The following is a 243,793-nucleotide window of genomic DNA, read 5'->3' on the forward strand; positions in this document are numbered from 1 at the left end:
TAGCATTTCTATACACTAACAATGAGCAAACGGAAAAAGAATGTATGAAAACAATTCCATTTACAATAGCCTCAAAAAAAATCAAATACCTAGGTGTAAACCTAACAAAAGATGTGAAAGACCTCTACAAGGAAAACTATACACTTCTGAAGAAAGAGATTGAGGGAGACTATAGAAAGTGGAGAGATCTCCCATGCTCATGGATTGGTAGAATCAACATAGTAAAAATGTCGATACTCCCCAAAGTAATCTATATGTTTAATGCAATTCCCATCAAAATTCCAATGACATTCATTAAAGAGATTGAAAAATCTACTGTTAAATTTATATGGAAACACAAGAGGCCACGAATAGCCAAGGCAATACTCAGTCAAAAGAACAATGCAGGAGGTATCACAATACCAGACTTCAAACTATATTACAAAGCAATAACAATAAAAACAGCATGGTACTGGCACAAAAACAGACATGAAGACCAGTGGAACAGAATAGAGGATCCAGATATGAAGCCACACAACTATGAGCAACTTATCTTTGACAAAGGAGCTAAAAATATACGATGGAGAAATAGCAGCCTCTTCAACAAAAACTGCTGGGAAAACTGGTTAGCAGTCTGCAAAAAACTGAAACTAGATCCATGTATATCACCCTATACCAAGATTAACTCAAAATGGATCAAGGATCTTAATATCAGACCCCAAACTCTTAAGTTGATACAAGAAAGAGTAGGAAATACTCTGGAGTTGGTAGGTATAGGTAAGAACTTTCTCAATGAAACCCCAGCAGCACAGCAACTAAGAGATAGCATAGATAAATGGGACCTCATAAAACTAAAAAGCTTCTGTTCATCAAAAGAAATGGTCTCTAAACTGAAGAGAACACCCACAGAGTGGGAGAAAATATTTGCCAATTATACATCAGACAAAGGACTGATAACCAGAATATACAGGGAACTTAAAAAACTAAATTCTCCCAAAACTAATGAACCAATAAAGAAATGGGCATGTGAACTAAACAGAACTTTCTCAAAAGAAGAAATTCAAATGGCCAGAAAACACATGAAAAAATGCTCACCATCTCTAGCAATAAAGGAAATGCAAATTAAAACCACACTAAGATTCCACCTCACCCCTGTTAGAATAGCCATCATCAGCAACACCACCGACAACAGGTGTTGGCGAGGATGCGGGGAAAAAGGAACCCTCTTACACTGTTGGTGGGAATGTAGACTAGTACAACCACTCTGGAAAAAAATCTGGAGGCTGCTTAAAAAGCTGGACATCGATCTACCATTTGATCCAGCAATACCATTCTTGGGGATATACCCAAAAGACTGTTACTCCAGAGGCACTTGCACATCCATGTTTATTGCAGCACTATTCACAATTGCCAAGTTATGGAAACAGCCAAGATGCCCCACCACTGACAAATGGATTAAGAAAATGTGGTATCTATACACAATGGAATTCTATGCAGCCATGAAGAAGAACGAAATGTTATCATTCGCTGGTAAATGGATGGAATTGGAGAACATCATTCTGAGTGAGGTTAGCCTGGCTCAAAAGACCAAAAATCGTATGTTCTCCCTCATATGTGGACATTAGATCAAGGGCAAACACAACAAGGGGATTGGACTATGAGCACATGATAAAAGCGAGAGCACACAAGGGAGGGGTGAGGATAGGTAAGACACCTAAAAAATTAGCTAGCATTTCTTGCCCTTAACGCAGAGAAACTAAAGCAGATACCCTAAAGCAACTGAGGCCAATAGGAAAAGGGGACCAGGAACTAGAGAAAAGGTTAGATCAAAAAGAATTAACCTAGAAGGTAACACCCACGCACAGGAAATCAATGTGAGTCAATGCCCTGTATAGCTATCCTTATCTCAACCAGCAAAACCCCTTGTTCCTTCCTATTATTGCTTATACTCTCTCTACAACAAAATTAAAGATAAGAGCAAAATAGTTTCTGCTGGGTATTGAGGGGGGGAGCGGGAGGGGGTGGAGTGGTGGTAAGGGAGGGGGTGGGGGCAGGGGGGAGATATGAACCAAGCCTTGTATGCACATATGAATAATAAAAGAAAAATGAAAAAAAAATAAATAGAACTACTCCACGACATATCATCATTAAAACAACAAGTTGAGAAACTAAGGAAAGAATATTGAAGGCTGTAAGAGAGAAAAAACAAGTAACATACAAAGGTAAACCCATCAAAATAACAACAGACTTCTCAACTGAAACATTAAAAGCAAGATGAGCGTGGGGTGAGATCTTCCGGCCACTGAATGAAAATAACTTCAATCCCAGGATACTCTACCCAGCAAAGCTATCATTCAAAATAGATGGAGCAATAAAAGTCTTCCATGATAAGCAGAAACTAAAACAATATGTGACCACAAAGCCACCATTACAACAGATTCTGCAAGGGATCCTGCACACAGAAAGTGACACCCAACTTAACCATGAAAAGGCAGGCAGCACCAAACCACAGGATAAGAAAAAGCAAGACAGTAGAGAGTGACATCAAGTTAGGTACACACAATCAAACCTTCAAACAACTAAGATAACTAAATGGCAGGAATCACCACATACCTATCAGTACTAACGCTTAATGTTAATGGACTTAATTCACCCATCAAAAGACACCGTTTGACAAAATGGATTAAAAAAGAAGATCCAACAATTTGTTGCTTACAGGAGACTCATCTCACCGACAGAAATAAGCATATGCTTAGGATGAAAGGCTGGAAGAAGATTTACCAAGCCAATGGCCCCGGAAAACAAGCAGGAGTAGCAATACTTATCTCTGACAAAGTAGACTTCAAACCTACATTGATCAAACGAGATAAAGAAGGACATTCCATACTAATAAAAGGGGAAATAGACCAAATGGAAATAATAATCATCAATCTGTACGCACCCAATGTCAACGCACCCAATTTCATCAAACATACCCTGAAAGACCTAAAAGCATATATAAAAGCCAACACGGTGGTTGTGGGAGACTTTAACACTCCATTATCATCAATAGATAGGTCATCCAAACAAAAAATCAATAAAGAAATCCAAGATCTAAAATATGCAATAGATCAAATGGACCTAGTAGATGTCTACAGAACATTTCATCCAACCTCTACACAATATACATTCTTCTCAGCAGCCCATGGAACCTTCTCCAAAATAGATCATATCCTAGGGCACAAAGCAAGCCTCAGCAAATATAAGAAAATAGAAATAATACCGTGCATACTATCTGACCACAATGCAGTAAAAGTAGAACTCAACAACAAAAGTAAAGACAAAAAACATGCAAACACCTGGAAACTAAATAACTCGTTACTTAATGAAGAATGGATCATCGATGCAATAAAAGAGGAAATTAAAAAGTTCCTAGAAGTCAATGAAAATGAAAACAGAACCTACTGGAACCTATGGGACACAGCTAAGGCAGTCTTGAGAGGAAAGTTTATAGCCATAAGTGCATATATTAAAAAGATTGAAAGATCCCAAATCAATGACCTAATGATACATCTCAAACTCCTAGAAAAACAAGAACAAGCAAATCCCAAAACAAATAGAAGGAGAGAAATAATAAAAATAAGAGCTGAAATCAATGAAATAGAAACCAAAAAAACCATACAAAGAATTAATGAAACAAAAAGTTGGTTCTTTGAAAAAATAAACAAGATCCATAGACCCCTGGCAAACCTGACTAAAATGAGGAGAGAAAAAACCCAAATTAGTAGAATCAGGAATGCAAAAGGGGAGATAACAACAAACACCATGGAAGTCCAGGAAATCATCAGAGACTACTTTGAGAACCTATATTCAAATAAATTTGAAAATCTTAAAGAAATGGACAGATTTCTAGATACATATGATCATCCAAAACTGAACCAAGAGGAAATTAATCACCTGAATAGACCTATAACACAAAATGAAATTGAAGCAGCAATCAAGAGTCTCCCCAAAAAGAAAAGTCCAGGACCTGATGGATTCTCTGCTGAATTCTATCAGACCTTTAAAGAAGAACTGATACCAACCCTCCTTAAACTGTTCCATGAAATAGAAAGGGAAGGAAAACTGCCAAACACATTTTATGAAGCCAGTATTACACTTATCCCAAAACCAGGCAAAGACACCTCCAAAAAGGAGAACTATAGGCCAATCTCCTTAATGAACATTGATGCAAAAATCCTCAACAAAATAATGGCAAATCGAATTCAGCAACACATCAAAAAGATTATTCACCATGACCAGGTAGGCTTCATCCCAGGGATTCAGGGGTGGTTCAACATACGAAAATCAATAAACGTAATAAACCACATTAACAGAAGCAAAGACAAAAACCACTTGATCATCTCAATAGATGCAGAAAAAGCCTTTGATAGATCCAACATCATTTCATGATAAAAGCTCTAAGAAAACTAGGAATAGAAGGAAAGTTCCTCAACATTATAAAAGCTATATATGACAAACCTACAGCCAGCATTATACTTAACGGAGAAAAACTGAAACCATTCCCTCTAAAATCAGGAACCAGACAAGGATGCCCACTATCTCCACTCCTATTCAACATAGTACTGGAATTCCTAGCCAGAGCAATTAGGCAAGAAGAAGGAATAAAACGAATACAAATAGGTAAAGAAACTGTCAAAATATCCCTATTTGCAGACGCCATGATCCTATACCTTAAAGACCCAAAAAACTCTACTCAGAAGCTTCTAGACATCATCAATAGCTATAGCAAGGTAGCAGGATATAAAATCAACATAGAAAAATCATTAGCATTTCTATACACTAACAATGAGCAAACGGAAAAAGAATGTATGAAAACAATTCCATTTACAATAGCCTCAAAAAAAATCAAATACCTAGGTGTAAACCTAACAAAAGATGTGAAAGACCTCTACAAGGAAAACTATACACTTCTGAAGAAAGAGATTGAGGGAGACTATAGAAAGTGGAGAGATCTCCCATGCTCATGGATTGGTAGAATCAACATAGTAAAAATGTCGATACTCCCCAAAGTAATCTATATGTTTAATGCAATTCCCATCAAAATTCCAATGACATTCATTAAAGAGATTGAAAAATCTACTGTTAAATTTATATGGAAACACAAGAGGCCACGAATAGCCAAGGCAATACTCAGTCAAAAGAACAATGCAGGAGGTATCACAATACCAGACTTCAAACTATATTACAAAGCAATAACAATAAAAACAGCATGGTACTGGCACAAAAACAGACATGAAGACCAGTGGAACAGAATAGAGGATCCAGATATGAAGCCACACAACTATGAGCAACTTATCTTTGACAAAGGAGCTAAAAATATACGATGGAGAAATAGCAGCCTCTTCAACAAAAACTGCTGGGAAAACTGGTTAGCAGTCTGCAAAAAACTGAAACTAGATCCATGTATATCACCCTATACCAAGATTAACTCAAAATGGATCAAGGATCTTAATATCAGACCCCAAACTCTTAAGTTGATACAAGAAAGAGTAGGAAATACTCTGGAGTTGGTAGGTATAGGTAAGAACTTTCTCAATGAAACCCCAGCAGCACAGCAACTAAGAGATAGCATAGATAAATGGGACCTCATAAAACTAAAAAGCTTCTGTTCATCAAAAGAAATGGTCTCTAAACTGAAGAGAACACCCACAGAGTGGGAGAAAATATTTGCCAATTATACATCAGACAAAGGACTGATAACCAGAATATACAGGGAACTTAAAAAACTAAATTCTCCCAAAACTAATGAACCAATAAAGAAATGGGCATGTGAACTAAACAGAACTTTCTCAAAAGAAGAAATTCAAATGGCCAGAAAACACATGAAAAAATGCTCACCATCTCTAGCAATAAAGGAAATGCAAATTAAAACCACACTAAGATTCCACCTCACCCCTGTTAGAATAGCCATCATCAGCAACACCACCGACAACAGGTGTTGGCGAGGATGCGGGGAAAAAGGAACCCTCTTACACTGTTGGTGGGAATGTAGACTAGTACAACCACTCTGGAAAAAAATCTGGAGGCTGCTTAAAAAGCTGGACATCGATCTACCATTTGATCCAGCAATACCATTCTTGGGGATATACCCAAAAGACTGTTACTCCAGAGGCACTTGCACATCCATGTTTATTGCAGCACTATTCACAATTGCCAAGTTATGGAAACAGCCAAGATGCCCCACCACTGACAAATGGATTAAGAAAATGTGGTATCTATACACAATGGAATTCTATGCAGCCATGAAGAAGAACGAAATGTTATCATTCGCTGGTAAATGGATGGAATTGGAGAACATCATTCTGAGTGAGGTTAGCCTGGCTCAAAAGACCAAAAATCGTATGTTCTCCCTCATATGTGGACATTAGATCAAGGGCAAACACAACAAGGGGATTGGACTATGAGCACATGATAAAAGCGAGAGCACACAAGGGAGGGGTGAGGATAGGTAAGACACCTAAAAAATTAGCTAGCATTTCTTGCCCTTAACGCAGAGAAACTAAAGCAGATACCTTAAAGCAACTGAGGCCAATAGGAAAAGGGGACCAGGAACTAGAGAAAAGGTTAGATCAAAAAGAATTAACCTAGAAGGTAACACCCACGCACAGGAAATCAATGTGAGTCAATGCCCTGTATAGCTATCCTTATCTCAACCAGCAAAACCCCTTGTTCCTTCCTATTATTGCTTATACTCTCTCTACAACAAAATTAAAGATAAGAGCAAAATAGTTTCTGCTGGGTATTGAGGGGGGGAGCGGGAGGGGGTGGAGTGGGTGGTAAGGGAGGGGGTGGGGGCAGGGGGGAGATATGAACCAAGCCTTGTATGCACATATGAATAATAAAAGAAAAATGAAAAAAAAATAAATAGAACTACTCCACGACATATCATCATTAAAACAACAAGTTGAGAAACTAAGGAAAGAATATTGAAGGCTGTAAGAGAGAAAAAACAAGTAACATACAAAGGTAAACCCATCAAAATAACAACAGACTTCTCAACTGAAACATTAAAAGCAAGATGAGCGTGGGGTGAGATCTTCCGGCCACTGAATGAAAATAACTTCAATCCCAGGATACTCTACCCAGCAAAGCTATCATTCAAAATAGATGGAGCAATAAAAGTCTTCCATGATAAGCAGAAACTAAAACAATATGTGACCACAAAGCCACCATTACAACAGATTCTGCAAGGGATCCTGCACACAGAAAGTGACACCCAACTTAACCATGAAAAGGCAGGCAGCACCAAACCACAGGATAAGAAAAAGCAAGACAGTAGAGAGTGACATCAAGTTAGGTACACACAATCAAACCTTCAAACAACTAAGATAACTAAATGGCAGGAATCACCACATACCTATCAGTACTAACGCTTAATGTTAATGGACTTAATTCACCCATCAAAAGACACCGTTTGACAAAATGGATTAAAAAAGAAGATCCAACAATTTGTTGCTTACAGGAGACTCATCTCACCGACAGAAATAAGCATATGCTTAGGATGAAAGGCTGGAAGAAGATTTACCAAGCCAATGGCCCCGGAAAACAAGCAGGAGTAGCAATACTTATCTCTGACAAAGTAGACTTCAAACCTACATTGATCAAACGAGATAAAGAAGGACATTCCATACTAATAAAAGGGGAAATAGACCAAATGGAAATAATAATCATCAATCTGTACGCACCCAATGTCAACGCACCCAATTTCATCAAACATACCCTGAAAGACCTAAAAGCATATATAAAAGCCAACACGGTGGTTGTGGGAGACTTTAACACTCCATTATCATCAATAGATAGGTCATCCAAACAAAAAATCAATAAAGAAATCCAAGATCTAAAATATGCAATAGATCAAATGGACCTAGTAGATGTCTACAGAACATTTCATCCAACCTCTACACAATATACATTCTTCTCAGCAGCCCATGGAACCTTCTCCAAAATAGATCATATCCTAGGGCACAAAGCAAGCCTCAGCAAATATAAGAAAATAGAAATAATACCGTGCATACTATCTGACCACAATGCAGTAAAAGTAGAACTCAACAACAAAAGTAAAGACAAAAAACATGCAAACACCTGGAAACTAAATAACTCGTTACTTAATGAAGAATGGATCATCGATGCAATAAAAGAGGAAATTAAAAAGTTCCTAGAAGTCAATGAAAATGAAAACAGAACCTACTGGAACCTATGGGACACAGCTAAGGCAGTCTTGAGAGGAAAGTTTATAGCCATAAGTGCATATATTAAAAAGATTGAAAGATCCCAAATCAATGACCTAATGATACATCTCAAACTCCTAGAAAAACAAGAACAAGCAAATCCCAAAACAAATAGAAGGAGAGAAATAATAAAAATAAGAGCTGAAATCAATGAAATAGAAACCAAAAAAACCATACAAAGAATTAATGAAACAAAAAGTTGGTTCTTTGAAAAAATAAACAAGATCCATAGACCCCTGGCAAACCTGACTAAAATGAGGAGAGAAAAAACCCAAATTAGTAGAATCAGGAATGCAAAAGGGGAGATAACAACAAACACCATGGAAGTCCAGGAAATCATCAGAGACTACTTTGAGAACCTATATTCAAATAAATTTGAAAATCTTAAAGAAATGGACAGATTTCTAGATACATATGATCATCCAAAACTGAACCAAGAGGAAATTAATCACCTGAATAGACCTATAACACAAAATGAAATTGAAGCAGCAATCAAGAGTCTCCCCAAAAAGAAAAGTCCAGGACCTGATGGATTCTCTGCTGAATTCTATCAGACCTTTAAAGAAGAACTGATACCAACCCTCCTTAAACTGTTCCATGAAATAGAAAGGGAAGGAAAACTGCCAAACACATTTTATGAAGCCAGTATTACACTTATCCCAAAACCAGGCAAAGACACCTCCAAAAAGGAGAACTATAGGCCAATCTCCTTAATGAACATTGATGCAAAAATCCTCAACAAAATAATGGCAAATCGAATTCAGCAACACATCAAAAAGATTATTCACCATGACCAGGTAGGCTTCATCCCAGGGATTCAGGGGTGGTTCAACATACGAAAATCAATAAACGTAATAAACCACATTAACAGAAGCAAAGACAAAAACCACTTGATCATCTCAATAGATGCAGAAAAAGCCTTTGATAGATCCAACATCATTTCATGATAAAAGCTCTAAGAAAACTAGGAATAGAAGGAAAGTTCCTCAACATTATAAAAGCTATATATGACAAACCTACAGCCAGCATTATACTTAACGGAGAAAAACTGAAACCATTCCCTCTAAAATCAGGAACCAGACAAGGATGCCCACTATCTCCACTCCTATTCAACATAGTACTGGAATTCCTAGCCAGAGCAATTAGGCAAGAAGAAGGAATAAAACGAATACAAATAGGTAAAGAAACTGTCAAAATATCCCTATTTGCAGACGCCATGATCCTATACCTTAAAGACCCAAAAAACTCTACTCAGAAGCTTCTAGACATCATCAATAGCTATAGCAAGGTAGCAGGATATAAAATCAACATAGAAAAATCATTAGCATTTCTATACACTAACAATGAGCAAACGGAAAAAGAATGTATGAAAACAATTCCATTTACAATAGCCTCAAAAAAAATCAAATACCTAGGTGTAAACCTAACAAAAGATGTGAAAGACCTCTACAAGGAAAACTATACACTTCTGAAGAAAGAGATTGAGGGAGACTATAGAAAGTGGAGAGATCTCCCATGCTCATGGATTGGTAGAATCAACATAGTAAAAATGTCGATACTCCCCAAAGTAATCTATATGTTTAATGCAATTCCCATCAAAATTCCAATGACATTCATTAAAGAGATTGAAAAATCTACTGTTAAATTTATATGGAAACACAAGAGGCCACGAATAGCCAAGGCAATACTCAGTCAAAAGAACAATGCAGGAGGTATCACAATACCAGACTTCAAACTATATTACAAAGCAATAACAATAAAAACAGCATGGTACTGGCACAAAAACAGACATGAAGACCAGTGGAACAGAATAGAGGATCCAGATATGAAGCCACACAACTATGAGCAACTTATCTTTGACAAAGGAGCTAAAAATATACGATGGAGAAATAGCAGCCTCTTCAACAAAAACTGCTGGGAAAACTGGTTAGCAGTCTGCAAAAAACTGAAACTAGATCCATGTATATCACCCTATACCAAGATTAACTCAAAATGGATCAAGGATCTTAATATCAGACCCCAAACTCTTAAGTTGATACAAGAAAGAGTAGGAAATACTCTGGAGTTGGTAGGTATAGGTAAGAACTTTCTCAATGAAACCCCAGCAGCACAGCAACTAAGAGATAGCATAGATAAATGGGACCTCATAAAACTAAAAAGCTTCTGTTCATCAAAAGAAATGGTCTCTAAACTGAAGAGAACACCCACAGAGTGGGAGAAAATATTTGCCAATTATACATCAGACAAAGGACTGATAACCAGAATATACAGGGAACTTAAAAAACTAAATTCTCCCAAAACTAATGAACCAATAAAGAAATGGGCATGTGAACTAAACAGAACTTTCTCAAAAGAAGAAATTCAAATGGCCAGAAAACACATGAAAAAATGCTCACCATCTCTAGCAATAAAGGAAATGCAAATTAAAACCACACTAAGATTCCACCTCACCCCTGTTAGAATAGCCATCATCAGCAACACCACCGACAACAGGTGTTGGCGAGGATGCGGGGAAAAAGGAACCCTCTTACACTGTTGGTGGGAATGTAGACTAGTACAACCACTCTGGAAAAAAATCTGGAGGCTGCTTAAAAAGCTGGACATCGATCTACCATTTGATCCAGCAATACCATTCTTGGGGATATACCCAAAAGACTGTTACTCCAGAGGCACTTGCACATCCATGTTTATTGCAGCACTATTCACAATTGCCAAGTTATGGAAACAGCCAAGATGCCCCACCACTGACAAATGGATTAAGAAAATGTGGTATCTATACACAATGGAATTCTATGCAGCCATGAAGAAGAACGAAATGTTATCATTCGCTGGTAAATGGATGGAATTGGAGAACATCATTCTGAGTGAGGTTAGCCTGGCTCAAAAGACCAAAAATCGTATGTTCTCCCTCATATGTGGACATTAGATCAAGGGCAAACACAACAAGGGGATTGGACTATGAGCACATGATAAAAGCGAGAGCACACAAGGGAGGGGTGAGGATAGGTAAGACACCTAAAAAATTAGCTAGCATTTCTTGCCCTTAACGCAGAGAAACTAAAGCAGATACCTTAAAGCAACTGAGGCCAATAGGAAAAGGGGACCAGGAACTAGAGAAAAGGTTAGATCAAAAAGAATTAACCTAGAAGGTAACACCCACGCACAGGAAATCAATGTGAGTCAATGCCCTGTATAGCTATCCTTATCTCAACCAGCAAAACCCCTTGTTCCTTCCTATTATTGCTTATACTCTCTCTACAACAAAATTAAAGATAAGAGCAAAATAGTTTCTGCTGGGTATTGAGGGGGGGAGCGGGAGGGGGTGGAGTGGGTGGTAAGGGAGGGGGTGGGGGCAGGGGGGAGATATGAACCAAGCCTTGTATGCACATATGAATAATAAAAGAAAAATGAAAAAAAAATAAATAGAACTACTCCACGACATATCATCATTAAAACAACAAGTTGAGAAACTAAGGAAAGAATATTGAAGGCTGTAAGAGAGAAAAAACAAGTAACATACAAAGGTAAACCCATCAAAATAACAACAGACTTCTCAACTGAAACATTAAAAGCAAGATGAGCGTGGGGTGAGATCTTCCGGCCACTGAATGAAAATAACTTCAATCCCAGGATACTCTACCCAGCAAAGCTATCATTCAAAATAGATGGAGCAATAAAAGTCTTCCATGATAAGCAGAAACTAAAACAATATGTGACCACAAAGCCACCATTACAACAGATTCTGCAAGGGATCCTGCACACAGAAAGTGACACCCAACTTAACCATGAAAAGGCAGGCAGCACCAAACCACAGGATAAGAAAAAGCAAGACAGTAGAGAGTGACATCAAGTTAGGTACACACAATCAAACCTTCAAACAACTAAGATAACTAAATGGCAGGAATCACCACATACCTATCAGTACTAACGCTTAATGTTAATGGACTTAATTCACCCATCAAAAGACACCGTTTGACAAAATGGATTAAAAAAGAAGATCCAACAATTTGTTGCTTACAGGAGACTCATCTCACCGACAGAAATAAGCATATGCTTAGGATGAAAGGCTGGAAGAAGATTTACCAAGCCAATGGCCCCGGAAAACAAGCAGGAGTAGCAATACTTATCTCTGACAAAGTAGACTTCAAACCTACATTGATCAAACGAGATAAAGAAGGACATTCCATACTAATAAAAGGGGAAATAGACCAAAAGGAAATAATAATCATCAATCTGTACGCACCCAATGTCAACGCACCCAATTTCATCAAACATACCCTGAAAGACCTAAAAGCATATATAAAAGCCAACACGGTGGTTGTGGGAGACTTTAACACTCCATTATCATCAATAGATAGGTCATCCAAACAAAAAATCAATAAAGAAATCCAAGATCTAAAATATGCAATAGATCAAATGGACCTAGTAGATGTCTACAGAACATTTCATCCAACCTCTACACAATATACATTCTTCTCAGCAGCCCATGGAACCTTCTCCAAAATAGATCATATCCTAGGGCACAAAGCAAGCCTCAGCAAATATAAGAAAATAGAAATAATACCGTGCATACTATCTGACCACAATGCAGTAAAAGTAGAACTCAACAACAAAAGTAAAGACAAAAAACATGCAAACACCTGGAAACTAAATAACTCGTTACTTAATGAAGAATGGATCATCGATGCAATAAAAGAGGAAATTAAAAAGTTCCTAGAAGTCAATGAAAATGAAAACAGAACCTACTGGAACCTATGGGACACAGCTAAGGCAGTCTTGAGAGGAAAGTTTATAGCCATAAGTGCATATATTAAAAAGATTGAAAGATCCCAAATCAATGACCTAATGATACATCTCAAACTCCTAGAAAAACAAGAACAAGCAAATCCCAAAACAAATAGAAGGAGAGAAATAATAAAAATAAGAGCTGAAATCAATGAAATAGAAACCAAAAAAACCATACAAAGAATTAATGAAACAAAAAGTTGGTTCTTTGAAAAAATAAACAAGATCCATAGACCCCTGGCAAACCTGACTAAAATGAGGAGAGAAAAAACCCAAATTAGTAGAATCAGGAATGCAAAAGGGGAGATAACAACAAACACCATGGAAGTCCAGGAAATCATCAGAGACTACTTTGAGAACCTATATTCAAATAAATTTGAAAATCTTAAAGAAATGGACAGATTTCTAGATACATATGATCATCCAAAACTGAACCAAGAGGAAATTAATCACCTGAATAGACCTATAACACAAAATGAAATTGAAGCAGCAATCAAGAGTCTCCCCAAAAAGAAAAGTCCAGGACCTGATGGATTCTCTGCTGAATTCTATCAGACCTTTAAAGAAGAACTGATACCAACCCTCCTTAAACTGTTCCATGAAATAGAAAGGGAAGGAAAACTGCCAAACACATTTTATGAAGCCAGTATTACACTTATCCCAAAACCAGGCAAAGACACCTCCAAAAAGGAGAACTATAGGCCAATCTCCTTAATGAACATTGATGCAAAAATCCTCAACAAAATAATGGCAAATCGAATTCAGCAACACATCAAAAAGATTATTCACCATGACCAGGTAGGCTTCATCCCAGGGATTCAGGGGTGGTTCAACATACGAAAATCAATAAACGTAATAAACCACATTAACAGAAGCAAAGACAAAAACCACTTGATCATCTCAATAGATGCAGAAAAAGCCTTTGATAGATCCAACATCATTTCATGATAAAAGCTCTAAGAAAACTAGGAATAGAAGGAAAGTTCCTCAACATTATAAAAGCTATATATGACAAACCTACAGCCAGCATTATACTTAACGGAGAAAAACTGAAACCATTCCCTCTAAAATCAGGAACCAGACAAGGATGCCCACTATCTCCACTCCTATTCAACATAGTACTGGAATTCCTAGCCAGAGCAATTAGGCAAGAAGAAGGAATAAAACGAATACAAATAGGTAAAGAAACTGTCAAAATATCCCTATTTGCAGACGCCATGATCCTATACCTTAAAGACCCAAAAAACTCTACTCAGAAGCTTCTAGACATCATCAATAGCTATAGCAAGGTAGCAGGATATAAAATCAACATAGAAAAATCATTAGCATTTCTATACACTAACAATGAGCAAACGGAAAAAGAATGTATGAAAACAATTCCATTTACAATAGCCTCAAAAAAAATCAAATACCTAGGTGTAAACCTAACAAAAGATGTGAAAGACCTCTACAAGGAAAACTATACACTTCTGAAGAAAGAGATTGAGAAAGACTATAGAAAGTGGAGAGATCTCCCATGCTCATGGATTGGTAGAATCAACATAGTAAAAATGTCGATACTCCCCAAAGTAATCTATATGTTTAATGCAATTCCCATCAAAATTCCAATGACATTCATTAAAGAGATTGAAAAATCTACTGTTAAATTTATATGGAAACACAAGAGGCCACGAATAGCCAAGGCAATACTCAGTCAAAAGAACAATGCAGGAGGTATCACAATACCTGACTTCAAACTATATTACAAAGCAATAACAATAAAAACAGCATGGTACTGGCACAAAAACAGACATGAAGACCAGTGGAACAGAATAGAGGATCCAGATATGAAGCCACACAACTATGAGCAACTTATCTTTGACAAAGGAGCTAAAAATATACGATGGAGAAATAGCAGCCTCTTCAACAAAAACTGCTGGGAAAACTGGTTAGCAGTCTGCAAAAAACTGAAACTAGATCCATGTATATCACCCTATACCAAGATTAACTCAAAATGGATCAAGGATCTTAATATCAGACCCCAAACTCTTAAGTTGATACAAGAAAGAGTAGGAAATACTCTGGAGTTAGTAGGTATAGGTAAGAACTTTCTCAATGAAACCCCAGCAGCACAGCAACTAAGAGATAGCATAGATAAATGGGACCTCATAAAACTAAAAAGCTTCTGTTCATCAAAAGAAATGGTCTCTAAACTGAAGAGAACACCCACAGAGTGGGAGAAAATATTTGCCAATTATACATCAGACAAAGGACTGATAACCAGAATATACAGGGAACTTAAAAAACTAAATTCTCCCAAAACTAATGAACCAATAAAGAAATGGGCATGTTAACTAAACAGAACTTTCTCAAAAGAAGAAATTCAAATGGTCAGAAAACACATGAAAAAATGCTCACCATCTCTAGCAATAAAGGAAATGCAAATTAAAACCACACTAAGATTCCACCTCACCCCTGTTAGAATAGCCATCATCAGCAACACCACCAACAACAGGTGTTGGCGAGGATGCGGGGAAAAAGGAACCCTCTTACACTGTTGGTGGGAATGTAGACTAGTACAACCACTCTGGAAAAAAATCTGGAGGCTACTTAAAAAGCTAGACATCAATCTACCATTTGATCCAGCAATACCACTCTTGGAGATATACCCAAAAGACTGTTACTCCAGAGGCACCTGCACATCCATGTTTATTGCGGCACTATTCACAATAGCCAAGTTATGGAAACAGCCAAGATGCCCCAGCACTGACGAATGGATTAAGAAAATGTGGTATCTATACACAATGGAATTCTATGCAGCCATGAAGAAGAACGAAATGTTATCATTCGCTGGTAAATGGATGGAATTGGAGAACATCATTCTGAGTGAGGTTAGCCTGGCCCAAAAGACCAAAAATCGTATGTTCTCCCTCATATGTGGACATTAGATCAAGAGCAAACACAACAAGGGGATTGGACTATGAGCACATGATAAAAGCGAGAGCACACAAGGGAGGGGTGAGGATAGGTAAGACACCTAAAAAATTAGCTAGCATTTCTTGCCCTTAACGCAGAGAAACTAAAGCAGATACCTTAAAGCAACTGAGGCCAATAGGAAAAGGGGACCAGGAACTAGAGAAAAGGTTAGATCAAAAAGAATTAACCTAGAAGGTAACACCCACGCACAGGAAATCAATGTGAGTCAATGCCCTGTATAGCTATCCTTATCTCAACCAGCAAAACCCCTTGTTCCTTCCTATTATTGCTTATACTCTCTCTACAACAAAATTAGAGATAAGAGCAAAATAGTTTCTGCTGGGTATTGAGGGGGGGAGCGGGAGGGGGTGGAGTGGGTGGTAAGGGAGGGGGTGGGGGCAGGGGGGAGAAATGAACCAAGCCTTGTATGCACATATGAATAATAAAAGAAAAATGAAAAAAAAAAAAGAAAATCTTGAAGAAATGGACAGATTTCTAGATAGCTGTTATCATCCAAAACTGAACCAAGAGGACATTAAACACCTGAATAGATCTATAACACAAAACAAAATTGAAGCAGCAATCAAGAGTCTCCCAAAAATGAAAAGTCTAGGACCTAATGGATTCTCTGCTGAATTCTATCAGACCTTTAAAGAAGAACTGATACCAACCCTCCTTAAACTGTTCCACGAAATAGAAAGGGAAGGAAAACTGCCTAACACATTTTATGAAGCCAGTATTACACTTATCCCAAAACCAGGCAAAGAAACCTCCAAAAGGAGAACTATAGGCCAGTCTCCTTAATGAACATTGATGCAAAAATCCTCAATAAAATAATGGCAAACCGAATTCAACAACACATCAAAAAGTTCATTCACCACAACCAAGTAGGCTTCATCCCAGGGATGCAGGGGTGGTTCAACATACGAAAATCAATAAACATAATAAACCACATTAATGAAGCAAAGACAAAAACCACTTGATCATCTCAATAGATGCAGAAAAAGCCTTTGGTAAGATCCAACACCATTTCATGATAAAAGCTCTAAGAAAACTAGGAATAGAAGGAAAGTTCCTCAACATTATAAAAGCTATATATGACAAACCTACAGCCAGCATTATACTTAATGGAGAAAAACTGAAACCATTCCCTCTAAAATCAGGAACCAGACAAGGATGCCCACTATCTCCACTCCTATTCAACATAGTACTGCAATTCCTAGCCAGAGCAATTAGGCAAGAAGAAGGAATAAAAGGAATACAAATAGGTAAAGAAACTGTCAAAATGTCCCTATTTGCAGATGACATGATCCTATACCTTAAAGACCCAAAAAACTCTACTCAGAAGCTCCTAAACACCATCAATAGCTATAGCAAAGTAACAGGATATAAAATCAACATAGAAAAATCATTAGCATTTCTATACACTAATAATGAACAAACTGAAAAAGAATATATGAAAACAATTCCAAAAATCGTATGTTCTCCCTCATATGCAGACTTTAGATCTAGGGCAAATGCAGCAATGTGTTTGAACTTGGATCACATGACAAGGGAAGAGCACAAATGGGAGATATGGGAATAGACAGAAAACCCAAAACATGAAAGTGCTTGATATCCCCACTCCAGAGGAACTAATACAGAAATCTTAAGGCGACAGAGGTCAACATGAGAAGGGGATCAGGATCTAGTGAAAAGGTCACATAGAGATAAATCAACTTGGGTTGTAACACATTTGTCTATGAAGCAATGCTAGGAATCTCCCTGTATAGCTATCCTTAACTCAACTAGCAAAAATGCTTTGTCTTCCTTATTATGCTTATGTCTTCTCTTCAACAAAATTAGAGATAAGGGCAGAACAGGCTCTGCCTGGAAGGGGGGGAGGGGGTAAGAAGGTGGGGGAGGGGGAGTAGGGGGGAGAATGACCCAAACAATGTACGCACATGTGAATAAATGAATAATAAAAATTGTTTTAAATCAGTGTCCAGTCTATAGATTGAGCTGTTTTCCATGAAGTGGAAATTGATACCTTCCTTTAACCATTTGTCTTTTTGTGAGAGAAAAACTGAAGCTGTTAATCAAAGACTTTTAGCCTGCCTGGACTGCACTTCCAAGTGGAATCTGGGAAGCTTTGTATGTAGCATGTGTCTGATTAGGGCACTCAGCTGTCACAAGCTGTCAAGCCTACTTGCTGCTTAGCTAACTGTTAAGCATGTGCATTTGCGGTTAGCCAGCAACACAGCCCACCTGTTCTCCAGCTATTATTGAAAGGATAACCTTGAAGTCACTAATGCTTAATCATATCAAGCCTAGTTAAGAAACCTATTTATAGAGGACTGTCTGGCCTTTTCTTCTTTCCTCTAAATACAGGATATATGCTTAGACCATCTATTTTGTCAACATGCTGCCTACCTCATCCGGATGCTATTATTTTGTTCTCCCCTCCCAAAGAAAAGCCTTCACCATGCTGCATTTTAAGTGGACAGCATCAGCTCACATTTTGGAATGTAAAAAGTGGCATATTGACTTTGCAAATATTGTTGAGGACATTTCTTACTGAAGTCCACAGTGTTCTGTTTACAAGAGGCAAGGGAACAGTTTCTCTCACTACCAGAAGAAGTAACACTTATCAACAATTGTTTTCTTTTCTTTTTTTTTTTTTTGCTTTACAGATACTGTAAATAAAGATATTTTCATACTGAGTTAAGAAAGCTGAGAGCTAATTTTGTAAATCTGAGGTACCTCTCATAATTTCACAGAACCATTGGTATATATTTTATGTATTCACCCCTCCCTTCTTTTCCTTTATTTTTGATAATCCGTTGCATTAACTCCCATTTCTAATGGTGTTAAAGGTGCTGAGTCAACAGGACTGTTGACTCAGACCCTCAGCTGAGAACAAGTCTCTAAAGAGACCAATACTGGAAGTTCAGAGGCTCACCAAGTACTGCAGTCAAGCTCTTCAATAAACTTTCCTAAGAGGAACCAGTTCAGCAGAAGCAGCATTACCACCTCCACCCTAACACTCAACATTCCTCTTGCTCCTAGTCCATATGCTGAGAAGTCTGCAAGGGATCTAGAGAGCACCTTCTGTAGGAGTTCAATGTTTGTTTTAAGAACAATAAGCTATTCCCTCCATAAAATGGAGAGAGTGTGGCCAACCCACTCCAAAGCCAAAGGAAGGATGGAGCTGCCAGAAAAGGCCCCAGAGCAGAAGACTCACAGCAGAGAGTTGAGTGCCAAGAAGGAGAAAAGGAGAGTGTGTGACAGCTGACACACCCTATTTAGGAGCTTCCCAAAGAATCAAGAATCTAGAGTATGGGTAGATAGGGAGCAGAGGTGGGTAGAGCATAGTAAAGAAGGAAAGCATGAGTGTGAAGCTTAAAAAGAAACAGGAGTAAATCTTAGGACATCTAAATGGATTGTTTTATCAACCAAACAGCTGATGACTAATGGCACTAGACTGAGGTACTGTGTATGGAAAAGAGTTAAATGTACCAGGTTTGAAAGCAAGAAAACATTTCATGTTCGCCTTAATGAGCTGAGAATTGTCTCTAGCCTAATTCATATTTTTTTAGTTGTATGGAATCCATTACACTTAAGACATCTTTTAATTTAGAAAAGAATATAAATTGGAAGTATTTCTCTTAATTAAGCTTCTTAACATTATTCTGTACTAAATTGAGGGAGGGAAGAAATGTATGATACAGATGTAAGAATTGTGATCTGAGTACTTCATAGCAATGCACTTCCATACCATCCTCTCAAGGGCATTTTCCATTTTTCACACACCAATTCCACACATGGCTTGAGAGTATGACATGTTTCCAGAACCATGATTGACCCAAATCAGATTCTGGAAAATGTAATGCTCTAAAATTATTCATATCTTTTGGCCTAGCAATTTTCTTTCTAGAAATGAATTGTGAGGAATATCAAATATGTGCTCAGAGGTTGTCAATACTACAACTATCCCAGGTGCCTGTACATTTGGAAATTCCCTTGCCTCTTTGATCTTCCTCCTTTTCCTCCCTCAGGACAGCCCTAGGGCACCAGGGTTTATTTCTTCCTGTCTGCCCTCTACCTCCAGGCAGGCTTCCAGTTCCACCCAGTGAAGCCAGAAGACTTTTGAAAACCTATTGGTTTCTATACAAACCTTATCAGTCCATCAGTATTTTCGCAGTAAATCTGTAATTTCTATAATTAAGAAAAAGGAGTAGACTCCCTCTGGTTAATATCAATAATAACATAAAGATGCTAATTTTGTTAAGCTTCAATTTGTTAATCAAGGACCTAAGAGATTTTTAATTAATCCTTATGATCATATAATTCACATTTTGTAGGCAGAAAAACCCCCTTAGCAAGATGAAGCCAAGGTCCAGTCTAACTCCAGGATTCCTTTACTTAATCATTGCTCGCTACACGTAAATTTTCCTGGAATAAGTTTCATGCTTTTATGCTATCCAAGCTGTTACTAAAAGCACTTTTCCTAACCAAGGTTGGGGAAAAAAAGAAGATGAGGCCAAAGAAGAAAAAGTTCCATCCTATCACCCAAGAATGTTAATCATAGCACCATTTAAAATAGAAAAAAAACTGCAAAAGATCTTAAGGATTGATTAAATAGGTTATGATGCATCCTATATGTCATACAAAATCATTAAAACAATATTTTGGGTTTTTTTAAAACAATGTTTTGAAAACTCATAAACTCTTTAATGCCATGGAAAATGCCCCACTGAGATATTGTTTGGAATAAAAGGAACAATCCCTACAGGATAATATAAAATACAGTTTGAGAATTTCTTATCCAGACTGTTCGGGACCAGAAGTGTTTCAAATTATTTGGGGAGGAGGATTTTGGGATATTTCCATATACATAACGATATGTCTTGCCAATGAGACTGAAGTCTACACACAAAATTCATTTATACTTCCTATACACAAAGCCTGAAGGTAATTTTATAAAACATTTTAGTGCTGTGTTTTGACTGCAAACCACCACATGAGGTCAGCTGCAGTATTTTCTGCTTGTGGTATCATGTCAGTGCTCACAAAGTTCCAGATTTTGGAGTATTACAGTTTTAGATTTTCAGTTTAGGGATGCCCAACCTGTATATGTATCATTTGCATATCTGAAAGGCTGGAGGTATATGTTTTTAAATATTTCAAATGATTATCTCTGCTGATGAACTTCAGGTGATTTTTAATTTCTTCTTTGTACTTCTCTGAATTATGAATATTTTTACAACATGTGATACATTACACTCAGAGGCAAAAAGTTCACTTGAAAAAATATCTTTACATGATGTCATGAAACTGTACAATCATGAGTCAGCTTAACCTCCAAAAGCTACTGAAAAGCATTGATGAATCTCACAGAAAATAAGTGAACTTGCACTCCAGGCAATAAACCGGGTCACAACACTTGAATGACACACCACAATACACATAAAAAACTGTCAAGTCAACTCCCTGTAAACAGAACCTAATGCATACCTACTCAGAAGGAACTTAGAAAATGATAAGGGTGGCTTTGCTAGAAGGTAGGATTATTTGGTGATGCTAAAATAGTGGGTTAACTATTTCAGGGGGAAGATAAATCACCACATTTTATATATATATATAAAATCTTGGATAAAGTAACAACTTCAAAAAGCTTTCAACAAAAGCTTTCTAAAGCTATATACAAAAGACCTAGAAAAAATACAAATAAATTTATGACTCAGAATACATTTTGAATCAAAATGCTGAAGGAACAAAATAAACCAGAGAGAGAGAGACCAATTTTCCTATATTTCTCTATATTGCTTCCTCATATCAAAAACTACCATGAGTAAAAGTGAAGGGTAAAAGATAAGCAAATGCAAAATCTGCATGTTATAACACAAAGAATTAAAATTCTTAATATAGAATTTTATATATATTAAGTCAACAACAGAAGGTAACCACTCTGACTTAGTTCTAATTAATAGAAAGACATGACCTAGCTTTATGCTCCATTAGAGCAGGGTCTGTCTTTCTGGTGCTAATATTGCACATTCCATGGAGTACACATAAGGGGAAATCAATGAATATTGATTGTATAAAAGAATGACAATTTATGAAAGAGTAAATAGAAGAGGCCATTAAAATGTTCATATTTTAAAAGCTTAAAAATCATTGGCAAAAATATGCAAGATGAAACATACTGGAGGTGTGACTCAAGTGTTGAGCTCCTGCCTAGCAAATGTGAGGCCCTGAGTTCAAACCCCAGTATTGCCAAAAAAATTAAGTGTACATAAAATTGAACTTACTGCTGTAAAGTATATGATAAAATGCGTACACTAACCTACTACTGCTAGGAGTCTAAATGGTTCAAATTGCATTTAGGTCCGAACTATCATCTTCCAGAAATTCACCAAAATTGCAAAAACAAGATGAGAAAGTGAGAGGAGAGGCACCCAGTCTAGACCTTTTATAAAACATGGACTTGTTCCTTTGGCCACATGAAAACCTTCAAGAACGGTGATGTGTTAGCCATCGAGGGAAAGGGTACTGTTCAAAAAGAACTGCCCACCACACCCACACACCATTACCACAGCCAAACTAGAAGAGCCTACATTTTCCAGCATACCACTGGCATTGTTGTAAACAAACGAGGTAAAGGCAAGGTTCTTGCCAAGAGGACTAACGTAAGTATTGAGAATATTACACACTCTAAGGGTGACAACACTTCCTGAAACTCCTGAAGGAAAATGATCAGAAAAAGAAGGAAGCCAGAGAGAAAGGTTACTTGGGTTCAATTTCCATGTCAGCCTGCCCCACTCTCCCACTCTGCCAGGTCTCTCTCCCTCTCTCTCTCTCTCGCTCTCTCTCTCTCTTTTCTCTGGCTTATTTTAGTCCTCTAGATTCACTTGGGTAGTAAGATATGTTCTTTAAACTTTACAAGAACCAATGAAGGACCCTGAGCTGTTAGAACCTATTTCCTATGAATTCATTGTACAGTAGGTACAAAAAAGTAAATAAAAACTTTTGGACTCAAATTTTCCACGGAGCAATTTGTCAGTATATACAAAAATTCCAAAATTGTTTTAACTCTTCACCAATATTTTCATTTCTGGGAATTTATTCTGAGACAATTATCCAAATTAAAATATTGATCTCTGTAATCATTGTCATGTAAACTGGAAATAGCCTCCTAATTGTTAAATGTAAGAAATTGGTTAAATATTTATGTACAGGTAAAATAATGTTATTAAGATAATAATTGCTATCTTAAGAATTTGAATTTATGGAAAATTGTCTATTATAAATTATAAAACAAGTTTATAAAGACAAATAAATACATGTATAAATGAATTTCCATTTTTTTTAAATATATGCTATTTAAGTTAAAAAGTATAATGTGCCTACCTTTGGGTTTACTTCAATAGTAGAATATGGTGTTTAGCTGACCTCCGAAAGAACTCATAGTGCTTATACAATAAAGCTAAACATTTTTAAAGACCTTTCTCCTGTGAGGTTTGCAAGTTCTTCACCCAGTTTTTAAGCCATCATTTAAATACATTCTACTAGCGAGAGGGGAGGGGATAAAAGGAGGGGGCAGGGGTAGTAGGGGAGAAATGACTGAAACAATGTATGCACATATGAATAAATGAATAAAGAAAATTTAATAAAATTAAATTTAAAAATACATTCTACTGATCACAAAACAATGGGGAGGGTAGATGCTCTAAATTGAAACTCTTATCTCACCCTTGCTTAGACAACCCCCAACAACCCCAACATCGATGGAGCCAGAGGCCAGGGGCCTCCCACAATCACTGCACCCTACACAGTCAACACCCACCCTTGTTAACTCAATCACTAACATCTAAAAATTTTCCATCACAGCTTAGAATATTTTACTATTTAGATAAACATTTTTTACCTATTTTTTCCATCAGAAGTGTGAACTATAATCCCAGAAAAGGTGGGCAAAAGCACAAAACCCTAACTGAAAAAACAAACTAAAAAGCAAAAGGACTGGGGATATGCTGAAGTAGTAGAGTGCAAACACAAGGCAGAGGAGGAGGAGGAGAAAAGAAATGTGAACTAAAAAGTAAATTTATAGAAGAAAAACTGTTCAAAAATTAATTTCCCTTATGATGCTTTCAAAGATTAAAAAAAAAATCTGAGAAGTTTTAACTATAGAAAAGAAAACAAAACTAAATTTATTACCCAGTTCTATTTTTCTAATTGTCCAGGACATTCATTAACATCAATGTATATAATTATTCACAGGTGAAATTTCAGTTAGGCTCTGTACATATGTACTGCTATGTGGCAATACATTCTCTCAAATTATTATTTCAGGATTCTGTTTTATCAAAACTTTTGAGGCCTGGAAATTTAGTAGGAAATTCAGACATCTGGTATTCCAGTAAGACATTTAGGTATACCAATCACCCTCAAAAATTACATGTTCAGATACAAACTCACACTTTCTGTTTCTTAGCTTTCCTGCCTGTCATTGTCTTTGTCATCATCATTTATAGAGAATGATGACATATGATATAATATAGAATCTGTATGTATTCAAATGATACTGCCCTGAGAATTACTGGAAGCAGATCCCTTCTTTCTAACTAACGTATTTCCCTCTCAAACACCAGTGTTCTCATATGTTGAATGCCTGGCTAATAGGAGAATGACAGGGGTTGAACAATAGCAATCGCAAGCAAGACAATCTCACACTATAACTGAGATCTAAACTATCACAAACCCCCAGGCATGATGGTACATGCCTGTAATCCCAGCACTTGGGAAGCAGAGGCAGAAGGATTGAGAGTTCAAAGCCATCCCAAACTACATAGTGAATTTGAGGCCAGCCTGAGCTACACAGCAGAACCCTATCTCAAATAATAAATAAATAATCACCAGAACCCAAAAGATAGTCCATGATAAAATTAACAAGTTAAAATAATGAGTTTTGCAAGGTTGCAAAGTCAATAGGCAAAAATTTTTCTATACACTATCAATAAACAATCAGAAATGAAAACCAACCATTAACAACATCATCTAGAAATAATACTTAATAAAAATCAGACAAACTATGTGCGAAACATGTACACTGAAAACTTATACAGAACATTGCTGAGAGAAATTAAAGATCCAAATAAATGGAGCGAAATACTATGTTCTTAAATGTCCAATATAATTATAATATCATTCTCCCCAAATTTATTTATAGACTCTTTGTGATCTCAGTCACAATCCCAAGATTTTTTTTTATAGAAATTGACAAGCTGACTCTGAAATTAATTTGGAAATCTAAACAACTTTGAAAAAGGAGACAATTTGAGAGCTTATACCATCTGACTTCAAAACTTCTTACAAATCTATATTAATTGAGACAACATAGAATTGGTATAAAAACAGACAAGTCAATAAGTTGGTTAGAATAGAGCATAAATCACATATCTATAATTTTTGACAAAGATGCCAAAGCAATTCAAAAGAAAGATAATCTTTTCAATAAATAATGCTAGAGCAACTTGACATCCAAATGCATAAAAACCTGAATTGTTACCTTATACCTTATATAAAAATCAACTCAAATTGGAAACATTTGATAAAAGAGATTGGTGGAGGGGGTGAATTCAAGTATGATATGTTTGATACATTGTAAGAACTTTTGTAAATGCCACAATGTACCTCTACCTAGCAAAACAATAAAAAAAATTTAATAAAATAATTTAAAAATAATTTTTAAACCTGTGGAAATCATCATAAGAAGGGGACTAAGATTGGAAGAATAAAAATATAGGGGATAAATCAATTTGGGTTATTATATATATATATATGGAATGAAACATCCTGTATAGCTAAATTAAACAAAAATGTCATTTTTTTAATAAAAATGGACAAGAAGGCAAAACAGATCCTGTCTGGAGGATTGGTACCAGCGGGAGGGGGAAGGATACGAGAAACGGGTGTAGGAGGGTAAATATGGTGGAAATGTTATGTACACATGTATATAAATGAAACAATGAGACCTGCTGAAATAATTCCAGAGGAGGGATAAAGGAGAATGATGGAAAGGGTAAATTCAACCATGGTATGTTGTCAAATTTTTGTACATGTCACATTGTACCCCCAGTACAACAGTAATAATATATATAAAGAAAAGAATTTTAAGCAATTGAATATATAAAATAGTAATATTATATTAATCATTAATCAATATTAATTGATATTAAAATAGATCTAGAATACAATGTCATTGCTACAGTTCTAAGTAACAGACAGCATTTGGATAATATCAATAACCAATTCTGTATGTTTTTCCTGTTTGGTTAATAAAAATATTTGAGTATTTTCATCTTACAAATCAACACAGGAAAAGATGTTCAACATCAGAGATAAAGTAATGAAACAATGAGGTATTGCCACATGAGTGCTCAGGTGAAAAAGACAGACCATACTAAGTGTTTCTGAGGATGTGGAGCAACTAGAAATCTCATACATTATTGGTGGAAATGCAAAATTATTCAACCTCTTTGGAGAAGAGTTTCTAAAACAGTAAGCATGCACCTACTGTATCCAGCTATTCCACTCCTGGTTGTTTATTCAAGAGAAACAGAAGCACACTTCCACAAAAGAAATACATGAAGTTTCATTAACAGGTTTACAAAACTGGAAACCAGTTCAATGTCCAGTATTAGGTAAATGGGTGATCAAATTATGATATGTTCTTTTATTGGAATACTAGTACAAAATAAAAGGGTATACTCTATGAATATACAAAAGAACATGAGGAATCTCAATTATACTGAACAAAACAAGCCAGAAAAAATTTGATTCCAATAACATAAAATTCCATAAATGCAAAATTAAACTATAGTAACAGAAAGCAGTGTTTTCCTAGGGATGGGGGAGGGACACAGGGATCACTTGCAGGTGATCAAATCATTAATTTGATTTTGATCATAGTTTCTTGGAGACACAAAGATGGAAATGGGGTAGAGATATTTCAAAGTAATCTAACTGGATTTTAAAATATTCAAGTTTAATGTTTGTCAATTATACCTCAAAGAAGTTGCAAAAATGAGGATTAAATTTTAAAATCTATGGAGAAAATAAGTAAGCAAGTATCCCTGCCCTCGGGTGAGACTAGGGCAATGATTTTTTTTTTTCAGTATAGTAAAAGCAATAATGGCAATACACCTTAAATAAAAAGTCCTACTGGCTCTAAGTAACCTGACTGATAAACTGAGAACTGAACTGGACTGTAGCAATTCCATATCTGTCATTAACTTGATGTCATTTAGGTTTTAACTTTTACTTCCTTTTTCTTCCAAATTTTCTATAATAATAATCTGTTCCTTCATAATAAAGTACTATTTTTAAAATAAATGTGCAATGAAAAGACTAATTTAAAAGATTTCATAAATACTCTGTTGGCTACAAGAGAGGAAATTTGTACCTAAATAGTGAATGGCTATATAGGAAGATTTCAGAAGAAATCATGCTAGTGTAGAGAAAAGGGATGAAGAGGTTAGACACTAATTTTCTGTAATAATGATCTCAATTCAGCTTTTATTTCATCTTTGCCACAAATCCTTGCACCAGAGAAAGCCAAAGCAACCTTTTTCAGTTTACCCCCCACCCCAAAAAAATTCAAGATGCAGCCGGGGTCAATCAAGCTGCTACGGTCTGTGTTATTTGTACACTATTTAGATGTCACTGAGGAATGGCAAGGACAGTCTGACCTTGACAGTAGTGACAAGCAGGCTCTAAAAGTTGCAGTGAATGGCTGCTCACAGCTCCGAATGAGTGAAAAATCTTTAACCTTTTGGAATAATATCACCCTTTGGAGACATTGCTGCTTGCTTTTTTTTTTTTTCACTGTCACTACCCAAGTATTGCCTGCAGACACTGCACAAGCTACAAACTTAATGACTTTTTTGAATCAACTGATCTTTAAAGTGAGTTTGACTTCCAAGAGGTATCACAAACCCATCAAAGGAAAGACAGACACTTCACAGAAGAAATTTGTGCTTCTCATTTCTGGGTGTCCTGACACACAGAAGTGTAGATCCTATACTATGAAAAGTGGTTGCGAGCCATCCATAGACTTCTGGCCCTTGGATCAGGGTTTCCTCTAATTCATGCCTATATATTCCTACATACCATCACTAACCTGATGTCTGAGGGAGAGGTGTAGCAATACTACTCACCTAAGGTAACTAAAGAGACAACTGGAATTTTGAAGATATAAAATCATTGCTTTTTGGCTTTTTCTTGTTTTTTTGCTTTTTGGTTTTTCCAAAGAAATACCCATGTTAAAAGTTAACCTTGGTAGTGGTTCCTAGCTGTAATCCCAGCACTCAGAAGACAGAGGCAGGAGGATCTTGAGTACAAGACCATCCTTGGCTACATAGTGAGACCCTGTCTCAAGAAATTAAAATTAGCTTCCATTCTCAACAAATCATTTCATCAGCCTGAATTTGTCTCACTACTTCTAAAGCAAAATTTTTACGAATGTACACCTCAAATGATAGAGATTAAGGGATCACAACCTCCCCACCTCACTTCCACTCCTCCCAATTCCTATCTACCAAAACTTTCACAAATTTCAGTAGCCAAGGTGGCAATCACAGAATATAAACTTCATTAATGGCTGGTATTTAACCTTTTTAGAAAATATAAAATAAAAGCATAGCTCTAAGGCCAACTCTAGACTTTCTTCTTCTTTCTTCTCCTTGAAATGTGGACAATCTGTGGTCAAGGTTACCCTGAGAGAAGCCCGCAGGCACTGGAGAAGCTGGGCCCAATGGCAGGTCTACTGAGTATGTCCTGTTCCGTCTTCTCACATCATGGCAAAAGCAGTGCTAACTCCCTCTCCATTCATACATATTTTTAAGAGAAGCAGAAAGACCATCAGAAAAGGAACTCATTGAACTTCATTCTCACTTTGGAGGCACTATGACTACCCAGTGTGACTTATGCTCACCAATTAGTTATTTATTCTTCTCGAGAGGGTGAGTAAAATGTGGTCAGAGACAAGAAATGTTTACAGTTTCCAGAACTGCCTAGTACTGAAGTAATCCTATGAAGGACTGGGTTGGAGGCCTGGTAGAACTGGGTATCCTAACACATAAAGCTTAAAGACCACAGTTTACTACTGAGTTCAAAGCATACATTTCAACAAGTGTTGATAGAAAACATCAGACTAAGGATATTCCTGAGGTGGGGGTGAGGGGAATTCACAGGTCTCCATGGATTCTGATGGGAAGAGGGCTCAGGCTGCTTGCATTGGGATTCTACCTGTCCAAGGAGAGATCTTGCCTATTATAGGAAGATCTGTCACTACAAAGCAATGAATAATTACTTTATATAGCTGCAAAGATTAGCATTATTTAGCCACATCATCCAGTTCCCAGTGCACTGATTTCCGATTCCATGGCACCATCTTGTTTTATTGTCCAGTGACATTACAATAATAGACGGGCAGCATATGACAATTATGACATTACCAGTCCAAACAGATATCTATGAGGTCTAAGAACAGATAGACACAGTAGACTTAGCCCTTTTTTTACGATCTTCATATTACAGATAAAGAAATCAATCGCTTCTCTTATTTAATCTGCTTGTTTTCATCTTTCACTCATTCAGTGGACGCATAATAAGCATGCAGTGTGAACTAGAGGTTGATATGGGCAATGAGGATAAAGTGAACAAAACAGAAATTCTTCCTCTTATGGAGCTAACATGCTGTTGAGGGCAGGAGGAGAAGTGTGTGTGTTTGTGTGTGTGTGTGTGTGTGTGTGTGTAACATGTACAAAAATATGTATCTAAATGTCAATAGATAAAAGACAAAGGAAAGGCTTAAAGATAGAGATGATAGACATTTAGAGCTAGATGTAGAGAAACATAGAGACATTTTAAGAAATATTTAGAGATATAAAGATAATAGACACTGAGAGAGAAAGGGAGAGAGAGAACAGAGAAGAGAGAGAAAGAGGAAAAAGTTCAGTGATAACTTCTAAGCAAACAAAACAGAGTAAGAGGAATTGAGAGAGATTGGATGTAGGGAGGGGGTAGAATTTTATACTAGTTGATAAGGAATTGCTTTGCTACTAGAACAACCCTAAGTAGCTTTAATCAAGAAGTTCTACTGGGGTTTGAACTCAGGGCCTCACACTTGTGCTCTACCACTTGAACCATAACTCCCAGCACTTTATGCTTGATTTATTTTTCAGATAGGGCCTCACACTTTTTGCCCAGGCTGACCTGGACCTTGATTCACCTACCTACACCTCTAGAGTAGCTGGGATTACAGACGTGAGTAACTGTGCCCAGCAAATTCTTTTAAAGGAGGGTTGTCTCTACATTCACTTCTAGTTAGTCTTTGCTCTGAGAGTTCAGTGGCCTAGTGAGATGATGGCAGGAAGTAACTTCTTCCACTCTAGAAATTGGAGCCAGCTTGCATCTCCTGGGATTATACCTTTTCATGAAAAGGCTTCTTCCAATTCCATCAGCAGAGAGGATGCTGAGGCTCAAAGAAGTTCAAACTGCGGCCTTGCACATGAGGTTTTTGCAATCTAGGGAGCATTGGACAGAGAAGGTGGTACTCTCCACTCCAATAGTGGTACTCAGATCCATTGCCTCCCCAGCAGGGCTATGTCAGTGCTTGGCTTGGAGGATCCTGTACTGCAGCCAGCGAGTCATTACAAAAAAGAAAGAACAAGAAGGGAGAAATGGGAACTGGCTACAGTTAACTAAATCTGAGAAATAACCAGAGGCTCTTAAACATATTCAGGTCCACAGTCCCTCATCTTAAATTACTGAGCCAGTTATACTCCAGGATTTAGAAGTTTCAGAATTGTAGCAGGAAAATACAATGCATTACTAAGAGTTCCAGCAAAGTCTGGGACCACACCCTACAGTCAACTGTATTAATATTTTCAAACCAAACATAAATATTCACACTGTGTGGGATAAAAATAAAGAGTAAAAAAGAAAGAAAGAAAAGAGAAAAAAAGAGTAAAAATAACCTCATGTGAATTCCCATCAGGTTTTGCCACCAATGAGTTTTGATGCCAAACTCCCAATAAAATTATTGATTTTCAAAGCTTTTGTGATGTTGAATTTCTGGATAAGGAACTGATTAACCCTTTCACCTTCAACACCCACAGGAAAATCAGTAGAGTTGAGCATCTCTACTGTGAAAATCTGAAATTGCAATTCCCCCAAATCTGAAACTTCTTTTGTACCAACATGATGTCATGTGTGGATATTTCTATACCTGATCTCGTGGGATAGGTCATAGTCAAAATTATCAGGAACTAAAAATATTGTATAAAATTATGTTCAGGTTATGTGTACATGGTGTCGATAAAACATGAATGAATTTTGTGATTAGATTTGGATCTCATCTCCAAGTGTCTCATTATGTATATGCAGATATCCCAAAATCTAAAAAGAAAAATCTGAAATTTGAACCATTGCTTGGTCCAATGGTTGGTTGCAAGCATGCATTTCAAACAGGAGGTACTCCACCCCTTACAATCTCTCCATCCTTCTCCACCCTCCCTTGGGCTTGGTTTATATCCTAATTCTGAGGGATCACCCCTAATGTTCCTTTCAAACTTCCTTCAGCCACATAATGCTATCAGCGTTTTAAAGGGTGTTGGCCTGAGTTGGCTTCTCTCGCCAGCCTATGTCTGTAATTCTGGCCTCACTCATATATTACTCAGTGGCTCTCAAACTTGAGCCTACAAGACACTTACCTGGAGGATTTACTAAAACCCTGATTACTGAACCTGATCCACACAATGTCTGATTCAGGAGACTGGGGTGGTGCCTGAGACCTGTATTTCTAACAAGTTCCCAAGTGATGCTGATGCTGCTGTTCCCAGGACTATATTTTAGGGCCCCAATGCATTATTTGATGGGGCTTTTTAATCTCATGCTACAATGAAGAAATCAATAAACACTCAAACACATTTTTCATCTCTGTAAAGATGACCTCCCAAATGACCCCATGTGTACTTGATGACTCACAGCTGCTGCCTGTTTGACACAGCGAGAGATTGAAAGCCAGCTGGGCACTGTGAAAAGCTCAAGCTCGGTTGCTATGGAATTTCATAAGATGTCACCCTGAAAAGCCCAAGTTAGGCCCTTCCTTGGTATAAGAATCAAAAACAGCAACCTTAAGGGGGGTAAGGAGAGGGAGTTTAGTTTTGATTTTAAATAAAATTCCTGAATTGAAATTCCTTTCACAAACCATTGTGTCATGTTGCTGTGTAAGGAGGGAGGGAGAAATCGCAAATGATTTTCCAAAGTCATTAAACAAAGCAAAATACTATTGTCTTTGTAGCAGAAGTAATTGTCAGTCAATATGAAAACTTAATGGATGCAGAATCTTTGCCTTCAGGAATTGGGGAAGTTGTGCAAATGCCCATGACTTGATTTTCTTAATTTCTCTATTTACAAGTCAGTAATCTTCTTACAAGCTGGGATATTGCTCTTTCACAGGTATACAACTCTTTCCCCAGCTCTATTAATCCATCTTTATTTTCTAAATCATACCCACCAAGCCCAGGAAAATCTCTCCTTATTCCTGTTTGTTTTAATCCTGACAGGAGAAATAACCTAACTGGTAAATAAAAGCTAGTATAGATCTACTGGAACAAAGGAAACCTCCACATTTTTTAGATTTAATTAGGCTCAAGAATCAGTGCAACCAACAGATTAAATTCTTGGAGTCCCTTCAAGGTTTACAGAAGTTTCTTTATGTTTCTCTAACACTTTATGTCCTCAAACATCTTAATGATAACTAAAAATACATTTTCATTGTTTTCATTTTTGTTTCCTGTACAATTGTGAATATTCTATCAGTATTCTTATTCACTTCAGTTATAATTTTGTTAGTTCATCTACATCATGGATTTATTTGATTTTAGAGGGTTGATCCTGAAACCTATTCATGATCTGTAATTTTATAAATAAGGAACATATTATTTTTGCATCAGTAAAAATTTACCAGTCAGGGCTGGTAGAGTTGCTCAAGTGGTAGAGCACCAGCCTAAGCAAGCATGAGTCCCTGAATTCAAACTCCAATGCCACCAAAAAAAAAAAACCTCTCTCTCTCTTTTTTATATCCAACTATTAATTACTCATTTACCTCTGTCCTGTCTTATAAGGCTAAAATTGGAGATTGCTTCTCCTAGCTTGATAAAATTCCACATTGTCTTTTGTTTTCATGCTTCCCTGATGAGCCAATCCATTCTAAATCAGAGACTAAATGTACTTCTGTATTCCTTAAACATTTAACATGTACTTAACACCAGAGACCATTAATGAATACAACCTAGCTAACACAGATTATCAGGTGAACTGTGTGATACTTATTTACTTTATAAAAAGATTTTTGCTTTCCAAAAGAATAGACTACAGTTCCTGTTGAATGGTCACATATAAAAGCATATTTTTGACTCATACATTTTCACCCACATAGTTGTTGCCAAACGTAAGGGTAAAAATAAAATAGTTAAGAAGGGGAAATATCACTACTCTTATTTTTGGCTTGTAGACTAAGTCCTATTTCCCAACAGAAAAGCTCCAAGCCTGTGAGTTTCTGTGTGGATGTTGGATTGAACATCAGCAAACGCTGCTGTCTGCCCTCAGTACAGCCCACCCCAAGAAGCTGGGGAGGTTTGCTGATGCCTTACTTATTGGGTTACCGAGAGCAAGAACTAAGTTACATCAGGAGCAAAGTATTTGTTTCCAGTATCCCTACTGTAGCTCATCCCTAGAGTTAAGAGCTAGATCTCAGGAATCTGTCCCAGGAAAACCTTTTCTAAAATTGGGAGCTGTTCCTGTCCTATCCCTCAGTTAGAGTTCCTGTCTCTGATCCAAGTCCTGGATATTGAAGATGAGGTCTATAAATGGATTCTTAACACTCTCTCCATTTTATGCTGACAGTGCTCTCATCTTTTCATATTTCCTAACAGTCTTTTAAAAAAAAATCCAGCTCTACTTCTAGGAAAGGACCAGGTTGGTCCTTAAAGACATTATCTCCCCATGCTCAGGCTAGCTGCCTCAGTAAAAATAAGAGAAGACAGCCATTTGCCAGGCATGATGGCACACCAGTAATCCCTGGAACCAAGAGATAGAGATAAAAGGATCATGGTTCAAAGCCAGTTTAGGAAAAAAAAAAAAAAGTTAGCAGGACCCTATCTGAACAAAGAAGCCAATGTGGTGGTATACACTTACCATGCTGGCTACTCAGGAGGCAGAAGTAGGAGGATAGTAGCCAGAGACCAGCCACAGGCAAAAGTGGGAAACCCTATCCAAAAATAAATGAAAGTAAAAAAGAGCTTGGGGCATAGGTTAAGTGATAGCATTCCTCTTTAGCAAGTGTGAGGCCTTGAGTTCAAATCCTAGTACTGAGAGAGAGAGAAAAACTGTCATAACGCACTCACTATCTGAGGAGACCACTAGCCTAGCCAGGGCAAGTGTACATCCTCCTCGTCCAGATGCCACCATCCCTGAAATCAATCATTTGGATGCCTACTATGTGCCAGGTATTTGTTAGGCTAGAGATGTTCACTAACCTGGTGCTCAGAGGGATCCCTCCTTTGAGGTTAATTATTGATCTTTCTCTGTAGACATCTTAATGAGCAACTCCTCATGAGTATAATCAATAACATACCACATTTTGAATTTGCATATCCCTTCTTTCCTTCCAATCCTACAGGATCTGTGGGAGAAGGTAATTTGTAAAGAAAGACTATTCTCAACACTCTCCCCAAATAAGTACAGTCCACACAAGCCAGTTTGTGAAAAACTCAACTCTCTCACCCTAAAAACTCAGTTGACTGCAGCCATCACCATTCTATGACCGAGAGCCAGTCACCGCCAGTACTTCAACAAAGCAGTAGATGGCACCAAAAAACTGCCACACAAAAGAGTCAGAGCTCACACATTCTTTGTGTACCTCTCCTTTCTCCTCGGAAATCAGTGTTTCACATACGCTGTCTGAGATTTGCCTTCATGGGTGTCTTTTTCATCAGACAAGGACAGGAGAAATAAAAATAAATGGGTATTCTATTGAGTAAGCACCCTCATTATCACCACCAACAGTCTGATCTAATGCCAGGGGCAAGCCAGGGAGCTTCCAGCCAACTTCATGACTTCCCAAGCCGAGACCTTAAGCAGCTCTGAGTTCTCATTCCCTTGTCTGGTAATTAGAGTCAGAATTTCATCTAGCTCCCTGAGAGGATATGTGAGTGCTGAATGCCATGCTGGATCTGATAGACTTGTGAAAACCATGACAGGCTTTTTACTAACTGCCCTAAGCACACATTTCCCCTGAGATCAGAGTGCATCCCCAGGCCACATTTGCTCTGCAGAAGCATGAGGTGCTCTGCCCAGGAAGGCTGTGCGTTAATTGGGATTGGCCAACACACTCAGAAGTGTGACTCATTTTCCAGATCACAGGGATTCACCCTCCCAGCGCTCTGGTTAACTTATCATTCCTGACTCAATTTCATCTCAGGCAGACAGCCCTGGGCACTCATTCCCTGTCCTCTTAGCAAATCCCAGTGAAACCAAAACCTAAGCAAGATGGTGCAGAGTATCAAGAGTGAAGTCCCCTTCTTCTCTATCTTGAGTTCATCTCTCAACACAGATAATCCTGTGCCATCCCTTTTACTCAGGTTATCCCTGTCAGGAAAAGGAACAGGAAAAGGAACAGATGGCTTAATATATTACCCCTTCCAGAAACATCTACATTTTTAAATGGGTATTGTGGTGAAAGAATACTTTCACTCAAAAGAAAAAAAATCTTCAATGGTCAAATTTGAGCCACTGTGCAGAGGAAGATTTTAAGTGACCATCTCTTCTCACCAGAAAAGTCATCTCTCATAAGTTTTAGCATAATGCCCAGCAAGCTTTTCCCTGTTCTGCCCACCCCCACAACTTCTTCCCTCTGGTCTATGCAATTGACCACACTCTGGGAAACTGTACCATCTGTGCTCTTTCTTTCCTGCCATGCCCCTGGGCAGCCACACTTAAATTTCCAGACTCTATGAAGACCCTCAATGCTGAAGTTCTTCTCCCTCCCTCCGTACACATACAATAGAAAGCAGGCTAACTAGGACTTAACAATTATTTTTTAGTTCTTTATTCTACTTTATAATTGACAAATTGTTTATATTCAACAATTAAAAGGAGGAAAATGATATGCAGTAAGTGACCTGAGGCCCCAGAGCTAACTGGGGGGCAGGATTGAGACTTCGACACAAAATCCTGTTTCCTAGCAGCCCAAAGACCACTAACACTAAGTGCCTTCTAGAAGTTGGAAAGGACCACGAAGAACAGAATGATTCTGCCACAGAAATGTCCTTAGGCGCCACGCCAACAAATACAGGCTGCCTGTGGGGAAACAGCAAGTCGAAAGCACAGCCAGCATTGACAATCTGGCTATTGAGGGTAGGAAAGAAGAGAAAGAAAATGGAAGTTCTATCTCAGCACCTTCACAGCCCTCTCTCTCTCTCTCTGTCTGTCTCTCTGACTCTCTCTCTCTCTCACTCCCTCTCTCCCTCCTTCCCTCTCCTTCTCTCCCTCTTTCTCCCTCTCTCTGTCTCTCTCTTTCTCTCAAATACATAAGACAAACTGCACCCTGAGCTGAACGACACCTAGAGTAAACCTCATCTTATCCCAGGTTTGACCTTGAACCTTGAATACCTTGAAAAACCCCAAGATAAGGGAGAAAAAGACAGCTCTAGGGAGCAAAGAAATCAGGCAGCAACACCACATTCTTGAGTCCAGATCTTCTAATCTTCCCCAGGCTCTGTGTGGAAGGTGTAGTCTAGGTTGTTGTGCAAGAAGGGGAGCTTCCACATAGTTTAGGGCTTCACTGAAATCCTCTGACAGCACACCCATCAACACCGCTTCCTCCTCTTGGGCTGCTCTTTCAGAGCTTTCTGTTTGGCCACAATAGAGCATCTGTGTCCTCCTGCATCAGCCCTACTACTACCCCTGACACACCATTAAGCCTGGTTAGAGCCAATTCTTCTTCTATACTAGGGAGACCCCAAGGCCACAGGAGAGATCACTTGCCCCAAAATAGGAATGAAGATGCTACAACTCCTTTCTGTCCCAAGAGTTTAAACGTGGGGGAGAAGGCAAAAAGGGATTGAAAAGAATTTAAAAAATCTTCTGAAAAGGGCCATCATCTTCTGAGGGGCTAGTCCTGGGGTTAGCTCCTCTAAAATTTCTTTCAGTATCAACATGCAGTGCCATATTTACTAATGGGGAGAGCAGCTGCAACTCTCCAGGGCATCCCACTTTCCCAGTTTGCCCTTCATGCTATATCCCCCAGCTGGAAAGGACTTCTACAGAAGTCATCCAACAGCTCCTTGTCAGGAACAAGCCGTGAAACTCATTCCTTAGGGACACATCAGGAAGCCTGACCAACACAAAGGTGAGGCTGTAGGTCATAGCTGCCCTAGGGTTGAGGGGTGCTGTGTACCTGGCATGATTTTTGAGGCACACTTGCTTTCAAAGGCCCAGGGGCCATTATTTTTACCTAAACATATGTGAACATATGTGTATACATATATTTACATACATACACAAATACACAAGCATTCATGAACATGACTGCAAAAACAAAAACAATACCTCACCCTTCCATAAGACATTCTAACTTTATTAATGTGTTGTTATCTATTGCTGTATTGTTTATTTTTCAAATTGTGAAGTAGATTAGGCTGATAGTATAATTAGCCCTATTTGGTAGGCAAGGAAATATAACTTTCAATACATTGCATTAGTCTGAATCAAAATTAAACTCCAACCCAGGCATGGCAAAGCATGCTTGTAATTTCAGCACTAGGGAGGCAGAGGCAGGAAGATCACAAATGTGAGGGAAGCCTAGGCTACATAGTGAGAGCCTGTCCCAAGAAAAACACAAAAACAAATCCTACACTCCTGAGTTAACACCTTAGAACTGTGCTCACTGTCATGGTCGCTTAAAAATATGTAGTTTGGGGTAAAACTTCCAATGTTTATTAACCTATTTGGAGAATTATTTCTACTGATAACACCTTCAGATCATCTTAAACTTCTATAATTAAAATAAAAATAGAAATGAGTAAAAATCATTTGTATGTAACTGAATTTAAAAATCATAATTTGCCATGCACAAGGCCCTGGATTCAATCCCCAGTAACACACACACACACACACCACAGTTTGTTCTATTTTCCTCAAATCTGCCCACATGTTAGGAATCACCTGAGGATCTTTTAGAAATTCCAGTGTTGTCTGGGCTCAATCTCTGACCAATTAAGACAGAATGCCTGAGAGTGGACAGAGCAAAGCAGGTTTTAAAGCTCAACGAGGGATTTTAATAGGGACTGAGACAATTTGGGAGGACACAGCATCATCTAAGGAACCACAGTGATGCCTGATCATCTTGCACATCAATGTGTGGTGTACATGTCCTGTTTATATGACCCAAATGTCGCAAGGGGACTGGGGGTCAGCACCTTCTCTGTTGTCTATCAGTTTACATCCAGGACATTCACGGTATGCAGGAGGCCTGTTCTCCTAGCTCATGCCACTTCAAGTTTTGTAGTCGTTCTTCCTGACATGCTTCCTGCAGACGCCAGCCTGTTTCTTCATCCACCCCAAACTTCAGCCACCACCTTCCCACCTCCTTTCAACACAATCACCACACTTCATGTAACAAACTTTTACTAAAAGCCTAGGTTCAATAGAGGACTATCACTCCTAAAGAAAAACTTGCCATTGAGTTTTAGACATAATTGTTCTTAAAGTTTCGCAGCCCTACCACAGAGGATTCCCACTGGTTAGTTTCTTTTCCTTGTCCTCAACAATTCTTTCTATGTTGCGATATCTACATGATAGGCAAAGTTTTAAAGACTTGGGAGAAAAGGGACAGCCCTAAAACCTGAGGTGACAGCCTAAGGGGATTAGAAATTCTAAGGGGGCTAATTTGTGAACACCAAAAGTAAAGTAGTTCAGCACTAAGCCATCAGAGAGTGCCCCAAGACCAATTTCTTTTGAGGCAACCTAAAGTCTTGCTTCAAACAATCAAAAATATTTGCCAAGAGCCCTCTATGACCTCCGTCTGATGAGAGGTCCTGTGAGAGGAAGGAGCCTAACACCTAGGGCAGCTGTGCAGTGCCTGACACTGAGCTGTACACTTAAAGCATAACAAGCTTTCAGGATAGAAGATGAGAGAATTAGTTGGGCAAGAAGTCTTCAGCGTATTTCCTCCATTCCCAACTTGCAAAATCTTCCTAATTAGTTTCTGGTAAGTGAGGGAAAGCAGCCTCTTGCTAGTGCTCTTCTGGGGTTAACTAGCAAAGCCAGCACTTCTGGACTGTATCTGTTAGCATCCATTATACTACCTGGCAGAGTGTAGAACCAAATCAGAGTGATTTCAAGGTGTCTTGCGTTGAAATGATCTAGGGTTTTGAAGCTACAAGAGAACCCAAGAAGTTATCTCATTCATGACTCATGACTATGACAAAGAAACTGGGGGCCAAGGGGTGGAAATTATCCCTGGTTGGGTGATCTGGACTTCTTAGTGGCACAGCTGAAGCTACTTGGTCTCCCAGCTTCTTATTGAGGGACCATTTGTGAACACATAATCTGTCATCAAATGTACCCTTAATTAATCTTTATTTCCTTTCATATCAGAGGAATCCTGAAGATGTGAGACAATGTGTATTTCCATAACACATTTTCTCCATGATGGAGAAGAAATTTATCTCCTGACGCATGTCATAAATGTTATTTCTTTTCTGGGTACACTGACCACTTTTTCTTTTTGCCTCATACCACACCTACTCTCCCACAATATATATCACAATGCCAGAAGACAGAGCGTCTCTTGATACAATTGCCTGTTAAAATTGTCTAGAGAAGGCCAATGCTACAGTCTAACCCCAGAACGAGTTCAGAACACAACTCAAAGCCCTGAGTAAAACATAGCCTTTGTTTTGTTGACTTAAGAGATTTTATCTTAGCATATTTTCTAACCTTGACTTACAACCTCTAGATCTGCTACTAGTCCTGTTAAAGATGTGAAAGTAATGCCAATCCTGCCTATTAAAGCATGAGCTTATCAAATTTCCAGCATTTTGCCAAAATGCTAAAATACCTGGCAATCCACAAAGAAAGCCTATATGAACCACATACACTCAAAAACAGTACAGACTTTTCAAGCTGTGACATAGTCAACAGAGACACAAACTGTATTAATAAGCACAAAGTCCTAATGTGGGCCCAACTTTTTTTGCTGGCTGGCAAAAGATACCACCCAATGGGCCTTATTTTTCTTACTACAAGTTTCTGTGGTTCCATATAATCATGTGCATATCCTCAGTGATCTCCAGAGTGATGGGACTTGAGGTGGTTCATCTAGAAGCATAGGCATGCTTTTATGAGCTGCCTTAGGAAATAAACTTTAAGAACTCAACTTTAATAAACTTTAAAAAACTCAATGTCGCTAAGAAAAATTAATGTTGAAAACCAATGGGGTTTCCCCAATTGGAATTTTCTTAGTAGCCTACTTCCCTTGGAGGAATCAACCTAAAAGCACAATGGGATTCTTTCTCTGCAGCCCAAACACCTTGGCAGCATCACAACAAAGGCCTCTTCTGAGAATGACTCAGAAGGCACCCAACCTGTCCAAGCCCCCACACTGTTTCTCTTGGAATATTATCTACGAATGTTTAACCACAGCCCAGCCCTGCTTATCTTTAATGAATGAACCAACTCTTGATTCTCTGGGTACAGAGGTAGAAAAATAGAGAAACTGACTGCTACTTGATTTCTGTCTTTCTGAGCACAGAAGAAAAGGCAGAAGTGAAGGATCGGTAAAGGATGATGACATGGTGTGTTAGTCAGCTTTTCATCACTATGATGAATACCTGATATAACCAATTTATAAAGAGAAGAGGTTTATGTTAGCTCATACTTTTGGAGGTTTCAGTCCAGGATTGCTTGGTGTCTTCATTTTGGGCTCATGGTGAAGTAGAAGTTGGTAACAGAGCAAAACCTCTCACCTCATGGTCATGAAGTAAAGAAAAGTAAAGAGACCATCATCTCACAATATCCTTCAAGGGCATGCCACCAATGACCTAAAGACCTACTAGGCCCCACTCTTAAAATTTCCATCATTTCCAATAGTGCCAAAAAGGGGACTATTGCCATTACCACATGGACTTTTGGGGGGATACTTAAGATTCAAACTATAGCAAATGGGAAATTCCAAATGGAAGAACAAAGAAGGAGAAAAATGTGTATCAAAGTAGTCAGTTGAGAGGCCACTGAGCATATTAGTTATAGAAACTGTGGATAAGTTGAATAATTTACACAAACAGCAGTGGCACAGCTGAAGCTTCTTGATCTCCTGGCTTCCTATTGAGGGACCTTTTGTGAACACATAATTTGTCATAAAATGTACCCTTAATTAATCTTTATTTCCCCTAATATCAAAGGAATCCTGAAGATGTGAGACAGTATATATTTCCATAACAAAACCATGATGGAGAAGAAATTTATTTCCTGACACGTCATAAATGTCATTTGTTTTCTGTGTACGCTAACCACTTTTTCTCTCTTTCTCCCTCATACCATGCCTAGTCTCCCACAATATACATCACAATGCATCCTGGAGTCTTTAATACTCAATATATAAATTGGTTCATGGCACTACAGGACCCTTCCAATTTAAAATTAATTTTTTAAATTTGTTTTTACTAACATTATTGTTATACAGAGGATATATTGTGACATTTACTAATGTTTACAATATATCTTAGTTAGATTCACCCCCTCTATCATTATATTTATCCCCCTTTCTTAGAATAGTTTCAACAGGTCTCAAGTTCCATTTTCATACATGAATATACAATATTTCCACCATATTTACCCTCCTTAAACCCATTCCTTATGTCCTCCCCCTTCCCACTGACAGGAACTGTTTTTCCTTTCTTTTTTTATCATATTATTTTTATACTGGGAGTACATTGTGATATTTACAAAAGTTCTTACAATATATCTCAGTTACATTCACCCCCTCCACCATTCTCCTTTATCCCTCCTTCTGCCATTCCTAGAATAGTTTCAGTAGGTCTCAGTTTTCACTTTGATACATGAGTACATAATATTTTCACCATATTTACCCTTCCACAATGTCTCTTTATATCCTCCCCCTCCCACTGATACAACCCCCCAGACAGGACCTGTTTTATCTTCCTGTCTTCTGTTCTTGAAAAATGACACTTCTGTTTATATGAGATATCTATAGAGAGAGTTTCATAATGACACCTTTGTTTGTATGAGATATCTATAGAGAGAGTTTCATTATGACATTTCCATGTATATATGTATTTTATCCGGAACTGGTTCCTCCCCTCCATTTTTTCACTTTTCTACCTCAGTTCTCTTCTTAATGTGATTTCACTGGTTAAAAAATTTCTATATTTATTCTTATATAGAAAATACATCAACCATACTTTCTTCAGTTACCCTCTCCCTCTCATTAGTGCCCTCCCCTTAGTGTGACCTCTTTTGCATTCTTGTCTTTCGTTGTTTAAGTGTCTGTTCATTGGTCAGTGATATCTTTGCCTTGGTATTATGCTTGCACATTCATTATGCAGAGCATTAATTTCAAACATGACAAAAAATGCTAAAATCAGTTGGCTTCAAAAGAACTGAGAAGATCAAGGAAGAAGGTAGAGTATCTAGGATTCCTTCTCTCTATAGCAAAGCTCAAAGAGGGCTGAACAAGCGGATGCTCTGCTCTGCTTTTCCCTTTTTCCTTTTCATCTTAGTACTTGAGCATACCAAACGTCATGGATTGAATGTGTGCAGCATCTACGTTCATATGTTTAAGCATGTGCCCCATGTGACGGTATTATTTGGAAGTGAGTCTTTTGAAAGATTTAGATGAAGTCACAATGTTTGGAGCACATTGATGGGGTAATGCTCTTTTTTTTTTTTTAAAGATAATATAGAATTTTATTCTTTACAATGATATGTACATAGGAAAATGCCTTTAGAGGCAGGCAACTTTCCCTCCCAGTTCTTTCTTGCTTCTGTTATTACCTGGTAAGTGGCTCATGTTTGGGCTCTTGTCAGAGGTCATTAGTTTTTGTTTTTTTTTCTTTTATTATTCATATGTGCATACAAGGCTTGGGTCATTTCTCCCCCCTGCCCCACCCCCTCCCTTATCACCCACTTCGCCCCCTCCCTCTCCCCCCTCAATATCCAGCAGAAACTATTTTGCCCTTATTTCTAATTTTGTTGTAGAGAGAGTATAAGCTATAATAGGAAGGAACAAGGGTTTTTGCTGGTTGAGATAAGGATAGCTATACAGGGCATTGACTCACATTAATTTCCTGTGTGTGGGTGTTACCTTCTAGGTTAATTCTTCTTAAACTAACCTTTTCTCTAGTTCCTGTTCTCCTTTTCCTATTGGCCTCAGTTGCTTTAAGGTATCTGCTTTAGTTTCTCTGCATTAAGGGCAACAAATGCTAGCTAGTTTTTTAGGTGTCTTACCTATCCTCACCCCTCCCTTGTGTGCTCTCGCTTTTATCATGTGCTCAATAGTCCAATCCCCTTGTTGTGTTTGCCCTTGATCTAATGTCCACATATGAGGGAGAACATACGATTTTTGGTATTTTGGGCCAGGCTAACCTCACTCAGAATGATGTTCTCCAATTCCATCCATTTACCAGCAAATGATAACATTTCATTCTTCTTCATGGCTGCATAGAATTCCATTGTGTATAGATACCACATTTTCTTAATCCATTCGTCAGTGGTGGGGCATCTTGGCTGTTTCCATAACTTGGCTATTGTGAATAGTGCCACAATAAACATGGGTGTGCAGGTGCCTCTGGAGTAACCTGTGTCACATTCTTTTGGGTATATCCCCAAGAGTGGTATTGCTGGATCAAATGGTAGATCGATGTCTAACTTTTTAAGTAGCCTCCAGATTTTTTTCCAGAGTGGTTGTACTAGTCTACATTCCCACCAACAGTGTAAGAGGGTTCCTTTTTCCCCGCATCCTCGCCAACACCTGTTGTTGGTGGTGTTGCTGATGATGGCTATTCTAACAAGGGTGAGATGGAATCTTAGTGTGGTTTTAATTTGCATTTCCTTTATTGCTAGAGATGGTGAGCATTTTTTCATGTGTTTTCTGGCCATTTGAATTTCTTCTTTTGAGAAAGTTCTGTTTAGTTCACTTGCCCATTTCTTTATTGGTTCATTAGCTTTGGGAGAATTTAGTTTTTTAAGTTCCCTATATATTCTGGTTATTAGTCCTTTGTCTGATGTATAGTTGGCAAATATTTTCTCCCACTCTGTGGGTGTTCTCTTCAGTTTAGAGACCATTTCTTTTGATGAACAGAAGCTTTTTAGCTTTATAAGGTCCCATTTATCTATGCTATCTCTTAGTTGCTGTGCTGATGGGGTTTCATTGAGAAAGTTCCTACCTATACCTACTAACTCCAGAGTATTTCCTACTCTTTCCTGTATCAACTTAAGAGTTTGGGGTCTGATATTAAGATCCTTGATCCATTTTGAGTTAATCTTGGTATAGGGTGATATACATGGATCTAGTTTCAGTTTTTTGCAGACTGCTAACCAGTTTTCCCAGCAGTTTTTGTTGAAGAGGCTGCTATTTCTCCATCGTATATTTTTAGCTCCTTTGTCAAAGATAAGTTGGTTATAGTTGTGTGGCTTCATATCTGGGTCCTCTATTCTGTTCCACTGGTCTTCATGTCTGTTTTTGTGCCAGTACCATGCTGTTTTTATTGTTATTGCTTTGTAATATAGTTTGAAGTCAGGTATTGGGATACCTCCTGCATTGTTCTTTTGACTGAGTATTGCCTTGGCTATTCGTGGCCTCTTGTGTTTCCATATAAATTTAACAGTAGATTTTTCAATCTCTTTAATAAATGTCATTGGAATTTTGATGGGAATTGCATTAAACATGTAGATTAGTTTGGGAGTATCGACATTTTTACTATGTTGATTCTACCAATCCATGAGCATGGGAGATCTCTCCACTTTATATAGTCTTCCTCAATCTCTTTCTTCAGAAGCGTATAGTTTTCCTTGTAGAGGTCTTTCACATCTTTTGTTAGGTTTACACCTAGGTATTTGATTTTTTTTGAGGCTATTGTAAATGGAATTGTTTTCATACATTCTTTTTCTGTTTGCTCATTGTTAGTGTATAGAAATGCTAATGATTTTTCTATGTTGATTTTATATCCTGCTACCTTGCTATAGCTATTGATGATGTCTAGAAGCTTCTGAGTAGAGTTTTTTGGGTCTTTAAGGTATAGGATCATGTCATCTGCAAATAGGGATATTTTGACAGTTTCTTTACCTATTTATATTCCTTTTATTCCTTCTTCTTGCCTAATTGCTCTGGCTAGGAATTGCAGTACTATGTTGAATAGGAGTGGAGATAGTGGGCATCCTTGTCTGGTTCCTGATTTTAGAGGGAATGGTTTCAGTTTTTCTCCATTAAGTATAATGCTGGCTGTAGGTTGTCATATATAGCTTTTATAATGTTGAGGAACTTTCCTTCTATTCCTAGTTTTCTTAGAGCTTTTATCATGAAATGATGTTGGATCTTATCAAAGGCTTTTTCTGCATCTATTGAGATGATCAAGTGGTTTTTGTCTTTGCTTCTGTTAATGTGGTTTATTACGTTTATTGATTTTCGTATGTTGAACCACCCCTGAATCCCTGGGATGAAGCCTACTTGGTCGTGGTGAATAATCTTTTTGATGTGTTGCTGATTTCGGTTTGCCATTATTTTGTTGAGGATTTTTGCATCAATGTTCATTAAGGAGATTGGCCTATAGTTCTCCTTTTTGGAGGTGTCTTTGCCTGGTTTTGGGATAAGTGTAATACTGGCTTCATAAAATGTGTTTGGCAGTTTTCCTTCCCTTTCTATTTCGTGGAACAGTTTAAGGAGGGTTGGTATCAGTTCTTCTTTAAAGGTCTGATAGAATTCAGCAGAGAATCCATCAGGTCCTGGACTTTTCTTTTTGGGGAGACTCTTGATTGCTGCTTCAATTTCATTTTGTGTTATAGGTCTATTCAGGTGATTAATTGCCTCTTGGTTCAGTTTTGGATGATCATATGTATCTAGAAATCTGTCCATTTCTTTTAGATTCTCAAATTTACTGGAATATAGGTTCTCAAAGTAGTCTCTGATGATTTCCTGGACTTCCATGGTGTTTGTTGTTATCTCCCCTTTTGCATTCCTAATTCTACTAATTTGGGTTTTTTTCTCTCCTCATTTTAGTCAGGTTTGCCAGGGGTCTATGGATCTTGTTTATTTTTTCAAAGAACCAACTTTTTGTTTCATTAATTCTTCGTATGGTTTTTTTGGTTTCTATTTCATTGATTTCAGCTCTTATTTTTATTATTTCTCTCCTTCTATTTGTTTTGGGATTTGCTTGTTCTTGTTTTTCTAGGAGTTTGAGATGTATCATTAGGTCATTGATTTGGGATCTTTCAATCTTTTTAATGTATGCACTCATGGCTATAAACTTTCCTCTCAGGACTGCCTTAGCTGTGTCCCATAGGTTCCAGTAGGTTCTGTTTTCATTTTCATTGACTTCCAGGAACTTTTTAATTTCCTCTTTTATTTCACTGATGATCCATTCTTCATTAAGTAATGAGTTATTTAGTTTCCAGCTGTTTGCATGTTTTTTGTCTTTACTTTTGTTGTTGAGTTCTACTTTTACTGCATTGTGGTCAGATAGTATGCACGGTATTATTTCTATTTTCTTATATTTGCTGAGGCTTGCTTTGTGCCCTAGGATATGATCTATTTTGGAGAAGGTTCCATGGGCTGCTGAGAAGAATGTATATTGTGTAGAGGTTGGATGAAATGTTCTGTAGACATCTACTAGGTCCGTTTGATCTATTGCATATTTTAGATCTTGGATTTCTTTATTGATTTTTTGTTTGGATGACCTATCTATTGATGATAATGGGGTGTTAAAGTCTCCCACAACCACCGTGTTGGCGTTTATATATGCTTTTAGGTCTTTCAGGGTATGTTTGATGAAATTGGGTGTGTTGACATAGAGTGCATACAGGTTGATAACTATTATTTCCTTTTGGTCTATTTCCCCTTTTATTAGTATAGAATGTCCTTCTTTATCTCGTTTGATCAATGTAGGTTTGAAGTCTACTTTGTCAGAGATAAGTATTGCTACTCCTGCCTGTTTTCGGGGGCCATTGGCTTGGTAAATCTTCCAGCCTTTCATCCTAAGCATATGCTTATTTCTGTCGGTGAGATGAGTCTCCTGTAAGCAACAAATTGTTGGATCTTCTTTTTTAATCCATTTGTCAAACGGTGTCTTTTGATGGGTGAATTAAGTCCATTAACATTAAGCGTTAGTACTGATAGGTATGTGGTGATTCCTGCCATTTAGTTGTCTTAGTTGTTTGAAGGTTTGAGTGTGTGTACCTAACTTGATGTTACTCTCTACTGTCTTGCTTTTTCTTTTCCTGTGGTTTGGTGCTGCCTGCCTTTTCATGGTTAAGTTGGGTGTCACTTTCTGTATGCAGAATCCCTTGCAGAATCTTTTGTAATGGTGGCTTTGTGGTCACATATTGTTTTAGTTTCTGCTTATCATGGAAGACTTTTATTGCTCCATCTATTTTGAATGATAGCTTTGCTGGGTAGAGTATCCTGGGATTGAAGTTATTTTCATTCAGTGGCCGGAAGATCTCACCCCACGCTCATCTTGCTTTTAATATTTCAGTTGAGAAGTCTGTTGTTATTTTGATGGGTTTACCTTTGTATGTTACTTGTTTTTTCTCTCTTACAGCCTTCAATATTCTTTCCTTAGTTTCTGAACTTGTTGTTTTAATGATGATATGTCGTGGAGTAGTTCTATTTTGATCTGGTCTGTTTGGTGTCCTGGAGGCCTCTTGCATTTGTATGGGAATATCTTTCTCTAGATTTGGGAAATTTTCCGTTATTATTTTGTTGAATATATTACGCATTCCCTTCGCTTGCATCTCTTCTCCTTCTTCAATGCCCATGATTCTCAAGTTTGGTCTTTGGATGGAGTCAGTGAGTTCTTGAATTTTCTTTTCACAGGTCTTGAGTTGTTTCATTAATAGTTCTTCGGTTTTTCCTTTAATTTCCATTTCATCTTCAAGTTCTGAGATTCTGTCTTCTGTTTGTTCTATTCTGCTGGATTGGTCTCCCGTTTTGTTTTGCAGTTCTGTTTCATTCTTTTTTCTGAGGTTTTCCATATCCTGGCAGTTTTCTTCTTTAATGTTGTCTATTTTTGTCCTGAGTTCATTTATCCATTTATTCATTGTGTTCTCTCTTTCACTTTGGTGTTTATACAGTGCTTCTATGGTTTCCTTTATTTCTTCTTTTGCTTTTTCAAATTCTCTGTTTTTGTTGTCTTGGAATTTCTTGAGTGTCTCCTGTACATTTTGGTTGACCCTATCCATTATCATCTCTATAAAATTCTCATTGAGTACTTGTAGTATGTCTTCTTTTAAATTATTCTTGTGGGCTTCATTGGGTCCTTTGGCATAGTTTATCTTCATTTTGTTGGAGTCTGGATCTGAGTTTCTGTTCTCTTCATTCCCCTCTGGTTCCTGTACTAATTTTTTGCTGTGGGGAAACTGGTTTCCCTGTTTTTTCCGTCTTCCTGTCATTGTCCTTGGTGTTGTTACTGTCCCTGTACTGTGTGCAATTAAGTATTTTCTAGCTTGTGATAATAACAATGGTAGTATTTAGAATGGAAGGGTGAGCTGAGATGGAAAGCAAGAAGTTAAAGAAAAGGGGAAAACAAATATACAGACAAGAGGGAGAAAGCAGAACAAGGTATCAGACAAGAGAGTTTCAAAGGTATAAACAGGGAGTGTTAGTGTACTAATCGACAGTAAACTGAAAAGACATTAGAGAGACAGAGAGAGGATTGAAAATCAAAGATAAAAAATAAAAAATAAGTAAATGAAAGAAATATCTATATATAAAAATGAATTAAAATAAAATGGAAAATAGAAAATTAAAAAAAAAAAACTTCCAAGTTTATATGCAATGCAGTTTCAGTCTTAATAATTTGGGTGTCCATCTCAATCCCCAGTCCTGGAGTTGGTGCCTCCGATGTTGTTCTGTAGTTGTCTCATCAAAGGTGATGCATAAAGTAGAACAAAACTACACACTCACACACACACACACACACACACATCAATGGAGCACATTGATGGGGTAATGCTCTTCTAAGAAGATGAAGAGATCAGCGATCTCCCATTGAGATCATGTGAGCATACAATGAAACAGCAGCTGAGTATACACCTAGAAAAGAGGTCTCAGAATGAAACCTACCTCATAGAATTTGGAATTTTCAGGCTCCAGAACTGGAAGAAATTAGTTTCTAATATTTCAGCCATTTTGTTAAAGTAGCTTGCACAGACTAAGACACTAAAAGACCTCACATTCCTTCAGGGAAGTTCTTTATTAAGTCCTGAAGTGAATGCAATAGTGCGTAGCTATCTTGAACCCCAAGTTTAAACAGCACCACAAATATTCTTTATTTCAAATAAATCCCAAGGATCACAAGTAATTGAGTTTTTTCAGATAAACAGACTGCTGCTGTTTGCTTTTTCCTCTCCTTCTCAGCATGAACATTTCTTTACAGACCATCAGGCAGGTCTGAGTTTCTCTGATCAGTCCAACCATTCGACTTTTCCCACAGGGTCAGCAGCTCACCATTTAGCACCAAACTACATGGCATTGTGGAATTTTCACTTTTTTTTTTTTCATTTTTTTCCTCTGAGGATCAATTATAAACACCTAGAGTTTAAAGAGCATACCCCATTTGTTTTCAGCCTCCAGAACTGACTGGCATAATACTACACATAATAGAAAATCAAAAAATTTTGATTTATTGATCAAACAAAAAGCAATGAATTTTGTGGTCAAGTGAAGTGCATCAATTTGTTACAGCGCCCACTTGTGTCAGGATGAGGTCTTCCATTTTTTGCAACCAAGAGAAAGAACATTTCTCTTACTCCGCACCACATCTAATAGTAATAATTGCTCATCTGTCTAGCACTTCATTGCATACAAAGTGGCTTCCACAAGGTTGCTCCTGCAATTTCCTTCTCACAAACATGACTTTCATATGGGAGCCTGTTATAGATTGGGTCTAGGATGTCTCCCAAAGACCCATGTGGGAAGCTTTGGTCTCGCAACTGATGGTGCTATTCGAGGTGGTGGAAAATTTTGGAGGTGGGGCCTACGGGGGGAAAGTTAGGTCATTGGAGTCATGCACTTCATTGCAACCTTGATTGATTCGTCTCTTTGCTTCCTACCAGGAGGTGAGCGATTTTACTCTACCATACACTCCCTGCCATGATGTTCTGCCTCACCACAGACCCAGGAGCAACAGATCCAAGTGACCATGAACTGAAATCCCTGAAATCAGGAGCCAAAATATATCTTTCCTCCTTTTAAATGTTGTCACAGCCATGGAGAGCTGACTAACAAAAAGCCTGTCAGAGTAGATGAAACCATAAAGCCCATTTCACCAAATACCATCTCCCTTTCATTCTCTCTCTCTCTGTTTCTCTCTCCCCATGCCACCGGAATACCATGTGAATGGCACCAGAAATCAACAATTCCAACAAGAATTTCAATGGTTGAAGTAAAATAATGTCATTTTTAAAGTAGTATTTACTTAAAGAAAGAAGTTATAAGAGAAAAATCCTTATATCTGAGTAGACCAAGGAAATATTTTCACAAAGCAGACATAGGCAGCTTCCTGTATTTAACCAATGACACCACCACCACCACTCCCCAAGCTCCTTGCCATGAGCTAGAGCTAAGCTGGAGCGCTTTGCCAGTGGGAAAGCAGAAGATAAACTATAGGGTTTAGCTCTACAACTAAACAAATGTAAGGATCTTGGAGAATCTAGTTTTGTCCCTTTCTTTTATGGACAATAGAAGGAGAGCACCTTGATGAGTAAAATAGGTCATCAAAGGGGTGTGTGCAAAAGAGGAATGAGATTATCAAAATTCTTTTGTCCACAGCTAGAAACAAATCAATTTGTTACACCCAAGCAGCACTTTCACTGTGCAGACCACCACAAGTTGATTAAGTTAGGACTAGCATTGTTTAAAATTGAACTAATAAATACTTCAAGCAGTAAGTCCAGAGTGCTTTCTGTTTAGTAAATGTAAGGATTGCTTCATGAAACTTTTGAAACTTTACATATAAATCTGTACTAGGTCTTCCTGTAAAATATATTTTTACTACAGTGGTAGTTAAAAAAGTTTGAAAAGTTTTGCTCTAGGAGCAGCAAGAGTGCTGGTAGGCAGTACCATTTGCTCTTTTTCCCTTTCTGGGATCAGCACAACAAAAGATCTGCATTATTTATTTTCTGATAGAGCAGCTGGGCAGGGTGGTGTAAGCCTGGATTCTGGCCCATGAATCAGGATTACATGGTTACAGAATAGGTGAGCCTTAGGCTGACTGCTTAACTTCTCAGAGTCTCAATTTCTTCATCACTATATAGGAACACCACCAATTTCATACGGACATTTTTAGGACTACTAAGACATTGGCCATAAGGTACCTAGCATGGTACCCAGTAGATAAACTTTTTCATGCTTTCTATCCCGTGCCCCCTGTTCTGCAGGGCTTGAAGGATCATTTCCCCACTTTTCTTAAGATAAGTTTTGTTGAAGTTGAACATGCTTCAACCAAGTCATCTTCAAAAGCAGTCACTGAGTCAAAATGAGGTGTGTGCATAATTTACTTAAATTTTCAGAAATGCAGGTCTCCAAAACTATGTAAAACAGGAATCCATGAGGGACCATTTTTTATTATGGCCTGCACAGAGTAGCATCCTAAGAAAGATGTTTGATGGATGAATGGTTTTAGCACCTTCAAGGTCTCCAAAAATCATCACTTTCAGATCTTAAACAATGAAAACAACTTCTGTATCTCTCCCATCTGACTGCATATTCTTGTGATCATGGATTTTCCACAGTACCCCAGAAGAACTCTATAGATACTACCTACAGAGAGACAGACCAGGAAAAGCTCCCTGCTTCACTCCTAGCTTAGCCACTTAACCAAGAAAGGTGAGAAGCCTTTGTGGTCTTTCTGTTCTGTAGAAACATTCACCCCACCACTACTACCATCATTCCATCTCCTCAGAGAGAAACAGCTTGTGTTAGTGTTAAGCCTGCCTCAGACTCAGCGGGGTGTCAAACTAGTGTTAAACTAGTAAGAAAGGGCAACTGTCTCACATTCTAGTACTCTGAGGGAGGCAAACTAATCCTCAATGACTCTATGCTGGGTAACCCATCCCCACAGAGCTTGTGTGGGACAATTGCCTCTAAGACCTTCCATTCCCTTATTTACTTCACTGTCACCATTTTTTGTTGGTCTCTCTGTCCAAGTTAGTCCTTTCAAATGCCTCCCCTTTGTCTCTAGTCATAATACATCTATCTACTTGTCTCTCTATCTTATTTATACCTTTCTGAGAATACTTGCACAGTCTGGTTTGTAAAAGGATTACTTTAAAAGAGGGCCATCTTCCCCTACAGACCTTAAGCACCTTGAGACAGGGACTGTGTCCTGTTTAGGAATACCGTTCACTTCATCCATGCCACAGTGACAGACCCATGGTTATGAACCTTCAACATAGACTGTCAAACTGGAGTGAAAGCAATTCTCCTTACTGCTTTATTTGTTCACTTTTGCATGGAATCAAGTCACAGGAATCTCTTTCTTTGCTATAATACCAGGAGTGAGCATTCTAATAAGAAAGAAGCAGAAGGATCCCAAGAAGAGAGACTGAATGTTGTCTTCTCTACCATTCATAGCTATATTTCATATTTCTGTGTATGCTCCTGCATGTCTAAAGCTGCATTACCTGTTCAACTATGATTTGGGGACTGGTTTTACCTGAAAAGCAACTCAGTCAAGCTAAAGGTTTCAAAAGCCTCCTGGATCTCTAATAAAAATGACATAATGCTTCATTTCAGTTTAGGATCATTTTTACCATAACCTCTGCACATTTTCCAGCTAAAGAACCAATCAAGATAAGAGGTACCAAACATATTTAAATAAAAGGAGTAAGTTCTAGCGTTTTACAGTACAGTGGGGGGCATAGTTCACAATAAACTATTTTATATTTTACAAAGAACTAGAAGAAAAGTAGCTTGAAGAATACAAACAAAAGAAATGATAAAGAGATGGAAATGCTAATTTTCCTGATTTGATCAGTATATATTATATATGCATTAAAATATCACACTGTGCCCTATAAATACGTGTAATTATTATATGCTAACCAAAAAATTAAATATTTGAGATGGAGATGTTAGCTACTCTTCATTAGTACAGACTGTACACATATATTGGATTATCATATGGTATACCATAATTTGTACAATTAAAATCATTATTTTATATATATATATATACACATACATATAAAAGAGCCAGTCTTCATTAACTCATATGCTCAATTTACCTTCCACACGCAACTCTTTCCATTTAGGCCTTTGGAGGCCTACTGAGCTGAGACCCTGCCGAGGGGGACAGTGTCCTGAAAAGTCATCGCTAAGCAGCCATCCACCCTTCCCATGGTCACTTGCAGGCGGGGCTGGCAGCTGCTACTGTCATCAACTTAATGCAAGACGTTGTCTGGGAAGCCATGCTGGGAGCCTTTTGCAGTGACTGGAACAATATTCCTGACATATGTTCCCACGGCCAGAACAATGCAATGCTCCTTCCAATCCCTCCCCCACTTGGGTTTGGTGAATGCTTTTTGTGGGGCCTGGCATTGCTCTGTGTCCTCACTGCCAGGGTGCCCCAGGCATTTGCATATGGTGACTCCCCCTGCCAGGATATTTACAAAAGCAAAAGAGAGGCAGTTTTTCCCTTCAGGGCTGAGAGTCGCTTTGAAGCTTTAGAATACGTTCCCTTAGCAAGAGGAGCCAAAGGAGATTAGACAGAAAGGACAGTTTCTATCCAGTACAATTTCTACCCAGTGGGTTTGAAGAGGCTGTGCGTGTACATCTGAATTCCATATGGCCAGGGCTCTTCCCTTCTCCTCAGATACGGTCAGACCACAGATGTAAACTGGTTACAGACCTTTATATCCACTCTACCCTGACTTAAGCAACTAGGATACTGATGAAAACTGTCACTTCTATTCAGATTCTCTTCATCCACATATCTGAAAAGTACACAAGACACTCCAACTCCCATGTACTTACCCTCAAAAGCAAGCATAGGAATCAAGGCTTATGGACCCTACATTCTCCCAGCTGCTGAAGCCCACAAGTCATTCCAGTGCCTCATGTTCCCCAAGTCCAGTTGGGTCATGCTATCTAAGTGGTTCTCTTAATCTTTCCCTTTTCTCCATACCTACTGTCACTACTCTGCCACCAGCTAGTTATATCAAGTTTATTTCTTTCTTTCCTGAACCTCTTTCCACAAAGCTGTCAGCATAAATTTTTATAACATCTAAGTCTGTTCTCATCACTTCCTTGCTCAAAGTGCTTCATCAATGCTCCATTCCTCTTAGAGCTTAAAGCTGACTCCCTCAAGTGACTTCAGGATATGTCTTTCTCTACCTGCCCATCCACCCTTACACACCTTCCTCCTCTTTCTTTTCTCTTTAGTGATGCTAAACAACTCTGGACTAAGCAAAACTGCTAGGTGCTTGCACACCTGCAAACACGTTCCCCTCCCTTGAATGTATTAACTTTATGGCTTGTTTGCAGATTTCTAAGCTGCCAAATATCAACTGACTTGTCTAATTTCACACTGCTCCCCTACCTCTGCAGGACGGATGTCAGTATATTCTTATCTGTGCTCTGCTTTCTTCATCTTCCAAGGTCAGCAGAAGTTTGAGGAAGAGTTCATTTTACTCTCTCCACCACCCTCAAGCAGGAAAATCTTAAGGGGCATCCCACATAGAAGAGTCTGATAATGAAGATGATCAAGTGTCAGGCTAAACATGAGGAACTGGGTCCTTGGTAACTTTGAGCGACTCAGTCAAGACTTCCCGGAGCCTACTCTATATGTAAACTTTTCCTTCTCATTGGCCAACAGATTCTCTGTACACTTTAAGACTGTTCAAGTTGGGTTTTCTGTTTTCAGAGAACGTTACCTGATGCAACAGAAATTAATATTATTCTCTTTGAAAGAAGAAGCTTTTCCTAGAATAAGTGATAAGGTAATATAAACTTGTATGGAGCAAGGGAGCTTCATAAATGCAGTATACTATATAGTTAGGAAACTTGAATGCTACCTGAAAATTTGCCAGAAACTTTGGGAACCTCATTTCTCATAGTTTATTCTTCTAGGTATAGATTGAATCTTTATACCAACTCCTTTCTTAATTTATAACACAGTGGACAATCTGGAAGGAGTTACACCATTTCTCTATATATGTATTCAGTCATTAAAAAATTATTGAGTACTTACTGAAAGATCTTGTAAGCCAGGGTTTGGCACACTATCCACACAGGCCAAATCTGCACACCCTCCTGTTTATGTAAATAAAGTTTTATTGGAACATAACCACACATTCCTTTACATACTGCTATATCTGTTTTCATGCCACAACAGTAGAGCTAAGTATTTCCCACAGAGACCACAGCACCTGCAAAGCATAGAATATTTATTATTTGACACTTCACAAAAAAAGTTAACCAGCTTCTGTTCTAGGCTATTCACCACAGCTAGAAATTCTGGTTACAATGAACCTCCTTTCCCTGAAGAGTGGTATTGAAGCATACTTCACCCATGTTTGTGTAGTGCAGTCCCAAACATCAAATTACATTCCTAGAAAAAAAGCATAGAGGAGATAAAAAATTGAACATAAATTCAAATGATTGCTTTCTGAATTTCTAGAACTAACTGATATCACAAATGAGATTCAGTCCTGAGAGAATCATTGTTAAGATAGATCCTCCTTGAAAGATGGGCAAAACCCATCCCAGCTGGGGTTAATGAAAATCCAAGTACAGGCAATATGATTCCTTACTAAGAAAAGACAATTGCTTTTCTTTTTCTCCTCAGTCTTTTCCCTGGGTGCAGTGTTCTTCTTAGAATGCTGCTCTGGTTTCAAGAAATGATAGCCTAGGAATAGGACAAACAAACAACAGCCCCTTTCTAAGTATTAATGCAAAAGATGAAACCTAGAAATTAGGCCCCTGGCCTTAATTTTTCTTTATTGATCTATGGTGACTCACTGGTAATTTCCTAGCCTGAATAAATTTCATTTTCCACTCCCATTGCTCACTCAAGGTTTGCATGAATTTCTTTTATAGCACTAGAGGAATTAACAGTCTCATTATTTGGTGTAGAAGAAATAGCATAGGCTGTTGAACCAACTGACATCCATTTGAACTGGCACATTTAGAATGTGCACATATAGAAGTATGTTTTCTTTCTCCATGGTTTCCTCAGCAGTATCTTAAACACAAATCCCTATTTTCTAAGAGTTGTAGAGAAATGAAAAGGATCACTTGGGAATGCATATAACACAGTTGCAGGCACAGAGTTCTTCTTCCATAAATGTCACTTTCTTCCCCCTTCCCATCAACCTTCTATACTTGAGAAAGTAAAAACCATGTCCTAGTCTGAACAGGGAATGATAACTTCCTAATATTCTGAGTCTTCCTTGTGTTAAAAAAAGAAATCAAAATGTGTGTGCTGCTCATGGTGTACACACCTGTAATCCCAGCCCTAAAGAGGCTAAAGCAGGAAGATCTTGAGTTCAAGGCCAACCTGGGATACATAGTGAGACCTGACTCAAAATAAATCAAAAGGAAGGAAGGAAAGAAGGAAGGAAGGAAGGAAGGAAGGAAGGAGGGAGGGAAGGAGGGAGGGAGGAGTTGAGAGATAAATAGGTTTAGTTGTGTATGAGACTTTCTCCTCCCCATTAGCTCAACTCTCAACCCCAAGATTAAAGATGAGAAAAAGTTTCTATTTCTAAATCAGCAGACTGCTGGAGGCATCAATCAGTAGTAACCACTATGGAAACTTGGCCACTAGTACCTGCTCTGAGTCTATCTGACACATTTGGATCTAATTGGCAATCTGTTTTAGAGCAGCCAAAGAATATAGTGTCATACACAGCACAGATCAAAGCGGAGGCAAACTTGCTAGCAGCCACCAGGCTTTGATTGCCAAAATTAGACAGGCAGGTCTGGCAGTTTTTTTAGACACAGGTAAATGCTTGCTAGATTATTTAGAGAAAAGCTCTAAAAGGCCCTGATTAGCTAGTTTGGATTCAAAACATGAAGGAACAAAAAAAAGCATTCAGGGTTGCTAGCAGTTTGGGTGGTCAGAAAAAATACCACTTATTTTCATCCTGTCTCCAAGTAAATTGGGAATTAATTAATATTCCCTTTGGTCTTTGACATAATGAGAAACTTGGGCTTTTTGTGAGATGTACATCCCAAGTCTAAGCTTGGATATGTCAACTATACCTACTAACACATTTAAAATTGGTATTTTTAGGAGAAAATTAAAATTCTCCATTTAATGAAGACCAACAAAGAGAATGCTTCTTTCTAATTCCAACATTATACAGAAATATCTATCTACCAGAAATTAAATGATAAGTGATCCCATTGAACACTATTACTTTTAGTGTTGCAGCTTTCGAAAAGTTATGGCCCCTCTTCCCAGAAAAATATATACATAATATAATTTTACATGTAATTGCAGTATCAACATACTGCTGAAAACCTCCTATAGGTTAAAAATTCCTTTATTAGATCTATTAATTAAAGGACCAAATGACTAATACTTTGCTTTTAAAGGTCTATTATTATTTCTGTAAAATTTATGCCAGCCATAGCCAATTGCCCATTCCTATAAGGAATACCAGCTCACCAAAATTACTACCTTCACTCCTATCTTCCCACTATCAGAACTCCTTGTAATATCTGCTATGCAGAACTAGGAAGGCCATGGCCCAAACTCTTAAATAATCCTAATCTGAAATAATAAAAAGAAGATAGTAAAAATCATAGAATTATTCATTCACTCAAATATACATTGAGCACCTATTATGCAAGACACTACTTAAGCCACTAGGTCTACTAATCGAACAACACAGCTGTGATATCTGCATTCACAGAGCTTATACGCAGCTTAGCCCTGTGCTTTACAATAAGTTCTTAAACTTTAGTAAGACTAAGTGTTCTCATTTAAAATAACTTACACTTTGAAAGTGACTGTAAATATTGGTTTAAATGGTAATGCCAAAGCACCATGGTAGACATCCAAGTATTTCCCTTATTATTACTGTTATCACTACTATGGAAAAAATTATGTGCAAGCATGAATTATTCAACCTGAATAATCTTACCAAATTCCCACTCTTACTGGATACATGCACATTACTTAAGGATTCTACAAGCACTAGAAAGAATACCAAAGAAGAGGTTTGGTCTCACTTCTCTAGTTCTTCTCGTCTTGGTTAAGTAATATTTTCAGAAATGTGCCTTCATTATTAGTCATTCATAATAGTTGAGTTGCTCCTGGGTTATGGTGGCTCCTTCAGTATACACACTACAGTTTCTGTATAAGGGCTCCATATTCCCTCTTCTAAAACACCAAGGTCTTTGCCCATATATTTCTATTGGATTTTTTTGGGGGGGGTACTGGGGTTTGAACTCAGGGCTTCACACTTGAAAAGCAGGCACTCTACTTCTTGAGCCACACTCCCACTCCATTTTTGTTCTGGTTATTTTGGAGATGGGAGTCTCAGGAACTATTTGCCCAATTTGCCCAGGCTGGCCTTGATCTGTGATCCTGTTGATCTCAGTATCCCAAGTAGCTAGAATTATAGGAGTGAGTTACCAGCACCCAGTTTGTTGGTGGGCTCTTTTAGTGAAGTTCACAGCTGCAGATTCTAGACTTCCATCTCGGAGTCACTGAAATCTCCCACATTAATGTGGCTTTCAACACACAAGTGACTCCACACTATACCACATCATCTGCTAAACTTCCCCAAACCAAGAAACAGAAAGCCTATAGAGCCACAAGTTCTGAAATCCAGCACCAGGAAATATAACATACCTTGATTGCAGAAACTTTGTCTGATACCAGTATTATGTCATCCATTACAGTGAAAATGGGTGTTGGCACCTTAGAAAAAAATGCTTCCTCATGTGGTCACATTCCGAGGGCTACAATATAGGGAGCATTCCCTGAGCACTAGCTCAAAGAGAAGTCTACTGGTTAACAAAGCTCAATTATGTACACAGAGCCCCTGATTATTCAATTTCACCATTCTAAATATGAACAGACAACCAAAGAAATCAAACATTTGAGAGAAGGCTGTAACATGAAAGAAATAATAGTGGGGGCGCTGTTTTACAAGTAAAAGTCTAGTCAGCATTCAGAGAGTAGAATAGAGATTGTATCCACAACAGGATAATGTGGGAAAGGCGAATATGAAAATAAGAAAATGCTTTAGGGGATGAAAAACATGATTGCTACCGTACACAATAAAATGGAAGGGGGAAAAGGTAACAACAGAGAGAAGGGGGAAAATGATAAAGAGATAGAAAACATGCACTCAGGAGAATGAGGCAGGAGGGTCATGAGCTTGAGGCCAGCCAGGGGTACACCATAGATCCTATCTCAAAATAAACAAACAACAACAAAGAGTACATGGAGAAAAGTGGAAATGTAAGATTAACCAAAAGGACTCAATAATGAAATTTTTAGGAAGAAAATAATAGAAAGACAAAGAAATAACAGAAGGACATTTTCCAGAGATTTAAAAGAAGACATGTCTTCACATTGAAACTTTTATCAACTAATATGAAAGATGAAGAAATGACTCACAGTTATAACTATTGCTGTGAAAGGCAAGAACAAAGAAACACAACTCCCCTGCAAACTAGTTAGTTACAGAAAGATATGGAACTATTGCTTTTAGATATCTGCAGGAAAATAATTTACAACCTAAAATTCAATACTCAAACTCTCAATTAAATGTGAACAAAGACTTAAAAATGCTAGAACTCATAAAACATGCCTCCCACATACGTTGTAGTTGAGGATTTACTCCAGCAACATAAAGGGAAAACCAACAGGACATGGAATCCAGGAAGTGGTCAACTAGCACCAGAATCAGGAAAGCAAGGTCTCAGCTCACAGCTGAGAAGCTGTCTAGAGGTATGGGTTGAGCAGAAAAAGGAAGTCTGTAAGAGGGATGACACTTGAGGAAGGGAAAATACCCCCATGGAATAGATGGGATTTGAGAAGAAGAAGTATATAAATGAGTGATAAAAATGATATGTGATACAGCCAGGGAAAACCCAAAAAGTACAAGAAAATCGTGGTTCTTGTATAAGGGAAATTAACCAGATAAAAGAGCACCTCAATGAGTTCTAAAGCAAAGATCAGAATAGGCTTCAAACAAAATTATAGAATAATTATGAATCTTAAAAATGATAATGATTCAATGGTAAAAATCAAGTTTTTCCCAACTAGAGAAAGAAAAGACAATCAAAAACCCAGGATAAATAAAAAACTCTTCAACAAACACATAGTCTAAAAGTGTAGCATTTTGAACAATAAGTGAGCTATAAGAAAGAACCATGGTGGCTCAAGCCTGTAATCCTAGCTACTTGGGAGGCAGAGGTCAGGAGGATCATGGTTGAAGGCCAGCCCAGGCAAAACGTTCAAGAGACCCCATCTTAACCAATGGCTGGGTGTGGTCATCCTGTCATCCCCAACTTAGCAGGGAGGCACAAATAGGAGGCTCAAGATCGAAGCTGACCTGGGCATAAAGTGAAACTCTAAAAATAACCAACACAAAATGGGCTAATGAGGTGATTCATGTAGTGGATAGCAAGCACAAGGACTGAGTTTAACCCCCAGTACTGCCAAAAGGAAAGAAAGAGAAGAACCATGCACTTGAACATCTTCTTGTAAGTGGCTCACTAAGAAGGAAATAGAATCATAGCACATAGCTTGCTTCTAAAATGAATAAGGTTAAATATTCATAAAAATGAAATAGGATGTTTCTACTTTTAGAGTCCATCCATTGATAACGTAGTATAGAAAACCAAATTATGCTACAAAATAAAAATAATCTACATTGAAGTGTATTGATAATAATATTTAATGATCTTTTACTATATACCAGATACTGTACTTAGAAACAACCCACAATTCCATTTCACAGATACAGAAACTAAGGCACAATGAGGTTACATAACTTTTTCACCGTCACATAGATAGTGATGAGTGGGTCAAATCACACACACACTCCTGTTTTTTAAGACTTTGGTTTTTCCCAAGTAGTTTTAGGTTCATAGCAAAATGGAAAGGAAGCTACAAAGATTTTCCTCATACCACCTGCTCCCAAACACACATAGCCTATGCCATTATCAGCATTGTCCACCAGAGAGTTGCGTTTGTTACACTGATAAGCCTGCATTGAAACATCAAGAGCGCCCCATCTACAGAGCTCATCACAGCTCTTTTTGATGTTTTGCATTCTATGAGTTTGAAGAAATGTATAATGATATGAATCCACCATTATAGTATCATACAAAATGTTTTTACTGCTCTATTGGTCATAATAAAAAGAACATTAACAGCAAACATTGAATGAGCATTTATTTACTATTTAGTAATACTGATACTTCCTCTTCTTTTTATACTAAAATAATTAAAGTACAACTGGTGCATTTTACAAGAAAAAATGGGAAAGGGGTGGAATGAGAAATAGAAGTAAGGATAATGTAGCTAACAGCTATGTTTTATAAACAAGAGATATGCTATCTATAGATGATGGCAAGAAAGAGGATTGAAGGTTTGGCATATAAAAATAAAATCCTGCTTATTAATTCTATAATATAATTCTGTTTTACCTTTAAAGTTTATAATAACAAAATACACTTACATTTCTAAAATGTGTAGTTACAAAATATACTAACAAAATGTTATAATGTAGATTTTTTATTGCAATAACTTTTAAATGCATAATGAGACACTAAAGAGAAGGAAAGTGATAATATTGAGAACATAGTTAAATTAATACTTTCTTCACATGTAAAGTAGTAAACAAAGATAAAATAGAATTGCACAATAGAATTAATCAGCATGATTTGATTTTTATATATCAAACTTATACCCCTCACAGAAAATACTTCTGGAATCTTTCCTAATGTTTTTCCACAAAGGAGTTCTCAGTAAATCCCCCAACAGGCATTGTGACTCCTACCCCATGCAAAAATAGCAAAATTTGAAATGTGTCAGTTTTCCTTTTTTTGTGTGGCGGTGGTGGGGACACTGGGGGTCAAACCCAGGGCCTCGCACATGCTAGGAGAGCACTGTACAACTAAGCTAGACCCCTAACTCAAAATTTGAATTTTTGTTTGCTTTGTTTTCTTGCAGTGCTGAGGGTAGAACCTAAGTACCACTGAGCTACATCCCCAGCTGATTGGTCATATTTTTAGGGAAAACACAAAATATGCTTGGAAACCAAAGCCTGTGTGACCAAAACCATTATTGAGTGACAGTAGAAATTGTTTTGATGATTATCTATTTTGTAGAAAATATCAATAATGACATTATTTATTAAAATTACAGGAGGTTATGAAAGTTAAATTGGGAAGAAATGTAGCTTTAAATGTGTTTATAAATAATGAAAGAATAAGTGATACATGCAACTCAAGAAGGACAATAAAGTAAGTTTTAAAAACTTTAAGAAGCAGAAAAAGTTGATAAAGACTAAAATCAAATGAATGAATTAGAAAGCAAAAACAAATTTGGAGTAAAACCCAAGTGCTCATTGTTTGAAAAGGCTAAGAAACAGACAAATATCTGACCATTAAGAAGCAACTGCAAGGAAGCCAGATCAAACATCACTTTGAGATTCAGAAATTGTTTTTTGTAATAAATGAATTCTCTATGTGACTCAATTAAAATTTTCACCATCTCAGAATAGCACACTTGTTCACAGATTTGATAGAGGCACATTTGCATGTCCCAACATCTGTGGAACTTAAGAAAACCATTCAGCACTTCTCAGGCTTCACGTTCCATCCCTGAGCGTTGACTGATCAGGTCACAAGCACTCCAGGGACGCTAAATTTATTTGCAACAGTGAAGGCCATACTAATTTCTGATCCTTATCAGCAACCTTTCCTTTGTTTTTTTTCCCCTAAAGAAATGGGTATTGGTTAATAGGAGGCCAATTTGGACAGAACACAGTGTTCCTGCTCCCTCAACCCTGGTCATATTTAGCAGGGCTCCAACAGTTACTCTGTTAGATGTACAAGTGGGTCCCCTGGACATAGGGCAAGAGCATACTCTAAGAAGGATGGTCAAATCATCTATTATGCATAGAGCTGTTACGTGGTACTGCAATAAGCTTTACCTGTACAAGAAGGAAGTACATAACATCAGATTGCCTCCTGTGTATCTCACGAGCAGACAAAGTGGCAGCTGGGGAAACACTCACCTCACATATCTTCAAAGGGAATTCCTTTCCAAGTTAATCAAAACAATATGGTCAATCAGCTTCCTCAAGGCAATTTCAGAACTCAGCTCCATTTCCTGTCTTTGTCAAGCAAGCTATGTATATCAGAGCCCTGGCTTCCCCTCTGCTCCCCACTCCCCCCGCGGAAAAAAAGATGGGTGGGGTTGAAATCATTTCTTAAGAATTAACTAAAACTAAAAAACCAACTCAAAATACATCTCCCACTCTGTGTTTATGCATTCAGTCTTGCTGCTTCTTCATAATACCCTGTAAGTAATTTTATTTAGTCACTGCTTTGTTCCCAGCATGATTTCAGGGTGATCTTATGAGTAAGCCTCACTTTAACAAACCCCATTCTAAGCTGCTGATTCTGGACAGAGTGATAGTAATTTTGTGGAGGTTTTAGGATTCAATACAGTAAAATGTTTGAGTAAGAAAACATTGCAAAGGAAAAAGATGTTTTATTTATTAGCATATTATAGTTGTACCAGGGGTACATTGTGACATTTACAAAAGCGCTTATAATATGTTTTAGTTAGACTCACCCCCTCCATCTTTCTTCTTTATCTTCCTTCCCCCACTTCTTAGAAAAGTTTCAATAGGAAAGCACTAGTTCTAACCAGGTGTCAATGGCTCACTCCTGTAATCCTAGCTACTTGGGAAACTGAGGTCTAAAAGATTACTGCTTAAGGCCAGCCCAGGAAATAGTTCACGAGACCCCCGTCTCCGAAATAACCAGAAAAAAGTGGACTGGAGGTGTGGCTCAAAGCGATAGAATGCTTATTTTGCAAGCGTGAAGCCCAGAGTTCAATCCCCAGTGCTGTGGGATCCACTAGTTCTGTGGATCACACTATTCTGGACCAAGCTCTCATTAAAGAATGCCTGGACTGCCCTTATCCTCATCCTCTTCCAGCTTTCCCCTACAACTTAGCTGACACACATGCTAAAATGTGCTTTCACGTATCAGTCTTCAAGCTAAGAACCCTTAAATGGTTCCCATCACAAAAAGAACCCACCAATCCAGGAGCCCCAGCACTCACGTGTATCTATTTCTTCTTCCTCTTCTCACTCTCCTCTGCCCTACAAGTGGTTCATTTCAGCTGAATGTCATCACTCCCCAAGCCTCCTCCTCTCATTATGACCCCTCTCTACAATGTCGTTGACGCTCACAGCACTGATGATCTTTGAAGTATTTGATCCAGTACTATCTCCATAAAACTCTCATGGAAGCGTTTCAACAATGTACAGCCTTCTGAACATTCTCATGGCACCTGTCTGTGCTTGGTGTTTACCTGACATGGGCCAGCATGGTTATTCGTCTTTCTGTAATCAATGTGTTCTTTCTCCTGAACCAACGTTAACCACTCGAGGTGACAAATTGCCACAAGTTTGTCTCTACAGAGAAGGCACTAAACACATGCTGAGTAATTAAAACAGGAATTTAATAGACTTGCCTTAAGCAAGCTCAGCTGTTGGCCCTGCTTCTCAAGCAGGTATATGTGTACCCCAGGGGTACACTGGGAGTACTGGAGGAAATAAGATAAAGATGAGGCATCTTTGAGAAGTTACTTTTACTTTAGTAACTTAAATGTTATTTTTAAAATGAAATCAAAATAATATGGAGTGGATTGCAATTTACAAGTGAATTTTTAAAACTATAAAATTTGAAAATAAAACAGGAGATGTTGGGTAAGGGTTCAGTCCTCAGCAGTTGTTTGAGACAATGTTTCCAGGTCATCTGGGGACAAATTCAAGTTCTAATACCAGTTGAGATTTTAAATATTTGAGAAAAACCTTGTGGATAAATGGGAGAAAAACACAATCATTTCCGTATTTTTTTGCTTTTATTAAAATGGGTAATGGAACTTAATCTTGAAGACTTTCTTCAAGTGTTAGTTTTACTTCCTTGATTATGATATATTTTATGACATCAGGTATAAATACTAGGAATGGGTCTTAGTGTGACTACTTTACAATTACTCCAATGTTGAAAGGCCTAAGCAGAAACGCTTCATGACAAATGGAGCAATCACCCCTAAGAATAGCATATTATGACTTCCAAGCACATTTTGGTTCAAAACTCAAAATGCTTTTAAAAGCATTTTTGGATAGTTAATGAATTTTAATATCTTAATTTACTGTTTTAGAAATGAAAAATTTTGTATTCTACTTTTGAAAGCAAAAGTTATTTAAGGCTGAACAGAAATTTCTTTGTATCTGAGTAGATGTGCCTATCCACCTGTCTACTTAGCTATCTTCTACTCATTCACACAGATTCTGCACATATATTTCATTTTTACACACACAAACTATCCACTAACACATATACATATGGCTTAAATTTAATTCAATTCACAGAATATGAAATGTGTACTGAAAACATAGAGAGAAATTAATAAAGAGCGACTTGGATTGAGACCCTTGGAATAGTCCATGGAAAGCGTCAAATAAGGACAATGAGGTTCTGATCTTTTCAAAACAGTTACTAGAGGAATATGCCCTTGGAAAATCCCCAAGCAACTTTTGTTATAGGTCTTTTCAGCCACCAAGAACTCTAGACAAACCATGAAGTTCAACCATTGTTCTTTCAGTTTTCTCATTTTAAGTAAATTGGTAATATATTACATCTGCTATTGTAATTATCCATTATTTAGTTTCTTCTGGGAATTACCAGTTCCTTGTTTAATAAGAGAAATTCCCTTGTGCTACTCTCAATGTATATGAGGCTCACAATGAGGGCTGGAAGTTTTTTCCATCTTAGTCGAAATCTTAGGTTTGGACTGAACATAAAAAAAAATCACTTCCTAATTTTCTAGATAAGGAAACAGAGAACAAGAAAAATAAAGCTCTCACGCTTCATTCCAGTCTCCCATTTTTAGACAGAAGAATGGTTAGTCTAATTCAAAACATGTGAAGTACCTGACCAAAGTCTATTCCTACACTGGGGGATGAGAGGAGAAGAGGTGATGGCCTTGACTTTTGATCAAGGCACCAATTGATCCAATCCATCTGCTTTATTGGCCTAATTGAGTGTAAACACTATCCTGTCCACCAAGTCAGCTTTTGAAAGAATCCAACACAAGATTCAATCCAATACTGAGTCATCAAAATGTTTGTTTAGAAAGTTGCAACCAAGCTTTCTAACTGCATTTGGGAAAATCTGTCTCATGTAAAGACCATATGGGCCTTCCAACGATGCCAGTCAGAAGCAAGGTGCTGCTGATAACTTGACCATACCAAGTTCAACTGCAATTTTGAATCATTCTCAACTGTTCCCTGAGCTTGTGTTTTTTGTCCAGCTGGTGTATCACCTGTGCAAACTGTTTGCCATCAAGCAAAAACAGAAATTTGTGTGTGTGTGTGTGTGTGTGTGTTGTGGTATTGGGGTTTGAACTCAGGGATTCATGCTTGCTAAGCAGGCACTCTACTGCTTGAGCCACACCTCCATTTCTTTTTGTCTTGGTTATTTTGGAGATAAAGTCTCACTTTTTTCCAGGCCAGCTTGAATCACAATCCTCTTTTATGCTTCTTGCCCTATTTGGGATGACAGGCACATGTGCCCAGATATTGATTGAAAGGGGCCTCGCTTTTTGCCTGGGCTGGCCTTGAACCATGATCCTCCTGATCTCAGCCTCCCAAGTAGCTAAGATAACAGTCTGAGTCACTGGTACTGGGCTAATGTTATAGGGCTTGTTTGTTTGTTTGGCTGGCTTTGTTTTGGCAGTAGGAGAGTTTGAACTCAGGACCTCGAACATACTAGGCAAATTCTCCACCACTTGAGCCACATCTCCAGGCCTCAGAATTTCAAGTTTCCTTTTGAAAATGACAAACACGTTCCCACAGTCACTGCTACATTTTAAATAATAGAGGTCAGAGATGCATGAAACGTGGGTATCAAAGAGATCTGCAGTCTGAGAAAGACTTGGTGAGCCCTTGGTGGCTTAATATGGAAGGAGCCATGTGGAAAATCTGAGAGGAAACTGGACTCTGACATCACCCTGTGGGCTGGGAAGAGGACCCAAGCCCCAGACAAGAATGCAGCTCCAGCCAACACCTTGAGTTTTAGCTTGAGGAGCCTCTGGGCAGAGACCCAGACATAAAAAGTCAGATTTCTGACTAGTGATGGAAACTGAAGTAACAAATAAGTTGTTTTAAGTTGCTTTTTAAGTTTTAAAAATAATCCTAAGAGGTCCCGTAATGGTTCCTAAAACATGTGAGTTCAAATTCTAGCTTTTCACTAAGATGCTATATGACGCTGCGCCATGTCACATAAACTCCCGAGGCCCATCTCTCATATGTAAATTAAGAGATGAGGGGAAGACATAGTAATATTTATGTTCTAGGGTGATATGAAGAGCAAAGGAAATGCTTGAAAGTACTTTCCATATCAGAAGGTGTCATGTAAATGCAAATTTTTACATAAACCTCCCCTCCAAAAATCAGTGTTGATCCAAACTGTATGTTTTCTCTCCACATATCCATGCATTATATTTGAGCATAAAATTGGATAGCTTTAGTAAAATATTTCTTTGTGAAAAAGTGACACAGAGGACTTTTTAAAAATTAAGTACAAAGACAAAAACATTTACTGAGCTGATCATACCTCTCCCAACAAACATTCAGAACCTTGAAATGTGTTTCAGGATTGACTTCCCAACTTTGTCCCCTTGTCTGTTTTCAGGACAGTGTCTGGCTGAAAATTCATCACCCACTCTGACAGTCACAAATACACACAATACAATGTGTGTATTTCCTCCTCTTTCTTCCCTAACAAACAATACTTAGAAGCACTTTGACACTCAGGATTTTGGCCAATCCTCCTAACCTAACCTGAGATAGAGATGAAATGACACTGTACAAAAAATGATTGACCTTGACCACACCACCAGTCAATAGCAGAGCCAGGCCTGGAACTGATGCTATCTGATTGCAAGCTGGGTGCCTGGAAGGGTGGTTGGCAGAGGGCAGGGAAGACAGAAGATGTCACATACTTGTTCTGTTCCTGTTGACATCAGACTTGGTAGCCCTGTACTAACTCCAGTTCACGTGCCCTGGTGATGCCAAAGTCCCAGGGCGAGGCTGGACCAGACAATCAAGCAGGGCTGTGTTTGGAGTTTAAATTTGTTTGCTTTTAGTTAAACAAATTGGCTTGGGATTCAAACATAAGTCTGGGCTGACCAATAATCAGACATCTCACAATTTACTTCAAAAAAACCTGCATGCTTGTTTTATTTAAATATGTTCAAGAATATTAATGTTAACCATCCATCCCCCAAAATGAAAATATACAACCTCAAAACAAGCCTTGTCATTAATGACAATAAAATGTCTAATGTTACACTTAATTTCCTTCCCATCAAAAACTGAATTCTGGTTTTAACATACAAAAAAGCAAAACTGAGGCAAATATGGTGTTGATAAAATTGAAAAGCATGAAAGTAAAAAATGGAATTCTTCATGCACATCAGAAACTCATTCAGTACATCCATTATGTAGAGCCCCATTTCCATCTTTTGAAACTCTGCTGGTTAATTTAATGACAGGCCACAAACACATTAAAATGCAGGATGGTCATAAGAAGGGAACTAAGGTAGAGAGGAGAAAAAATAGAGGGGATGAGCCAATTCAGGTTATAATACATACATGGAAATGTCACAATAAAGTACCCTGTATTAGCTATCTTAAACAAACAAAAATGCCATTTTTTTTAACAAAAATAGAGAAAAGGAAGGCAAAACAGGTCCTGTCTGGGGGGTTGGTATCAGTGGAAAGGGGGATGATATAAGGAAAAGGTGTAGGAGGGGAATGTGGTGGAAATAGTATGTATACCTGTATGCAAATGAAAACATGAGACCTATTGAAACTATTCTAGTAATGGGGGCAGGGGGAAAAGGAGAACGATGGAAGGGGTAAATTCAACTATGATAAATTGTAAGAACTTTTGTACATGTCACCTTTTACCCCCAATACAATAAAAAAATTTTTAATAAAATAAAATACAAGTTGGTAATATTAATGAGAGAAGATTTGGGTCTAAGTTAAGAATCACTTTTAGCCTAAATTGTAAACATCAAAAGGCACCTGTGGGACTTGGCAGGGGAGAGGCGAGCACTTTGACATTTGCAGTATATGACTTCAACAATCATTGTGTTCTGATATTAGCAAGTCAGATACACAAAGCCTTGTTATTTCTCTCATGAACCACCCTCTATCTCCTGCCCTTCTCCGGTTGAGCGTGAGGAATGATGGGGGTTGAGCTCAGGGGCTGTCCATCTGCTCTAGGTATGCTGTCATGAGCATGAAAACACAGACTATAAATGATGATGTGAAATACCAATTATTTTCTTCTTTATACCTTCATTGATGCCGGTAAGTAAGAAGGGAGTGCATTCTCTTGAATTCACATATTTGGCAGTGAAGATGGGCTTAGAATCAGTGACTGATGAAAAAGAGTATTTTTGTCCTTTAAGAGTCCTGCATTCTTTTTTTCTGGCTGCCACTCATCAATAGTCTGACCCTTGGGAAGACATGAACACTAAACCATTGCTTTCTCTAAGAAATGGATCAAATATCTGCTCTATTTGTCTCATAGGATTGTTCTCAAAGTTCTTTCAATAGCTGGTATAAAACATAAAACATTATAATTGCATTAACAAATTCATTTCATTCTCATATTGCAGAGTTGGACACAATCTTTAGGTTCTAAACGAAACGTAGATTTATTATCTAACAAATGGAAGTAATTAAGTTACAGTAAAACCTAATTATAATTCTCCAAATTCACTTGATTCATAATTTACATGCCAATGAGTTTGCTCGTTACAGCATTAATTAAAATCACTGTTATATAAATGGTTCATTCAATTTATTTCTTTGGGAATGCAAATTCAAGCTTAGTAAACAGTAAGCACACTTTGAAAATGAAATAATGTTGACATCTTAAAAAAACATAACCCAAAAAATGTCTTTACAAAATCTCACTGATCTCCCCAAAATTGAATTATTAGTAAATGAAATTTGAATTATAAGTCAATTGTAAGCATTTATACTAAGGTATCCTTTTGGAAGGAATATAACATTTAATAAAAAGGCATCAACACCAGTAGAGGAAAGTGACCTTTCAGTTTTGTCTAAATATATGTTCTGCTTGTTAACCAACTTCTGACACTCAACTTTAGCTGAGTCCTGCCTTGAATACTAATAAAATGGAAATGACCTTAAGTTAACACTCTAATGTAATTCCTTTCTTTAAAAATTGTAATAAGGAAACACATTCCTCTAACAGACTTTTGGAAGGTTGGAAGTGATCTCAGAAAGCATTTAGTTCAACCCACATTTTAGTAAACTAATGGTTTTGACACCTACCATTATTGTACATTAGGTGATTAAAGACCTGTATTGTTGGTTACTTCTCTGGATAATGATCAAATCCTGTGCATTGGCAGTGAGGAATAGTCCACATAGCAAAAGAGAATCTGCAACAAGTAAAGTTATTACATTTGCCACCATTTCTTTTAAGACATACAGTAGCAAGAGCTATTCCCATCAACTGCAAATTCTGGTACTTTTGGTAAATTCTGAACCCAGCATTTAATGATTTGGATGGTGCTTAGAGGAAAAAATTGAATGTGTCTAGAATTGTGCAGCACAACAAAGGTTAACACACTTGATTTCCTGCTCACATTTATTTGGGATAGACAAAACAGTTATTTCCCTTCCAAAGAAATAGCAAAATATAATACAATAGCAATTTCTTATGTTCATAACAAAATTTCCTGGATCATGAATCAACATGAGATGCAATAGCCTGTAGATATCAATTCTGACAGCTTTATAAAATGTCATTCATCTAAGGCATTTCCAAAATTGTCCTTAAAGCTACATATATACACACATGATTTTATACTCAAAAAGGCATCTATCTATTCATGAATGGAAAGAAAATTCCTTTAGAAGCCCTGTGTAGGGAAGGCTAAAGTAATACATACTTAGATGATGAATAATTTTTTAAGAGAAAATTTGGGGCTCCAAGAAACAGTGTTTACATTCAAACAAACTTGTAATTTTCAAACCTGGATAGATAAAATTTTTGTGATCCAGGCTACAAGAAAATTCACACTGTGAATTATTTGTTTTTCAAAGGCCACTTTCAAAGTACAGACTTCAAGTCCAAAGCAAATACCAATGGCATGGACAAATAAGATGCCTAAGATTTTAACATTTGCTTCCATATGGCTTTCCTCCTCACTTCCCTGCCTGGTACCAAGAGGAAAGTCCCTAGAAGGGGTAACAGCTAGATGTTGTACCATTACATCAGTGGTATTTCTGGATGATGGGATATTGCACACAGATTACAACTTGGTGGAAGATTTTTGAATTCTATTTCAAATGGACTATGGTACTCCAAACACAAAAAAGACTTTTGTCACAACATCCAAGCATTCTTATGTAGACCCATGTATCTTGTTAAAACAGAAAAAGGATAGAGCTGGCAGGTAGAAGTAACAAAGTTAAACTGTCAGTGGCCAATTACCCAAAAGCAAAATATCAGCTTCCAACATCCTTCCTAAGCAAGTCTCTAGTTTGGCTTGTACTGTGCCCTTTGATACACCAGAGATATGGTAGGTTCAGCCTACCAATCCATTTCTCTTGATTCTGACAATCTCACAAACTTGTGACTTAAGGAAGAAGTCACCATTTTTCGGGCACTTTTCAACATTACAAAGCTTAAATCCAGTTACTTAAAGTCAGTTTGACAAACACCCTTCACTCCTTAGCCATCCCTCCCCGCCACAAAAAAGTAGCTAGTATTTTTGTAAAATCTACAACAATTTTAGAAGACAAATTCTTTCAATTTTGCCAAAGAAATAGCATAGATAGTTTCTTCCACCTTTCCTACAAATACACAAGTTCTTTCTCTGAGAACATAGCACTCCAGGTTACTGAAATTCTGTCCCTATTTAAAGAGTCTTTGTGCAACCAAGCTTAGAGTTTACTAGCAGAGGAGCCACTACTGACATTCTTGGTACAGAAATCCAATTTCAGTTGAGTTCCTGTGATCCCCTGAGCAGTTATTAAATGCCCTGTATCTATAATGAGGCAGTAGGCTATGTATAAGACAAAGCAAATTAGCTATGTAAGATATATACATTTGTATTTACACTAATATGAAATACACTGTGACAGAAGAGTTTTTCTGAAGTGTTTAAAGATTCACAGGAAAAGAAAGTCACTTAATATTGAGAAACTTCTAATAAACAATTATAAATTATTTTGGTTGGATGCCATTCAAAAGTTTTCCAGAGTTCTCCTCTATATTCTATACAAATCGTAAATAAAAATTACATGATTAATGGATACATTATACATGTCCGATACCAATATATATGTGTGAATTTAAGACCCCTAAATATACACATCCCCACTTAGGATACATTCCATTACATAGAGAAAGCATCAGTCTTTAATAGTAGGTCCAGAATAGCAGCAACTTAAAAATCTAGTCACCCAGTTACCTCAGAAAATAGGTCCTGAATAGTTCCTGATAAGGTATCCCTGGCTTCCAGAAGCAGTATCTGTTAATATTTAACATAATTCCCATGAAGCACCAGGCTGCATTCCTAATGGTAATTATGCAATCCCGTCACTGGAGAAAATGCTGTTATCTTTTCAAAACCCCATTTATTCAAATCTGGCTAATGGTATAATGAGAAAAATAAGTCACAATGAGGTGATATAAATCCAAGCTATTGAAGATATGTAAAAACGTTCCCACTTCATTTCTTACACATTTTGTTGCCTTTTCAGTGTCTTGTTCACACAGAAAGTATTCATATTGCATAACAGCTGCTGAAGAGCAATATTGAGTTATGCTGAGAAGGGCTGCTCTGAATTATGTTTGAAAATATGCAAATAACTTGATTATCAGTATTTTCATAGACATGGCATGATATTGTACTAAGTGTTATTTTAAAAGAGTTATGTTTCTGAATCTATACCTTAAAGTAAGTTGTGAGCTTACAACTATATACTCTGCAAAAAATATTTTAGGTCGACTGATAAACCATTTTACTTATATAAAGAAGGGTTTGAAATAAACTATTTGTGTTTATCATTGGGTATATCCATGCATATTCAATGCATAGAAATTCTAAGTAGACTACAAATCATATGGATACTGGATGTACATGATGTATATTTTCAGGTCCACTCCCACATCTGTTGGGGGTATGAACACAGAGCCCAGAAAAGGTCCTTATTTGTCTGTGACAAAGGTTTTGAACTTATACGCTTCTACCCATATTCCATATAAAACAATTTTGTAGACCTTTGCTACTGGCTGTAAGAGATGAGTTGGAAAAGGAGAGACACGAATTAGACCATGTTGTTTTGCACACTGCAACTCTTTTCCTAAGAAGGGCCACTCTCTCTGCACAGCAGTTTCTTTTGCTTGAAGCTGAGATCACACAAGGAGAAACTTATTATGTTTCTGCCAAGTCACAGTAGGAACGTTTGGAATAGCACACCCAGTAGCCAGCACAGGCACAACCAATGTATTGACTCCTAAGATAAGCAGCCTGCTTTATCACTCTTATGAGAATTTCTCATTATACAGTCTTACCCTTCCCCCATCACACTGGCTTTCTGCCATGACTCTCATGGCGGTCAAATCAACACAGAACAGACTCTTCTTCTCAGTTATCATGTATGTTGCCAACCATGACAACACATTTATTATATTGAATGTTCACACAGGCTCCTTGAATTTGGCTAGAAGATGAGCAGCCCAGTGAGATCCTTTAGATGATAATATGATGGTGTGTTAGTTCCTCCCAAGCAACCCAAAAGTTCCCAACATACTCCACAGACACAGCCTGGACCGCAGAGTCAGGTTCTTGTTGCACAAGAACACTTGTACTTGGGACTTGGCCTTTTCCAACGCTGAATGCTTGCAGGCAAGTTCAAAGTCTAGACACAGAGGCACTTCCAAAGTTTGGCAAGGAGAAGGAGGCAACATCACTAAGTGGGGTTTGATCACTGTGCTGTCTCCAGTAACCTAGACATCTGTGACACATGAACACAGAAGTCTTTAGGTTGTGGATGGTTCATGCTTTTTCTTCTTGCCTCGACAGGACTTGCAGACACAACAGATTATACACGGAGAGGCCAGGAGTAACAAGGGTGAAGTGACCAAGGCAATGATACCCAATCCCACAAGAATCCCTACCACCTGGAAATGGAGAAGAAAAGCATATTTCAGCACTTAAATCTTCCTAAATGTATACTACTCCCAATGATACAATCTTCTGTGGTCTCCCATAGCAAAATTCATACATGCAAACACTAATCCCCAATGTTATGGCATTTGGATTTAGGGGCCTTTGGGAGTTATTAGGTTATGAGGTTGGGACCCTCATGGTGAGATTAGTGTCCTTATAACAAGAGACACTAAAGCACTTGCTTCCTTTCTCTCAGCTCTCTGCCATGTGAAGACACAGCAAGAAAACAGCCCTCTATGAATGAGGAAGAGAGTCCTTACCAGAACCTGACCATGTTGGTACCTGAACCTCAGACTTCCAGGCCTCCAGAACTGTGAGAAACAAATTTTTAATGTTTAAGCCACCTACTCTGTGATAATTTGTGATAGCAGCCCGAACAACTAAGACATTATCTCAGGCATATGAGACAATTACATTTATGGGCCTTTTTTTTGCCAGTGCTCAGCAGTGGTCTTTACTAGTCTCAAAACCAAAAAGACCCAAATGACTAAATTAAGGATGAAAACAAACCAAATGCTAACTCAAGCTCAGCTGTAAGTTCAGACTCGTGAATTGCTGGTGTTGGTTCATTCTCTACCTGAGTTTCCTCAACAGTCTCATAGGGATGTTCATAATGATTCCTAGGATATGAGCATTAATTTCCTCAAAAGGAATAAAGCCTTTGATAAATATGAAAAGACTATTAAAAATAACCATGATTCCTTTGAACCTGCCACATAAGCACACAACGGCAAGTAAAAAGTGGTCTAAGACCCAGCAGGGGCTCGTAGTATTTTAGAATGCTGCCTTTGATAGCTAATGTTCCCTAAAGGGTTTTAGGAAAATCATTCCATGTTCTTCAAAAGGAAAGAACATCTGTATTCATTCATCAGGTCATTGTCAAGTGTTTGGCTCTCTGATGCCCTTGCCTTTCCACTTGTCCAAGGAGACTGTGTTCACGAATTAACTTCAGGCAATTGTCCTCAATTTTTCCCTTGCCCTGTCCGAGAGCCTTTCAGAACCTCCCAAGTAGGCAAAGGCAAGTAGGGAATAGAGTAGGGAGGTAGACTCTTTGAGCTACCACAAGTCTGGTTTATCTCATGCAACCTTTAGGGTCAGAGTACCTGTGTTCGGTTCCACATTACTGATGCCCTTGAGTGTCCAAGTTTATTCCTGCATGGCCCTTTGTCGTAATGCCTGAGGAAAATGTCATTCTGAAAAACAAAGAGAAAGGTCTCAATAAACACGCAATTTTTAGTTAAGAAATAGATATAAGCTACATCAGTCACTTAGTGATATGAATGATTTCCTCTAGGAATTCCAAGCCTGTGATCTTTAGCACAGCTTGATAGTTTTATAAATCACCGAGTAAAATCAGACCATAATCAGTGAGACTCTTGCTTGATTCTACAGGAAAAAGTAATGACTGAGCATGTATCTTGAGAAACCTTATGGAGAACTCTAGCAGAGGTGCAAGATAGAGTGGGAGGACCATGAGCTAGGCTATTGTAGCAAAGCAGGTAAGAGAAATGTTAATAGCTGAGGAATGATGGAAAAAAGGAAATCATGGTCATAAGATATTAAGAAGGTAGTTAACTGGATGGAAAAACAGGGAGACAAAGGCATAGATGAGGGGAAATCTTTTGGGTGGGAAGAGAGCAATGGCTTTGTCAAGAAAAATGATAATATAAATATGGATTTTGTGGAGAAATTGACAACCATAGTTTGGACATGTTGAACTTGACGGACAGTTGGAAGTATCAGAGCAGTACTGTCAAAGGAAGCTCATTACCTAGATCTATAGTTTTAGTAAAAAATATTGGGGCATCAGTAAATATACATGAAATGGAAGAAATCACGGAAGTGAGTGAGATTGCCCAGGAAGAGGTGTAGACTTAATGGCTCAAAGAAAAGGAACTGAGGTACAACCAGAAAGGCTGAAGGAAAACCAGCAGAGATGATAACTAAAATGGTGGTGACCATAATGTCAAATGCAGCAGAGAATCTAGGAAAGATAAGGACAGAAGAACCTGGTGGACTTTACCAATAACAAACCACTCCAAACCTAGGAAAGGATACTAAGGTGTGACTATGTGATGATCTGAATGCACTGTGATGACTGGAGTAAGTCAACATCAACAGCAAGAGGTGTTTAGGCTTTTTGGAAGCTCGGCTTCTGAAGAACAGAGAGAAGTAGAGGGGTAGGCTTCAGAAAAGGCTCTCTCATTTCTAAATGGCACATAGGGACTGGTATGGGCATGGTGAAAGGATAGATAATGGAAGTTAAAATCACAGGACAGAGAAAAGATAATTGAAGGGGGAAAGCCTCTAAGGCTACAGACTACAGATGGGAATCAGATTCCCATGCAGAGTTCAAGAATACCTTGGCCTCTGAAACCATAGGGATGAAGTTTAAGGAAGGAGCAAATTTATTGCCCCAGCAAACACTCTCTGTTTGATTTCTACCTCAGACTCAGATTTTAGGAAAGCACCCCTATTCTAGCCCCAGGCTCTCACCTTTCCCTCAACACCATGTAACACAGAACACTTGCCTGGAGAGAAGCATCATTTCCACAAGCCAAAGCCTTTTTCTAAAAGCAAAAGAAGTGAGATTCCAAAAACAGTGACTAGAAAAAAATACTTCAACATCTGAAATCTGTATATTCAGCCATTTAACATCTGTACCATTTCATCTCGAGTACCAACACAGTACAAGCGACAGAACAGAGTGTTCTCTGCAACACCATCCCCCAGGCATACTTCAGCCAAAGAATGGATATCTGGCACACACATTTAGTCCTTAACTGTCTTGCCTCCTAAAAGAACCTCATGGGCCCAGCTGCCTTGTTGATATGAACCCAGTTAAAAATCTGGCTAAACCAGAAGGAAAACAGTATGATTTCTTTTGCATTTGTAAGGCATGTAGGGTGTACAATAAGTGAAACCCTCATCCAAAATATCATAATTATGATAGGTCTTGAATACCATACACACTTGTAGTTTAAGGGGTTATGGCAAATCAAAAATTTTAAGAATGAAAAACAGCTCTTTCAACCTGAATTGCTGAAATTCTAGAGTCTAAAATGTCCATCTTCTCCTCTATTTGTATCTCTTCTTAAAACACTGAGCTCAACCTGATTGCTATTCTTCCTCGTGGATGTCATCCTAAACAACTTATCTAATTTTCAGTTTAAAAAAACAGGCTTAAGGTAGCCAGCAGGTATTCCATGTTAACAGTACTCTCGCTGAGTATATTCAGATACTAGAGTACTAAACAAATTGCTTATTGAATTAAAGCAAACCAAGCAATATAACCAAGAGCTGAGAAAAGAATGGCAAACCAAGCATGACTAAGGGCTTACACTGACTGATGTGGCCCCAAACAGGGAATATCTGCAAATAATTTAAACCACCCCAAACTTTAAGAGACTGGAATTAAAGTAAGACCTTCTCACCAAATTCTTCCCACCACCTTTTATCTCTGAGGTTAGCATTTGGCTTGGCACAGGGCTGATGAAACTTCTTCTGAATTTGAGACAAAATGTTACATGAATGGTGAGGAAAAATAATAATCAGACGAGTCCTTCAATCTAGAAAGGAAATAATGATAAAACAGTAGCAATACTGCTATTGTGCCCATGAGTGAGAGTCAGTTAAAAGACCCCATCAATTGAAGTTTTCTTTTTTTTAAATTCAAGAAAAGGAAAGCAATCTATTTGGGTAGGCAGAATAACTGTCCCCTCAAAGATACCTATGACCTAATCTCCAGAACCTGTAAATGTGTTTTCTTAAATGGCAAGAGAGACTTTGCAAGTATGATTGTATTAAGGACCTTAGGATCAGAAAGATTATCCTATACTATCCAAATGGGTCCAGTGTAATTTCATGGGTGTTAAAGGCAGAGAACCTTTCCCTGGCTGAGGTCAGCAGGAGTGATAACTATGAGAGAAGACCAGAGAGATATGATGTTGCTGGAGAAAGGGGGCCACAAGCCTAGCAATGCAGGCAGCCTCCAGGAGCTAGAAAAGGCAAAAAGGCAGATTCTCCTCTAGAGTCTCCAGAAAGGAATGCAGCCCTATCAACACCTGCATTGATCTTAACCTGATAAGACCATTATGTCAGACTTCTAACGTACAGAAAAGTAAGATAATAAATTTGTGCTTTTTTGAGCCACAAAATTTGAGATAATTTGTTATAAGAGCAATATAAAACAAATCACTAATCAGCCTTTACATAATAGAGATAATACCCATCAAGAGCAGAAAATGGCCCTAAAACCAAAACTTGTTTTTAAAGCTAAGGTGACCAAAAGGAGACTTAGTAGTTATCTAAAGTAGCAGAACAACTGGGCATGTAGCTCAGTGGTAGAGCCCTTGCCTACCACACCCAAGAGCATGGGTTCAATCCTCAGCACTGCCAAAAAGAAAGAAAAACAGCCCTAAAGTAGTGGCCTCAGGCAGTCTCATTAAGAAAAATAAACTCCTTTTATAGGACAAAAATAGGCTCAATGTTTTAAAAGGAGGAGCTACAGGATTCTGGCTGTGGTGCAGATAAAGTAAGGGATAAAGCATGTGACAAACCCTTTCCAGGAGGAACTTACATCCAGGTTCTGCAGACAGTACCAGCAAAATGTGTGCTTGCAGTTCTTGCACATCATCTGAGCACAGCCTTCATTGCGTTCGATATAAACCCGGCAAACTGGGCATTGCTTAATTGGGGCTTCCGTATCTGTCCCAAAGAGGGCTCTAGAAACAAATGGATAGGAAGTTGTATTCAGGGGGTGGTCTTTTGCTGAATTCTTAGGACCCTAGATAGTTATTTAGGTAATGAAGAGTCAGTTCATTCTGTGCTTAATTCATTTCCAGAGAAAAGGACGGGGGGTAAAAATAGGAGAGACAAAGATTATTAGTTGTTCAGATAGCTCTAAACAAAGAATTTTAATTTAACTTATTTTGGCTTTCAGTGAATTATATAATTATAGTTTCCACAGCTGATTTAATTCATTGCTTTACCAAATTAATATTTCATTTCCTGAACACATATTGTCTGAATAAGAAGTACAAGGAGTCTGCTACACCACAAAGAAACCAGCTCAGAATCCAAATGGGGTACAGATAGTCATCTAGTAATCTGCCCACTAAAGAAATGGAGGTGTTAGTCTCAATAACCCAAGATTTTAAAACAAATGGAAAAATCTTCTCCAAACAGATGAATAGTTCAATATAGGCTCACAGCACAGAAAATAAGAAGTGGCACAAATTAGGATGGGAGGGAACCATAGTACCTGCTTACACTTCAGTTATTATTCATCAGACCTACCACCCAGCATACGAAGGTGTCCAACTCCCAAAGCACTGACAGATATATGATCAGATTTGGTACTGGTAATAACTTTAATAGTGGGTAGGAGAGTTCCTATTTTAATTCTCCATTTCCCCCAGGGGGAAACAGACTTGTAGAGGACACAGAAATACCAAGTGACAATGTCAGAGCTCAAACCATCCTCTCCTCTGAGAGTTCTACACTGCCCTGTGATACCCGGGGAGCTAAGAATGGAAGACACAGGTTTAAATCTGGCTGAGAAGGCACATGCTTTCCATGTGCCTTAGGTCTCTTTTTCTTCTCTGTTTGTTTGGTCTGAAATTCAAGTACAGCATCACAGCCAGGCAGCATGACTATTCCTGAAGACTGGTTCTACACGCTGAGGGTGCAGGGTGATTAAGCCAACTGGACTAGAACACTGGTATTTTGTTCTTGCTGATGCAGAACAGTCATAGCCTCAAGCAAAGCAAGGGATCAAACACAAAGGTCTCTCACTCTGCACCCTGCTGGTGCCAAAACAACCTTCCATACGGATTTAATTGCTTTCCATCATAACAAAATCCCAACCTTGGCACCATCTTCTCAGAGTATAAGCCTTAAGAGAGAACCTCTCTTTCTGTATTTCCTAAGAGTTTAGGGCCACTGATGCATTGCTGTGTTCTCTCTGCTATGGTCAGCATACCTCATGAGTTGGCAATTGATCAAGAAAGAAAATAATTTCCGTGTCCTTTTGCAAGCAGGAAGAAATGAAATATGGCCAAGAGTAGGCAGACCTGGTGTCTAAGCACGTAGCTGTGGGCAAGTCATGACTTCCTACTGAGAACCCATGAAGCATGGTGCCTCTCTAACTAAAGAGAAAATAAAACTCACAAAACTAATTTCAGCAATAACTGAAGGATTCTCCTAAGGCAAATAACTAAAATCCCTTTTTAAAACGCCTTTTGTTTGTTTTGGTTATTCTTTGTTACCAACTTACCAATTCTGAGACACTTCTCAAGGAAGTTCTATAGGAAAATAATGAATGTCTAAAACCACCATGAGATAAATCCTGTCAAAAGCAACAAATGCTGAGTTTGAAAGGACTCTAGGGAATAATTTCTCTTTCCTTCCTTACCCGTGCTCGGTTGGCAGGACAATAGACTGGCTGTCTCTACAGGAGGCCTCTGCATGCCATACATCCTTGCAACATGAGCAGAATTTTAGGTGGCAAGAAGGGCATTCCACCAACACAGGCCGTCCTGAGTCACTCGCTGCAACAGGGCACACTGTCTGACAGTCTGCAACAGGACACCACGTTCGATGGGGGTCCAGGTGAACTTCTAAAACATAAAGAAAAAAATGTGAGGGACTATCTGTCTCTGATTCAGACTTGAAGCTTTCTCCCCTTTGTATTTCTCCATCTCTTATAAGTTGACATTTATGGAAGAACAATATAACCCAGGGTGATTAATGGTCATTTCTACAATTAGACTTCATAACAGATCCAAACCTACCATCCATAAAGTTGCTCAGCCTGCTACAGTTCTCAAATCAGGCGCTGGTAGCATATGTCCCCACTGCCTTCATAAACAGATAAGAAATGCTCTCTTTAGCCAAAAATTGCAACTATAGAAAATTGCTCACCTTTGAGCACTCAAAAATAGGCAATCTCATCTCATCTTTTCTATATTTATTTGGGTACCATCTTGGAAGAAAAATGGATATGAAGACTCTGTCAATTAAAAAAAAAAAGCACTTTCACAGAAGATTTTCATCCTTTGAGAAATAAGTTGTATAACAAGAAATTGAAAAACAAGGAAGAATCAGTTTAGGGACCAAAAAGTACCTGGCATACCTTAGCCAAGAAGTCAGATTACCTGTTGAGTATTCTGTCCTAGCTGTCCCTAGAGCTAGCTAGGAACAATTAGTAAAGGACCCATATGATCTAAAAACAAGAGGTAAGGACTTTTTTTTTCTTTTTCTTTTATTTATATGTGGATACAATGTTTGGGTCATTTCTCCCCCCTTCCCCCCACCCCATCCTTCCCCCCCACCCCCTTCCTCTCCCCCTTTACCCCTCACTACCAGGCAGAAACTATTTTGCCCTTATCTCTAATTTTGTTGAAGAGAGAGTATAAGCAATAATAGGAAGGACCAAGGGTTTTTGCTGGTTGAGATAAGGATAGCTATACAGGGAGTTGACTCACACTGCTTTAGAGGTAAAGACTTTCACAGACCATAAAATGATAGTCATAGGCACAGGCTAGATCCATATGGAATACAAAAAGAGTTTAAAAATCTGGGCAGAGAATCACACCTATAATCTCAACTATGCAGGAAGTGTAGGTAGGAGGATCCTGGTCCAAGGCTGACTCCAGTCAAAAACACTAGACTCTACCAAAAAAATTACTAAAGAAGCACAAAAGGGCTTGGGGGAATGGCTCAAATGGTAGAGTGCCTAGCTCACTAGTATGAAGGCCTGAGTTCAAACCCTAGTACTGCCAAAAAAAATAGGAGCTTACAAATCTTTCTTAGTATTCCTTTTTCTATACATTAACAGACCAAGATTCTCTCATATAACAGTACTTTTAAGAAAACATACTGTGTGAAAAATGATATTACATAGGAAGAGTAGCCCTTTATTCTCTGAACCAATATAGTCTGCAAATTTCTAATTTATAAGATTCTAATTTTAAACCTCCAAGGGCTTGTGAGGCCTAGAACTTTATATACAGGAGACAAACAAATCCAAGAGGTGGTATAAACATAAAATGAAGGAATTAAGTGGGAGTTTAATTTTTATAGTTATTTTTATAAATTTGATGTAGGGAGTATACACTATCTCCATTAATGACTTGCTAGAAAATAAAATAATTGCTCTCATTTAAAAATAGCATCTTTATATATATTGTCTTATCTAATAATTCTGAGGCTGGTATCAGAGAACAATCATGACATAAATATCATCAGAAAGTGGAATCCTGTGATTCAGAGATTCCCAGGCTGCAAGAGAGATGGACCCTCTAAGATTCCTAAAACTTTGGAAAGTCAAGGGGATAGTGACATAGGATCCAAGCCTTTGGCTTTTATTTCTACCCCATTTAACATTTTCTTCCAAACTGGTCTACAGTAAAACAGTAACTACTTCACTTACAACCCAAAGAACTGCAGGCTAATGTAACTTAAGGACTCCCATATTGGCTAGGCACCAGTGGCTCACACCTATAATCCTAGCTACTCAGGAAGCAGAGATTAGGAGAATCATTGTTGAAGGCCAGCCCAGACAAAAAGTGGGACCCTATTTCAAAAATACCCAACACACACACACACACACACACACACACACACACACACACACAAAGGAAGAGTGGTAGAGTGTCTCAAGTGGTAGAGTGCTTGCCTAGCAAGTGGGAGGCTCTGAGTTCAAACCTCAGTATTGCCAAAAAAAAAAAAAATAAGACTTCCATTTCAAACATGTATTTACCATCCATCAGAGATCTTTAAAAGTTTGGTGAAAAGGAAGGAAAAATAAAGGAAGAAAGTTAAGACATATATTACTGTCAAAATTTATAGCATCCCTAGTAGTCACAAAAAAGGATGCAACTTGTCCTAGTAACTCTAGTCAACTATAACCACAGAGTAGAAGTTCTGCCTTGTTTCTATCAGCTTATTATTTCATGTTATCTGAAACAATAGATAAGGAAGCTATAGATTTTTATGAATTACCGTAAAGGACCTCAGTATGCAATGCAGCTGTGGTGCACAGTCCAATGCAAAAGCAAGAGAAGAAGCTGAGCCACAGAAAACAGTGATCTGCATTTTCACCATTATGGGAGCACATAAAGGACCAGGCAAAGGATGGTAGAGGATAGGGAAAGAGGGAGCTATTATAACTTTCCATATAGAGTCACGCATCACTTAATGACAGTGATCCCGTCCAAAGTACATTGCTAGGTGATTTTATTGTTGCGAGAACAAACTAAGAAGGTTATGTGGCTATGACTTCACTGGGTGATATCTTATGGGTCTGCCATTGTATATGTATTCCATTATCGGCCAAAATATCATCATGTGTATTTTCATCACTAGAAGTTTTTATTTATTTATTCATTCATTCATTTATTTTTGGTGGCAGTGAGGATGAGACCCAGGGTCTCATACAAACTAGGCAAACTCTACCACTGAGCTACCTCCCAACCTTATTATTTAGGGATGGCCTACAGAGCTTAGCTATGACCAAAGATTGAGATACCAGAAGATAGGTTTTAATTCTCTATCCAAAAATAAAACTGGAAATTCTAGTCAATTCTGTGAAGTATACACTTAACATTCCTCTTGGCCCCTCTCAATCTTCCTTGCACAAATACAGTCTAAGCATTCCAGAAATGTACTTTCCCAGACTTCCATGCAGTCACAGCTTGGACATGACATAATTCTGGCCAATGGGAGGTAAGGGAGGTCCACCAAGGGAGTCCTAGGACATCACCTCCCTCCTGATATCACTATTCTGTCTGAATGCCTTTGCACACAGTTGTGTGAAGTTATAACACTTGGATCATCACAACGATCTGAGAACTCTGAGGGACAGTTAGGTAATTCAGAGAAGGAAAGCTGCCAAACTAATCAAACCCATGACAGCCTACCTGTGGACTTGCTGTGTGTGGAGCAATTAAATGTCCTTACAGCTCAAGTCTTTTAGTCAGACATTCTGTTCCTTGTATCTGAAAGCATCATAAGTGATAATGCTAACTCTAGTAACAGTGGCCAAGTACCCAGTTCACACAAGGGCTGAACCTTCTACATGGCAGATATTTTATCAAAGGGATTAAACTACAATGTCTGAGATGAACTTTAAATTATTTCCAAATCAGTGGTTTCAGCATTCTATATGTGAGGCACATGTAAAAAGAAACAAAACATACATCCACACACATTATCCTGTAGAAAACCTTGCATATTACAATAAAGATTTACATAATTTTTAAAAAGTTAACACTCTGTTCCAGATCTATATTGTTTTTATATAAGTAAGCAGACAAATAATGTAATTCATATAATTGAATACTATGCAGATTTTTAAAAATAAGGTAAACCAAAATGACAATATGGAAAGACCGCTAAGATATATTGTTAAGTGAAAAAGAGCATATTGCAGAAGAGTATAGATGAACCATATTTATAAAAATATGTATATAGAGAAACACTTTGAACATTTGCAGAATATCAAAGAAACATAGTATCAGTTATCCTTGAGTTATCCGCTGGTAAAGAAGGCAAAGGTTTGTTTTGGCAAATTAACCTGAATTTTTTAAGGTACAAATACCACTTACATAATTTAAAAAAAAAAAAGGTTTTAAAAAGCTATTTATCATTCTGTCATATAAACAATGATCTGGTAAAATAATTTTGGAATTAAGTTGTCCCCTGGAAAATCACTTATCTTCTATAACATGGAAATCTATTCAAATGTCCCCTTTGTTTCTCATCCCCTTCCATACAGACAATTCTCATTTCAGAAAAATTCCCTCGCTTCTTTAGCAAGCTAAGCCTATCTATTCTTCAAGAACCTACTTCTACTATGTGCCTGCCTTAATTTGGGCATCAGAGAATCAGCATCTCTTTAACTGCTATTCTCTTCGTTTCATGGCGCTGGCTTTCCTCTCTTTAGATTGTAGTCAAGAGCTGTTTCTTATTTTATTTCTGTGCTCCAATTTTTGTCTGACACAGTGATGGAATGCTGCCTATTGATTTAAAGCAGTAAGTTCCGGTTTAAAAAAAAACAGCATAGACATACTCCTGTGCAAACAACTGACTTATAACACTAAAAATACCATCTTGAATGGCTTGCATTGGATTTTATTTCCAATTCTCTTCTAGTACTCCCATCAACAGATGTGCATACTTCCATCAACAGATATGCATACACACTGAAATCATCCAATATCAGTCCTGAAGTATGTCCTGATCTATATTAGACCTCAGATCTCCACCCATTTCAATTAGCACTCTCAAATTTGGAAAGACACCAACTTGGCCTAACATGAAACTTTACAGCATGTCAACATTAAACCTCCCTCATGAAGTGTCACTTACAAGGGCAACAATAAATTTTTCCTAACATTAAAACAAGAAATACCTACTCCTTCTAGAATTCTGCTCTCGATCCTAACATCTATTTTATTTCCTTTGCCGTCTCAGACTTTGGATGAGCTATCCACATTTTCTGGTTCTCACTCCTATCTACTATATTCTCCTTAAGTTTCTGAAGTAAAGCTTTTTACTATAAGTATTTTGAACACACTGCTCTCTGAAAATTACAAGTAGCATCATCACTCAAGGCACACTTAGCAAATGTTTCTCATTCTCTCTTACATCTGACATCCTATCTCCTTCTTCTTCTGACATCCCGCCCTCCTTCTTATCTTCTTCTCTCAATTCCCCTTTCTCCTTCACCATTGATATTGTTTCCTTTCCTCCCATCCATGGCTAATATCCAAGACTCACTCCAAGACTTTTCCCATGTTTTACTTCCTTATAGGACTTTTGCCATAGCACTCAGACCTCAGCTCTCACTTTAATTTGGGTCATTCCAAATGTCTTCTTCAGGTATGACCTGTTATGATTATAAGACTGAAAATATATTCATATCTATTTTTCATTGATTTCAGGTACTTGTTAGACATCTAAGCATCTGAAATTGAAAAACAGAGATTTCCCTCAGAAATCTCACTGTATGAAAATCACAGTATGAAAAAGGGAAAGAGATGTTTAAAACAAATACAATGTCCAAAAACCCCCAGGAAACCAAGCAATGCAAATAAATGAGAGTGCATCCCACAAGATAACAAAAAATGAAATTATTAACAAATATCTGTAAGTGGCTCTTGGTAGAGATAAGGAAAATTTAATAATTATTTACAGAAAGTTTTCCATGTTCTTGATATCCAAATATCCATGATGAAATTTCCCCTTTTCATAAACTCTAAATTCAGAAGGTAAAAAATGAGTTCCTCCTAATCACAGAACAAAGCAGATAACACATGCTGAGATGAAGCACAGAGATTAAACTAGAAAGATCTTAAGCACCACATAAACAGAGATTAAAAAAATAAGAAAAGATGAGTCCCTAAGGTAGCAACTCTGCAGGCAGTCAGCACGTGGATGGTACAAATGGGAGAGAATCATCTCTTTCCAAACATTAGAATCGTGAGTCTATAATTAAAGGGCACACCCAGTAAGGACACCAGCAGTCCTATTCCAAAATAGGCTCTTGTTAGCTGGCAAACCCTAATGGCATCTGTTCCGACTCCAAGTTCAGGGACATTACACTACCTTGACATCACATCGAAATCAACCATGGTGGGAGTATTTTACACCTTAGAAATTGAAAACAGTAGAAATCTGAGCTGTTTATTCCCTCCAGCACATCATGGAACACAGGCCAAATTGAGAGTAAACATATCAATATATAAAACCTACCTCCAGCGCAGAAAAGCAGAGCACAGAGTGGGATAGTAGAACTTGCACAGCACAAAAGGAAGAGAAACCAAAACTGAAACAGCAACAGTTCTTTCAGCCATTTTTATTGACTAATCCTTTCCACTTCCTGAACATCCTCTATATACCAGAGGTGCACATACCTGAAACAAAACTCACACGTGTACACATCTTCTAGAGTAGGGGGCATTTGGTTATATGTAATTGATTGTTCATTAATTGCTACCTGTACATCCATCTGGGCTCTTCAGCTCCAGTGAAATGATGGGATCCCCTAGCCTGGAGTACAGGGTGTTTCTTCCATGTAGAATCACCATACAACAGAAGTAGATGCCTCTGGATTGCCCTACCAGGCTTTCAAGCACCCTTCACCCCAACAATCAGATGGGACACACTGCATATTCTTGATGACCCCAGAAGATCAAATGTTTCCTCTTCTACACACAGAGGGTCAGCGGAGAAAATAAAGACCAGGCAGACACCTGTGAATTAAAACCAATTACTACTCTCAGTCCCTCTCCTACCATCAAGCCCCCTTTTAAATTAATTTAATTAAAAACAAAACACTGTTAGTTAGAATCTGACATGATTAAAGTCTAGAGAAATGTCCATTCATTGAACAAAGCACCCCCAAGAGCAATATGGCATCATTTGTCTATGAAAGGTTTGCTTTGGGCACAGATTTTGTTTTTTCTAATTTGGGCACTTGAACTTGTCCCAAGACTTTTAAATTCTGCTCTGGTTATACTTGGCAATACACTTCTTAAAAGATTTGTGGCATTATCTTCTTGATAAGCCTTTTAAAGTAGGGTAAATAAATATTCTGATAGAAATAGACAAACGTGGTCCATTTCTGAAAGTTCACTCTATATTCAATATTAAAGTACGAGCCTGATGAAGTCAGGAGCAGTTAAGGGTAGAACATTTAAAGAAAACTAACAGTCTCTCTTGCTAAGCAGATGCTCTGCCACTTGAGCCATGCCCCCAGCACTGACTCAGTCTATCTAACTGTGATACAGATACAGGCCTAAAGAGGTTTATCTCTTGCAATCAAACAGCCATGCACAGGTCTTTTATAGACATTCATGAAGGGCATTTATTTGTGATGGTACTGGTGATTGAATTCAAGGTCTCATGCTTACTAAGCAGACACTCTACCACTCGAGCCACTCCCCCAGGCCTTTTTGCTTTAGTTATTGTTCAGATAAGGTCTCAACTCTTGTCCAGAGACAGCCTTGGATTGTAATCCTCTGACCTACACCTCCCACATAGGTGGGATTACAGGCATGAACCACACATATTGTTGAGATGAGTTCTTGCTAACTTTTTGTTCAGGTTGGCCTCAAACCATGATCCTCCCAATCTCTGCCTCCTAAGTAGCTGGGATGATGAACATTTTTAAACAAGAAGAAAAGGCATATTGGTGACTCTGGAGCTGAAGGCACAAGGAATAGTTGCATAATTTGGTTTTTTCCTATCTTCCTTCTCTATTTTTGACTCATCGCAGAGATCCTCCATTCAAATGCACACTTTCAGCTTTTTCAACTGGGTAATGACTAATTTTGGCTAGAATTGCTAGAGATAAACTTTTGAGGCTATGACATTTAAGAAAATCAGATGATATACTGAGCAAACATTAGTCTTGCTTTTGAGGGTTATTTATAACTACATATTTTCAAAAATCACAGGTGTGGTGGTACATACTGTAATCCCAGCACTCTGAATGCAGAAGCAGGAGGATCATGAGTTCAAAGCCAGCCTGGGCTACTACATAGGGAATTCAAGACCAGCCTGGTCTACATAGGTAGTTCCAGACCCACCCTTGGGCAACATAATGAGACCCTGTCTCAAAAAACAAAACAAAACAAAACAATCACCTTTAAAGATTAGAACTATGAATCGGTAACCAATCTACACAGTAATTTTGACCTGACAGATCTAAATAATACAAAAGTAGAGAATTACCTGTATGATAAAGCAGTCTAGTTTTACAAAAGCATAAAAACAAACCCATGGTAAAAGAATGACTTAGTGTTGGACTAGGGGTATGGCTCAAGTGGTAGAGCACTTGCCTAAGCACAAAGCCCTGAATTGAATCTACAACACCAGGAAAAAGAAAAAGTTCTTAGTGTTCACTGAAGTCAGCCAGGGCTGTCATGGCACACAGGAAAAAATGTGATTCCACCACTTACAAGAGCAACCATTCAACCAAAGGATTCTTATTGTCCTATAACACAGGATGATCAAGATTGAGAAGAAATTTTCCAGCATATGAAACAAACTATCTGACATATAGAGGTTCACCACAAGAATCAGTGAAACTCTTCCCCATTTTTCTTTGATATTCAACCTTGATGTGTGACTTTAAATTCTTTGAAAGTGGAACCACAAATTTATATTCTTTATCAAGGTGTTTTTTAAATAAGGGATTGAGAAATCAATTTAATGAGCTGCATGCAACAATTTAAAAATGAAATAGATTAGAAAAGAGTGTATTTCATGTAAGTATAATTTTGTGAAAGTTTTATTGGTTCTATGTCAGAACACATACGTATGTGTGTGTGTGTGTGTGTGTGTGTATGTGTACACATGCATGGCACATCTTCCCATCTGTCTGTCTGTCTGCCTGTCAGTCTACTTGCTTTCCAGGTACAGGAGTCCCACGGTATCATGGACTGGTTCTGGGAGCACACTCCCCCTGCCACTGATATCAAAATTCATGGTTGCTCAAGTTCCTTACATAAAATGCATAACCTATATTTGCATAACCTATTCACATCCTCCCATATACTTGGAATCATCTTCAGATTACTTATAACACCTAACACAATGTAAATGTGACACAATCGTTACACTGTTTTGTCTAAGGAATCTTGAAAAAAGTCTTCACGAGCTCAGCACAGAAGCAATTTTTAAAATGTATTTTCAATCCAGGATGGGTTGAATCCACAGGTGCAGAACCTGGGGATATGGAGGACTGACTGCTTGAATGTGTTTCTTAATCTGGGTTACAGACTTCCTGAAAAACACAGTCAGGTACACAAAGCTAGAGCTCTGATAAATGATTTATGAATGTGTGCAACTTGGGGGGTATTTTGTAAAGTGCATGTTCAATACTCCTAGATTTGCCAGTCTTTCATATTTCACAAAGTTCCTCCTCTGGCTTCAAATCTCCAATACCTTTTCCTTCTCACTCCCAGCTATTGATCTTCCTTCTTATTCCACCAAGGAGAAAGTACCAATAAGAAGAGAGCCTCCACACACTATCTACAAACCCACCCACACCAAGCCTACATTCCTCTGATGCAGGAGCTCAGCCTGCCTCTAGCAAATCCAATCCCTGCATCTCATAGAGCTCCAACCTGCATCTCCTTAAAGATTTTCTTCTGCAGTTATCTCCTCTCCCTCTCCTGTATCAACCTCTCTGTTGAATTATGAACTCCTTATATTAAAAAAAAATCCACCACACTCAATTCTCATCTCATAATATTTTGAAACCTCTCCAACCTCTCCTAATCTCTCAGGAGTATCAGACTCAGTTGACACTTCCTCTTCTTCACCTGTCTCTAGAATAATATTTCCTGGAGTTTTTGCTTTGTTTCTTGGTTGGTTTTGGTCATTGTTGTTGCTTTGGGTTTTTGTTTTGGGTGTTTTTTTTTTAAGCACTACTGGGGTTTGAACTCAAGGCTTTGTGGTTGTAGGCAGGTGGTCTACCACTTGAGCCACACTTCCAGCCCTCTTTGCTATGTTTTTTATTTTGTTTTGTTTCTGCTTTTGTTTTTTGTAGGTTTTGTTGTTGTTTTTGGAGGTAGAGTCTTCACTTTTTGCCCAGACCAGCCTGGACTGCAGTCATTATTTTACAATTCTGATCAGTCACTGGGATGTATATGTCACCATGCCCAGTTTTTTTCTGTTCAGGTAGGTTTCGCAAGCTTTTTTGCCTGGACTGGCCTGGGACTGAGATCCTCCCAATCTCAGCCTCCTTCATATCTTGAGATGACAGGCATGAGTCAACATGCCCAGTTACTGGTTCAGATTTGGGTCTTGCAAACTTTTCACTTGGGTTGTCCTCTAACTGTGATCCTCTCTATCTCAGCTTCCTAAGAAGCTAGGATTACAGGCATAAGCCAACAGAGCCTGGCATGGATTAATATTTCTGGCCATCCTTATCCAACTGACCCTCTACTAGGGAAAGCCTGACAGTTCTACCTTCAATACAAACTCCAAAGCTGGTGACTTTACTGCCACTTTTAAACCACAATCCAATGCCACCATGGATTAGACCAACACAATAGCTTCCTAGCAGAACTCTCCACTGCCACTTTTTTCTATGACATCTGTTCTTCTTAGACAAGCCAGAGTCCTCTTCTAAAATGGAAATTATATCATAACACTCCCCAGATCAAAGCCTTGCAGTAACTTCTAATCACTCTTAGGCCTCTTCACAATCTACATGACCACTATTCCCAAATTATCTCCTATGATTCTCCCCTCTGCTCACTTAGTGGGGCTCCTTGCTACTTTCCTAAAGAGGTGCCAAGCTTGCTCCTGCCTTGAGGCCTTTCTAATTACCCTTCACTCTACCCAAAATGCTCTTCTCATGGGCACTTACATGACTTGCTCACTTAAATCAAGTTTCTACTCAGATAAAATTCCCTAGATAGGTCTTCCAGGAAAATCATACCCAAAGTTGCCCCCCCCATCTATTTCTTTACCCTCACCCTTATTTATATAAATGGCACATATCACTACCTAACATTCCTTTTTTTATTATTATTATTACCTAACACCCTCCACACACATCAGAATCATTTAGGGCCAGGGTTTCTCGACAGTTGCATTGCTCGACAGTTCCATTGCTGACAGTTGGAACAAGATAAGTGTTTGTGGTGAAGACTATCCTGTACATTAGATATTTGGCAGCATCCCCTTCCCTCCAGTCATGACAATCAAAAATATCTTTAGACACCACCAAATGTCCTGCAGGAGACAAATTCACCTAGGTAATAACCACTGACACCCACCCAGATGCCCAGAATGTTTTACTTGTTGAATAAGTAATAAAGCACTATAATAAAAGTATAAGAAACAATGCCAGTAGAACAATTCCCTGTGGTAATAAAAAATAATGGGATCTGGGGGTGTAGCTCAATGTACAGCGCTTGTACACCATGCACAAGTCCTTGGGATCCACTCCCAGTGCCACACACACGTACACAGGTTCTGTAATGTTCAGCCCTACATTCAAATTTTTCTGGAGAGATATGTACAGGTCACTCTTGGAGAAGTGCTTCCATGAAAGGAATGGGGACCTGAATCTACCAGCCTGGCCAGATTCCACTAAAACAGTATCTGAGTACAGCAAGACATTCATCCTTCAGAATGCCCATCAGCCCAGCTCCTTAATAGCAGCTATAAGCAATAGCCAATAGAATTTAAAAGATTTTGCTTTTGTTTCTGTTTTTGTATTCCAATATGCCATTAAGGGAACACTTTTGGTTCCCCATACATACACACACATCCCACCCTGGTGTTTTAAAAGAGCATCTCCATATATAGGCCCATTTTTTAAAAGCCTGTACATGTTCAATACAATGCAATTCTTTCTCACTATTTTCAATTCACAGTTGGTTGAATCCATGGTTGAACTCAAGATGCTCCTGCTGGGATTACAGGGGCACAACTCCATCCCCACTTCACTTTTGCTTTATATACAGTCATCCCTCTGTATTGGTGGGTGACTGGCTCTGAGGCTCCCCACTAAAAACAAAATTCACAGATGCTCAGGTCCCTTAAATAAAATAGCATAGTCATTGTATATAACCTACTACACTCTCCCCTATTCTTTAAGTCACCTCTGAATTACTTATAATACCTAATACTAGGTAAATAGTTGTTACACTATACTGTATAATGGATAAGGATGAGAAAAAAAGCCTGTACATGTTCAATACAATGCAATTTTTTTTCTCACTATTTTCAATTCACAGTTGGTTGATCCATGGACACAGAACCCACAGATACTCTGTATCTCACGTAACAGAGTATGTCACAAGTAGGGCCTAGAGGCCAGATTGGCAGAAAAGGGGGAAAAAATGCAACAGGGCCATCAGGTTTTGGCATCCCTGGGATCTGACTGGACTACTCAGAACTCAAACAGGAGCAAGTTGATGGATGCCAGGTGGTAATCAAATCACTATCATAGGAAGAGCTGTCCCTTACTTTCCCCTTACCAGTGGTATGAAGTGGAGGCCCCACAGGGTTGAGATAGTTTTCAAAACACCTTTTAATTTCTACTGTTATGAATTCAATCCTACTTCCTGGCTTTTGGCCTGAAAAACACAGTTGTTATATAAATATAATATACAAACTATCCAAATAGTTGAAGATTCTATGCCAGAGTTGAAAGAAGACATACTCAACTGTCTTCTGCATCAGCAGTAATGAAAGCACCATATAGTGCTTTTTTGGGGTTGGGGGAGAGAGATGGTATTTGGAGTTTGAACTCAGGGCCTCACAGTTGCTAGGCAGGCACTCTACCACTTGAGTGACTCCACCCTTCAGGTAGCTTTGAAATGGGAAGAAGTTCAGAAATCTGAAAACAAAAATTCAGAAATCTAGAAAGCAGCCCCCTAAAACAGTCACCGGGAACATGACATAGAAGTAATTAACTATGGCACAGTTATATCAAAGATAGACAAAACCACAGAGCTGAACTGCAATTCCTCCATAAGGAAAGGAGAATTGATTACTGAAGTAAAGCCCCGTGGCTATTTGATCATAAGACTGTACTTGCTCATGTAAATTATGCAAGGCAGGAAATGTTATTTAAAACTGTTTTCTACTTCATTCAGCATTCTGCCAATTATTGGGAAAAAGAAACAGTCTGGGAAATTATAACTGCCATGAGACCCAAGGACCCCGTCTGACCCACATGACTGTTTCCAATTTTCAAAAACCGAATCCAAGACCTTGGCTGTCCCACCTGGCACCAGCAGCATTAGATATATACAATTCACTATTTTGTTGCATATTCTGTCAACTGACAAGAGTGGTTTTGCTATTGTCCTCTATCATTGCAAGCTGATGCTAAGAAAAGATATCGCATGAATTTTTATTATTGTGGAAAGCACCATGCCCCAAAGTTAATTTAATTATCAGCTAAAATAAATCAAACTACTTTAACTTTTATGACCCACTGCATTTTTAATTATGCCAAAGTTAATTTGCTTTCCAATATCTCAAAGAACAAAGGTCTTCTGTAGACAGTTAAAAAATGCAATTAAACTAAATTGATCAGAATTAACATCTGCTACAGTAAACATTTCCAAACAGAGGTGGCCATTATCAAAGGGATTGTTCTCAAGATACTTGATGAGAACCCCAGATTTTAAAACTTTGGAAACAACATTTGAGGTCACCTAGTCTAACATTGTCATACTAAGACCCACAGAAGTTAGGAGTTTGCATAACTCAGGTTTAAATGAGTGAGTATGTAATGGGATCACACCTTTTTTCCTCCTAGAATACTAGTGCTTATCCAAAAAAATCATATTATTAAATCATTTTAATTTATATCACCATGGTTACCTTTTCTCTTAAAAGTGGACACACTGGGTGCCCTCCCCCAGCAAGTCATGATCTCCTTGGAGATAGTTAGAGAAGGTGGGATTCATGCTTAGAGTAAGGGTGACCTATATTAAAGGAGACTAATATGATAAGTGATTTATGGAATTAGCACAGGGGGTCAAGTTTCACCCTAAGGATGGAAACATTCAGAAAAAGATTTGGATGAGGATGAAAAGAAAAGGGAAGTGGTATTATTGTGCTTCTCAGTCCAAGGTGTGAGCTGGATTCTGGAAGATGCTTTCTTAGGTCAGTTTAGAAAACTTGAAAACATTTGATAGCAGCAATGATTAATAATAAACCTCATGGCAGTAATCACTTATTGAATTCACATGACATCAACTCATTGATTCTATTCAATAGCCCTAAGATAATCATTCCATTGATTTCCCCTGTTACAGAAGAAGAAATATAAGTCCACATGGAGAGAAACAAACACTTACCATTGTGCCTGTTATTCAGGTCCTCTTTAAGAATCTGACCCTCCCTGCTGGTAAGTCTTGCCTTACAGTCACTTTAGTCTTTCAGGGGAAGTTTGAAGCATTGAGAGGTGCTGTTCTAGGTTTAATACTGACCAACAATTCTGACTGGTAAAGTACAGAAAGCACAAAGCCAATGAGAAACTATTATCATCTGAAAGCACAGAACAGCTCTTGAAGAAAACTCTGGACCTAGTCATACACTTACCACAAAACACCAGAAATGCTGGATCACACACACACATACACATGGTAGCAATGGGCTGGTGCTCAGAAACTGTGAAAAGTTAGATTACTAATAGACATGGGAGGAGTGAAAAAATAAAACTAGCAAACAATAAAATCATTAACTATTACGCCACTTTAAAAAGAGGGGGAAAAAAAACCCAAATAATGATCAGATGCAAAAGATGGAGCAGGAGCATCTCACGAAGGACAAATAAAGAATGGGATGAAACTCGAGAGCAATACTATAAAAATGAAGATTCAAAATGAAGGTATGCGAAGAATAAAAAGAACAAAATAACTTTCAGAAAAGATGGACACATAGCTTGAGGAAGCACCTTGCAAACATGCCTGGCACAGGATAGATATTCAGGATGCAAATGCACCAGTGAGGACAGTGGGATTAATAAATAACAGTAAGATGAACTCCTACTTTACTTAGCTTTTTTATGAAGAGAACAATTGAAGCTTATCTCATTTGTAAGACCTACTAATCACTACATAATAATATACATATCCAAGAGCAGAGATTAACTTGTTGCAAAGGAATTGAAGAACCTACAGTTATATAAAGCAAAACCGGGTCCCAAAAATAGGGACACTGCTTATGAACTAGAGATGGATATTCTTAACCCAATTTGTAAAAATCTGTTTTTGAAAAGAGTACATTCTGTAGACAAGAGACAAGCAAAATTATAGCATTAATTATCAGACGTGCTTGAGAACCCATAGAGAGTAAACCAGTGATGGCAAGCACATGCCAACCTTAGCACTTCCTTTTCTTTATTAATACTGGAAGACTGACACAGGAAGGGAAAGCCACAAACATAGTAGCAGCTAATGGAAAAGCTGCAGGTGGACAAAAAATGAATAAAATAACCAACCAATGCCAAATAGTGTACCTCTGTTTTGTGTAAGCAGAGTGATTTTTGCCTGCCCCTATTCAAAATACTTTGCACCACAAAGTCTTAGAGAAAGATAAAGACATAAGAGACAAGCTGATTAAATATGAAATACAAAGCAGAGGATAACTTACACGTGGACGTGGACCACAAATCAACAACTGAGAAAAGAACTTGGTGCACAATAATAATTGTACAAAACTAAGAACAATTTTGATAACTAAGAAATAGGACTCCTTTTAATCTGATTCTACATCTTTTAAGAGCAATAATAATCTTCACAATTCTGCCTATCAACTCAGCCAATGAGATTTATTTTCAACCAGTTAGTCACTTAACCCTTTAACAATATCACTGAATATTTAAAACATTTTAAAATCCTCTTATGAGCAGTTACATGTAAAATATTTTCATGACATAGGCCTTAGTTACCCAGCTTGGCAAAGGTCTTGAGTTTGAGGTTGACAGTAACTTATTTTGTTGAAATGAGATCAACAGTTTGGATAGAGATTGTCCCAATCAAGAAAGTTCTATTGTGCAGCACTTTTGTAACTAAAGCTTACTCTTATTTAGGATTTCTACTTTCAAATAATAATTATTTATAACAAATGATAATGAATTACATGATTACAAATCACCTTCCCAAATCACCTAAGATCAAAATGTCTCTGAGTCTCAATTTCCTTTCTTATAAAATAAAGGGTTGAACCAAATGGTCACCAGACTTAACATATTTCAATACTTTATAATAATCCAATGTCTAATTAAACTTATACTTAAATTATAGGGTTTTATAGTTTGGCAGTTCCTTAAGAACTAAACATAAAATTAACCATATACCCTGCAATTTCACTCCTGGTAATACCCCCAAAGAATTGAAGGCAGGAACTTGACACATAGTTGTATATCAGTGAGTATAACAGTATGATTCACAAAACCCAAGAGTCATAAATAACTGAAGTGTCCATCAACAAGTGAGTAGATAAACAAAATGTAGTATAAACATACAATGGAATATTATTAACAAAAAGGAATGAATATTGATATATGCTACAACACAGTCATCCACTGAGCAAATACTTAGAATGTCCATGTTCCAATTATAAATGACTGTAATAATGGAGGATATTGGGAAAGTGGGTGGGCAGATGTTTCAGGTTCTTACCATCTTCGGTATCACATTCAATATATAACCGTATCTGGGAGTGGTAATGCTCAATGTGATCATGTGGTAGGTGAGAGAGAGTTAATATAAAACACCCCTGTCATTAAGTTCTTAAGTTAACCTGAGTTGCCACGCAGGACAGATGCTCCTAACTATGCTCCTGACTATGTCTTCATCCGTTAACCCTACAATTCATGATTCCATGTTCAATGACATTCTAAACTATTTCCTTGCTTCTGATCTGAATCCCCCTTTAGAGTAAAAATGTACCTGCCATTTGAAATTCAATCTAGTTCAAGATTTTTTTTATAAATTCAGCATCATTTGTCAGCCTTATAAGTTTAATTAAGTGACCCAACCAGGAGAGATGATCTGCTATTGGCTTTCTGAAAACAATAGCTCAGTGTACTTAGCCTATTAGACCAGCCTGCACTGTGACGCTTCTATTTACACTTTCTTGTAGCTGGGATGACAGGTGTACCCCACCACACACATTCATTGGTTGAGATGAAGTCTCTCAAACATTTTGCCCACTGGCCTCAAACTGAGATCTTCCCCATCTCCACCCTCCCAAGTAGCTAGACTTACAAGTATGAATCACTGCATCCCACCTAGAGACTTTTTTATACTCAATGATACTATACCAGTCCTATGAGTGCTGAGGGAAACAACTCTTCTCCAACTTCTGATACTGAAAACAGACAATTTATCTCAAGACTATTTCACAATATGGTAAGAAGAAATAGGCACTGTAGGCAGATCTATTAGAAGCCAAAAGTAATAAAAATATAATTCCTACGGATAAATGGGGCAGTAAAAGTAGAAAGGCTACAATAAATTGCTCCAAGCCTGATGTCAGAAAGAAAATCACTCCAATACATGGAAATTCTCTCACTATCACCCTGATTACAAAAATCATGTGGAAAGAACAAACAATGAATATACTGAATATATTATAAGGATCAAGAAAAGTGTTTGATCTGGTTACTGTCTTGGAGTGATTTTCAAGGGTGGAAAAATTGTTTAAAAAGTCCATTTTGAGAGTCACTTTCTTTTGCATTACTGTTATTGTGAAACCACTTAATGTTTGCAACATTTTTCTCACATCAGCCAAACTAAAAATACAAAACAACCAACATAAGGAAAATTCTACTTCCTGTTCGTCTGCATTTTTTTGTTTGTTTGTTTTTTGGATTTTTTCTTGGCTGTGGCTGAAAGAGTTGAAATTTTATGTTGCAATTACAGTTTTCCCCTTTTGGAGTCCCCTTGTGGCTCTGTTGAAAGCCCACAGCTGCCTTAATCCTCCATGTGGGTTGGTGTAAAGATGACACATACAAAACCACATTTACCACCAGAATAAAAAGAAGAATGCATACCTCGCTCAAATTTTAACCGCTGATAAAGCTGAAACTGATCCACAGGTACCAAACAGGCAATCTGAAATGAGAGACATTAGAGGTGAGATTTCAGTCATCATAGGACCATGAGTTTCGAGTCCTTTACAGAAATTACTGGCTTTTCTTACCCTCTCTCTTCCAGTTGTTTGCCAAATTCTTTTTCTCCACAATGTCCATACAACCATTCTCAAACTATCCCCATCCCTCTACCACAGTGAGGAAACACTGTTCAAGACATTGATTTGTTGATTGCCTTCTATTCTTTGACCAGCAGCTACTATGACCAGGCAACCAAATTTCATTATTTGGACCTCCCACATTATTTGTGTTTGTAAATAAAAGATGTTCCTTTCCTCTTTACAATCATTTAAGAAATTTTTAAGAAAACTACAGTTCTAGCCTCGGATCCTTAAAAAATAAACCAAGTAGACAGAGACTCAGGAATTGACAGGCTTATTTGTCACCTAGCAAATAGTATTTCCTAAAAGATAAAAAATTTTCTTCTGCAAAAATCACTTCATAGAGCCCTACTTATCACACATTGACACCTCAGACCCTGATTGAAAAGAAGTACCTTAGACATTTCTTATGTCTTGCCCTCTATTTCCATTTCTAATGGCAAAATGAACCAACATTTACAAGTAAACAACAGTCATTCATACCTAACCCGGTGACATTTGAGACTAATCATTTTTTACATTATATATCAAAGGTAGATACAAGAAAAGCCAACTGCTCTTAAGCTGGCATTCTAAAAATGCTAATTCCATGGACGTCAAGACATAAGATTACTATCCATGTTGCTATAGCTGAGAAAATAAAATGATGTGATATTAGACTTCCAGAAATTCAGCAAATTGATACAGAAAACAGTCTTAGTCTTGTTTTTTGGGGTAGAGTACATCTAGATGGAAATTCTTATAACTAATGAAGCAAAATCTACTTATAGAAAACTGGAGTAAGAAGATGATGCTAAAATTGCATTTAACAAATATAATAAAACTCCCCTGTGTATATATACCACATTTTCTTGATCCATTCATCAGTTGTAGGCACCTGGGTTGTTTCCAGAGCTTGGCTATTGTAAATAGTGCTGCGATGAACATCGGTGTACAGGTGTCTCTATTGTATCCTGTCTTATGTTCCTTTGGGTAGATGCCCAGGAGCAGTATCACTGGATCATATAGCACATGAACCTATTTTTAATCCCTTCCCCTCAAAAGCTATTTGAGATTGCTGATTCTATGGGACAGTCCTGTACCACACTTACCCCATCTAAAATAGTTTGTGGAATGATGCAAATTTTTTTTTAAATCTGTCAAAGTCAACCCCTAAATATTCTAATTTTTCAATGAAGAGCAATTTCTGTACCCGTTAAGTCACATATAGTTTATGGGAAATGGGGTAATTAGTAGATAAAATGTTTTAGACACAGATGAAATGCTAATGAGAAAAATGATAGAAATTAATGCAGTAAAAAGCCACTTACAATAGGGATGCATGTTTAATTTTAAATTAAAAAGATAAATTTCATCAGAGTATACATTACTAGGGAAGTCACAGATCTTTACTTTTTGTCTCTTACTGTAGTTTGAATCTCTCACTTATTGTTTCATAAGCCAAAGGATTATAATGAAGTAGACCTTAATAGAGGAAACCAATTTTCCCATTGAAAGCTGTGATCCCAAAAAGTTGATTACTTTTGGAATAAAGGTAACTCCCAGAACACACCCATTTTCTTCATCCCTGACCTATAGATTGGAATCTTCTTCATATGCTCATTACAGTTCACCACGGACAAAGCACTGGGCTGGATACCTGGACCACCCAAAAGGAGATAGAAAAGATATGCTCAAGGAACCAAAATGACTCAGAAGACAGTATACACATATGAGATTCAGGAGGACCTACTCCTTAATATTGTCAACTGTTGGATTTTTCACATTAAGACTAATTTTCTGAAATGTTTCCTATAATGTTTTTGGTCTTAGATAAGAGAAAAATGGACCTTGTTAAATAAGTAACAAAAATGCTGCAAAGTATTAAATTCTAAGTGTCATTGCTATTTGGAACTAAGTCACTATTGCTCAAGCCTCCATTTTTATAATTAGAAAATTGAAATAATTCTGTTAGGAATATTATTGGAAAATTTATTCAGACTTCAGGTTAAAGATTTCAACCAATTTTGTGAGGATATTCACAAATACTCCAAAATTATCAGACTATTAGACTGACAATCCTGGAGACTGATAAATAAGATTGCAAAGAGTTATCTTGTGATATACTCTTTCTGCCAACAAATTCCTAACCACCCAAAATCACACTAGAATGCTTTTTTTTAACTTTTTAACTTTTTATTTGAAATAATGTGATTTATAAAAAGTTGTAAAATTTGTAGAGTTCCTAAATGACATATCCCCAACTTCCCCTAAAGTCTTATATAACCATAGCTAATTACTAAAACAATGAAATGTACATTAATACAACACAAGTAAATAATTAAGAGGCCTTCTTAAATTTCCCTAATTGTCCCACTAATGCCTTTTGGATCCAATCCAAGCTATCACTGGCATCTAGTTGTGGTGTCTTTTTGGTCTTCTGTGACAATTTCACAGTTTTTCTTTTCGTGACCTTGACATGTTTCAAGAGTCAAGGTCAACAATTTATACAGTGTTCTTCGATTTGGATTGCCTGATGCCATTCCACTAGATTGGGATTGTGCATTTTTGACAAGAATGTCAGATGTGATTTTGGAACCATTAAAAGATACATGAGGACAAAGCAGTGGCTCATGCCTGTAACCCTAGCTACTCACAAGGCAGAGATCAGGAGGATCACAGTTCAAAGCCAGCCCAGGCAAATAGTTTATGAGACCCTGTCTCGAAAAAAAAAACATCACAAAAAAAGGCTGGTGGAGTGGCTCAAGGTAGAGGCCCTGAATTCAAATCTCAGTACTGCAAAAAAACAAAAAGAAGGTACATGAGGACACCATTGCCTTATTACTGGTGGTATTAATTTCTTAACTTGATTAAGGTGATATCTGCTAGCTTTCTACATTCTTTGCAATTAGCAATTTGTAGAAAATGTTTTAATTTAGGATCTTTAAGATAGCACCCCTTCAATAATTAGGAGACACAAAAGATGAAAATAAGGTTTCATTATTTACAGGTCCTGGGGGATACACAGCATACCTGAAGGACACACGAAAGTCACAAATTGCAGACAGGAAAGAACAAGGACCCATGGGCAACACCTTTACTTGGTTCAGGACATTATCCAAACAGGTTTTACATGAGGTTCTAACTGGTAGGTTTAGAACAGACCCAAGTTCCAGGATGTCACACTGTGACTTACAGGTGGTCACTGTGGCGTATCTACATTTGGTATATAGAAGCCAGTAAAGCCACTTAAGTAGGCTGAATTTAGCTGTCCCTCCTGGGAGCTATCCCAGGAGGAAGCTGTATGAAGCAGATTTCTGGACTGACCACATTGAGGAACTGGGAGGAGGAACAGAACTGGAAACTATGTCAGGGGTGACTAAGCCATGTTTCTGGTATGAGAAACTCCAACTTGTACTCAAAATGAATGCTGAGGAAACAAAAAATTATTTCACTACAGGTGGATACTTTCAGACTATGTAAATCCTGTTCCTTGTTAGCATTTGCTCTCTTTTTTTAAAAATTTTTATTGTTTTATTATTCATATGTGCATACAATGCTTGGGTCATTTCTCCCCCCTTCCCCCCACCCCCTCCCTTACCCCACACTCTGCCCCTTCCCTCTCCCCCCCATCCCCTCAATACCTGCAGAAACTATTTTGCCCCTTATCTCTAATTTTGTTGAAGAGAGTATAAGCCATAATAGGAAGGACCAAGGGTTTTTGCTAGTTGAGATAAGGATAGCTATACAGGGAGTCGACACGCATTAATTTCCTGTGCGTGTGTGTTACTTTCTAGGTTAATTCTTTTTGATCTAACCTTTCCTCTAGTTCCTGGTCCCCTTCTCCTATTGGCCTCAGTTAGCATTTGCTCTCTAATTTTAGTTTCTATTGACAATTCTCCCCCCAGAATTTTACTGTGGCATTTGCTTAATAATGCTTCCTGTTTCTACCACTCCTTCTGAACCCAGAGATTAGATTTCTGCTGCAGTGCTAGATAGGAGCAAGAAACTCTAACCTGCTATTGCACAGAAGGATGACTACAAATAACAATAATGTGTTGTACACTTCAAAAAGCTAGAAGAAAGTAACTTGAGTATTTCACCATAAAGAAATGATAAATGTGAAATGGTGCACACCTGCTATCCCAACCTATGCAGGAGTCTGAGATTGGGAAGATCATGGTTCCAGGAAAGCCCAGACAAAAAAGTTTTCAAGACCCTATCTTATTGGATGGGTGTGGAGGTATGTGCCTGTCATCCCAGCTACTGAAGGAAGTGTAAAATAGGAAGATAGGGATCCAGGGCAGCCTAGAGAAAAAAACAAGACACTATTTCCAAAATAACCAGAGTAAAAAGAGCTGTTAGAGTGGCTCAAATGGTAGAACACCTGCCCAACAAGCAAAAAGTCTGGATTTCAAACCCTAGCACCACAAAAAAAAGTAATGATAAATGTTTGAGGAGGTATATTTGACCTGATGTAAACATTATACAATATACACATGTATTGAAACATTGCATGGTACCTCCTGAGTATGTACAGTTTTATTTTATATACCCATTAAAAATAAATTTAAAGAATTCTACTTTTCTATTTCCCCCATTTATTTACTTATTTCTTTTTTAACTTAAGTCAATGTATAGAATACTGAAACTTAATCTATTTAATATATTCTAATCTATTATTATCCAGACCCATATTTAAGCAGTAGTAAAACTGTCTGAACATCTTGAGTTGTCCAGAGACTACTTCCCTCATCTCAATGACCAAAAAAGTACTTAGTTTAATTTAAAAGTTATTTTGGCTACCTTTCCTTTCAAATTTGAGCTAATTTTTCTGTTTTACAGAAATTTCTCTCTCCTCCTATCTAAACTCAAAAGACCACTTTTCCTTCTCATCACCATTCTAGAAATTCTTCCCTAAAAGAAAAAAAAAACTTGAATTCAGAAAGAAAATAGCCTCAGATTCCTTTTTAATAGAACAAGAGCAAGAGGAGGAAGAGGAGAGGAAAAGGGGGTAGAGAAAGGAGGAGGAGAAGTGAGAAGTGGAGGAAGAGAAGAAAAGGGATAGAGAGAGGAGCCTTCTCACTGAAGAAGCATTTATGCTGAAAGTAGCATATGATCACATAAGAAATGTTGATAAACATACAATGTATATTGCTTTTGAGTGAGAACAGTAATTTCAGTTATAAAAATGAAATTGTTGAAACAGAAGTTAGGGATAAGCGTCAAAAAGTACTGCCCATCAGAGTTTGTAAAGTCAGTACAGAGGAAAAGGAAACCAAGATTTTTCTTAGGTCTGGCCCTTGACATCATTTTTCTGTTTAAAAAAAGGAAGAGAGAGGAGATGGGAGGTTATGGGAATATAATAGAGAGGGTGAACTTGTTCAAAGTACACTGCACATATCTTCGGCATTATCGTAATGAAACCCCCTTGTACTTTTAATGTATGCTAATAAAAATATTCATTGTAATAAAAATAAATCATCTTTTTTCTGCCACAACTATTTTTAAAAATTGAAGAAACAATTTGAACATATACTACAACACATGAGAGCATCTGGAGATAGAATTGAGCACCAGTAGATCATTACTACCTGTCGAGTTTTTATGGTGCAGTGACTTGCAAAAACAGCACTTGCTATAAGAATTGATGTCTAATCACATCACTACAGAGACTAAAAATATCTTCTATCTCAAAACAAAAAATAAAAACTATTCCTCTTAACAGAGAAAATGGCACATTCAACCCACTCATCTGAGTGAAGCAAACACAGTCAAGCTTCCCTACCTAAATACTAGATAGAAAATCCAGATTGGACACACACACACACACACACACACACACACACACACACACACCCCATCACTGTCTGAGAGGCAGATGGCTGGGCCCACATGGAGGTGAAAGATGGGTGAGAACTGCAATTCCACAGCTGTGATCTTCACGGTTCCCTGCAGGGGCTGTGTTACCCATTCTCATTTCATGGGTTCTACAGAAGCCACAGTACATCATGTAACCAAGATCTTCTCACATCATTCCCTGGCCTTTCTCCTGCCACTCACCTACTGGTAAAAGGGACACACTCAGGTGCACATCCATCTGACATGCTCAAATACAGTTTCCTTATACTAAGCAGTATACTTATACTATATAGCTTAGTTTCCTTATACTGTATTGCCTTTAGTTTTAGTAGGATCTTAGAAATTCTATTCCCACTTATATGCAGCTTTCAATACATCTTAAAATGAAATTTTAAATGTGTTTGAAAACAAAATTTAGCTGAGAAACTAAAAAAAAAAAATGTATATTAACTCTGGTTTGGCAGCTTCCTTTGTCTGCCACCACCTCCGAAGTTTCACTTTTCTCCAGATGACACATATCACAGCCAAAAGCTATTAGAGACACACTCAATCCCTTCCCATTCAGATCCTTACATCACAGTAACAGGAATATTCCCACCTGCTTGAGCATTCTCATCTTTCTTCAGCCCATCAAGAAAATGGGAAAGAAGAGATGGCTAAGGAATGATTTGGGCAGAAAGGTTAGATCCTATGATTCTAGCAGCCTCTCCCAAAGCCACCCTAAATAAATATGCAATCTAAGTAAAAACTGTTATTTATTTTGCAAATGTAGCTTCAAATTCCTTAGCACTCTCCTCCAATTCCTCCTCTAGGTTCAAAGCACCTCACACTAAATTGTTCCTGTAGAAACTGAACCTCTTTGTTGGCCAGGGCAGCAGCACCCACCCTTCTTCCCACGTGTGCTGTGCCACAAGCAATAAAAGACTGGCTGGTTATTTCAGGGCCCCAAGATTTGAAAGGAGGATTGGTGAATGAGAAGCTCTTCCCTGCCTTCTACTGTTGACTAGCAGCTGGAAGAAGTTCAATTTCTCAGGCTATGCAGTGGTGGGCACCATTCAAATGGATCATGCACTTGCCACTCTAACACTATAGGGCCCAGGCAAATAGTTCAGGTTCTCCAGCAGGTCCAGGTATGCTACTTTTCATAGCACTGTAGGGAACCACTTAGATTAGATGTCGCCCTTTTTTAACAGGGCTTTGCTTGAATTAATGCTGCCAGAACTCCCAGTCTGTGTCCTGCCTTCGTAATTCCATGTTGGACAAAGTTCCTGGATAGAGCACATTGGAAAAGCCCTGCAGAGCAACAGCTGAAAGTACCCGATGATGCAATGATGGTAAGTCTGGCTTTTCTCTGGCTCCCAGTGGGGTCAACTCTAGCCACAAATCCTCAGGGAGTCACTATCTCTCACCAGCTTCTGTGACACTGAAAAGGAAGCTACCATGTTCTACTGCTTCCTACACAAGCAAACAGGGCTTGAATCAGGCATTAAATGCTTCACCAATGAAGCTATTCCTGATAATAAACCTAAAGAGGCAAAGCCACAGCTGAGCCAATTTGGAGGCACCAAGAGGGCAGGCCCAGGGAGCACAGCCAACTTCTGGGCTAAACCTACATGAGAAAGCCACAGAGAAAGAGCTTAAAATCCTTATGTCCTCTGAAGATGGAGAAAGATTGCACTTGAATGCATTTTATAAGGCAGTGGATGATAAAGAGTCACATACCATAATAAAAATTGCAGCAGGACAAAGGGGATCAGCTTTAACCAGAATTATCTTTAACAAGCAAAGTATAATAATGTTTTGCCCAAAGAATTAAACAATTTTGTAAAGTGGAAGGAGAAAGTAGTCATGACATAGAATCCAGTCGAGCATCGTATGAATGAGCCCCATTGTGATATACTCAAAAATATATAGACTGTGAGCTATATATTATTACAACAATGATCTATGATGAAATCTTGATGTAGAGCAAGTTGATGGTATAGCTCCAGTTCATTTGTGTGTGGTATTTTCCTGTACGGTATTTACTTTCAAAGGAGGAGTCCCAGATAAACTGATAATGCTGTTCAGATCTTCATTATAATCTTCTATTCAGTTTTCAGTTCAGAATAAAAATAATCCCCACCAGCACTGCACTGTTTTACCACTCTGAGGGAAAAAAATAGTAGCGAGTTGGTTAAGAACACCTGAGTATTATACATTTGTGCCCATATTTGACCAGGCTCTCAGCAGACCAGTGAGGATAGAAATGGCTCATTAATGCCCTAGAGTGTCTTACAACTCATCTAATGAGGAAAAGACTCTAGAAAATTTAAATGAATTTCGTATGGAATAGTTTTGTTCTGTTTTTTTCAAATACACTTTTGTAATATCTGAGGGACATTATAGGTTTGTTTAGTTTTAATAAAGCCTAAAAGTAAAACTGCTTTTAAAGGAAAACTGAAAAAAAAAAAACAGATCTAGAAACCAGAAAGAGACTGTATTCAGTGAGAAAAGGATGCCAAGAATATGAAAATATCTACACAAGGAAAACCTGGAGAGTTCAGTGCTATTCTAGAAAACCGTGAGAAACCACAGCCTGTCTTTATCACATGTCTGAACATAACACCCCTCACACTAGGTATCCAAGTGCCAGTGGTTACCATTTGCATGGTAAGTGTAGGGCTATACCATGCAATTGAGCTTTACGTCATGATAGAAATGGTCTACTCTGAGCCATGCAATCAGTTGCTATTAACCACAAGTGTCTATCAAATACCTAAAAACAATTATCAAATAACACGACTGGACTGGGTTTTTAATTTCATTTAGTTCTAATTAATCTGAAGTTAAAACTCCATTTACCAGATTGGATAGCACAGCTCTAGAACATAAGACACTGATTAATTTCCCAGGCTTGTTTCGAAACTTCAAACTACTTATTTTAGTAAACTTTGCATACAGAAATTAAATAAGATTTCCTATCAGTTCTTGCTGCCTGCCCTATCACTCATATTTCACTTTTATAATTATCTGACTACTTATCTGTTTAATGTCTCTCTGCTAGGTCAGAAATTCTACCTGGATACCACTGGGCCTGCTGTAACCTCTGCTCTGTCCCAACCTAAACAAGGTATGTGTATTGTGTACTCTATTAATCCTTACACCAGTCAGACACCAGAGAAGCAAGTCAGAAAGAAAGCTTCTGTCCTGGAAGGATAATGCATAGAAAGATGCACTGAAATACCTGATCATCATCTTAAGAACAATTCAACATCATTTCTCCCTACTTTAGTTTCTCCCTACCAATTACCCATGCAAAAGTAAATAATAATCTTTTTTTTTCCTTTTTCTTTTATTATTCATATATGCATACAAGGCTTGGTTCATTTCTCCCCCCTGCCCCCACCCCCTCCCTTACCACCCACTCCGCCCCCTCCCTCTCCCCCCCCAATACCCAGCAGAAACTATTTTGCCCTTATTTCTAATTTTGTTGTAGAGAGAGTATAAGCAATAATAGGAAGGAACAAGGGTTTTTGCTGGTTGAGATAAGGATAGCTATACAGGGCATTGACTCACATTGATTTCCTGTGCATGGGTGTTACCTTCTAGGTTAATTCTTCTTGAACTAACCTTTTCTCTAGTACTTTATGGTAGAATGTGCACATTCAATATTACCCTTTTATCAAAAAATTTGATTATTTCATCATTTTCTTAAAATGCATACTTCTAAACCATTAGGTATTTCTTCTATGCTTCCCTTGAAAACTCTTCTACTCACTTGTACCACTCAGCTGATGTTCAATAAGCTAAACACAGGATAATCCTTGTGTTAGGTTACAAATAGTGTATACCATCTCTCACTGCTTTGCTTTCAAAGCAAATGTTATATATGTGGAAGCACATATATTCATAAACATGTATATATACACACAATGCACACATATATACACACATTAATGTATCCATTTATAGCTATAGCTACACACACTATTGAGCTTCTAATTATCAAGAATTTTATTACGCATTCTGTCTACCTACCTAACTGTACTCGTAAAGCCATGTAATTATGATGGTCACAAAGAACACAACAGAATTCTAGATTTTCCACTTTCTAGATATGCACTTTGGGAAAATTACTAACATCCCTGAGCCTCAGTTTCTATATCTGAAACTAACATCCAACTTCATGAAGTCTGTCAGGAGGACTAGACAGTACATTACCCAAGAAAGCAAAGAGCACCTGGCAAGAAGCAGGTGTCATGTTTATTGAATAAATAACTTATTTCACATTTTTGGGACCCATTTCAAAGGCTTACAAACTCCCTAAGAATAGACAAGAGTTCATTATAGTCTGATCTCAAGTGAGCAGGGACTGAAGATTAAAAGGCAGACTTAAGGGCAAGTCAATGTCAGTGACTGAACAAACAAAAAGATGAGATAAATCAGTCAAGAAATTGGAGAACTCACTCAAAAAAGAGATGCTTCTGATGCCTGATGCAGGTCAACTGAAAGGCTTCTCTCAACTCTTTGGAAATGGTTCAACTCAGACTACCACTGTAGAAGGTTACCACTATGGAACATATAAACTCTGGTGGGATCACAATCGTTCATATACTCCATAGCTATAGCCAATCTATGGCCTATTTATCTTTAAACTATTCAAGGTCGCAAGACCACTCGTTATTCAGCCTCCAAACCTCACATTTGGTCAATTTGACTACTAGTGCCTTTGCCTATTTTAGAGCTTCCTCAACATGCAAGATGGCATATATAAACAGAAATAAGATAAATGACAGCTTTAACAGTTTGTATAAAGAATCTGGTAGTATGTAGCAATAAAGTACTCCTTTTAAAAGTTAACCTCTGAGTTGGGCGCCAGTGGCTAGCACCTATAATCCCAACTACTTGGGAGGCTAAGTTTTGGAAGACTGCAGTTTAAGGCCAACCTGGGCAAATAGTTCATGAGACCCCCATCTGCAAAAAACCAAAGTTAATGGACTGGAAATATGGTGCGAGCAGTAAAGTGCCTGCTTTGTAAGGGTAAAGTCCTGAGTTCAAACCTCAGTCCAACCCCAAAAAAAAAGGTTTTTGTGTTTTGTTGCTACATTCACAAGTCAAGATTCTAAAAATAACATCAACAGGAGAGAAGGGAAGGTCATGGCACACTCCATACCTCAGCTTCCTGCAGGGTCCCGTGGTTTAAACACACCATATCAGGGCAAGTGATGGGAGACCCACATCCATCTCGGATTGCCAGCTGCATATACTGTTTCAGGCACTATAAGTTAAGAAGAAAGAAGACAGACAATTACCACTCCATTATAGTAGCACAAAGGTCGTACAACAGAGCCACCACTGTCTCTTCCTTAATTGGCTGTCCTGGGGTTCTTGTACTCAGGAAACATAAGTTATCACAAGTGTGACTACTAAGAGCCATCACTTTGGAAAGAATGCAGATACAGGCAATTAATTATATATGACTTCATCCAAAGAGTTTATTCAAGTCAAATTCCCATGTACTCACACAATTCATCCACCATAGATTGTGAAAAGCAGAAATATTTTTGTACTCATGGCAAAGGACTTCTCCTATTTTATTTTTTTAAATACTTATGTAACTTCACAATTCCATTTTTATCTAGTGGTCCTCTCCTTCCAAGTTTGCCCAGAACTAGAATGGAACCCTATGATCCCAAACAGAATTGAAGTAAGATTAAGGCTGTGACTTATCCAGGAACATGATTAAAAATAAAAGGTAATGTCAAGTTTGGGACAGTCAAGTGACTTCCTGCTAACTGGAGACAGATATTTTAGGAGAATGAGATCCTTCCCCAAATAGAGGTCTTGGTGGCTACCACGTTGAGGAGACTTGAGTAGTACAAAAGACACTAGTCAATTGGAGAAAGAAGAAATTGAACTTTAAAAACAAACCCCAAGAGGAGAAGGAGGACACCAAGCAAAAACTTGGTCTACTCACTGCTTGTTGTGACTGGACACTGAGCAATGGGTAGAGACATGAGTCTGACTGAGAATGCAGGAGAGGGACTGACAGTGTCATGGAAACCTCCAGTGCCTTCTCTCTCCCTCCCAACCCAGCCTCATATGCACACAGGAAACCGAAGGCAGTACAGCAGGCCTCTTGTACATGTGGACTCCACATCTGCAGATTCAACCAACTCAGACAGAAAACACTCAGAAAAAAAGTGCTATGTTGCTGCTGATGTGCATCACATAGGTAGGTCTATCATGGTTAGGTCTGTACTAAACAGGTAAAGACTCTCTTCCTTGTCATTATTCCCTAAACAATACAACATAACTATTTACATAGCATTTACACTGTATTAGGTAGTATACTTAATCTAGAGATGATTTAAAGTATGCAGGAGGATGTATATGCTGAATGCAAATACTATGCTAAAGCCAAATATTTAACCCAGATTTGTCATCTCTTCAAGTCAGTAAACTGACTCTAAGAAGTCGGATTTTCTATCACAGCAAAAACTAGAAAATAACTTAAATATCCAATAATTTTTGCTAAATTCATGCAATGAGATATTGCAGAATCATGAAAAATTCTCATCGAGTTGCATTTAAAGGCATGAGAAAATGCTCATGATTTAGTATAAACTGGAAGATAAAAGTTATCTGGGAGCAAGGGTCCTCCTAAGCCACTCTTACCCTACAACTCTTACCCTAACCTCATGATAGATATTAGATTTTCACTTTCACTTTCTTGTTTAAGAGAAATGAAGCAATTGCTTGCTCTAAGATTTACTATACCAAACATGGTCTCCAGTACCAGGAGCAGTGGTCTATAGAATAGAGTAGAAGCAAGGCAATTGTGGGGAAGAACTTCATGGGCAGGCAAAAACCCAGAGGAACAGTGCAGTGTCTCACACAAAGGGTATCATACCAAGAGACAAATAAATAAGCCATATGAAGACCAGTCTACCATTCTGCTTCTAAAGACCTCTCACCTTCCATCAGCCGCACTGGGTCTAGGGTTACTGCCTTCATCCCACCCCAGCTCCCACCTGAAGAAATTGAAGTAAACAGATGTGGTCTCCAGGATCAAGGGAAAGATGTCTGAGGGAAACAAACTGAACAACGAAATGAACTTCAGATGCTAGCAGCTGGGGTCTAGACCCAGCTCTACTCTTAATAGGGTCAATAATACCTGTTATGGTTAGCTTATATGGTTTAAAACACACACACATCCCTGAAATTTTACCTACAAATTGCAGAATATCAGGTTATATTTTTACTCTCTTCACTTGGACTTAAGACTATCAAAAAAGTTGTGAGGAGCTGTTAATCCTTTGTCCTTCTGAGATGCTTTTTCTACTCCCTGCAAGGGACCAGTGAAACTACTGAGGCTTGAGAAGCTGCATAGACAGAGCAGATATGTATAACAGAACATTCCACATGTTTCTAGGCAAGCTTCTCCTTAAAACTATTTGGGTCTATAGCAAAAGCTTAATGTTAAATAGAAACAAGAGACATTATGTGAGTTTTTATGATGAAAAAATTTATTTAAACTTATACTACAAATTTATAAGGTTGACATACTAAGCCTCCCAAAGAGCTTATAATGGATGTTCCACTTGCTAATGCAATGTTCTTAGGTACACTGCAAGCCATGATACATCAACTTAATGAATTTTGAAGCTTCCTACAAGCACTGTCCTATCTGCAAATAATATTGTGTGACCCATAATTTTAGGAAAGAAGTTGGAGCTATACACACTGACTAAAAGCCTTAAGTATACATGTCCTCTATTTTTATTCTGAGAAATACTTACTCAAGATAGAGATTTCTAAGTGCACATTGTTAAGTAATCTCAGCGCACAGGCACTTGACATGCCATCAATGTGAGCATGAATTTCTATTCAAAAGCAAAGAGGAGAAACAATTAGTCCTAGTCATTGCTTCTTACTGCATTTTCAAGTGCTTCAGGTTCATTATATGCCTTCCATTGGCTTTCACTGCAAAAAAAAAAAAACTGATCTCAAAACCTCTGTCTTCTTCAATACCTCTGGCTAGCAGTAGTCACACAAACCCCATGCATGTTATACAAACCAAGCATACATAGGTAAATAGTTAAGAATTCTACAGAAAAAAAAACTGGCAATTTAGCTGATAAGTGATGAGAAAACTACCATCATTTAGACACATTTTTTAAATTACATTGCATTAAACAGTAGCATTGCACAAATATCTAAATATGCAATTTTCTTAACAGCTAACAAATTCTAAAACAAATGTTTCAAATAGAATATTTTTAAAGCCCAAATGACCTAAGAAAGAAAGAAAAACCTTGTTCTTTTGAACAGTCATTTATTGCATTGGTTTGGTATAACATAGAAGTATTTTAAGGCCATAAGGGTCATGTATAGTAACAAGGACTGTCTAACTCATTCCACACCCTGAAGGATTCGGATGGGATCTAAAAACAAGGATTTTACTACCAAACACCTAGTGCACCTGGTGATTTCTGCTATCTCTTATGACTCTGACAGTATATGAATGATGTTAATGGAATTTTAAAAACTACGATCACTACACATAATTCAAGAAGGAAGCCTTCTTTATGAGTTGCTGTTGAGTTCGATGATTGGTACAGTTCATGAAGTATCTCTCCAAATTCAAGCCTGTTAACATATGCAAAGCCCATGATTTGAAAAAATTCAATCATCTATAGCTAGATAGAAAGTTGTGTTTTGGCAGTCTGATCCTAAAACTTTATTCTGCAAAACCCTTTGATTTTCAACCAATTGAATATTCTTTATGGCAATCAACTTCCCCTTCACAAGTGTTTCTGTTTATCAACTGTATAGAACATCAGAGGATCAATTATTTGGTACCAAATAATTAAAAAGGAGAAGCCCTAAATCAAACGACAAGCCACAGTACAGTTTTAAAAATACCTTAGTCTCACCAGACTTATCCTTTAACTTCTCTTATTCCCAAAGCCTGCCTTTATGGCCCCTGGTCCAGCAGGACACCCAGCCTGTCTGTTCTCACAGCACCCAGAGCCTAGATAGCACTGTGCTTTTCTAACTGGGTGAAGGGTATATTCTAGGGCACCCATTATGAGATTTTCCCACTTTCTGTTTTCTCAATTCTCTTAATAAAAATATGCTCTGGACCACCTCAAGAATCTTCCTATTACTATCCATTTTCAGTGCTCACACTTGTGTTTGTGTTACAGTGTGTTGTTGTTCTGATTTGTCAGATAACAATGCCTTTGTGGTCACACACACAGGGAAGAGGATGAAAGTATCTAGACCCAGTGAAAACTGCTCAAGTTGAGATTGTTAATGATTCAGACACAGAAAAATGGCAGGATCGTTTGATTCCCACTTATTCACTGGAACACTCCATACTCAGAGCCTCTCTGTTAATAGTGATTTAGCTGAAGAAACATATCACCCATTACATTAATGTCCACTTAGATTTTATTGGTCTGTAATTTTAGTCAATATTCAGCTTGCACATTGATTCTGGCATTCTTGCTGTTTATAAGAGATATATATCTAGATGTGCTTTACTTTGTATTATGTTTGTAAAAACTTTAACAAGACTCTAATAAAAGTAATTTTTAAGTAAACCAAGTATTGGGGTTCTCATTATTTTACCCTTAAAAATGAAGTCACATAAATCCATCAAACAGAGGGAGAACACAGTGATTCTCAATGGCAATGGATTGGTGGTATACTATTTTTCCTTGAGAACATATCAGACTATTGACTTTCCACAGGGAATTTTATAAACTTTACAATTTCCCTTCCCTCCCCCAACTCTCCAGAAGACTGCTTTTCCTCCCTACTTACCAGTCTTCCTATCACCACCTTAGGTAATGGTAGATGTTAACAACTGAAGAATGTCATACATAAGCCAGGCACTGGTGGCTCATGCCTGTAATCCTAGCTACTCAGGAGGCAAAAATCAGAAGGAAAAGTGATCAGAAGGATCACGGTTCAAAGTTAATTTGGGTAAATAGTTCTTGAGACCCTAACTGGAAAATACTCAGCACAAAAAAAGGTCTGGCAGAGTGGCTCGTGTGGTAGAATCCTTCTGATTTTTGCCTCCTGAGTAGCTAGGATTACAGGCATGAGCCACCAGTGCCTGGCTTATGTATGACATTCTTCAGTTGTTAACATCTACCATTACCTAAGGTGGTGATAGGAAGACTGGTAAGTAGGGAGGAAAAGCAGCATGTCTAGCAAGCATGAAATCCTAAGTTCAAACCCCAATATCACACACATGCAAAAAAAGTGCTGTATACGTGAATACAGCAGGTGCTTAACATCCAGCATTGCAAGTCACTATGAACCTACCTATCTCTCCAATAGCCCAGGAGTTCCTTCAAGGTCTAGCTCACACCTACTCCTCTTCATGATTCCTAGAAGCACCTATCACAGAATCTGGCATGTTGTAGACAACGGTTTTTGTGGGAGTTCAAAGCCTGAATTTACCCATTTACCAGCTCTGTGGCAAAACTCCTTCAGCAGCAATCACCAAAATATATGAACTCAATGCCTCCCTCCTCCTTCCTTCCTTCCTTGACTTATAGGAGTCAAATATTTTCTGGTTATTCTCTCCTGCCCTTCAGGAAACTCCCTATTGATTACTCATTGTCTTTCCTCCATCTCGAATCTTTTCTAGTCTACTAGGTCTTTCTTCAGCAGTTCATCATGCTTGAAAAAAAAACCCTAATCAAAGAAAAAAAATTTTTAAGCAAAGAAAAACAGTTCTCCCTTATCCTAGTTGTGAACTTCCTTCTTCATTACTCTTTTATCTACCGCAAATGTTTGACTGTGAGCTGTCTGCCCTCACTGGTCCACAAGCCCTATTCCCTCCCAACCACTTACCTGCCATGGCTGCCTAAAGCCCCCACTCCCACACTGCTCCCCACACCGGGGATCTGCAAGTCACCGAATCCAGTACACAGTGTCTTCCTTCCAGACCTCAGCAGTATTGGGCAGTTAACCACTCCTTCCTTCTGGAAACCTCTTCCCTTGACTTCAGGATTCTACACTCTTATGATGATTCTTCCTTGCTAGCCATTCCCTCTCGATCTCTCCCATTTCCCTCTACCCAGTTTTTAAATGCTGGAATTTTACTTACCCTAAGATGAATTACAAGAATATCAAACTCAACAAGCAGAACTGAATTCATGATCTTCCCCCCATATACCTAAAAGTTGAAATGGTATCTGATAATCATTGTTTTTACCTTTTAGGGAACTGCCAGACTATTTTCCAAAGAAGCTATATCATTCTACTTTCTCACCATCAGTGGCTGAGGTTTCTACTTTCTTCAAATCTTCACCAAAAATTCTTATTTTCTGGGTTTTTTTTTTTATTATTATTATACCCATCCTAATGTAGGTTAAGTAACATCTCATTTTGCTTTTGATTTGCATTTCCCTGCTATCTAATAATTTTGAATTTCTTTTTATGTGGTTTTTTGGTAATTTGTATATGTAAAATTATCTATTTATCTACTTTTAATTGTTATTTGTGTTTTTTATTTTATCAGATTTCTTTATGTATTCTACATATGTATGTCCCTTAAGAGAGATGATTTGCAAATATCTTCTCTAATTCTGTGAGTTATCTTCCGTCTTGATAATGTCCACAGAAGAATAAAGTTTTTAAAATTTGATGAAGTCCAATTTATTTTTTTCCTATATTGCTCATACTTTTGTTGTCATATCTAAGAATGCATTGCCTACTCACGTATTCTTAGATATGATAGGTCATGAAAGTGTTTCCATCCTCCTATGTTTTCTTCTAACAGTTTTATAGTTTTAGCTCTGACATTTAGGTCTATGGTCCATTTTGAGTTAATGTTTATCTATAGTGTGAGCAAGTAGCCCAAGTTCATTCTTTTTCAAATGGAGATCCAGTTATCCCAGCACCATTTGTTGAAAAACTCTTCTTATGAAGTGTATTACCATCTTAACATTATTTAGTCGTTCAACCCATGAACATGGAGTATCTTTCCACTTGTTTAGTCTTTCTTTTTTCAATAGTGTTTTGATTTTTAGAGTATAAGTTTTGCCCTTTTTGTTAAATCTATTCCTAAGTATCTTATTCCTTTTGATGCTATTGTAAATGGAATTGTTTTCTTAATTTGATTATCCTTTGATTCCTTCTTGGTATATAGAAATACTATAGATTTGTGTATATTGATCTTATATTTTGTGACCTTGCTAAACTGGTATCAGTGTTTTTAAATTTTTTTTCCTTTTTCTTTTATTATTCATATATGCATACAAGGCTTGGTTCATTTCTCCCCCCTGCCCCCACCCCCTCCCTTACCACCCACTCCGCCCCCTCCCTCTCCCCCCCCAATATCCAGCAGAAACTATTTTGCCCTTATTTCTAATTTTGTTGTAGAGAGAGTATAAGCTATAATAGGAAGGAACAAGGGTTTTTGCTGGTTGAGATAAGGATAGCTATACAGGGCATTGACTCACATTGATTTCCTGTGCGTGGGTGTTACCTTCTAGGTTAATTCTTCTTGAACTAACCTTTTCTCTAGTACCTGTTCCCCTTTTCCTATTGGCCTCAGTTGCTTTTAAGGTATCTGCTTTAGTTTCTCTGCATTGAGGGCAACAAATGCTAGCTAATTTTTTAGGTGTCTTACCTATCCTCACCCCTCCCTTGTGTGCTCTCGCTTTTATCATGTGCTCATAGTCCAATCCCCTTGTTGTGTTTGCCCTTGATCTAATGTCCACATATGAGGGAGAACATACGATTTTTGGTCTTTTGGGCCAGGCTAACCTCACTCAGAATGATGTTCTCCAATTCCATCCATTTACCAGCAAATGATAACATTTCGTTCTTCTTCATGGCTGCATAGAATTCCATTGTGTATAGATACCACATTTTCTTAATCCATTCGTCAGTGGTGGGGCATCTTGGCTGTTTCCACAACTTGGCTATTGTGAATAGTGCCACAATAAACATGGGTGTGCAGGTGCCTCTGGAGTAACAGTCTTTTGGGTATATCCCCAAGAGTGGTATTACTGGATCAAATGGTAGTCGATGTCTAGCTTTTTAAGTAGCCTCCAAATTTTTTTCCAGAGTGGTTGTACTAGTCTACATTCCCACCAACAGTGTAAGAAGGTTCCTTTTTCCCCGCATCCTCGCCAACACCTGTTGTTGGTGGTGTTGCTGATGATGGCTATTCTAACAAGGGTGAGGTGGAATCTTAGCGTGGTTTTAATTTGCATTTCCTTTATTGCTAGAGATGGTGAGCATTTTTTCATGTGTTTTCTGGCCATTTGAATTTCTTCTTTTGAGAAAGTTCTGTTTAGTTCACTTGCCCATTTCTTTATTGGTTCATTAGTTTTGGGAGAATTTAGTTTTTTAAGTTCCCTGTATATTCTGGTTATCAGTCCTTTGTCTGATGTATAGTTGGCAAATATTTTCTCCCACTCTGTGGGTGTTCTCTTCAGTTTAGAGACCATTTCTTTTGATGAACAGAAGCTTTTTAGCTTTATGAGGTCCCATTTATCTATGCTATCTCTTAGTTGCTGTGCTGATGGGGCTTCATTGAGAAAGTTCCTACCTATACCTACTAACTCCAGAGTATTTCCTACTCTTTCCTGTATCAACTTAAGAGTTTGGGGTCTGATATTAAGATCCTTGATCCATTTTGAGTTAATCTTGGTATAGGGTGATATACATGGATCTAGTTTCAGTTTTTTGCAGACTGCTAACCAGTTTTCCCAACAGTTTTTGTTGAAGAGGCTGCTATTTCTCCATCGTATATTTTTAGCTCCTTTGTCAAAGATAAGTTGGTTATAGTTGTGTGGCTTCATATCTGGGTCCTCTATTCTGTTCCACTGGTCTTCATGTCTGTTTTTGTGCCAGTACCATGCTGTTTTTATTGTTATTGCTTTGTAATATAGTTTGAAGTCAGGTATTGGGATACCTCCTGCATTGTTCTTTTGACTGAGTATTGCCTTGGCTATTCGTGGCTTCTTGTGTTTCCATATAAATTTCACAGTAGATTTTTCAATCTCTTTAATGAATGTCATTGGAATTTTGATGGGAATTGCATTAAACATGTAGATTACTTTTGGGAGTATCGACATTTTTACTATGTTGATTCTACCAATCCATGAGCATGGGAGATCTCTCCACTTTCTATAGTCTTCCTCAATCTCTTTCTTCAGAAGTGTATAGTTTTCCTTGTAGAGGTCTTTCACATCTTTTGTTAGGTTTACACCTAGGTATTTGATTTTTTTTGAGGCTATTGTAAATGGAATTGTTTTCATACATTCTTTTTCCGTTTGCTCATTATTAGTGTATAGAAATGCTAATGATTTTTCTATGTTGATTTTATATCCTGCTACCTTGCTATAGCTACGGATGATGTCTAGAAGCTTCTGAGTAGAGTTTTTTGGGTCTTTAAGGTATAGGATCATGTCGTCTGCAAATAGGGATATTTTGACAGTTTCTTTACCTATTTGTATTCCTTTTATTCCTTCTTCTTGCCTAATTGCTCTGGCTAGGAATTGCAGTACTATGTTGAATAGGAGTGGAGATAGTGGGCACCCTTGTCTCATTCCGGATTTTAGGGGAAATGATTTCAGTATATTGAGCTTATATTCTGTGACCTTGCTAAACTGGTATCAGTGTTTTTAAATTCTTGAAATTATTCCAATGTAAAACCATGTCCAAAAACTACTAGTTCAATATCAACCATGCCTTCAATTCTAATCAGGGAAGATACTTTTATGTCCATCATCCCTGCTTATCAGTCACTTAGCAACATTGACAGACATGAACTACAGAGGAAAGAAGGAGTCCTTTCTAATCAACATTCCCATAGGGAATACTTGCAGTCAGCTAGGTCCACTAGAAACAGCAAAGGAAGCTTAAGGAGGAAATTATATATGCAAATATTTAAACTCCGATTAAGAGTCTTTAGATACCTTAACCCAAAATAGTACTGTTGCTTTTCCTGGAAAAGGGCAAAAAGATCCACCTGGTCAGTTTGAGAATAGTCATTCAATATGGGAGATCAGATCTGGGCTACAGTCAAAAGTACCTCCAGTTCCTAACAACCAAGAATAATCAAACACTACTATCTTTATCTCAAGTGATCATGAAACACAAATTAAGAAATTCAATGACAGAAATAACTCTGAGAAGAAATTCACTGAGAGTTCTGCAGCCTGGTCCAGTCTTTACAATGAAGCAATCAAATCTGCTAAACTGGAAGAACATTCTAATCAGAGAAGAGAACAGGCATTAGCACTGGAAAGATCTGTTTCAACATAAGTAATTGAATAACACTTCCATTGACCTTTTGGTGGCTTTTCCTTTTGTCCAAGGCTGCTTTTTCTTAACACAGGGAGGCACCAAATCTTGGACTAGTCCTAAAGAGATCCAGCTGGGCCAGGTGCTACTTTATGACACCGTATACCCAGAAAAGCAACCGATGGCTCCAAGAAAAAGAAAACAAGACGGCTTGCCAAGTTTACATCCTTCCATTTCCTCCAAAGAAACATTACCCCTCAGAACTGAAAGCCCTCACCTGGCACCAAAGCCCCTACAGACAGCCCCAGCACAGGCAGTGAGAATAAGCATGCCCTGGATTTGGCATGGGCAGATTCCACTGAATCCATTTGTCTCTTTCTCCTTCCTCCTCCTGTGAGAGTCCCTACTTGAACTCTTAGGCAGCATCTCTGAAGCTCTCAGAATGCACATACACTATCAGCAACAGGGAAGGAAACAACACAAATTAATAAAGGGTCAAGAAACCCCTTTAGAGAGGATGTAAAGTTATACAAGCTATTTGGGAAAAGAAAATATAGCCATTCAACCCAATCTAAACAAACATACTGAGTACTTACATTCTACTAGAGAATTTATAATGAGTACTAAAACTATGCCACACAAAGATAGCAGGATAAATGGAAAAATACACATGATGGAGTGCAAAATTAATCTTAAACTCTGCTGTAGTTTGAATGATGGTTTCCCTTCCAAAACTCATGTAGAACCTTATTCCCTAATGCAACAATAGTACAAGATGTGGACTTTAGGAAGTGATGAAGTCACAAGGGCTCTACCCTCACGAATGGTCTTAGCATTCTTATAAAAGGAAGGGCTTGAAGCTAAAGGAAACAATCTCTAGGCCTTCTGCCTTTTATGGACAGTATTCCTCCCGCCAGAGGATCCCAGCAACAAAGTGCCATATTGGAAACAGACAGCAGCCCCCACCAGATACCAGTCTGGCCAGTGCCTTGATCTTGCACTTCCCAGCTTCCAGAAATGTGAGAAATAAGTTTCTGTTCTTTATAAATTAGCCACTATCAGGTATTTTATTATAGTAACACAAGCAAACAGACAGACTCTAACAAGTGGTAGGCATACACATATTCATTGTAAAATTCTTTCTCCTTTTTTTGGTAAAAGGTGTTTTCAAACCTTGCTTGAAAAAATTTCATAAGAAGCTGTTATACCATCCTTAAAACTAAAAGGAAAAAGAAAAAATTGATGCCATATCCCAAATTTTAATGCTCCTTAAAGCAGAAATCATCTCTATTACATTTTAAATAAAACCCCAGTATGTGTTTCAATATTTAAACCAGTCTGAACAAAATACAGTGAAATGTCTCACTAATTAAAGTTATTGATAGCAATGTTAATGAAAAACTACATTAACTCAGCATTGGCCACATCTTTATCTAGAGGCTATAACCTACAAAGCCAGCATCATCAATAGCTCACGTCAACAACCCAGAAGTGATGAGATTACTACCGGGTTAGACTGGTTAAATTGCAATATATTTACAGGTAAAATACCAAAGCAAAAACCCAAAGCAATGGACAGACTCTAATGAAGGACAGGAATGTAAAACAAGTCATGTTAAGAGGAGAATACAAGTGGGAGGGTAAATGAAAATGGTTGACATATTTTCTATATGTGTATGAATATGGAACATTGAAACCTGTTGAAATCATTTTACAAAGGAGGAAGGAGACAAGAGAGAATAATGGAGGGGGTGAGCCAAACCAGGGTACATTGTATGCATATATGTAAATGTCACAAAAAATTCCCTGTACAACTATTATGTACTAAATAAACTTTTTAAAAAGAAAATTATTAGTTTTCTACCTGGAATAATAGTGGGAACTAGGCACATCAGTTTAGGAGAGACCTAAGCCTAAAACAAACTTGGCTATATTACAAAAGAGAGTCTATTAGATTTAAGAAATACAAACTCCTTACCTAGCATTTGCAAGGCCCTGGGTTCAATCCCCAGTATAGGAAGGAAGGAAGGAAGAAAAAAAGAGGGAAGGAAGGGAGGGGGAGGGAGAGAGGAAGAGAGGAAGGAAAGAAAGGAAGAAGGAAGGGAGGAAGGAAGGGAGGGAAAAAGGGAGGGAGGAATGGAGAGAGGGAAGAAGGAGAGAAGGAGGGGCAGGGGGAAGGAGAGGAGGGAGGACTCTGAAAATAGAGAAAAGTTTGGACCAGAAGACAATGACTAGGTTGATTATTAAGAAGCTCATTTTATTCAGGTTAATTCCAAGTAATTTTATGCAATTACTCCATAGCAAAATAAGGATATCTTCCTAATTATAATTTAGATTGCATCAAAACTGCAACTATCCTTTATTTTGTAATATCTTTCTAAGAACTTATTCTGCAAAACTGTAAATTTTTCTTTACATTTTTTAAAGCAAGTTTATAGAAATCAAGGAACTTTACATTTGGTGATTTTTTTTAAATTGTCATAATTTGAACCAGTCTTCCTTTTCTTTTTTTAGTAAATCCATATGCTTACATTTCTGAAACTACGTTTGACTCTTGTTAAAATCTAGCCTAGTTACTATCCTTAACTACCACTTTCAAAATGTTTTGAGTTAGCATCATATTCTAGCAAATTAGACTACCAAGGCAAAGATCATAAGTCAAAAATCATATAATCATTTGTTTCAGAAATAGGTCTCGGTAGTCACAAAAGAGACAGAGGAAGAAGACTATGTGTGTGCCTCAGAACACACAATAGTGAGCAATTAATTTATGCTTCTACAACAAAGTGCTCTGCAAGTGCCCTAGACAGTGCAATATCACCTGGAGGATGAACTGAGACACAGATAGTTGGCTGCATCCCGAGATTAAGGCCAGACTTAAGAATTTATGTGTCTGACAAGTTCACAGGTGCTGCTGGTGTAAAGGCTACACTTTGAGAACCAATGGTCTAGAACGAAAATATTCTTTACATGAGAGGCAGGGGAAAGGAGGAAGATGATGGAAATGAGAATATTTGTCATACTCCTATGATGACTATGGCACGTGCCATAATTTGGATCTTGAATGTCTTCCAAAGGCTTGTCTCCCCAGACAAGCCTTTTCTTACTACATCCCAGTGATTTCTAGGTTATTAGAACTAAAAGATGAGAAAATAGTAGAATCTTTACAACACTAAAATACTGCTTTTTTCTTTCTGAACATTATCAATATCAATGAGATTGGGAGGTTGTGGAAACTTTAAGAGTGGGGCCTAGTGAGAGGTCTTCATGTCATGGAGAGGGGTAGGGAAGGCCTTAGAGAAGATAGTGAGACCCTGTTCTCTTCCTCTTTCCCTCTTTTTTATTCCCCTGTGATGAGGTGAGCAGTTTGTTCTGCCACACACCTCTGCCATGACGTGCTGCCTTCCCACAGACCAAAGCAATAGGACCAGTCAATCACAGATTGAAACCCTCAGAAACTGTAAGCAAAAATAAATTTCTTTTGTAGGTTGATTATCTCAGGTATTTGTTAGAGTAACAGAAACTGCCCAACACAGTAGGTATCTGAAAATTATCTCACTTTACCTTCAGAGCAATTCTGAGACTGATATTACCATTTCACATAAGTCAGTTGAGTGACTTACTCTCAATTCCCATTCAATAAATACAGGAGTTTAGATTTAAACCAAGGTCTAATTGAAACTTTACCCTTGTTTGTTTTCTTACTATATCCCAGTGATTTCTAGTTTATTAGAACTAACAGATGAGAAAATAGCAGAATCTTTACAACATTAAAATACTGCTTTTTTTCTTTCTGAACATTATCAATATCATAAATATCATAAAACATAATTCAATCAAAGACTAGGCACCTTTCTATATTAAAACAACCTAGTGTGTCACTAATGCACTACCAAGGGAATGCGAATGTTACAACTCCAAAATACTTAGTTTTTTTCCAGTTGCCGTAAGAGTCTCTGTGCTCCAGATTCATCAGGCATCAATATCAATTATCCAAATGAACAGGAATCATTTGGAAACAACCACCAGACTGAAGTCCTCATGGGAACACCAGTAACTTTCCCAAGTTCAATATATGTAGGGAGTGGGAGACCACTAGTCTGGGGTAGAAGGTCTAGGCTTGGACCTTAATATCTGAAAATATGCTAAGTGCCCTGGGAGCTTCCAGTTGTATAAACCAGACTTCTTAATCTCTCAGACTTAGTGTCCTCAAATAACTTGCCCCAAGTCAAACAAGTTGAAAGTTCATAGCACAGTATTCAATCCCCTTCATCTGAGTCCATGGTCACAACATTACTGGGATTACACACTCTGTTTTCTGGAAAACTCCTTGGGTTTTTTTTTTTTAATTAATGAGTTATTCCTTCCATCTACTTTGTACTGACTAAACTTTCATTTATATAAACTCAGTTTTGTATTATATAATCTATTCTCAAGCTTCAAAGACTACAGGTTGTATCATAAAAAAAATTAATATGGGCCTTTATCCATCATTCACACTAACAAAATCTAAGGAGCCATACTATGTGTTAGGCCATGCATTATATATTTTTACAGAAGTGGTCCTTTTTTCACTGAAACAACACTATGATCCAGGAATTATGAGTACAGGCCTTAGGGGAGTTACTTAACCCTGTGTCGGTTTGCTTACTGTAAACTGAAGAGTTTATGAAAAAAAAAAAAAAAAAACAGAAATAGCACACTTGCATAACACACTACATGGTAGATACTAGAATGCCTTTCTTTTCCTCCTTCCTTGATTTCACTTTTACAGAGAGATTGAGTAAACATCCCAGGCCCATGTGGTAAATAACTCACACTTTCCAGAAGACTCAAACCAAAAAGACCTACTTACTGCAAACAGGGAAGTGACTCAAAACCATGAATGCCTTCAGTTAACACAGCGCTATTTATCCCCATGGAGATGCACTGATTGTCTCACCTGGCTCTAACGGTATATTTCATATCTATAATCCACAACATGGACTTCACATAAGTGAAACATTTAGAAAATGAGATTTTAGATTTTCTACTTAACCTGTAAGATTTTTTTTGCTTCAACTTTACCTAAATTTTTTTAAATTTCCTTTTCTACTTAATAACATAACAAGTTGTTGTGCAATTGATGCTCATTTCAAAAGAATTGTGCCAAGGGGGGTAGAGGTGAGGGTGTGGACATAAAATACTATTTGTTAATGTACACATTCCAAGAAGGTGAGCACATTCAAAGAGTTCCATCTGGAAAAAAAAAAGTATTTTCTGGTTTCTATGGAGTTGTGTGAATATAATAACAAAGCAGGATACAGCAAACTTAAGGATTTTACCCATACCTTATTAATTTAGAGACAGTGGGAGAAAAGGAAGATCATGTAAAGATCATGAGATGTTCATTCAAAAAGAAAAATATAAGAAAACACTGTCCTGCACTACAGACCTAGGGGCTGTACCAGAGAAGAATAATTTAAGGATTGTGTCTTCAACTGTGTTCCCTAGAACTGGATTATGAGCTGGAGAATCCCACAGAAGGACTTACCGAGCAACATGTACCAAACTAATGCCTGTGAGTGAGGGGCAGGAGGAGACTTAAATTCACAGAGCTGTCACCAGGGCCTGAGCAGGTCCTGTGATCCAACAAGAGCCTGTGCATGTGGGGACAGCCCTTTTTTATTAAATCAAGGGGCAAGACTTTCATATCCCTGTACCAGTCACTGGCCCAAAGGCCAGACCCTGGGAAAAGAAGAGTGAGACTCCTGCCTTGAAGAGGGATTTGGGGGAACAGCACAGTATCCACAACAGCTATGTTTCCATCCCAAATGGAATAAGATCTGACGTGATCATGGGATCTAAATGCAGAAGTACATATTGAAACAGTACCTAATAAGTTTTTGTTTTATAAAATATTGGATTTCATTATGATATTTTCATTCATGAATATAATATACTTCAATCACATTTGCCACCCCCCACCATCGCCCTCTGTGGTTCCCTGGCCCCTCTCCTCGGTCCTCCCTTAAAATAGCAAATAGTCCTTTTTGTATATTCATGTCTTTTTTTAAATCTAGATTCTGCTTATGAGAGAAAACATGTGACATTTATCTTTCTGAGTCTGGTTTATTCTGCTTAGCATGATTTCCAGTTCCATCCTGAAAAATGACATAATTCCTTTCTTCCTGATGGCTGAATAATACTCCATTGGTACATATACCATGATTTCTTTATCCATTCACCCATTTTGGGCACACAGGCTGATTTTTTTATAACTTGGCGATTGTGCATTGTGCTGCAATAAACATGAGTATGCAGGTATCTACATTGTATAGTTACTTTGATTCCTTTGGATATATGCCCAGGAGTGATGTAGTTGGATCATACGGTGTACTAATAAGTTTAATCATACATCTCTCTCAGAAAACTAAACTCTCCCATAGGAGGATGATGTAGCTGGTTGAAGTCAATTGAGGATTCTCAGTTTAAAGAAAACTGAGAAAAAAACTTATGAATTGTTTTAGTGACATTTCAAAACAAGCTATCATTTGAGAAAGTGTGGAGAAATTATTTGACCAGAGTCAGAGCTATGATGGAATTGTAAGCAGAGCCAGACCTAATTGTCAAAAATGATCTAGGTTAGATCACTCACTATTTCCCACAATTAATGGAGCACTGAAGGGGAACTTAACAAGTATCCTCATCCTTGCCACCTAACACAAAGATAACCTTCAAATAATGCAAAGTCAGTAAGCAGCATTAGATTTCTGTTCTAGAGAACAGAACTAGTACTAATAGAATTTAAATAGAAACAGATTTCAATGAATATAGGAGAAAAGACAGTTTCAAATTAGTTTGGAGCTACTCAACAACAGCCAGTATTGTATGTCCTAATCCTGGAGGTTTTTCAGCAAAAAAAAAAGAACCCTTTTTAGATGTTCACACTAAAACTAGTAGAGCTACATATGCTAATCACAGGCCAGGATCTGTACTAAGTGCTTTATCTAAAAATCTATAAAGTTCTCTAAAATCTTCTGAGATGATTTATTTTTGTCCCTATATTATTTAAGGGAAACAAAGACTGTGCAGGATGTTAGCCACCACCACTTGCTAGTCAAGCCACTATCATTTCTGGCTTCAATTATTATAAAGCCTTCTATCTTGTCTTCCTGTTTTCATCCTAGCAGGAAGAGTGATTGTGACGGTTAATGTTATATGTCAACTTGACTGAGCCATAGGGATCACAGATGTTTGGTTAAATATGATTTCTGCATGTTTCTAAGTGAAATTAACACTTGAGTCAATAGACTTGAGCAAAGCAGATAACCTCTCAAAGGTGGGTAAGTATCATCCAATCTATTGAGGGTCTGAATAGAATGAGAGATGTAAAAAAAGGAGAGTTCACTCTGAATACTTGAGAAACTGGGCATAGGTCTTTTCCTGTCCTCACATTGGACCTTTTTACCATTGGTTGTCCTGGTTCTGAGGTCTTCCAACTTGAATTGGAACTTATATCACCAGTTCTTCTTGGTCCCCAGCTTACAGCCTATAGCTCATGGGACTTACCCAGCATAATTACATGAGGCAATTCCTTACAATAAATCTATGCCTATATATATATTTTTTTCTCCTATTGGCTCCTTTTCTCTGGAGAGCTCTTATAATAATTCATTTAAAACACTGTCAGATCATGTCATTCTGTGGGCCAAAACCCTCCAAAAGCTCTGTCCTCAAATCAAACTGAGGGCAAAATCCTTACTGCAGCCTTCAAAGCCCTACATGGTCTACGTAAAAACATCATCACCTCTTATTTCATCTCCTACTGCACCCCCTACACACCCATACAGGTGTGCATGAGCACACACATGTGTATGCAATGTGTGCTCTTCTGACCACACTGGCCTCCTTTCTGTATTAGAACACACCAGGCACACTCCCAGCCTGAGACCTCCATACACTTCCCTCTGCCTAATCGTCTTCTCTCAGATATTTATATGACTTGGTCCTCATTTCCTTCCTGCTCAAGTAATACCTTTTCACTGAGACTTCTTTGACCATTTAACATAATGTAGAAACCCCATTTGTCATAGTACTCACTACTTCCCCCATCCTGCTTTGTGTTTTGAGGCACCTATCATCATCTGACTTCTGTATTTATTTGATAACATCTGTAGCATGCACTAAATTAAGCTATTTGAACATCAGACACAGGAAATATCTGTTGAATAAATGAAACTCAGACAGCCAGACTTGAAACACATTCTCTTAAGTGACGAACCACACTGGCGAGCAGGAAAAGGATGTCTTTCACTGATGGAGGGCAGACTACAAGATCTAACCTCCCTTCCAATTCTAGGACTGTGATGCTATGTCAAAGTCATTAAGGTCCTAATAGTATGGTTTTATGTTGCTGCTGTTTCCTCTATTGCCACATTTTACTGCTTTCCTTGAATAAGTAAGTGGTGATCACTGGGAATGGATGAGATCATGGGTCCAGGAAGCCAGCACCTCCTTGAGTCATCTCCACCCCATGTCTTATGCTGTTACTATTCCTCAGCTGCCACCTGACCTGGTAGCAGCTCTGTTGTCAGTGGAAAAATGTAGTGTATCAAAATTGGCATTTAAACCAGTGACTTAACTGATATATAAAAAAGTCATCACATTGTTATCATTAAAAATATAAACAGTGAGTACAGTGAGGTCATTGTACTAAGACAAATTCACTGACTTACTGTTGGCCACTCAAAGCAAAGTTAAGAAAAAGCATAAAACTAACTTTGCAAGGTGGTATATTTTAGACAAAAGCTTACAGAATAATAGTTTTGAACAGGCAGAAGTTACTTCTGCCCATCTCATAGGAATCAAAAATGTGGAAATCTGCAGAGTTGGAGAATTTCAGGAAAGACTGACAGGTCACATATCCAGATAAGGGGGCAAAAACAGCTTTGAGACACATTACCTCATTATTTCTTGCAGTCTAAAGAGTTCTCAATAAAAGGTGTTTAAAATAATACCAGACTAAGGTATCAATATAATAAATATTTCTATCATTATATTCTTCTTGGGGGCAAGTAGTTCTAAAAACAAATCATACTCTGAGAAACTTTTCCATCTGAATCTCTCATAGCCATCAGAAATGTGCTCCTTGACTTACTTTTAAAGTTATATTATTTTGTTTCTTCTGACCTACTTTAGGATCTTCAGCTTAAAAATCCAGCAGCAAGCCATACTTTGGATAAATCCAATAGAGAAAATTTTCTGTCTCCCTCTCTCCTTCTTCCCCTCCCCTTTCTTCTCTTTTTTCTTCTTCTCCTTTCTTTCCCTCTCTGCCTCTCCCCTAATTGCTAGTCTGTGGGTGTCTCAGAATAGTTGTAAGGTTGAAATAACCTATATCTATAACCAATATAAATACCTTTTCATAAAAAGGCTAATAAGGAAGACAGTCAAATCTTTATAGGCTTCCCTCGCTCTAAAACATTTGTTGAAAGACAGAACAGCTCAGAACACAATGGAACTTAGGAAGGAGAGGAATAATAACGTCAGCTTACAATGGGTTTGGCACTAAGATAGATGCTTTCCTGGAATTCTTGTTTGATGTCTCCTACAATACCCCAAGACGGGTATTTTCAACTCCTCCCTCCACCATCTTACAGGTAAGGAAACACAGGGTTAGAGAAGTCAAAGACCTTTCCCCAAATCATATCCACTAAATGGCAAAGCCTGAACATGAGTATGGGTCTTCCTGGTTCTGTATCTGTGCCCTTCACCACTATGCTATATTGTAACAGAGGAATGGCAATGGAGTAGAAAAAATGGCCTTTCTTTTCCTAGTACAGGTATCAGTTTTAACTCAGTAAAGAACCATTTTAGGTTCTTTCAGAATTTTCCAATATATGTGTGCGCACACACACACGTGCACACACAGTACAGATCTTCCCAAACTGTAAATGTCTCCCTGGGCATCTGTGAGCTTCTCTTAAAGTTCACCCAACAAGCCCCAAGGGAAAGAGGGCTTGGTCTAAGAAGTTTGATATTTCCTCTCACTTTTTAAACATTGGAAAAACCATTTGGGCCAGAGAAATGAGTAGTAAAAGAAGTTCTAACTACCTAGAGCCAATAAAATGTAATGGAAAAAAAGGCAAGAATATGGCTGGACTTTATTTTCTTTTCACTCAGCAGATCCTGTCTTTAATCTGAAAGGTAAATAGGCCATGCCCAACAAACCAACTTTTCAGGTGAAATTATCTAGGTTATAAAAACAAGTAACAACTGTGTTTTCATTATTACTTAATTTATGGCTAGTAGAAATAGTAGCCAAAACAAACCTGAGACAAATATTGCCCACAAGAGAGTAATACCACAAATTTTCACTACTTTGATAACTGACTTTTGTGAACTTTTTCTTTCATTTGAATAAAAATCATGTGGTATTATCTGAAAGAGTGAGCTGCAAGAGGCAAAAGAAGAAATTTAAACTTTTCAGTTTAGATTATTTACATTAACATGAAAAGAGAGACATATTCTCTTTGTATATCATTAGTAGACTAGCATCCTAAAATATTTAGCCTCAGAATATAAGAAGTAATTATGTAACATGTCTCTCTGTAATCCCAAATATCAACTTCTTAATACATCTAAAGATCTCTGACTTCAATCATGCTAGTAAGAGTTATCCCCACTTTGTACGTTCAACTTTCTTCTGTATACAAAAGCTGAGCAGAGAGTTCTAACAAAAAACATTTTCACAAATAGAACATCCTTTACCAAGAAACTAGATAGATTGATGGGTTGTTTGAATCAATGTCCATCATATATCTTTCTCTGGACATCATTTAAATCAAGAATTACGTAGATGACATCAGTTAAAGCATAATTCTTCAGAGCACCAGTCACAGGCAAGTTGATAGATATTCTACTTTAAAAGGTTGCAAACATAAATGGAAATGCTTCATCAGATGTTAAACAGGATCCCACCCTCCCCCCTTTTAACAGCAAGATTTCACAGAGCTTCTAAAACGCAAATGTGCATTATATCCCTCCAAGAGAATGGCGAAGTGCAATTTCCATGCTAATTCAACTATGAAACATTTTATTCAAGGATCATCTCTGCTTCACACAGCTGGTTGTCCATGGGACACACTTAGGAAAGGGGTATCTATTTGAAGGCCAGGTCTCCCTGCAGATAGGGAATGAACTGGTTAACATTCAATGGGTCACGTCAAATCTCATATCTCCCAAAGTATATTGCACCTCATATGTGGAACACTGTGAAGGGTCCTACCACTTTCATTTTACAAGCGAGAAATCACGAAATCACAGGCCCAAAGAAATTAATCATTTGACCAATCTTATAGCTGGGCTGGGGCAGAGCTAGAAGTGGAACACGGTGATCTTGGAAGCAAAAAGAACTTAAACTCCCAGCAAAATGGCTGGAAATACCTGTTAGGGAGGACAGGACAAAGATACAGTGTTTTAAAAAGCTTCATTAAACTCATAAAAATAGACCAGCATGGCATCGAGTCTAGCAGAAAGACCATTACATTTGGACATTCCTCTGTGGCAGGGGTGGGAGAAATCTTAGAAAAAACAATAAAACCATTTCAAAAATGTGTTCCACATAAGAAATGTTTTCCAGCCAATAATTGGGAGATATCATCAAATCCTACTTCAAAGTGGAAATTAGGAGCACTGCATATCCAAAGACGTTACATATTTCTTTTCAGCCTTGAAAACATAGAATATATGTGATATTTTTAATTTGAACACATTTTTACATTAGAAAAAGGAGGAGGAGAAAGAGAAGGAGGAGGAGAGAAGAAGAAGTGAAGAAGAAATAAATCTATAACAAAAAAACTGTTACAGTAGTATGTCAGAGGAGTCTGATTCTAATTGCAAATTTACAGACATTAATGTAATCATGTAAACTCAGCTTACTATTTTGGCAGATCATAGGTAATGGGGTCATAGGAGGTCAGGGAAGGTTAACGTTTATAGGCACAAAAAGTTCCAAAATTGGAGAAGTACCAAAAATATCAAGCCATTGGATTTTTTGCTTTTGAGCACTCCCTCACAATGAGGAAGTATGAATCTAAGTGACAAAATAATCCAATTGTACTAACTCCTACCCCAAATTGCTGAAGGAGAAATGAGAAGCAGTTGTACTGTTTTAATTAGGAGCTAAAATCTACTGAAACAATAATATGTCAACATGAGCTCCTTGTGAATATGAAATATAACCTTTGCTTGGATATTCTTCCCACACTGATGTACAAACTTGAATTCTGCACTATGAAATCTCATAGCAAAAACTGAATTCCATATCCTGCTTTAAAACACCAGTAACCAGAAAAGTTTCCATCCTAGTTCTCACCAAATGCTGCTTCTGACTCATTTGTTTCAAGCATTAGCAAAGGTTGGAAGCATGTACAAGGAAGACAGAGAAATCATTTCTGAAGGACAGTATTCAGAAACAAAGCAACACCAAAGGAAACTGAAGTTGCTCTGTGATGACAAGGCCATTTCCTCTTTCCTATAAAGCAACATACTCCGGCAAGATGAGGAAGGAGAAATGTCCACCTGCTGCTCAGAGAGGCCTTCTCCTGACCCACACACTGAAAATTCAGCATCCCCTCCAGACCAGCCTTCCCTCCTGAACCCCTTAACCGGGCTCTACTTTTTTCCTAAGCCCTGTTACTCAATACTATATAATTTACCTATTTTCTTTTTTTTTTTGCTTATTGCAAAAGAAAAGCTTATAGTCTTTGATAGACTATAAGCTCCTAACAGCAACAATCTTTTCTGGGTTTTGTTTCCTTAATCATTCCTGGTGACTAATACAAAGTTGCCACTCACCAGGTATGTGCTGAATGAACAAACAACACCACTCTTTGCTGTCTTTGAATCCTACAGGAACTCACTCTGTCTCCTATCTTTATTAAAACAAAACAAAAACAGCCTTTGGGGAAGTTATAATAAAGGTCATGGGCACTAATATCAAGCACCACACTAAAAGAAGCAGGCACACCCCTGAAAATCTATGGGGTTTTCTTTATTATGTGGAAGAGGCAGCATTTAGCATATTTGTGGAAATAGAAGGAAAGGGGATATAACAAAGTAAAGTATTTGTAGATCATGCGCGGGGTAGAAGATGGGCAAGTAAATAAAAGAAAATTTATTAGATAAATTATTACCTGATTTCCCCATTATTCAAACTACCTATTGAGTTTGTTGGAGGTGACAATTAAAACATATTGAATGTTCTTTATTTTTCAATACCTGGGGATTGAACCTAGGGGCCTTTATATACCAGGCAAGCGCTCTAGTACTTGAGATATGCCCCCAATCTGAATGTTCTCTATTTTGCTCCTCAGCAAGAATCTTAAGAACAGAGTCTACTTACTCAATCAATAATTACATTTCACATATCTACTTTTTAAAAGACAGTAAACATTGGATTTACTATTCAAGATGCTACTTGGAATGTGATCCAAATGTGGGATTAGTTTCCAGAGTAGAATCACATTATAGCAAACATAGGTTTCTCAATAAGCCATAGAAATGTATCCTGTACTTTCGTAATTTTTTCCTGTGAACTTTCCCATAATGAAAGCATCAAGGAGAACTTACAGCTGTACAAAAGATGCACTGGCATTCTTGGAGTGTGGTCATCTTGTCCAGAGACTGTTCACATAGGCAGAGCTTGCAAGTGATGAGGGGGACCAGAGACAAGTCTCCAGGCGTAGAATTTTCAGCTGTCATGGTGAGATAGTGGAGCCCACCAACTGAGTCCATTGGCTGGCTTTCAGCCTTCTTCAATCTTCTCAACCCCTACAAAAAGACCCAAAGTGAAAAATATTATATCCATTAATACTACAGCTATTGTTTAGCAAACACATTTGGGAACCAGCTGAGCAAATCCTTACCCCCAGTAATTTCTAAAAGTACAGCTAATGTATTTCTGAGAACCATGGGCTGGACAGCCTGCTATCTTGGCAAGGTGTTGCTAGAGCCCTGAAATTTAAGCTGATCTCACCTCACTGTCCTAATTCATGTCACGTAAACTGTCGGAACTTAAAAATCACTCTAGGGGGAGGGGAAAGAAGAGTACAAAGTTTCAGTTGGATGGGATGATTGAGTTTTGGAGATCCACTGTAGAACTTGGTGACTACAGTTAATAATGCATTATATACTTGAAAATTGGTAAGAGTAGATTTTAAATTTTCTCCCCACAAAAAAATAAAATACATAAATTGCTGGTGTTAATCAGCTTGATTTATTCACTTCACATGTGTATATAGTGTATCAAGATATCACATTGTACATCATAAATGTATATCACATTTGTCAATTATACCTTAATAAGGCTGACAGGAAGAGGGAGGAATTGCTACTATGAACAAAAATGCCATTTAGGACTTGCATCACTGTGACCAACTCAACAGATTCAAAAAATACTTGAAAATATGGTGCCACTCAAAAAACAGAACTTAAAAAATTATGGTATGGGCTGGGAAGGTAGATCAGTCTTAGAGCAATTGCCTAGCATATGTAAGGCCATGGATTGGATACCCAGTGTCACATAAGACAAAAAAATTACCATATGACCCAGTGATTCTACTTTTCCAAATATTCCCCAAGACCTGAAATCAAGATCTTGAATAAATATTTGATACATCTATGTTCATAACAGCATTATTCACAATAGCCAAAATGTCAAAACAGCCCAAGTGCCCACCAACAGATGAATGAACAAAATGTAGCATTTACATGCAATGAAATACTATTCAGTCTTAAACAGAAACAAAATTCTGACATACGCTATAACATGAATGAACCATGAAGACATTATGCTAAGGAAATAAGCTAGACAAAAAACGGCAAATGCTATATTATCCCACTTATATGACGTATCTAGAGCTGTCAAAGTCACTGTACTAGGGATTACCAGAGGCTGGTAGGAGGGGGGAATAAAGACTTATTGTTTAATGAGTATAGAATTTCTGCTTGGGAGGATGAAAAGTCCTAGAAATATGGATAGTGGTGACAGTTGTACAACATTGTGAATGTATTTAGTGCCACTAAATTGTGCACCTGAAATGATTAGAATAGCAACTTTTATGCTATGTACATTTTACCCAAATAAAAGATTTTTAATTAGGGTGTGTGCCTTCACATATATTGTTTCATTCAATCTTTTGCAACCATGATTATTTTATTTTATAGACTAATTGAGGTACTGATAATTGAAGTCATTTGCCAATGTTCCCAGAGCATAACACAAATCTCTATCTTTTGGCCAAGTCAATACGCCACACATTACACCAAAGCTGCCTCTAAATGCATATTACAAGGAAAAAGGAAGAAGGGAAAGAGAGGAGAGAGAGAGAGAGAGAGACGCAACCCATGACTACAGCTATTCTTAAAGCTCCCTAAACTTGTACAGCAATAAAATTTGTCTCCATACATGGCATACCTAAAGGAAAAGATAGCTTTATACTGACAAATTAAAATCACAACCAAAGTCCTTCCATTAAGTTGTTTTTCATTCACAATCTTTATCTTTAAAAGAGGTAAGACAATAGTGAAGATACTCTTCCTACATATTCACATTTTATATCACATCAGGAAATTTCATGTTCTGATTAAATAAAAATAAAGTTGTAAGTTTTTGCTACTTTAAAAGAATGTGGCCAGTTCTAATAATTTTTGCATGGAAATAATTATAAATATCTCTCCCCTACCAGAACCAGTCCCAATTTCTGGCAAAAGAAGTTACATGCATGATAGTTGCTATATATCCCTACAATACAGTCATGTGTTGTTTTACAGCAGATATACACTGCTATACAGCAGATTTTGTTGTGCAAACATCATATGGTATAATAGACTGTACTTTCACAAATCTTGATGGTATAGGCTACACACCTAGCCTGTGGCATAGGTAGGTAGGTAGGTTAGATAAATAGATGATAGATAGATAGATAGATAAATAGATAGATAGATAGAGATACTGCTGGGCGCCAATGGCTCACACCTGTAATCCTAGCTATTCAGGAGGCAGAAGTCAGGAGAATTGCAGTTTGAAGCCAGCACAGGCATAGTTCATGAGACCCTATCTTGAAAACACCCATCACAAAAAAAAAAAAAAAAGGCAGCTGATGAAGTGACCCAAGGTTTAGGCGCTGAGTTCAAACCTCAATACTGAAAAAAAAAAAAAAGATCCTATTGTTCATAAGGCTATGATGAATAAAACAACATGAGATTAAACCAAGGAAAAGAGAAAGTAATGCAACCAAAGAGATGCAGTAAACACAGGATGTGTAAGGAAGCTACACATCAACATGCTTACAGTAAAATTTTTTATCAGTACACCCTAAAATAGCACATAAAAGAACAGTATAGTAACTACATAAGCCACTAACACAGACACTTATCATCGCTGTCAATCGTTATGTACAATAAATAATCATAGGTGCTGTATTTTATATGAGTGGCAGCGCTGTAGGTTTGTTCACACCAGCATCAGACAAACCCATGAGTAATGTATTGAGCAGCAACATTGTCATAGCTGTGACGTCACCTGGAAACAGGAATTCTTCACCTCCATTAAACGGTCCCTCATTGATCAAAACATCTGGATGAAATGTATGGCCCATGTAGGTACAAAGCAAAGTACTAAAACAAGGTGGGCAGGAGAACAAACTGGATTGTATGGAAAGAAAAAAATGATGTCAGCTTGCTGGCATCAACCATAAAAGATCAACAGTTACTAACTCTAGTAACCTGCTGTGTTTAAGATTTTCCTCCTACACCCTAAGTAGTCATAGAAGACTTGGCTCAAAATAAATTAAATAGGAAGCTAACCACTGATGAGCTTCCAATATGAAAGACATGGTATTTCTTAGCAATAAGGTTCAAGACAGTATTCTTATTTTATTAACTATTGAGGACTGATCATCCAAAAGTTAATTAAAGCCAACATTGTGTTCAGTGTGCATATAAGGTTCAGGATTTTGAGATTTAAGACTTCTCTTTAGCATCAATGTAGTGGTAGAAACGAATAGTGTTACCATTTCCCTCTTCCAAGGTTAGTTATAGACAATGCTCACGGGTGTGTCTCCACCAGACTCCTCAGGTCATAACTCAAAGTCCCATCATCTCCCCCAACTACTGTCTTATGTATTTTCTCAACACTGCTTATACAAATCATTCTGAATTATCTTTCCCTCCAAGAAGAGAAGTCCTAAATGAAACAGCAACAAAAAATGAGACCAATAAATGCTTCCTGAGCAGGCAAAATGGGAAAGGACACAGTCTAGAAACCTTTACACTCTACATGTCAATTACACTTAGGAGCCAATTGGAAGGGCATCCAGCTAGCTCAGATGGTACAGCATGAGACTCTTAAGAGCCAGTTGGAGCCAGCCAGGGTAGCACATGCCTGTGATCCCAGCACTCAGGAGGTGGAGACAATGGCAGGAGGATCATAAGTTCAAGGCCAGCATGGGCTACAACAAATGAGTTCCAGGCCAGCCTTTGTTACACAGTAAAACCCTGACTCAAAAAAAGTAACACCACAAAAGGAAGATGGAAGAACTTATTGTGAAGAGCCAATACGGTTCTTCCAATCTGACTATTCAAGACAGTCAAGCGTTTCTTGTGGTCTTACCTTGTATTGTTTTTTTAGGAGACATTAAACAGACCAAATTTTTAATGGACTCCTGAAAACACAAAGACATAATTGGGCATCTCTTAGAAAGTATCTCTTAGAAGTAGTCTTGTTTTGAAGGCAGAGCTAACAATTGAGTTAATCAGAACCAACAGGAATGCAATCATGCCTCTTGTCAGATGCTTAAGTTTTTACTCCTTAGTTTGTGAGTTATAAGACTTTTGGCTATGAAATCAAAGCTATAAAAATGCAAAAAAAAGAATTCTAAGCATTCCAATAGGTTGCACTTATGACCCAGTGAGAGGAAAAGTCATGCATTTCGTTCATTCCTTTGAGATGTGAACAATCCAAAATGATTCTTCAAAAGAAGTGATTTATTTTCCTGTGTACAATAATACCAATACCATAAAGTAATGGCATTTAAACGTTTTTAAGCAATGGAATTTTATAAAAACAAAAACCTTTACCACTGTATAAGAGATATTTCAGTAGACTAGGACTGGTTCAAGGTAGAAACTGTGGACCAGTCCCCTTCAATCACTCAAAGCCTCCCAGGCAACCATCACAGAAATCTAAAGCCACACCATGCATAGATTAAAAACGAGCCCTTTGGGTTCTCATTTTCAATGATGAATGTTTAAGAAAATGAATGACACATAATAGGCACTACATTTTTTTAAAAAGCCAGGTGCAGTGGCACACACCTAAAATCCCAGCTACTTCAGAAGGTAAGAAAGGAGGAGGATCATGGTTTGAGGCCAGAGCAAAAATTTTGTAAGATCCCAGCTCAATCCATAAGCCAAGAATGGTGGTGTGTACCTGTAATCCCAGCTACACAGGAGGCATAGATAGGAGGATCATGGTCTAGACCCACCAGGGCAAAAATGGGAGAGCCTATAAAAAGACTAAAGCAAAAGAGCTGGGGAGTGGCTTAAGTGGTAGAGAACTTACCTACCAAGCATGAGACTTGAGTTCAAATCCCACCCAAAAAACCAGATTATCAAACAAGAAATTCTTTCACCACTGATTCATTTAAAATTGAATTTTTCAAGCAATAAACAGGAAAGTCCTCTAATGAATTTCCCCACACTTGTGAGGCTGGAAGTGGTTTCAGAGTTTCCTGGTGTTCCTTATGCCCAAAGATTCACCAGTCTCTACCATGAGACCACCAATAATAGAACTTTACTCTCTCACCTGAACTACCTAGCAAAGGGCTTAAAGCCCAGAGGGAGGCCCCAAGGGAGGATACACTCCCAGCTCCCCCGGTTCCCTCTCATGGGCCACACCTTCATCGGTACACATGTATACTGTCTATCCATACCATTCCCCTTCAGGTTTCAAGAAAAGTCTTCCTTCCAGAGAGATGCGCTCTCACTCTTTCTGGCTTGCTGGCTTGCTCAGCTTGTTCTTCCTCATACCTCATGTTTTTTATCTAAAATAAGAAAACCACATGAATTGTCCACTCTACCACTCGGTTTTGCAAAGTAGCAATTATAATTACTTCTACAGTTATTACAGTTGTAACTGTGCCTCTCATTGGGTATCCAGAATCCCTTGGAAAAAGAATTTTGGCAAAGAATGCAGGGGCATGTTGGAAAGAAGAGAGATCTGGCAGCTGCCTTCAGATTTCAACTTTTTAAGGTTGGTAGCAAGTTTCACTTATTTACATATATTTAGCCACAGCCAGACAGATTGGCCAGGCCAGGCAAGGAAGAAAAGTCACTGTAAACCATGTGATTTTTTGCACCAAATTACCAAGAAAGAACCAGCAGTTAAACTTGCTCCAAGAGTGTCTCTTACACTATAAAGTGTTCATTATAAGAGAAGCAAGTACTTATCTGATAGGAAAACACAGGAAAGTCCCTTTTCCCTCATATGTTTTCATTAGAATTGCCAAAGAAAGGAATATTTCAGAAGCTGCACTGGACACGCAGGAGGTATAAGGAATTTTCATGTTATCCTGGTGACCTGGAAAAGCAATCTGCTCCAAAAATGCAAAGTGTGTGAAAACCATCATCAGAATATTTTTAACTAATGTAGCTTATGCCTGTTTGACTATCCAAAATCAAAATAGTTCTCCCCTTATACAAAAAATATAATGTAATTGGAAAAGATAAGGTTTTATTAGGATATTTATCTATTTAGAGATTTGTTACATATTCTGCAAAACCTTTAAAATTTATATAAACTGATAAAGCACAACTAAAGAGACTAAGAGAGTCAGGTACTAGTGACTCACACCTGTAATCCTAGCTACTTGGGAGGTCAAGATCTGTAGGATCATGGTTCAAGAACCACCCGACAAAAAGTCCACTAGACCCCATCTCAATGGAAAAAAGCTGGGGTGGTGGCATGCACCTGTCATTCCAGCAACAGGGGGAAGCTTAAAATAGAAGGATCATGGACCAGGCTGGCCAGGACAAAAAATGAGACCCTATCTCCAAAGTAACCAGAGCAAAAGGGCTCGAGGTGTGGCTCAAGCAGTAGAGTGCCTGTCTAGCAAGCACAAAGCCCTGAGTTCCAATCCCAGTGAAAGAAAGAGACAGAGAGAAAGGGATGGAGGGATGAGGGGAGGGAGGAAGAAAGAAAATCTAGAAGAAATAGAAAGCTAGCAAAATGAATCAGTTGGACATTACTGATATAACAGAATGTAAGTAAAAATCTAGTTAATCTATGCTGAGCTCTCAAATCTTGGCTGTGCTATGAAAGTCTAAGAATTATTCAAGAACAAGGAACTATACAGGAGGCACATAAATACTCTCAAAATGTTTCTATGTCCTTGAAAGACACTGAGACATCCTATGAAGCAGCTGTAATAACAGGTGTGGTTGTATCACTACAGCAGAGAACTAGCAGAGAGCAGGGCTTCAGGAAGGGTATGTGGTAGGGAGATGAAGTTGAACAGTTTCCTTGTGTAATGGAGAGCTATTCTCAGGAAGTCCTTGCTCTACAGTAGAGCAGAGAGAAGAAAAAATCTAAAAATCTCATCTCTGCTTTGTTAATACCAATACCAGCTAAGAATAACATGCCAGGCAACCAGCTTCCACTTGACACAATCTGAAAATAGTATGGCAGTCCCTTGGTATCCATGAGTCCCTTGCTGTCCCTCAGATAGCAAGATGCATGGATGCTCGGGTCCCTTATATAAAATGGTACAGTACTGCACATAACCTATGTGCAGCTTCCCACAAACCTTAAATCATCTCTAGATTACTTATAAAAAAAACAGAAATGTTATATAAATAGCTGTTATGCTTTATTGTTTACAGAATAACAAGAAAAAAGTCTGCACATATTCAGTACAGATGCAATTTTTTTCTAAATATTTTTTGGTTGAATCCAGATGAAGGCCCACTGTTATGCTGATGTTCACACTTATGCCCAGTAGAGAGGTTTATTTAGCTACTGGTTTCTTAATGAAAGGTATTGGTGGCTCAAATAGTACTGGCTGAGGCTAGTGAAGTACTGACCATCATCAGCCATTAGTCATTTGCTGAAGGTCCACCTTAATGCAGTCTAGAACAGAAGGTAGACTAGTTGGTTGGGCACAGACACAAACAATAGCAAGGGCAGTGAGCATGCTGCTAAGTGAGGCAAGGACTTACCTCAGCCCTCCATACCAGCCAGCATTGTGGGTCTACTCCCTGCTTGTACCTCTCTCTGATCAGTGTTCTGGTCATTCAGAGACAAGATGAGCCAATGCATATCAGTAACATCAGAAAAACAGTTCTACTGTGCCCTAGGAGGGCAAGAACAACTGGAATGTGGACACCCTCACTAGTACTGAGAGAAATGTAATTACTCAAGTATATTTTCTATCTATGGAATTATTTTTCAATGAATAATACTCAAGGCTGGTGAGTAGAGATGTGGTATCACACATAATATAGTGTGTGTGTGTGTGTTACTGGGAATCAAACCAAGGGCCTTGCACCTGCTAGGCAAGTGCTCTACTGAGCTACATCCACAGCCCCTTTGTCATTATTTTAATAATAACACAGATTAGAAAATATTTTCTGGTAAAAGCTAACTCAAGAAATACTTAGTTCTTAGAGTGGTGAGAGTAAATATTCACCTACTCAGGCTCGGTGAGTTGGCAGTATTGTAAAACACAGCTGTCACTGGGCCTTCCATGGTACAGTAGGTTAGTCCTGGGACCCCCATTAGCCTTTTTTGTGGATGAAAAGGACAGACATTCCATTAGGAAGAACTGTTTTCTAGAGGATCTTTTTGCTGTTTAAAATTAGGTTATGAATGAAGTACATGAAACTGCTTTAATGAGATCTAATTTTTTATAGTTTTTCCCTCCAAAATATACATTAGAGGAGATAAGAGAACAATGGCCAACAAAATGCATGATATTGCAAAAGATGAACTCTAAACCCTACAGAGAACAGGGCATCTGGAACACCACGTTTTAACATTTGTAAAATGCTTCTTTTTTCTCAAGAGCACAGTTCTTTTTTTCTTGTCCTCATTCCATGTTCTCATTACACTACAGGATATGGCCCAAGAGGTGGAACTCCATTCTAGCTTTTCTAACAATATTAAACTTCTCAAGGCAAGCAGGAACGAGTGTGAGACTGACAGTTCAATATTTTGGGCATTGTAATTTTACATTCGTCATGGTAGCTCTCTCCTCAACACCACCACTGTGCCCTGCCCACTCTTTTTAATCAGTGGTTCCCTCGCCTCCCACAATTATTCAGACAGCCCTGCTGAATAATTTTCTTCCCCCTGCCTGGCATAACAACAAAGCTGAGAAGCGGGAAGGAACACCATTCACAGGCAGGTCAGACAATGATGTAATTAACAGATCTAGGAGAAGTAGTATTGCAGAAAGTCCCACAGATCAAGACACATATTGACTTCTTGGGTCAAGACATTACCAGGAAACTAGAGTTTGAATATCTAAATCAAAAATTTTTTCTTCAAATGAATTTTAAAAATATGCAAATATTATCCCCTTCTATAAAAGTTGAAAGCTTCACATAGATTTAATTAGGAACACATTTTAAACCAGTTTGGAAGAGGAATCTCCACCCTCCCACACTGAGCAAGGTTAGGATGTGTATTTTTATACAACTTTGCCAAATAAGATTCTTATAACAGGAATCCATAATGCAGGAAACAAAGTCAACCCACAAAGAACTAAATTCCACACATGTTAGGTAGTAAGGATGTAAAGGTGATGAAATCCAGCCCCTACTTATAAAGAGTAAACTAGTTGAGGAGGTTGTCAACAGATGATTTCATATAATCATATACAGGAGATTTGTGGATTAATAAGTCCATCAGAGAGGAATGAGTTATCTTATTCTGTTCTCACAAGAAAATCAAAGAACAAGTTGACTAAAGGATCAGACTCAAACTCATGACTTCAGAGGAATTAAAAACCAATGAGAAATGGCTTTCCAAATATGTTCTTCATCAATACTACAAGGCATGTCATGAGAAGTACCTCCAGCTATGAATAAAAGATGTGTATTTCACTTAAGCTGTGTTTTCAATTCAAGAAAGGATCTGATCATAGATGAGAAGTTTCTCATTCTGTGTTGCAGAAGCACTGGACACTTTCACTCTCTGTAATGTATAGCTTTCTGTTTTTTAGTAACTATTACAATATGATGCATTGGGTTTAAAAGTACTCATTGCCCAAGCAAATACCAAATGCCAAAGTTAATAAATATAAAACGTTAGTCCAAGACCTTCCATATACATAATTCCACTTAAAGGTAAAAAAATAAATTAAATTTAAAACAGAGCTGGAGAAGTAGCTCAGCATTGGTGCACCTGCCTAGCATGTTTGAAGGAAGCCCTGGGTTTGATCCTCAGTGCCCCAGAATAAAATAACATACGCTATTATACCTCTCTAAGTTACTTAAGGCTCACATTACATCAGAGAAACATTACCAAAAACAAACAAGAAACAAAAACCAAAACACATGTTTGTGATGAAAGTGTCAAAGTAAAACAACAGGAATCAAGACTTACTACCCATTCAAAGTCACTTCTAAGATTACGAGAATTCCTTTAGGACAGAGACCACATTTTATACATTGTTCTATGCATCTAGCATACTGCCTGTCAACAGCAGTCACCCAGCAGCAGAGAAGAAAAGTTTTCTGATTGTACATGGAGAAGAGAAAATATTATAGGTCTGGTTTTCATCTGTATTCACTCCCAATAATTCAAAAGCTAAAATAATTGACAATTTAGTGTGGCTACAGAGCTTCTATAATAAGTCAAGGCAGAAATCCAGGGAAGAACCATTTCTGTACTCAGGAGAAAGAATATGATTTGTGGGGCATCTTGACCCTTTCCCACATCCAAAATCATCAAGTTGCATAAATTAAGTTTAGTCCCAAAACAGTTCAGACTTTGCTCTGCCACCAACATCTGGGCTCAGCATGATCACTGACCTCTCCCTCAAACTGCAGATCTCCAACATGACGAACCTCGCTCAATAAGAACCTTAATGTCAGGTCAAGGCCAGTGGAAACACAGAAGCCAAGATTAACAGAAACACCTCAGAGAAATGATTCTGACATACATATAAATGTTTCTAAGCTTCAAAAATATTGAAACAACTTTCCAGAAGGAACTGCACTTTCTCAGATTATAAGAAGACAAAGATGTTTTCCAGGAAGCTAAATGGACTTACTAATTAGATAAAATAAACTTTTCTCTTCCTAGAGAACATACTCTTTGCTGTAGAGTTTGGCTACAAAGACCTAGTTCATAATCTGAGACCCAAAAACTGATTATTTTAAAAAGACATGTCTTAAATTGACCTAGTTTAGAAACCTGGATGCCTTTAAATTGCCAATGAACTGAGACCATTCATGAGAATGGGGCTTTTGAATGCTGAGAATGTTCTTCGGGGCTCAGCACAAAGATATTTGGCATTGATGACTGTAAATATTTGTAAAACCCTGGGTAAACGGACGGTGTTTGACCACACTCAACCTTCCTTCCAGCACAGTAGTGTAGGAACGAGTTGTCTGGTATAGGGTGATTGGTTTGGAGGTTTGGGGTTGAATATTTTTCTGTTTGCTTTAAATAAAAAGCCAAGCAACTCAGTTCTGCTACTTGACATCTTTTTCACATTCACTAGATATGTTGACCTTGTAATTTTTTTCTACCCATCAGAACAGTCAGAGTCTGCTTTTGAAACAGAGGATTTTTTTTCTTTCCCATTTTTCTAACTTCATGCCCACCAAAAGAATAAGATACCAGCCAAAGGTGTGCAAAGGCAGAATCTGGGTAAAATCATAGCCATGGATTTCATAATACAATTATCTCCAAGTGGCTTTCTGGATCTGCTGTGAATTTCTTTCTTTTCTTCTCCCTCTCCTCACCCTCAGGATAGTTTAAGAAATATTTAAGTGACTGTCACTCATGAAAGGACTAAGATTAAGAAGGGCACCTAAGGAGGAGAGGGACAGAAAGGAGTAAGATGTGCAAGGGATCAGAGAGCAAGAGGCTGATTTCAGTGAAAGCTGCAGCCCACACTTTAATTAGCCAGCAACTCAGTTAAGACTGGCTGAGTTCCTTTTGCTTCTTATCCACACCCTAAAAACTGAGTCATTCTAAAGTTCATTTATTTTGCTTCTGGGCAGAGACACCCCTAATCTGCTGCTTCAGAAATGTTAAATACATTATCCTCTCATTCATACCTCCCAGTGTTCAAATAAACAGCCAGAAATGGTTCTATAAGGTTCCCCAGCTCATGCTTTGATATGATACCTGGGGCAGAAAGCAAGAAGAAACTGATGGTCTAGTGGAAACAAGAAGAAAGAGAAGTCAGAGGAGAGAATTTATCCTGAGAAATCTGAATGTGGGAAGTATATGTGTCAAGAGTAGATTTACAGCAGAATATTTTAAACTAATAAAAGCAAAAGGTGCTCTGGAAGGGGTGAGCAAAAGACAGCTTTGCCCTGTTGAAACAGGAATCAGTTTCATTTTAAACTAAAAGAGAGTAATAGGATCAGAGTTTCATCTTAAACTAAAAGAGAGTAATAGGATCAGAGTTTCACTCTATTTTATCAGAGATTATCTGAGAAAATAACCACCATAAGGTACGGCCAAGATTCCATAGTTAACATAACATCTTATTCATAGCTTTGGGTGTCAACACACTGCTATGTATTTCTAAATAACAGAAGACAGATATCTAAGATTTTGCCAACTTTTGGTCTCCCCTAAAGACGCAGGGAGGTTTGGTCCAATCTTCAAATTCACAATACATTCTGTAAAGACGGTTTAATTAGAAGTGAAACATTTCTTTTACCTTTCGAATGTATGAAACATCTCATACCTTTACAAAAGCATCCATTTTAAAATGTTAACAGGTGTTTAAGGCATTCAGAACGCATGCAATTCTGTATGGTTTAGGCACTGGAAGCAGAAAATGAAGCCCACCCCCCAAAAAATCTATGGTGTAACAGTCAGTCTCTTGTCTCCCCTCCTTTCCCAATCTCCTAGACTAACACCACTGCCTGCCGCCTGAGCAAAGCTCCGTCCACCTACCTGGCAGGGAGCTGCGATCCTCCGGTACGGCTGCAGGGCTCCTCAGCAGCCCCTGTGCGCACAGCCAGCCCCGGCTGCCCGCACACCAGGGAGGAGGAGCTCTGTCATTCTTGGTCCCCTCTCCCTCCGTGCTCTCTGAGGCTGACAGCTTTCCACTTTACAGGACTGCCACAGGACTCCACGCCCAGACCTACTGGTAGGGAAGAGGAGGAGTCCCTACCCGCCTCCTTGCCTTGACGGGCAGCAGCTCCGCCCGCCGGGAACCTTGCAAAGCCAGCGAGCGAGCGTGGGGCGCTGGGCGCAGCTCGCCAGCAGCAGAAGCAGCAGCAGCACTGGGAGCCGCGCGTTTATTTATACAGGAAGCTCAGGCGCCGCACTTCCTACCTCCCATCTGGGTTGCACTTTAGCTGCAGGTGATGGCCTTAACCCTGTCCGAATCCAGTCCCCAGCCTTCCCGGACAGGACCTATCTCTGCTGCTCCTGGGACATCTGCCGCAGGAGTCCCGAGCAGGGTGCCGGACCAGCAGCCCTCAGTGCCCTTCATCCTGCCCAGTCCTGGTTCACCCTTTGGCCTTCAAGGCTTGCTGCTTGTCTGTACATAACCTCACAGGCCACCTTTCTCCTTCCTCCTTCCCAGCTCTTTAAATCTTCTGCTGCTGCTGCTAACAGCCCAGACCTGCCTTCCCACCTCAGCAGAAAACTGTTTTTATAGAAACACTTCCCCTGCACGTCTCGTCAAACACAGCTTGTACCTGATGTGTCCTTTTGCGTCTAATGATAAAATTAGAATGTAGGCAAATCAACTCAGGAAAAGTCTGTTTGCCTTATAAAATACAGGCACAGGTCTTTGTGAAACAATGACTTACAATGATTTCACTTGAAGTATTCTGTAAACAAATTATGTGAGAAATACATGGTAATTTATAATCCAGAAACTGTGGGGGTAGTGTGGCATGCCTGCCCCACTCCAACATTTTGGGTCTTAATTTGCATGATATTTATAATGGATGATATACCTCCTCACTCTCAACCTCCTCCCCCACCCACACACAGAGGTCACAATTACAGCCCAAATCTGTTGAATGTTGCAATTTTAAAAGTCTCTCCTCTGATACTGGAATTTTTCTGTGTTCACTCTGCACCCTCAATCTAGTTTTGCAACCACTGTCAGGAATGTGCTTCCTAAAAGGAGGGACTCACAAATCCTATGTAGAATAGATACACACGTGCAGTGAAGTAGCCACAGTGGGCTCCAGTCCAAATGACACAAACAACCTGCTTCTTAGCTCATATCAAAGCCAACTTCTAGGTCAAAGCAAGTGCTGAAGAATACGGTATATCTATGTGTGTGGTGCTGGGACAGGCAGAAGGACCAGCCTACTAGTGGGGGAAGTAGAGAAGAAGGAAAGGTGAGATAAGGACTAAGAGAATACACAGTAGAGACCCAAAGTAATACAATCGAAAGATATTTGAGCCTGCAAAGACCATCTAGTTATTTTAATCCAAACACCTAATTTTAAAAATGGGGAAACTGATGTCCAGGTTAATTTAAGTGACTGGCTTAGACCAGACCAGAGCCATCTAGGCTGGAACCAGACCTAAATCTGTGTTACTTGAGAAAGGTACATGCTAATGAAAATCACGTGGAAGAATATCTACCTGAGACTTAGCAGGGACTTAGATTCTCGGATAACCTACCTCAAGGAATTTCCTTGCTATCGTAACCAAGATAGACAAGCAACTGGAAAGACAAAGTGCCTTCTATGCGGCCTGCTTACTCATTAGTGTTGATCACTAGCTTTAAACCAAAGGTCAACACAGAGTCCACTTTTTAAATAACCATGCAATTAAGTTACCATCTCTTATCATCAGGATAAGGGAAGAAGCTGCTGCCAAGATGAATGAAAACACAGGTTAGGCAATAATCATACTGCCTGCTGTCACAAATATTTTATATAACTGAGTAATACCACCATGGATTATTGTCAGCCATGCAAATTTATAAAAATTGCCGTCCAAATTTTATAAACATGTTGAAAGCTGTAGTGTTGTGCAAACTCTTTCAGATCCACCCAAGGAGTCCACAATAGGAATGATTATTCACTCCCTTGGGCATTTATTGATCTCTCAGATAAGCTGCCAGGTGCTAGGAAGAGTGAGATATGGTCCCTGTCCACACAGACCTCTCAATCCAGAATAAGAGTCAGACAACAAAACCAGTTAGCAGGATACCATGATGAGTGATATGACAGACGTAAGCATGATGCCCTCTGGAAGCACAGAAATGAATACTTTAACTAAAGAGAAAGTAGTTGATGAAAAGAATCAAAGGAGGCTTCTTTTGAGGTGGTGATTGAAATCTGTGTCTTTAAGTAGCTCTTTAAGTAGCTGAGTAGGGAAGAAGGAGAAGAGTGAACCAGGCAGAGCAAGCGCCAAGTACAAAGGTTTAGACATGAGATTTTAGGGGATGCTTTTCATAACTTCGAGCAGATGCATTCAGAATAAAAGAATAACAGCCTGAACCAATGCAGTTACAATTCTGGGGAGGAAAGGAACAAATGGACAGAGATTTCGAAAACAGAATTGAAGGAATTTGCATCTAATTGATTGGGGGGGAGGGGAAAAAGAAGAGCCCAGGCTGCTGGTGTCGTGGAGAGTGGGAATTGAGGAGAGGATGGGGTAACAAAAGCCATGATGATTTAACTTCCATCCTGTAGAATTTATGTGCCTCTGGACATACTTAGAAAAACTATCTAGTGGGCCACCAAGAAAGAAGTCTGGGTGGAGAGCCCTTAGAGATTTGCATTCATTTAAGTGGTAGTCATGGTTGAAATTACCAAAAGGCAAGAACACCCACAAAAAGCATACTGTAGAGGGAAGCGGAGGCTTTGGACCCAAACTCTGCCTCGCACTTCTTAGTATGATGTAAGCTTAATCAAGTTACTCACCATAAACCCAGTTTTTTCATCGACAAAACTCAGCTTTTTCGTCTAAAAAAATCAGAAGGATGATATGCATCTTACGGCCTCTGCTGAGAATAAATAAGAAATTTTTAAAGAGGCTACCACAGTGCCTAATGGGACAGAAATACCTAACTAGACAAGTTTTAGAAGTGAGACAGTGAATGTCACCTCCTAGAATTGTGTAGTATACAACCTGCTCAGCTATACACTGTAATCCTGCCCTGATACACAAACAATAGGAACAGAGTCAATGATACTCATCTAAGAAGGAACGGGGAAGAGAAAAGCGAGGGATCAGAAAAGAGAACCCAGAGAAAAGTCAATATTTAAACGGTAGGGAAAAGAAGAGCCCTTGAATAAGCCTAAGAAAGAATTGCTTCTTTTAGGCTAAAAAAAAAATAATAAGTAGAATATTTGATATCTCAGACTGAGAAGTAAAATTCAGACACTACAATCTACAAAATATATTTTTTTTATCTTTCTAGGCAAGGACATAGTATAATAAATTGTTCACCAGAGATTGCAATCATCAAAACAGAGAATCAGTTTCTAATCTGAATTACATACCTTCTTAAATAGAAAAGCATACAAAAATCTTGACCTGGCAAGCAATTTGAACTATACTAACTTGTAATATACTTAGTCATATAAAAAAAAAATCAAAATAAATCCCAAGCATAATTCAGTTTTTCCTGCTATGAAGCCAAAAACTATATGAGAGTCTATATACATATAAGATATTTAAATAATAATATACATCATATTATATAGCATCATTCAATCATATTAAAATTTTATCATTTGCAGCAGAATGGAACTGGAAGACAGTAAGATAAACCAGAGAAAGAAAGACAAACCATGCATGCTCTCTCTCATAGGTGGGAGCTAGAAAAGTTGACAGAAGTACAATAGTGATTGGAAAAGGTGAGTGGGGAGGGTGAAAAAAAGGGAGGCTGGCATGAGATATGTGTGTATGGAAATATCACATTGAACTCCATTAAAATGTACAGTTAGTATGTGTTAATAAAAAAAATTTAAATGAGTGCTCCAATATTGATCTAAAAAAGGGGGAATTCAAGGTTCATTCTTGAAATTACTTTTCTGCTCTACCTTAATATGTAAGTTACTAACACAGACTTAACATTTTAATTACATTGTGTGGTTAAAACAAACAAAAATTTGGTTTTGGTTCATTCAGAAGAACACAAGCATTGGGAAAGAAGCTTCTGCAATCAATGTGATTCTTTCTACACAGGAAAAGATCTTGGGCAAAAGTTGTGTGGTGTTCTTGCACAGACAGTTTGGTCTTTTCTCATTTCCAAACAGCTTCAACTTCATTTGCATTTATCTATTGCATCCAAAGAGTTTCATTTTATTCATTCTTTCAGCATTTACTGAGCACACTGAGTATAGAACTAGGAGTAAAACACCAGACAAAATAAAATTTTTACAAAATAATATGACAGAAATTATGCCAGAGATACATTCTAGGTGGCATGGCAGGCAAACAGGGACACCGAACTACACAGAAAGTCAAATATGACCCAGAAATCGTCATGGTTTCATCAGACTTGATGGCACAAAGTCCACAAAACTGAAGACGTATCATTCTGGTTCTATTTCATACAAGAAGGATCTTAGCACCTCACAGAGCAAGTCATAACCAACTGGGCCCCAACAAGAAAAACCTGATCTGCATAATTTCAAATTGCCATTGCCAGTATGCCACATGAGAGCCCCTGATGACTCAGAAAAGAGAGCTGAGGAAAGAACAAGACTCCAGATTCAGCCATCCAAGGCTCTAAAGTTCTACAGACTACCACCACCAAGTGAGGCTTAAGAGCCAGTAAGAAAATGGAGTTCAGCACCTACCTCTTTCTAGAAAAATGACTGCATTCGCCCTGAAGAAAGACTGTCCATTAGAAAGTCAAGTGACACACTCTTGAGATTCCTTATGTTTACAAAATTTGTGTTATTCCTTCTACCAGTATTACCATTTCCACGAAATTCCTGGGGAAAAAATCCAACCAGTTGTGGTAGTGCATACCTGTAATACAGCACTGGGGAGACTGAGGCAGGAGGATCATGAGTTCGAGACAAGCCTGGGCTACATAGCTTGACCGTGTCTCAAAAAAATACATTAAAAGACCCCAAAACAATGTTCCCGGACTTCATCATTCCAAACACAGTACAAACTGGTTTATAGGAAATGAACCACCTTATTCCTTTGTATCTATATCCAACATAAATATGACAAACTTCACTGAATTAAAGTCAAAATAGGGCTGACTAGAGATACAGCTTGGCGTTAGAACATGTACTTAATATATGTGAGGCCCTGGGTTCAATTCTCAGCACCAAAACTAACTAAATAAATAATCAGTCAAAATATTTCTTGGTTTAGTAGGTGGGGAACTTTTCTTGGAATTAACACTCCACCCTATAGGCACCAAATTACTCACAGATGGGAATAATATTCATGTTGGTTTTCCAAGGGACTCTAGTTTGAAAGGTCCCTTAAAAACTTTAGTTTTCCCTCTGATGTAGATGGCATTTCTCTTCTTTTTCCATCTTCTCCCTTTCTCCCTATCTCATTCCTTTTCCCATAAAAGTTCATCACCAAGTCCCCCACTGAAAGCAGAAGCCAGATGCAGCAAACAATTACTACCATCTATCCAACAGATCAAAGAAATCAAAGTAAACATTTAAAAAAAAACCAGCGCTGAAGGAAGAGTGTGGAGAGGACCTGAGAAGTGCTAGCTGGCAGAATGCAGGTGCCTGGAAGGAGTGGGGCCTACTCTGTATCCTACACAAGAAAAAAAAAATCATCTTCCCCTCCCTCCCTTCCACGTTTACTGCTGGTCACCTAAAGTAAAACACACCCCCTGCAGAATGACTCATGGGGGCAGACTGTTGTTTCAGTGCATCTCCATACTGTGTTTATGCCACAGTATGGCCTTCCTAAGGTGCACCTGGGAGCATTGCTTGTGATAATGTTCACACATCCAACAAAATGGAACCTCACAGAGGGGCTTCACAGATCAGCAACCCTCCTCATTTCCCTGAAACTATATCCTATTCAGGTTAAAAACATGTGATCTGTCTAGGTAAAGGGTGTGTGACACATCTTTGCAAAGAACTTTATTCCATAGGCCTCACAATAACTTTTAAACTCGTAGTAGTACTAATCACCAAGAACTATTTTCCTGTCCTGAAAGTCTCTGTGGCACTAATTGCAGGTAACTACCCCACAAGGCCAGTAGCAAAGAAAACAATTCACTGTCCAGGATCCTTTCTATTCAGCTCCATGGGCCTAATCCAGCTCCTTCTTTTTTTTTTTTTTTTTCTTTTATTAGTCATATGTGCATACAAGGCTTGGTTCATTTCTCCCCCCTGCCAGCTCCTTCTTTATTCCTCAGCTGTAGCACACAAGCATTCTACTTACCGAAGTGTCTGTCTCCCTCAGTAATCTATGAGAAGAGTGATGAATTTTTTAACTTTCTACTCACACCAGCCCCTCACCCATTCACATCCAAAGTTAACAGTCCATGGTACCTTCTAAGCATTTTCCTCTGTGCTTACTCATATTTATGCATGGTACACACACAGCATCTATTCTAGCTCTGTGAATCAACTATTACTCTTCTCTGACCATTTTGCTTTAGAATGTTTTTGTCAATTTATAAGAGCTCTTTGTAAATTATAGTTTTTAGCACTTTTCCTGCAACATCTTTTACATTGTTATAGACATAGCTAATGTCTATTGATTTATGCTACCATTTCCACACATTTTTAATGTATAATGAATAATGTATTTTCAATATAATATTTTTACTTTTTTAATGAAAATTCTTGCAGTCTTCAAAGGTGCATTTCATAATTAATAAATTTGAAATTGGTGACACTTTGATGTACTCTTCTGTAGATCATAACTTTAATTGAGAAAATAACTCTCTTCAGTGTTCAGGTACGTACTAAATTCAAGGAAAATTCTACTAGAGTATATTCTCGATTTTCCTATCTTTATATTAAAATGCATAAATGTTCAAGTTGGAGTACTTTGAAAAATATTGTATTTTGATTATAATATCTTTTTTGGAGAAACAAAACGCCCAAATAAATGTTGTCTACTGATGATTCTTCTTACTATTTCACTAAACTTATATATCTTAAAATCATAAACTTAAAATTTGGTCTATTTGGAATTCTAGTTTAAAAAAATGTATCCTGTTAAAAACAGTACTCCACAAATCTAAATATTCCAAGTGCAACTAAAAATTTTCAAAATTAAATCCTGCTTACTATCTGTGTTTGAGTTCTTATCATTTTATTTTCTCAGGTCCTTTCTCATATTTGTAAGGACAAATTCTAGTGTTTTCCTAATTGAAAACTTTGTTTTCCGTAATAGTAATTTGTAAAATTCAGAAGCAGAATATTCTGCCTGCTTACATTGATTACAAATTTCTAACTTACTTCAAACAAAACACAACCAAGTCTGATTGATAATGGCCATAAAGAGAGAAAACATGTATTGCATGCTAAAGGATTTTTTTATATTCAACATCTGCTTCATTGCAAAAACTTTGTAGTTCAACTATTTAGTACATATAGAAAAATATTTGTTAATTTTGGCAACTATTTCTATTGTGGCTTGCTTGCAGGAAATGAGCTATATTTGCAATTTTCTGCTCCATGGATTTATTTCTTTGCAATTCCATTGTTTATTCTCTTACATTGTGCCCACCAAAATCCTTATTTACATTTTCACTGAAAAACAAATCACTTTCAGTAGTTGCCTGGTGCTGGATGCAAAAGTGGGGATTGATTGCAAAGAGGCACCCCTTGAGTTCTGGGGGACAGAAGCATTTTAAAACTGGATGATAGTGATGGCTGCACAACTGTAAAATTTACTAAAAGCCATCAAATGGTACACTTCAGATAAGAAAAATTTCCACTATTTAAATTTTATGTCAATAAAGCTGTTAAAAAATAAATTTTCTCAGGAGGCTGAGGCAGGAGGATCTCCAGTTCCAGGCCAGCCTGATCTATACAGTGAGATCTTATCTCAAAAAAAAAATCTTTGGATTGGAGGTGTGGGTCAAGCAGTGAAGTGTCTGTTTTGTCAGCACCTGCTTTGCAAGCACAAATCCTTGAGTTCAAACCCTAGTCGCACCAAAAAAAAAAATATATATATATATATATATATTTATAAGATATATCATATAACTTTTAAAGCAAATTTACAATATTAAGTATTTAAACTTCAGTATAAGTTTAAAAGCTTAAAGTTTAAAGAAAATAATTTTTTTTTGTGATACTAAGGATTGAATCAAGAGTCTCATAAACACTCAGCAAATACTCTACCACTTGAGCTCTACCCTCAGCTCTTTTGTTTGTATTTTATTTTAGAGATAGGGTCTCACTAACTTTGCCTGGATTGATCTCAGACTCAAGATCCTCCTGCCTCTCTGTCCTGAGCACTAAGGATTACAGGTGTGTACCACCATGCCATGTGTAAATAAATGTTTCATCCAATAAACTTAACCAAACATCTATGTGAAACATTTGGTAATATTAATAGAGAAGAAGCATAATTTAACTGTGTGCAAATTCCTCTTCCACTAATGGACCAAACACATTAGTGGCTATTACTTCGCTTTTCAGACCTGCATTAAAAAAACTTAACATTGAAAATGGGTGAAAGAAATTTAGAAAAGTCATTTGATCTAAATGAAAAGTCATGCTTCCCAGAATTAAATGTAGTGATACCTCCTTCAGTGACATGTGTTAAATCATTGACATTGAGCAAAGTATTCTTAAAATAATCACAAACTTTGAAGAAAACATAGGTGCTGCTTCAGCAAATTTGAGAATCACATATTCATTACCACCTTCATGAAGAAACAGAAATTTGGCACTTAATTTTTTTCATTTAACTTACACGTTTTTAGCTCATTTTCTGCCAAGAAGGATTATGGCAAAATAATTTTAAAGTTATAAACCAATAAATAAGTAGTTCTCGATTTAGACCATACCAGACTTGCCAAATGTTCAATTGATCTCACCAGTGGTCAGCCTGGCAGCTTCCTACCACCATGCAGAATGGAATAAGTTAGTCGTCCTTAGTTACAAAGGCAGGAACATTTCAGCAACAAGTGCCTTACAGGCTGCTCTTTAAAGGGAAGGGGCGTTTTGTATGACTAACACATGAAAATTTTAAAAAGACAAATACAAAACAGGAAAAGGAGGTGTATATATCTCACTTGCATTTGGAGAGATGGGGGGAAAGCAGGATTAATATGCTTATGAACAAGACTACAGTAAACCTGACACATGAAACCGTCTCATCTTATTTTAATGCAAGTTTATTTAAAGTTAAATAATCCTTAAATACTTAAAGTTAAATAATAATTATTAATTGATATTATTAAAGTTACATCATAGTTATTTAAAGTTAAATAATGCTTTTTTATAAATAAAAATCAGCAAATGTCAAATGGGATATAAAAAGAATCACAAACTGGGACTTCTCTAGTAACTGATCCATTTGAATTTTCTACTTCAGTCAATTTTGGTCATTTATATTTTGCTTATCAATTATCCATTTCTTCCATATTTTCATTTTTTTCAAAGAGTTTTATAGCTAATCTTCATATTTAATTCTTACAATTCCAAATATCCTGCATTTGTGGTTATGTCCATATCCTTGTTCCTCATCTTGTGTGTTTTTACCATCTTTTTCCAGTATTTTGTCTTTCTTACTCTTTATACTTTTCTTTCTATTCCCTTAATTCCAACTTATAACTTCATCAGTTCCTCTTCCTAGTTTATGTGTATGTTGCTTTTTTTGGGTTTGGGAGGGATTTTTTTCTTTAAGGGAGCTAGTGTGTGTTTGTTTGTTTGTTGTGGTACTGGGGATTGAACTCAGACCTTTGAGCATGCTAGGCAAGTGCTCTATCACTTTAGCTACACTGCCAGCCCCATTTTGTTGGGTTTTGCTTCATGAATAAAAATATTACTGCTAGTCTTTTAATCTGAGTAAAGTTTTGAGTATATGCTATTCCCTAAAGATTTAAGTATAAATTATATATATATAGATGTGTATATATGTATATACTATATGTAGACACATACATAGATAAATGTGTATCTATAGATATCTACATCTATATATATCTATAGATCTATAGATATATACATATATAGATATACAGGTATATATCTACAATAGATTGGTAGATATAGTTTGTTTTGTTTTGTTTGTTTTCTGTTTTTTGAGACATGGTACTACTATGGAGCCCAGACTAGCTGGAGCTCATTATACAGTGCTGAGATTACAGGTATGCACCACCATGCCCAGCAAAAGCATACTTTTTATTGCTCTCTTAAAAAACTATTGTTTCTCTTTGATCAAAGTCTTGTATAGGAGAACATTTCTTAATTTTCAAGTAGTTATTGGTCATATATTTAGCATTGACTTCTCATTCAATTGTATTATGAAGAGGGAATGTGATCTACAAAATCTCTATTTCTTGTATTTGTTAGTTCTATTTGGCTTTGGCCAAGTAGGTTAATAATTCTACTTTCCTAGTATTAGCATTCAGAAAATTGCACATTACCAAAGAAATATTCCCTGCAATGTTTCTGGTGATGTGACCAGGTAACCTGTCCTACCCTTCTAAAGAATAAAACACAGAAACAGTTGTTTATGCTGCATCGTCCATTTTCAAAATGCATTCTAACTTGCAAATCTGGAACCATTAAACCTCTAGGTTGAAAACAAGGCAATTAATTATTTTTAATAGTCAGATGATTGTATCATCTTGGAATTGAATCAAAACAAACCAAAGCTGCACAATATTCTTGAAATGTGCCTGGCAAAAACCTGGTCTATGTTTTCGTTTTCCAACGTAAATTCCTCCTCAGCATTAGTGACACAAGCAATCCTGCTGCTCCAACCTGAATACAAGAGAAAAGCTTTTGTTTCACACATCAAGAAGTCCTCAATATGAATGGCTGAAACCTTCAGGTTCCTTCAACAAGGGACCAGAGCTATTTTAATACAACCACTGCTGAACTACTGAGTCCCACTAAGGCTGACTCAAATCAAATTGTATGATCTGAGACTCATACAATGAGCACATTTGAGAAAGGAAATCTTGTTTAAAATTACCAAGGAAATTCCAAACCTTTACAAGAGATTAGTGAATTAGGTATTTCTCCCAGGGTACAATTGGAGGCAGGGAGTTGTTTTCTCAAAGTTTTTCTGAAAGGTCATAATGATAAAATGGAAGCTGCCTCAGCTCTGGGGAGTTTGAGGGAGACACATTGTATTGAGTACCTACTGTGTGCTGTCACAGGCATGGACTTGTTGCTAACCATTTTGTTTGCTTTAATCTTCACAAAGGCAGTTATTATAGGACAATAATCTGTTTTAGATTACAAAGTGTATGTGTAATATTTTTTAATGGTTAGTAACTGACATGCCAGGAAAGTTTCATTTAAACATAATGTAAGCTGTAAAGTTGTCTTCATTATGTGGGATATACTCAACCATTTAGTATTAAATTAAAATTTTAGAATTTCTACCACTAAGGTAAGAAGAGTGCCCTTGAACTTTCTAAATTACAGTATGCAATTTCAGCAAACATTTGTTTCAAAGAATGATATACCCATCCATTTACTTGGAAGTAATTATTACATAAAAAATAAATATTTAAGCTGTTCTAATCAAATGACCTCATGAAATCCACCCCAAGCCTGGCTTTTATACTATTGATCAGTGCACCACAGAGGTAATTCTGCCTATTAAGCTAAATCATTATTTTAATTGCTACAAATTCCAAAGTAACATATAACCTGCCTTCCTTTTTAGATTCTTCTTCTTTTCATCATTTTCTACTTTGCATCTAAGTTCTAGTTATACTACACTATTTCTAAGTACTCCATATTTCTCATTCACTAATTTGTCTGATTTTCCAGTTACCAAGGCCACTCTTCTCCATCTTTTTCTTTTTTCTATTTCTTTTGTTGCTGTTGTTGTTTTCTTTTTGGCAATATTGAGATTTGAACTCAGGGCCACATGCTTGCTAGGAAGACACTTTACCATTTGAGACACTCCACCAGTCTTTTTTTTCTGTTGGGTATTTTTTAAGAAAGGGTCTCACTTTTTGCCCAGGCTGACCTCAAACTGCAATCCTCCTGAACTCTGCTTCCTGAATAGCTAGGATTACAGGCATGAGCAACCACCTTTCTTCACGATTTTCACCTTACTAATAGCACGTCCTCCTACAAAATGTCATTCAAGGTATAGCTTTCCTAGAGTACTTCTACCACCTTTTCCCCTGCTACATAGAGTTAGATACCCTCTTCTTAGTTTAATGCTCTTACCCTGATTGCTTCATTCAAAAAGCATTTATTAAGCTCCTGTTACCCACTAGTTTCTTTATCAGGTACTGGGACTACAAAGATAAAATGTAAGATTTCACATGGTGTAGGAAAAGACAGGTTAAGCATACTAATGAATTATAACAGTGCCCAGCCACTGAGATCCAGCAAGACAGACAGCTTTTGGAGGCCAGCCCTGCTGGACCTGGAGAATTTAATGAATAGAAGTGTGGGAAGACATCAGGGAGGTGGAGGAAGGAGAGCCTTCAGGGAAAAAGAAATTACATGCAACATCAGACAGATGGATAGGTGGTAGCTTTGTTGATGGCAGAAAGCAAAATTTCTCTAACTAAATCATTCAATTTGAAGCACAACAAAACTGTACAACTAGTCACTTGTAAACATTTTCAAGCTATAATAAAAACAAAAAGTAATCATGGGAAAGCACCCCTGACTTAATTACTAATTGTATATTAATATCCAGTGCTGTCTTAAACCCAAGGAGGTTCATTAGTGAGATGTCAACACTACATAACACTTTCAAATTTTATCTAATGACAAAAGGGATATTTTATGACTCCTCTGATAAGCACTGTGAATACATATTTTAAGATATCAACATCAACGAAGCAAACTGAGAAATGGCTTGAGGAAGAAAATCCATTCAACACCTCTTCCAAGGATGAGAATAAATCCAAACAACAGAAACTTTGGTGCAAGGCTCCTAGACAATTCTATTGAGATTAGGGGACCCTTGTGAAGCATCTGTCTTTCTTCCATATGACTTAATGGACACAAACAGGTTGAAGTTCTCCCCCTCAATGGTTATGTTGAAAATTACCAATCAAGCCTAGCACAGTGGCTCATGCATATAATCCTAGCTACTCAGGAGGCAGAGATCAGGAAGATCTTGCTTCAAGGCCAGCCCAGACAAAAAGTTAGTGAGACCTTATGCCAACCAAAAACTCATGTGTAGTGGCACATGCCTATAAGTACAGCTACATGGGAGACATAGGTAGAAGGGTTGTGGTCCAACACTGGCCTGGGCAAAACCAAAAGACCCTATATGAATAATACCTCAAGCAAAAAAAGGCTGGCAGTGTGGCTCAAGTGCTAGAGCACCTGCCTAACAGGCATGAGGCCCCAAGTTCAAACCCAAGTACCACCAGAAAGGAAGGAAGGAAGGAGGGAAGGAAGAAAGGAAGGAAGACAGGGAGGGAGGGAGGAAACAAAAAATCACCAATCTAAAATATTATCCTCTCTTGGTGGGAGTAATCCATGAGATAACCAACAGAGACAAACTTTTGAGAGCCGACAATGGTATCATGTGATTGTAACTTAATCCTGGGGAAAAAAGTGCTTTGATCTTTTTTACACATACTGGTACAGGATCTTGGACAGTAGATATGTTACAGAATCTACCTATGACTATCAAAATTGGAGAGATAAGGAAATAGAAGTCAGATACCATCATTCTCAAAAGAACACTGCAAACCTGAGTGGTCAAATGCCCAGTTCATGCTGACCATTTTGGCTCAATATTTCAAATTGCTCTTGATGTTCCTATGATATCACATCAGCTTTTATCTCTTACCAAAGAGCAAAACAATAATAAACACCCCCAATAAGCAGGATGAGGCACTGTGACCCACAGCATACCTCAAATTAGACAATGCTACATTTAAAAATTAAATTAATGCAGATGGAGTTTGGCTCAGTGATCGGGTACACACTTGGCATGCATGAGGCCCTGTGTTCAATCCTCAACAAAAAAAAAGAAAAATTTAAAAAAATCAGATGGAAGATAGAATCACAAAGGAGTGAACATTATTACCCTTTTCCAGCAAGACAAAATAAAGAATAAAATAAAAGGCCCTGGGCACAATACACTTGATTTAGAATAAGAAAAATTTTAAGTCAACTGTTAACTCCTTGCTCATTATAAACTATTTTGTTACAGAACAGGGGTAGTTCTAATCTCTAAAAACTAATCAAAAGCTATGTTAATATAGCAATGTGCTTTCACAAATGTCAGCTCATTGAAGTCACAACAACCCTTCAGTTGAGGTTTCGTTATTTCCATTTTACAGGTGAGGGAAGTGAGCATCAGAAGATGAACAGACTTTCCTCAGCCAGTTAGACAGTTACTGGCACAAACGAGCACTACAGTCCAAGGACCAAGTCAACTAAGTTTCGACTTCAGCACTTACTTCCCAAAATAAAGTTATCAGTGAAATCAAACTCCCCCTTTTCTCATGTCAGGATCTTTCTTGGAAGGAGGACAAAAATAGAAGGTTGATGCAAAACTTAATTCTATTTTTAAACACCTCCTCAGGGCAAAAATCCAGGTGTTCTACCAAAACAAATTAGACAATATTCTTATATTAGCGGAATTCCAACCTTGACCAAGAGGAAAAATGCAAAATATACATTGAGATGAGAAGACACCAACTTGGGTACATTGAATTCTCAGCATTGGCCTTCTGCAAGAAGAAAGAGGCAAATTTCCTATATGAGTGAACAGTCAGAGTATGACTCAAATACTATTTCAGTACAAGATCCTATTTCAACCTTGTTGTCCATCTGTTTGCTGAGAATGTAAAGTTGTCTGGTTCCAAGTTAGGAAAGGGGATGAAATCATCTGCTAAAGCCACACAAGCAGGAGCCGTGCAAAGGCATGCTGCAATTACATAATACATCTGTGCACTGAGAGGCTAGTTTACACCCTCTGGTTACCTGTCTGGACTTCTGTGAAGCCATGATACCTCATCCAAAGTAAGTGAGCTCAAGAATCCAGCCGTATCATTATTCATTTATTGCAGACTGAAGGAAGGAACAGGACAACTCAAATAATTACATACAAGAAAATATAATCACTAAATATTTTAAATGCAGATATTACCTAAGTAATGACAATATCCATTTATCAAAAATTGTAACCAGCAATTCATTCTTTCTTCTCTACTCTTCCCCAGCCTCCTTAACCTTTCCTATAGGTGTCACTGAGAACATAAACTCACTACTCTCTACACTATCTATCCTTCATTTTGGCAGTACTTAGGTTTGAACTCAAAGCCTCACGCTAGCTAAGCAAGTGCTCAACCATTTGAGTCATGCCACCAGGTTACCCTTTACTTTATACCATCTACTTCTCTTGTATCTTTCAATATCTGGAGCCCACACTCATCCTATCTACTTACATACCTCCATGCTTTCTCTCTACCTCCCTTAAAGTAAGAGAAAATAGAAGTTCCAGGGAATACCAAAGTGTAAAAAAGTTCAAGGGAATGAGTATTCAGGAAGCTAATGAGTTCAGGGCTATTGACAAGAACTCAGACTCTAGAATTAAGAGTCAGGAAAATTTCAAGGTTACAATTACCATTTCAGTTAAGTTATAGGTCAAATGGTCCTTTACAAATTGGCTAGAAATCTCAACTATCCTAGCAAGAGCACCATTGTTTCCATTGTAAAAGAAATTCCAGATTCAAAACAACTGACCTGCAAACCAGTTCTTAGAACACTAAAGTTTCATAAGTTTGGGCTACCTACAAAAAAAAAAGTAACAGTAAATATTTCCCCTTTAGTTTCTTTTCTTTCTTTTTCTTTTAACAGCTGCAGAAGAAAATAGAAAGTATACATGTGTGTAACTAGGTGTTGAGTTTTGACCTCCTTTGTAAGGAGCTACTACAATTGAGAAAGGAATTGATAACCATTTGCTTCTAAGGAACCGAGGAGAATTTATTCTTCCCAGTGTGCCCAATGAGAGTAAAAGAAACCACTTCTAGAAAAGCAGAGACTATCGGAAAAAAGACTCTCATATGGAGAGTCTATATGGAGATCGTAAGGACAACAGGTTTGGAAAGGATTTTATTAACTTTACATGAGTAAAGAAAGTTGGTGGAATTATTGCTACTGTAGCCCAAGGGAGAAGTTGAGCTCCAGAGGAAGTGGATGAGGCCTGGAAAGGAGGCACATGCCTGTAATCCCAGCCCTCAGGAGGCTGAAGCAAGAGGATTGTGAGTTCAAGGCCAGCCTGAGCTACATAGTGAGACTCTGTCTCAAAAAGAAAAAATTGGAAATAGATGATTTCTTCTGAGCAGATATTCTAACTATAAGTAATAAATTAGATGAACAATAATGAGGTACTTAAAGAGGAAAATCATTGGCACAACATATTGGCCAATCCTGTCCCAATACTCTTTTCTCTACAAAGAACTCTAATCACAGATCAATTGTGCAGGAAATCAAAGTTCTCCATGGACCAGAGTACTCAAAGTGGCAGTCAATCCAGATTAATGAGAAAAGATATGAGTCAGGATGTCTTTTCTCATTCATCCTGACAAAAGGATGGTGCCTTCAAATCTCGTGGTAGCCAATGTTTAAAAGGTGTAATTCTGCCTCCTTGGCTAAAGCTGATTGGACCCAGGAGGGATGCCTGTCTGAGGCAAAGCCAATTGAATTTCTCTATGAGAAGTTTGGAATTTAGATTTAGGGACAGCTAATCTCTGTACTTGGTTGAAATTGCGCAGCAGCTATATTCTATCATCCACATAAGCAGCAGAGAAAGCCAGAGAAAGAGAACAGTAAAGCAGATATGAAAAGAGGCAGTGAGATTAGAGTCAGAGAAAGAGAAGTATGCCTTGATTGTTCTCAGTTCCAGTTCCTTCTGGAAGCCATCTGCATTCGTATCTCTCAGTTCCTCAAGACATTCCCTGTCCTTATAATAAATTTTCCCTTTTTGTTGAAGCTCATTTGAATTTATTTTAGTTATTTGGAACTAGAAACACCCTGATTAAATCATATTACCATGAAATAAATCAGGATTATACTATGAAAAGAGCCTAGACTTTTAAATCTGCCAAAACTATGTTCAAATTGTGAATATGAGCTGTCTAATCTAGAGTAAGCTTCCTAGGCTGTCTGATCCTTGGTTTCCTCATCTGTAAAATGCAGTTAAATGCCCCATATAGCTGTGAAAATTAGAAAAACTTATGTAGGGCTTCTGGCACACAGTAAAGATGAATTACAACTTCCAGAAGAATCCAGTGGAGTTATATTCGTTTGGGTTGTAGTGGTATTATACAATGGGAATGACACCACAGAAGAAGCTACCTAGGCATTAGAATTAGAATACTGTACCCAAAGGGTTCAAGTCTATGGCTAGAGATAACAAAGAAATGTCCCCTATCTAGGAGTCTGGGCTCCCTACTTTCTTGCTGCTTCCATCAAAAGGACCATTTAAGCATTTGTAAGTGAACTTAAAGTGACTCCTACCTACTTCCTTACATATCCTGTAAGCCGCCATTGTCTCTCTTCCTCTCCATCTCCTCTTCTTCACCCTTCCCGTCCCCCTCTCCCTGACTTTTCATTCTTGCCTCACATGACAGGAGATCAAAGGACTGCCCTTCCTACTCATTGTACTATTCCTAACTCTAATCTTACTGCCTCTCTTCCACATCTGCTTTCTTGTTCTCTTTCTGGCTTTCTCTGCTGCTTATGTGGATGATGGAATATAGCCCATACGGTACTATGTTTATGTGCTGAATTTATGCCTTCTATTGGAAGATCCAGAGGCTACCTAGGGTGACAGACAAGATGACAGAGAGAACACAAAGTCAGGTTCCCAGCACCAGAGCGATGGTTAGGCAGGCATAAACTCGACACTAATGAGACAACAGCCACACAGGTTATCTGCCGGCATAAATAAAGAGGGACCTCTCTAGACACAAGCTGTACAACTAGACATTAAACCATTTGCTAGGTAAAAGAGGTATTCTGTGAACAGCACACTGTAAATATCCACATCCTGCTTCCCTTCGTTTCCTTTTAGGGTGGGGTTGCTACCTGCTCTGGGAACGGAAGCTCAATTTAGCTGGGGGCTGTCAAAACATATAGCTATGGATATTTTGATAACAGGGTTACATATAAAACACAGAATTTATGAATAAATGAACGTTTTTCTTAAATTCACTGACCTCAAGTTTCTTTACGAAGTTACTCTAGTATATGCTATGTTTTGACTATATATTTTTTTAAGTATCATTTACCACAGATTACTTCTGTATTTATGGGGAATATCCTAGGGAAATCCCAACACAATTCTTGTGACAGGATCACTTCTTTATAAATTCACTTCCCTCCTCCATTTACACATTACAGCAATGGTCTTAATTCTTGTACATGATAAGATAATGATCTCTCACTTCAGAAGATTCAAAAGATATACATAAATAAAAAATTTTACACATTTTCCAGCATACATGGTCCTTCTCAATTTCATTCATAAATTCTCAAGAATTGAACAGTCTAATAAACTTCTTTACTTGGCATTTATTCAAATTCTCTGTCTCAGAACGTCCCCCTAGGCAAGACCCATAGACAAAAGATAATGTACATTAACACCCCCACCCTAGCTAATCCCCTGTACTGCTGAAACACAACACAGCAGGTCCTCACCTGTCTGGGAAGGGAAATTTGTATATTCCCAGGAGTCTTTGAGTGAGGAAGGACCAAAAAAAAAAAAAGGAAGGATTAGTTCTCACAGTAACTAATCTAGTCCCTCAAGAGTGAGACCTCACGCACTCACTTGAGGAAGGCATTACTCCTTCATAAGCTACAATCACCTTTGAAAGGCCTGCCTCCCAATACCACATGGCAATATACTCAACATGAGTTTTGGAGGAGACAAACCAAATTCGACCACAGCCAGTACTTACTCTACTATACTTTAATTACTGGCTTACTTATATATCTCCCACAGTGAGTTATGCAGGAGAGTAGAAAGTATGTCTGTCATTTCTAGAATTATCTTCATATAGCAAGCATTCAATAAATGGCAATTTAATAAGCATATAACATTTTGTAAATATAAACTATAATTTATGCTGATGTTCCATTTAAAAATGAAAATTTAAGACAATGTGCAGGCAATAAAATGATTTTTGTTTGTTTGCCTGCTTGCTTTTAACAATGCTGAGGATAGAACCCAGGACTTAGTGCATGCTAGACAAGTGCTGCAACACTGAGCTACACCACCAGTCTAATAAAAGGGCCTTGATTTACTTCAGAACACTCCCCCTAAACATGTAATTCAATCTACAACAGCCCTATCAGAGCTGATAGGGTTGGTCACTTCTAAAGAATTAATTTTTTGGCAATGGAGCACTGTGCAATACATAACTTCTGGTCCTCTTTGATTCTTTTCTACTCTAAGATATTTAGAAAATATGTACCACTATACAAAAAACATGGAAGCACACACATAACATCACAGTAAGTGCCAGATTTCCATGGAACTATCTTGCACTACAATCACATTGCTCTTTATGTATGTTGAAGGCAATGGCAAAGATAATTAAGGTATAGAGACACCTCAATACCCAACTGGGATATTGGAGATCAACATGACTGCAACAAAAGAAGATTCAGAAAGTGGAAGAGATAGAATATGACTGGGGATAAGAAAATGAAGACAGCATGTAGGCAGCCTGGTTGAGAAATATGATTTTAACAATGAGGAGATAGACTAGGGACCTAAATAGGGGTATGGAAATAATGGAATACTCTTTTTAAATATTTGAACTGCAACAGAAAACAATTTATTCAGCCCAAGTAATTCAAAGTTTTCTCTGTTTCACCTACGAGATAGACTCTGGAAAATATACTGCCTTAGATACACAAATACTCTAGTATGAGAATAATTCAGCATTTTCATTAAACACCACAATCCAGTTATGTGTCTAAGAGTAAGCTACGAATAAACTTAATGACTATTGAAAATGGGAGGAGTCAGAGCATTTTAAGTTAGAATACAGAATTAAGTTCAATTAAAAATATGCCAACACAAGATGTTTTTGGCAAGATGTTTTTGTCCTAAATGACAAGGAAAATTCTGCCACAAACTATCAATCTCAATAGGAGAAAGTATTTTATACAAAAGTTAGTGTTTTTCAGAAGTAACATTTTAAAGCCTTCTAGAAATGATTAATGCGAATATTAACAAAATGAGTCCCTTGACATTTTTCCCCATACCTGCAGACATACATAGTTCACAAACTCATACACACACATCAAGAGTCATTCAGAGTGATTTGAGGTGGTCTTAATAAGAAAACATGCTCTCTCTACAACAAAATTAGAGATAAGGGCAAAATAGTTTCTGCTGGGTATTGAGGCGGGGGGGGGGAGAGGGAGGGGGCGGAGTGGGTGGTAAGGGAGGGGGTGGGGGCAGGGGGGAGAAATGAACCAAGCCTTGTATGCACATATGAATAATAAAAGAAAAAAAAAGAAATTAAAAAAAAAAAAAAAACTCCATGCAATGAATCAGAAAAAAAAAAGAAAACATGCTAACATAGCAATGATGCTTACGCAAAAGCTGGATATCCACACTGCTGGCAACATACGGTAGGCTTCAAAGTCTAGGCCACTTCCCAGGATTCTCATCAGGTATCCTCACAGCCTACCATCTAGCACCCTATCATTTCATCTGCCTTTCCCCATTTATATGTGTGCATAATTGTAACTGGTTATATATTATGTGTATAAATCATTGACTACTAACATAAGCATGTATATGACCTTCTTAATATTATACAATACTTACTTTGCTTAATCATGCATAGTCTTACTATCCCCATGCACATTCTTGGCCAGCAGTAGTGGCCATTAGCCAACAGAAGCCTGTTACAGGTATCCAGAGTGACAGGGTTCAGCGAGGATGGCCACTCTCCAGCATTGGAAAAGAAAGAGAGGTAACTTCAGTTGTATATGTCTATCAAAATGTTTCTACCTCTCTGCCAGTACATCATTTAGGGAAAAAATGGTGATACAATTCTTACCAAAGAACTTCAATAGGGAAACCAGATGGAGCTCTTATTGGAAAGTCTTAATCTTGAGGCACATAAGGGAAAGGCATGTGATCACAATGGCCTCTGGCCTTTGCTAAATAAGGTTATGATGTTTGGAGCTGCTGCAGCTGACAAGACACAAGCTGCCATGCTGAGAGAGGCAGAGCAGAAGATGTAAATAACAGGCATCCTTAATGATATTGTTGAACTTTTAAATTAATCACTCCTGAAACACTTTAGACCTGTGCTTCTGATTATGTGGATGTGTCAACTTTTCTTTCTTCATAAACCAATTTTACTCAAGCTTCTATTCATGCAGCCAACAGTTACTCATTATTTCTAATGTACTGATATTTCAAAGGCACATTTCTGATATGCAACAATATATCTGTATTAAACATTATTCCTAATGTAATAATAAATCTATCCATCAATGTTAATTATGGGGATGCTAAGGTGGAAACTACCACTGAAACAATGGAACACATGTCAATTTTCTACATCATTTGCAATCAAATTGATTATATATTCCTCAGTTGTTTACTTCTTCCCACTCAGAAAACTGGAGCAAATAAACAAGAAGCTAGAGAATAGAGTTTGAAATCATATTCATTTCTCAAACATCTCTTACCATATGATAGGAATTGATCCTGCTATTGACAAACATAAAAGGCATGAATATTAGATGCTAATCAATACATCACTATCTTAATAGTATGCATGCTGAAATAAAATTAGGGTTAGCACGTAAGACTATGAAAAACAACTGGAACTAAAAGAACACTATGTTGAAGAGAGAAAACACTGTCAAATCAGTATAATTGATAGTCTGAGAGATTAAATTGGGCTTTTATTTTCCATGGATGCTTCTCAGACACCCAAGTATTAACTGTACTCATAGGGGAGAAGTATCTAGAGCCTTGTTCCCACTCCATGCAACTCAGCCACAGCCCAGTTTTTACAGCATATTTATTTACCTCTCAGCCCTCTGTGGCCAACCTTTTGGTAATCTCCAGAAGGGCCATTGAACTTGGTGGAGGAAAGACACATGTACAAGACTGCAGTTTGGCTTTTTCCTCAGAAGTAAAGCCATATTTTTGTAGTCCTCATGTGCCATTATTTTGAGGATTTCTGGGCCTCAGAATCTGTTGGTATTCATATTATCATTCATATCCTAAAGATTACTTTCAATAGTGAAAACACACATTTTTTTCAAATTCCCTTTTATTTATATGTTTGTTTTTGTGGTCCTGGAATTTGAACTCAGGGCCTTCCACTTTCTAGCCAAGTGCTCCACAACTTAAGTCACACTTCCAACCCTCAAATTAGTTCCCTTTTAAATGATCCATTCTCTAACAGAACTAGAGAAATAGAACAAATGCCACAGTGGTATCCAAAACCACAGTTCTTCAAACCTAGTAGTTACTTGGAGAAGACAGAATATAAATTAGGACAGTGGCTCTCAACCTTGGTTACACATTAGAATCATTTTGGGTACTTTTTAAGAATGATACTTGCCTGGTTCCTATGTCATACTAATGGAATCAGAATCTCTGAAGATGGAATCCAGGCGGTCATATTGTTTCCCAGGTGATTTTAATGTATACCCTAAGTTCATTAAGTAAGAATTAGATTTAATTGCACGTAACAGGAAAAAGAATAGCAATGTCTTTAAAAAATTCTTCTTTCACATAAAAACTTTTTTAAAAGATGGCACATAATTATTCATGAATTGCAGCTCCTTGAACCACTCAGGATCTGAGCTCATTCTGTCTTCCTGCTCTACAATCCTCATGAACCCCACCCCCGCTCCCTACCTCACCCTGCTTCCAGGCAGAACCTGTTCCACCCTCTTGTTCTGAGATTTTGTTGAAGAGAAAACATAAGAGATAATAAGAAAGATATAGTGTTTTTTCTAGTTTGAGATAAAGATAGCTGTACAGAGAGATTCCTAGTGTTGCTTCCATGCACATGGTATACTGCAATCCACATTGGTTCATCTCTACCAGACCTCCTCACTACTTCCTGGTCCCCTTTTCATACTAGCCTCTGCCAGTTTAAGATTACTATATTCGCTCGCCTACAGTGGGCACATCAACCACATTCGAGTTTTAGGTTTCCTTCCCTTTCCCTATTCCTGCCGTGTTCATTCTCCCCTTAGTGTGTGACCCCTGTCCAATAATCTTACTGCATTTGTTTTGGGTCTATAATCCACATATGAGGGAGAACATGTGATTTTTGGCCTTCTGAGCATGACTAACTTTACTTAAGATGATATTCTCTATCCAGTTCCATCCATTTACTTGCAAGTGACAAAATTTCATTCTTCTTTGTGGCTGAATAAAATTTCATTATGTATAAATATCACATTTTCTTAATCCATTCATTGATAGTGGGACATCTTCACTGTTTCCACAGCTTGGCTATTGTGAATAGTGCTGAAATAAACATGGGTGTGCAGGTGCCTCTGGAATAACCTGAGTTGCATTCCTTCAGGTATAGCCCTAGGAGTGGTATTGCTGGATCATATGGCAGATCATGCTTAGATTTTTAAAGACCATTTCTTTTGTTGTGCAGAAGCTTTTTAATTTCACAGAGTCCCATTTTTCCATCCTTTTTCTTAGTTGCTGGGCCACTCGCATTCTACTGAAGAAGTGCTTGCCTATACCTATTGCTTCCACAGTATTCCCTGCTCTTTCCTGTATTAACTTCAGAGTTTCAGGTCTGATATTAAGATCCTTAATCCATTTTGAGTTGATACTAGTACAGAGTGATAGACATGGATCTCATTTCAATTTTCTGCAGGCAGATAACCATTTTTCCCAGCAACACTTGTTGAAAAGGCTGTCTTTTCTCCATGGTATGTTTTGGGCACCTTGGTCAGAAATAAGGTGGGTGTAGCTGTGTGGATTCATATTCAGGTCCTCTATTCTATTCCACTGGTCTTCATATCTGTTTTTTGTGCCAGTATGATGTTATTTTTATTGCTATGGCTCTGTAGTATAGTCTGAAGTTGGGTATTGTGATACCTCCAGCATTGTTCTTTTTGCTCAGTATTGCCTTGGCTATTCACAGTATTTGTGTTTCCAAATGAACGTTAGGGTAGATTTTTCAATCTCTGTGATGAATGTCATTGGGATTTTGATGGGAATTGCGTTGAACATGTAGGTTGCTTTTAGTACTATAGCCATTTTTACTATGTTGATTCTGCCAATCCATGAGCATGGGAGATCTTTCCACCTTCTGTAGTCTTTTTCTATCTCTTTCTTCAGTGGTTTGTAGTTCTCTTTGTAGAGGTCATTTATATTCTTTGTTAAGTTTATTTGTAGGTATTTGATATTTTTTGAGGCTATTGTAAATGGAATTGTTTTCTTCCTCAATTTGTTTATTGTTGGTATATAGAAAGGCTACTGATTTTTGAAAGTTGATTTTGTATCCTGCTACATTGCTGAAGCTGTTTATGGTATCTAGGAGTTTTTTGGATCTTTCAGGTATAGGATCATGTCATCTGCAAATAGGGATACTTATACTATTTCTTTACCTATTTGTATTCCTTTTATTTCTTTTTCTTGCCTTATCACTCTGGCTAGGAATTCCAAGACTACATTGAATAGGAGAGGGGAAAGTGGGCATCCTTGTCTCATTCCTGACCTTAGAGGAAATGGTTTCAGTTTTTCCCCCATTAAGTATGATGTTGGCTATAGGTTTGTCATATATAGCCTTTATAATGTTGAGGTACATTCCTTCTATTCCTAGTTTTCTTAGAGCTTTTATCATGAAATAGTGTTGAATCATATCAAAGGCTTTTTCTGCATCTATTGAGATGATCAAGTGGTTTTGGTCTTTGCTTCTATTAATGTGCTGTATTACATTTATTGACTTTCATACGTTGAACCATTCCTGCGTCCCTGGGATGAAATCAACTTGGTCATGGTGAATGATCTTTCTGATATTGTTGTTGGATTTGGTTTGCCATTATTTTATTGAGGATTTTTGCATCAATGTTCATTAAGGAGATTGGCCTGTAGTTCTCCTTTTTGGATGTGTCCTTGCCCAGTTTTGGGATGAGTGTAAAACTGGCTTCATAGACTGAGTTAGGCAGTGTTTCTTCCCTTTTAATTTCATGGAAAAGTTTAAGGAGTGTTGGTATTAGATCTTCTTTAAAGGTCTCGTAGAATTCAGCAGTGAATCCATCAGTTCGTGGACTTCTCTTTTTTGGGAGACTCTTGCTGCTTCAATTTCATTACGTGTTATAGATCTGTTTAGGTGGTAGATATCCTCTTGACTCAGTTTTGGACACTCATAAGTATCTGGAAATTTGCCCATTTCTTCAAGATTTTCCAGTTTATTGGAATATAGTTTGTCAAAGTAGTCTCTGATGATTCCCTGGATTTCTTTGGTGTTTGATCTTCACTTTTTTGTCTCTGATTTTACTCATTTTAGTCAGATTTGCCAGGGACTTGTCAGTCTTGTTTATTTTTTTCAAAGAACCAGCTTTTTGTTTCATTGATTCTTTTTATGGTTTTTTGTTTGTTTGTTTTTTGTCTCTATTTCATTAATTTTAGCCCTTATTTTTATTATTTCTCTCCTTCTGCTTGTTTTGGGTTTTGCTTGTTCTTATTTTTGTAGGAGCTTAAGATGTAGCATTGGGTCATTTATTTGAGATCTTTCTGTCCTTTTAACATATCCACTCATGGCTATAAACTTTCCTCTTAGGACTGCCTTTGTTGTGTTCCATAGGTTCTGGTAGGTGGTGTTTTCATTTTCCTTAACTTCCAGGAAACTTTTCCATTTCTTCTGTGACCCACTGATCATTGAGCAATGTGTTATTCAGCCTCCAATTATTTGCATATTTTTTGCTGTTGAGTTCTAGTTTTATTGCATTGTGATCACATAAACTGCAGGAGGTTATTTCTATTTTCTTATATTTTCTGAGGCTTGCTTTGTGCCCTAAGATATATCTATTTTGGAGAAAGTTCCATGGGCTGCTGAGGAAAATGTATATTGTGCTGTTATCAGATGAAATATTCTGTAGACATTAGTTAGGTCCATTGATTTATGGTGTCATTTAGTTCTGGGATTTAGTTCTAGGATTTTATTGATTTTTTTTTTGTTCTCATGACCTATCTACTGGTGATAGAGGGGTATTAAAGTCTCCCACTACCACTGTGTTGGAGTCTTATGTGCTTTTAAATCCTTTAGTGTATGTTTAATGAAATCAGATGCATATATATTGGTAATTGTTATTTACTTTTGATGTGTTGCCCCTTTTATTAGCATGAAGTATCCTTCTTTGTCTCATTTGGCTAATATAAGTTTGAAGTCTACTTCATCTGATATAAGTATTGCTACTCCTGCCTATTTTGGGGGGCTATTAGTTTGGTAAATCTTTTTTCATCAGGCTTCAATTTTCAAGATCACTTCATGGTCAAAGATGCCTGCTGAAACTCCAGCTATCACATCCAAGAATAAAAGAAAAGGAAAAGAGAAAGAAGCAAAAGAATATATACCCCTTCTAGAAGGACTCACTTCAATAGCTTTACTGCAATTTCCTACACTTTTACCTACATATTATGGCTGGATTTGGCTACAAAGAAGGCAAAGAAGTATGGCCTTTAACTGGTCTAAGGTTCTGTTGCTAAAGGAGACTTGAAAGTGGGATGTAGCAAGGTTAAGTAGCCATAAAGAAATCAGCAACACAGCTCAGACTCTCTCCATTCAAATTTTTTGTTTTTCTTGAAACAACCTCATGTTTTAAAAAACATAATTCTGAGTAACACATATTAATTGTACATATTAGTAGTGCTTAATGTGACACTTCAGCACATGTATTTCCCTTTTTATATTTGAAGACTCAATCTCCTCTTTTCTATGTTTTCATAAAATATATTGTAGATTATTATGAACTATTGTCATCCTCTCTGCTATGGAACAACAGAACTTATTCCTTCCATCTAACTGTGTTTTTGTACCCATTATTCAATTTTCCTTTATGCAGCCTCCCCTACTCCCCCCCAACCTCTGGTAATCACTGCTCTAGTTCTACACCCATTTTCCCAAATCATTACTGGGAGAGACACTTGTATGACATGAAATATAAAGTACTAAAACAACACCATTACCTCTGCCATGTTGAATACGGTGGTAGCACAGAACCACACTCACCAGTAGGATCTGTTGTCTATAAGGTCACAATGAACTCAGCTTCAAAGATTGGGCTTAGGATCAAGGAATACATGTTCATTGCACAATACTCACACCCATTCTGGGCAAGGTACACATCAAGCCAGGAGGTCTTTCGTAACATAGTCCTAAGTTAAGAATAGAGAGATTCTTTTGCACAATTCTGGGTGACAGGTATATGAAGAAATAGTCACTCTGCAACATAAATCACCCAATTTTCTAATATATATTTGACCCCAAGGTTATTCTTACAGATTGTGTGTGATCAAGCAGTTAAAATGAAATATCTTTCAATAAAGGCAGAGCTATCTTGCACAGAAAGTATGTATACTACAAACTCACTACTTAATGTTCCACTACCTCACTTATAGAGCTTGCTCTGAAGCTCCTCTCAGTTCTTCCATACCCATTTGGACCCCCAAATATAGCCTCATGGTGGCCACACCTGTGGGTCCTCAATCATAGCATTCCCATTGCAAAGCAGCTGATTTCCAAATTGCTACCCCCAACTGCCTGTGCCCTACAGGAGGTACACTAGTGCCTCATAGCAATGATGGTAGTACTAATAAGGTAAAGTAAAGAATACAAGCAATGATTGTCCTTTCGTTAATATTTGGCAAAATGAGTATCAATCCAAGGAATTTCATGAGCTAAATGGTGTTCCTTCAAACTCTGTGTGTCCTAACCCCCTTGACTGTATTTGAAAAGAGGTAATTAGGTTAAAGTGAGGTCATTGGGAGTGGGCCTTAATAAAATATGACAATGTCCTTACAAAAGGAGATTAATACAGACACACACAGAGAACACAGGGAAACATAACCATCTATAAGCAAAAAGAAAAGATCAATCCTGCTGACACTTTGATATTAGACTTGTAGCTGCCAGAAAAATAGAAAAATCTATGATAGTTTGTTATGGCAGCCTCAGAAAATTAAGGAGTAACTATATCAAACAGCACCACTTTTAGGGCTGGTGGTAAGTCCCACTGAGATCATACCTGCTAGTGCTTATCTCCTGTGACTGAGGTTAGCCTGGACCCATTCAAAGGCAAAAGTCCTATGTTTCCAACAGACACCAAAAAGGGGAGGGGGAAACACTATAATTTGGGCTACAAAATAAAGTAATATAAAATTATAGCACAAAGCATAAAATAAATAGTCATACATCCATACTAATGAAAATAAGTGAGTGCCTAAATAAGTGGTAGATAGAGGACCATGTCCCATGCAGAAAAATTCCAAGAAGTTTATTCACATAAATATTTTACCCTCAAAGAAGTGGAGCATAACATCTACTTCTTTTTTTAATTGTTGTACTGGGAGTACATTGTGGCATTTACAAAAGTTCTTACAATATAGCAAATATATCATACTTGAATTCACCCCCTTCATCATTCTCCTTTATGCTTCACCCCACCCCATTTCTGGAATAGTTTCAACAGGTCTCATTTTCCATTTACTTCCTAAATGTGCATGACAAACAGTAACTTCCTTCTAACAAGTACTGTAGGGAAAAGATAAGGAAAGAATAGTTTTACAAGTGGAAAAAACCAACAAACACAACCTCAGCCAGGTGATCACAGTTTGTATCAACAGTGATGTCATGTTGTTAGTCCATCCCCTCATATGGTATGATGAGAATGGCATTATTCTCCTGTGGTCATCCATCTAAGAACTCAAAACACCAGTCTAATCATGAGAAAAACACCAGACAAATCTCAAAGCCTAACTCAGGGGCAGTCTAAAAATACTCTTCAGAACTGCCAAGGTCATGGAAAACAAGGAAAGTTTCATAAACTTAGCCTAGCAGCCTAAGAAGAGATGATGACTAAATGCAATGTGGCATCCTGGATGGAATCCTGGAACAGGAAAAGGATATTGGGTAAAAGCTAAGGAAGTCTGAACAAAGTATTGGCTTTAGTTAACTAAAAAAGTTAAACATACCACTCAAATGGGTGATGTTGATAATGGGGGAGGCTAAACATCTGAAATGATAGACGACACATAAGACATCTCTGTACTTTCCTCTCAATTTTGCTGTGAACCTGAAACTGCTCTAAATAAGTAACCTTTAAAATGAAGAAATGCTAATAATAATTTATAGACAGAGGTTCTCTAAAGCCCCACTCAAGAAGGATACTTTCTTCACCATCTGCAAAGACTCCCAGAAGCTTCTGAAGTCCACGTTAGCAGCAAAGCAGTATGAGGAAGCATGGTCACAGCTGGAAAGGAGGGTTCATCGTAGTGCACATACCAGGGTGGAAATAAGCTCAAGCAGTTATCTGCAGCAATCTGGAGTGGGTTCTCAGTGCTAAAATTAAAGATGACCCCTCAAGAAGAAGAAGGTCATCAGAAGAAGGTCAATAGGCCACCAGTTCAGTGACATTTTCTTGATGAATTTACCTCTGTCCAGGGTTGGCTCAGCCTCACAGGCTCAGCAATTACTTTATCAGTGTCTTGAAGTTAAACTCACAGACGCTGACTCATACTAATAGAAATCATTGGGTACAATTCACAAAAACAGGATGCCACATTGCCAACATGCTGGGCTTGGTGGGGTGTGGCCTGAGAGTGTGCACTTCTAACAAGCTCCCAGGTGATGCCAATGCTGCTGGTCCCTGGACCACACTTTAAATAGCAAGGATTAGACAAGCTTCGTGAGAAACCCAAATGTCTGCGTTTACAGATAAGCCAAATTTGAGTTTGATCACAGGAAAGGTTGACCACATAACTGTTCAATGCATCCAGCTTTGGCTGTCTCATGCATCTGTCTCCACAACAGAAAATAGCCCACTACTGGCAGTTGGTGGTTTCCAAGCCTTTATTTAACAGCCTTGAGAACACAGTCACTCTCCCCTGAACTAAAACCTGCTCAACTAGTCAACTGTGTTCCACAGCATATTTACTTGATTTCATCATCTAACCTGTTACAGTCATGTGGCCATGCAAAAACCCAGAAAGAACTCCCATAAATTTATGCCAGGACAAATCAAAGCATATTAAAAATGTGACATCTAGAATCCCTATATGAATTTAAAGGAGAGCAAGTAATAAAATTCCCTACAGTATAGTAATAAGTGTATTTTTAACAAATGGACTTAGAAGAAAAGGAAATAATTAACTGGTGTCCTTCATTCAGCAACTTTCATACATGCCTACTAAGGGCAAACTGTTTGATGGGTAGTTCTCAAAGTCCAGCATTCAGAAGAATTATATGGAAAGTCTGTTTTGAATCCAAATTCCAAGACCTTGCTCCCCCTGTTTCCACCCTCTCCCCAACCCTATAACCAGAAAGTCCATATTTAACAGGCTGTGACAGGGGCTTATAAATCAGCATTTAATACACACCCCAACTGATTCTTAAAAAAATACTGACTTAAGTCTGATTCTCTATTTTAGTGGTTTCAATTCTGGCTTACGTTAGAAATATCTGAGATTTTGGGGAGGGGGAAGTCCTCATATACACAAATCAAAGCCCCAAACCAATCAAATCAGAACATCAGCAGTCAAGGCTCAATATAAATGTTTCTTGACATTTCTTAGGTATTTTGATGTTTAGTGTCTCCAGGTGACATTATCTGTTTGAGTTATTAGACATCAGGTTCCAAGGTTCTTCCCTAAAGAGTCTGATTTAGGTCTGGGACAAGGCCCTAGAATCTGTATTTCTAACTAGTGTCCTGAGTGATCTTCATGGTGGCATTTAAGAACTACATCTATCTTCATTAGCTGAGTCAGAAACTCTGATCCTTATCAAGGGTGCCGAGGGTGTTTTTATTCAGTTTTGGAGCCTCCAAGCTCAATTTGACTAAGAAAGAAAGAGCTCACCTTACTTAGTGCTGTATAGCAAGGAAAGCCCAATGCTTCATACAACCGGTACCTCTGCAGCCCTGTATTTACTAATACAACAGGATATTTCTCCCAGACTTAAACACTGGAAGCAGCTGTCCCTGACTTAGCACTATGTACTAAGCACACAGTCTAATATACACTTAATGTATTAACTAATGTAATGTTCATCACAGTGTTACAAATAGGAACTATTCTAAATGCTAGTTGGCACACATTACTTGCAGCCAGGAAAAGAATCATAGAAGAAACACAGAAAGGATCAAGCAAGTTAATGCTTATTGTATCCGTACCTGGGCTTCAGGCTGTATGTTCATTATTTCACTTAATTGAAGAATCAGACATAATCCTTATTGTCGTGAACACACGACACTGCTTTACCCAGTGACAGAAAGAATCAAGTCATTGTAGAACACTGCAAAAAAAACAAATAAGGCAGCCAAAGAAACTTTCCAAGTGGATTTGGCAGGCTGGGGAACTGAAGAAAGAGCCAGTTGTGGGGTACGTGTTCAGGCGAGAGAAGGCTGGGAAATGACTGAGGCTAGCTGCAGAAGGAGTCTTGCAGGAAGGGGAGGTGTGGAGATCTTTGACTCAGAGAAAGCACGGGGCTTCCTGAGGTCTGGGAAGGGGACAGGAGTTTTATTCAGACATACTGTTTATCAGCACGAATCTTAACAAGTCAGGACAAAGGGCTGAGGTCCACCCACTTTGAGGAATGACAAGACATGATGCTGCCTTTAGAAGAAAATCTATGTCTTCATTCATGTAGGAAAATACAGCCTGAGTAGTGGTACAGGAGGGAGAAAGAGATTACAAACCCAATGCCTTAATTCCAAGGACATTTGGCCAATGACCTGGAGAGACTGCCTGTGTCTTTAGGGAAAACAAAGGTGAGTGACTATAATGTCACCTTTTTCCCATCTGCATCTGCTTAGGGACATATGCATTGCCAATCCCAAATAGCACATCTATCTAAGAAGAGCTATATTACAGATCAGCCTCAAGGAAATTCACACAGCTTCCAGTAGTCCAAAGGTCCAATAACATCTGCCAGGCCAATGGACACACAGAAGTCTTGGCAATACTGGAAACTCTAGGCCAATAGCAAAACAGAATAGGTCTAAAAGAAATCAGGACTAGATGCACAAAGACAAATTCCAAAAAGGATGAGAAAAGGAATGTCTTTGTCCATTTAGGCTGCTATAACACATTACCATAGGCTAAGTAACTTATAAACAGCAGAAATTTGTTTCTAACAGTTCTGGAAGCTGAAAGTCCAAGATCAAGGCAGATTCAATGTCTGGTGAGGGCCTCCCAGTTTATAGAAGACCATCTTCTCACTCTAACCTCACACAGCAGAAGGGGTGATGGGTCTCTCTCAGACTTTTTAAGGGCACTAATCCCATTCATGAGGGCTCTGCCCCATGACCAAATCACCTCCCCAAGACCTACTTTCCAGTATCACCTTGGGAATTATGATTTCAACAATATGAATGTTGGAGCACACAAACATTCAGACAATAGTAGGAAGATCCAGACAGGCTGGCAAAGAACCTGCAGCAGCGGCAGCAGCATGAGCATTCTGATGGCACAACTCTGATCCCAGAACATGAACCACTGGTTCCTGTGAACTATGAACAGCTCTAAGCCCAAAGACATGAACTGGGAAGCAGGTAAAATTCTGCAAGCAAATCTCATGCTTTACTGAAGTGGGAATAGAGATATGAGGGTTTCCAAAGATTTATGCATTCTCTCATAAGGTCAAGGGCAAGTGAGCTACTTAAATGTCTGATGGCATTATAGGAGTGAGGAAGCAGATAAGAGGACACTGTACGGAGATTCCAAGATGGTGGCTAGAGGGAGGAAGCAGAAAGTGAGCCTCCTATAGTGAAATCTTGGAGAGACACTGGAGACACACTTTGCAGGCAAAACCACTGAGAAGAGGCAAAACTTCGACCCCTCTACACCTCCAGCCGGCGCAGAGCATCTCCACTTCACGTTAAATGGAGAAACCAGGAGGGCCCCCGGGCCGCCAGATGCCCACGCCCAGATGGCATGGGAAGATGCAGACAAGGTGAGCTAAGCGGTATGCAGTACTCCCACAGACAACCCTGGGCCAAAACAGCATAGCCCCCTGGACAGACTGACCCCCACCCGGGGAAAAAAGAAAAACTGAGTAATAAGCAATAAGAACAATAAAGACACATGGGAAAGAGGGTGGGGCACCCTGAACACCAAAAGGTGGGGAGGGGAATCCTTCCTGGAACTGTAAATAAACAAGCCAGGCCTGGCCAGAGAGGCTCCAGCAGGAGCGGGGTGCACACCCAGCAACCAGGAACTGGAAAGCTTGTAAAAGAGGTGGTGGGAGGAAAACTCCACAGGAGAGGGGGGGAAGACCCATTTCCCACATGAACTGTAAATAAACATGCAGGCCAGAGAAAGCGGGTGCAGTGTCACCTCCCCCAGTGTGCTTGGAAAGGGGAAAGCTTGTGGCAGAGGCTCGTGCACAGGAGAACTCTGAATAAACAAAGCCTGCAGGGCCAGGTGAGTGTTAAGCTCACCCTTGAGATCTACATAAATAACGCCTCCAGCAACAGCAGGCTGACAGCAGTGGACAGGCAAGCCACAGCTGCAGAGAGCCATTCACAGACCTGTCTCCAGACTCTTTTTTTTCTCTCTCCCTACCTTTGATGAGAAAACAACAGAACTACACCTGCATGCTGAAAAACTTACTGAAACTGTACTGCATTTGAACTTGGGACACTTTGTAGGTTTTTTTCTTTTCTTTTTTTTTTTTGGTGTGCAGTTTTGTTCTACTTAATGCGTCCCTTTTGATGGGACAACTACAGAACAACATCTGAGGCACCACTTCCAGGATTAGAGGGTGAGACAGAAACCAAAATTATTAAGACTGAAACTTCATTGCATTTGAACTTGGAGGGTTTTTTTTTTCTATTTTTCATTTTGTTTTATTTTATTTTACTATATATATTTTTTCTTTCATTTACTTATCTTTTATTTTTATTCTTATCTTTCTTCTTTTTATTTTTTACTTTCAATCCTCTCTGTCTCACTAATGCCTTTTCAGCTTACAGTTGATTAGTACACTGTCTCTCCAGGTTTATATATTTGAAACTTGTTTTGTTTGTTTCTTTGTTTTTTTCCTACTTCATTATTTGTCCCTTTTCCTTTAACTTCTTTGCTTTCCATCCCCTCTCACCCTTCCATTCTAAATATCACTAGTGCTATTATTATAAGACAGAAAATACTTAATTGCACACAGTACAGGGACAGTAACAAAACCAAGGGCACTGATGGGAAGACAGAAAAAACAGGGAAACCAGTTTCCCCACAGCAAAAAATTAGTACAGGAACCAGAGGGAAATGAAGAAAACAGATACTCAGATCCAGACTCCAATAAAAAAGAAGATAAACTATGCCAAAGAACCCAATGAAGCCCACAAGAATAATTTAAAAGAAGACATACTACAGGTACTCAATGAGAATTTTATACAGATGATACTGGATAGGGTCAACCAAAATGTACAGGACACACTCAAGAAATTCCAAGACAACAAAAATAGAGAATTTGAAAAAGCAAAAGAAGAAATAAAGGAAACCATAGAAGCACTGTATAAACACCAAAGTGAAAAAGAGAACACGATTAATAAACAGATAAATTAACTCAGGACAAAAATAGACAACATTAAAGAGGAAAACTGCCAGGATATGGAAAACCTCTGAAAAAAGAACGAAACAGAACTGCAAAACAAAACAGAGGGCCAATCCAGCAGAATAAAACAAACAGAAGACAGAATATCAGAACTTGAAGATGAAATGGTAATTAAAGGAAAAATTGAAGAACTATTAATTAAACAACTCAAGACCTGTGAAAAGAAAATGCAAGAACTCAGTGACTCCATCAAAAGACCAAACTTGAGAATCATGGGCATCGAAGAAGGAGAAGAGGATTAAGCAAAGGGAATGTGTAATATATTCAACAAAATAACACCAGAAAATTTCCCAAATCTAGAGAAAGATATTCCCATACAGATACAAGAGGCCACCAGGACATCAAACAGACCAGATCAAAATAGAACTACCCCACAACATATCATCATTAAAACAACAAGTTCAGAAACTAGGGAAAGAATATTGAAGGCTGTAAGAGAGAAAAAACAAGTAACATACAAAGGTAAACCCATCAAAAATCACAGCAGACTTCTCAACAGAAACATTAAAAGCAAGAAGAGCGTGGGGTGAGATCTTCCGGGCACTGAATGAAAATAACTTCAACCACAGGATACTCTACCCAGCAAAACTATCATTCAAAATAGATGGAGCAATAAAAGTCTTCCATTATAAGCAGAAACTAAAACAATATGTGACCACAAAGCCACCACTACAAAAGATTCTTCAAGGGATTCTGCACACAGAAAGTGAAACCCAACTTAACCATGAAAAGACAGGCAGCACCAAACCACAGGAAAATAAAAAGCAAGACAGTAGAGAGTAACCTCAACTTAGGTACACAAAATCAAACCTTCAAACTAAGACAACTAAATGACAGGAATCACCACATACCTATCAGTACTAATACTTAATGTTAATGGACTTAATTCACCCATCAAAAGGCACTGCTTGATGAAATGGATTAAAAGGGAAGATCCAACAATTTGTTGCTTACAGGAGACCCATCTCACCGACAGAAATAAACATAGGCTTAGGATGAAAGGCTGGAAGAAGATTTACCAAGCCAATGGCCCTGAAAACAGGCAGGAGTAGCAATACTTATCTCTGACAAAGTAGACTTCAAACCTACATTGATCAAACGAGATAAAGAAGTACATTCCATACTAATAAAAGGGGAAATAGACCAAAAGGAAATAATAATCATCAACCTGTATGCACCCAATATCAACACACCCAATTTCATCAAACATACCCTGAAAGACCTAAAAGGATATATTAACGCCAACACAGTGGTTGTGGGAGACTTTAACACCCCATTATCATCAATAGATAGGTCATCCAAACAAAAAATCAATAAAGAAATCCAAGATCTAAAATTTACAATAGATCAAATGGACCTAGTTGATGTCCACAGAACATTTCATCCAACTTCTACACAATATACATTCTTCTCAGCAGCCCATGGAACCTTCTCCAAAATAGATCATATCCTAGGGCACAAAGCAAGTCTCAGCAAATATAAGAAAACAGAAATTATACCGTGCATACTATCTGATCACAATGCAGTAAAACTAGAACTCAACAACAAAAGTAAACACAAAAAAAACATGCAAACAGCTGGAAACTAAATAACTCATTACTTAATGAACAACGGCTCATCGATGAAATAAAAGAGGAAATTAAAAAGTTCCTGGAAGTCAATGAAAATGAAAACAGAACCTACTGGAACCTATGGGACACAGCAAAGGCAGTCCTGAGAGGAAAGTTTATAGCCATGAATGCATATATTAAAAACACTGAAAGATCCCAAGTCAATGACCTAATGATACATCTCAAACTCCTAGAAAAATAAGAACAACCAAATCCCAAAACAAATAGAAGGAGAGAAATTAAAAAAAGAGCTGAAATCAACGAAATAGAAACAAGAAAATGATACAAAGAATTAATAAAACAAAAAGTTGGTTCTTTGAAAAAATAAACAAGATCGAAAAACCCCTGGCAAACCTGACTAAAATGAGGAGAGAAAAAAACCCAAATTAGTAGAATCAGGAATGCAAAAGGGAAGATAACAACAGACACCATGGAAGTCCAGGATATCATCAGAGACTACTTCAAGAAACTATATTCAAACAAACTTGAAAATCTTAAAGAAATGGACAGATTTCTAGATACATATGATCATCCAAAACTGAACCAAGAGGAAATTAATCACCTGAATAGATCTATAACACAAAATGAAATTGAAGCAGCAATCAAGAGTCTCCCCAAAGAGAAAAGTCCAGGACCTGATGGATTCTCTGCTGAATTCTATCAGACCTTTAAAGAAGAACTGATACCAACCCTCCTTAAACTGTTCCATGAAATAGAAAGGGAAGGAAAACTGCTGAACACATTTTATGAAGCCAGTATTACACTTATCCCCAAACCAGGCAAAGACACATCCAAAAAGGAGAACTATAGGCCAATCTCCTTAATGAGCATTGATGCAAAAATCCTCAACAAAATAATGGCAAACTGAATTCAACAACACATCAAAAAGATTATTCACCACGACCAAGTAGGCTTCATCCCAGGGATGCAGGGGTGGTTCAACATACAAAAATCAATAAATGTAACAAACCACATTAACAGAAGCAAAGACAAAAACCACTTGATCATCTCAATAGATGCAGAAAAAGCCTTTGATAAGATCCAACATCGTTTCGTGATAAAAGCTCTAAGAAAACTAGGAATAGAAGGAAAGTTCCTCAACATTATAAAAGCTATATATGACAAACCTACAGCCAGCATTATACTTAACGGAGAAAAACTGAAACCATTCCCTCTAAAATCAGGAACCAGACAAGGATGCCCACTATCTCCACTCCTATTCAACATAGTACTGCAATTCCTAGCCAGAGCAATTAGGCAAGAAGAAGGAATAAAAGGAATATAAATAGGTAAAGAAACTGTCAAAATATCCCTATTTGCAGATGACATGATCCTATACCTTAAAGACCCAAAAAACTCTACTCAGAAGCTTCTAGACATCATCAATAGCTATAGCAAGGTAGCAGGATATAAAATCAACATAGAAAAATCATTAGCATTTCTATACACTAACAATGAGCAAACGGAAAAAGAATGTATGAAAACAATTCCATTTACAATAGCCTCAAAAAAAAAATCAAATACCTAGGTGTAAACCTAACAAAAGATGTGAAAGACCTCTACAAGGAAAACTATACACTTCTGAAGAAAGAGATTGAGGAAGACTATAGAAAGTGGAGAGATCTCCCATGCTCATGGATTGGTAGAATCAACATAGTAAAAATGTCTATACTCCCAAAAGTAATCTACATGTTTTAATGCAATTCCTATCAAAATTACAATGACATTCATTAAAGAGATCGAAAAATCTACCATGAAATTTATATGGAAGCACAGGAAGCCATGAATAGCCACGGCAATACTCAGTCAAAAGAACAATGCAGACGGTATCACAATACCTGACTTCAAACTATATTACAAAGCAATAACAATAAAAACAGCATGGTACTGGCACAAAAACAGACATGAAGACCAGTGGAACAAAATAGAGGACCCAGATATGAAGCCACACAACTATAACCAACTTGTCTTTGACAAAGGAGCTAAAAATATACAATGGAGAAATAGCAGCCTCTTCAACAAAAACTGCTGGGAAAACTGGTTAGCAGTCTGCAAAAAACTGAAACTAGATCCATGTATATCACCCTATACCAAGATTAACTCAAAATGGATCAAGGATCTTAATATCAGACCACGAACTCTAAAGTTGATACAGGAAAGAGAAGAAAATACTCTGGAGTTAGTAGGCATAGGTAAGAACTTTCTCAACAAAACCCCAGCAGCACAGCAACTAAGAGATAGCATAGATAAATGGGACCTCATAAAACTAAAAAGCTTCTGTTCATCAAAAGAAATGGTCTCTAAACTGAAGAGAACACCCACAGAGTGGGAGAAAATATTTGCCAGCTATACATCAGACAAAGGACTGATAACCAGAATATATAGGGAACTTAAAAAACTAAATTCTCCCAAAACTAATGAACCAATAAAGAAATGTGCAAGTGAACTAAACAGAACTTTCTCAAAGGAAGAAATTCAAATGGCCAAAAAACACATGAAAAAATGCTCACCATCTCTAGCAATAAAGGAAATTCAAGTTAAAACCACGCTAAGATTCCACCTCACCCCTGTTAGAATAGCCATCATCAGCACCACCAACAACAGGTGTTAGCGAGGATGTGGGGAAAAAGGAACCCTCTTACACTGTTGGTGGGAATGTAAACTAGTACAACCACTCTGGAAAAAAATTTGGAGGCTAATTAAAAAGCTAGACATTGATCTACCATTTGATCCAACAATACCACTCTTGGGGATATACCCAAAAGACTGTGACACAGGTTACTCCAGAGGCACCTGCACACCCATGTTTATTGCGGCACTATTCACAATAGCCAAGTTATGGAAACAGCCAAGATGCCCCAGCACTGACGAATGGATTAAGAAAATGTGGTATCTATACACAATGGAATTTTATGCAGCCATGAAGAAGAATGAAATGTTACCATTTGCTGGTAAATGGATGGAATTGGAGAACATCATTCTGAGTGAGGTAGCCTCCCCAAAAGACCAAAAATCACATGTTCTCCCTCATATGTGGACATTAGATCAAGGGCAAACACAACAAGGGGATTGGACTTTGAGCACATGATAAAAGCGAGAGCACGCAAGGGAGGGGTGAGGATAGGTAAGACACCTAAAGAATTAGCTAGCATTTGTTGCCCTTAGCACAGAGAAACTAAAGCAGATACCTTAAAAGCAAATGAGGTCAATAGGAAAAGGGGACCAGGAACTAGAGAAAAGGTTAGATCAAAAAGAATTAACCTAGAAGGTAACACACATGCACAGGAAATCAATGTGAGTCAACTCCCTGTATAGCTATCCTTATCCCAACTAGCAAAAACCCTTGTTCCTTCCTATTATTGCTTATACTCTCTCTTCATCAAAATTAGAGATAAGGGCAAAATAGTTTCTGCTGGGTATTGAGGGGGTGGGGGGGAGAGGGAGAGGGTGGAGTGGGTGGTAAGGGAGGGGGTGGGGGCAGGGGGGAGAAATGACCCAAGCATTGTATGCAAATATGAATAATAAAAGAATAAGAAAAAAAAGAGGACACTGTACAATCATGTCTAAAACAAAACCCAAGGAACAAATGAAAACACAGGTAGTGATTAAATAATAATTAAGCAAATATTTAAAATTATTCCATGGGACTGCATCAAGCTAAAGAGCTTCTGCACAGCAAAATATGGAGCATCATTCAGCCATAAGGAATGATGACATGTAGTTTTGAAGGTAAATGGATGCAATTAAAGGACATCTTGTTAAGTGAAATAAGTCAGGCTCAGAACCACAAAGGCCACATGTTTTCCCTCACACATAGAAGATAGATCCAAAGATGAACATATACACAAAAACAACACAGTCACCAGACACAAAAAGACAGCAGAATGGGAGAGAATCTTTGCCAGCTACTCATCTGATAAGGGACAAATATCCAGAATTTACAGGGAACTCAAAAAACTCAGCCCCCAAAGAATCAACACCCCAATGAAGAAATGGACACATGAATTAAACAGGGAATTCTCAAAGGAAGAGGTACAAATGGCCAGTAAATACATGAAGAAGTATTCAACTTTCCTGAGTGATAAAAGAGGTGCAAATCAAAACAACACTTAGATTTCACTTCATCCCAGTTAGAACAGCCATAATCAAGGGTAATAACAATATGTTTTCTCTAATATGTGGAAGATAGGTCCAAAGATAAACATATACACCAAAAAAGCATGATCATATACAAACTCAGAAGTAGAACATGCTTGTAACAGTGGAACTACTCTATGGAACTTGGGGAAAGAGGGGAAGAAAAAGAGACTGATAGAGCATGAGTAATATCACATAACATGAGATGTGATGGGTAGAGAGTACAAGGATGTGTATTGAGCACTGTTGAAATCTGGGGGGTAGCCTTTGAATGTCAACTTAAATATTAATAATGAAAACCAGGACTGTAAAATAGGCACAGTGTGTGCAGGGGGGCTACTACTAGGAGGGGGGATGGTGAAGGAAGGAGATTAAGGTGACAGTATATGGTTGATTGACTTCATATACCTACCTATATGAAACAGAGCCGAAAAACCTCTTGTAATTGCTTTGAGTGGGGCAGGGAGAGGGCTGAGGGGGAGAGACAATGGGGGAAATGTAAATAATGTACAATATAAGTCTGATCAGAATTGTCACTTCAAATCCCCCCAATATAATGAATATAGCCTAATAAAAATTTTATTTAAAAAAAATCATTCCACATTTCACTCTTTTTATTAAGCTCCTATCATGATTTTTCTGCAAATCTGCAAAACAAACATGACAAAAAATGTCAGATTGAAGTGTATACTTTTCAAACCTCATACAATGTGTTTTTCTTCCCTTGGGCATGTAGGACTGAGTAGACCAGACAAATCAGAAATAATGGTTCAAGGTTTGTTGGTTTATTTTTTTTCACTTCTTCCATCCAAGAAATAATAGCTGACCGCATTTATAATTTAACACTGCTTCAAGGCAGACTGCATTCACATTGCCATGTTTAGTACAGTCCACTTAAAACCCATACCTATTGTTTTCCCTTTGTACATTATAGTCACTGTGTATAGTCATTGTGTGCTCCATTGCTAATAAATTCTCTGTTGGCAAACAGTACAATACCTGCTTGCAACCCACTGAACCTTTAAAGCAAGCAACACCACAAAATGTTTAGCACATTCTCAGGCATAACAAATGAAAAACAAGCTTATTGTTCCCAAGAATTATTTGATGTATATCCATGAGCAATAAACCCAGTGAATTGTCCAAAAAGAAAATATCTTGGGAAAAACCTATTAACTTAAGAAAGTCCCTCCCCAATTTGGACAAATCTCTGAGACTAAAGACAACCAATAGTCTAAAGATCTCATTATGTCTCTCACGGAGCTATAATAATCATAGGAGAAGGTCTATTTTTTTTCACCACTGCAGGAACATAATACTCAAGAAACATCTGTGAAAAGAAAGGAGTTGCCTAAGGCAAAAAAAAGAAAAAAAAAATTACAAGCATTTGTGAAATATTCTTGACTGAAGCCACTAAAAAGAAAAGGAACTTGATTACGCTCTTGAGCAAACACCTACATGTCTTTTTACATTTACCTTCACCTGGCACTTACACACTTTACTTACTTGAACAACAGATACCTGAGAGAGCCATCCCATCAACACTCAGCTAAGAAACCCAGGTGTCTGGTACTGGAGTTACTTCTGAGCATCACTGTGCCATCACCTGCTAGCCATGGTTTCCTAGGAAACTTCTTGACCTTTTAAAACTTATTTTCCCCATCTATTTAGTGGGATGGCCATAAAAGCTTCTTATGAGAATTAAATATGCTCACGGTAGCTAACACTTATTAGGTATTGTTTGCTAGAAATTGTGTCAATGCTTTACATTTTTATATTATTTTTATAAAGAGAAAATCTGATTAAACAGAACAGCCCAATGATTTTTTTCCCATTCTACTGATGATGAAATGGAGACATTTAGACATTTGGCTACTTGCCCAAGGTGATAACAAGGTGAGCACCAACCCTGGATAGAAACATAGGTACTCTGGTTCTGCAGCTGGTGCCCCCAACCTCTAAGCTGTGTCTTTCTGGGAGCTAGACTGTCTATAGGCACAGAAGAAAGGGGTGGCATCTTTGCCTTCTAAGACAGGACCTGGCTGTCTGGGGTACTGAAGGAAAACTATAAATTTATATGCTTTATATATAAACTTCATAGATTATGACCACATTGTCTGCTCAGAAAAATATTAAACAGGGCTTATGAAACCTGAAATTGCTACAAGTATTGACAAAAATCAAAATAATACTACCCCTTATATAAACAGTTACATAACAGTTCTATAAACTGTTACATAAACAGTCATAACTGTTATATAAACAGTTGTGGGGGGACTATTCAGTACTAAAAGCATTGGGATATCTTACAATTAAGGCCCATCCAAGTGCCTGTATAATCCTGCTAAAGGTCCTAATACAACTGCTGTACCAGTCTGTGGCTTCATCTTTTCTTCTTATAAAGGGTTCATTGAACAGGACAGCGTTTGCCTCAGGGCTTTGGTACTCTTTGTTTCCCTGCCAGGAGGCTTCCTCTCCCATTTACCAAGATTCCTCTCTCCCTTGCCCACTTCAAATATGAATGGTATTAATCCCTCTTCACACTGCTTAAAACTGCAATCCCTTTTCTTTTTTACATAGCACACATCACCATCTGATAGCACTATATATGTTAGTGATTTGTATACTGCCTCTCTACTCCAGTCCCTTAGATTGTCAGTTTCATCAGGGCTGGAATTTTCCCCTCTTCCATTCAGTGCTTTTCTGCAGCTCTTAGAAGAGTGAACCCTCATTTATTTGTTGAAGAAATGAATTGACAGTTGACTATGGCCTATGGAATCCTTCTGAATTAAATGTTTTGAATTTCTTCTCTTAAAAAATGTATTGTAGGGAGTCTTTGCTCCCATTTCCTGTGTGGGGAATAGGAAATGTTTCCCTCTCTTTTTCTCTCCCCCCACCCACTGTCAAAAGTTTATCCTGTTATACTAAAATAAATCCTTGCTAAAACTTCCACTTTGTGAGACTACTTGTTGTGAGACACCTTGAAATGCTTTTCGATGTTTGCAAATCTCAAGGACCTGTGATTTTGTGTGAAAACTGGGAAGCTGTGGGGACCCCTCATCTGTTCTCTGGTGACATAAATTGGTGAGCCTCAGCCAGGAGTTGAATCTCGAAAGGTATGAAAGCGTTTAGCTTTGAAAATTTTCTCTCTAAATCTGTCTTAACCAAGGTGGAGGTTTCTTTCACCTCTCCTACTCCATGGCCTGCCCCTGTCTCCTCTCCCAGACTGGCCACCTGGGTGAGGACAACAGAAGCAAAGATAGATAAGCAGCAAGGGAGAGAAGTCCTGCTCAAGTCCCATTGTTAGTTTTCTGAGCCTCCTGAGTGACACACAGGGTCCTCAGGTTAAAAACTAAAATCAATAGGGAATCTAAATGGCATGTGGCTTAGGTTGGAAGCTGCTTCTCTTCTGGATTGTTTTCTACCTAATTCTAAGTCTGTAAATCTGCCTAAAGTCTCTACTTATAGTTAACCCCTTTAAGTCTTGCTTTCAAGATGCGACGCTTTTCGCATTACAAACATGTCAAAGCCAGTAAAGGGAACAGGTTGCTGCAGGTGGCCCATTCGTTCTCCTAGCCAAGACACCACGTGATCACTGATGGGATTATGGATCCTCACCCTCACTTCATGTGCACACAGGCTGGAGAGACCAGAGAGGGAATTTCAGTTTTCTGTCTAAGCTTTTCTTTATCTCTTACAAATGCCCCATGGATTTAAAATTGGGATCTTAGTATTCCAGGTTATTACATTAGTAAAAGGCAACAAGACAGCCCCCTTCTTGAGTTCTGTTATGGATTCAATAAGGCATTTGTTTTTTGGTTTTTGGGTTTTTTTATGATTACAAGTGGCCTCTTCTCTGAAACTAACTCTTGAAGGGTTAATTCATTCTACCTTTCACCATGCTTAGTAAGCTACCCAAATAATCGAAAGTTTCATTAGAGATGTAATCCCTTTTTCCTTGCCTGACATGAAGATTCTGATTTTTAAAATTAATTTTTGGTATAAATTAAGAGGGTGGACTTGTGCATCCTGTATCCTTTTTCCAGAGGAGGATATAGGATGTCAACTTTCCACCCAAAACTAGGCTCCCTAAATTTTACTTACGAAGTTGCTGTAGCCCAAGGTAAACTATTATTGGAGATTATTTAAAAAGCACCCTCTAGGGGTAAATCTAAAGTCTTTTAATATTAAAAGAGGCCATTCTAAGTTAAGATCCTGCTCCTTGATCCTAGTTGTGTGTCTCAATATGCCTAATAAAGGGACTCCCTAGAGAATGGGGAAGTCCAGAACCCAGCAGTAAGGACTGGGGAGGTGCAATGATTAGGAAGGAACACCACCATTAAAAATCATTGCAGGTTTAACTAACCATGCTTATTAAGGTGTGAGGAGATGTGCTCCTTAAGAGTATAAATCAATTGTTCTGAATAAAGGGAACAGGGTACTTAGGAAAGTGGGGGAGGAAACTTCCCCAGCCCCGAGTGAACAGTTGCAAATAAGGGAATAGATGCCAAAACAAGAAAAAAATATATTGTATTGGGCTGGACCTGATCACACACACACACACACACCTGTAATCCCAGCTATCTGGGAAGCAGAGGTAAGAGGATCAAGATCTGAGGCCAGCCCCAGGCAAAAATGTGAGACCCTATCTGAAATATAAACTAAAGCAAAAACAGATGGGGAAATAGCACAAGTGGTAAAATACTTGGCAAGCACAGGCCCTGAGTTCAAAATCACAATACCACCAAAAAGGAAAAAAAAGGATTATATTTATTTTATAGGGAGAAGTTTAGCAAAGGAGGAAGAATGACCTACAAAGATTTTAAGTCTATTTGTCTAGAGAGTCACAATAAGTAAAAGTCTACCTTTATAAATTCATTCTTAGGGATGCCTCTTCCCAAAATGTTTTGAACTACAAAAGGGAGGGTGCTACAGCAAGGATGTTTGTTGATTTGAACAGAGTTAGAGATGTGAAAAGATTATAGAAGCTGAATCCAGTCCCTGGGTTTTTACACTAATACGCCCACCAAGTTACTCACTTCCTACACCTCAGCCTTCTAAGCTATACAAAGTTGACAGGTACAACAATGCTCAACTTTATAAACACGAGAGACTTCAATTGGCTTAGTAAGAATTAAATGAGTTTAAGAATAAGTAAAGTGCTTAGAAACTGTTAGAATATGATATATGTGTGGACTGAATGTAAACCTCCAGGAAGGATAACATGTTTTTCTCTCAAAATTACCATCAAATTATCTAGAAAAAGCTAAGTGAAATTTCAAGTGGAGAAGATAAAGTTAAAATTTTATATTAAGTTAAATGTCACTTAATACCAGGTCACTTGCATTCTTAAGCTTTATGAAGCAAATTTGTAGTAAAACCTCCAGAAAACACTTTAATGTGGTATGACTCCAGTGGGCGCAGCTTAGAATTTCCATCAAAGGAGGGAAAGGTTTTAACAGAGCATACTCCATCAGGCAAAGCACAACTCTGAGAAACCACCCAGCAAGACTCAACAGAAACATTTATTTAATGTCAATGAAGAAGCAAACATTTGCTGATTAATAAGAAAAAAAAATGAAAAAATAAAAATTTTCTTGCTGCTTTTACTCCATTTATAAAAGTTTAACTTCTTCCCTTCAAACATTAGACGTGCACAATCTTCTAGAGCCCAGACAACATTCATTTGAAGGATCTGGAGTGACTGACAGATGTTCAACAGTCCTTCAATGCTGCTGATTTGCATTTCAATCAGACTGTGAGGGAAGAAAAGGTCCAAGTGTCTGTCCAGCATCCTCTTTATTATAAAGGAAGACAAATTCAACAGCCTTCCCAACTCTCAGATTCATTCATTAAAAACAGACACCAGAGTCTACATGTTTTATTTAGTATGGAAATTACTTTAAGAGAAAAAAGTAATTTTCTATTTAGCCCAAGAGAGTACACTGGATTAATGGGTTAAATAAAGAGCCCAGGTTACCTTCACTTCCAAAGCTCCTTAATATTTCAATTGGGGTTTTTCAGGCAAAGGAACGTAACCGCCCTTTTTTCCCCTCCAAGTAAAAAACCTGAGGCTTATCATTTTAATATACATATTCAAGTTAAAATTGTGTGTCTCTCTTGGTGTAAGTCACTAGCCCCAATACATGTAAATGTAAGAGAATCACCCACGAAATTTTCTTACCTTTGTTGTGACCATATTTAAGAAGTAAACTTTGACTCCCTTTCAGGAAAAACTTGTGCCTCCAATTGAATGCATAATACCTTTAACCTCCAAATTTCTCTCTGTGATCAGCATCACATATATTAAGAGAGACACTAATAAACCAAAGAGTGATGACTTCAGAGTAGTAAAGCAACCCATATGAAGCAAATAATAACACCAACATCCAGACTAATAATCCCCAAGCATTTCAGTACTATTTCCAAGTAACAAGAGTTTTCCTATTAACTCCAAGGAAAGCCGGTGTTTTATATCAGATATCCAAGCAAAAACTCCTATAAATATAACCTCAGAGAAGACTAAAATGCCCTAACCAAGTACCGCATGCCAATTAATAAAGCCTGTAATACTATGGGTCTTCTGCCATCTGTTATTCTACTTAGTCCTGACAACTAGAATTGTCATCTCCATTTTGAGATGAGGAAATTGATTCTCAAAGAGATCTGTGATTTGCCCAATGTCACCCAGCTAATAAATTACAGGAGCCAGGATTTATATCCTGGTCTTCCTAATGCCAAAGCCAGCATTCTTTCTCCAGAAAAACCATTCACTTTTCCTCCAGTAGCCTGAAATGCACACCATTATTTGCTCTCTTTAAACATCCTCAGGAAATATCTTTGTTTAATGTGGGATAATGACATCTACTGGCTAATGCACTCATTCAGAAGAGCATGTTGGATGAACTCTTACTGTCACCCAGAAGACAGAGGATTAAGAAACCAAACGACTAGGATATCTTACCTGTGCCAAACAAAGTAGAGAAAAGTAAAGGATGGAGGGAGGGGTGTCTGATTGGACTATGACAGTATTACAGTGATTAATAGATGGCAAGGCACCTTGTCATACTTATCTTTGTCCTATCCTAAACCAGTAGAACGAATTACAGAGAAGTTATACACGATCCAATCTATTAAAGCTCTTCTGAAAATACATTTGGGGAAATTCACAGTGAATTTGGTGAATATATTCAAGCTTGTGGATGTGAAGAGGCTCCAAGAACTTGATGCTACTCCTTAAGATCAGGCAGGGACATTTAGCAATTAACAGTAAATCTGAGGAGGTTTTTCATCTATGTGTTCATATTATGTGCCTGCTCCTAGATATGATTTCCATCTACCATGTGCTCAGGCTGCATCAGAAAAACCATAGCTTCCCCAGTGAGCTGAGTGCTTCCTGGACCATTTTTGGCAAGGAACTTTTTGCTCTTTTGGATTTAGCTGAGTAGAAGCTGGCCTGTGATTTCTGACTTGTGGGACACAGAAATGCTAGATACAATGTTGTCCAACATCCCCTAAAACTGACCTTAGGACTAGTGAAGATCCATAAGTCTAAAACCAATCATTTCAGTACTGAGAAGAGCTATGTCTCTCTTGAGAGCTTGTTTGGAGGTTCTAGCAGGGGAGCGCAGCTACTCGTATACCCTTGACAGAAGAACGGTCCTCCTCTATCAGGGATGGTCGTCCTCTTCGACTGAGCGCGCAGCTTCAGGAGGGACGCACATGGAGCGGTGAGGGAGGAAGGTGACACCCGCCTAGCCAGCCAGATCAGCCGAATCAACCCTGGCGATCAATGGGGTGACAGATGTCGCAGCCAGATCGCCCTCACATCCAGCTATGTCTCTCTTAATCAGAGCAAGGTACATGGAGAAAGCATCTAATGTTCCTTGCAAAGAACATGGAATATCCTTTATGGGTGCTTCCTCCTTCTCCTAAGGGTAAAAGGTGATAGAAGGTAAGTGGGGTGAAAGGAGAGTATACAAGTTCAAAAGTATGTATTTTAAATTTGTTTTGCAAAGGTTCTGGTTACATATAGTTTTTCCAGAAGCATATTATACAAAAGCAGGGTGTGCTTGCTTTAAGTAGAGGAGGACAATGTAAGTTAGTAGAGGTGGGAAGGTTTGTGTAGAAAGCTATCTGAAGCACTTGCATATTCAGCAAATTTGACCTGGAGAAAGCAATTTTTAATACCACACTTCTCTGAGACAAAATTACTTTTAGCTATAATTGCAAAAAGAAACAAAAAATAGTAATGGACAGAAAAGCATACACAGGAATATTTTATTTTACTCAACTCAGTATAATCATTATAAAATGATCATTTTATAGAAAAGAAAAAAGAAAATTTTAAAATATAAGAGAAGAAAAAGTTTGGATTGACACCATTAATTAATATATTTTTAATAAAGAGGGGGAAACTTATGTCTATTTCTTGTCCTATATCAATAATGAATACGAATTTGCCTATTATAACAAATAAGTTCTCTCTTCAACAAAATTAGAGATAAGGGCAAAATAGTTTCTGCTGGGTATTGAGGGGGTGGGGGGGAGAGGGAGGGGGCAGAGTGGGTGGTAAGGGAGGGGGTGGGGGCAGGGGGGAGAAATGACCCAAGCCTTGTATGCACATATGAATAATAAAACAATAAAAAAAGAAAAACAAATAATACAGTAACTAAATAAATCAGCTTTAATAAAAATGAAATTGAAAAGTTATAATTTAGGTAATTGCTAAATCATATTGATGTAATATAGTATATTCTTATATTTGCTTTTGTTTTAAGACAAGAATTTTTGACTGGTGAAGTGGCTCAAGTGAAAGAGTGCCTGCCTTGAGTTCAACCCTCAGTACTGAAAAACAAAAAACAAGCAAAAAAACAAACAAAAAACCCCCAAGAATTTTAAAAGATAAATTAATTTTTATCTTAAAGATTTTATGCAAATTCAATTTTCACTTAACCAACAGAAAGTTTAACCCTTTATAATTTACTATTTCACATTTTAAACAAATTAGAAATTCCAAATGGTCATGAAGAGTTACGGAATTGAAGTAGTAAAGTTGATTTTTTTACCTGTCCAGTCACTGTGTTATCATTCTTTATTTCAAATCTATGGTTTAAAGACAAATGTGTAGTACCACAGGGGTCAGAGACTCCAACTACTGCCGAAGTGGGCTCAAATAATTGTGACCTTTTAAGATCTTATCTCAAAATGAAGGCTTGTGGATCATTCACTTCAGGGAAGCCAGATGCCAAGATGAACGGCCTCAGAATACACAACTGTCACTGTTGAGGATGCTGTTGGCCTCTCATCAATAGAAACTAAAGATGGTTGGAAAGTAAACCGCCCAGCCCTAGACAAGTCCTCAGGAGATGGCAGCCTGCAGTCTTCACATTACTGCTGTCCCAGACTATTGCCTCAACTTCAACCTGGAGAAGGACCTGAGCCTCAGCCACACACCCAGGTCACTCCCAGATTCCTGACCCTCTGAAACTGTGTGAGATAATCAATGTCCTTTACTTAGGAAGGAAGGACAGGAGGAAGGGAGGAGGGAGAGAGGGAGGGAGGAAAAATGAGTGCATGTAGCTCATTACACCTGTGTTTGTGAGCCAACTGTTTAAGTAGCAGCTCTCTGATTTTTGGTGTAGGAACAGTGTCTGGGGAAAGGCAGCTGTCATCATGTCTGACTGGGAAGGTGGCAAGAAATCCCAGAATCCTGGCTGGGGGTGTTGCTCAAGTGGTAGAACACCTGCCTAACAAACCTAGCAAGCATGAGGCCCTGAGTTCAAACCCCAGTACTGCCAAAAAAAAAAAAATCCCTGAAACAGCCCAAAAAAGCAGGCCAAGAAGATGAATGAAGAAGATAAGGCTTTCAAGCAGAAACAAAAAAAAAGGGAATAAAAAAACTCTAGGAACTAGGCTAGGGAAGGGCCCCCTAGCCATAAGCGACATTAAGAAGTCTGGCAAAAAATAAGTTGTTCTTGTGCCTGAGATGATGATAACCAATGACTCTGTTCCTTTTTTTACTTTTATTTTAATTATCATATTATTGGTGTACTAGGGGTACAGTATGACACTTACAAAAGTGCCTACAATATATCTTAGTTAAACTCTCCCCTCCATCATTCTCCTTTATCCTCCTCCCCACTTCTTATAATGGTTTCAACAGGTCTCATTGTTCCATGTTTATACATGAGTACATAATATTTTTTATCATATTCACCCTCCTACACCCTTCCCTTACATTCTTCCCCCTCCCAATGGTACCAACACCCAGACAGGACCTGTTTTATCTTCCTGTCCGTCATTTTTGAAAAAAGACATTCTTATTTAAAATAGTTATACAGGGAGTTACATTATGACATCTCCATGTCTATATGTATTATATCCCATCCATTCCTATTTAAATATCTAGAGTCTTCCCTGCCATAACATCTTTTGCCCTACAGCAAGAATGTGGTGTTTCTCATTGTACACTTAAGAGTAAACTTTGGCTTTAAATTTTTTTAAAAATAAGGAGTTCTCTGGACTAACTTCTACATAGAAATAACATTTCTTAAATAATAATGAATATGCATGTGTCCCTGTTGCATATGTATTATTACAACTCAATGATAACCACAACAATTTTTAAGAATTTAGGTCAACAAAAGAGTTTCTTCAAAGGAGAGGATTTTATCACTGCTATTTGTTTGGAATAGCAGCACATGGTGATATTTAAAAATAGACTAATGTTAGCTGATTATATTATCTGTTTAAAATTATACATGCAATGCAATCTTTACTGTGTTCAGCCAGTGCAATCACTCCTGCCATCCCACTTTTGGTGGGTCATGACCAACAAAAGAGTGTGAAGTCAATTCTAGAATATGATAAATACAGACCAAAAGGAGAATAAATTAGTACAGCAGATAGAAGGATATATATTTAAATTATCAGCCAGGTACCAGTGGCTCATGCTTGTAATCCTAGCTACTTGGGAGGCAGAGATCAAGAAGATCACAGTCCGAAGTCAGCCTAGGCAAATAGTTCTCAAGACCCTATCTTGTAAAAACCCTTCACAAAAAAAGGGCTGGTGGGGTGGCTCAAGGTGTAGGCCCTGAGTTCAAGCCCCAGTACAGCTAAATAAATAATCATCCTTACCTTTGAAGAATGCCAAAGTCCTGCAAAGAAGTATACAATGTAACTGCAATCTAAAAATCAGATGTGGCAACTATATAAACTATTTGTACATAAAAATGGCACACAGAGCCAGGTGCAGTGGTTTGTGCCTGTAATCCTAGCTACTTAAGAGGCTGAGGTTGAGAAGTTAGTGGGTCAAGACTAGCCTTGACAAGAAGTTTAAGAGATCCTATCTATCTCAACCAATAGTACACATCTGTCATCTTAACCTACATGGATCATAATTTGAGGCTAGCTCCCAGGCAAAGAAAAGATTGTGAGACCCCATCTTAATGGAAAAAAGCTGGGCATGGTGGCCTGCGCCTATCCTTCCAGAAACAGGGAAGCTTAAAATAGAAGAATAACAGTCCTGGCTGGCCTGGGCATAAATGTGAGACCCTATTCAAAAAATACCTAAAGCAAAAAGGGCTTGGGTACAGCCAACATCATACTTAACGGTGAAAAACTGAAACCATTTCCCCTAAAATCAGGGATGAGACAAGGGTGCCCACTATCCCCACTCCTATTCAACATAGTACTGGAATTTCTAGCCAGAGCAATTAGGCAAGAAGAAATAAAAGGAATACAAATAGGTAAAGAAACAGTCAAAATATCCTTATTTGCAGATGATATGATCCTATACCTTAAAGACCCAAAAAACTCTACCCAAAAACTCTTAGACACCATAAACAGCTACACTAAGGTGGCAGGATACAAAATCAACTTACAAAAATCATTAGTTTTTCTATACACCAACAACAAACAAACTGAGAAGGAATATATGGAAACAATTCCATTCACAATAGCTTCAAAAAAAAAAAATCAAATACCTAGGAGTAAATTTAACAAAGGATGTGAATGACCTCTATAAGGAGAATTACAAACTCCTGAAGAAAGAGATTGAGGAAGACTACAGAAGATGGAAAGATCTCCTGTGCTCATGGATTGGTAGAATCAACATAGTAAAAATGGCTATACTACTGAAAGCAATCTACATGTTTAATGCAATTCCCATCAAAATCCCAATGACTTTCATCACAGAGATTGAAAAATCTACTCTAAAGTTCATTTGGAAACACAAGAGACCGTGAATAGCCAAGGCAATACTCAGCAAAAAGAGCAAAGCTGGAGGTATCACAATATCCAAGTTCAAACTATATTGCAAAGCAATAGCAATAAAAACAGCATGGTACTGGCATAAAAACAGACATTAAGACTAGTGGAACAGAATAGAAGATCCAGATATGAATCCACACAATTATACCCACCTCATTTGTGACAAAGGTGCCAAAAACATACAATGGAGAAAAGACAGCCTCTTCAACAAATGTTGCTGGACAAAGTGGTTACCCGTCTGCAAGAAACTGAATCTAGATTCATATCTATCACTCTGTACTAGTATCAACTCAAAATGGATCAAGGACCTAAAAATCAGACCCGAAACTCTGAAGTTACTACAGGAGGAGCAGGAAACACTCTGGGGTAAGGACTTCCTCAATAGAACCCCAGCAGGCCAGCAACTAAGAGAAAGGATGGACAAATGGGACTTCATAAAATTAAAAAGCTTCTGCACAACAATAGAAATAGTCTCTAAACTGAAGAGACCACCCACAAAGTGGGAGAAAATATTCGCCAGCTATACATCAGACAAGGGACTGATAACCAGAATATACAGGGAACTTAAGAAACTAAACTCTCCTAAAATCAATGAACCAATTAAAAAATGGGCAACTGAACGTAATAGAACTTTCTCAAAAGAGGAAATTCAAATGGCAAAAAAGCACATGAAAAAATGCTCACCATCTCTGGCCATAAAGGAAATGCAAATCAAAACCACACTAAGATTCTACTTCACCCCTGTTAGAATAGCCATCATCCAAAACACCACCACCCACAAGTGCTGGTGAGGATGTGGGGGAAAAGGAACTCTAATCCACTGCTGGTGGGAATGCAAGCTGGTACAACCACTCTGGAAAAAAATTTGGAGACTCCTTAAAAATCTAAACATAGACCTGCCATATGACCCAGAAATCCCACTCTTGGAATGCAACACAGGTTACTCCAGAGGCACCTGCACACCCATGTTTATTGCAGCACTATTCACAATAGCCAAGTTATGGAAACAACCATGATGCCCCACTATTGATGAATGGATCAAGAAAATGTGGTACTTGTACACAATGGAATTTTACTCAGCCATGAAGAAAAATGAAATCTTATCATTTGCAGGTAAATGGATGGAACTAGAGAACATCATTCTGAGCAAGGTCAGCCAAGCTCAGAAGACCAAAAATTGTATGTTCTCCCTCATATGCGGGGAATGGGGTCAACAACAAAGCTGCAAAGTGAGCAGTCTTGTGAGTCCCAAGCATTTTGCATGGCCCTGTTTCCTACACAGATACTTGCTTCAATTAAATTCAATCCCTGTCCATCCAACTAGTGGATTGCTAGATGGTAGAGTGAAAGGAGAGGAAATATGAATAAAATAATCCCTGTCTCAAATGCTCACCATCCAAAAGGGGAGACTGTGGAAACTCTGAACTAAAGGTAATTACAGAATAGTGGCCAGAGCATGAAAGGAATACAAAGAAGAGACCATCAGTATCTGGAGAATCAGGCATGGTGAAAAAGAACAGGGTTTAAAGGACAAATAGGAGTTGCCAAGCAGGAAGCAATGAAATTGCCTGCAGTATTATCAATACTACTGAATCATATCAACTAACCTTTCCGTGAGAACATTAAATACAAAAAACAATCTACATCATTCTTAATTCAACTAGATGGCCACAAACAAATTCGTAATATCTATTTCTTTCTTTGTATACACAATAAAATATTAATGAATAAATACATTCATGAGTAAATGATCCATTTACTGAAGACATACTTTGCCCTAGACATCACAATAGGTATATTATTCTGTAAGAGGCACTCAAATTGCTTTTGCTGAAAAGCACTGACTCCTTACTTGGGCACAGAAATTAACTCAAAATAGGAGAAGTTTGGCATCCTTACCTCCATTTTGTATCTGTCTTTGGGCTAAGCCAGTCTCTGCAATCACCTTGGATTTCAGAAAGGACAGAACTGATAACATCTCTATGACAAGGGGCTGAAACCTCTCATAAGGAACAGTGGAGACTTGCAGGACCGACCACCCTTCAAATGAGGGCAATTACCTATAATGATGAGGCTGTACCCTGAAGTAGGAGCAATCATCTCATGTGAACCAGATTGCTCCCCTCATGTGATGACAGTGATAGTATCTTCTCCGGAACCCCTCTTGGAACCCTTGGTCTGAGATAATGGTCAACTCAACCACACCTATGACTGGGACTGTTTAACTATGCATACCTTTGTCCCCTGCCCTAGTTCTTTTGTCTGTTTAGACCTGTAGTCCATGGCTGTACTCCGAAGATGGCTGAAGATGAACTGAATGCTTACTCTCTCTTCCCACAGCATGATCCAAGCCATGTAATAAACTTCTTTCTCTGCCTTCACCATGCCTCTTTATTTGGCGTGTAAGGGCAAATGGCCAGACCTGGAATGCAGAATCCCAGGAGTTTGAGCCTTGGTCCAAAACTCTGGTTCAGAACTTGCGCTAAGTTTCCTTCTCACCATTGCTTAGGCCAGAGCTGCTTCGTTCACCATTTACCAAGTCATAAAAAGCAAATGTTTCTGACATGAGAAGCAGAAAGATGTTAGTTTACAGGACTTAAGTCTCTGGTAGAGCTTTTGTGTGGTTTGGGGATTCCCTTGCTTCCAAAATCCTCGATTTTCTACATAGCAAAAGGAAGGGAAACTCTACAGCTCTAAATGACCCAAGAAGGAACTTCGGATAATTTAATATTTCTGTGTGCTTCATTTCATTTAAGGTTTTTCTGATAAATGTACAGCAGAACTAAATGCGCTCAATGGACTAAACCCAAAGAAAATACCTTTCCAAAGCTCAGAGGGCATCCAAATATTAGCACGTTAAAAAATAAAAAAAATGTTTGTATGAAGAAAAAATGGCAAGGAAATGCGGGAGAGGAAAAAATCCATATGAAAACAAAGACCCACTGAAACGCTAAGGTCAAGGACGGGAATCTCAACCTTGCCAATTCTTCCTGTGGAGCTGATTAAGATTAGCCCTAGTTTCCCAGCCTGGATTTCGCTAAAGGAAATACCACATGGTGGTCCACCTAACTTCTCCCCATCATCAGAAACAGCCCCTAAACAACTAATTCTGGAATCTCTGGATGTGGCACAATTTTCTTGCTTTTTAAGGAAATTATATCAAATTGTGGTTGGAGAAAAAAGAAAAAACTGGCTAAGCATTCTTTTAAAACTTTAGAACAGTCTAAATTATGGGTTTGAACACACAAGAAGAAGAAACTTTTGTTTTAATCTGATTTTAAATTAAATTTGCTGCTGCGAAGATGAACTGTGTGCTATGAGCAATCAGTACAGCTACAGGACAGAAGCACAGAGTTAAGGGAGAAACCAAAAAAACTTTTTTCTCTGCTTTCTCCGCTTTTTTTTTCCTCTCTAGTAACAGGGAAAGAAAGCAAAAACATATTTGCATACATAATGTGCAAAAAAGGCATTAATATCAAAATTATATTTCTTATGAAATATTCATTGCATCACCTCTTGTAAAAAGAAATTTATCCTTGGGACAGGAAGGAATCACTGTTCCTTAAAGATTACTAAATGTTCACATTTGCATTTAGCAGCGTTCTCACACACAAACCACTTGTACCAACAGTACCTATGACGAGGAGGCCTTAATACTGCCATAGTAATCCACTTTTTGTTTGTTTTTGTTTGTTTGTTTTTAAATGTCCTCATTTTTTAAAAATAATTTTCAAACAATAATGTCTTGCATATTTAAAAAATAAGCATTTCTTAAAGCCACATTTAAACTAGTGACTATTCCCATTTAACTTTAGGCCTGAAAAGACTCTCAAAGTGACCAAAAAGCAGGGAGGCAGTGCAAAATCAAATTTATATAAGATAAGTCTTCCTATTACCTTAGGCCTGACTGAGCAAGTTTGAGAAACAAACCATGATGCCTGTGAGTTTGAACTTGGAACGTGCTCAAGCTAACCACAAGACAACACAAATATCCCAAGTTCAAAATGTAAAGAGAATATATTTTTAAAAGTGATTTTTTTTTCACCGAAAATGACAAAAAAAAAAAAGCAGTAATCACAGCGTAACTTTAGGAAACTTAGTTGTTTAACAAGGAACTAGCTTTCAGGGTTGATGAGAGAAAGCCAGGTCTGGTGACGCCTATTTAATCACCCAAGGAAGCTGATTAAAGTAAAAAGATTACATTGTTACACTAAACATCGAAATGCAGCACCAAGAGCACAGCCCCTTCACAGCCTTGACAACAGAGCCTAACCTACTCCCATACAAATTATGTGTAAGACCAGGGTGTTAATATCCTACCAGTAATGCTGCTGTTCAGTAATAAGCAGGCAATATTGTTCCTGCTGGGTAAAAAGAGTGAAAACAAGTTTAAGGAGTGAATTTTCAAGTGCGTGTGAAATGTGGTAAGGAACTGGAAGTTGAGACATGGAAAAATTGAAAGTAGTGAAGGTAATTCACTTACCAGAAAAGGATATAAAAATAATCCGCTCATTCAATGAAAACATAATGCAGAATTAGGTCAGCAATGCCGAAAACATAATCCTGAATTAGGTCAACAACACAGACCTAGAAACTTCCTTCCTGTCCCCAGACTCCACACAGAACTCAGTCAATGCTGGCTACTTTCTCACCAGCCAATCAATATACAGTTTGAAGGCTAGGGAAGAGCAGCAATCAGGTGAAAGGCGGTCCCTCCTTCCCTAAGAGCTTTAAATCAAGTAAACCTATCCCTCAGACTGATAAGAGTCCTGGCCATAGTAATTTACAGCTGAATAGAGCATAAACTGTCTCCACAAAAAAAATTCTGTTTTGAGGTGCTTTACCCAGAGTCCACCTTGGAAACTTCTTTCAGGTCTCTATTACCAGAGAATCTACAGAGAGATGGAGATATATAAAATCTAGCTTGCCCATTCCCTTCAAAACTCCAGATAGGCTAGGGACCTTACACTTTAAATGACAGCTATTGAGTGGTTTTTGCCTAGTCCTACTTCAGACTGGCGGAGCAAAGATGGCTCTTCTGCCCTTCTCTCTCTTTCCGAGTCCTCATTTCCCCCATTTTGTTCCCTCTCCACCTCTCCACACACACCCCTCTCCATTCTTTCCAGATGTCTGAAGCTCATGTGATGCCTGTACAAGCTTGCTTTTTGTGCTCCAAATGTCAACCTTTCTCTACTCTCCACCCAACTCCATAAACCTTACTTCCTTAGCTCAGCTAGTGTGGGGCTAGGGGCTGGAAAATGGTTTGAATTCACATTAAAGTGCAAATAATTGACAGCATCTCTCCCCCTACCTCTACTCCCCTTGCTCTCTTGTTAAAGGAAACCAATCTTCACCTCCCTATTTTAGGCAGTGTGGAGAAGGAATTATGGGATAGGTTTGGTGGGTGGAGGGTTGTTTTTTTATTGTCTGATCGATTATACCACTTGCTGGACTCCAAAGGAAGTAACAAATCAAATGTGCAACTTCTAACTCACAAAAGTAAGGGAATGGGGTATAAGAAGGAGGGTTTACTTTTCATTTTCCTCTACAATTTTGTTATCAATTCTGTACCCCACCAGTCAGTCCTGTGGCACATGTAATCCAATCAAAGTTCTCTACTTTGCTACAATTCTCAAGATACTTTCGGAAAACTGTGGGATCTTAAACTTCAAGCAGAGGTGAGACCTAGAGAATGAAAGACTACCTTGGCATCATTGAACCTCTGGTCCAGCCATTCTTGTCTCAACCCTCATAGACTTCACACTTATTTGAGCCTTCAAATTCCCTTTTTTTGCCTGCTAATAGCCTAAACTCCTGGGGTTCCCATGGCCATCTTCTTAGCATTTATGACTTTATAGTGGTTTATTTACACGTTTGCTTTATGCACTAGTCATTACAATCCTTGAGAGAAGAAACTTTCACATTCAACTGCAGCACCTGGCACAAACTCGCTCCTCAATATAGTGTTGATAAATGGATGGGTTGATTCTTCCTAACACTGACTCCTTAGCCTTCTAGTGTGCTCTCCTTCCACACTGGACCAGTAGTTCACTTCACTTCTCTCAAGGCTCTGACATTATGAGCCACGAAGAAGTAAATGGTCAAAGGATGGACACTCCCTTTGTGATCTCCTTAATTCCAATTTCCATCATAGATGGGGAACTATAGAATGTGGAGAAACTTCCCAGGAGCAGAATGAGTTATCACCCAGGAGCTGGGTATATAGATGACTATACACTTGGAACATGAACACAGAGACACCTGTAGGCAAAAGACACATGAACATGTGCACACAGACACACACAGAGAGACTTGTACACATGGGTATATACAAACAAAAAGTCCTGCAAATTTTTACAAATTTAGAAACATGCAAAGAAATCACTTCTTTAAGTCTACATAAGACAAGAGTTATACAACTCCATTGACCAAATTATTTTCCTTCCAACAAAGAAGAATGTTGCTAACATTTGCTTTATTCATGTAAAGAGTATACTATTCAACAAAATGTTCATTTCAGAAGTAGAATTTAGTCAAGAACATCAGAGCATTCTTTAGCAGTTAGAAAACTGTGTAACAACAATATTCTATCAAAAACCAGACCACTAAAGTCTGGCCTCAATTATATGAGGGAAGACAGAGTTTAAATCTATCTGGCAAATGTTTGTCTCGGATGTTTTGGTGGTGAGACTTAATTTCAAATCTCAAATGATTTTAGCCTCTTGCTTTTTATCTAGTCTGAATGTGATGAAGAAAGTCAGTGAGGGGCTGGAGCTGGAGCTCAGTGGTAAAGCACTTGCCCAGCATGAATGAGTTCCTGGGTTTCACCCCAGGGTCAAAAAACAAGTCTGCTATATAAGGAAAGTTTGCAAGTGGGCACCAGTGTTTCTGGTGTTTATATGAATATTTTCTAGCAGTTGACAAAGAGTTGTCTGTTTCTAATGTAAAATGAGCCATTATAAAGAACTTCATCCAGATCCCAAAAGGAACTACCTCCATCCCCAGTTTCTCCTGAATCAAGTTTTCACAGTGTGGTACCAGACTCCACAATTTAAGTTGAAGATAATTTCTAGACATGACACCTATACGCAAATGTAAATTGAAGACTAATCAAAATAAAGCATAAGAGTCAGAATTACAGACAAGAGGAAGACTTAGAAGTCATTTCATGAAACCTTACCACTTTACTTGTCAAGAAACAGGCCCAGGAAGATGGTAAGATTTGCCAAAGTCATCACAGACTCTAGACCAGATGTCTACTCAAAACATTTTTCTCCCACAGCGCCATACCGCTTCTTGAAGACTGATGAACTTTCCTTAATAATCAGCCCATACTTATCAACACAATAAGAAAAAATGGTTCCTATGTGTGCCTAAAACAGTATCATTGAGCTAATCTCTAAAAGATAAAAAGATAACACCTCAGCTATTTTAACTGACTGTATTAGACACACATACACACACACACCAAAACCTCATTTACTGAGGAAAGGCTGTAACCATACCTATCTAATCTTTAGGTACTTCTGAAGATTTAAAATCTAAAGTAAATGTCCTCCCAGATCAATGAGGTCAGGCTGGGAAGTTCCCCACTGGGAATCTGGCCTGAATGACATGCAGTTCTATAAATGCAAATGTTCCTTTCATCTGTTTTGTATAGCTTATTAAGTATTAATATGGTTTTAATAAGTAAATATTTTTAGGTTGCAAAACTTGATGCCTCATCTTTATATAATAAATCTCAAATTCTGAACCTGAAGAAAAAAAAGCTGTACTGTACTGTACTAAAGTGCTGTTAGTGTTTCCTTTTTTTAACTTCTGAAATACTGTTCTTTGTTAATTTGTTCTCATTTATATACAAACCACACTGTATTTATTTCAGTAAGAAAAATCTAAAGTAAAGCAAAATGGACTTACGATTTTTCTATAAACCACTCAGTTTTTTTCTATAAGTTTTTCTATAACTTATTTTTTCTATAAGTTTCTATAAACCACTCAGTTTTGAAATGTCTGATACAGTATGTTTCTTGATGTAAATCAAAACAGGAGTCTTACTTATAGTCTAAAGCGCCCTCTAGTGCTCTTTTGCAAAAACTTCTTTTAAAAATAAAGTGCCATCCTTACAACTAGGATTGGGGGTTTTTTGTTGTTGTTGTTTTTATTTTTTGTTGTGGCTGTGGACAGTCCTGGTTTTAGTCCTATTGTATTGCCTTCCTGTCTGGCCTAATATCTTGCTAGACTTTTTTCACTTTAATGGAGAATTTCTATTAATAGTTGCACCAAAATAAGATGGAATTGGCTTAGTAACCCTCCTCTTCACACCTTGAGCTTTTGCATGGTCTTGCTTGTATTGTGCAGGACACATGAGCAGTGAGTATACATGTCACTTTAGCATGTGGATAAATCTGAAAGGTGAATAACAATGACCAGTCTCTACTTTCCCCAATCCTTCCCACACGCAAAGGAACTAACACAGCTCCCTTTTAAGGACAGACAGCAAGGCACTTGCTTACAAAAAAAAAAAAAAAAAAGTCCTCAAATAAAAGCCTCCCAGGACAGCTTCAGTGGCAGAGAAAGAACTCTGTGACAGATGCTACCCTATGTCCTTTGCATTTACCAGCTGGGTGTGCCATGACACATACTCAGGCCTACGAGATGACAGAACTCCTAAGGCACAGCTAAGGGTAGAGGGACCTGTGAGGAATGGAAGAAATTATGAGATATTCACAGGAGGAGAGGCTGAGAGTGCTGCCTTAGAGAGTGAAGATGCCAGTCTAGATACCTGCCATAGTCTGGATTTTGAATGTCCGCGAAGGCCAGTGTGTTAAAGGATTGGTGACCAGCCTGTGGTGCTATTTGGAGGTGAGGAAGTTAAGTCACTGGGGGCGTGACCTTAAAGGATATTGAGACACCAGCCCCTCCTCCCCTCCTCTCTCCCTCTCTCCCTCCCTGTTCTCTCTCTCTCTCATTCCTGATTGCCATGCAGTGAGCATTCACACTCCTACTATGATGTGTTGCCTAAAGGTAACAAGGCCAAGCAATCATGGACTAAAACTTGTGAAACTCTCTGTAAATTGGTTTATCTTGGGTGTTCTGCCACGGTGATGGAAAGCTGACCCATGATTTGATCATTTCTCCTCTGCTGAGCATCTGCAACTCATGCTGTTGTTTGATGATGCTTTTTAAATTTGCAACAAATTCTTTCAATAGCATTGAGTTCAAAAGTAGAAGTGTTTACTAAGTAAAATATTAAGGACTAAATTTCTAATTCTCAAGTGAGTTGATGATGAATGTAAAATTACACAAAATGTTATCATTTGCTATCTACTTCAGTCTCACAGCCATGAAAGGCACAGTGATACCAGTAACCAAATGAAAACCCCAAAGCACAACTCTTCCAAAGAAGCCTTATAATCCCCATAAAGATTATAATCAGCATAAAAATCACTATTTTGAGAGCCTTATCCTTGTGGTTTATGATTTATCTCGCTCTGCTGCAGAAGGTACTTACACAACATTTAGATTCAGTAACAGTTTTTTAAAATTGACTTTGCCAATCTTTCATATTTTTGTGTTCATGAACAAAAAGTAAAACAAAGCTACAATGTGTTAGCACTAAAAGCAAAAGAATTTCATAAATAGTTTGCTGATGCTAGTTTTGTATCATTGTTGTCAATGGTTCACTTAGATCAATTCCAGTAAGTTTGGTATTTTTAATCTAATTCATGAAATCTATTGAACGTTTTAGGATTTTAGTCCATCCGAGGCTGAGCACAGTGTACATACCTATAATCCCAGCTACTTGGGATATGGAAATAGGAGGATAATGGTTCAAGGCCAAGACAGGCAAAAAAGTTAGTAAGACCCTATCTCAAAGAACGAGCAGGGCGTGGGGATGGATGCTCACCTTTCATCCTAGCTACACAGGAGGCATATGTATCCTAGGTATTCAAGGCTGGCCTCAGACAAAAGCAAGATCTTATCTAAAAAATAAACTAAAGCAAAAAGGGCGAGGGCATGGTTCAAATGGTAGAGTGCCTGCCCAGCAAGCATAGGCCCTAATTCCAAACTCCAGCGCAACAAAAGAAAAAATAAAGGATGAAATATCTAATGGTATTATGAACCTTACTGAAAATTTAGTTTAACAGTCCAACATTTAAAACAAAAGTATTTATTTTGTAATGGTTACAAAAATAAAATATTTTGGTGGAATATGGTGTCCAGAGTGAAAATAATAGCATATTAAATTAAGATGTCTGACTTTAAAATTAAGATATGGAACAGAAATATAATTGGAACATTGCAAATGTGAGTTTTAATTTATCTAAAGAAGTTGTGATGTTATACAATTGCAATAAAAGCTGTTTTGTTAAAAATTTACAAATTTTGAAATTACTAAGAATTTAAACTTTTTTTTTCCCAGCACGGGGGTTTGGACTTAGGGCCTCATGCTTACTAGGTAGACTTTCTTACTGCTTGAGCTACTCCACCAGGAAAACTAAAAATTTTTTGAGATGAGCTGATGTTACAATTGAAAAAAAAAAAAAAAAAGAACCTCCATCTTTTTATAGTACCAGATATCTCTCTTTGCCACTCATCATCAATAGATCAACCCAAGTCTGACCAGTGACAGGAATCAATAAGTGAACAGATGAATTGAACAAACAGTTCCCAATAGAAGAAATACAAATGCAGAAATGTTCGATGTCCTTAGCCATAAAAGAAATGCAAATCAAAACTACACTGAGAGTCCATCTCATCCAAGTAAGAAGGGCTATTGATCAAGGAAAGAACAACAAATGCTGGTGACTGTGCAGAGAAAGGGAACCCAAACACACTGTAGGAGTAATGTAAATTAGTACAGCCACTATGGAGATCAATATGGAGGTTGCTTGAAAAGCTAAAAATAAAATTGCCATATGATCCTGCTATACCACTCTTTGGTATATACTGGAGAAAATCAAAGTCAGCATACAATAGAGATAACTGCAACATTATTCACAATAGCCAATTCATGGAATCAGCCTAGGTAGCACAACAGATGACTAGATAAAGATAATGTAGTATAAATGCACAATGGAATATTATTCAGCCATAAAGAAGAAGGAAATTATGTCATTTGCAGGAAAATGGATGGAATTGCAGACCATTATAAGCAAAACAAGGCAGATGCAGAAAAGACAAACATAGTATGTCTTCTCTCATATATGGAATCTAGATTTTTTTAAAATAAAGGACAGGCAAGCAGAATGGAGACTTTGGAGGGGGGTAGGAGGGAGACAAGCAGAAGATGGGAAGGGTACAAGAGAGAGTGATGGGGAAGATGAATATGATCAAAGTACATAGTATGCAAGCATGAAAATGTCATAATGAAACCCATTATTTTGTACAATTGATAAAAAGAAAATATATTCAAACTTACTAGAAAAACAATTAAAGAAATTATATAAAGTAGCAGTTTTTACTTGAATATATATAATTTAGAAATCATATTAGAATTTATAAATTATATGAGGTTTTTAATTTGTTTATTTTTGGTGCCAGGGATTACACCCAGGGCGTCACACTTGTTACACATGTGCTGTACTATTGAGCTACACCCCTAACCCTTGTATGTGTTATTTTAGAAACTCCATGTATGCACATATAAATAAAAGAAAAAAAAAGAAAGAAACTCCTTTATTTTGTTTTTATTTGTTGTTTGTTTGGTCTTTGGCAGTACTAGAGTTTGAATTCAGGGCCTCACACAGGTGCCCAAACCCTAAGTGTACAAGTTTGGACAATAAGTTACCTCCATTTATCAAGAGCTTACTACTTACCAGACACTGGGCTTGAGTCACTTTACCAATTTACTCTTTACAGTCACCCTGAAGGGTCGGTATTATCTTCACCTTACAGGGGAGCCACCCTATGATAGGATGTGGAGAGCAAGACTTTCGCCTAGGCTGCCTCCCGTCTCAGTCAATACTCTCCTGCCACTGTTCTGTTACATCAGCAAGACACACATCTAGGCCACCATAGACGGAATGTACTTCTGGTTCATGATCATGAATTTGGTCCTATCATGACGCATCAGCTGAATGGCCATACTGCATTTTCAGAAAAGTTGGGGCATTTTGGAGATAAGTTGGGACATTGTGGAGGCCATATTTATAGCTACAAGCCCACACAATTAACGCCTTCCAACCCCTCCCCATAGAACCCTGTAGAATCATACTTGCCCCATGTTTTTCAAGGTGTAGGTAAATTTTCCATGAGTAATCTCCAGTCTGCAAAAATCTTTTGTTTTGCATTAAATAGTAGTCTAGACATTTAAGGGGCAAACTGTAAATGTACAGCTTTTACACTAATGTGAATTAAATGGTATTTAACTTCAAATCTAAGTGTCACTAAAATTGTAAATTCCTTATGTCTTTCATATCCTATAATACTTTTATGTTATGCATAAAAGTAAAGTTCACTCATTAAATTTAACATTTGGCACATATGTACTCTGTTGTATCTTTAAACATCACTAGAGACAGGGAACTCTTAAAATATGATTGTGCTTAACCTAGGTAATTATTTTCCTAATGTTTTCATTATGTGTTAACTGCTCCATCATGTTTTAAATGTATTAAAACTTTACCTTTAAAAAGAAAAATAGCAACAACATCATTATTTAGCAGAAAATTAGCAATATCTCCTTGATAGTGAAAAATATATTTTTAAAAAACCTGTTAGTTAGTAGATTAAGACGAATTTTTTTCTAACTTATGTAGGGTAATAGATTAAAATGCTTCCTGAAGGTTAGAGGCTTGTTTTGGATTTTATCTGATTTGAAACTAAGATTTGATTGCAAATAGTTTATTAGGGAGTACAAGGTGTACTGGTGGAGAGCAGGAAAAAGAAGACAGTTGAGGATGTGGTGTTAAGCCAGTGAGCAAAACTTAACTCCAGCAGGAAACTCTAGAGCCAGGCCTTATCATCATCCCATCCAAGGGACAGGATATGGAGTAATTATACTCTCATTAGCCACTGACTGGGAGCTTCTGAGGACTGGTGCTAATTCCCCAGCATTTCCAAATCCTAGGAGTTGGAAGTGCAAAGCACAATAAGATAATGAGACCTTAAAGGAAGTGGGCAGGCCACTAATAACATCTGCTACATCCTTCCAAACCTAAAATATATACTTATAACAAGTGATTATGCAAATGCTAGCTAGCATGCTAACTGTATACCCGCAAGGTACACCAAAACAAGTCAGCAAGGTCAAAGTGCAGCAGTGATAGGGTTTTGAGTACTTAGAGCCAAGGAAAGCAGTTCTAATTTTAAACATACTTTCCCAAACCAAAAACTCCTAGAACACAAAATAATTTAAAAGTTTTATGTGAAAAGGACAGAAATGAAGATTCCATTTTCTATCAGACTTTGGGCTGAAAATTACTTTGAGAAAAAAATCCATGAAATTGACCCTATTAAAATATAACAAGGATGTCTGAGCCTACCTTGATCACTAAACAAGGTCGATGTTAATTGAGTTCGAGGTGTATATAACAATTACAGACAGTTCAGCTGGGTACAATGCTTCAAGGAACTAAAGGGTTTGCCCATTGCCACCTAACTACCCAAATGTATTTTTTTTTTCTTTTAAAGAGAAAAAGTTGAGGGCTGGGTAAATTCCAGCTACATGAATGCATAAACAGAAAGATTGTAGTCCAAGGCTGACCTGGGCAAAAATGTGAAACTCTGTTTGAAAAATAACTAAAGATAAAAGTCCTGGGGGTCTAGAGCTACAGTAGGGTGCTCTGTGGCGAGTGCAAGGCCCTGAGTTCAAAACCCAAGTACCCTCCCCCTGCCATACACACACATATCACCAAGAGAAAGAGAGAGCGAGAGAAAGAAATTGAGGTTTTTCATTTATTTTTTTTCTTTGTTGGTTGGTTAGACTATGGAACAGGGCAATATAAAAATATGTAAATATATATATAAATATACGTTAACATATGTATGTGGGGGGATATATACCTACATATATATATATATATATATATATATATATATATATATATATATATATATATATATATATATATGGAATTTGTTTGCTTGCTTGCTTGTTGTGGAAAAAACACTGATATTACTTGAGTGTCCAAAGCACTTCCTGTAGCCCCCCAGTCCAGGCAGATAAGCAGTTGTAAGAGCTGCTCAAAGGACTGCAGTTTTTGCTGGGTATCAGAAGGCAACTCATAATCTGTTGGAGAATTTATCCTAGTCTTCACCTCTGTATATTTCTCACCAAGTATATTTCTCACCAATTTTACAGCTCTCTATCCTCTCAAAAAAAAAAAAAAAAGAATGCTACACATCCCCATGGTCACATCCTGGGTGGATTTTAAAAAGTATTGGAAATAGCATATGCAGCTGTCAGCTTCTCCAGATACACAGTCCAGGGCATTTAAATGCCCAGTCTGCAATACTGGCAGTGGAAGACAAGAATAACAGTTACTTTTTATACCAAAGATAAATGCTGGATTATGCCTAGAAGAGGCAGGGTGGGCCTCACTCAAAGGCTGAGAAGAATAGTACTGTTGTCCATGAGAGATGACACTTCCGGGAAGGGTGTACAGACTCCACTAATTCAAGACCTTTTAAGGGACAAACAACTTGGTTCTGTTAAATTTCAGAAAGAAAAATAATGCGTTCAAATACTTTTTAAAATTAAGAACTAGTTTTTAAAATTCTTTTATGAATGCAGTCAATAACAAAATATTTTAGTTCCATATTAGCTGTTATGGAAGGGGGATGGGTGTAATGAAAAAAGAAAAAGATACATAAGTGCTTCTAAATGAAGAAGAAACTGCAAAGGGCACATATAGAGAGATGATACCGATATATAGCTCTCAAGCACAACTAGCATACGTATATATTTTTCATCTGCACTGAAAAATCTTAGCATAGAGGATAAAATGTTAATGGATGCTAAGTAGCAGGAGTCAGAAGTTCTGGTATAGTATTGCACTATAAATAACTGTGTACTTCGCACCTCAAAAAAGCTGAAAGAAAGGATATTGAATGTGAAGAAATGATAGACAGTTGAGAAGATTAGGTATGCTTAAACTGATTTAAGCATTATACAGTGTGGATGTATATTGGAACATCACATAATATCCCACCATCATGTACAATTTTTGTTTTCATATATCTGTTTAAAAAGTAAAATAAAGAAAAAAATGCCAGTTCTGATTTTTTTTCTGGACTGTGGAATTTCAGTAATCTTCATTTTCTTCCTTACACACTTTTTTGGCATAGACACACACTACTTTTATAATCAGAAAAAAATGTAAGCTATATTGACTTTGAATAAATGAGGAAAGACAAAATAAGTGAAGATATGGGAAGAGAAGAGAACAAAGAGAAAAACAGAATGTCAACTCAATTTATTCATTCAATTGTTTGGCAAAGGATTCATTGATCAGTTACTGTGCTACAGAATAATAAGTGTAGATTATGGAGATGGTTAAGGAAATAAAATAGAACAATAGGTAGGATGGTCAGAGAAAGCCTGTCTGAAGAAATAGTTAAGCTAAGCTCCCAAAGAACCAAAACTAACTTTTATGAAGAATAGTACAAAGGCAGCACATGCCCAAGCTCCCCAGTGTGACTGGAATTCAGAGAGAAAGAGGTGGAGTGGAACAGAGGAGCAGGGGGATTAAAGAGATAAGCATATGCCAATTCCTTCAAGGACATGAAAGCCAATGATAAGGAATTTGCAGTTTAATCTCAGTACAGGAAACCCATTAAAGAATTAATGGAGATAAAAGTCATCTGATTTATATTTTTTAAATTGACCACTCTCACTGCCCAGTGAATTCAAGGGAGAGAGAAAGTATGGAGGTTGTCTTTGTCCTCATTGTCCTTGTTATCTACTCCTCCTGCAGCTTTCACCTCTACAATTGCCAATCCTTAAAATCTCTGCAGCCTCAGATCCTGGCAACATTACACTGCCCATCCCCCCCTCAACACACACAAAGACAAAAGTCTAATAACCCCTGCTCACTTGGCCCCAAATATCCCTGCACCCTATTAACCCATCAAAATGAATGCCTCCACTTTATAGAGGTCTTACCACACAGATCTCACTTCCCTTTTGTTGCATAGCTTCCATAGTCACTTCTCTAGGAGGATTAACCCCTATTTCCCCATAATCACTATCTCCTTCACTCCTTGACTTAACCTCTTAGTTCAAACTAATGTACCTTCTGTGTTCCTAGTACTAAATGTCATAGTGTTTTCTTTGCTAATGACTTTAATTCATGGAACTGTAAAATGTTTCATGTTGAAAGGGACTTTAGTGATGATCTGGCTCAACTTGCGTAGTCCTGGTATCGTCAAAAGACGTCTCAGACGTCTCAGACAGCAGACAATAGCAAATCAGGATAACTACACTTTGAATGTGTTCCCCAAAGTCCCATGGGTTAAATCCTTGGTCCCCAGGGCAACATTATTTTTTTATTTGTTTATTTATTTTTTTTTGTTCATTTATTCACATGTGCATACATTGTTTGGGTCATTTCTCCACCCTGTCTCCCTCACCCCCTCAGTTTTGTTGAAGAGAAGACATAAGCATAACAAGAAAGAAAAAGTGGTTTTCCTAGTTGAGTTAAGGATAGCTATACAGAAAGATTCCTCCTATTGCTTTTATGTACCCATGTGTTATGACCCATGTTGACTCATCTCTAACTGATCTTTACATTGGTTCCTGATCCCCTGCTCATGATAACCTGTCATTTTAAGGTTTTTGCATTACTTCCTCTGGAGTGGGGACACCAAACGCTTTCATGTTTTGGGTTTTCTACCTATTCCTATATCTCCCGTATGTGCTCTCCCCTTTTCTTGTGATCCAAGTCCAACTATATTGCTGCATTTGCCCTAGATCTAAAGTCCGCATATGAGGGAGAACATACGATTTTTGGTCTTCTAAGCCTGGCTGACCTCGCTCAGAATGATGTTCTCCAGTTCCATCCATTTACCTACAAATGATAAGATTTCATTTTTCTTCATGGTGATTAAAATTCCATTGTGTATAAATACCATATTTTCTTGATCCATTCATCAGTAGTGGGGCATCTTGGTTGTTTCCATAACTTGGCTATTGTGAATAGTGTGGCAATAAACATGGGTGCCTCTGGAGTAACCTGTGTTGCATTCCTTTGGGTGTATCTCCAGGAGTGGGATTGCTGGATCATATGGCAGGTCTATATTTAGATTTTTAAGGAGTCTCCAAATTTTTTTCCAGAGTGGTTGCACCAGCTTGCATTCCCACCAGCAGTGGATTAAGTTTCCTTTTTTCCCACGTCCTTACCAACACTTGTTGGTGGTGGTGTTTTGGATGATGGCTATTCTAACAGGGGTGAGGTGGAATCTTAGTGTGGTTTTGATTTGCATTTACTTTATGGCCAGAAATGGTGAACAATTTTTCATGTGTTTTTTGGCCATTTGAATTTCTTCTTTTGAAAAAGTTCTGTTTAGTTCAGTTGCCCATTTTTTAATTGGTTCATTGATTTTAGGAGAGTTTAGTTTCTTAAGTCCCCTGTATATTCTGATTATCAGTCCTTTGTCTGATGTATAGCTGGCAAATATTTTCTCCCACTCTGTGGGTGGTCTTTTCAGTTTAGAGACCATTTCTTTTGTTGTGCAGAAGCTTTTTAATTTTATGAAGTCCCATTTGTTCATCCTTTCTCTTATTTGCTGGGCTGCTGGGGTTCTATTGAGGAACTCTTTGCTATACCTATTTGTTCTGGAGCATGCCTTCAAAGGGTCTTGTAGGGAGTAGTCTTTGCTTCCATTCCAGCATGAGGGCAGGAAATATTTCTCTCCTGTTTTCTCCCCCAACCCTTTGTCTATACTGTTATTCTAAAATAATAATAATAATAAAGGACCCTGGTCCCCTCCTGAGTCTTTTTTTCTTTTTGGTCAAGAGGTAAACAGTTCTGCTGCATCAAGTGCTCCTACTATGATGTGTGTGCTTGCCACAAACCCAACAGCATTGGGACCACCTGATTATGAACTGAAACCTCCAAAACTGTGAGGCAAAAACCTTTCTCTTTATAAGTTGATTATCTGAGGTATTTGTTGTAATGACAGAGAGCTGACTGATGTAAAGGCTTCTGACTTTCTATTTAACAGTTCCTTGCATGATTTTAAAATAACTTTTTTAAACGTTTGCAGATTTAGGGTGCTTTGTGCTTTATGAAATACCTCTACACACACCATCTCATAGAATTATGACAACACCCAAATAATAGATACAAATTGAAGCTGAGAAAGATGGAGTGCTGAGAGAGTGAATGAGCCAGGATTAAACACAGGTCCAGTGTCTCCAAGTCCTATAGAAACTATGAAAACTTCCCTCTCGTCAGCTGAAATTAGTCCAGGAATATCAAAGTTAGAGGTTCCTGTTTCTGTCATTATTAGTTATTGATTAACTAGACCTTTGTGTGTATTCATTTTAGACTTCCTCTGAAGGTAAGATTTTTAAAATGTTAACCACATTAGTGGTTAAGGAGTGACTTTTTCCAATACTAGGAGTTTATTGAAATGATGGTCAGGGATTCTGAGCAGGAGAGAAAACTTAAAGAACAAAGAAAATGAAGAAAAGAGATGCAAACTTTACTAAGTATATGGTTTGGCTGAGGGTCAGACATGGATTCAGACTCTTTATGATAAATATCATTGCTGGAAGATGCTTTCTAAAATTGGTTTTAGGTACAAGTAAATACAACAAAATCCCACTGTAGTAAAAGAATGTGGGTGGTCTTATGGAGTTCATTATTAACATATTTGAATTATACATAAGTTGAATTATTTGAACTCTGTTTTTTAGCACATTTGAGGTTTAGAGTTTCAAATAAAATGTCAAAAACATTCTAAATGACAAAGTTATGGCTTTCTTGGCTGCTTGCAGGATGTGGAAGCGATTACTGTTTCAAAGTAAATATACTTTGGAATGCATTGCTTCCTGATGCTACAATTATTTCTATTCTTGTTCTGAAAATGGAAAAGGGTCAGGTCCCTCACATAGCTGACACTTAACAGCAGCAGCTGATCACCCAACAGCCAAACAAGTGATTCACTCTTGCCTTCAGAGCCCAACATAGTCAAATTAATGGGACAGAACACTTATGCAGGAATAATTGTTTCCTTGCTCTTTAATTTTGCTTTTACTCTGGTGAGCACAAACACTTTTTCTCCTAAAATCAAAACTATTATTTTATTATATTGTATTATTACTTAAGTTGTTGTAAAACCTCCCAAGTATAAATGAAAAATGTCTGCGCTTACCTCAGATATTAAGTATCATAGGAATAGAGCTTATTCTCTTTGTCAATAGTTGCAGAGCTAAGAGAAATTCTACAGGTATGTTAACTGAAAGTTTAATGTAGTTACTAGTACTTTCTTAATATTATTATTTGTTGAACTTGGAGGACTGACTGTGATAACAAATCAAGCAAAAGACAGTACTTATTTTTAGAAGGCTACAAAAGAATGTCTAGAATAGCTAGTGTTCTGTTGAAAATAATTATGCAACATGTACATATCTCTCATACCATCAAATCTGAGCTTTTTCAGGACATCCTCTGTTACTGCATTCCATCTAATTCACACTCCTTGGCAATTAAGCCACCCAAGTAGTGACATGTGGATCCTGGTTTAGCTCAGCTGAGTGCTGTGAGTCTGGTAGCACAGAGGAGTCAGTAAAATAACCTCAGCTCACATATTTCTCATACCTATCCACAGATCCCAAGACTGTAGTTCTCAAATACACAGAGGCTTATAATGCATTGCCTTGGCCTTGGGGACTAGTGCATTCCTCAGAGTCAACTGATATCTGGAGACTCTGAATCACCTTCTTCAATACTCCACTCCACTCCACTGGCCAATACTTAGGTCAGGTAGGGTGACGATATGATTGTTAGCACTAAGGTGATCATTTCCAGCTTTTTAAGGCACTGAATTGTACTTGGATACATGGGACTTTGAGCTCAATAAGAAGAATTCTTGTGATTGAGTAATGTTTGTATTTGTGTTAGATTATTTTTATTTCTTAGGAGTAAGTGCACCAAATTTTGTCTTTATATCTAAGAGTCAGATGAAAGCAAAAATTTAAAATACTATTTTAGGAATGCAAAATAAGTTATACCAGTCAAAATGTCACACCACTGCTTTCTTAAAAATTAGTTTTATATAAAGTACATTTTATTTGCCATTGAATGGAGAGCTTAGTATAATTGAGTAGCTTTGTATTTTCAGGCAGTTTCTGGTTCTGTAAAAATGTATTTTACAACCAAGGAGAATGGCAATCAGTGTGAGTAATTTTCTCCATCACCTCATAGCTCCCTAAGATAAAGAATAACAAGTTAACTATATTAGTGAGCTGAGTACAAACAATTAGTAAGTAATAAGTGAATAGAACAGAAGAGTGTCTACACGAAAGCAAACAACTGGACTGGTTTTTACAGATCATTGAATTCCCTTACCAATCCATTAAAAAAGCAATGAAATTAATATAATTCACATGGGCATCTCCCTGCAGGGGCTATGGCTGTGAGGCTCTATGGTAAGCTTACTTTTGGTTCTGAGAAGATGGAGTCAGAATGTCAAAGCAAGAAACAAGTGACATCACTTCTACTACTAGCACACATTTGATTTTAATTGCCTTGTCACTGGAACCTTCTTACTAGAGTTGACTACACACAAAACATTCTAGAAGAGTTCCATAAAAGCAGCCACTGGTGCACTTCCATCAAAAAACATAGACTGAACCTATCAATATATTCACAACATCTTAGAACTCCGGAAAAGTAAGGTAAATCTGGATAAAGCTGACAAAACTCATGCAAAAAAGGAGTAAGAAAGGATGGAGAGATTTTAAAAAAAACAAGTTAAACATAACAGAGGCACAGTTCTACTACTAAGTTGTACTTCTAAAGAGGAAGAATGTTCTTAAATACAAGGAAAATAGATTTAAATATCAGAAAAACTTGGAAATACATAACTTTTAAACTCATAAAAGAAATAGGATTCAAAATACAATATATCGTGTTCTGAAATAGTTCAAGCTTTTCGATGATTTTAGCATCAGTTGGTCCTTGAATTGTTATACCAAGATATAATAGGCCTACTTTATATACTTTAAAATTGCATTTAAGGGCTGGGTGTGGTGGGGCACATCTGTAATCCTACTACTTGGAAGGCAGAGGTAGAAGAATTATAGTCTGGGGCTGGTCAGGGGCAAAAGCAAGACCCTACTTGAAAAATAAACTAAAGCAAAAAGGGCTGAGCATGTGGGTCAAGTGGTAGAACTTGCTTAGCAAGTTCAAATCCCATACCACATCAAAAAATTGTGTTTAAGATCCCTAACTTGGGGGCTCAGAGTGTAACTTAGGAGTAGTAAAGCATGTGCTCAGCATGCATGAGACCATAGGTTCAATCTCCAGCACTGGAGAGAGAGAGGAGAAAGAAGAGGGGGAGGAAGAAGGGAACGAGGAAGGAAGGAAGGAAGGATAAGATTCATAGCTCAGAATAGCTAGCAGTATGTTACTCTTGAAGATTAACAGAGCCAGAAAGATATTCAAGATGATTAGTTACAACACCTATTTATAGTTGAGTGTCCCAAAACCCAGACAAGTTGAAGGTCACACAGTGATGAAAACTGGAACCCAAATTCCTTGAGCTTTAATTGTATTTATTTAATCCTGTTGTAATTTAAGTAGACACTAGCTCAAAGAATTTTGAGATTGGTTGCAACAGTCATTCCTTGCATAGCTTACTATAGTAGGCTTTTTTTTCAAAGTGGAGCATCAAGATGATACAGAACCATGATCTCCCCAAAAAAGATACACTCAGTAACAAATGAAACAATTGTATCACGCTTATACTCTAATGTGCCAAATGTGTTGCCTAGATTCCTCATTTCCCTTTAATATTATAGCCTAAATTTGCAGCAGTTCCTTTCTTTCAAGAAAACACTCTTTAGCAGGTTTGTAACCAGGAGTTACAAATAACTCCCAGAGACAGATCCACAGAGAGTCTCAGACCATGGACTGAATACTCCTACTCTGAGTATGTTCATTCTCCTGATTTATCCATTTCGTTATGTACACGTTTATATAAACATCATGTTGACTAGGGTATGCTGGCAACATGCCTGGTGTCCCCTACTCAGGACACTGAAGCAGGAAGAGACTTGAGCTCAGGATTTCAAGACCAGCCTGAGCCACATAGTGAGATCCCCCCATCTCATGAGAAAGCAATAATATGTTGTACACCTCACATACACGTCACATATACACGTCACATATACACGTCACATATACACCTCACATATACACCTCACATACATGTCACATATACACGTCACATATACACCTCACATATACACGTCACATATACATGTCACATATACACCTCACATACATGTCACATATACACCTCACATATACACGTCACATATAGACCTCACATATACACCTCACATACACGTCACATATACACCTCACATATACACTTCACATATACACCTCACATATACACGTCACACATACACGTCACATATACACCTCACATATACACGTCACATATACACCTCACATATACACGTCACATATACACGTCACATATACACCTCACATATACACCTCACATATACACGTCACATATACACCTCACATATACACGTCACATATACACCTCACATATACACGTCACATATACACCTCACATACATGTCACATATACACCTCACATGTACACATCACATATACACCTCACATACACGTCACATATATACCTCACATATACACCTCACATATACACCTCACATACATGTCACATATACACCTCACATATACGTGTCGCATATACACATTTTTTTGCCAAGTAAAGAAATTTAAAAAGTAAAAAAAAACCTCCTGGCCAAGTGCGATGGTGCATGCCTGTAATCCCAATACTTGGGAGGTAAAGGCAGGAGAATTGTGAGTTCCAGTCCAGTCTGAGCTACAAACATAGTGAGACCCTGTCTCAAAAAAAATGTTTTTAAACTCCTACTCAGAAGTAACACATAATTCTGCTTGCAAGTCATTGGTCAAACTGGTCACAAGATCCCATTCAACCACATGGGGTCAGGAAATACTTATCAAAGGCAGAAAACCAGAACAGCATGAATAAATATCACACCTTATATTTCTGAAATATTGAAAGAAGAATACTGATGGTCTCTGATTGAATACACACAGTTAAAGAACATAAAATGAAAAAAGATAGACTGTCACTAAGAAACAAAAATGTCTAGCAAAGCCTTCCATTAGTTTCCTCATTTATAAAATAATGTGTGCACCTAGAGTACTTCTGAGATTCTACTAATCTAGACTTATAAGAGCTATAATCCTAGCAGGGTCCGTGGTACACACCTATAATCCCAGCTACTCAGGAAGCAAGAAGTAGAAGTCCACTCCAAGCAAAAGCTTAAGACCCTATCTGAAAAATAAACTAAAAGTAAAAGGACTAACAGTGTGGCTCCAGTGATAAAAGGCTTGTCTGGCAAGTGTGAGGCCAAGAGTTCAATTCCCAGTATCACAAAAAGAGCTATAATCTTTATTTACCTGAATTTAGGAGTATGAACAAGATGACTCTTCACTAATGGCACTGGCAATACTAAAATAAAGATATTTTCTCTTAAACATGCACCATTCAAATATGGAACTCTTAATTTTAAAAAACCCTACAAAAATAGTAATTATCTCTTGGCTGTGGGGATTTTACTTTCGTTTCAATTTGTTTTATTGTGTTCAATAGTCACAGAACCAGAAAATCCCACTTTATTCAAGGAATGTTAGCATGTAGGTTGCATAAGGCTTGCTCCAAAGAATCTTACACCAATATCTCAGAATAGTTCTTCTAGTCAAAGCAGAAGTGTTCTGCACATTCTGGACTGGTCTATGGCGTTACTATGCTCAGATGTACAACCTTTTTTGTTATTTATTTATTTATGTCCCTTTTCTTATGGGTTGAGAGAATTCTAAATTCTATAAGACAATAATATAGCACTATACCCTTTCCTTAGATGAACTAGACCACAGCATCTTACCAAACTAAGTCCCTCTGCCCAATTAGTGGAGATATGAGCACAGATTTACACCTGAACATTTAGACTAATCTTAATAGAAAAATAACTTTGTTTTATAAAATGTGGAAAGGAAATAGTATAATTTCCTCTTTGAGAAAGGAAAATGAAATTTGAAATACGACTTCCCCTTCTGCACAACAAAAGAAATGGTCTCTAAACTGAAAAGACCACCTACAGAGTGGAAGAAAATATTTGGCAACTATACATCAGAAAAGGACTGATAACCAGAATATACAGGGAACTTAAAAAACTAAACTGTCCCAAAAATCAATGAACCAATAAAGAAATGGGCAAATGAACTAAACAGAGCTTTCTCAAAAGAAGAAATTCAAATGGCCAAAAAACACATGAAAAAATGTTCACCATCTCTAGCCATAAAGGAAATGCAAATCAAAACCACGCTAAGATTCCACCTCACCCCTGTTAGAATAGCCATCATCAAAAACACCAACAACAACAGGTGTTGGCAAGGATGTGGGGAAAAAGGAACCCTCGTACACTGCTGGTGGGAATGCAAGCTAGTGCAACCACTCTGGAAAAAGCCAGCAATCCCACTCCTGGGGATATACCCAAAGAAATGCAACACAGGCTACTCCAGAAGCACCTGCACACCCATGTTTATTGCAGCGCTAGTCACAATAGCCAAGTTATGGAAACAACCAAGATGCTCCACCACAGACGAATGGATCAAGAAAATGTGGTATTTATACACAATGGAATTTTGCTCAGCCATGAAGAAGAATGAAATCTTATCATTCGCAAGTAAATGGATGGAACTAGAGAACATCATTCTGCGTGAAGTCAGCCAGGCTCAGAAGACCAAAAATCGTATGTTCTCCCTCATATGCGGACTTTAGATCTAGGGCAAATACAGCAATGTTGTTGGACTTGGGTCACATGACAAGGGGAGAGCACAAAGGGATGTATGGGGAAAGGTACAAAACCCAAACCATGAAAGCATTTGATGTCCCCACTGCAGAGGAACTAATACAGAAACCTTAAAGCGACAGAGGTTAACAAGAGAAGAGGATCAGGAACCAGCATAAAGATCAGTTAGAGATGAATCAACTTGGGTTGTAACACATTTGTACATGGAAGCAATGCTAGGAATCTCTCTGTATAACTACCCTTAACTCAATTCATAAAAACGCTTTGTCTTTCTTATTATGCTTATGTCTTATCTTCAACAAAATTAGAGGTAAGGGCAGAACAGGTTCTGCCTGAGCAAGGTGGGTTGGGGGGGTGAGGGTGGAGATGGGGGGGCAGGGGTGAGGAATGACCCAAACAATGTATGCACATGTGAATAAATGAATAAAATATAAAAAGAAAAAAAAAAGGACTCCCCTTTAATCTTCTAATAAAAGGATGACTATGAATCAATTCCCTTAAAGCCCAAACATTTTATTCAGATCCTATATTATTAAATATCTTGATCTCTGATGTTAAGGAAGCTAAATTTGAAGTCTAATGAATGAAAAAAAAAAGAGTACTGGCTAGTTACTACTTAACTAAGATGGTAAAATTAACTATGTTGTTCTCTTCCACAAATGATAGATTTCTCTGTGGGATTTCTTCCTTCATTCAACACAAGGAAGAACACTCTTGCTTTCTAGTTGTCCACAAAGCCTGCTTTACTCATCTGAAAAGTAAACCTTTATATTTGTCTATACGATTTTTCAACCATGTTGCAAAAATCTAATTTGAAAAGTCTCCTGTTCAGGGCAAGAGACAATGCCAGGTCATTAATTACAAATGTTATTCACTATTTCAAATAATAATCAACTTACATCACAACAGTAATGTAAAAGCAACTTAGTAGGTCTTTAAAAACTGTTTTTATGCCTAGGACTAAGTCTCTGTCCCATGAACACTGAATAAACTTCAGTGTGTTTTCCAGTGTTGGATCCAGCAGCTCTGTCTGTCATCTCCTGGCTGCAGCTGTTTACAACTAACTTGGATAATTATAATTAAAGAGTTTCTTACAATCTCTGAACCCAAAACACAGTGCTGAGCATTGTTCATTCATCAACATTATAGAAAAACACAGATTTGTTTTGAAAATAAAGGTCTATCTAAAGCCCCAAGTCATTAGGTCAGAAACTAAATTACAGCTAGATAGCAGTGAAATGAAAGCTCAGAAAGAGCTGGAGAAACGCAATACTAAGACTTAAATGCTCTAACTACCTATGTTAACCAAGGCAATCTTAAATTAGAAGCATTTTTCTTCCTTCCAAGAAAACTCTCTCATCTATACAATTAAAGGGTTAGACTAGAAGAGCAATTCCTAACCAGAAGAGTATGTCAGATTAGCCAGGGAACTTGGCCAAACACACATATCCATCCCACCCAGACATACTAAATCAGAACGTTCCATGTCTATTTTGAAAATATTCCACAAAAGGATTCTGATAAATAACTTTAGTTTGTAAATTCTAAATCTCTGCAGTCCCTTTCAATTCTATCTACATTAATAAATGGAGCCAATGAGGAAAGAAATCTATACCATTAAATTGATAAGGCTCTGCAAGCAATAATATTTTATTGATTACATAGTAGCACTGTTGTGGTTTCCATATTATTATGCAAAGGCTGTTGGGATGGCTTTTTTTTTCCTTCTTAGTGGTATGGAGTTTGAACTCAGGGCCTCACACTTGCTAGGCTGGAGCTCACCACTTAAGCCACTCCACCAGCCCCTTTTTAGTTGGGTATTTTTCGATATAGGGATTCATGAACTATTTCCCCAGGCTGGCTTCGAACCACTACCCTCCTGATCTCTGCTTTCTGAGTAGCTAGGATTATAGGCATGACCTACCAGCACCTGGCTAGGAAGGCTTTTATATTACACTTGTATTTCAAAAATAGTATTGTATAGAAAGAAGAATGGGCTATGGCAGGTCTGCTCAGAATTGCAAGATATTCTTCACCCAACCAGTGATTTTGTAAATTCTGATTCTAGCATGCACCAGGTAACAAAAGCATATTATATTAACTTAGTTAACTGATCTGTTAGTCTTTTCTATTATTACTTGCTTCAAAAAAGTTTTACTTTAAGTGCATTTTGGGTATTTTTGATAAATGTACATTTTAAATTTCTGAACTATATGTTTAGACTAATAATTGAAAATGTGAAACAACTGAAATATCCAGTTTTCTTTACTTTATACTTATTAAGCATTCGAGTTAAATAAAAAGTAGTTAAACCTAACTAAAACGATAATGATTAGATAATTTGCTTATGGTTGTTCAACAAACCAGAAATAATATTTATGAATAAGGTAGAAAGCCTGGAACTAAATTTGCTATTTTTAACTAAAACCTCAGTAGGACATTTAAAAAATGTCTTAAATAAATAGTAAGAAGATTCCACCTCACCCCTGTTAGAATAGCCATCATCAAAAACACCACCAACAACATGTGTTGGTGAGGATGTGGGGAAAAAGGAACTCTAATCCACTGCTGGTGGGAATGCAAGCCTGGTACAACCACTCTGGAAAAAAATTTGGAGACTCCTTAAAAATCTAAACATAGACCTGCCATATGATCCAGCAATCCCACTCCTGGGGATATACCCAAAGAAATACAATACAGATTACTCCAGAGGCACCTGCACACCCATGTTTATTGCAGCACTATTCACAATAGCCAAGTTATGGAAACAACCAAGATGCCCCACTACCGATGAATGGATCAAGAAAATGTGGTATTTGTACACAATGGAATTTTACTCAGCCATGAAGAAGAATGGAATCTTATCATTTGCGGGTAAATGGATGGAACTAGAAAACACCATTCTGAGCAAGGTCAACCAAGCTCAGAAGACCAAAAATCGTATGTTCTCCCTCATATGTTGACTTTAGATCTAGGGCAAATGCAGCAATGTGGTTGGACTTGGATCACATGATAAGGGGAGAGCACATTTGGGTGATATAGGAATAGGTAGGAAACCCAAAACATGAAAGCATTTGATGTCCCCACTCCAGAGGAGCTAATACAGAAACCTTAAAGCAACAGAGGTTATCATGAGAAGGGGATCAGTAACCAAGGTAAAGATCAGTTAGAGATGAATCAACATGGGTCATAACACGTGTACATGAAAGCAATGCTAGGAATATTTCTGTATAGCTATCCTCAACTCAACTAGCACAAATGCTTTGTCTTCCTTATTAGGCTTGTCTCTTTTCTTCAACAAAACTAGTGATAAAGGCAGACCAGGATCTGCCTGGAACTGAGGGGGGAAGGGGAGAGAAGGTAAGGGAGGGGGGCAGGGGGGAGAAATGACCCAAACAATGCATGCACATGTGAATAAAAGAATAAAAAAAAAAGTTATATACCAGACTCACAAATAGGAGAACTTGATATTTTAAACATGTAAACTCCTCTAAATAAATCTAAAGATTCAATGTAATTCCAAAAAATATAATAAGATTTTTTGGGGAAAAAAAATCACAAAATAAATTTAAGGACTTCTAGCTGATTTGGGACACCTATTCTGTTTTCGACTCCATCTCACACTTTTCCTGCTAATATATATAAGCTCTGAATAAAATATAACTAAATACTTTTAATGGCTAGCTGGGCAAAAGGCTAGAAAGGAAAACCCCCTAGAAACAAAAAGGAAACTCAAAACTACAATGTTGATTAGGAATTGAAGACCTAGTAAAAATTTAAGAATAAGGTATTCACCTTGGGGTATAGGGCTTATCTACCACATGAAGCTGGAATTAAGTACTTTATATAAAATAAGGAGAAGGGAAGGACTAGTTAAAAAAAAGAAAGAAACTCCCTTCTCTCAAAAGAGAAAGTAGTACAAAAGTATGCCAGTTACCCTGCGCTATAAATGGAAAAAGAATCACTCATGAGAAATTAGAGATGTAAGCCTGTTCAACATACAAGGAAGGAGTTCAAATGTTCTCTAACTACATGGGATTGGAAACCAGATCCAAAACTAAGAAACTATGCAGATCTTGACAAATAAAATATAAAACTGCCTCATAGGAACACTTCCATAATCTAGGACTCAAAGAACTCACATATAGATGAATTTACAGTCAATAATGAGGGCTGGTGGAGTAATTCAAGCAGTCAGAGCATCTGCCTACTAAGCATGAGGCCCTGAGTTCAAACCCCAGTGCTGCTAAAAACAATAAGGCACATAAGCAAACAAATCAACCTAATGAAGAGGAAATAGGCAAATGAAACAAAAGGAAGAATTTATTCAACTGAAAATATGGGTAATACAGCATCTTGAATTTTAATGTATTTTAAATGTTTGACAAGATAAGGGATGGAATAGAACCCCGTAAGTCAAGAATAAGACATTATTTGGTCTGGTGGAGTGGCTCAAGTGGTAAGTGTACATGCTTTGTAAGCATGAAGCCGAGTTCAAACCCCAGTACCACCAAAAAAAAAAAAAAAAAAAGGAATAAGTCATTGTGATGTCATAATGAAATTCATTATTTTGTACAATTATGCTAATTAATAAAAAAAAAAGTAAGACAGCCAGGTGCGGTGGCCCATGCCTATAATCCCAAGGAGGATTGTGAGTTCAAGTACAGCCTGGGATATATAGCAAGACCCTGCCTCAAACAAACAAAGAAAAATAATAAGATATTGTGAAATAAAAGAACAAAAAACTTTTAAAAAGAACCATATAGAGACCTATTATTTAAAGCATCTTTAGTGAAGAAAAAATAAGCCAATATAACAAATTGTATTGTTTAAAAGTATTCCTATATTCTTCTGGAGAGAAGTCTAGTTCTGTATCTCATTGATGTTGGGTTTGGCTATTGACTTGCTTTGGCCAACAGTCTAAGGCAACACAGCACCAGTCATAAGCAGAGGCTTTGGGAAACATAGGGAGCCTCAATCAGCCCTCTTGTTCACCTTAAGGCACTCCTTCAACCTAGGTCTCTGAATGAGAAGCCACACAGGCTGAACTGAACTTGACCCACATCTTGGAGCAGAAACATTACACTCAACCTGCCACTACTGCTACAGGGTTGGGAGGAGTAGAAAACCTGACAGCTGAGAATGATGGCTTGGATGTTGATAAAGAATCACATCCTGGACTGCTGATGTTAGTAGCTTCACTCATGACATACAACAGGGTCTTGCTGACCCAAAGCCCCCAAAACCCATGGAAAATTTCAGCCCCCGTCTGATCAGCCAAGGCCAAGAATTCCTTACTTGTCAATGTAAGAGGAGTTAATGACACATAACCCAGTTTCCAAAAGTTTTCAATGACACATTAACCCAGTTTCTTCATGTCTGCAGATTCCAATAAAGGCTTGAGGTTTTAGGACCTCCAGTGCAGCACTCCTTCTTGAGACCACTCTCCCATCAGGTATACTTTTGCTTTTCTTTAGCTTTGCTTTGTATTAAAAAGCCTCCTCCTGCTTAAGTCTTCTCTGTGTCCATCCTTGAATTCTTTCTCCAATGAGAAAAGTACTTTCTGACCCCTGGATCCAGTGACCTGAATTGGGTGACACCACCAAGATGCAACATGAACAAGAAATACCTGTCTGTTGTTGTAAGACACTGAGGTTTCAAGGTTGTTTATTACATTACACAACATTACATGACACTATACTGTCAAAGCTCATTAGTACAGCCAGCTAAAGAGAGAATTTATGAATTTAATGACAAATTTAAAGAAAGCTCAGGGCACAATATACAGGAATAAAATCTATGGAAATTTTATGAAGTTAAGAGACAGAAAGACAGAATGAGAGTTTCCAGTATATGCTTATGATGACTCTGAGAATGTAGACCAGAGACAGTGGAAAATGGATTAGTTTTCTATAGTCATAACACTACCACAAACTTAGTGACTGCTCTAGAGTACTAGTCACGGGACCCTCTCATGACATGCCATCTTGCTTTAAAGAAACCAGCAGAATTCTCTTTCTAATTGACTTTGGCAGAGCTTATACGATACATAATACAACAAAACAGAACATGGTAGTAACTATCACATCATCTTCACAAGTTTCACTAACACTCAAGGAAACATTTCTTTTGCAGGATGTATATACCAACAAGCGAAAATCTTGGGAGATATTTTAGAATTTTGCCACTGGGAAAAAGCAATACTAGCAGATATTTAATGCTCAAGGTTACACAACTTACTAGCAGCCCACTTCTTGCACTCTTTTACTCACCTACACTAAAGTAATTGCACATAGCATTTTAAAAAGCTCTAGAACAACACAGCATTGCTCTTGGAATCCACAGAGTACTGCAAGGACTTCCTCTAGAATCAAGGAAGACAGAATCATGTCTGTATGTCAAGCCATTGCTTTTTCTCCCTGTTTCAAGTCAATCTAATATCCAACCTCCAGGTCCAAAATTCCACTTCCATGTAATAAATTGTATTTGTTCTCTCTTACTATAAATACTTCTTATGTAATTTACATACATTCTTCAAGTTGTCTTTTCAACTTTGAGAACACGTTGATAGAAATGTTATTTGGATTGCCCCCTTGTCACTCCTTTATCATTAAAAGACTCGAATAAAATAACATTGCAAATTCTGGGAAGATATCTGGAAGCTAATAATTTAAAGCCCTTTTAAAATTCCCAAATGCTGAAAAGAGAAATCCATTAGCATTCTTGTTTGTTTTAGAGTTTATTGGCTGATGGGTATCATCTTTATTGTTTTACAGGAACAAGCTTTTTTTAATTGATCAGTGAATACAAATGGCAAACAATTAATCTTAGCCGTTTATTGCCTCTGTGATTCTCTGGAAACAGAAGGAGTAAAATGTCTTACGCACTTTACACACAGGCGGTCTTAGATCATTTTCCCAGCTGTGGAACAGATTGCAAACCTGGTTTTAAAATTACCTAATGTATATTTAAATTGATTAATTAAAATGTTCCTAGCATCATTTTAAGAAACGAAAATAGTTATTGTGACATTTCTGTGAATAAGTTTAATTCATATAATAATTGTCTCTGTTCTTCCCTTCTATTCTTTTGTTAGCTATCTATCACTGGAAAACTATAGATGATTTTGTATGTGTGACCATATACATATATATATAATGAACAAGCAAGACTTGTGGATTATAATCAGAAAATTACTTCATCTGTTTTCTCCATTGCTTCTTTGTGATGGTCGATTTTATGTGTTAACTTTACCAGGTCTAAAGGGTATATCAGTGAGGGTGTTTCTAGAAGAGATCAGCATTTGAATCAGTAGACTTAGTAAAGAAGATTGGTCCTGGCCAAAGTAAGTGAGCATCATCCCATCCCATGAAGCCTTCAGTAGAAGAATAAAACAGAAGAGGGACAAATTCTCCTTCTTTTTGAGTTGAGATATTCATCTTCTCCTGATACTAGACATCAGAACTCCTGGTTATTGGACCTTCAGACTTAAACTACATTACACCACCAGCTTTCCTCCTTCTTCATCTTGCAGGCTGCAGATCAGGGGACTTCTCAACATTCATAACTGTGTGAGCCAATTCCTACAGTAAATCCCCTCAGATATAGCTATATACGTCTTTTGATTCTGTTTCTCTGGATAACCTTGACTAATACTCTTTAGGTTTATTGTGTGGGCCTAGTTCCTTCCTTGCCTTTGGATTAAATTCAGGATGATTGTCATGACTTTCCTTGTCACCAAAGACTCTTCAATCATTCCAAGCCCAAAATATCTGTTATCAATGTGTCCAATCTAATGTAGCTCTCAAACCCTTTCAACTTCATGTAAAGTTGAACTTCTCCCTTCCTTCAGCTATGGCCTGCTGAAAACTCGGTGTTTGTACCAGGAAAAGTAGACATGAAAATGTTGCTCTCTCCAGATTGCTCATTTAGGTGACCCTGGTTTCTGATACCAATGCTCATTCTAGGAATGAGAGAGGAAAGAAGAGGCAGCAGACAAGTTCTCCTGTGACTAAAACAGATGCAGTGATCTAAGAAAGGCAGTAATCTGTGGTCTTAGTAGGCATTGGGGAAGGGGGGTTTACTGGGGATTAAACTCAGGGCCTCATGCATGCAAAGCAAGTGATCTGCCACTGAGCTATATCTCTAGATCTTGGTGGGCCTTTAAAGCTTTTTGTCTTGAGTCAAGATAGGATGTTGGTGGCGGGGCTGTGAAGTAGAGAAGTGGAGAAACTTCCACTCTACTCCCATCACTAGGAATCTATCATCTGCACATCCCTTTTTTCAGATGGCTTTTTCCTCAAGTTTACCTTGCTGGAGTCCACACATATGCGACAAGATCCATCTCAACTCTGGACTGTAGAGAGGACCTCTCTAAAGTAGAGTGAACAAATAATAAACACTAGGTTGACTAACACAATGTTAATTAAGCAAAATAAATAACAAAAGCCAATGGCAGCAGATTGAAATATATAAATTTATGAAACTAAAACTACTTCTACTATATTGTTATATTTTTCTCAAATTCAGTAAGAAATATTTTTATATAGCAATGACTCCCAACCCTATCAGACTAATGCACATATTTATAGCAAATGTTTTTTGTTACCCCTTCAATATCCTGAAATGAAATTCATAGAAAATATAGCCAAACATATATACATGTACAAATACAACATTCCAATTATAATATAAGGGAACATAAAGTAAATTCTAATGAAGTAGTACATGTTCTAATTTATAATTGCTCTGGTATGATAATACTAAAAGCCAGAATTTCTAAAGAGCCTTGAAGGGAACATTACTGTGCAGTAGAGAACTACTTTTAGAGAGCAAATTAGTCATATTATTGATGTCTTGTGAATCACCAAAATTTCATGAAATTATAAAGAAAATTTATTTTTAAAGACATCTTGATTGTTGGGGTTTAATCTACTTTGGAACATGTATTTTAAATGTAATAGTGGTGATTAATCATCAAATCAATGTAAGACCATTGAACTCCAAGCATTGAGTCCATCTAAGTTGAAATATAAAAATATATGAAGACTTTATAGTCTCTTTAGAATTAGGAAATAGCTCAGATATCCCAAAATGAGCACACCACCATCTATAGACTCACTTAACAGCTTGCACTCCTTAGGAAAGTAGTTCAAGGTGTTAAAAGTGGTATGCATTCTTGGTCAAGGTGCTAATTTTTTCTGAATCACAGATCTCTATAAAAAAGGATAATAAACTGCCTCTTAGGGATGAAGTTATTTTCTTAATATGTGAAAAGTACCTCAACAAACGGTAGCAAATTGTGGTATTAGCAAGAATACTTCTCTATAACCTATATGATCTCTCAAGGCTGAATTCAATCCTCTTAATGCCTGTATATCAGGATAAAGTCTTTCATAACTAGTGAGATATAACTTTTATAACTAGAGATATAGCTCAGTAGTAGAGCACTTGTCTATCATGTGTTAGGCCCTTGGTTCAATCCTCAACACTAACCACACACACACACACACACACACACACACACATTAGTGAGAAAAGAAAAAATATTCAACACTAGGATCTTGAAAAGGTAGATCTTCAAGACAGAAGAACTTAAAAGATAGAAGCATCAAGGAATGGGAGTTCCAAAGGATAAGCCTTAGGTAAGGTTTTGAGAATAAGATCCCCCAGTGATTACTTTTGTTATTTCAGATAAAATCTCTAGGGGAGGGACAGAAAGCTAACCATTCCTGAATGATTTGCTGATTTTATTAAGTCTTGCTCTTCCCACATCCACTACCTTACTCCTTCCTTTCTCTGCATCTGTCTTAGTGCATCTCTAGTTAAGTAGTCTTTACCCAACATAATGAAAAACACAGGATGGTATTGTAAAGCAGTTCATTGTCTTTATAAATACCTACATTGTCTTTAATGTTACATTTTGAGTTTTACTGGAAATCTAGTTGAGACTGCCACATTACTGAACTCATATAAATTCATTTCAAGAGAGCAAAACCCTCATTACTATATGAGAACTGGAAAGAAAACTTAATGTCTATTCTCAAAGTTTGGATTATAGCAATGAGCACTTCAATACTTATCCATAGAAAGAAATGATTAAAATCTAGGTGACTTCTAAAATGCCTTACAATTTCAATACTCAGGGGGTAGGGGCAGGGGGGAGAAATGAACCAAGCCTTGTATGCACATATGAATAATAAAAGAAAAATGAAAAAAAAAAAAGTAAATGGGAGAAAAAAAAACAATTTCAATACTCTATGACTGTTATTTCTACATTCATTGAGAAATTAACATGGCACAGTGAAATAAGGCAATTTGTGATGCATGGTATACTAAGCTTATTTACTCTCTTTGAGGTCAAGGGTATTTCTTTGAATACTGAGCTAAAAATGTAACTGTATTCTGCAACCTATGCAAACATGTTCTAATTGATGGGAGGAATAAAATTCAGTCCAAAGTGCCAGCAGTTCCTCTATGAGCTAGTGTGGCAGAGAGAGTGCGGGGTCAGTGAAGCATCAAGTTACAGACTAAATTAAAGGTCTGCAGAAGAGTGGCAAGGTCTAATCATCCACCATCTGAGGCTGCCAGAACTGGATCTATCACCCTTACTCACAAAAGACTGTTCTACATAGGCTGAGTACACAGACTAAGAGGGGCTTCAAACATCTTTTAAATTTTTTAAAGGACTTCTACTTCCAAACAGATCTTTATGAAATTATTTCTTTGAAGCTCTTAGTTCTGTCATATTAAAACTTCCATGAAAAAAAAAGTAATCAAAACTTAATGCTTAGTGTTCTGCCACAGAGAAAAATATTGTGGGGTTTTGTTCCTATTAAAAACATGTGCTACATATATATAATTTGTAAGTCCCATATTCAGTGTACACACATATACACAAAAACCATAGGAAAAGAATGATAATACTTTTTGCCTAAACCAACAAAATTTATAACATAATATTGTACTCTGTCCATAACTACTCCCATTAAACCAATGTTTTACAAAGATTAGTAAGTGATGAATATTTCTGCATTTTTTATGGCATAGGTTGCAAACACTAGATCTGTAGGGATGAATTAAGGTCACTTTTAAAATTTAAACACAGTATTTCCTAGACTGGTTGGGCTGAATCATGTACATCTGTACTGTTTTTTCCTAGGGGAAAGTTAATTTTAGAAACGAGAAAAAGTTTGCCAGGAAATCAATCATATTGGCTCAATAACTAGACAGTGAGTCTGTTCTTAAAAGTTCAAAAGGCTTTGTAATCTCCAGCTTGTCTTTAATATCATTGTCCTAAAGACATAGAGATGCACTATCACCTCTATGTCATAATAAGCATCTTGTCTCATAAAAAAGAAATACATGCTCTAATACTTTACCTATGTTATGGTATTTTTAAAAAACATTCCTTTACCTGTATTATTCAAAAGACACAAATAACAATCTTTATTTTCCCTGGTAGTTACCCTCTGGTTGTTTGGTAGGTACTTAGAATGGCTCAGGTACATATATGGATACACATGGAAAGCAGCAGATGTACATCTATGCCCAGGTAGAAGATGGAGAAACATGTAGCATTTGTGTAGATACAATATAGTTTACAGACTCTCTTTACCAAATTAGGGTAGAAGAGCTTGGTTAAAATAATTAGGAGCATAAACAGGATATAAATTTATTTATATGTCTGGAGATAATCGTTCATTTGTGTCTTTACCCAAAAATAAGCAACAGGCAAAACTGCCAATGGCCTACATTCAGTCATTGACAAAAATGAAAAGAGGAAAGGAAGATTTTCTGATGCCCAGCAGAACAGGCCTCAACTGGCAGTACTGTGATGGAATTCTTACATTTTAAAAATTGATACTTTAAGCCATGCTGATGGCTCAGGCCTGTAATACTCAGGAGGAATAGATCAGAAGGATCACGGTTGGAAGCCAGCCGGGACAAATAGTTCATGAGACCCTATCTTGAAAACACCCTTCACCAAAAATGGCTGGTGGAGTGGCTCAAGGTGTAGGCCCTGAGTTCAAGCTTCAGTATCGGAAAAAAAAAATTGATATTTTAAATCAAGTCTCTTAGAAGTATGAGTCTTCCAAGATCTCTTAGAAGATAAAAGGATTCCCGTTTCAAATGAACGTTAACTCTCCCTTCCCAAAATTGTTTCAGAACCAATGACATCACGCCAAGTTCATCAACTTGAGGAGAACCGGCTTTCTCCCCTGTGGATCTTACAGAGTCTTTAAATGGATTACTGGGGCGGGGGAGGGGTAGGGAGTGCAATCCCCCGAGGTGCTTTTTAAGTATCACGCACGTATATGCATGCCCGAACACACACACCCACACCCACACCCACACCCACACACACCAACACCCACACATACACACACACACACACACACACACACACACACACACACACACCCACACCCACACCCACACACACCCACCCACCAGGTCTGAATCAGGATCTTAGGGTGGGGCCCTGTTTTTTTTTCCCTTAGCTCTTGAGTAAGAGTTATTTCTTTAAGCTGTCATCAAGTTGTAACAGTGCTGTCACCCAGAAAACACTGTAAGCGTATTTTGGGGGAGCACGGTGTAGAAACCCAACCTATTGTTTGATGCAGATACAAAAGATAAGGTAGTACATTCACCTCGTTCAAGAGTCAATATTCTTCCCAAAGTTAGGATAGTAATGGAAAGGGGTGGGGTATGTTCTAGAAGAGTTGAAATATTTCTGCCTGCAAATTATTTCAGACCCCAGGGGAAATCAGCGCGTCGGTGCTCGCGCCACACACCTGAAGAGGGTGGTGGACCTTCTGTCGCCGCCCCCCCCCAGCCCCCTCCGGCCCGACACACACGCCCAGAGTCCAGGCAGGGTTTACGGAAGGGAGAAAGTGAGAGCGTGGAGAGGAGGCTGGGGTCCCGCGAGCTGAGGAGCAGAACACTGGGCCCCCGCGGGCCGCCCACCCGGGCGTCAGCCGGTTGCCCAAGGGATCCGGAGAGGGGGACTGGAAGGGAGAAGGTTCGGAGGTGATAGCCAGGGGGAGGCCGAATCGGCACCTTCCACGGCGGGTCCCTGCAGGCGAAGGCGAAGGCAGCACCCCGCACCCCTCTTTACCTTGAGCTGGAGGTCCGAGCACCCAGCCAGGAGACCCTGGAGCGAAGGCGCTTGACCTGGGCGTGCGCCCGCTGGGGCTCAGCTGTCAGCTTCTGCAGGCGGCGGCTTCAGGTATCAGAGGCATTCGGGTTTCCTCGCTGCAGCCCCTCGGCGCGCCCCAGGCCCCACTTGCCCAGCCTCCTCATCCCTCCGCCTGTCAGCCCTGCACCCCACTCCCTTCCTCCCCCAGCGCTGCCCGAGCTTCCCCTGCTGTTTATTCCGAAGATCTGTGGCCACTCTCCGCTGCCTTCCCTCTCCAGCGCGCGCGCACACACCTCCCCCAGACACGCACTCTCTAGGAAGCAGGCAGCGCAGTGGTCCTTGAAATTCTGACTCTGGCAACTTCAGAAAACCCCTTTTCAAATCTTTGATCTGCGCGGCGAGGTTCAAGGCTCCATTTACATTCATTCCCCTGCCTCCACTCTTTTTTCTTTACCACGTCCTTAGTGCTTGGTGCTCGCGTAAAGATAATGTTCTGAGACTCTCCCGCCAGTCATTTATGATTTTCCAAAATAAACCTTCCATTTTATTGTTTCTAAGATGTAGTCAGCACCACCATTTAAACTTAGGTTGTCGGAACGTTAGATTGGCCTCAGGATGGATCTGATCAACTGCACAAGTCAGGGCAAGCCTCCTTTACCAGCGCTGTACATACCTGCCACCTGTCAGGGCCCGGAGTCCAGGGACGAGCCCTTAATTACATCCTGGTTTGGGTTACTGCTCATGCCCTGCAGTTAGAAGAGACCCAGTTCCGAGGCTCGAGTTCCAGGCAGGCGCAGGTGGGTGTGTTCAATGAAAAGAGTTCTAATGTAGCAAAGAGCAGAACTTACTGAATAATATAGAAGTAAGAAGCGATGGGAAAGGATCCGGGAAACATCTCCTATCACTAATGTGCAGGAGCTGGGAGTGGCATAATCCCCACTGGGAATGTGGAAGGTGAATTATCAAATGGCAGTCACTTAGTCATTTATTGGCAGTCACTTAGTCATTTATTCACCTGTCAATATATATTGGGGTAGGCTGGAGGCAGTACAACGTGTATAATCAGTCACATTATAACTTAAAGACTAATAGGAATTAACTTAACTAGTTTATAACAGAACCCTGGAAATGCAAATACCCATTAAGGAGATTCCTTATTAATATCCATCGTCTTTTCTGAATTTATCAAACTTTCTAACCTGAGGGTTTTTTAAAAGGGGGCACTTATTAAAACTGTCAGATTTCTTTATTGGGCAGGAGGCAGGTATTGGAGAAAAAAATGCTCAGAGAAATTATTGCGGAAAGGTGCTAAGGATAGAAGAGATAACAAGAAAGGTCACGTCCCTGCCCTGTGACGCTAAATAGAGGAATAAGCAGGCTATCACAGAAGATGCAGTGATGGAGGAGGCACACATAGATGACAGTATGGATGAAACCTGAAAGGGGAGTGCAATTTGGCCTGGAGAAGGCAAGTGGGAGGAGAAGTTTTCCAGTACTGGGAACAACATGGAGAGAAAACCAAAAGTAAAAAAGAACTTGGTAATTCAAAGAATTTAAAAGAGTTCATTATGACTGGAGGATCGTCTCCGGAGGAGTAGGGGTGATTAGGAAGAAGAATGGGACACAAGGCTAGAGATGTAGGTGAATGCCAGATCATGTGGTCTTTTCTAAAATTGTACTTTATTTCCCAAACAACAAAGAGGCATTGAAATGTTATTGGCAAAGTAATGTGAGATTAGATTTTTGAGAAAAACTTCTGGCTCCAGACAGAGAACTAATGAGGATGGGAGGCAAGATGGGGGTAAAAAATCTAGGAGAAGAGCTCTAAAAGAGATAATTAAACCAGCAAATATCAACATGTAAATCCTTGTGTCTTTGTGAAATCCAAGTTCAGTCTCATAACAAACCTTCCTGAAAGGGAGGTGTGGAGAGAGGAGGGTCAGTGGTGGTAAATAACTGAGAAACAGCAAAGGCAAACAGAAATTAGTGATGAAAAATCTGCTTTTTTAAACTAAATATTTTATTTATACAGTGACTCTATCTCACGCAGCTCAAATGTAAGTAGAATGTTGATTTGTACCTGTGTAGTAGAACAAATGAAAGGGAAATCTGTCACACAGGAGTCACTTTAATGTGTACATCATCCTTCAGTATCCGTTATTTGTTCTAGGACCCCCAGAATACCATCTGTGGATGTTGAAGTCCCTAATATAAAATGATATCGTATTTGCATGTAACCTAAACATATCCCCCTTGCTACACTTTAAATCATCTCTAGATAAATTATATTATCTGCTATAATGTAAATACTGTGTAGTTGCTATACTATATTTAGGGAATAATGACAAGGAGAAAAGTCTGTATATGTTCAGCACAGCCCCCAACCATTGTAATTAATTACATTTTTGATCCATGGTTGGTTGAATCTCTGAATGCAGAATCCACGGATGTAGAACCCCCCGATAAGAAGAGTTGACTACAATTTGAAGACTCAAGAAAGCTGGGTGTAATTCAAAAACCTGAGAGCCAGAGAGCTGATGCTGAGATTTCAAGTCTGAAAGCCTGAGAACCAGGAACACTGAGGGCAGGAGTGCCCAGCATGAACAGTCACATAGAGCAGATTCAACCTGCCTCTGGCTTTTTATTCTATTTAGATCCCCAATGGACTAGATGATGCCCATCTACATTGGGGAGAACTATCTGCCTTACTCAGTCCCCAGTTGAAATATTAATCTTGCAGGGTGCCAGTGGCTCAAATCTATAATCCTAGCTACTCAGGAGGCAGAGATCAGGAGGATCGCAATTTGAAGCCAGCCCGGCAAACAGTTCTCAAGACCCTATCTAAAAAAAAACCCATTACAAAAAAAGGGCTGGTGGAGTGGCTCAGGGTGTAGGTGAGTTCAAGTCCCAGTACCACAAAAATAAATAAATAAAATAAAAACTAATCTCTTCCAGAAACACCCTCAGTAACATACCCAGAAGTAATGTTTAACCAGTTATGTGGGCATCCTATGGCCCAGTCAACATATAGAATGAACCATCATATTGCCTTACCTTGTTCATCTTTCATCTTCATTTTTTTCCTTCTCTCCCTGTAGATTAGGGTTTCACCAGTTAAAATCGCAAAAAACAAGTCCCTATAGTTTCTTTCTGTTGCATATCTAATGACCAAGTAGAATCAATATTTCTCCTCCCCATATATATATATATATATATATATATATATACACACATAACAAATCCCCAAGGAAGGGGCTAATTGAGTCATGATGTAAAAACATGCCTACAAAAATTCTTCATCTAATTGTATGGAAAGTGGACACAAGATCAGAATGAGGATGAGAGGTGCTGTGCTTTGGCAAGTGTTCCCCAAAGGCCCATGTATTCAATGGTTGGTTGCAAGCCTGTGGCACTATTGAGAAGTGGTGGAGCCTTCAGGAAGTGGGACCTAGTAGGAGGAAGTTAGGTCATTGGGGGGTGCCCTTAAGGGGACATTGGGTCCCTGGCACCTTCCTCTTTCTCTCTGCTTCCTGGCTGCCATGAAGTGATCAGCTTCCTCTGCCACATACTCCCATCATGATATACTCCCTCGTCAAAAGCCCAAAGGTAACAGGGCCAAGAAACTGTGGATTGAAATCTCCAAAATCATAAATCAAAAATAAACCAATCCTCTTTTTAAGCTGATCTATCTTTGGATTTGTTACAGTGACAGAAAGCTGATCACATAAAAGGGTACTTTGAAAGGTTGAGGTGGGGAGGGACGGCTCTTCAGAAAGGGTACTCTAGGCAGACAACTAAGTAGATGTTTACTATGAAGGCAGAAATGTAAATAAGTAATTACAGTAAATTTCATGAGTAATAAATAATAAAGATATGAACAAAGTATAAGAGAACACAATGCAGGGGTGGGGGTTGGGAAGAAGTCTCAACCTCAGAGACATGAGGAATTTTTCACTGAGAAGATAATGCTTTGAGTTTTACTAGATTAGTCTGTTTGCCCAACACACTAATTAATCTGCAGGAATTGCAAGTAATGTATTACTTGTTTAGTTAGCTCGCTTTTTGGTAAAGGAAAGGAAGAGGTTCAGGAAGAAAGGCCAGTAAGAAGACTACTGTAACAATTTAGTTGAGCTCTAATACTGTCTGAAAATGGGGAAGAGAGATACTTAAGGGTTTAGAATCCAGCTTACTTGATGTGAGGAGTTGAAAGAAAAGAGAGGCCAAAGACAACTTCAAATAGTCAAACTTGAGAAGCATGTAGACAATAATGAGATTAAATAAATCAGTAAAAAGAGGAGAGACTTGCAAGATAACCAAAAGGATTTTTTTTTAATTTATTTATTGGTAGTACTGGAGTTTGAACTCAGGGCCTCACACTTGCTAGGCAGGTGTTCTACCACTGAGCCACTCTGCCAGCCCTGGATTTATTTTTTAAGTGTTGAATTTCAAATACTGGTAAGATATTGAGTGAAGGTAGCCACCAGGTAGTTGATATTAGTATGATACTCAAGGAGAAAGTCAGTTGCTAAATATACTGATTTGGGCTTTATAAATCTAGACTCCATTGATATTGTGGATGTAGATGAGATTACCCATGGAAATCATGTATAAGAACTAAGGGCCTGCATTTGATCCCTAAAGAACATTTGAGAGGCCATCAGCTACAGGATAGCTAGCCAAGCAAGAGAATGCAATGTTGTGGAAATCAAGAGAGAAGCAATTTTTTGTAAGAATGGGATGGTAAACAGTGTCAAATCAAGCAATATTACATGAAAATTCCAAAGAAGACTTTCAGCTTGATATTTGGAGGTTGTTGTTCATATTCGTAATTCCAGTTCTAGTGGAGTAGTAGGAAAGGAAAGTACATTGCATTGGATCAGAGTTTCTCACTCAGTACCATTGACATTTTGTACCAGATAATTTTTTGTTGTGTAGGGTTGTCTTATACTCTATAGGATGTTTAGCAGCATCCTGTGTGTATATATATATATACACACACACACACACATATATATATGTATATATGTGTGTATATATATATATGAGTCTTATTTATAAAGGAGAACGAAGTTATGTTATTTGCAGGAAAATTGATGGATTTGGAGATCATGTTAGGCAAAATAAGCTAGGCTAAGAAAGAATGTTTTCTCTTAAATGCAGATATTAGATTTTTTTAAAAGACATGAAAGTAGAAAGTGGACTATTTGACAAGAGGAAAGGAACCAGCAGGAGGGAGGAGGAGGGATGAATATGATCGAAGAACATTACACTCAAGTAAGAAAATGTCATAATGAAACTCATTATTTCATATAATAAAAACAATCTACATTCAAAATAAGATTTATAGAACTACCTTAGGTTTAGACATACCTATTTGCTAAGATAACACCTCATCTTGACATCTCATGACTGTTTATTATCCAGCCAGCTTGGAGTGCACATCATTTTATGTTATGATTTAGTCAACAGTGATGGCATTAAATATAACTTTAATACTGTGAGTCCATAGCAGAAAAGGTTCCTCCTACAATGAGGATCTTACTTTACACCAAACAAACAAAAAACCCAAAGGTTTATCTATCTCTATTTCTTTGGCTTTATTCCATGGGAACAGTTACTATAATATATTAATGAAATGAATTGCATGCCTGTAATCCCAGGACTTGGGAGGTTGAAGCAGGATTACAAATTGGAAGCCAACCTAGGATACATAGTGAAACCCTGTTTCAAAAAGAA

General features: G+C 37.9%; 1 protein-coding gene across 5 annotated transcripts; it reads right to left on the minus strand.

Annotated features, from left to right (window-relative positions):
• Window positions 1-71,229: 71,229 nt before the first annotated feature.
• On the minus strand, window positions 71,230-238,205 carry Rnf144b (ring finger protein 144B). 5 transcript variants are annotated; one of them, XM_074082812.1, is made up of 10 exons: window positions 146,886-147,220; window positions 139,675-139,785; window positions 134,312-134,512; window positions 110,589-110,693; window positions 99,393-99,453; window positions 81,258-81,462; window positions 79,422-79,566; window positions 75,946-76,035; window positions 75,103-75,153; window positions 71,230-74,793 (listed from the first exon to the last, which is right to left on the minus strand). In XM_074082812.1, the coding sequence occupies exons 2-10, from the start codon at window positions 139,675-139,677 to the stop codon at window positions 74,653-74,655; spliced, it is 1,002 nt and encodes a 333-aa protein (XP_073938913.1). In that variant the 5' UTR covers window positions 139,678-139,785; window positions 146,886-147,220; the 3' UTR covers window positions 71,230-74,652. The 5 variants fall into 5 exon arrangements, with proteins under 5 accessions (XP_073938913.1, XP_073938916.1, XP_073938912.1 ...); XM_074082815.1 differs by lacking the exons at window positions 139,675-139,785; window positions 146,886-147,220 and adding an exon at window positions 238,037-238,205; XM_074082811.1 differs by lacking the exons at window positions 139,675-139,785; window positions 146,886-147,220 and adding an exon at window positions 178,403-178,633.
• Between the last annotated feature and the right edge of the window lie 5,588 nt (window positions 238,206-243,793).

Source organism: Castor canadensis, chromosome 8 (genome assembly GCF_047511655.1).
Source record: "Castor canadensis chromosome 8, mCasCan1.hap1v2, whole genome shotgun sequence".
NCBI lineage: Eukaryota > Metazoa > Chordata > Mammalia > Rodentia > Castoridae > Castor > Castor canadensis.

Bases quoted from the DNA above. Each gene is read 5' to 3' on its own strand.
- Rnf144b (XM_074082811.1), bottom strand. From the start codon at position 178,426: ATGAACATACAGCCTGAAGCCCAG. The intron at 110,694-134,311 runs GTAAGTTCTCCT...CTTAACTTATAG, and splicing joins AGTGCATCTTTTGTACAGCT to TGCCTGAAACAGTATATGCA. The intron at 99,454-110,588 runs GTATGGAGTGTG...CTCTCATTTCAG, and splicing joins GGACCCTGCAGGAAGCTGAG to ATTGCCTGTTTGGTACCTGT.